This window comes from Nymphaea colorata, chromosome 5 (genome assembly GCF_008831285.2).
Source record: "Nymphaea colorata isolate Beijing-Zhang1983 chromosome 5, ASM883128v2, whole genome shotgun sequence".
NCBI classification, from domain to species: domain Eukaryota; kingdom Viridiplantae; phylum Streptophyta; class Magnoliopsida; order Nymphaeales; family Nymphaeaceae; genus Nymphaea; species Nymphaea colorata.
In genome coordinates, this window is record NC_045142.1 from 274394 (window position 1) to 557033 (window position 282640).

General features: G+C 38.4%; 23 protein-coding genes, 1 long non-coding RNA gene, 2 other non-coding genes and 1 pseudogene across 60 annotated transcripts in view; 13 read left to right on the top strand and 14 right to left on the bottom strand.

The window, feature by feature from the left end:
- Positions 1 to 8171, bottom strand: part of LOC116254143 (short-chain dehydrogenase TIC 32 B, chloroplastic-like) — an 8660-nt gene extending 489 nt beyond the window's left edge. Inside the window, exons 1-7 of the mRNA XM_031629287.2 lie at positions 7836 to 8171; positions 5304 to 5535; positions 3960 to 4039; positions 3143 to 3296; positions 2982 to 3060; positions 1581 to 1665; positions 1454 to 1500 (exon numbers count right to left, since the gene is read on the bottom strand). Coding sequence (XP_031485147.1) covers positions 1454 to 1500; positions 1581 to 1665; positions 2982 to 3060; positions 3143 to 3296; positions 3960 to 4039; positions 5304 to 5535; positions 7836 to 7968 — 810 coding nt within the window. The 5' untranslated portion in view covers positions 7969 to 8171. The remainder of the gene's footprint in view (positions 1 to 1453; positions 1501 to 1580; positions 1666 to 2981; positions 3061 to 3142; positions 3297 to 3959; positions 4040 to 5303; positions 5536 to 7835) is intronic.
- An 8016-nt stretch (positions 8172 to 16187) lies between these two features.
- LOC116254144 (uncharacterized) lies at positions 16188 to 27125 on the top strand. Of its 5 annotated transcripts, XM_050077766.1 has the most exons (11): positions 16188 to 16488; positions 18174 to 18223; positions 20183 to 20663; positions 20753 to 20854; positions 22831 to 22912; positions 23063 to 23082; positions 23183 to 23243; positions 24405 to 24499; positions 25497 to 25604; positions 25772 to 25854; positions 26540 to 27125. In XM_050077766.1, the coding sequence occupies exons 3-10, from the start codon at positions 20187 to 20189 to the stop codon at positions 25832 to 25834; spliced, it is 1008 nt and encodes a 335-aa protein (XP_049933723.1). In that variant the 5' UTR covers positions 16188 to 16488; positions 18174 to 18223; positions 20183 to 20186; the 3' UTR covers positions 25835 to 25854; positions 26540 to 27125. The 5 variants fall into 5 exon arrangements, with proteins under 5 accessions (XP_049933723.1, XP_049933722.1, XP_049933721.1 ...); XM_050077765.1 differs by lacking the exon at positions 18174 to 18223 and having other exon boundaries at positions 16189 to 16488; positions 26841 to 27125; XM_050077764.1 differs by lacking the exon at positions 18174 to 18223 and having other exon boundaries at positions 16190 to 16488.
- Positions 27126 to 28181: 1056 nt separating this feature from the next.
- Positions 28182 to 30910, top strand: LOC116254146 (60S ribosomal protein L35-like). Its single transcript, XM_031629292.2, has 4 exons — positions 28182 to 28340; positions 28493 to 28628; positions 28818 to 28974; positions 30688 to 30910. The coding sequence occupies exons 1-4, from the start codon at positions 28337 to 28339 to the stop codon at positions 30760 to 30762; spliced, it is 372 nt and encodes a 123-aa protein (XP_031485152.1). The 5' UTR covers positions 28182 to 28336; the 3' UTR covers positions 30763 to 30910.
- Positions 30911 to 32024: 1114 nt separating this feature from the next.
- Positions 32025 to 50479, bottom strand: LOC116254344 (plant-specific TFIIB-related protein PTF2). Of its 5 annotated transcripts, none has more exons than XM_031629713.2 (16): positions 50066 to 50479; positions 49799 to 49890; positions 49574 to 49726; positions 49424 to 49501; positions 48812 to 49179; positions 47262 to 47462; positions 46102 to 46176; positions 42670 to 42729; positions 40467 to 40568; positions 38829 to 38870; positions 38516 to 38599; positions 37152 to 37241; positions 34762 to 35294; positions 34081 to 34300; positions 32680 to 32799; positions 32025 to 32595 (listed from the first exon to the last, which is right to left on the bottom strand). In XM_031629713.2, the coding sequence occupies exons 5-16, from the start codon at positions 49055 to 49057 to the stop codon at positions 32560 to 32562; spliced, it is 1809 nt and encodes a 602-aa protein (XP_031485573.1). In that variant the 5' UTR covers positions 49058 to 49179; positions 49424 to 49501; positions 49574 to 49726; positions 49799 to 49890; positions 50066 to 50479; the 3' UTR covers positions 32025 to 32559. The 5 variants fall into 5 exon arrangements, with proteins under 5 accessions (XP_031485573.1, XP_031485576.1, XP_031485574.1 ...); XM_031629716.2 differs by having other exon boundaries at positions 38516 to 38596; positions 50066 to 50475; XM_031629714.2 differs by lacking the exon at positions 49574 to 49726.
- A 1489-nt stretch (positions 50480 to 51968) lies between these two features.
- LOC116254881 (zinc finger protein VAR3, chloroplastic-like) lies at positions 51969 to 57845 on the bottom strand. Its single transcript, XM_031630508.2, has 6 exons — positions 57138 to 57845; positions 55591 to 55708; positions 54505 to 54812; positions 54341 to 54439; positions 53666 to 54228; positions 51969 to 52833 (listed from the first exon to the last, which is right to left on the bottom strand). The coding sequence occupies exons 1-5, from the start codon at positions 57611 to 57613 to the stop codon at positions 54024 to 54026; spliced, it is 1206 nt and encodes a 401-aa protein (XP_031486368.1). The 5' UTR covers positions 57614 to 57845; the 3' UTR covers positions 51969 to 52833; positions 53666 to 54023.
- A 3058-nt stretch (positions 57846 to 60903) lies between these two features.
- LOC116254755 (cyclin-dependent protein kinase inhibitor SMR2-like) lies at positions 60904 to 61892 on the top strand. The gene has a single exon (XM_031630314.2). It carries the CDS (start codon positions 61278 to 61280, stop codon positions 61635 to 61637), a length of 360 nt encoding a protein of 119 aa, XP_031486174.1. The 5' UTR covers positions 60904 to 61277; the 3' UTR covers positions 61638 to 61892.
- A 5966-nt stretch (positions 61893 to 67858) lies between these two features.
- LOC116254237 (elongator complex protein 1) lies at positions 67859 to 79071 on the bottom strand. 3 transcript variants are annotated; one of them, XM_031629471.2, is made up of 7 exons: positions 78813 to 79071; positions 76573 to 76896; positions 73244 to 76374; positions 69828 to 69926; positions 69420 to 69738; positions 68966 to 69090; positions 67859 to 68611 (listed from the first exon to the last, which is right to left on the bottom strand). In XM_031629471.2, the coding sequence occupies exons 1-6, from the start codon at positions 79062 to 79064 to the stop codon at positions 69085 to 69087; spliced, it is 4131 nt and encodes a 1376-aa protein (XP_031485331.1). In that variant the 5' UTR covers positions 79065 to 79071; the 3' UTR covers positions 67859 to 68611; positions 68966 to 69084. The 3 variants fall into 3 exon arrangements, with proteins under 3 accessions (XP_031485331.1, XP_031485330.1, XP_031485329.1); XM_031629470.2 differs by having other exon boundaries at positions 67859 to 68642; XM_031629469.2 differs by having other exon boundaries at positions 67859 to 68713.
- Positions 79072 to 81379: 2308 nt separating this feature from the next.
- On the top strand, positions 81380 to 85661 carry LOC116254346 (probable ADP-ribosylation factor GTPase-activating protein AGD6). Of its 2 annotated transcripts, XM_031629721.2 has the most exons (4): positions 81380 to 82579; positions 83790 to 83879; positions 84954 to 85489; positions 85621 to 85661. In XM_031629721.2, the coding sequence occupies exons 1-3, from the start codon at positions 81803 to 81805 to the stop codon at positions 85449 to 85451; spliced, it is 1365 nt and encodes a 454-aa protein (XP_031485581.1). In that variant the 5' UTR covers positions 81380 to 81802; the 3' UTR covers positions 85452 to 85489; positions 85621 to 85661. The 2 variants fall into 2 exon arrangements, with proteins under 2 accessions (XP_031485581.1, XP_031485580.1); XM_031629720.2 differs by having other exon boundaries at positions 84954 to 85636.
- Positions 85662 to 87595: 1934 nt separating this feature from the next.
- LOC116254781 (cation/H(+) antiporter 20-like) lies at positions 87596 to 91724 on the bottom strand. The gene is made up of 4 exons (XM_031630355.2): positions 91535 to 91724; positions 90063 to 91064; positions 89095 to 89656; positions 87596 to 88319 (listed from the first exon to the last, which is right to left on the bottom strand). Exons 1-4 carry the CDS (start codon positions 91712 to 91714, stop codon positions 87724 to 87726), a joined length of 2340 nt encoding a protein of 779 aa, XP_031486215.1. The 5' UTR covers positions 91715 to 91724; the 3' UTR covers positions 87596 to 87723.
- Positions 91725 to 94704: 2980 nt separating this feature from the next.
- Positions 94705 to 107772, bottom strand: LOC116254780 (uncharacterized). 4 transcript variants are annotated; one of them, XM_050077753.1, is made up of 12 exons: positions 107575 to 107772; positions 107300 to 107444; positions 105762 to 106663; positions 105498 to 105665; positions 104143 to 104241; positions 103094 to 104027; positions 100912 to 101460; positions 100487 to 100818; positions 99852 to 99961; positions 97979 to 98077; positions 97720 to 97825; positions 94705 to 96668 (listed from the first exon to the last, which is right to left on the bottom strand). In XM_050077753.1, the coding sequence occupies exons 1-12, from the start codon at positions 107713 to 107715 to the stop codon at positions 94893 to 94895; spliced, it is 5361 nt and encodes a 1786-aa protein (XP_049933710.1). In that variant the 5' UTR covers positions 107716 to 107772; the 3' UTR covers positions 94705 to 94892. The 4 variants fall into 4 exon arrangements, with proteins under 4 accessions (XP_049933710.1, XP_049933709.1, XP_031486211.1 ...); XM_050077752.1 differs by having other exon boundaries at positions 103085 to 104027; XM_031630351.1 differs by lacking the exon at positions 99852 to 99961 and having other exon boundaries at positions 97720 to 97845; positions 103085 to 104027.
- Positions 107773 to 113362: 5590 nt separating this feature from the next.
- On the bottom strand, positions 113363 to 116343 carry LOC116254621 (xyloglucan galactosyltransferase KATAMARI1 homolog). Its single transcript, XM_050077989.1, has 2 exons — positions 114007 to 116343; positions 113363 to 113620 (listed from the first exon to the last, which is right to left on the bottom strand). Exon 1 carries the CDS (start codon positions 115782 to 115784, stop codon positions 114126 to 114128), a length of 1659 nt encoding a protein of 552 aa, XP_049933946.1. The 5' UTR covers positions 115785 to 116343; the 3' UTR covers positions 113363 to 113620; positions 114007 to 114125.
- A 3030-nt stretch (positions 116344 to 119373) lies between these two features.
- On the top strand, positions 119374 to 121859 carry LOC116255075 (THO complex subunit 4B-like). The gene is made up of 5 exons (XM_031630820.2): positions 119374 to 119709; positions 119909 to 120064; positions 120629 to 120697; positions 120777 to 120961; positions 121491 to 121859. The coding sequence occupies exons 1-5, from the start codon at positions 119527 to 119529 to the stop codon at positions 121654 to 121656; spliced, it is 759 nt and encodes a 252-aa protein (XP_031486680.1). The 5' UTR covers positions 119374 to 119526; the 3' UTR covers positions 121657 to 121859.
- A 2145-nt stretch (positions 121860 to 124004) lies between these two features.
- LOC116254983 (uncharacterized) lies at positions 124005 to 131129 on the bottom strand. 2 transcript variants are annotated; one of them, XM_031630669.2, is made up of 11 exons: positions 130844 to 131129; positions 128502 to 128586; positions 128039 to 128232; positions 126986 to 127068; positions 126559 to 126604; positions 126094 to 126150; positions 125902 to 125956; positions 125711 to 125811; positions 125562 to 125625; positions 125286 to 125419; positions 124005 to 124329 (listed from the first exon to the last, which is right to left on the bottom strand). In XM_031630669.2, exons 1-11 carry the CDS (start codon positions 130919 to 130921, stop codon positions 124156 to 124158), a joined length of 1071 nt encoding a protein of 356 aa, XP_031486529.1. In that variant the 5' UTR covers positions 130922 to 131129; the 3' UTR covers positions 124005 to 124155. The 2 variants fall into 2 exon arrangements, with proteins under 2 accessions (XP_031486529.1, XP_031486530.1); XM_031630670.2 differs by having other exon boundaries at positions 128039 to 128270; positions 130844 to 130860.
- A 3626-nt stretch (positions 131130 to 134755) lies between these two features.
- LOC116254496 (5-oxoprolinase 1) lies at positions 134756 to 139994 on the bottom strand. Its single transcript, XM_031629919.2, has one exon. The coding sequence runs from the start codon at positions 139415 to 139417 to the stop codon at positions 135599 to 135601; it is 3819 nt and encodes a 1272-aa protein (XP_031485779.1). The 5' UTR covers positions 139418 to 139994; the 3' UTR covers positions 134756 to 135598.
- Positions 139995 to 141977: 1983 nt separating this feature from the next.
- On the top strand, positions 141978 to 153829 carry LOC116255105 (uncharacterized). Of its 7 annotated transcripts, XM_050078108.1 has the most exons (11): positions 141978 to 142121; positions 142330 to 142503; positions 142836 to 143152; positions 143344 to 143503; positions 143599 to 143684; positions 144297 to 144441; positions 144564 to 146618; positions 150770 to 150857; positions 151022 to 151080; positions 152508 to 152559; positions 153304 to 153503. In XM_050078108.1, exons 4-11 carry the CDS (start codon positions 143375 to 143377, stop codon positions 153351 to 153353), a joined length of 2664 nt encoding a protein of 887 aa, XP_049934065.1. In that variant the 5' UTR covers positions 141978 to 142121; positions 142330 to 142503; positions 142836 to 143152; positions 143344 to 143374; the 3' UTR covers positions 153354 to 153503. The 7 variants fall into 7 exon arrangements, 5 of the variants coding, with proteins under 5 accessions (XP_049934065.1, XP_049934064.1, XP_049934063.1 ...); XR_007573499.1 differs by lacking the exons at positions 142330 to 142503; positions 142836 to 143152 and adding an exon at positions 153505 to 153829 and having other exon boundaries at positions 153304 to 153419; XR_007573501.1 differs by lacking the exons at positions 142330 to 142503; positions 142836 to 143152 and adding an exon at positions 153505 to 153829 and having other exon boundaries at positions 153307 to 153419.
- Positions 153830 to 157913: 4084 nt separating this feature from the next.
- LOC116254561 (UDP-glucuronic acid decarboxylase 5) lies at positions 157914 to 163405 on the top strand. 3 transcript variants are annotated; one of them, XM_031630021.2, is made up of 13 exons: positions 157914 to 158053; positions 158743 to 158851; positions 159188 to 159274; positions 159537 to 159624; positions 160138 to 160229; positions 160709 to 160773; positions 160887 to 160975; positions 161462 to 161539; positions 161625 to 161718; positions 162143 to 162209; positions 162326 to 162389; positions 162763 to 162803; positions 163020 to 163405. In XM_031630021.2, exons 2-13 carry the CDS (start codon positions 158753 to 158755, stop codon positions 163200 to 163202), a joined length of 1047 nt encoding a protein of 348 aa, XP_031485881.1. In that variant the 5' UTR covers positions 157914 to 158053; positions 158743 to 158752; the 3' UTR covers positions 163203 to 163405. The 3 variants fall into 3 exon arrangements, with proteins under 3 accessions (XP_031485881.1, XP_031485882.1, XP_031485880.1); XM_031630022.2 differs by having other exon boundaries at positions 157950 to 158091; XM_031630020.1 differs by lacking the exon at positions 157914 to 158053 and adding an exon at positions 158098 to 158249.
- A 2518-nt stretch (positions 163406 to 165923) lies between these two features.
- On the top strand, positions 165924 to 166471 carry LOC116254904 (histone H4). The gene has a single exon (XM_031630546.2). The coding sequence runs from the start codon at positions 166025 to 166027 to the stop codon at positions 166334 to 166336; it is 312 nt and encodes a 103-aa protein (XP_031486406.1). The 5' UTR covers positions 165924 to 166024; the 3' UTR covers positions 166337 to 166471.
- A 2709-nt stretch (positions 166472 to 169180) lies between these two features.
- Positions 169181 to 172417, top strand: LOC116254903 (ACT domain-containing protein ACR9-like). The gene is made up of 6 exons (XM_031630545.2): positions 169181 to 169626; positions 170399 to 170617; positions 170728 to 170833; positions 171259 to 171613; positions 171696 to 171980; positions 172083 to 172417. Exons 1-6 carry the CDS (start codon positions 169473 to 169475, stop codon positions 172227 to 172229), a joined length of 1266 nt encoding a protein of 421 aa, XP_031486405.1. The 5' UTR covers positions 169181 to 169472; the 3' UTR covers positions 172230 to 172417.
- Positions 172418 to 177316: 4899 nt separating this feature from the next.
- Positions 177317 to 181836, top strand: LOC126410058 (uncharacterized). The gene is made up of 2 exons (XR_007573351.1): positions 177317 to 177419; positions 177511 to 181836. It is a non-coding gene; the product is annotated as an uncharacterized LOC126410058 (long non-coding RNA).
- A 10168-nt stretch (positions 181837 to 192004) lies between these two features.
- LOC116254156 (uncharacterized) lies at positions 192005 to 216582 on the top strand. 5 transcript variants are annotated; one of them, XM_031629316.2, is made up of 19 exons: positions 192005 to 192515; positions 195304 to 195383; positions 197953 to 198003; positions 201200 to 201742; positions 201867 to 202127; positions 204834 to 204899; positions 206514 to 206693; positions 207440 to 207491; positions 207566 to 207853; positions 209706 to 209816; positions 210865 to 211056; positions 212987 to 213265; positions 213476 to 214105; positions 214640 to 215151; positions 215234 to 215294; positions 215388 to 215456; positions 215539 to 215881; positions 215976 to 216126; positions 216224 to 216582. In XM_031629316.2, the coding sequence occupies exons 1-17, from the start codon at positions 192240 to 192242 to the stop codon at positions 215623 to 215625; spliced, it is 3738 nt and encodes a 1245-aa protein (XP_031485176.1). In that variant the 5' UTR covers positions 192005 to 192239; the 3' UTR covers positions 215626 to 215881; positions 215976 to 216126; positions 216224 to 216582. The 5 variants fall into 5 exon arrangements, with proteins under 5 accessions (XP_031485176.1, XP_049933805.1, XP_031485179.1 ...); XM_050077848.1 differs by having other exon boundaries at positions 214799 to 215151; XM_031629317.2 differs by lacking the exon at positions 192005 to 192515 and adding an exon at positions 196514 to 196673.
- A 169-nt stretch (positions 216583 to 216751) lies between these two features.
- On the bottom strand, positions 216752 to 218909 carry LOC116254157 (pentatricopeptide repeat-containing protein At2g29760, chloroplastic-like). Its single transcript, XM_031629321.2, has one exon. The coding sequence runs from the start codon at positions 218741 to 218743 to the stop codon at positions 216887 to 216889; it is 1857 nt and encodes a 618-aa protein (XP_031485181.1). The 5' UTR covers positions 218744 to 218909; the 3' UTR covers positions 216752 to 216886.
- Positions 218910 to 221109: 2200 nt separating this feature from the next.
- Positions 221110 to 221181, bottom strand: TRNAH-GUG (transfer RNA histidin (anticodon GUG)). Its single transcript has one exon. It is a non-coding gene; the product is annotated as a tRNA-His (tRNA).
- A 1592-nt stretch (positions 221182 to 222773) lies between these two features.
- Positions 222774 to 222846, top strand: TRNAR-CCG (transfer RNA arginine (anticodon CCG)). Its single transcript has one exon. It is a non-coding gene; the product is annotated as a tRNA-Arg (tRNA).
- A 1638-nt stretch (positions 222847 to 224484) lies between these two features.
- On the bottom strand, positions 224485 to 229270 carry LOC116254256 (uncharacterized). 8 transcript variants are annotated; one of them, XM_050077901.1, is made up of 12 exons: positions 229150 to 229263; positions 228825 to 228905; positions 228193 to 228423; positions 227904 to 228108; positions 227424 to 227514; positions 227110 to 227246; positions 226776 to 227019; positions 226561 to 226665; positions 226175 to 226357; positions 225791 to 225995; positions 225207 to 225702; positions 224485 to 224626 (listed from the first exon to the last, which is right to left on the bottom strand). In XM_050077901.1, exons 3-11 carry the CDS (start codon positions 228410 to 228412, stop codon positions 225215 to 225217), a joined length of 1878 nt encoding a protein of 625 aa, XP_049933858.1. In that variant the 5' UTR covers positions 228413 to 228423; positions 228825 to 228905; positions 229150 to 229263; the 3' UTR covers positions 224485 to 224626; positions 225207 to 225214. The 8 variants fall into 8 exon arrangements, with proteins under 8 accessions (XP_049933858.1, XP_031485365.1, XP_031485366.1 ...); XM_031629505.2 differs by having other exon boundaries at positions 224489 to 224626; positions 225219 to 225702; XM_031629506.2 differs by having other exon boundaries at positions 224489 to 224626; positions 225219 to 225702; positions 228193 to 228426.
- Positions 229271 to 235457: 6187 nt separating this feature from the next.
- On the bottom strand, positions 235458 to 236686 carry LOC116254349 (heat shock cognate 70 kDa protein-like; annotated as a pseudogene).
- A 25770-nt stretch (positions 236687 to 262456) lies between these two features.
- Positions 262457 to 268575, top strand: LOC116255180 (cell division control protein 2 homolog A). The gene is made up of 9 exons (XM_031630962.2): positions 262457 to 262629; positions 263494 to 263539; positions 263697 to 263881; positions 264529 to 264649; positions 266339 to 266512; positions 266698 to 266861; positions 266945 to 267032; positions 267171 to 267224; positions 268219 to 268575. Exons 2-9 carry the CDS (start codon positions 263531 to 263533, stop codon positions 268306 to 268308), a joined length of 885 nt encoding a protein of 294 aa, XP_031486822.1. The 5' UTR covers positions 262457 to 262629; positions 263494 to 263530; the 3' UTR covers positions 268309 to 268575.
- Positions 268576 to 273609: 5034 nt separating this feature from the next.
- LOC116253853 (uncharacterized) lies at positions 273610 to 275733 on the bottom strand. Its single transcript, XM_031628816.2, has 2 exons — positions 275591 to 275733; positions 273610 to 274946 (listed from the first exon to the last, which is right to left on the bottom strand). The coding sequence occupies exon 2, from the start codon at positions 274697 to 274699 to the stop codon at positions 273728 to 273730; it is 972 nt and encodes a 323-aa protein (XP_031484676.1). The 5' UTR covers positions 274700 to 274946; positions 275591 to 275733; the 3' UTR covers positions 273610 to 273727.
- Positions 275734 to 282640: the final 6907 nt, after the last annotated feature.

Consider the following 282640-nt stretch of genomic DNA (forward strand, 5'->3'; position numbering starts at 1 on the left):
CTAGTTGTTGTTGAAGTTATTGACCAAAAACTCTCTCTCTCTCTCTCTCTCTCCCCTCGTCGTATGTCTGTGTTTTGAGAATTGATTACACCATTTGAATATGATATTTGAAGGGCGCGTGATTTTCTTTAAGTGTAGATGTATTCTACATATCCAAAGACATAAAAATTTCATTTATTTTTTGCGCTTAGATATTTCATAAGCTGAAACAGTTGACCTCTGTTTTTAAAGCTCTTTGGGGTCCGCTCAGTGTATCAAAAGGCATTATTCTTTTCCAATCTCTAGTTTTTTAAACATGTAATTGCATCCATGAAGTTACTGTGAACAAATAAATAATAAGCTGACATGCTGGATGGCCATGCATACGTCATCACCTCAGCGAAACCATCACAAACTAAACGCTCTCTTTGTAATATTGAGAATGATAAGGCTCAAAAAACTAAAAACATGAAAAAAGCAGAATCAGAAAAAATTTATTTGAATACTCATACTTTTTTAATAAATCCAAATGACAATTATACAATTTTGTATTACAATTCACAGACAGCATATATTCAAAATTATTTAAATAGTAAGAAAGTTATACATAAGTAACTGAAGATTGGAATAACATGACCGTGAATTTTGTTTTGAAAATATCATGATAGTTTTACCTTCCATCCCTTTAAGAAGAAGATTCGTGAAACTATAAAGCTACAGTTTGCAAAAAGTGCGAAAAAGGCTAAATACTGCCATTCTATGACATACCGCAACTAAACTTTTACTTTGAATGTATCATGGTATTTACCATTCAAATCATTTAAAAAGAAGATAGGTAAGCCATGCTTTTCAAAATATCGCCAGCAGTGGCTGTGGTTGACTGGTCTTAACTCTTCCAATCTTTTGGAAAAGTTGAAGATTAAGTTACCTGGGCATCATAAGCTTTGTCCTGTCTATGTGAAAAAAGTTTGCAGGTTGATATGTGTTCCAGTTGCATTACCTTAAGTGGCCAGTTAGAAACTTTCATTCGTACCGGCAGCTAGCTGAATTGGTTATTGACATTGGATCACACCATCTTTTACTTTAACAAGGAATTGCATTAATTTGAGGCATCAACAAACTGCATTTGTATTCAGGTCCGTTTTCTAATTTGTCTACGAGTTGTCCAATATCAGGTATAGACTTCCTTTGTACGGTTAGTTTTCTTTACTTGCTTTGTGTTATTTTCTTCAAGCTTTGACGGTTTTGTGTCAACCATTTCTTCATTTCCTCATGGTTTTTTCCCAACGATAAAAAAAAGTCATTGTATGTCTAAGTGCTTTTTTAAAATTCTGAGCCTTAGATGTTACATGTGTTAAGGTTGCATGCATTTACAACTCTGCCTTTCTATGTCAGTATCAGGTACCTCTATGAATATGATAGGCTTTGACCATTTCATTTATACTTGTTTCTGTGGTAAGTGAGTGGTACATACCTGTGGGACATTCTTCCACCAGAGAAAGGTAAATAACTTCACAATTTCTGCACGATAGATTATTGATGTTAGACTGGTAACTTTCATGGGTATATTCTTCTAAATTTTCTGGGTCTGGATGACATACTCATTAAGATGGCAGAGTGTCGCATCAGATTTGTCATTATCAGGCCCGGATGGACAGCATTTGCTGTAATATTTGCACCTTCCTCCTGCACAAAAAAATAGCCACACAGATGTTGAAAATTTTCCACTTCTTTTATACATATGCTGCAAAGATTGAAGTATATGTTTTGTTTCATAACGTATAGATAACTTCATATGGTGAACCAAAAATTTTAGTGTCTTCTCTAAATTCGTCCGACTGCTAGCAATTTGGCACATTATCATTGTCTTATCATGGTTGATACATCTGTCCCCGACATTTGGAACTTTAAGAGAAGTCCATCCTTTTGATACTTTAACCACAATTAGCAGCTTACACCTAGCCGTGTACTAAATAAAATGTGTTTGTCATTTGAAAAGACTTGTGTGGCACATTATCAATTCATGCCTTTCATTCTCATTGAGGCTTACCTGTATCATCTCATTGGGAGGAAAATAGTGTCAATTTTCAATCAATAAATTTAACCATGGGGATTAAGTTGGCTTACTTAAAGAAAATACAGGGGCTGATTGGTCAAAAACAATGGTGGGGCAGATTTGTAATTTATTTGTAAGTTAGAATGTAATTGGGGAAAACTGAAAAGCTTAATCCACATAACTTTGTACCTCATAATCGACCACTTGGCACACAATCTAAGCCATTCCAAAATTCAAGTGCATTTGATCAGGTTCATCTTAGAAATTAGACGAAATAAAAGGAACTTGTGGCTTGTCATTGTTACTTGTGATTCCGACTTGATATGATCGTTAACTATTAAATTCTCTAGATATTTTGCTTCATTTGTCTTTCTTATGTTGACCTTTATGTTACGATCAAATTTAAATGTCGAATAAAGGGAAAATATCACATAAATCTGACTGTTCTACACGTTTTTGTTTCCCCACTTTTTCCCCTATAGATGGAGAGAAATATTACTCGTCTAACATTTCAATGGTAGTGTTTTTGGCAAAACTATCTCTCTAGCTGTATTGACATGGGGTGCTGTCCATCATGGGTCATTTGGTTCCATGAGTCTGTCCTAAGTATTTGAGTAGAACACTAGAACTAGTGGTTCATAAATCTGCCCTAGAACTAGTGTTCCTGTTGCCAAATGACCTCTTAGCACCCTGGAATTAACATAGAATCATGTTTTCTCAATTCATAGACTAGGTTTTAAAAAGCTTTAGAAGTTGATCTTGAAATCCCTTGGCTTACAAAATCCTGTATTTACATTGGTAAAACGTGTTTCCTGTGTTTCTCTGTGGATGTCTCTCCAAAAGGATGTAAAGAACAGCTAAAGTGTATGATACTGTACGATCCATTCTAGAAAGATGACTAACTGCCACCAAATGATATTTGAGAGAAATGGAGAAAAACAGTTACCTGTAAACGCCGTGAAAGCTCTTTTGCATGTAATATATTTGCTAACTTGGATTGCCCATACGCTTTCTTGTCAGAGTATCTGATCCAGGAAAGAAGATAAGATACTGAAGCCAAAAACTTGCATTTGTCTGATATCCAGGCTAGTTGCACTAAACATTTACCTCGACTGGTCATTGATCTGATCGAACATTACCCCTTCCTCGTATGTGTGAAGATGCGCTATCGACGATAAGTTGACAATCCGCCCTTCGATGCCGCTTTCTCTTGCAGTTTGTTTCATTTTGTCGAGAAGAAGATTCGTCAGCAGGAAGTGACCTTAGTTGGAAAGATTAAGGAGAGAGTCAATGAGCTTATATTTTGGAAAAGGTTCCTCGGTGTGAGAGACGTAAATACATACATTATGATCAAGCAATTCAAGTAACGAATCTTGCACGGTAGTGATTACTCATGCATTGTTGCCTCTGTAAATAAATATCAATTTCAATTGGCGGACTGGATTCAAATCTTGACTGAATTTCATCTCTATTTCTCTTTCTATGTCTAACTTAACTAATTATGTTTTAGTGAAGAGAAAGAGAAGGTTGGGTTGTTATATATATATATGTGTGTGTATAAACGAGAGCACCAGCAGTGGGTTTTAAAACTGAATCCTGTTTTAAGTTATCCATAAAGGCAAGCTTTAACTTGAGCAGGCAGAACCCATCCCATGTATTTACTCTTGCTCTTAGCCACAGTCAGGGCCATTAACTCGAGCTCGACTTTCATACATAAATAAGCCCATCGATTAGCTAGAACTCGGCTCACTTTTTTAGAAAAATAAAATTGAAAATTTTTCCAAAACATCAACTTGAGAATGATAAATTCTATAGTGCGTCGATTGAATGCCATCTCCGAAACTTAAGTTCCAGGGTGTCGTTTCTACTTAAAGGAAAATTAATGCACATGGAATTCTACTTAGCATTGAGCGGCTTGTCTTACCAAGATGGTTTGTTGCGAACTGCATTTCGATTCCGTCCTCAGATTGCTGGTAAGGACAGAACATTACACCGGCATTGTTTCTGAAATTGTTGGCAACGGACGCCAGGCGTTAGTCATTAAATGAGAGATAAATCAAAAGCATGCATGTTCATCATCCTTATCATTAACAGTGGTCGTTATCCCCAACCACTGCTGCCCTGCGATACCGACAAAATGGTGGGCTGCTGCTATTGGCCTGTGGTAGAATCAATAATCGTAGCGGCCTCTGCCCAGTTTCAACATAAGAAACAAATTGTACTCATAATGAAGATGACAGTTCTCACATGCATTCTCTCTCTCTCTCTCTTGTGTATGTAAGCATAAACCAAAGTGTTTTTCTTGCTGCTTTTGTGCTTCACTACAAAAGTTTAATTAATTAATGTCGAACATTCTCTCTCTCTCTCTCTTGTGTATGTAAGCATAAACCAAAGTGTTTTTCTTGCTGCTTTTGTGCTTCACTACAAAAGTTTAATTAATTAATGTCGAACAACTTAAAGCATAAACAGAGAACGTTTATATATATATATATATCAGATCCTGTCTAGATGCTGAAAAGGCATGTTTGCGTGGGGGTCTAAAAGTGGGCGTCACATTCTGTGAATTACTCCTTGCGGGGATGCACACGTGTACAGACTGGCGTACATAAGTGGGGTGGTTGTTGGGTAAGGGAAGGGCGTGGATGACTCGTTTGGGCTCCGATACACGTGATAGGAAGTGGGGAGTCATGAATGAACACACTCTATCCACCTCCTCAGGTCCCCTTAACCACCACTTTATGCGTTCTACCCCTTTCCATTCTTGAATTACTTGGTGGCCACACACACACACATATATATATATATATACATATATATGAGAGGGAGCCACTTGAATAGGATGCGAGCAGACGACCTCCCTCTGCCTATGTATGTGCAAAAAGGAATTCAATTTGAATCAGTTGGACTTGATTCTTGTCAGTGGTAATTCATTATATTCTCACTGCAAGTTGTGTAAAGCACCAGGCAACTTGCTACAATGTGGCTGCCAATGTTACAAAAATCGTGAACTGAACCAGCAGGGCTGCTGGTTTGGTGCATTGATTAGCTGAAATGGCTGTGAATCAGCCAAAGAATGTTAAAAAATTTACTTTTTAAACAAATAAACGAAAAGAATATAAAATTGAATTCAAAGCATCAGGATATTTGAAAAAATAGCTAAAAACTGAGGGCCATCGAATAAAAGGCGAGTCGGCCCATGTTGTCAGGGACACATAATAGAAAGAAAAAGTAGGCAGCAGGAGAATGGAGTAAGGAAGAGGAACGTTACATCAATATATTGAGCGGAAGGTTGCGAGCGAGGAAGTTGTCGGCGAAGGCTCTGACGGACTTGAGGGAGTTGAGGTCAAGCTTGCCGACGTCCACTCGAGCAGACGGCTCTTCCCCCTCGATCTTCTCCTTTGTGGCGTTCGCCGCCTCCAAGTTCCTGGCAGCGATGATCACATGCGCCCCCCGAAGCGCCAACACTCGGGCAGTTTCCTCCCCAATTCCACTTGCTCCCCCTAATCAAACGAGCCAACTTCACAGTCATTTTTCCTCTCTGAAATTAGCAAGGCAAGTTTCGGCGCCTGATTCCTGCCGAACTATGTGGAGAATTATAGCTTCTTTGGGTGGTGGTATTAAAACCAAGTCTTTTTTCTGGAAAAATAAAGTTTTGGTTGAAGAAAAACTTGTTTTGCTGAAATCTTTTCTCCGCCTCCCTGTTGGAGTGGTGAGATCAAACAGATTTTGCGGCATGGTATAACAAAAACACACTTGCATTTAAATGCTTTCATCTAACTGCCTTTCAGGGAGGTCAAATGTAATGTTTCAAACCTGAGAATGCTTAGGAATCCCTTGAACTTTTTTTTTATCAAATATTGTTGACATCATGCCATACGTAACGCATACATAATTGCATACGAGCAAATGAATATGGTGAGGCGTGATGATGATGGCAGAGGATGAAACATGATTTGACTACTGATGGAGTCTCAGCAGGGATGACACTCAGAGAATTATTGGACTCAGCCGCTCTTAGTATTGAACTTCTTACCTTCTTTGATTTGAATGCTTTGGGACCACCCTTAACAGGAATTCTTGTTGGGTATAATACCAAAGTATATATTGAGAGACCTTGGTGTAACATATGAGAGAGAGCAATTTCTCTCGAGTTCTGCACGAAACAACCTTTATAGGCTGTATTGTACAGCAGAATCCTGTGACCCATGACTTCGTTCTCGATCGAAAAGAAAAGAATAGTAAAGGTCCCCAGGGTTTACTGTGAACAATGCCTTACTTTTTCTTTTCCTTTGCTGGTGGCCCTCAATTTAATACCCACAGCGTTTCTTTAAATGCAAATAGATCCCACTATTGAGTTGCATGTCAGAAACAATGTATATTTATATCTTATTTGGAGCTAGTGGCCCAAAAAAGAAATTAATGGCCGTATGGAGACTTCCATTTCTGTTACTTCAGATAAAATAAATCGAGTCTAGATCCTAAAGAATGACTCTCCTCTCAGCCCTGGTAACCCGCCAGGGAGACAGCAAGTCAGAAAATGAATTAAGTTATTAGATCCAGCGAAACCTGTTGCCTATCTTAGACTCTAAGTTCTTCTTCTCTCTAAACGTTATTAATCTTTCTCCAGCGAAACCTGTTGCCTATCTTAGACTCTAAGTTCTTCTTCTCTCTAAACGTTATTAATCTTTCTCTAATTGGCATACTCTGGTTAGACACGGTCCAACCAGATCGTGAATTCCTCCGGCTTTGACACCTTCAACTCGAAAACCTTTGCTAAATAAAAAAACAAACCCCCTTCCTCTTGTACTATATCGTGCCAGGCCATGCGGTAGTGCTCCGGACAATTCTTCACTTCTTTTTTCCATTTGAAGGTCTGAGTTTGCCGCCGGTCAGGCGAATAAAAGTTGATTTTTTTCTATTACAGGTTTTGGACTCTTAATAGCACACTAAATTATGAGCAAAACTTGTTTTTAACAGCAAAATAAAGTTCTTAAAAGCTTGGTTGGTACACAAATAAGGTCTCCACACAGTTTATTAATGTCGTTGACTTTAAACAAGCTTCAGACCCTACATGTCAGATAGATTATATACTACATATGTTAGAAACTTTCCGGGTTTACTACCAACATAGGTCTCCCGAAAATTCAGCTCAAATGCTCCTGTAGATATCAGTTTTGTATATGCATATATAAGTCTATATTAAAGAAACAAAACAAGGTAAAAAAAAATAAAATACGAGCCTATAATACAGAGCAATTTGACTGATGCAGGCCTTATATTATATGAGACCGATATTCTAAGGGGACCATTTTGGTGTCCTTATCATTTTGGCCTTCAACGCACACCCCAACGTTAATAACAACGCTCGTAGCTCCGTCTCCCACACGGCGTAGTGCCATTCATTCAAGACGAGCTTTGGACGTAAATTTCTCTGGTTTCACCATTGAAACAACTGACAAGTTTTCAGAAACCGGTTTTGGTGTTAGAGCCAGGTTTTCATTGTGCTCAGCGCCGTGGAAACTGCGTTTGAGAAAAAAATCTTGTTACTGAGAGTCAACCAAGTTCTTCTGATGATGGCACCCCAAGTTTCGGACATGGTTTTTCTCTCGATGCAACTGAAGATGAAACCATGAAATTTTCCTCCAAGGGAAAGAGAAACAAAAGTAGGTTGGTGCCCTTGCGTTTCATTCTAAGGAGACGAGCACGGTGGGCCAACACCAAACACACGGGAACGAAGATTCATCTCCGGCCGGCGCAAGAAAAAGGTTAAAGCAACCGAGAGAAAAAAAAAAAGTCGTACCGGTGACAATTACGGTGAGATTCTTGGCATCGGTTCCCTCTGTAACCTGCTCGGCAGTGGAGGCGGACCCAAATCCGCTGGCACCCGGCCATCCTGTGACGACCGAGAAGAGCCGCATCACCTCCTCTACCATTGCCCAAGGCACCACCCTCGACAAATGAGAAGTTAGCAGCTGTTGGAAGGAGAAAGGGAGAAGAGTCCAGTTGGCTAGCGAGGACTCCTGCTGTTAGTTCACGTGTACTTCACGGATGGATGCCGATGGGAAGGAGAAGGAGAGGAAGAAGAGAGGGGAGGGGAAGGCAGTGTTAGTTCATGGGCAGTTATAGTGGCTTTTTAAAGAAAAGAAAGTCGAGGAAGAGGTGGTCTCCAACTCGAAGAGTGGTAGTAATAAGGGAAAATAAATGCGGGGCCGATGACAGTCCGGACTTCCACCTACTCAGCGCGTACCTTATTATGTCATACGTCCCTCACCCTATCCTTTCCCTTCCAACCAACCTGAGATTAAAAATACCAAGTGCTGGTCGCCTACTCCTCCTACCACTCCTGTCCTTCCTTTTCCCATACACGTGCTTTAACTTAACCTTAACCTTACCTGTGTTTGATTACCACGGATATGAGATCACCGGCGATCTTCAAGTCACGCTTTTACACTATAGCGTCAATTTGAGATCAATCCTCAACCATGAATTTCAGCTGTCATGGATTTTAGGTTCCCTCAAATCTGAGACCCACCAGTTGATTTCAACGGATTTGATTTTGCCCAAATCCGGATTTTGGATCTGGATCAGATGCCATGTATGATAACCAATCTGTTTTAGAATAAAAGATAGATAACTGCATCATCATCGGCACATGCTCTCTATCTTTCGGGTCGGGTCCAAGTACTTCCCTAGGCTCGATGCAGCCACTAGTTTAAATGCCCCCCCACTTAACCTTCAACCACTCCCACATGTCCCAACCCAATTTGCTTAGTATTGTAAACGTGAACCATGCTAAACTTATATAGGCTGTCAACTTCAAGCTTATATATATATATATATATATATTTACTTACGTAACTAATAATTCATCCAATTCCTCGATACGCTCCGTATAATGGGACAGGCGGACGAGAAATATACGGTGCTGGTTTTCTTTTTTCTTTTCTAATGTTTTAATTAATTAAAAAATAAAAGAGTTCATGATTGCTTTCAAATGCAGAAACAGTAGAATTACAAGCCGATTCACCGTATATTTATGTTATGTTGACCATGGGATCCAGATTTTCCGCTGTTCTTCAGCCAAAAGTTACGGCCTCCCTCAAACCCAATGCATGTAATTCGAAAGGTTACAACTTGAATCCAATCCAACCGTGGTTTTGATTTTCATATGGGAATTCAAACTTTCAATGGAATCTCAAATGCACTATGATATCCGAATTATGAAAATTATTTCTTGTTTATTACTATTGTTTTTTTTTTTTCTAGATCCTAGTTTAAATTTTTAAACTGATGCCATGAATCAGTGTGTTGTCAATATCAGTGGCGGGTCTGCCATATCGGTCAACCATTAAATTAAGTTACGGTGTTGTCAATGTCAGCCTTCCTGTGTGACTGTGAAGAGGCAGGGCATTCCCTTCAAATAATGAGGGTATTTCGGTCAAAAGATGATGCATGAAAGACGATGGATACGCGAAAAAGGAGACAGTGCCGTCAGTCAAATTTCGATTATGGGCAAAATGGTCATTTGTGGTCGCCTCCTTTTCTAAAATGCAACCGGCCGCTCATGTTTGTGAGTTGTCCTGAAGAGTCAGGCGATGGAAATAGCATGAAAATGACATCGTTACCCTCTTCAGGTGCTCCGTCGCCAGCCTGGAAGTTTTAGATACATACGTCTACTCAAATCTCGATATGCTTTAGGTAGGTCTTGGTGGGATCCTTGTCCAATGTTTATATATGTACATATCACACACAAATATGAGTACTCTATTATTTTTCAACTCCATGATTTCATTAGATTTAGGGTAAAAGGAAATGGACCTGAGAAAAATAAAAATCAAGAAAACATTTCTCATAATGCAACTTTTTTTTTGTTTTCTTCGAGAATCATCAATTTCAAAATGGCGAAGAATGGTCATAGAAGAGAAAAAAGTGAGAGAGATATGAGATTGTAAAAAGAGTAATGTGTGAACATATATAAACGCTAATTTAATATAAATCGAGTTTCAGTTTAAGCCATTTTTATTAAAAAACAGTTATAAGAGCGGCTCATTTTTTTATTATTAAATAACATTGTTAAGGTGGAACAACTACTAACTTAATATATATTTCTCACCAAATCACTCTTAAAATCATATCCATGAGGTTAGGTTGCAAAAAGATATTTTAATAATTAATTTTAATGGGTCTGAATCTTGTCTCTTACCTAAGTGTGTGTGTGTGTGTGTGTTTATATATATATATAATCATGGAATCAATCATGCTCTTTTCATTGAATAAAATCATCAAGTCTCAAGCCACCAAATTTCCATGCAACCGAGTTTGTTCAATTTTTTTTTTATGTCGTTGGTATTCTTTAGTCTCACATATTAGAACGATGTGATTACCATTTAAATTTTAAATACGCTTTTACTAACTAATATCAATTTTCTTTGAAATTGAAAGCAACATAAACATAAATCTACACTGCCAGTGGGCAAAACTGCTTGAGATGGTAGAAAATCAAGTAAGGGATCTAAGAAATAATGATGGATCAACCACCCATGTTTGATCCAACAAAAAAAAAAATGACGTCAAGGACAAAAGAGCCATGGACAGTGCAGATGGGCTTGTCGCTGATGGATGGTGGGATGTCAAATCGCCATTGATTGTTTGTTGAAAATGGTTGAGACCGTTCCTATTTCTACTCGATCGTTCGATGGAATTGTTGAATGAATGAATCATTCAAATTTTGACACTTTGTCCAATATGTCGGGAAGGGAAAAAGAAATCTCACGTCTCTTCTTCTTAACGAAAACTGGAAATGGCACTCGCTGTAAAGACGATTTAGATAACAAAATCGTTGAACAGTGATTGCTTGTTTTTTTTCCGGGGCTTGTCTTTGGCGACAAATCTTTCTGACACATTCTGTCTCTACCTCAATGAGCATAGGCTGGGCAGTTTGAAACTATTGTATAATTTTTATGAGCACTATGCTTCGGTGTCAATAAAATAGAACAATACTTGTCTTATTCATCCAAAATTAAATTTTTTTGATTTATCATCTCCCATCCATTACTCAGCCAACCGTAAAATAAATAATAATAATTAATAAGTATTGAAAAGCAATGCACAGCTGTTCAAGCTTTGCTACCTATCAGTTGACGCGAGTATGGTACAAAAAAAATTTCACATTTTATATTAACGAAAAACACGTTCGAGTCAGTGCACTGTGGTCGGTTCTGATAACGCTACTGTTTAGGATTGTTTATTTATTGCCTATAGTTTCACATTTTAAGCACATAGAAGAAGATGTTCAGACTGATTGCGTATACATTGGCTCTCCTCATTTTTCTAGAAAAAAAAAAAAAAAAGAATGAAGGAGTAGTCGAACGTCGACACCCCGGTGGTTGGCTGGCATATTTACACCGATCAAATGGATTTAGGTATGCTCACAAATCCGTCGATTTGACTTCCCTTTAATAAAGTGGGGGATGGTTTTCGCACATTATGAGAGAGATTGATGCGGTTGGTTGAGATTTGAGATTTAATGTGTGTGTGTGTATTCACGTTTTTTTGGTTTTTTGTTAAAAAGCACGCTTTGGTTAATTAAAAGGATGAATAAGTTTATTTCCATGCAGTCGTGTTAGCTAATGATAACAATTATCATTCTGTTTTCTAGAAAAGAGCATGTCTAAATTTTTACAACGATACACTTTTGTTACATCAAAAAAAGTTCCAAATTTTGAATCAATTAGCTTTGTCTTCCTCGAATTCTATGGATGGAGATAAGATCGTTTTATCTCGAGGCTCCATCCTTTTAAATTGAATCAGACATAACCCGTATTGGCCCAGTCGGAGGGGTTTTATTCAAGCTCATAAAGGACCAACGCAACGCTCAGAATCAGATCAACTAGTTGAAAGTAGAGAAAATTATTTCATATCACTGCCTTCCTTCTTTAATAATTCGATTTATAGGACATGGGAAGTGCGTCCTGGCAATGCCCTTGGATGATTAAACAAGCAAGCCATGCCATGCATATTATGGTTGTAAATGGATCGAATTCAAAGCAGCAAATTGCATCCAAGGTCAGATCCGATACAGTAAAAATGACAAAACATCTTCAAATCAAATCAGATTCGAATAATTTGAAATACTAACTATAGACATTGTTGGTAGATGCAATTTTATTTTCAAAATCATCTTTCAGCGCTACCTTTTATTTGCAGCCAGCCCGTTAATAATAAATACAATTAGGGTTTACGAAATCAGAAATTCTCTAACCAAATCGGACCACTTTTCAAGTTTCAACCTTAAATACGATATAACTTTTTCCAAAAAATTGAATGGCAGTCAATAGTGGTTGGTTGCTTATCTTTTTCTTCTCTGAATTGAATTGAATTGAAAGACTTCTATAAATGTTCAGCACAAGACACTATCTCCAACGTTTAAATTTTGATTTCAGCTTTATATTAACTTTACCGATCGCTGCTTACGAAGCCCTCTTTCGGACTCTGCTTCACAAGACGAGGTTCGAACTGGTGACCAACCGCTTGCTGACCCAGCCTCCCTTCCATTTGCATTCACAGCCCCGGTTGCAAACCGATCCTTCGACCGCCGTTGTGCGCTGCTTAACAGCAATATTTTATGTAACTGACCAATCGAGTGCATGTGATTTTAGATGTTAAAACTTTGTGCAATACGTTTTTTTTGTGCCTCAGCCTGATGAATCTGCATATTTTAATATTTACCTTCAATTATGTCCTCAAAATCCTTCAATTCTTTATTTACAAGACAAACATACCACATCAATATGTATATTGATTGGAAACTCTAAATTTTCAAAATCAATCGATCGTTCATTTGGACTGAGTTTTTAAGTGTGTAGACAAGGTTTGGAATTGAATCAAATCTATTGATGGGTCTGTTGACCTGGGCCCGTTCCGGCGTGTCGCCACTGACAAATAAGGCGGGTCGGCTCTCAAACCTACCTCGCGGTCCCTGATTTATGCATGCTCGATCCACAGACGCAGTTCCTTTTTTTTTTTTTTTTTTTTTTTTTCCTTTTGTGGGAATAATGGGAGCCAGTAACAGGCCATAGTTCCAATGTTCGTGATGTTATATATGTCTACATTACCAAAGAATTGTGGGTGAATGAAGGATCCGTGTATAAATTAATGAAACAAAAGGGTCTATATCAGTCTGACATCGATACCCAACAAGTTAGAAGGAACGCAGGGCTAAGAGGGATGATCCACTATTAATTGCTCCATGTGGATGGTTGCCCCCCAAATCTCCACCACTATCGTATATATATATATATATATATAAGTGTGTGTGTTCATGAAGCCTTGAAATTTTAATTACCCATCTTTTCAAGACAGGTGGATGCATGAATAACCAATTGATGAATATGCTAGCATTTATGATCGTGCCTATCTTGAAGGCATATCCACATACATATATACCTTCAAATCTATCATATAATAACTTATATATATATATATATACCTTAATTCGAGCAGCTGGCACCATTGTGCTTTCAAAGGTTACGCAAGTTTTGTTGTTACACTCCTTCAAATTTTATATGGTTAATTAACATTGATTCGTAGACTTGATGAGAACAATAATGGCATTTTGATCCTGCATGAGTCCTGATCCATAATTTTTTATGAGTTTTTTAGAAAGTACCTTAAAACTCCCATCGCAGCATTTACTATTTTTTATTTCTTTGTTATGTTCGCACCACTGTGGCCACTACTTTTCTGGTTGATATGTTACTGTCAGCAAATTGTCTGATTGCCAACAATGCATGCAGCAAGCCGGCGAATCACTTCACCTATGACACATATTCGAGCCATCTTCAACTTGGGTCAAGCCCTAACAGGCTCACATCGAGCTCAGCTCGACTCAGGCTTAGAATACTAGCTGGCCCCTCGTTTATACTTTTTTCGACTTTTCAGCACAAACCCACGAACCTGCTACAACTTAAACAATCCGCGCCTACCTAGCTTGAGCTCGGCTCGTTTAACCAGACAACAAGTTCACTTTTGGACTTGAACTCGTTCTAATAAATGAAAAGTGCCTTTCTCCAACTCCTCTACCCATTTCAAAGACTGGCATGAATGTGATCTCATGTGACGTGCACTTACATCCAACAAAAAGTCTATGTTGCACTTCAGAGGTTTTAATTTGCTAAACAAACAAACAGATCGGAAAACAACCGAAAGTGATCATGTAGTCCGGATTCAAGCCCAAAGCACGACGGTTTACAGATTCATTTAATTTCGTCGGTCCATGTTGGTATCGAAATTAAATAAAAGCAAAAGTGGGATCCAGATTTTAATATAGAATGTTTTATTCCTCAAAAAAGTCATGAAAATCTGAAATTAGCTTAGCCATCTGTCTAGTACCTATTGATTGGGATTATTTGTTAGAGTCAACAATGTTAGGTCATAGGCACTTCAAGTATTATTAATTTCTATGACATTTTTCCTGTTATGAGAGAAGTTTGCAGGTTTACTGGATAAAAAAGGAGTTTTTGTCTTACTGCTGTTTTGGGAACAAAAACATAAACCTCCATCATTCTCACCACGTAGCATTCTATGTTCCCTGCCCTCTCGTCGTCTTCCCGCCTTAATATGCTACACCGTTTTGGATGCTCTATGGAGTTTTCCAAACCGAATTGAAACGAGTCCAATGTTTGAATCAGATCTGACCCAGCAGTTCACACATAAACGTCATATGATCTCTATGCTAGTGATATCTGAATTTGATTTTAGATCGTTGCATTGAGTAGTTGGATCATAGTCGCTTTCCATAAAGCTTGTCGCATGCGTAACAACACCAACTACGAGAAATCGGTGCTGTTAGGATGTCGTAAAAGTTCTTATGAGGCCGTCGGCACCAGTGACAAAATGTTATTGTCCATTAAATCTGTCCCAAAAGTTGATGGAAACATGTAACATAGTGTTTTATGAATCTGCATCAAATTTGTGGGTAGATTCATCAAATTTGTTCACGAGACAGTAACAATATGTTATGAATGCCAAAGCACCCTATGATCTCACCTACAAATAGACCCTTATAAGCCTCTAAAAATATCTTTCAAGTCATGAGTTGATCTTATAATACCTGTGACCAACCTACGAGCAGAATAAACGATGGTGTGAAATATGGGTTAGACATGGAGCTCCTGTTACTGCATCTGATCCGCGAGAAATTCCACGTACAATGCAGGTGAAAAACGAGGTTGCACCCTCTGCAAAACTGAGACATAATCCTGAATCTAAATGCAGTTAGTTGCACGTAATCTGGTCAAGTCCAATTCGATAAAGGCAGGATCGGACCTGAATCTGAACCATCTAGATCCCTAGCAAGGGTTGGTCGCATGTGTTTGATTATAGCCTCTTTAACTTTTCTTTTGTTTGTTCCATTCTCTTGCAAAGCATGCCCTTGGGAGTTTGAGAAGTCAAGGGCATGGTGGAACTGCCATAGCAAGAGCCGTCTAAGGTGAGGCTAAGCTCTCTCTAATTCTCCCCTTAGTTTGCTTTTAGGTTTAATCTTAATCAAAATATTATACATATCCTAAAATCATATTAATGAAAGTTATCTATTACAACACCAACTAACATATCTCTTATATATATATATATATATATGCATACATTCGTCACCCTTTTTTGTATGTCTATATAGAAAGGAATTTCAATAAATTTTATTCTATTCAACATTATCAAATTAGTCTTTCCTGCTTTCCTCAAAGTTGCAATATCCAAATGATTCATGAATGGAAGAAGTTTCAGTTTATCGAACGAGGGTTTTGATCCAATGGATATTAACAAAATCAACCAACAAAACAGTGAGCAACATTTCCATATCATGAAGTAAGCAAAGAATTTTTTGTTGTTTGAGCAATAGAAATTTTACTAAGAAAGAAAACCCCCTTCTCAATAGAATAATGACATCGAAAAAGGTACCAATATGATCAGCATATGGAAAAATTAACAATCTTAGTGGGAACGAAGAAAATCAAGAGAATTTTAGCTGGCTAAGAGTCTAAGGATGCGTTTGATTGTCTCTGATACATGATATGTTTGAGAACCAGGTTTTGTCGATATTAAAAAGTAAAATAAGGATTTTAGTATAGAACTCGACTCGATTACTTTTTTTTTTTTAACAAAAACTTTTTTACCCGCTTGAAAAAACTGAACAGACGAAAAGCAAAACAGCCCCTTCTCTTTCCCTCTCTCCGTCTCTCCAGTTTCCTTTCTGAGCGCTCTCGCTCTCTCAATCTCGATTCGACCGCCGACCGGCTGTGCCTGTGCAGGCTGCAGCGGCAGCGGGCCAACAACCTCGGAAAGCGGCGGCTTTTCCTATACACTCTGGTGGTGTTTTTGGGCGGTCCTCCTCCACGCCAATAGGCAACAACAACTGAATCCCTCTTCCTCCGTTCATCTCCGTCCACCGGTGAGAGGTATGGAGAATTTCCCTTTCTCTCGATCTTTTTATTTCCGCCGGTTCTCATGGACTTGCGGTCCGAGGCAAAAGATGCTCACCAAGTGTTTGTTGAAATGCATGATGGCAGACTTTTACATTTCTATGTTGTGCGTATGTCCCTACGGTTTAGTTTTTTTTTTGGTATGCTTTTGCATGTTGAGTTCCTAATTGTTAAATGTAATTGATCTTGTTCTATCCATGCTGCTGATCCTGTCTATATCCATGCTGCTGATCCTGTATATATCCATGCTGTTGATCCTGCTGAAGTTTCAGTTTCGGGCTACACTCTAGAAGTCTCTGTCTTCAGAACTAGTGAGGCAGGGTTACATTTTTCTACAGCGTCCATTTTTAATATTTTGAGTTTTCGAACTGTCGAACTCGTTGGGTTCTTGTTCGCATAGATGATGCATGTTGGGGGTTCTTTTTGCATTTTCGTTGAGATTTCTGATGGAGGTTCGTTGTTGGTGAGACAGCTGGACGTATAAGGGGATTCGGTTACGACCTCTAATTGAGGTTAATGACTAATCATGTTATTTTATTGTCACTAGGTGGGCTGGTTCACAAAACCACACCCAAGGACGTGCCCGGGAAGCGTACTAAGTAGTACCTTCTTCTTTCGTGAGCAGATTTTAGCATGGTTGATCTAAAGCACATATTCTTGTTTGTTTTATCTGTTGAAAGCATCGATCGTTATGTTCAACATGCAATAGATTGTTAGCATTAATGAATTTTAATGCTTTGTTTACTAGTTATTTAACTATTTGATGGATGGATCATGGAAGTAGATAAATATAGCGGATGGAACATGATTGATCTCTTCTTTAATTGTGATTTGTTAAGTCATATGCTGAACAGATTTAAGTTTAGATGTTCGTAGCTAATTGAAGTTGCTTAAAACATCATTTATGATTATTTCATTATGGACCATGTATGCTTGAGCTGTTTGGCAGAATAGTTAAATTAAGATTACAAGCTGCGCTGGAATTATGATTAAAAACAACAATGTGTCATATTGTACAGATTGATTTGTTAAGAAATCAAATATTTGAGAATTGAGACAAAACGTAGTTAATAGAGGTTGATGCATTTGAAGGCAAACAGTTGTAATGACTAATGAGAAGACAAATTTAACAAAATACTAATAAAAAATTTCAGTAAATCTCTATCGTGACTGGCCGTGAGGGCTACTTAAGAGCAGTGGCCACTGTCATAGTCCCTTGCAACGGGCATGACCCCCAAGGGGAAAGGTGTGAGTCTTCTTTCCTCTCTTGCATTATTACTTATTGGAGAGTTGAATGAAAAAAAGGTGGTCACTAGTCATAAGATTCCATGAAGGAGCGAATCTTTCAAGAGTGGAACCTCTAGTGGAGAGCGAGTCTCTCTTGAGACGATAGAGCGAACTCTTAAGAAAGAAATTGATATAAGAAAGCTAAAAGTCCACTAGCCGTCAATTAAATTTTAAGTGAGTTCAATAACAAACATTTAAGTTTTAAACCTTAAACAACTCTAAGAGACATGCTTGAATGCTTGTTTATATGGTGTTGTCTCTTAGCAGTTGACAGTTGATATCATGTGTTTGCTTTCAATTGATGTGATCTTACAGTGTTATGCTCACTAAGTCGGCAGGTTTCACTCTTTTACATTTATCATTTTGTCACCTAGGTGCGGAGTGCGGGTGCCGGTGTTGGTGCAGCACATCTTAAAAAATTTAGGTGCGACAAGGATATTTATTATTATTATTATTAATTTATTATTATAATATATAATATATATATATAATATATATATGACAAAAAATTGTAAACATTATCCATAATATATATTATATCAGATCCGAACAAATATCTGATAAGATAATTAATTATTAGGTGAACTTAGATAGCTAGCTTCAATAAGTAATATCTGATCCGATCCGAAGTTTATATTTGACTCTGTCAAGTAATATCAGAACTGATCTGGAGTTTGACGGGCAAGTAATGTCCGATATTGATTTCAAAATGGTAAAATTAAATAGCAGGGAAGAACTTCATTATGCCTCTACCTCGTCACGACCCGACGCGGGTTCTCCTTCCTCCTCTTCCTCTCTATCTCCCTCGTCGTTGCCCTCTCATTCTGCAGGTGAGCATCCGACGCAGAGAAAAAGAAGGTGAAGGAGGGTGCAGCGGCGGCGATTAGGGTAACTAGTTTTCTCTCTCTCCCATCTGTTTCCCCCTTCCTTCTCACCCTGTCTCGCCCGACCCCTCTCTGTCTACACTCTTTTCCTCCCGCGCTCCTCACTCGCCTTCTTTTCGTCTCGCCTTCAGTCCCCCTCACCCTTTCTCTCCCTGTTCCCCCAAATCGTGTCGTCCCTCTCCCTCTGTCCCTAGCTCTCTGTTCGTCTCCCCTCTCTGTCTGCACTCTCTCACTCCCGCAAGCTCTCACGCCCTCTCTCCTGCACTGTCTCCCTCCTTCGCAACTCTCCCGCACTCTCTATCTCCCTACCACCCTCTCTCGGTGTGGTTTGGGTGCGAATCTGGCTCGCACCCGCGTCGACGTTACCAAAAAAACGGCGCACCTAGCGCACCTTACTGACATAGTGCAGTACGAGTAGCCATTACATTTCAATTTCCAGCTCATATTTTCAGTTTTAAATTAAAATTTGTTTCGAATGACCCTTAGATTTTGAATTTTGTAAGGAAGTTACAGTTTTCTCTTCACTCCCTAAAGCAGGGGGTGAGATGAGGTCTCCCCTCTCTTTCTCTCTCTCAGTACTTGACACTTATTCAAAAGTACAGTTTTTCCTTTCACTCAACAGAGATTCTCATTTAATTCATATTATGTTACAGCTCTATTTGAATGTCTTATTTCTTTTTCTCTAGGTTGTTTTTTGTCTTTACGACCCAAGAAAATGGATAAAAGCACATAGCCATTGTAAAAGAACTTAATTATTGGTCAAACTTGTCAGGTTCTATGACAAACAGTGTTGGACTTGTTTGGGTTGCTATTCGACATCCAATCATGCATGCTATGAAGCGGATGTCATTCCTCAACAGATATTTTACATTTTGATTGATTTTTTCTTCATTTTGTGCATATCATCATGAAAGTATGGACCCAGTTCAAGCCGGCAGCAGTTATAGTTGGTATACACCATATTTGATATTGTTTCCTGAACGCCACGAGGCTTGCACCATGCCTCATGATAGACTCAAGCCTGGCCATGCCTCTTTGCATTTAACAACATTGGTCATTGCTAGTGCGGTTCCTGGTTTATTGGATTAGGCTGATTATCATGGAATTTTTTTTTTATTACCTTAAAATTTTGCATTGGTGGGAAGTCGACCATGAGTATAGATGAATTAGAACCTTTATGTCTCTCATCTCGAGACTGGTTTTTTATTTTTTGTGGGACAAGTTAAAACAGCCTAAGAGGTGCTTCTCTATTCTAAAAAATAACATGAACAAATTGCATTTCTTTGAACTTTAAGTACTATACAGGGTGAAAGCTCCTATTGGTATGTATGTAGTAGTTATGGACTGAAGGGCATCATTTGAATCAACTGAATTTAGTGGTTCCAGTCAGTGAAATCATTAGTGGTGAAATGATATGGAATTTCATGTACATTGGCATTGATTAAAGGTGATTTTGCAGGTGAAATGATGTTCCCTCTTTTTTTTTTGGTAATATATAGGTCAATGGCTGAAGAGATTGAGCTGAGCCAAACGTCTAAGTCCTCCAGGAAGCGAAAGTTGCACCAGAAGACAAAACAGAGGCATAACAAGTCTAGGGATGAGAAAGAAAAACCACCAAAAGTTAAAGTTAATAAAAAACTAAGAAAGCTTTACAAGAAACGTGCAGCTCAGTATAACTCTGATGATGATGATGCTGATGATAACGTACCGGTACAGCCAGAAAGGAATGAAATGGATAGGATGTCTCTTTCTGAGCAGAAAGTTCAATCAATTGAGCATTCTGATGATGATGATGATGATGGTGATGATAGCAACCATAGTGAAAGGGATGACAACTCTGATTGCCAAGATGAGAATGATGCATCTTCTGAAGATGATAGGCATGATTCTCGCTCTGTTCTGAAATTTTCTGAAGGTTCACATGCATTTCAGCGAGCTTTCTTGAAAATCATGCAGAAGAATCAGTCATCTGACTTACTGGTGTGTATTTTTAAATATTGTAAAAGATTAGTTACATTTTACAACTAACCATTTTTACTGAATCCTGAATTAAATGGTGGCATTAACAGGGACCTGTCTTATCAGGGCTTAAGAACTTGATTGCGAAGAAGCTTTCTGAAGAAGAAGAAGAACAAAAGGTTAAGGTGGTAGCAAAGAAAGAAAGACAATTGGTATGGTACTCATCTCCTGTCATTCCACTTTATGATTCATCTTTTCTAGTTTGTTGCTTCATTTGGCATTTTAGGCATTTTCTATGTAAATTATCTAAATAATTTTGTATGTATTTTTTCAAACTTCAACCACAAAGCTCATAGTGACTGCCTTTAACTAATTTTATAGAGAATTTGGACCTTGGTATTTGAGAGGAATCTTTATAGCAGCATGTTTTCCTTTCGAGATATGAATTGGTAACATAGCAGGGTTTTTTAATGTTTGATATTGATGTTAATATTTCTAAGGTGTCATCAGAGTTCATCTTGTATTTTAATTGTTTTCCACAATTGGTGACATGGATTAAAATGAAAGGCAAGATGGATGTTTGATGTGGGTGACTTTTATGTTATTGTCGGTTCTTGTTAGGTATTTAAGAACTATCATGGTACTGATTTATGTGTATGAAGAAAATAGATGACTGAATAAATAATTGATTATTTATGTGCTTCTACCAAATGAATAAATAGATAAAGCAATGTTTTAAAACCTGGTGACTCGGCTGGTCAACTCGATGACTCGAGCCGGGTTTTGTTACCTATTGTTTTAAACGAAAAACAATATATAACCTAACTCATACGGGTGCGCCAGCTCACCCGCGTCGACTCGGGTGCGGGTGTGGCCCGACACGGCACCCAACTTGGTCAAACCGAATCGGGTACTGCTGACTGCACTCGTTCTTCTTTTCTCTTTTTTTTTTAATTTTTTTCCTTCTCCTACCTTTCTCTCTTCTTTTTTCCCTCTTCTGTCTCTCTCTTCTTCTAATTTATTTAATAAATCTTTGAATTTTGTATGAGTTTAAGGTAACCTTGATAAAATAGTTTTAAAGTATAGACAAATAAAATTACTTATATAATAGATAACATATATGTGTGTGTGTGTGTGTGTGTGTGTGTATATACATATATATATTTATATGAGCTCGCCGCACCCGCACCCAATTTTTTTTGGAGCTTGCCGGCACCAACACCTACACCCATGTGACACAGTATATAACTTGTCATTTAAATATAAAAAAAGTTGTAAAATGACTTGAATACATGTATAATTCATACCATCAATAACTAAGTTATATTATCTCTTTTAATAACAAGAAATTGACAACTAGATCTATAATTGCATTTTTCAAAGGAAACTGTGTGGCAAGAATCAATATATCAACAAAAAACATGTCAATAACAATTAAACACTAAAATTAACACATTCAACATTTACAACTATCTAGTGTTTAACAAATTCGACATATATGTTAATATTATATAAAACTAAAAATCCAAAAGTAAAGAGTCCAATGTCCTAAAGCTTGAAATAAATACACCGTACATTGTACAAGAAGTTAAACCGAATTAGTTTTTATCTTTTCATTTTTAATGTGTAGATTTAATCAATGAAAAATAATTCTAAATTGTTATATTTCAAAAGTTAGAAGATTCATGTCCAAAATTAAGTAATTAATAAACAAATGACCTTGTTATTACAAAATACAAAATTTATCACTGGATTACACCGCGTGAAACGAATTTTAGCTGAGTCAAACCAAATTCCATCTGAGTCAGGCCGAGTCATGGCAGAGTCATGCTGAGTTTTGACAAAAATCGAGTCCCCTTACTGGGTTGAGTCAAACCGAGTGTTGACTCGACGCGTTTTTAAACACTGGATAAAGAGTAGCTTCTACGTTGCACAAAATTGTTTTATTCATGGTTACTAAGTCATGTTCAATAGACCAAAATTAGCAATACACACTGCCAGTTCACTACCAGGACAGCAAAAATCAGGCAGTCTTTGATTAAAGAACTTGAATTTCACTTGATGTAAGTTTGTATTTTAAGTCATGGATACCTTTCTTATGGTTTGCTGTTAATGGTTCCAAGTCCTATTGTTGTGAACATTTTTGATAGCATGTTGTGATGTCTCATTCTTTTATATCATGTATCAGATAGCTGAAAAAGGCCATGTGAAGCCTGAGAAGTTCTTGGACTCAAGAGAAAAGTTTCTGGTCAGTGTTGCCACAAAAGGAGGTATAGTGTTTTTCCATTTCTAGTGACATTTAAATACGTACATGAATGAATTGATATCGTGTATATCTTTTGTCTGTGCACATAATTATATGTACATTTGAAAATTTCTACTAATGACTTTCTTTTTTTGCATGGGAATTGCAAATTCAGTTGTCAAGTTGTTCAATGCTGTAAGTTGGTGTTCTGAATTTCTGCTTCAGTAAATTTTCATTTATAAATTTAGTTGCATGCTTCCATGTATAAAGAATTAACATGTTGTGCAATTTATAGGTAAACAAGGCTCAGGTTGCTCACAAAAGCATGAATAACTCCAAATCAAAAGATGCAAGAGGTGTGATGGTTTTTCCGTCTGTGAATATGCATGTTTGTTGGTTGTGGGCTTAATGACTGGATGTAAACTTAACTATTGTCATTGTGCGGAACATAAGTGCCCTTTGAACAAAGTGGTGAATCTGTTGATTATAAGTTGATTCTATAGATATCCTGCTAAAGCCTTTTTTGTTATTCCTTTCCTTTTTTCTTTGTTTTTTGGCTAACTTTTTCTCGAAATGTTAACCATCATTCCTATGGTATATGAGTGAACGCCAATCACTATTCATTCTCCAATTGCCATCGGCCAAGTTAAGCTTTCAAAGCAAAATAATGCTTTATGCTTAGATTGGATAACCAGCATAAGAACCTAGTGTTTATCTAATCAATACTTAAGTGGGACCATATTTCTTTGGTTACCAAAATTGATGCCCATCTTCTATGCTGCACATCTCATGGTGTCGGCACTAGCTTGACAATATTTGCAACAATATCTTTGGACGTAACTTTCTCATTTTTTTCTGTTCTGTAAGGGGCACAGTGAGTTTATGTGTCTGACTTTCCGCTTTTGCCAGCCTTAAACAGCCAGTCATTACCTAAAAGAAAGTCTTCTCATACTGTAATGTCAAGTAATTTGTCCTCTAGATGGAAAACAGCCACTCCTCACCTAAAAGAAAGTCTTCTTATACTATAAAGGTCAAGTAATGTGTCCTCCAGATGGAATGCCTTAAACTTGCAGTTAGTCTTGTTTGCTGAAGCCTTGTGAGTTTTAACTTTTAACCTTCTTTGATTAGTTGATCACTTGATAATTTGATCTCATATTTGTAACTTGGTTTTTGTTTTTTCCACTTCAGTTCTGTTGTTTAATTTATCTTGATATGTTCTCTTTGCCTACATAAATTGAGTTACCAGTACTTTACAGTTTATACCTTCCATCATGTAGCCATTTGTATCTAATGGATCCTACAGGATGCCAATTAGAGTAATTTCACATCTTCATTTCCTTTTTGTAATTCTTAGTCACTACTATATACATCCTTTTTTTTTTGCAAAGTCTTTTTTTCCAGGTCATTGATTATTGAGAATCTTTGCATTTTTTTGCATTTTTGTGTTGATATTTACATAAGGTACCGTTCCTGAAGGCTTAACTGAGATTACTGCGATTGCATTCTTGGTTTTGCAGAAGCAAGCAAGCGAAGCAAAGAGACCTTCCTGACAGAGCTACGAAATGCTTCCATGCCGACCACGTACAATCCGTCTGCAGTCGATACTGTTACGGTACATGATTCAGTGTTACATTGCAAATATTTTATGAACTTTGACAATGTCTTTGGTATCTTAGATATAATGTTTTTAAGAGCCCGCCACATGGCTGGATTTAATCAAGTGCTTGTAAGAGGGAAAAATTTCTTAATTATTTTTTTGTTTTTCACTCCCTATACATGATGAGTTGTACATTAAAACAATACAGTTTCGATATTGTTTGAAGGTTTTTGAGCTGATAGTCTATATTCGTATTCTATGATCAACATTTATTGGAGCTTTAGAATGTTTTTATCTAAAATGAAATATTTAATCATGTTAATAAATTTGTCATGTTTCCAAAAAATATTCTGAGCCTAATCTCTCATCCTAATCAAAAAGGATGGAGAGAAAAATACAGTATTTATCAAAAGTTGCCATTATTTGTTCTAAACTTTTTCCGATATTCTATGTGAGCAAATGCAAGGACAATATTTATATATACCAAATGTATAAATGAAGCTGAGGATTTATATCACAAACATGTCTTTCAAAAGTAAGTTAGTGAAGAAATCAAAATCTGATGATTTATATTATAAACATGTCATTTGAAAAATTGTTAATAAAGAAATCAGTTTTGATGATTCTGCATTCATAATGTGTAAGATATCATTGTGTTGAACTCACAATGGCTGGGATACCACCAGCTTTGATAATTTTATCTTCCCAGCAATCATATGACAATTTTCATATCTAAGCCTACAGTCATCCATTGAAATTTGTTGATTGTTACTATACAGAGTCTGGGTTTGTATTATGTGTCAAGCTACATAAAAAATGGTCGCTAAGTTTGTCAGTTTTTTTGCAATGAGTAATTGTGCTGCCTCCTGATGATTGCATCAGTTGGCTTACTATTTACGTTGCAATGCATCCAGTAAAGAGTCCAACTCTGCTTATACCGTGGACAGGGAAAAGTTTGTTATCCATTTGGATAGAGTAGTTCAATCTCGATAACTAATTCATCTAGTACTTTGGAGGCAAAAATCTACCTAAAGAAAATGCCAGTGAGCCAGGATGGGCCATCCTTCGTGACAGTTATATGCTTACTAATCCTAAGTTGAAAGATTGGGACAAAATGCAAGTAAGAGTATTGAATATTATATATATATATATATATATATATATATATATATATATATATATATAGAGAGAGAGAGAGAGAGAGAGAGAGAGAGAGAGAGAGAGAGAGTGTTTTGGCATGTTTTTTTTTCTAATCTAATTCCTTATAAATTTTCTTTTAATTTCTAGGACACTGAAGCTGTGAATGAACCTGATAAAGTTCCACTTGCTAGCTCTTCTGATGAGGAATGATCCCTTGGTTGAAATACGAGGTAACGAGTGTATCAGTTTTTTGCTCCTCACTAACTCTGTAGGGTTGGAAATATCCAAAGGACATTGCACCTAGACTTGTTTCAGAATGTTTTGCTTGAATATGTTAATGCAGAAAATTGGACTTCCTCCCGTGATTTAAGTATCAGTCTTTAGTTTTGATCAATCATCCATCTTCAGCTATATGTTGTTGGACGTAGTTGTTCCTTGGCTTTGGATAACATCTTCTAACACTGTTCTGGTGCTTCTTGTTTGGCCTGAAATTGAAGCTTTAAAGCCTTTGGAGATAAAAATCTATAATATGCAGAAAATTCTTCCTAGTAAGACAGTGAAGTAATTAGAGTTTGGGTGGGGAGTTGTATCATTCTTCAGTGGCCTTCAAAATTGATGAAATTACATCCAACAGTATCTGTCTCTTCAGAGATCTCCGATAAAATTGGAACAATACATCCCACAGTAGCTTGTTGTCTGTGTTAATTGCAGGGATGGAAGTTATATGAATGAATGAATTCTGAATCTCCAAAGAAATTGTAGATGTTAAGTCTGTAGCTAGGGTCAATTTTAATTTTCTTTACACGAAAAACTCATGTTTGAGCATCTCACATTTAGATTTTGTCTTCTCTAGATTCCCTTTGAAGCATAAATTGAAGGCCTTTTCTTGGGGGAACTATTTCTTCATCTTTGCAGGTAAAGCAGGACAATGTAGGATGGATCACAAGATTGTGTTTAAAAATAGAACAATCTCTGAGTCCACGATCACACATTACATAGTCATTTGACTGCGACTTTGGGATGAAATGACTCGTTCTTTGAAGGACTTTGTAGAGCCAAAATTTTTTGTTTCTGTAAACCTGTTAATGTCCTTCCAGATATGATGGTATATGGGGTCATTGCATCCGATTGTATTACTAACTGCACAAATTATGGTCATAATTTGTAGACCATCATTGTAAATCACATCTATATGAGTCTTGCCTGCTTGTGGCAGACTTATAGGGACTGGAGGATTTTGAGAGCCTCATGAAGCCACGGCAGATGCGTGATACCCTTCTTCTTTCATGCTTCTAGACTGGTGCCTGCATCCAAGAATGGAAGTCTGCTTTCTCTCTCGATGAAAACGAATGTTGATTTGGAAATATCACTCTTAATTTTTAAGTAGTTATATTTTTGTAAGATTTTGCTTAATGATAGTTCATTACGCAAGTTTTGTTGCTACAATCTTGTAGATTTTATGTGGTTAATTAACATTGATTCGTGGACTTGATGAGGACAATATTGACATTGTGATTCTGCATGAATCTTTATCCATAGTTTTTTGTGTGTTCTTAGAAAGTACCTTATAACTCCCATTAGAAGCTTTTGCTATTTTTTATTTCTCATGTTCACACTATTATGAGTCTATGACCCAACTTTTCTGGTTGACATATCATGGTCAGTAATTTTTCTCATTGTCAAGAAGGCATGCGACATGCCGGCGAATCAGTTCATCTAAGTCACAGATTTGGTTATAGTGCTGTTCTCAAGCTGAGCTTAGCAATCTTGAACTTGGCTCAAGCCCTAAAGGGCTCACATCAAGCTCGAAACTATTAACTCGAGCTCAGCTCAACTCAGGCTTAGCGTTCTAGCCCCTAATTTATAGTTTATTTACTTCTCATAACATATGCACTTCTAATGAACTTAGTAGAACTTAAACAAGCTGTGCATGCCTAGCTTGAGCTTAGCTCATTTAACCAGACAAGTTCACTTTTAGACTCGAACTTGACTTATTTTAGCTCGAGCCGAGCTCAAGTGCCCTGGATTCATTGTGCAACCGGTCAATTTGAGTAAAACGATGTAATAATGGGATTTAAAGTGGATGGGTACACCCTTAACACCCATATCTGGTTTTTTTTCTATGACGTGTTTTAATGAGAATGAAAAGTTCCCTTCTCACGTCAAAATGTCTTATATGAGTCTATTCTGAAGTTAATTTTAGAACTTAAAATAAAATGTCACCGTTCTTTTTTAGTGTTTATTTAAAGGAAACGGCCTTGGGCATAAATCCCGCAAGGCCAGTCACCATTTCCCCTTGTCAGGGTTAAAATGTACGTGATTCACCTGGCCATACGAGTCTGAGATTGACGCCCCAACAGAACACTGTTAAGAAAGATCTGTTTCGGGTCCTGATCCATTTAATGACTCATGTCTTACAACCTACACTGCTGCCATATCCAAGGTGACATGCAACCCGGGTCGGGTCCTATTGTTCAGATCTCCATAACAAGTATCACTGGGATCCTTGAGAATGCCCTGCCAAAAACGAAAATGTTGAACAACAAGAACACGCAAACCCTGATCCAGATTTCTCACCAAAAAATAGATTTTAGGATTGAGGGTAGAAGAGTAAATGTTTCTTAAACCCTAAAACAAAACCAGAGCGTCCCGCTTCTTTCTCTCCGTTCAGTGTCGCCGATTGCGTAAGGAATCCTCACTTGGGTCGTCGCCATGGGTGAGTTTGCGTCTGATTGCTAGGGAATGCAATTTTGGGATTCTGTTTTTGGGTTTCTCTTTTGTGTTGTCGGTTTCGTCTCATTTTTCCGTTTTTCCTGACGCTCTTTTATGTTCATGTGGTTTTGCTTGGGTTCTCCATTTCCCGATCAGCGAGGATCAAGGTTCACGAGCTCAGGACTAAGTCGAAGACGGAGCTTCTGAACCAACTGAAGGATCTGAAGGCCGAGCTCGCGCTGCTCCGCGTCGCGAAGGTCACCGGCGGTGCACCGAACAAGCTCTCCAAGATGTGATTCCTTTTCTTCCTTCTTCTTCTGCGTCTTTCATTTTGTAGGGTTCGGTTTGGGGGTAGGGTTCTATAGTTTGCTTCTTGATTGGGATGACTTAGGTTTTTTCCTCTGTTGCTTGAAGATCGGATCGTCTTCTTTTCCTGTTGGGGGCTAAGTTTAGGTGTCGTTTGTTCTTTGGTCGAATGCAGAAAGGTTGTGAGGCTATCGATCGCACAGGTGCTGACGGTCGTCTCGCAGAAGCAGAAGGCAGCGCTTAGGGAGGCATACAAGAAGAAGAAGTACCTGCCCCTCGACCTCAGGCCTAAGAAGACCCGAGCCATCCGACGACGCCTCACCAAGCATCAGGTAGAGCTCTCTCTCTCTCTCTCTCTCTCTCTCTCTCTCTCTCTCGTTGCAAGATTACAAGTTCCGATGTTAACACGTAACTCTTTTTTAGCATCCACTTAGATGAATTAGTTAGTTTTTGCTTTGAAGTTATTAATTATATTTTACAGACTATGTTCGCACAAGTCGATTGTTAAAATGCCGTTGTGTTGGTTGTTTTAATTCATAACATAATTCATTAAATTCACTAGGAACCTGGAATCTAAACCGATTGTTGGGTTGAAGGCCCAGTTAGATTCCTGGTAGTCCTGACATTTAATTATTGAATCGTATGGCTTTTCGTGCACAACTTTTAGTACATAAAATAGGAGCTATAGTGTATATTTTTTTAGTCGTACTTGATCGGTCGGTTATACCTCACATGACTGCCATGATAAGTTTGCTAGATTTATGTGGGGCAACGTGAGGAGATGCAATATCAGTAGTTTCTGATCGTGATGCCTATTTCTCTCGCTGCAGATTGTGCCTCTCCTCCATGTGGTCTTCATAAGAAACCAAATGTTGGACTTTACCTTTTCTGAACAATATGAATATGATATTGTGTAGATGGCAATTATTCCTGTTCCAACTTTACTAGGTGTTTCATGAGGCGGTGTGTCTTATAATGCAACACTTTTTTATGTGGAGCTACAAAATATGCTTTTCAAGTTAACAATTTCAATTATAAGGTGTAAAGGACACGCTGAGTGTGTGACCATTTCATTCGTTAGTACCATTTTGGCTTTATCAGTTGGGGATAATTCTGCAACTGGAGATGTTTCTGAGGTTTTTATCTGATGGATTATGTCAATTTCTCTTCGTGGAAGCATGCTTGAAATCGTGCATATACATAATCTGTTTGAACTTTGAACAGATGCGGTTTTTAAGTAAGATTGCAGTTCTTTTATGACTAATTTGATGTGTGAGCGTCTAGGAGGTCTTATAACAACAATGCTACTGCTACCTGCTTTGAGCCAAGGTGGGTGCATAACTGTTTGTCTGATGGTTTCCAATCATCTTTAGAGGTTGGAAGAGTTTTGATGGTAGTTGCCATATCAGTGGTATCGTGGTAAAAATATAGGGGTCAAGCAACAAGTTTACCTAGGATTCATGGCAACAATTTAAAAATGCCCGATACTATTTTATCGAGGCTCTGTCTTTAGGATTTGCCAATTATGGTTATTTGGTGCCGTCAAATTGTATCACAGTATTGAGCTGCGAACCTGATGTTGGTTAAGGTGCTGAACACCGTGGACCGCTCTATTTCTTTCATTTGTTTGAATTAGCCACCTCACTTTTACATAAGTGATATTACACATTACATACTAATTCATCATTGAGAAAGTGACATGTATGGTTAATATCTTGATGCTGAAATTCATAGATAGTGTGAAGTGTGAACAGTAAGAATGTATGTCACAAATTAGACCAAATCTTGGTGATCATTGTCGTTGATTTTCCTCACGAAAAAAGGAGCTTACTGGCGATTGCTAATTGATATTAAGTTTACATGCATGGGTTGATAATAAATCAGCGATTGCTGTTTTAGCTTCATGCCTTCCTTCTAGCGAAGATCTCTCTCTCTCTCTTCCTGCCAACCAATCCCAACCACACACCTCCCAAAAAAAAAAAAAACCCCAACCCTTGTTGGTTGTTTTCCTCGTGAAGTTCATTCATGTATGGTTCTACGTGCAGGAATCTTTGAAGACGGAGCGCCAGAAGAAAAAGGAGAAGTACTTTCCTTTGAGGAAGTATGCCATCAAGGTGTAGGTAGTTGAGTTCTATAGGTCTTGTCATTTTTTTTTAAATGAGTTTTAAAAACATGTGTTGAGTTTTATGCGGAATGTATCGTCTGTAAGATACTCTTCTGACATTATTTTCTGCAATTTGGATTTTGTATTGGAAGTCCCATTTTTTCCGTTATTGTTCTACAAGATCTTAGCGTAGTCCTCAGTTGGGAACTGCTGCACTTTTCTTCCCCCAAAGAAAGTTGGGGGGCTCCTCATGGACTGATGGTAGTGAAACAATGACACGTTTCATTATATGTGAGATCATAGTTTTCTTATGAAAATAACTCGCCCTTGCAACGATTCTTGGATGATAACGGGATAGTTGCCTCTTTCTAATACGCAAGCTTACAAATTGACAGACGGCAACTCACTTCCATGATTTGCACTTTCATTGGTCTCCATGGTCCGTTTCATTTGCGTTCCTCCTATCTACTTCCGTTGATCTCAAGCATCACTTGTCTGTGCTTGCATCACATAATCTCTTAATAAAGTTTGCTGAGCTTCCAAACGAAATAAATAACGATGAATTCTTGTTTTTCTTTGTATCGACAATGTTAAATCCATTAATACAGGACACAAGTCCGTCCCCACGTTTTATGTGAGGATTTTTTGGAATATTCCGTGGGTTGTTAGTCATCGTTAAAAACTGGGTTTCGCTTGGTGAAGTAAGGTTTCGCTTGATGTAGTCAGGGTTTCGCTTGGTGATCCAATCTAGCATGTAGTGAATTAATCGATTACACTTTCGTAGGGGTGGATGTGTCAACTAGCAAAGGTAGTTCTGAATATCAAGTACTAACATGGTATTTAATCGAGTGATATTTGGTTAATGTGCTGGTTCCAACACAATCAGGACAATCAATCCCGTTGACACATCACCCGGACAAGTGAAAACGAGAGGACTTTTCATTACAGCTAATCGTCAGGACTTTAAGGGGAAAGTCATGTTTCAGCTCCTGAAGGGTGCTATTCCGGACATGTTCGATTGTTCTCCGCTTCATTGAAGTTACTGCATAGGTCCAAGGCCGCATGCATTTCCTCCTGCAGTACCTATGGGCATGTGGCCCCGGCTAGAAATCTGTGGGAATCCTCGGGTCCCCTTCTCTATTCGTATTTGTGCCATGACATTGTTCCAGATAATTATTTTAAAGAACATAGTGGTCGAACATGGCAGGATAGTTGAGAAGAGAGATGCAACTCATTGCTTCGATTGTAAATTTTCCAGTGCCTGTGCAAAGGTACACCTCTTGGAAAGATCTGACGCATTAATAATCATCTCAAACTCAGAAGCCTTGTCTTACAAGAATCAATTACAAAAATCCATCCCACTTGCATCACCATGCTGAACAGTATTCGCCTCTCTAATTGCCCTCAGGCTCAAATATGTACAACCACTTCATGATTGATGCTCGCGGATGGCACAGGCCTTCTATTCATTAATTAATCCGACATATCAAAATGATGTACACAACTTTATGCTGTTCAAACTAAATAAAGTAGTCAAAATGTTGTTACAAAAAACCGCATGCACAAAAGCATTTTCCTGTACATTCACAAGCATGCGAATCTAAGGTAAGCTACAAGCACTTCGCCCTAACTGATAGATTGAGCTTGGTTAGTAACCCTCTGCTCTGTAGCTCGTACTCAATAACGATATGGAAATTTGATGGAGAGAAAGAGAGAGAGAGTACCCCAAATATCCATCTGACAGATGCCGTCCTGATTAACACTCTGGAAATTTGATCCAACTTAAGACGCTGCAAATGTTACTTCTTACTAGTCACTCCCAGTCCTTTAGCATCGATAATAAAGCAACCTGATGAAAACAGAAATTCTATTCAGAAACAGGTGCAAGAACGATAAAAAGGTCCTCTGTAAAAGTTTAGTTCTTAGGCCTCACTTCTTCTTTGGGGCGTAGGTAACTCCCAAGTTCTTCATTTGAAATGTTATGACCAGAACTAAAGACGTACAAACCAAGTAGAGATCGATAGTATCCCTTCTCTATTTCTTCCTCGCTTACCTGCAGTCAGCAACACACGTTCAAAATGCACTCATGCAAAAAGATGGAAGACATCCATGAACTTGCAAAGGAGATTGCATCCTGATAAGAAGGCACAGGTGATGTTGAGTAACAGCACCCAGTGCAAAACGACTTTTCTATAGATTTCAATAGTTGTGTGCTTCTACTGATGACAATTGATGTTGTTTCCACATAATTTTTTGCAATAGAAACTATTCCTTTTCACCAAGAAGATGCCATAATGACTAGCACTAATGATGCACACAATATGGCTTACTTTCTTCCTACTGGTCATGTCCAGTGATCTACTCCATGAAATGATAGACTTACTATGAAGTGCTTTACGTTATTAATCCCCCAATGTGGCTAGACCGAGATATTTTAGTATGAAGTGAGAACTGGATATTGTTGCAAAGAGTCTTTGGATACCCAAGAAACTCAGGAAGGAAGAAGAGGGACCACATGCAGATTCCCTTTTCGTACTTTGAGCTCTTGGCGAGCAAGGTCCTCTAAAGCAATGTCGACTAAAGATTGGTTATATCTCCATAAGCATACTTGACTTAGCAATTGAAATTATACTTTTTAGTGTTGGCAGAACTTTGCAAAGAAAAAAGTTAAACAAAAGAATTCAAACTGGGAAACAATATCCTTCTTTTTTTAAAATTTGTTTTTGAGGAAAAATGAGCCCTTGTGATAAAAGTTTGTTTCATAATTAGTACAGGCCAAATAAATCTCATGTTTTTTGTTGCGGAAAATCTACAAAGGCAAACCTTTTATCCACAACCAAATGACCCTTGAGATTTAGAAGGTAACTAAGAAATAGGTTTTGAGTACAAGAAGTGAGAACAAGGTCCTCAAGAAAGAAAGGAGAAACACATACAAGATGCATGAGACACTAACCGATCCAATGTAGACCCCATGAGAACTGTGCAACTATGTCAGACACTTAAAATTTTAAGCGTCTACAGTTGTAAAACCTAATTTGCTGAAAGAAAAAAATTGGATCTTTCCAAGCACAGCTAGAATTTTTTTTTTCTGCATACAGGAAAAAGCTAGTAAAAGTACCACAAAGAAAGAGCGAAGAAATAATGTAAAAACCATATAAACAATTCCTTCAAAAGTTCTCTTCTTTGGTGGTGGACCATTATTTTGTAAAAGCAGATTGTTTGATGTGACTTGCAGTCAATAAGATTACAAATTACCACCTCGAGAGCATATGCAGGGAGCAGTAAAACATAAAATTTCTGGAGATGAACAAAGATATGAATCAGATGCATATACCAGATGCAAGAGAAGGAGTTCAATAATACAATCTTCCCAATCAATATCTTTTTCTCCAGCCTGCTGATAAAGTTTGCTTGTACTGCAGCTTGCCACATCCGTATACTCTTCATCGTCTGAAACATTATCCTGCTCAGTCAAGCTCCTCCTTTGCGATGATATCTTAGAATCCATAATTTTGTTGATTCGCAGCTTGGCAGCTTCTATCTTTCTTCTCCTCCTGAAGCACAATGAGATTAAAAAGTAAGAAACAAAAATTGTACATGTTTTTTAAGGATGAGAAACGGCTCACTATGGCCACAGATTGTTGGATTTGGATTGTTGATCATTAGCCACCTAGTGATTCTGATTTTCTGTAGTTACATAAAAAATTGATGGTAGAAAAACAAACCACACAGTGTCAACGGTTAAGAAATCTTATAAGCTCTGAAAAGTGTCTGTATGGTATAACAATTTTTTCTACACTATACTTTCTGGCTTTGCATTTTCTTTTAAATCCTACTTGGATTTTAAACCTCGATGCATCTTTCACAATGGAAAGATTATTACAGTTAATCGTTGATTCCATTGATAAAGGTGTTTGAAAATTGAAACTCAAATATTTGTAGGACTTCATATAATGATAATGAACTGAAAAAAAAAAAAGCTACAAGTGAAGGATAAACATGATGGCAGACAGACCTCATATAAACATCCATGCTTGTCAGAAAGGATGGAGGAAAGGAATCCAGTCCAACATCTCTTTCAAGAAGTTCATGGGATGAAACTCTTTTATTTAAATGACAATTCAAGATGCCAGCATGTATCTTTTCAGGAGGTGCTGGCACAGTATCCTTCTTTCGCCTTTTTGCACCACATACTCCTTCTGCATCTCCCAACAAAGTTCTAGAAACATCCCTCTCTTGGAACCTTGCATATGCATTCTTCAAACACTCTACTGAAAGCTTGAGCTTTTCAGAATTCAAATGTGTTGCATGTGCTAATGACATTTCCTGAATACCTATGTCATCGGATTCGGACTCGGTGTTGCTTGCTTTAGTACATCTATGGATGGAAGATCCAGAAGGCAAGTCCAAGAGCTCATCCAGAGCAGCTTTTGCAGAGTGACTGGACCTGGAGCCGATTGAAAAAGTCCCTACCTTCTGGCATTGGGCCTCTGGAAGTGACACATTTGGCATAGCTGTTGCCTTTATCTTTGATTTCACCTGCATAAACTTTAAAAATAAAAAACAAAAGAAAACCATATTAATGTCCTCCCAAGAAAAGATGCTAAGATAGAACTGGTGAAAGACACCAAAGGCATTAACTGCAAGTGGCTAGCAACAGAAACAGTAATAGAACAATGCCATATTAATCGAGATGCTATAGGTTGAAATCTTTCCCCCATTAGTTGGTTCTTAACTTTCATAACTACAGCTTCACATCCAGACGCTTTATCCTTCCAACAGGCAATATAGAAGAGCAACTATCTAATCAAGTTAAAAGAAACATGATTTTTGCCTCATTTCTCATGACAGTAAGAAGTGCACCAATAATGGGGATGTGTGATCAAAACCAGCGCCATAAGATATAGGATCTCTCACAAATTGTTCATCCTATGTAGTATTTGCTTTGTCCTTTATTTGAGTAGTCGCTTATCATTCATTTTAGTCATCATTAACTTTCTCACTGCTTGCCATCAATCCAATGTGGGCCCAAAATATTAAAAAACATAGGTATCTGCATATTATTCTGGTTCCGTAGCTCAAGTTGCAAAAATTCTTTACTTAAAAAAAAAAATCAGAATTTACCGTTTGAAATTTGAATTATTTTATCATATATCCACACAGAAATGAACAATATATGCAAACAAAACATGATTACCATGACTTCTTGAATGACATAAGGTGAAGCTAGATATGAGGCTCTCATACTATGCACATGAGGTTCCTGCCTCGGATTATCATGTAACATGGAACTCCCATTAAGAGCATCGTTACAAAATCAAGAGCAGTTCTCTCCTGCTCATAGGTTACTAAGGCAAGTACCTTAGCCACGCCTAATCCACCAATGCATTCATCCCAAAAAAATCAACTCTATTTAAATTTAATATTTTATTCAATGCCACAACTATCATACAGTGACATGATTTTTCTTGGACATTAATTGGAGTTTAGTTTTGCTCAGGAAGATCTAGGAAACTAAAAAATATATTACATATTTTATATATATATATATATATATATATATATAAATAAGAGAAACTTAATGGAACTATCAATTTTCTTGAAAAAACATTGAAAAAAATTCAAAATAATTACTAAAATGTTAAAAGAAAAAAAAGAGTTTAGAATATATTAAAAGAATACTTTTTGAATTTGCAAGTTGGCCATATTTTCAAGGTATCATGGTTTTGCACGCTTTTTCTTTCTTTTTACAATTAAATTTGAAGAAAAAAAGGTGATACTTTTACAGTGGTTTTATCATATAAATGGAACTTAGATCACCCTGATTTAAATAAACAGGGCCAACTGTTAGCTTAAACAGTTAAACAATCCACATTTCTCAGCCAGCTATGCAATCGTTCCATGTCAGATCCAGCAACAGAAAACATAATTGGATCCAAACCCTTTCACAACCCCGAGTAGGTTCTCCCTCCTCATGAGGTTCCCAACCTCTGCATGCTCTCCGTCCTCCTACCGCTGTGCTACAAACATGTACATGTACGATGCCTAAAGATAATCAATCTCAAATATCATAGAGAACAAATTTCAGATTACAAAAATAAATTTTGGAAAGTACATGCTCTCCTAAAGCACATTTTCAGAGCTAATACTGTTCCTAAGAGATAAATAAGATCTCAAAATTGAAGAAGTAACTGGCCTACTACTCTCATCAAATTAGTTAATCTAACCCTTCACAAGGTAAAGAGTAAAGACCTAGAGAAACAGATAAAAAGGAAAAAGCTGGATAGGACACATAAGAAAGGAAAAACACAATGTTATACTGTGATTGGAGAATATGGGGATGAAAAATGTAAACTAGAAAAATAGGTATATTTAATAGCCATGAGAATTTAAAAGAAAGACTACCTGAATAATGAATGGTGCATGATGCACTAAACTTTTGCTTGTCACATCTCCTCCCCAGGGCAATTTTTTTGCAACCTTAACTAAAGACCCCTGTATACGTATGGTAAGTTCAGGAGCAAGATCAAGATCAAGATCAAGATCAAACAATCACTATATTAACTAATAAATTTCACAAGTACAAAGTTAAAAAAAGTTCCATGTAATGTAGAATATTGCCAATTATAAACTAAAAAGAAACCAGAAATAGGTTTGTAATGTATGAACTTTTTGAGCAAGAAGACTCATTCGCAATTATGGGTTCCAAAGAAGGCACCTCGTCAATATGCATCTTGATATTAAAAATTAGAAAGCAAATGTTAACAACCTTGAGCAAATGTGTGATATACAAGGTAATAGGAAAAAAAAAAGCAGTGAAAAATTGCAGAAAAATCTGTTCTTCACCTTTGCATACAAGTCATAAGAGTTATTGAGGGAATGAGAAGCACTAAATAGGAAGATCAGCTGGTTCCCTTCTTCAATGGTAAGTTCATGCTAGTTCTTTTGACATCAAGGAAGTTCATGGTGTAGTCTTGTGACAAAGGTGCAAGGAAAAAAGAAATATAATGTATATAACCATACTTTTACAGGAACAAAAAGAAAAGCTACAAACTGTGGGTGCAGACCACAAATTGCTTATGAAGCTTTTACTGCTTTTGTTTGTGGGTTATTTCTTTTAACTATGACATGACTAAGCAGTCGACAAGAGGATGACATAATGGTTGTAAGTCCACAACGTGATTGTGAACAAGATGGGACACAAAGCAAGATGTCCAAAACATGGAGAATCCCCATTAGCCTGCTATTCAAATTAATGGTTTGTTAAATCATCATTGCTGAAGGTCATAGCTTCTAACCTATCCTTCAAACAGTCACAATGTATGTTCAAATCTTTGCCCACTCATCATTTTTCAAGAATGTTAATACAAGACACAAATTCCAGAACAGTTACAAGCTTATGATGACAACAAATATCAAACTAAAAAGGTTTCCTTGCTAATCTTTAACAGACCATTTTTCTTCTCCCATAGACTTGAAACAAAAAACACAAAATAAATTTAGAAAATAGAAGTTATAGCAAGAACATGAGATGATTCAGTACCAGACAATATTTTGGTGGAAGATTTAAAAAAAAAATAGAAAACGAAAATGTATCGCTTTAGCAGCTTAGCTAATATTTAGAAATGAAATCATTGTATAAGAGCAAAAGTTGTTAAAGAGATACCTTTCTTTTGTATATTTTTTCAAGAACTTCCAACAAAATACTGTGTGGCAGGGGACACCAAATGATCAAATGCTATAGAAACTAAAAACAAGTAAAATAAAACCTGGAGCTCTTTAAGTCTTTGCCTGCTGGTACTCTTACATGCAGAAAGCTCCTTTGAAATCTCATCTACTCCAACTTTCACCTGCTTTTAATAGGGATTGCATGACTTCACTACCATGTGGTAACAATGGATAAATTATATAAAAATGCAGGAATACGAGCCAGCAAACATGTGATAACTGGTGCATGTAAATTAATCGGCAATGGTTCATATAAATTCAGAATATGCATGTAAGGTATCGTAAGCATTCAATGGAAGAAACAACCAAAGAGTCCATAAAATAATTCACTGATAAAGAATCTGTAAAACATACTCCGTTGATCTCTGCAACAAAAGCGACTATAGCAGTAATCATCTGCATAATAAACACAAGATGGGAATTAAGTTGTTTTTTAACGTTGAATACCATAATACAAGCATATCACAGAACTAAAGGCATGCCAGGAAATGATGAGAAAGAAACTGGATTCTTTGACAGCTGAAGGCATGCCATGAGAGTTCATGAGGTAATACCTCTACTGAGAAAAGCACTAGGTGTAGCCTAGGAGATGACTTTAGTGGAGAACCTAGGCAGGACTAACAAGAAAAATAATAATAATAATAATAAAGTGCAACAATACTCGTTAAATTTAACAAGAACATTGAAGTACTTCTCAATGAAAAACATATAACCATCAATTACGAGAATGGTGCTCATCATTGTTTGTTCCTAAAGCATGATATATACCAACTTCCTAAAAGTCAACTTGTAAATATCTAGTTCTAATTCCTAGCACCTAAAAGCCTAAACTAAAAGTTCAAATTACTGATCCAATGAAAAGAAAAGAAAAAGAACAAAAAAATTCTTAAACGTATTCATCACAGCTTCACTGAGATTTTCTTTGTGATATAGGGGTATTTGGGATTTATGGCAGTGGTGTATAGGAAGAACAACAACAAGGAAACGGATAATAAAAAAGCACAGGAAAAAGGAAGAAGATACATTATTGTCACAAATATCCTTCCAGGGTTTTTATTGGCAAAGCCTTCTCAGGTACTAACTGGTTTTTTCTGAGAAAATCTCGGGAATTAAAAAATAAAAAATAATACAAAATTTTTTCTAAAAGAACATTGAAAAACACAAAGGAAACAAAATATTTTCATTTTGTTGCATGCAATCCACAAAACCACATCTCCAAGTCTAAAATGTGACATTTTTTCCTCTTTAACATGTTAATATATAAGATATTTATTTTTCTGTTAAGCCTCACAACGACTAGGCTGTGGGTCATCCAGGCATGTCTGGGTCCGTCCAGGGAACAATCTAGATGGGACAAAGCACTTAACTCCCTAAATCTCCTGAGCATCGGCAATGGGTCTGGCCATCTAGGCAAACAGGCGTACTTGGCGAGCCCTCCGATTCAAACTGGAGTCCTAAAGCATTATATCCAAATCCCCTCTCCTTCACAAAAAGAACAACTTCAGGACTGGAAGGGAACAAGAGAAAACTGGAGACACATCAAACTAACAAAGATGGAGATTGGAACGGATTACCCATCTCCAACATAATAGTCACTCCCATCTGCATTCTGTGACCCAGAAGAAGTTGGAGAATTAAATGTGGGGGATGGAATGATAAAAAACGTTTTCAAAACTAGATGTTGAACACAGTTGGTCAAGACCCTAAGAAGACCATGGGGATGTTGATGACTTGATTTGAGTGGATCCATGTAGGATGACTGAAATAAATGAATATATAGACATGTATGAGACACATACATACATATGACAACACAGTCTGTTGACAGCCAACTCAACCAATTAGTCAAGCTAGTTAGTGGACTAGCACGAATTACTCCTTACCCAATTCCCATCTTAGTTATAACCCCTCAACAGATCCTCCTACTAAAAGATTTTTCATTACATGAATGATCCTCAAGACCACGAAATAAAACTATTATGCTATTAATACCGGAAGAGGATGTCGCCCTGTAGTTAGAAACCACTTGATGGAGCATTGCAACAGAAACCTCCCTTGCATAATCATCACACTTATTTTCTCTTTTGGAATGTCCTGAAAAAAATTGATATTTAATTGGTTTCCGACCAAAATAACAAGCACACACAAACCACACATTCACTATTTGGTGTTAACAGAACCAGTCTATGCTTCCACCTGGTCTCATGTTTACAACAGCAGATTAGAGAATTAATGTACAAATGGCCAGTCAAATTAAATACCATGCTCGTGCATCTCAAATACATATATATACGAGTAAGATACTGAGTTGCTCAAGAACATGATTATCAAATAAAAAACATACAGAAACCAAGGACAATCTTGCGCACATACACATTGAACACAATAACAATGATGATAATGGCCATATGGTTGTCATCTCAAAACATGAAACTTCTGTGATAAGCGACCATTCAAGAACTTTATAATCACCAAATCAACAAATAAAATAAAACTGTCTTTACTTAAAACTCATGATGCTTATGTAATGCTGTCATAATTGGCTGGACATAATTAAAAAGTTGCACACTATCATATTGATGAGTTTGTCACCGAACAAATTTTCATTTCTACATATTAAAAAGATAAGGATACTAATATTTATGCTCTCTTTCTCTCCCTCCCCTTCTCCCTCTCTCTCCCCACAAAGTAACCAGGAAATTGATATAAATCTTACCTGAATAAACATGCTCAGTGCCTTTAGAGAGTGCCACTAACAGTACCGGTGTGCACAAGTTGAATTGAGCTAGACTAGAGCTTGGCCAGATCAATCTTGGCTGGACTTGTGCATACCACCACCTGAGCTTAGCTCGAGCACAAGTCAAGCTTCACATGTCAAGTTCAACCTCAACTCAGCTACATTACAAAAGACCACAAGATTGAGTTGATTAAGCTCAAAAATGTGTTGTATTCATTTTAACATTTTTTAATGGCGTTTTTTAATTTAAACGGCTAATTTATTTATAGAATTTTTTTGCAATTTTTTTCGAAAAAACACGTTTTCTGGGACTAGCTTCAGATATACCAGACAAGTGAGAAAGAGAGAGAATGTCCCTTCTCTGACTATGGAGAAGAGAGAGAGAGAGAGGGACAATGTCCCTTCTATCGCCATGGAGAAGGGCCATTCTTTACCCCTATCTTGGCTGCCCCTTGACAGGAAAAAGAGAGAGAGAGAGAGAGAGAGAGAGAGCTCTAAAGTCTAAACTCATGGAAGAACATACACACACACACACATGCAAGTGCAGGGGCGGAACCAGGAACTTTTCATTAAGGGGGGGCTGAACTAAAGTTTCAAAATTTTAACAGGGTTCAAAATATAATTTTTCAATATTTTTATGTAGGCTAAATGAACATGCAATTTTTCTTTTTTTTGAAATTTTGAAGGTGGGGGCCATGCCTCAGCCAGTCCCCCTAGCTCTTCCCCCTATGCACGCGCACGCTCTTAAACAAGCTTAACTGAACTGGATTTGATCAATTACTCGAGCTCAAGTTTTGGCTTGAGCTAAAACAAGTCAAGCTTGGGCTAGTTCAGGTGGCTTGACTCATTTTCTGACTTTATATGTGGGAACCACAACCTGATCAAGATTGCCCAGGTGTGTGAAATCCCCTGGCTCCTCTCTCCTCACCCCCAAGGCAAGGACCTGCTTGGTTTATGTAAGGGGCAGGTAGGCATTTTGACTCATTGTGCAGTCTTAACCATCAGCATGATCAAGGACTTAAGCATCATCTTAAGTATAATCGTAAACTGAGACTTTTGGAAATGAAAACCAAACCTTCATAAAAGTTGAGGTAACTCTTTGAAAGTAAATTCTAAAATGATGGACAGGCTCAAGATAAATCAGAAACTTTGGAAATCATAATATGACCACCTGATAGAGCTTCAAGCCTTAAACCATGTGAGTTCTCTTATGTATAACTTCCACTGTTCCACAATACCATTAAATTAGCTAATTGGTAAAACTTGGATACAGCATGCAAGCATGCATATACATGCAAGAGAGAACCTAAATAATTCCAGTTAAAATGATAGTAACCTTTTCATAGTCAAGAATTTTAAGAAAAATAGAAGTGAAAGTGTGTTCTGTAGTGTGCTCTGTTAATTTTGCAGAAAACAAGTTGAAGCTGTAAGACAGAAATAGAAAGAGAAGAGCTTTACCAGGAAGCTTGGAGAGTTTCGAATTGCCCGCTCCAAAATCATGAAAATATTTGTCTCTGGCTACACAAAGATACAAGATAAAATTTCCAAAGTATGAGAACAACTTCCATGAAGGCATAATACGTTAGCAAATAATATAAATTAAAGAAACCACCTCCGAGAGTCCAAGGGAAAAGAGAGCAGCATAGCAAACCAATTGAGTACAACCATGCCATAAAAAACATCTTCTTCAAGAGCAAACAGCAATGTCAGCTAAATATCACAGACAGCACCAAAAACTCACGAGTGATGCTATCAAGTATGTTAAATAGCCCATCCCCCTTATGAAGCAATATGTTCTGTTAAATAGTCCATCCCCCTTACAGAGGAATAAGTTCTCAAGTTTTCCTTGCCCCAAACCTCATTGCTGAGTTTATTCAATGCAATGCATGTTCAAATTTCAAACAGTTCCCCACGTATAGGATTCTTAGCAAATCTCTTGGAAATTCTAGAAAAAAGTGGCTGTTTATCCAAAACATGATTCTGAAATATCAGTTTTTTATAAACTAGTGCAGTCTGTTTGGCTGGACACAAGGTTTTGTCCAGTCTTTGGCACCATTAACATGATGAAGATTTTGAGAGTGCACATGCAACGTAGAGCCTGAGCTTGGCTGCTTGAGATTCTTTTTGTATCTTATTTACATGGCTTAATCTTAGCTTGAACTCCATGCCCAAGCATGGCTTGAGGGAAACCGGCTTCTGCAAACTAGTGAGATTGGATCAAACTCAGTGAGCAGAAGCATTAAGGCATTCAATATGAATATAGTTCAAAAATAGCCAATGGTTATTTCTAACATATTAATTCATGTATTTATTCATGCTTTTACAGTTTAAAGTTTTAAACTTTAAAGCTCATGATCATATTATTTTGAGTATTAGGAAGCAATGGTTGAAGTTCACTTGATTTGGAGCTAAAATGAGGAAAACAAAAGTGTTTGGCATTTTCAAGCAATTCTAAGATCCAAACCAGCTCCAGATATGACCTTATGGATCTTGGACCAAGTAAGAGCTCCAAAATCCAGTCCAAGCCCCACACTCAACTAGAAATTTTGGGAAATTTAAGAGACCTCATATCAGATGCCTAGAGAAGACTGTATCAAACCATTAGCAAAAGGGGAAGGGAAACTGTAATTTTTTGCAATAGTTAAACAAAAGTAACAAAAATTACAAGAAAATGGTTCATTTCTTAAAATATACACATAGAATGGAATTATTTTAAGCTGCCTAATCAACTTGATTGATGGTTTGTAAGGGGTCACATGTAAAACTACTTTTCAAACATCTCATAATCAGTCCGTGTGGCCCCCATATTTACTTAGACCACATACTCCAGAGTCCACACATATACAAATGTATGTGTGCCATATGTGGACTAAGTAAATAATAAGTTTAACTCCGCTTCCACGTGTCATGACCTCAACCATCTGATCAATGTCAAGTACACATTTTATTCAATAAAAAATCAAACACCAACTGCAGCACTTTGATGTGTAAGAATGAAAATCAATGGCACAAATTTAAGCAGTTTACACTGCATTAAAGCTTAATTCCTTAAAAGTAACAATTTTTCTCAAAAAAGTACACTGAAGCATGATTTTAAATGAAACAATTTATGCTGACTCTATCTATGTTACATTACCATCAGAGTGAGTAAAGAAACATTTTTTTACTAAGCTACAAAGGAGAAAAATTCTCGTTCTCTGTCAGAGACTTCTTTATGGTTAAAGAATTTCATTCATTTTCAGTCATTCTGATCACCAAGAGAACCAAGCTACTCTCTGGATTTCGGTGATTCTAAAACTGAACTTCATTCAACCAATTCTACACACTACAGATCACACACACACATTGGATTTATTAAAAAATATAAATCTTTTTTAAAAAAGAAAAACCTAGATTATAAATAGTATATACAATTCATTACAGAGCAAATACACATAAGTTATATGCATAGCAAGGTGGAAATTTATTTATAATTTACAAATGGCATCTAACTTTTGAAATGATAGATACAAATTTCAGAATAACTACAAAACACCGTTTGAGTAAACAAATATCCCACAAAGAACTACCCATACTCAAACCCACACAGGCATGGGTCTTGGACAGCCACGCTAGCGTCATCACCAACGTTATTAAAGTCAGCTTAATCAGCCAATTCAAATTGAATCAGTGGCATATCAATTCAACCCACTGCCCAATTCCATAGTGGCATGCATCCCAATTAATTCTTTTTTATTTTAAAATGTTTTTTTACTTATTTTTAAAATAATTTGCCTTTAATATTTTTCAAGCATATAGTATTGTTATTATTTTACCAATTTACACCTGATGCCATTCACCCAATTCTTGGCCAGCTCAGCTGCCTCCTTTGATTAGAAAACCAATTTTAATACCATAGTTCAACTGACATAATACTGGTTTGGCTATGGGTGAGGAGTGAGGAATCCAATATGCTGCACACAGGGTCAGTGAGGTGTCATGCAGTCAACACACCTGACTATATGTTTGTCCAAGTTTCAACTTGGTCAACATTGACTGGTCAGGGTGTCGTCTTTCCTTTTTGTGGTTTAGGCAAAAAACACAAGCGGTCGATCGAGGCCCCTTTTTCTCTCCCTGCATGTGATCTCTAGTGGAAGACAGTTTTCTCTCTGGTAGCCAACACCTCTCTTTGTCTCCTTTTCTGCCAGAAAGACCTAACTTTCTCACTGTCTCTCTTTTATTTTCTTCCTGAAAAATGGACAGAACTAAAATAACCTAAAAAAACATTTTATTTTCAATCCAAAGACCCCAAAAGATATTATTTTTCAAATGATTCCAGCAAATACATACATATATAATATAAATATATAGAGTCCCAATTCGACAATGTGCAGCACCCATTCAAAATTGTCCTTCCATTCTTTCCCTCTTTTAATGTCACCATAGATGAATTTTCACCATCATTTTCCTTATATTCTTGAGAGAGATACATACTTCCCTTTTTCACATTAGGGCAGTCTGTTTGCATGGACACACACAGACACATGTATCTGTAGTCTATACATATACATGTATTGAATGGCCCCAGTTTGTTCAAATCAAGAACCTGACTGAATCCTAACATCGAGAAAACAAACAGCTACTATTACCTATCAGAATTATGAAACTGTACCTTCTTATGTCTGCTAGCATGCACAAGTGAATCAGGCAGCAAATTAGAAGGGATATTCTAGCATTGAGTTGAAATAAAAAAAGAAAATAATGGATCAAGATCACACATTACGACAATCTAAAATCCTGCTCGTAACCTAAGCATGCCAAGATTCTGAAACATAAACACATAAACTGGCAGAACATAATGGTGAACATTCAGATTAAAATAAATAGCAGGTGATACACAATAATTCATACCAAATCCAGCTTGAGAAACTCCCTAACCCGAGTGTACATCCGCCCAAGTTCGTGAACATCACAAGTAATAACAGCCTGCAAAATAAATGGACATAATTTGAGAAACCACCAAATTTAAATAGAACTATAGAAGGAAATATGCCAACATGCTTACAAATAACAAATAATACAGATGGTCAGAAAACCCTTATAACGAGAAACAGATAAGTGTGTTTTATGGGTCTATGGAATATGTGCACTACTTAAAACATGAGAACCATGCAACTAAATACGAGTCACCCGGTCAACTTGATTGATAGTTTACAACATGGCACATGTAAACTTAATAATCCAAGTGTGGACGGCAACAAATACAATAGTTTCATAAGTGACATTTTGTGAATCATCAACCAAGTTGGTTAGATAAATCATAATTAGTAAACATATCATTTAGTCTGATTGGCCTTTACTTTTTAGAAATAGCTATTTACATGATAAAATTTATCAACATAGATACTATTTGTAGGCTTTCGAGCTCATCCCCTATAATTTTAATTTCTAAGCAAAAATCCAATAAACAAAACACAAAATTAATAACATACCTACAAAAAGAGGGAACATAAAAGGCAACATAACCTTCTTTTATACTTGCTGTAAATTTGTCTATATATATATATGCAATAGTTACGTTATTAAATTTTAGGTTAATATTAAGTAGAAATGTTTTATATTATTAATTATATTAAATAATAAGAAATTAACATAAAATTATTAATTTTACGTTATCAATATATGTTATTAATCACAATAAAATAGGCAGAACATGTTAAAAATAGTATTGCATGTGAACTTTTTTTTTTTTACCTGTAAGTGAGCATACAGACATACACACATAATGCAAATCCAATGCAACAACAAAAAGTGAAAAATAACTGCACGAAGAAAGAAAGAAAATCTCAGAAGAATAAAAAAGGAAATAAGAAATTAAATGAAGTAGGTTCTTAAAAAAACAGAGGCCATTGAGTGCCTACTCCCTAGGCTTAATTTCTATGCATTCTAAAATGGAAAATTGTCTAGAAACAGCTAGCCTACGCTACCAACCAAGCTGGGGGCATAGGCAGCCTTATGTCTACTACTGAAAAATGCCTATGCTTCAAAGACTAAAAAGGTAAAATACTTACAGCAACTTGTGTAATTGTAAGAGGTAGATGATTCTGTCGAGCTACCACATAAGCACAGGCACCAACAAGGACAGGGAACCAGTTTCCTCCACCCCATTCACCTTCAGTTATCTTTTCAACCATATATTTCACATCATCAGCTCTTGAAGGAGAAAATTCTAAGCTTGACATGATATCGTCAATTGTCCTTCTAGCCTCAAACTATCAAACAGGAAAAAAAAAATAAACATTCAGTTGGTTATTTTATTGCAGAAAGCTTGTTGTACTCTAGCCACAACAAGAGCGAGATTGGACCCCATTATGGCAGAAGAACAACTTCACTCAACTTGGTATACTAGCAAAAATTTCCTTCAAACAACCTGTGCAGACTAAGCGATCACAATTCTGGCTTTGCATCAACAGAAGATGGCTTCAAGGACATGATTTCACTATGGTACCATATTCTGCCTCTGCCACTTTAAAGGCATACCGCATGGAAAATTCTATACAAGAAATATTGCCTACAGAGGGTTCCAATAAGAGAATCGCCATCCAGACTGATTTATAATTTTCATCCGATGCTGCTAAATTGAACCTTGTAATTACCACCAATTGGCATGCAATAAAGAAATGCAAACCACCCCCCAACCCCACCAAAAAAAAAAAAGAAAAAAAGAGAGAAAAGAAACATAAATTGCTTCCCGGATAGGTGTGCACCTTGCAGCACCCATTAATCAGAAAATATAAGATGAAATGCAGCATGATCACCATAACACAAGAATCAAATTCCCCAAATGACACTCCTTGAGACAAATACAAACTTGAGTTCTCTACGTCATGCTGATGAAAAGCTTGCGGCACTCACAAAACCCCAATGTACCAGTGGAAGTGTGACCATGACAAAAAAATCCAAATTCTTTATTACATGCCAACACATCCTAAGATACCTCCTCCAAAACATCTACAAGAAAATCTGGGAAAGAATTCAGCAGTTTTTGAGCACCAAAAAATATCAATGCACTTTCTGCACAGATTGTCCACAGGAATTTGCATAAGCAGCCGGAACAGATTCCGCTAAACATTGAACACATCCTTTTTTTATTAAAAATTCAACATGAAATTCAACCCATAAATCTCGCCCATCCCTATTGAATAAAAACAAGAGAACTTCCCAGGCCTGTCCCAGACCCTCTCTCTAGTAGGTTACTTCTTTTCTAGTTAGACCTTCTGCTAAGCCCTCACAACTTTCATTTTCAGGACATCAAGGTTTGATGGACAATTGGAATTGTATGTCATTTTTGCTTCCAAAAAAACTTCATACCATTTTGACTGTACTATATTAGCTCATCACTTTTCACAAGCACACTCACAAAGGGCACCCAAATAAAACTGATCCAATAGCAATGATGCAGAACTGCTGATTAAATTTCGAAGAAAATCCAGACTGACAAAATAACATGAACATCATATCGATTTTTCAAAAATTTGGCATGCAAGAAGAACAAAAAAAGGACAAAAAAAAAAAGGGAAATATGAGCAAAAAAGGAAGAGCAGGGGAAGGAGAAACCCACCTCCTTACGCTCCTTGTAGTTATAATCTCCCCGGATAAAGATCCGGCGGCCCCCAAAATTAGTGCTAACAGTGGGATTGGATTGTCCAATCGCCACCGAACGCCCAAGATTCTCCGTGTAGACGTCAAGATGAGAAACGAAGTGATCAGAATCCTGGACAGTGCCGCATTGGCAGCAGACCCAATTGGGCGAGTCGAATATCACCGACCGGGCCCCACACTTGTTGCATCGCCGATGGTCCTCCATCTCTCCAGTGATCGGGAACAATGCACAAAGACGCCTTAGCGACCGTTCCTTCGAAGAGAAGCAACACTACTTGCAAGGACGACTCCACTTTAATCCTCGACCCACCAATCCGAAGAACGAACCTGTAGAATCGAACGTCAAGCTATGGCCGCCATTTAAGCAAGGAAGAGGGGACAAAAGAGTAGAGACCTCAGACCATGAAGGGAAGAATAACAGGGGGTATTTGACAAATTGGAATTTCCCCATGAAATGAAAATTCCAGGTTCCAGATCCCCGTATTGTTCGCTCGCCTCAGATTTTGATTCTAAATTAAAAACAAGCTGCGCTATGAAAGAAGCGGTAAAACTGTGGAATTATAAATACTACCGTTGGATTTCTACTTGCAGGAATTGTTTCAAAACCACTACAGCCTTCTGTGCATGAACCCGTCATCCCTTTTCGTTCCTGTTGAACAATAGAACTTAAGAAACTTTGGTGTTGCTTCACTCAGCAAATCAAAATCCAACAAATACTTACATGCTAAAATTCTAGGACTAAAATTTGGGTGTCCTATACTTGGGGGGATCTGCTAAAAACATACTGCTTTTCATTTTGCTAAAATATTACTGACTTATAAGGATGTTACTACCATCCAGATATATCCTCTTTCTTGCCCCTCTCTTTTTTGCCCTGCAACCGGCAAAATGACGATCAAAAGGTATACATTAATAGAACACGAAATGAGAATCGTCAGAGGTATACCTGGAGGCGCAGCGGACGGTGGTGAACCAGATGGCGGCTGGCAAACGGTGCCTCAAGAGCAGAGATCACTGCCGTTGATGGCAGCCGGAGAACTGTAAAAGAGCAGAGAGAAAAGAGAGCTGAGTTACTTCAGCGGTAACGAAGGGGGAGAACAGGTAGGAGAGAAGCTGCAGCGGCGATGTTGGCCAGGGAGCAGAGAGACAAAAGTAGAGAGGAAGAAAGAGGTTCGACCACCAAGCAGAAGAGGGGGGAGAGAGAGAGAAATACCTGCACGGGAGAAGGAGAGACGAAGATAGCGCAGGAAGACCAGAGAAGGCGCAAGGCAGCAGGAGGCGGGACGAGAGGCTTCACGCGAAAGAGAGAGGCGAAGGCAGCTTCGCGGGAAAAGAAAAAAGCTTCGCGCCTTTACGCCCTAACTGGCGATGAAAAGACTCCGGAATCATAATCCGACCCTTCGTCCTTTGTCATTCGGAAGGGGAGAAACTCTCTGTGCTTCTTGTTCGTCTTCCTCCCCCCGCCTTCCTGCACGTCCGCCCCATCGAAAGGATGACGGACGCGGCAGAAATTCTCAATACGCCCCCCACAAAGGTGGTTTGTTCCCGCGTTCTCCTTCAACAATGGACTTAATTTTTTTCAAATTTCGTCCTTCAACGATGGACACATGACACAGGCACACTCGTCTTTGTTCTATTGCATTAACAAAATTTGTTCTTCTCGGTGTCGAGTTTTATGGAAAAAAAAAAAAGGTGAGGCAGTTTATTTTACTCCCCTTTTGGAACCAGGTTCTGTGAAAACCGAAAGGCTTGGTGTTGTCCGAGCCCCAATTTTCACAACATCCAAACGCACTACAGCCCAGTTTTGAAATCGGAATTATACGATAATTCAATTTTAAATATAGAAAAACTCTGATCCATCGGATTAAATTAAAATCATGAAGCTGGTGAAAGGAAATAAAAAGATTTAAAAAGCAAGAACTTGAACTTCAACTGACAAAAACATACGTATTGGCTAAAAATGTTAAACAAGTCGTTTTTGTAAAAACGAAACTGATATACATATATTAATTAACATACTAACTAAAAATTTGTTGACCGCTTCGGATAGCTAAAAGTTTAAATACTATCACCAAAAAATATTGTCAGTCATAAGAGCATTAGCAAAAATCTATAATGCAGCAATAGTTATGGTGGTTTAGTAATAGGTTATGATTTTTGTTTACTGAAATTTTTTAATTTTTTTAACCATTCCGTCAATATATCTAAATTGTCCCATAAAGAAAACAACTAAAAGCTAACATGTCCACCAATTCCCGAAAATGGGAAATGTCATTGGGGTGGGGAGGGGTCGTTAGTAGAAGAAGCGGCCTCGTACCTCTTATAAGCTAAATAAACTGACACAGTCCGCACACTCGTCCCTCTTAAGAGCTAAACTGACAGTTCGCCCTCGAGTAGGTCTCAAGGAAAAAACGAATCACTTCCTCCGTATTAATCCAAATCACATCATTATTGGATAAAATATGCTTTCATCTAAATAAATAGAGCATCCATATTTGTATAAAACATTTGTATTACGCCCAGCAGCAGCTTCCAGTGGATAAGTCCATCAGTTTAATTTGAGAGAGAAAACAAAGTTTTTGTGTATACATACATACATACATACATATATATATATATATATATATATATATATATATATATATAAATGGCTGCCTGTGGACAGAAAGACATTTTTTTATTTTGTGTTATTAAAATCCATCGGCCAAATAACTAGATGTTAAATGCACTTTTTACAACGATTTTTAACAACACAACTAAAGAAAAAAAAAAACATCCAACCATAAACGTAAAATTCATATATATGAATGGGTTTTTGGCCAGTTAGGGGAGCTTGTGCTTCCCCTTGCTCATACACGGCTGGCTCTGCCATTGGCTACATCCAATCTACCTACCTAGGGGACAAAACAAACAAACAAATCAACATTACCTGTTCTCAAGATAAACCAGAACCTAAAGCCGACAGCAATGGCCTTAAAGCGTAGCTTACTTAAAGATGGAGCAAAAGAATTGGCGACATAATATTAGGCGAGAGAGTTCATCCTTACTGCCTCTCAGCGTGGGCATCGACTTGCAAGAGGGGAAGGGGGGAAGCGAGAGAGAGAGAGAGAGAGACCTACAGAAGATTTTTCAACATGAAGAATCAGTGCTCTTTCAGATTCAATAATAATAATAACAATGATAATAAGACTAATAATGCAATCCTCATGACGAATAAGATTCCATCTCTCTGCATCAAATCCAATGTCGACTCCAACATCTTAAGGATGGTACACAGGTCTAAAGCACCTGGTTCTAATCCATCGCCACACACCAGGAGCATCACGTGCAAAAGATCAACTTTTGAACTCCATTGCTCAGTGACTTTCAGTCTGAAAATGAAACGTTATACTAAGACGGGAAGCTACCTTGGTGAGTTGGATCATGTTCGTCTGGGCCTCTCACTGGTCCACAGATTCAGGAAGCAACCTCCATTAGCTTTGGGGTATCAGAATCTAGCCCTCCCAATTAAGGATCTAAAGTGTGTAGCGACATGCTTCCTTGACAATATGGCGCGGCTTGGATAGCTCTTTCAGCATGCGGGCATATTGCATCAAATTTCTGCGTCTACGACTCTAGGTCCTAAATCCTTTTAGACATCTATAGGGGAATCAGAATTCAAAATTGCCAAGAGGAAGGCTTTGGGACTTTTCCGCGCCTCATATGGTTCTGCTCCAGCCAGACGTCCTGATCATTACAATCCAAAACTTCAAGGCGCCACACCACCAGTTTTTGTTATTTGTGTCACAAGTTCCTACTCAGCAGACAAGTCCAAGTCTTCCAACCTTGAATTAAGAAACTAAAAATTACATCTCAATTGTTAGCATATAGGAACCAGACTTGCTTTTCCATAGACCAGAAATTTCCAAACTGAAGCATCTTGAACAGCTTCCACAACTGAGTCCAACCAATTTGCATACCTTATTCCTGCTTCCGCAAGTTCTGCAAAAATGTAAAACATGATAGAAGAGGGTAGTATCAGCTTCTCTGCAAAACATTCAGTGAGCATAACCAAAAAAAGAGTTCAACTTTCTAGTTTCAACCTAACTAAAAAAGCTGTACTTCAGCCAGAAAGACACAACTGTAGCTTAAAACAAATTAAATATCAATAGCATAAAGCACTCAGCTGGTACTAGAATAAAAGGTGTTTGTACTTGTTTGACAATTGAAAATAGATAAATAGTAGTTTAAATACATGAACAACAAAATTTGGTCCAAGAATGCACACAATCTTTCAGCAGCCATTTAAGGAGGCCATAAATTGTCAACCAACCAACTATTGCTTATTACGAACGTTAATGTATATAGTTTTGGGTGAATGCAGAGATGGTAGTGTAAAGACTTTCACCTTATGTATCTTCAACACAAACCATGCCCCTCAAGACTAGCTTCAGGTGTATTTAGTTAAGAAAAGACAAAGGAGAAAAAACTAGTGTTCCACGATTTTACAGTGTAACAAAAGAAGCTTTCATGTATCCTCGTGAATCCATCAATTTTGGCAACTGGGAGCCCACCTAAACAGAAGGCCAAGAAAGTGAACGCAATTAAAGCAATTAGTTATATTAGTTTTACAATACAGCTTAGAAATCTTCATAGCAGTACCTCAGTACGACCTTTCTCCATTTCAGCTATGTCTAGTCTAGATGGATATTCCGTCATAACGGCAAGGTAGAATGTTTAATAGTTAATAGCTTCATGGTGGCACCATTACCCCCGACAAACAATAAAAGCATAACGAAAGAGCACCAAAGCAATAAAATACACACTACCATACCTATAGAAAAATACAGGCTGGATGCAGCTTGGTGTCTTCAAGAAATGCAAAATTTTTCAGTCCTCTAACCATGTCCATTGGAAAATGCATCTCATTAATGAAGTGCCAACCTTGTGGACCATAAACAATGAAGTGGAAAGAGTAGGAAGTCAACAAGATCATCTGTAGAGAACAGTCATTTATGCTTCACAGCCCATCAAAAATTTCCTTTTTTAATCCTGTCAGCAATGCACAAGTTACACAGACTAACACAGTTTGTCAGAAAGCGGTACAAGGGCAGCTGCAACAGTTGCACGCTAAACAACAGCATTGACATGAACTGCCAAACAGCATAAATGGAGGCCCATTTGGAGCTACTTCATACTTCATAGTGCTCCAATGACATCTCAGGGTCATTGCCATTCCCATTCGGCTTCTTCCACTTCCATTCCTTGTATGCCTTGAAACTTGCATCATCATTATCATTGAACGAATCAAAATTGCGCAAACCATTTGAATTGCCAGGTCGGTTACATTCGCACTTGTAACAGAATTGGTTTCTTCTGTAGTTTATGTAGCCACATCTGAAGGTATAGCAAGCGAACAAATAAATCAAAGTGACAATGATAAATTATTGAGATGAGAATAAAATCCGGAAAAAAAAGTCACTAAATGGAATGAAACAATTAATTATACCCTGGGCATTCCCATTCTCCAGGCTTCAGCTGTTTCCTTGGAGGTGGTACACCACATCGCAGGCATCTTTTGTTCTTCGCGAAGTTCATAAACTCACATCTGCAAGATATGAATGATGAGCACATTAGTTTGAAGAGAAATAGCCTGAACAGATGGATACTCACTTGGGACACATCCAGTCACCCTTCTTCATCTCTAGATCACCCCAACCAAAATTCTCAGCCATAGCTCTGGAGTTCTTGTAGTCCTGATCGAACGGAAGTTTGCTTAACTCAACTAGTTGTTTCAATAATCTACGCACTGGCCCTTTGGTGCTCCCCCTCTGTGAATGACCATCAGATGGATGAGTCTGTGATGCATAGCCAAATACGTATAGCAACCTTAGAACATCAATCATTCGAGCTGTTTCTTTTTTGCAAGGGGTAACATATGCCATAGTACAAGAGCCTCTTAGATGACATGCACTACATACCTGCAAGTACAAAAAGAGACAATGTTATGAGATGGATAACTGAAAACCACTATAACAAATATTGCCAAATTAAAAAAGCTCTTGCAGACAAAATAAAAAAAGGAAAAACAAAGAACGTATTTTTCCTGGTTCTATAACTTTAGAGAAAATAAAAGTGCTGCTCATATGCACATTTTCACATTCCTATTGTGTTATTCTCTACAATATGTGATGCCTGGACACCATGTACAATGTCTAGTTATATTATCATGAACTATTAGAAGGACAATAACATTCTTTAAAAGTTAAAATTTTTGGCAGAAAGTACAAAAGGCATACAGATCAGTGATCAGTGACGTTTTCATATCTCTGTTTGACAAGGCCTTATGTAAAGCAAATAAAAAAGGGAGACCATTCTAAAAACATTGGGCAACCATGCATCCTCCTTGCTATGACTATGAGACCAAACCCATAAGGGCAAAACAACTAACATAAGCATTAAGTTTCTCTCACTCTCTCAATTTTTTTACTTTTCAAAGTATGTGAAGTCCGCAGGATATTACTCACTAGTTTCTGGAATCTGGACAGATAAAAAATATTTTAGAGGTCAACATGTATATAAAGACAGCAAGATGTAACTAAGATTTATCTGAGAAAGATCACATTCTCAAAATAGTATAAGATCTTTCACAAAACAAAGTTTACAAGTCATGACTGTGCTGCAAGCTAATAATTAAACTAGGCCCTACACGATCATAAACAGAATGCATCAGCACAGACATGTCAGATCAAGGCTTACTTGTCCTTCATCAATGTGAACATACGCTCTCAAACGCTTGCTTGATGTGATCATTTTGGGATTTGGTCTTGGACAGCCAGTAGCCACCAGCAACTGGATATCTCTTCTAGAGAGATGCCTGTACACCAACTTTCACAAATAAATTAGCCTTAGAATTTACCATAGTCAACATATGAAATAACTATTTTTTGCACCATTGCTTGAAAAGTAGTGGCATGAAACAACTGAGAAAATAAAACCCTTTGTCTTTCATAAAACAATCAGGAAATGAGATTCATAAGATATACAATGTTAGTTTTGCCAACAAAGCTGTAATCGTGATGCATATGCCCATCTAACCTATTATGCACACCCACAGAAAAGTTTCAAGGTCAAGGATTTACATCAATGTCGTCAATTATAGACAACCATTGTCATGAATGCTACTAAGCAAGAAAGTGCAATAAAGATGTGAGCATAGATACAGCATTCACTTATAGTCAAGCGATGCACATTGACTGTAATCCACTCACCATCTCTTCCTTCCATTTCTATTTTCTAAGCATGGACTCACAGCCACACATAAATCTCAAGGTATGCAATACATAAATCAGGAGCTCCAATAGGTATAGATGGACTCTGGACCGTTTGATTCTTACCCACCTCGCTTATTTGAAAATTTTCCATTGATGGAAATTTTCATGTATATTCAAATGATAAACGAAATGCCCAACTACATCCACAGAAAGAACATGTCCAGTGGAACCTAAAAGACAATGTACACAGAAGCATACATTTTCCCTAGCGCTTAGTTATTTTCAGCAGCAAATCTTCAATTTTGCCTTTTAGTAGACCTAAATAAAGAGGTTTCAGGCACATTCATTACCCTGGAAGTGCTTATTACCGATGTTCTCATGCGTCAGCCTGATCCTGGGCCATTGAATTCTACGATGTTTCAATTTGCATCTTGAAAACCATGATAGACTTAGATGACTTGTGTTACTAGGATTCACAGAAAATTCCCTATTTGTAATATATGTGACAAAATGCGGACTGTCTGGGCAAATTTCTTTAAATTTCCATTTTCGAACATTTTATGCCTGCTGAATCTATATTCATGTGTTATTCCCTTAATTGATCTTTCAAACAGAAACAACTTATCAACTATGTCCTTTACTTCTTGGAAAACTTGCTCTTTCCTTGTGCTGATTTATTACTATTTCATAAGGGTTTCATACGTTGAACTGCGAACGCTTTCGACATAATTTCCTTACTCGGTTCCTGCTTCACAAGTCTACCAAAAATTAGAAATGGCTGTCCTAATTTGATGTCCACACTGCTACCGACTTTCAGTTACTGCTCTAACGACTACCGTCATAAGAATATGCAGACCTTAATAGGCATTTGAAAATCAAGCTCGCAGCATTCAACCATCAAAGATTATAACTTTTCCTAAATTCCAAATTCCAAACATCGGGAAGTTCAGGAAACGAGCTTACAACCAAAACACAAAGGAGGAGCAGGAGAGAAAGAAGTCGATTGATCATCTGGAGAACCACCACCATCACCTCATCAAATCCATCCTGTGAGACGCGAAACTTGCGAAGCCACGAGAGAGAATGGTCTCCTCATCCTTCTCTTTCTTACGTTCCTTGGAAGCAGGCATGCCTTCGAAGAGCAGAGTTCCGCTGCCTCGTCTCCCCGACAGGTAATCTCCTTCGATCAAGACGTCGAGGAAGGCAATCCATTCGGGCATGGAATGAGCTATTTCGAGCTCCAAGCTGCCGTTCTTCGATGAACCTGGGCCTTTGTGTCCGGCCTCCACCTCGGGCAGGTCTCCGCCATGCGTCATGGTTTTCTCCTTCTCGGGGTGCTGATCACCACCAAGCTCTTCGAAGACAGCGCGGAGCCTAGGGCCCAGACCCTCGAGACTAAAAGAGATGGCGTTGGTGGAGAAGAGCCGCCGGAAGGCTATGGAGCGGAAAAAGGAAGACCACAGATCGTTCTTCCCGGCTACGACGTTCACATAGCGAGGAATCGGCATCGTGGTTAACCGATCATCTCTATGGCAGAAGGGGCGCACCGAAAGAAAACGGCAAAGGAGCACCAGATGGACTGGCTTTTCCCGGGCAAAGGGAAGGCGTCACGCGGTGTTGGGAAAATCACAAATTCACCTGGTGGATTAGTGAAAAATAGAATGAAGAAAATCAATTAAAAATAATATTCTCTAGCTATGTGGGTTTGGAATGAATGCGTAGGACTTCTTCAATAACCAACTGAAGGCCACATTTTCTTTATTTGTATGATCCTGAGCTTTTCTTCCTCGCCCCGTAAGTAAGAGCATAAAGAGATTTTAGCTGTGCCTTCAAGTCGTGGTCTACCTTGTTTACCTCATTGCAGAGATTTGGCAGTTCCTCAGAGGAAAGATAAGGAGGACCTTCTTTAGTTTTAAGACTCCAAATGCTAGAGAAGTTGGAGTCATCGTCTGTTTTGCCTTCTCCGTTAGTGGTCAAAACAAAATGGAGCTTCTTCTGTTTTTCATATAAAATAAAAGTAGTCTTCTGCTTTTGGTTCTTAGGCTTAGGATACATACCCACAGCGTCTTGGTTGGGTCGGTCCAGGAGAAGATGTCGATCTGCGCTTAAGGTAGGTTCACTTTTGAATCAAATCTTTCGTACCCATTTCGCTTTTCCTGCACCAACTTTTGGTCCACGTGAGGGCACAAACCCCTAGTGTCGGTTTGGTCAGCTTTAGCCTTTTTCCAGTGGATTTTATGAGAAAAAAAGTATGGGTCCAAGTTCTGCCCCTTATGGCGGTGGCATGGCCGGCCAAGACCCACCTGACCCCTCCGAATTCAAAAGACAAAGGTCCAAATCCCACAGAGGAATGTTGACCGAGACCCCACAACACTCCCTCAACTCGGTCCCTTGAGTTCAGTTCTTTGAAAAATTAATAACAAAAAAGAAGAATAAGTGGATGAAAGGCTTGTCAAGGAGGCATCGCTCTTGGATTCAAATGAATCAGATCCACATTGTGTGTCTGTGTATGAGTGTGCGCATGCGCGCTGTAAATGTGATGTTGATGGTATTGGAATTTGGAAACAAGTTCAAGATATAAGTTAGACTCAGATCCAATTAGTCATAATAACTGAGTACCTGCAGAACATGATCTATCCATCTTCGGACCACAACTGATCACATGGAGATTGCAAATGGATGTGGATCAGAATTTACTTAGAGGTTTGGTTTTGTTCTTTGCTCTTCCTTGATCTTAAGTACTTCCATGCCACTTTATTGCCTCTATTCTTACATTCCTAGTTTTGATATAGATTGTTTTTATTGATGTGCCAAAAAAATGGAGACTATGGAGTTGTTTGGCAAATGGAACACTTTGTGAGTGCTGTATGAATCTACCCCAAAATTATGAGTGATGCATAAACACCCAGTCCTAGTGTTCCATGAATTTACTTTAATTTTTTGGGGTAGACTTATGAAACAGTGTTTCAATTGTCAAACAACCCTTCAAAGTCCTCATTCATCAAATTGAGGATCTCAAGTCTGACCTAATTATCCATACTTGAGATGATCTCCATTTTACTTGTTTATACTAGAGCTACCAGATGCCCGATTCAATATAGGAGGATGAAGGATTTGATCTTAGTTCCATGGATCTTAGATGCTGAGGGTCTAAGATCAAACTAAATTAGAAGTAATCAAATGCCACACTAGAGTAAATCATCTTTATCAGTCACTTACATTCTTAGTTGTTGCCATCTTCTTCTATGTATAAGGGAAAGAATCCAAGTATAGATCTCGTAAATTTTTTACTAATCAAAGGCCTGCCAATGTGCTGCCACCAATAAATACAGCTTCCCCTTTGCTTAAAAGAAAAGAGTAAAAAATTTATTGGCGTCAAATATATCAAACCCAAACAGAAAAAGGAATATTTTTGGTATGCCAACCACATGACATAATGGCATGAACAATTCATCAAAGAATGGCATAGCAGCCAGCTATCTTGTGAAATGATCTCACCCGCATCAGAAGCTACCATCCTTAGCCAAGCAGCCAGCTACCATATTATTCTCATGTTCAATGTGGATATGGAATTTGGTAAGGCTGAGAAAGAAGTCTGTCACAATTTCCATACATATAGACGTGACTTGATTCTTAGAACAAACTTTATGCAGATCCGTTGAGTGGTTGATGGGACTATTTATATTGCATTGACAGTGTGTATGCATATGAACCTTTCCTTTTTTACTGTTACCTACTGCCAAGATTTCACATTCACATATAAATTGATCCCTTAGTCCTCACTTGTAGCTAATTAAAACAGGCGTATCTACCTTATTGTGACTGTCAGATTCATCCAATTTGCACTTTCAAGGAAACCATGTTGTTTTGTTTTCTTAACTAAGTGACTTACAGTAGTTATGTATTTCACAAGAATGAGTGCCACTAATTTGAAAAACAGTTGTACATTTCTCTATTAATGGATTATGTTGGTACCTTTCATGTAACATTATTTTTAAAAATATGGTTTTGATTTACAAATTTATAAGGAATTTGGAAAAAGAAAAACCCACATACATTAGAGCAGCACAATCTTCGTTGACAAAAAAATTCGTCCGTTAAAAGGAAATTAAATTTATTTTGGGTCATGTTTGATAGATATTTTTACTATTGTCATGTATTGAATTCAAGTGTCATCAATTTCTGCACCATTTTTTGAATAACCATAAAGTTTATGAACTGTGGCTTGGTGATTTTTCACTATATCAACTCAGTAGCATGGTAAATAAACCATGTTTAAGTACATCCATACAGTTGGATTTAACTTATTATGTCTAGATCCGTGCAAACAAAGGGTGGATGTATATGGCCTATTGTATTATTAATATTTCATACCCACATTCTATATACATATGCCTGCGCATCTTTTTCTTGCGAACCCTAAACAGATCAAGATCAAGTGTTATATATATATATATATATATATGACACTTGATCTTGATGTGTTTAATATATATAGAGTGAGAGAGACTTGAACTTCTATCTCAACCACTGCCCAATACAAAGACGGGCAGTGGATAAAAGGGTCAGGAGGGTAAAAGATACAGGAGGATGCGAGTAAAAAGAAGATGTACAGCGAACCCATTTAAGTATGAATAACAACAATGATGATTGAGAACAAAAATAGCAGTAATAGTAGTAGCAATAATATAATAATTAAGCAATAATATGGTTGGTTGTATTGGAAGGGTCAAGGCAGGGGCATGAAGTTGGCTGGGGGGGAAGGAATCCAATGCTTTAAAAGGCCGAAAGATAAGGCAGCCTGTTGACAATCTGCCTTGTTAAATACCGCGTTCTCTCTCTTTCTGCACTTTCATATCTCCCCATTCATGGCCGCAATCTTTCAGCTTGTTGCCTTTCTCATGACCATTAAAAAAGGGCCATTTTTGGTCCCGTATTTTCGGGCTCCTTAAGGCTACCACCATATAGATGGTCCTCACCTTCTGCCACCTTGGAAGAAGTGACTGATCCCATTGCATCTGTGATCTCTCACCGACGATCCAAGCACCCTCTTATAGTCTTCTGGCATCAAGCAAATCGCCTCACTTGCATCCATAAATCCTTTGATTTTTCCTGCTGGTTTGAGGTGCCGACTTGTTCTTAAGGTGCTTGCTTCCTTTGCTTTCATTGGCCATGTCCGCCTTCGAATTTGAGGCAGCCGCCGTGTCGGAATTTCCGTTCGACGGCCGCCTCTGGCGCGAAGAACAAGGGGTTCTGCGTCAAATTCCGGGGACCCAAGAAGATGGAGCTGGCGGGGTGAATGAGGACGGGTACCGGACGCCGACGTCATCCGAGTACAGAATACCTGAGGTCTTGGAGTGCCCACCTGCACCAAGGAAGCCTAAGAGGGAGTTCAGGCTGAAGAGGAAAAGGGCACGGGCGTTGCAGGTCCAAGAGGTCGATCCCAACGAGATTGAGCTTTTTCTCAGGCAAATTCTCGTCCATTTGACTCCGGAGAGCGGCCAGAAGGTCAGAAAGGTGAGAGGAGATTGAACATTGTGAAGGGAAGTGGCTTCTGCTACTGCTTCTTAATTACTACCACTGCTGCCTCTTCTCGGCTGCTTTTCTTTCTTTGTCCCACGATGCTATTAGTGTACTTCTTGTCGTTGGTATCGACTTATAGAAGCTAAACTGAGAAGCATGTGATGTAGCACCAACAGAGTCTATCAGTTGTGATTTAGCCACACGAACTTCTGCTTCTCTTGCAGATGATTATCTTTTATATATGAAAAAGTAATGTTAGCAGTACCAGTTGTGGAGCTTTCTAATTCATGGCATGCTTATCAGGTTATATTCTAGGAAAGTTTTTTTTTTTTTTTGGGATGGAAACACGAGTAATCTGGAATCTTATAAACTATGAACTTGAAAGCTTTAATGTGTTTGTAAACAATGTTGGTGCATCAACTTCATGAAAAATGATAAAAATTTACAAAGTATATAAGATAAATTGCAAATATAAGGCAATTTTTTTGCGTAAAAGGATCTAAGCAGCCTGAATACGTATGTTGATCAAGGGCACGAGAGTTGTATTACTTGCCATTTGTCTTCTTGTTACATGGCTGAAGTTGACGAGTCAGAGTGCCATTAAGAAAGTAAAAGGCTAGCGCTGGAATGCTGACCGGCCAGAGGGTTTTACATTGACAAAATATGATTTTTGAAGGGTTTTAGCCTAGAAAGGCAGGCCACAGCTGTTAGGAGGAAGACAAATTGACAATCGCAGTTTGATTTTCAAATTCACCGGTATCGGTTCTTCTTATACGAGCCGACATTGCAGGTTCATTTTCCGGCCGGCCGGGCACTTGAGAGCCCACTAGTTAAGTAAACAAATAAAAAGAATATTAAAGAAGATCTGATCTCTCCCCTTGACAAACCCCCACCACCGACTCTACTCGGGTTGGTGTCTTGGCCTCCGGTCCCCACTCTCTAGCATCATGGCTCAAGCTCAATCTCTTCCAGAATAAGAAAAGTATGCAAATCAAGCCTACTGCCGTTCGCCGCTCCCTCAATAAAGAAAACTGGTGGACTCACAGGGAGATGACGTCAATGGAAATGGGAAAGTGATCGCCACACCTGACAGCCATAGAAATGAAAAAGCGACTACCCACCATACCCTCAGTTAAAATAGAGGGGCTTGTCAGATCTCAAGCAAGGAAGATGGAAGGTAAGTAGTTCTTGACCTCACCACCAAGAACTCTTCATTAAGCGACACCATCAACTTCAAAATCGAAATAATTTATTTACAGTTGCATTATATATGAGATGATTATTATTATTTGTCATGCCAACAATAACATAGAGTAGCAGCACACTATGATATTTAACACAAACTACAGTTGCCAAGCGAAATGTTCGAAGCATAATCAAATACTTGGGTTACATTTAAAATTTCAAACCAATATTGCCATTCCCACGTGCTTAACAAATACGCACAGACAGCAGAGAGAGAGAGAGAGAGAGAGAGAGACTCTCTCTGTCGGTAGCAATTGGAAAAACAAGGCAAGGATGAAAATGAAAAGGGGTTGATGTTGTTTCTGTTTTTACGATATGGTGAAGATGAAGATAAAGAAGTTGCTTGGTAACATGTACAGAAGAGGAGGAGAAGAGGAAGGCTTTTTTTTCTTTTCTCTATCCGTACTCACTGGTCAAGGTGCACCCGTTGCATGCATGGGGGTGTCGACCGTCGGCCCTGTAAAACTCCAAGAGTTCAGATCGATCCATGCCCTTTTTTATTAATGGTGGTGGTGGGCGAATTAAAAGCACAGGAAGGACCCACTAATGCAATGCAGATGCAGATGGGCTCACCCAACATAGATGCTCAACACGTGCAGACGCCCACACAATTCCCACAAGTGCAGGCCCAGTGGTGTAAAACGGTAAAATTTGAATTAGTGACTGACTGCCTATCGGCCACTGGCTCATCAAATTTTTTTTTTTTTTGGAACAAAAAAACCAAATTTTCATTTCTTTCTTACATTTACATATGATACAAACTTGCCAACATATTCTACCCAGGATCATTTTCATCCGTCAAAAAAATATTTAAAGATATCGTTTATTTTCATCTTGATTAACCGCATTCCCTCCGCCTCCTTCCTTGATTTTGACACCTGCCACTATTCAACAACAGTTTTATTCCATTAGAATTGATTTTTTAAAAAATATTCGTCTGAATAAAATGGATTATTTTTTCATGTTGGGTATCTTTATATTGTCCGTATCACAAATAAAAACTTTGGTATTTCTGTCTTCACATTAATGAAAGGATCTGTTCTCTAATGATTGTACTACGCTCTGCTGAATCAACTGTTTCCATTTATGAAATGAGCGGGTACCTGTAGTACTGGCTTTCCTTTTCGTTTTTTCAAATTGTTTTAAAAGCAATATATATCTAATCAGGATCTAACAACGTCTTGGACACAAACGCCTGTAGATTATTCTGGCTATTAATAATTGTTTTGATTAAATTTGAACTGTGCCTAATTTGGCAGGATTGAGATGTAAAAGATCCTTACAATTTTTTAAGTGTTTATTTTCTACTTAAATAAAATAGATCTGCCGACGTAAAATATTAAGATGTGTTGCTAACCAAAACATGTTTTGTTTTCTACTTAAACAGATCTACCGACATAAAATGTTAAGATGTATTGCTAATAAAAACATGCTTCAGTCCAAAATTATACTAAAATATTGATTCCTATTGGATAAGCATGTGTGGCTGGTTTGTCATGGATTGAGATGGGAGGCGTTTGGTTTTTTCCCTGTTTTTGAGTTTTTATACTAATCACACAAAAACATAAGAGTAAAGCTACTAAAAACGCTACTGTTAGGAAAGATGCTTTATGTATTCTAAGATTAGATCTTGCTGAATAATATAAACATGACATATCTTGACATGCATTTTTCTAGTTAAATATGTAGATGCAAGCTGAATGTATACATTTCTGCTGCATGTAGGCATGTGTAGGCGGTTGCCCACACCAGATTCACAAAAAAGTTATTGTTTTCCTAGTGGAGGCTCAAAAAATGAGTTTATTTATATATAATGGTGCCCCTTAAGATTTGCGGGTTTTTTTAATTAGTATCCCTCAAACCAAAATTCATAGCTCCGCCTGCATTTTTAGGGAAGAAAAGCATGTCCAAAAAAAAAAAAAAAATTGACTATGTTTATGGCACTTGTAGCAGAAAACTTTAACAGATAAACCGACTGTCCGCATTGAAAGGTGGTGGTACTAGATAGTAATGCATAGTAACTCAATTGTAAACCCCTTGAAGAAGTTTGAACCATCTTAAAGCTTTCAATCAAACACATGGTATGTTGAGGGGCACACATGTGGCTCCCTTGGTGTTGATGAGTACAGAACTCTCTTCCTGTGTCTCTCCCCCATTTCTAAATGTCCGACTCGAAAGGGATCGTCGATAAGATCTTCGGTTGTCGGCTGATTGTGATTAATGGCGGGCAGGCATCATCAAGCTGAACATCCACCGAATCTCAAACAGGTAAAAAGGCACCTTGTAGGACCTTTAAAAAATAAAAAAACTCCCTCAAACAGAATTCCTAACATATTGGAGAATTTCACAAGTTTGCATGATCAATTGGAGAAGCTTCCATGGTTTCCAAGATGGTAAAAAAATCTCTGGCCCCCAACTCTGCTGAAAATATTCACTTTTCAGAGAACAAATTTATAGCAGTACACCAATAAGCAGCATTCAACTGGGTTTTTTTTTTATTGCGCTAAACTTATCACCTTGCTGTAAAATACTGAGCTTAACCTGTCGTGGCTCCCACCTACAGTCCCCCCTACCAACAGTGGGAAATGCTGCAGTAAAAGCCCTTTAAGCTCCAAGAACCTTCACGGAAGAAAGCACAACAACGCTAACTTGTCCGTAAAAGTTGTAGTCCAACACTAAAGTACACAGCAGCGCACAAGCTCGAAGGGAGAATCTTCTACGATTCCAAAGTTTTACTGTCAATGGTAGAAGAGGGGCACAGGCTTTAAAATTTATACTGAGTTTGGAGATTTTTTTTTTTTGGTAATTGTATGAAAAAAAATTATAAACAGCTCCTAAAATTTGTAGAAAATGATTAATTCTCCCCGCCGCTGAAACTTTTTTTTGGCTCCAACATTGTAGTAACACATTTTCTAACATTGTAGTAACACATTTTCTGTGTGGCTGCTTTGGCAGATTGAGACAATGGCCGCACAAAACAGTGTGAGATTCTTCCACTGTGGCCTTCAAAAATCTGAAAAGAAAATTGTGTTTTGCGTGTGGTTCCAATCACTTACAGCAAGCAGTACACTCTATGCCCGATCACAAAAAGGACCAGCTGGGATCATGTGTTGAACAGGATCTCTAAATCCAAGTAAAATCTCCTTCGCTAGAGACAGCCGGTGCCAAGCCAAGCATTTAATTCCCTCACATGGATTTGTTTGTTGCACAAAAATCAAAGGACACCATCGTTTTTGGCTCTTTCCTTCGTGCCGATGTGGGCGTCCACAAAATTATCTACGAGGTTAAAAAAGAATATGAACAATGGCGAGGAATTTGTTCGTGGGTGCTTTACCTAGAAACGCTTTATAGGTGTTTGATCAACTTGCATTTAAGATCCGAGGCGCTCTAAGACTTTCAGATCTTATATTCTAAGGTTTCATATATCTTTGATTACTAACAAGGATCAGAAATCTTTTGGTTTGAGATGCATATTTTGAGTCTGCAATTCTTCCGTCGTAAAAATGTATACTACTTTTGCTTCAACCATGGATTTAAAGCGGACTCCTCGTAAGACATCAGATCGTTAGATCTAAGACAACAGTGAACCGTGATTCGGTTCTCTTTCAGACATTCATCAAACAGTTGGCAATGTAAGCCCAAACAGGAGCACATATTTGTTTCGATCAACAGTACTTTTCTTTTTCTAGGAAGAGAGAAATTCCTGAGGATCTGATGACTGCAACTGGACAGCAAGTGGTAAGAGAGGATTTCTGAATGTTGTTGAGTAGTTGGGGTGAAGACGCTGAATCAAATCGCATTCCTACCACTTTACTACATGAGATTTAACGTGGTGTTCTTGAAGGCAAGGCACGACGGTAAAAAACTAATTTTGGTGTATTTCCTTTATGAAGTACAACATCCATTACTTCATCTGATGCTTCATGCGTTTTTCATTATTATTGTCGTTATGTAGTAAAAGAAAAAACAAAGGTTCTTACACCATGGGTATTCAACTTTAAAATCAAGGGCCGAAGGAATATTTGATCCCGCCACCTTATAAGGAGCCCGAAGCACCCCAACCTTCCTTCTCCTCTTTACTTTTTATATTCCCTTGTTTTGATGTGCCATCAACTAGAACTAGAGTGTTGCACTTGTCATTGTGGGAACTATGTGTCACTGTGGGAGCTATGTGTGGTTGCCCACGCCAGCCAACACCAATCTTTGGAAATTTTCATTAAGAAGAAGCTCAGCAGATGTAGTGCCCACACCAAACTCACATCAAGTCCTATAGTGCTCCTTTGATAAAATTTTCTGGCTTCGCCACTAGTCACTGTCATCAGCTACAGAATTGCAATTGTCATCTTTTGTTATCCAAAAACAACTTAGTGCTTAGCCCTTCAGGGCAATAACGTGCCCTTAAAAGAATAATAATTAAGACAGTAAGAGCGTCATTCAATTCGGTCTCCCTCATTCTCACCTACTTTTGCGGGGACCAGAACGACCAAGGCTGCCAAAGTAAAGAATCGAAGAAAGCAAGATTTTGAATACTTTAAGCATGTGCGGGCTGATGAATAGAAAAACGACTTTTTCGTTTTAAGAGAGGATATAGTATTATGTGCTGCATGGGATAGCACCCCCATAGTAACCGATTTGGACAAGGACCTACTTTTGTGGGGCCAGTTTAATTCTTCTCTATGCTAATTTCTTTCTGAACTCCATGATTTCTTTTACAGTTGCTTTAAACTTTAAACAGATTTTTACCACTTAAATTTTAACCTCTATTTGCTTTTGCCTCTAAATCAACCCTTCTCCACAAAAAACGACCACCTACGTGATCGCCCCTCTGTTCTCAACCTTCTGTCTCTCTCTCTCTCTCTCTCTCCCTCTCCATGGGTTTGGTTCAAAATGCACCAACTCATTAGTAACATTACTAGTAACAATAAAATGAGAACATCATTGACGGCGATGGTGGCGGCTGTTACAATAAAGTGCTGGCATGGTGGTGGCAACGATGGGAACGAATTTATTGATCATAATGTTGGTTGTTGTCAAATGGTGGTACACCGATAACAGTGACGATGGACGCGAAAACTCGAGAATTACGAATCAGATACACAATAGCCAGTAGCGCAAGTGCGTGCGAGAATGTACAGCTCTGCCTGCACAAGCAACAAGACATACCAAATACATACGTATGCTCCTCAAAACGTTCGGAGGAAACAACAGAATCAAACAAAAAAATAAAAGACAAATGGTGCTGTCACTGTTGAGAAACGTGGGTCAGACTGGGATGTGCTGACAACTGTGGCGATCTTGCGTAAGACGAGTGCCCAAGTTGTAGAATCTTGGGCCTGAGTAGTCACTTTTCTGCTGTCCATCAGTTCTCACACTGTCATGACCGCAGCTTTCTATAATCTGACCAAGTTGCTATTTGCTATGCAACAGAACCCACCATGAACTTTTCTGATTATGCAATGCAAGTTTAAAGATCGCAAGCACTTCAATGTAAGTTGTGGACTGAGAGCTCATCTCAGGCCAAGGCCTGAAGGCAGTCCCCCCTTTGTTTGCTCTAATTGTAACCACCATGGGAAGCATAAGGATGCAGCTCATTATGTCCTGCAGATTCTCGCACAAGGATGCAGCTCATCATATCTAACAGTTACCAGCATCAACACATGATGCATCAATATAATCAGTGGTCAGAGATTCTTTACTGTCAACGCCGATGTAGTTGGGTTTTTCCCTCGAACATCAGCCTGAGGCCACGAGTTTGAAGCTTTGATCAAACTGTATGAAAACTCTAATTTCTTCAACATAACAGCACCGGAGGCACGATCCGGAACAGTATGGAAACTCATCTATTGAAAATAGAAGCAGTAGTGGAACAAATGAACATCATATAATCAACAATTATGAAATACAGGATTGCAATTTTTGGGGGGGAAAGGGGGAAGCCTAAATGGCACAGAGAACACTGCTGGGTAATCAGGGTATGAAGGGAGCATGCTATCATCCTTTGCTAGCTGGCCACATTGATATTTATCTGACTTTGTTCGGAATTTCAAGAAATGCCAAAAAGATGATCTACACAAACACGTGAATTAGGTTACCTTAATTAGAAGTGGAAAACAAGTTTCCAACTGAGCTGCCATCCCGAGCATGTCAACATCCAGAACAAGGAGATGGACTGAGCTAGTGAGCTGGGCGTTCAGTCACTGCATACAACCCTTCATCTCTGCCAGTTAGGATATGTTTAGTCAATTATAGCAGAAATTTCCTTACTTTCCTCTTGTTCTCACTATGCAACTCTTATAAGTTCTAAAGTACATGCTTGTGAACAGAAAGATTAATTTGTGCAAAAACCTTAGAAGGCTCCCAACATTACACACAATCATCACTTTTAAAATGACATTTAAAATAGAATGACTGTAACGTTAATTGATCACAGTATGAACAAAGTAGCTGGAAGCATGGAACACGGACTTTGCTTGACTGGAACATCTAATGATGTAAAGAATGCAGAAAACAAGCTAGAATTATTCTATATAATCACAATGGCCTTACCTGCAGAGGAGGATGCAGTATTATCGACTGCCATGAGGGATCTTGGTAATCAGGAAGCTCCTTCTTTAGCTTATCAATGTAATTATCCAATGACAAGGCATTTGTATCCATGGTTTCATTGGATAAACAATCTTCGGCCAATTTTACAGCAGCCCTTTGTGACAACTGGAAGCTGCTCACCATTCGCTGTAGCTTTCTGGCAGTTTCTTCCTTTCCCAGCATCAGAAGAGCACCCAGAAGAGTCTTCAGCTCATGTGCAGCTACACTTGTTAGAGCCATGCCCTTCAAATGGTCAACTAGAGCAATTTCTTCTCCTGGGCTGCAAGTTAAGTAGCGGACAGAAACTAAGAGTTTAGGGCATCACCCAAACCTATTGTCAATATAAATAAAAAATTAAGAAGACTATACCTGCCAGCACGAATCCTGCCTCGGTTTCTCTGACGTCGGCGCTCCTTTGTCCTGCTAGTAGAGCTAGAGCTGATAGATGCAGCTGAGCCTTTTCCTTTCCTAATGAGCAAAGCTAAGCAGTCAACCACTTAAAAAGACCAAGTCTAGCAACATCTTGTAAGTTATAACTTCCGTGTCATTTTTGCTGTGAACTTCAGAGTAGAAAATTATTTCATGACTAAAACCAGAACCACATCTTATAGAACACTCTCTTGTTAAAAATAAAGAAGAGTTTTGCTAAACCAATATCAGGCAAGACTAATTACCTATAACTATCAAAGGCTTCATGTGACATAATCATATTTGAAGGATGTCATTCATAATGTCTATATACACAAATTAAGAAAAAATTAGAAGGAAAAGAAACCAGTTCAGATGAGAAAACTAGAGTACAAACTTTAGCATTTTAAAAGTACAAAACAAATAGAATATGTACTTCATAGGGAGAGTAGTGAAAACCTAATACCAATCTCACAAAATGCAATCATGTTTACATCCCCTCACAGAAAGGTTTTACACGAACCACTACTATTTTAATGACAGGACTATAGAATTGGAGCTGGACATGAACAACTTTCATCCAACTAAGAAATGGTACCCGCTTTGAGAATTTCTATGTCCCTTAAAGTTACAGAACTAAAGGCATGACCTAGCCACTTAAGCATATATATGGCACAACAAAAAGATAAGTGATAACTAGAATTACTTATATCTATAACTTCAATATGCACCATAATGCCTAGAGTCACCATGAACGAGCGCTAGATGTACCTTTGTCCAAGAAAACCATGAAAATAAGGCTCTTGGATTAGTACATTCTCCAAGATGAAGGTTTGGTCTGAAAATCTGAATTGTCAAAAATTGTCCGTACCTGGACTCAACCAGTCAAAGGACCAGTGGGACCCACATTTCCAAACAACAACAAGGTTCATAGATGCAGAAAGCAGATTTTGAGCAACATGCCACCAGGGCAGAATCCATTCTTCAGGATTATAATCCAGTCATGCATCTAGCCCCATTTCCACAGGAGTTGCAGTTGTCAAGTCCTTCTACATCTAACAATAACTGAGAGTGCAACCATTGGAGGCTATCTGGACCTCGAGTAGAGATGTGCATATCTTTCCCACTATCCATGTTGATTTTCCAGCTTCTGTTAGTCCCTGTGACCTTTGGTCAAGGACCCAGCTTTAAAGATACCCTTTTTTATCTGACACTGTTGGCAGTTCTCACCTAATTGAAGCTCCACTGAGCACCCTGCTCATGAATAAACCGACCAAGTATCCACCTAAGCCTTAATCGTTCTTCACTCTATGTTTTTCCTTCTCTGTCCTTCCTGCCATTTCTACTGGAGGTTGCATTTTCACACAAAATGAAGAGCAAAAATTGCCACAATAATTTACCATGCTATACATCCACATAGAAACGTATAAGCCAGGTTAAAAAGTATAAATGGAACTTTCCATCAGAGTTAATCCAGTCCAAAGGAGACTGGTTTAATTCATTTCACACACACACATATGTATAAAAGGAACTTTCCATCAATTGTAAAATTCAGACTCTATAGGGAAAATGACAAAAGTGAAAGAGAAACGGGAAAACCCTAACACTGCTCTCTAAGTTTCCCTTTTTCCCCTCCAGGCAGCCACTGCCTCTCCTTCCACTGCTGTTAAGGGTGGGCGTCGGGCCGGCCCGGCCCGATATCCCGGGTCTCGGTCCAGGCCCGGCCCGTTTGTCAATAAAAAAACAATTTTTAAATTATAAAATAAATTTTTTATAATATAAAATATATTTTTAATAATAAAATATGTATTATTAAATTAAAAAAATAATAGAAAATATTTTTTAAATTGTTAACGGGCCAGATACCGGGTACCCGGCCCGTGGCCCAGGCCTAACTGCTGTAGTTAGGTGAGTAAACCCCCTGCATCCTCTTTCATTCCTCCTCACCTCCTCCTGCTTCCCCCTCCTCCTCCTCCTCCTCCTCCTCCTACTTGTTTCCATTGTAGATGCCAGAGGAATCTAAAGGAGTGCTGCTGCACACTGGAAGCACATAGAGCGACAGAAGAAAGAGAAGGGCTCAAGTTTGCTTAAACCACCTTTTTGCATTCTTTTCTACCATAAAATATTGGATGACTCCCAACGATTATTTTGCCACACCTGCAGCCATACAGCATTGACACAGGTGCAGCACCAAAATAGAAGTGTCCATATCACTTAGGTCATGAAGCATGAAGCCTAAGTCTCAAAGTCCACCCATGTCTTACGAGAAAGATCATATAAGCACATTCACACATACATGAACTCACTTGCCAAAACATGCAAGCATGTGTACATATGTGAGAACACCCACACAACTCCAAAAGAACTTATAACAGTAAAAATTTCCAGATCATAAGGACACTGAGATGTAATCAACAAGTTAGGTAACGTTTGTACCCAATCTTTGATGCCAAAATTACTGACTAAACAAAGAAGTTTCAGGCATTGTATGAGTCGTAAAACTACTGCATGTCAGTACCAAAATCAACAAACATATGTGATGTCTAAACTTCACTAGCATATGGGAGAAAATGATCATGAAAGGTAGTATTGATCAAAATAACTAATGCAACATCAAAAAGCCCAAAATAGCAAAGAACAGTAATCAAAATGCCTAAAGCATAATTTCTCAATGAGAAATGAAAGAGAATGGGTTCATTTGAGATCAAACAATATTTCCAGTAAGAGTCTTATCTTTTTAATTGAAAACGGAAATACTGAAAACGTAAACGCAGTAGATATGAATGGATTAGTTCAGGCAACTGAATTGACCCAGCAAGAGGATCCATTTGTTGTCCTGAAGGAACAACTGGATCTTTCCAGTGGCTTTTGAAGTATAATTATGGATACCTATTTGACATAAAGATTTATTGAACGCATTACCCTGCCCTGCTCAGTGCAAGGAATCACAATGTTAAGCCATCCAAGTACATGAAGATGGCTCAAGCTCATTATATTGTGCACAAATAAAACGAAGAAGGCCAATCCTGATCAAATAATTGGCAGTCATATGTCACCCATGACCCAACAGTTAAAACATTGCAGTCCAGCAATTTTAAAATCATAGAAGTCTGATCATGCTAGTCTTCTGGTCAAGATCTGGTCAACAATGTTACAATGATATCCATGTTGCAGGAATGTGGTGAAGAAAAAAGGGGATATTTTATCAGTCTCCCTAGATAAATATAAAAACCATAATAAATGTTGACAAGCCAACAACAGTAAAGGTCGTTTACAGCTATAAATATAATGAAGGATTCATGAATTGAGCAGGGATTAACAAGCATGATGAAAGGATGCGAGAAAAACCCAAAATGAACATGATGTGTAAATCATACCCCAGAGTGTAAGCACTCATCCCACTGAAGGTACTGCTGGTTTCTGAAGCATCATCATCATCATCGTTGACTGATCTTTCATCAGATTGTAGTTTGGCAGCAAGAGCCAATCTTCTCTGCCGAACAGCTAAATAGCGAGCCAAGTACTTCCCTACTTTCTCAACCCCTTCTTCATATTCAGATATTAATACACTTGCACATTCTGCAGCTGCATTCTTCACCTCAGATATCAAAGCCTCTCTTCCATGCAGAAACCCCACCCTTAGAGCCTCTTCCCACTCACGAGCACTTATGAAATACATGATCCCGCTATGAACATCATGGCAATACTCTAGAGCAATTTTAGCTGCCTCTGCAGGTTTACCAAGTGCTTGGAGTTCTTCACAGAGCTCATGTGCCAATTGCAGCAGCTTTTCTTTGCTAAGGTTCAGAAGTCCAGCAACTGTAAGCACACCCTTCCAATTGTTACATGAACGATATGCTTTCAAAGCTTTCTCCAAAGAAGAACAGCACAGGTATGCAGATGCTGCATCAGTAAAAGACTCTTCTCCAAAAAGATGATCACCCCAGGCTTCAAATACTTGGCTCCTCCTAGAACAATCACTATATAATTGAAGTCCCAAAGAGAAAAGTTGAGGGTTCTTCTTCATAAGGATCAAGGAATCCTCAAAACAGTCTTCACCTGCAGATGCCATATTCAGGAGAGCACTTTCAAACCTCCGCAGCTTAAGATCTACTGTATACCGCATGACAATAGGTGGCATTTGCTCTAGTTTTTGTAGAAAGGGAAGAAACTCCTTTGGGTCCTTCTGAGAGTTCAAGGCAACAATGGCTGCAAGATTAAGATCATACAATCCTAATGAAGTTTCATATACAGCCTCAGAATCTGATAACCATAAAAGATGCTTAAGCGCTTCTTCTGCAGAAGGAGAAGATTTGCTATCAGCAGGATCATTCTTGTTGACTGTTCCTGAAAGCTCCAATTCTCTGATCCGTTTTATCCTTTTTAATGCCTCCCCTAGAGCAGGAGGCTCATTGCGGGCTAGTGTAGTTAAAATACAGAGCTCTCTTGCAGGGCTCTCAGGAACATATTCTTCAAGGGCCCTTCGGACAGAGGACAGGACAGCAGAAACCTTGTTTTTCATATCAGAATGCTCAACTCTCACCACATGCATGCCAGTACCTTCCTTCCCGATCAGAGGCAGAGTGACAAAGTTCTTGTACATTGTCTCCATGACATTTTCGTTTTTTATGGAACACACAAAATCTGTTATGTGGCTAAGATTTTTTATTTGCTTAACAAATTCAGGAGCAACCTGAAGAAAAGCTTGCCAACCACAGTAGTCAACAACAATATTGTAGTCTATCCTGTTCCGTCTGACCATAAGCATAGAATCTTTGAAACGGCCTTCAATCAATGCATTGGCAATGGATGTAAGAACCAATTTTCGTGGATATATACATTCTAGATTACCACGAGTTGTCTGTAGAATTACAGCTGCTTCATCTCCATGAATCACACCGATCAATTTTGCACCTCTTTCCCAAACCTTTAAGGCATCTCTACTTTCTTGGTTACTGATTTTGCCGTCATTCACAATATATTTTTCACATCCAACTTCATGGTTTTTATGTAGTATGTCCCCAAGACTTATGATGTGCAGAAAATCCTGCTTAGTGGTAAGAATAATGTGCGTAAAAACTTGCTCTGATAATCCAGTGCTACTAGAATAAAAAGAAAAACTACTGCAATTGTTACAGACTATTATATTACGTGCATGCAGTCTACCATGTTCATCCATCCCAAAAATCAAAGGTTTGAGTATGCCATCATCCCTGACCTGAGCAGCCTTCATCCAAGGGCATGATGAAGTAAAACCAGTAAAGATATTAGGGTTCTTCTGTCCTACATCTAAAGATGGCATTCTCAAGCCTGACTTCAAAGTGTATTCTACTACAGATCCTCCAACAAACTGTACAAAAGCAGATCCATCTTCAGTAGGATTTTTAACTACACCAAGGACCGGCTTTTGCAAGCATATTCTTTTGGAAACCTTTGCATGCCAACCTGAAGAGGTCACTGTATCTGCCACAGAATCCTCTGAGCAAATAAATTGAACTTCCATGAAAAGATAACTACATGCTTGTCTCATTTTATCTTCACAAGAGAATCCATTATTTCTGGAAAATTTTTCATGACAAGCATCATCCACACCGGATTCACAAAGTCCAATTGCAATAACAACCTGGTGGTTTAACCATGTAAGATGTCCAATGCCAACAAAACTGTAATCAGAATGACAAGATTCAATAATAAACTCTTTACCTTCCAAATTTTCCCAGCTATCCATCAACGGGAGCTCCACGATACTTAAACAGCCATCAGATAGAGCCACTGCAAGGCGGTTCTTCGAGTGTTGAGACAGAACAGCAATGTCCTGAACAGCACTTTGGAACTTAAGACTAAAAAGAGAAAACGGAGGAGGAATAAGTGACATAGAAAGGGGAGACACAAGTATGCTACAATTGTCAATCACCAATGCTATTGACTTCTCTGTCACAGCTGTTACCCATGCAAAATTTTTACTCCTGAATTTACCATCTTGCATCCATGCAATCAAGTTTAAAGGCTTCACCGGGTCCCAACAAAAGCTTACATAATCTGTCTTTGAATGTCTACTTTCATGCTTTAAGTACCAGTGGTTATTACTGAAATGCCAAACTTTTAAACTGTCGTACTCTTTGCATCTAGATAAACTTGCAAGAAGCTCTGAGTTGCAATTCCACTTCAGCATATCAACGGTTGCTTCGACTGCATCATCAATACTGAAAGAGCCTCTCTCCAGCCCATTCCTCTCAAAACCAACAATCAAAGGACACTTCTGCTCAGTTGCCCTATCATATGCAGCCACCAATTTTGCACCACTAGGCATCCAATCTAGTGATCCTCCCATAAAGACCTTGTACTCAGAAGAAGAAAGAGAGGCACCAGTTTCACGGTCCCAAATTCTGATTCGGCTTAAGGAAGAGGAACCCCCTGCAGAAACTAATGTAGCAAAAAACTTGCCATCACCCCGCCAAGAAACTTGAACTTTAGATACACATGAACCTTCCCAATGCACATTCATTTCCTGCATACAAAGGCACCAAATAGCTATCACATGTTAAAGATTATCGTTACAGGCTTTATAGCAGCAGAATGAATGCTAAAAGAGCTCAGATAGTGTAACACTTTGTAAACTAAGAAGGCAGTTCGAAAGCGAATTGCTGCATAGTTGGAATACTTCATACAACAAAAATTCAATAAGGAGAGAAAAAATCAAACATACGGATCCAGATGCAGGAGGTTCAAGCATGACTTCATACAGAACATCCCAATCTTGGTTCATGACTATCAATTGCCCTAGACCTGTTGCCACGGCAAGAAGACTGCCATCTGGACTAGCAGCAATGCTCTTGACACCTCCCTCCACCCTCCCAACCACTTCAGTTAAATCACCATCCAGGGAGTGTTGTAACAGAAAACCACCCAAAGTTCCTATTATTAATGCTTCCTTCTCCATGAGATAATCCAAAGCCATAATGTAGTCATCTGGCTCCAATGTTGGACTTAACGGTACATCAGATACCCAAAATTCAGTTGATGAATTTTCCTGCTACATGAACAGCACTTATTAATAAATAAAAATAAAAGGAAATATGTATGATATGCCATCTTGTTAGACAAATGAACCAAAAAAATGCATGAACAGAACCATAACACAAGTGCATAGGCCAGCAGCAGTGCCCTTGGACTACACAAGTTGAGGCAACAGTTGCAAGCAACTAAACTAATCGTACTCTAGGCAGCCTTTACTTAGCATAGTCATGTAAAATTTCCAAATTTTAGAAGTAAAAACTGCAGACGCCTAGTATGCAAATTTTGCACATAGGAAAGGTTGTCAATCAAAATTACACAAATAAGAAGCACCAAAATTGGGCTGATAAATTTTCCTGCTACATGAACAGCGCTCTTTGATGAAGAAAAATAAAACGATATATCTGTAACATGGCATCTCATGAGATAAATTAACCAATCCATGGATAGAAGTAGAACCACAAAACAAACAGCAGGGATGCCCTTGGACTGCACAAGGCAATAGTTGCAAGCTCCTAAATTAAATTTACACTACGTGGCATTTACTTAGCATAGTCATGCAAAATTTTCGAGTTTTAGAAATAAGATCTGCAGATGGAATAGCATGTAAATTTCGCACATTGGAAAGGTTGTCAATCAAGATCTATGCATGTAAGATGAACAGGTTCTTCACATCATGTTCAAGACTCACATTTTCCATAATTGTGAATTTCAAACATCTCAAAACTGCAAGTAGATGTATTAGTGTTGTCAATAATGGAACCCAACTTAAATCATTTCACAGAAACACACAGAAAATTGGTCCACATTAGGTCATCTGCCACATTCTTTTGGCCTCAATCAGTATCGCTTTCTCTAATTTGAAATATAAAAAGGTAAATTCCATTTTTATTTTATTAAACAAAGAGGCTGATGTGATGACAGCTGATTCATGCAAAATAGTCACCGATATTGATAACGATGAAATGTACCTACATCCCATATATATGCACATTGTACATCATATACACATACAGATCGAATTATACTGATTCTCCAAAACGGTGGGTCATGAATATATACTAGTTGTTAACTATGTATGGCACCACGACTTAGGTTATTGTGCCAAAACATGACCGTGCTACAGAGATTTTCGTAAAAGAGACATGGAAAAGCTGGTGAACGAGGCAAGCAATGCCAGATTTCGGCTCCATACAAAATTCTGAGCGCATCAATGACTCATAATCATGCAAACAGAACCCTATCCTCAAGTTCGACTTCATGACAGAAGCTGGTTCTCGAAACAACCCACTGCTGCAAGAATCAAATGCGAACAGCGACGCATCCAACAGCCAACCGGTTCTTCCAAACTCGGGAACTGAAAGGAAAGACTCATCATTCCAGCCGCTTAAATTCATGCAGAAACAGCTATTGCACCGATGCGGAATTGAACACAAACAAGACAATGTTCATCTTACTACAGTCACTGTATGCATTTCGCACGTTTCTAATATCTAAATCTGTAGAAGTCGGTTAACATTGAAATGTATTTGAGTTTATAAATTAAAGTTACACCATGATTACTATCTTCACGACCCACGATTCAAACAACCATGAAGAAAGGTCTGAACAAAACACTCACGCGCACGCGAATTGCTAGAAGCGAACCGCTCATGAATTCTCTTCCAATCAATGAACTATCGCCATATAAAAAAACCAAAAAGAGATAAAAGAAAGATAAGCGAACCACCTAACAGGAACACGAAGCTCATGAACCCGAAACTAAATAAATACATATAATTTGCACTGCCGAAAGAAACGCAACAGTAGACGGCATTGATTCCGGAAGGGAGTCCCTGCCAGATTCGCTATGAATGGTCGGGGTAAGTGAAAACCCACAAAAGGGAAAAGGAAGAAAAAGAGGAAGTTGGTGCGCTACGAGGAAAACATTACCTGAGAGGAAGAGAGATGAAGGACGTAGATGGCGTTTGCTGAAGTAGCAAAAAAGAGTCGGTTTAGTTCCGCATCGGCAGCCGAGAGAGAAAGGCGTTCCCCATCGTATGGCAGGTCGATCTTCGCACCGTACTCAGCGTACAGTTTCAGGTTCTTCATCACCGGAAATGGAGGGCGCCGCAGAGCGGGAACCCTAGAGAGAGGGAGTGAGACTTTGAGAGAGGGAACGGCGGCTCGAAGGCACAACGGCATAAAACAAAGAGAGAGAGAGAGAGGGTGGGGAGATCGGGTCGAGTCAAGCGATTTTGAGTTGGTGTAGTCGCAGACGAGACCAAGCCCGACCCAACTTACCGTTATCAGTTGGCCACTCGAATGAATTGGATACAACTAACAAATACAAAATAGTACAATAACGAATACAAATGAATTCCAATTTGTTTTCGTATGAATTTTACTTTTCTCTATAATGTTTTAAATGATAATTATTTAGTTTTTTTAAAGGCCACAGACTGATTTGATGAAGTCGAGCCAGGCTGAAGCTCGTGTTAAAAAACCCGAGTTGAAGCTAACTTATAAGATGTATGTCACAGCCTGATTGATTACTAATATTTGTTAATGTGGTAAAAAAGTTATTTTAAAAAATAAAAAATAAAGCTTTTAAATCTAGTTTTGTTACGGCCTTTTGGTGTGGTGTAAAGTGTCCTTATTGTCAACCCTAGTTAGAGCAAGCCGGAATATTTTTTTTTTTTTTTTGCATTGTAATAAAGCAACAAAAAATTATAAAAAAGTGTTTAATATTTATGCAAATAACTCATTCACACTAAATTTTTGCCAACTTCATGGCTCTTTTAAATCATGCGTGAATAACTAGAAATGACAAAAACGACCTTGCAGCTAAAATAAAAATAAAAGCAGAATGCGAAAAAATGCCCCTAGTAAAACGATAAAAAAGCCCATTGTAAGAGAACAAACTCCCCCCGTTAACAACATAAGCGTCTATTTGAGATAAATTATCAAATAGCGGTTGCTTATTGAAATATATTAATCTTTTGTACTCAATCAATAAAATGCTTTTCGTAAAAAAAAAACCACTATTTGTCTGGTTGAAAAGTATACTTTTATTATAGCAAAAGTATTTTTGGTATCATACTAAAAAAAACATTTTCCTTTAGTGTGCACTTTTGTAATTTAACTAGAAAAATGAGCGTCTATTGGTGAGATTTTTTTTTTGCATATTTTTCTAAAAGTATTTTAAACGGTGTAATGATTTGAAAAGGAGTTTTCATTCATACCCTTTTTTTACTTACAACTTCGAAAACATATTTTACAATTTTTAATAAGGGACGTAGTTTTTAGTCAATTGAAGTGAATTTATTGACACAATTTCCCGATAGACTCTCATCTCACAATTCTAATGAAGTAGTCGTTGGTGTGTTTGCTTCAAACACAAGTGAACTCCGGCGAGTGAAACTCAAAACTAAACTAAAGTTCCTCTTATTTAAACGTCATTTGTCAGTGGTAACATGTTGTTACTATTATATCAATTTGTTTTAGCAGATTTATAAAACACTCGCTGCAGTGTCTTAAATTTATCTATTTTTTTTAGAAAAGTTCACGAAATCTCAGGTTTTCTAGATGATAAACTGATCTAAGGAGACATTGGTGACAAGAAATATGATTTAATAAAAATATTTTGGCGGTTGAAAACCCAAAAAGTATTTCTTAAAATATATTGCCTTTTTAGGAGGCTTCAAGCTTTGATTAAAAGAAAACCAAAAAAGTATTTCTTAAAATATTTTGCCTTTTTACGAGGGTTCAAGTACTCCTTTGATTAAATATTTGACAGGGGAATGGAATACACCAACAATTTTCCAAACACCACAAACATTGTGCATTCATATTGGGATACTAGAGAATGTTTGACGATGATTATTGACAAAAAACGTCGTTTTTAAAAAAAAAACGCGTATTTCACGTCAAAAACAGTTCTGTCGTATAATATTTGTATTATTCTCGTTTTTTTTTAAATGTCAAAAAACAAAAAACGTATATAATACCCGTATTATATGTTATTTTTCCGTTTTTTGTTGTTATTTTTCGTTTTTTGTCGTTTTTTTATTAATTATTATTTTTTATAAATTTTAAGATGTATTAAATGTTTAATTTTTAAAAAAAATTTGCCGAACTTTTCTCGTTTTATTCTCGATATATAAAACTTTACCGTATTATACCCATTTTTTTTCTCACCGTTTAATATCCGTCCCCATTTTTTGTGACAATGTTATTGACAAATAAGGTGCAGTAAATAAGAACCATTTTTCATAGATTATCGGAAAAAAGGCTGGCCCTTAGGCGAAATTTGGAGGGAAGCCTCTCCCTCCAAATTTTCCAACGCGTTTAGACAGGGAAAAGGCACATGCCGCCACGTGGAAACCATTGGGCACCGACGACCCGAAAGTGAAAGTCGGCGCAGTCCGAACGTCGGAGCATTTCCGTGCTCGGGAAAAGAACCCGCGAAACGCGCCGCAGTCGCGCCAAGGCAAGGGGCTATCGTATTTTATCGACCCCTTTTAGACCCAGATCCAGAAAAAAGGTGAAGATAGAGAGAGAAAAGAGAGCAGCGAGAAGGGAGGGAGAGCGAGAGAGAGAGAGGGATTCGATCTCCTCCCTTTCCTTCCTCCTCTCCTTCTTCTCCATCGATCCGATCTCACGGACAAATCTTGCTGCCCGGAGAAAATCCTACAACCGATCTCCTTTTCGCGCGATTTCGTACCAGAGATCAGAACCTCTCTCCACAAATCCAAGGGTTTTCCCTTGTTTCCTCCCGAATTTGTCGCTTCCGATCGGGATCTTGATTTTTCCTGGAGATTCAAGGTGGTTCGAGCGTTTGGTCGTCGGTACCTACTGGGAGATCTAGGATCTCCGTGTCCTGAATCGTTGGCGCGTTCCGGTGGGGCGAAGGTTTCGGAGCGTTACCTGATTTGAGTCGGATGGCGGCGTCGAGGAGGCTGAGGGATCTCCAATCGCAGCAGAGCAACAAGGTCTGCGTCGATTGCTCGCAGAAGAACCCCCAATGGGCGTCGGTTTCGTACGGGATCTTCATGTGTCTCGAATGCTCCGGCAAGCACCGCGGCCTCGGCGTCCACATCAGCTTTGTGCGGTCTGTTACCATGGACTCTTGGTCGGAGATCCAGCTGCGGAAGATGGAGGCTGGCGGCAACGACAAGCTCAACGCGTTCTTCGCGCAGTATGGGATCGCCAAGGAGACGGACATCGTTGCCAAGTACAACTCGCGTGCCGCGTCGGTCTACCGTGACCGGATCCAGGCTCTGGCAGACGGGAAGCCGTGGACGGATCCGCCGGTGGTGAAGGAGGCCGGCAAGCCGCCGCTTGGGCAGAATCCTGCTCGGGCTCGGCAGAACGGTGGGTGGGATAGCTGGGACAATGAGGACGGCAACAGAGGATCGATGGATATGAGGAGGAACCACTCGGTTGATGATTTCAGAGGTGGAGGGGCTAAAGGAGGCCCTGCTCGTTCGAGATCCTCGGACGATATTTATACGCGGGCGCAATTGGAGGCATCGGCTGCGAGCAAGGAGAGTTTCTTTGCGAGGAAGATGGCGGAGAACGAGTCGAGACCGGAAGGTTTACCACCTTCACAGGGCGGCAAATACGTTGGTTTCGGTTCGTCAGGAAGTGTGGCGCCTCAGCCGAGGAATAATCCTCAGGGCGATGTCCTGCGGGATACTGTTTCTGTAGTTTCTCAGGTAAAAGAATTTTAGCCTGTTCTATTCCAGATTCTTTTCTTTATTGTTATTTGCAGTTTTGACATTTTTTTAGCGTTTTGCAAGTTGCAACTGTTTCCATCAATTCTTCTGATTGTGCAGTGGCGCTTGCTTTGGAAGTTGCACGTCATTTCTTCAAATCAGGAAAAGAATTCTTAGTTTGAAACGTTGGATCAATGGGTAGCTTCAGTTGGCTTCGATTTTGAAAAATAGGTCATTTCTTCAAAATCAGTAAAAGTTTGTTTACTTTGGAATGTTTAGATAGGTGGGTAGGTTTCATCTGCTTTTCAAATTCGAAATATATAAATGGTGTTGGGAATCATGTGGCTTTTTTGCTTCATTGAATCTTATGTGGTTTCCTCTTTTAAATACGGGGAAGAAGGGGTCTTGTTTGTAGCTATTCATAAGTCAGCTTTAGCTGTCGTGTGCAATATGATGTTCATGAGAAATGTAAAGAACAAAGGAAGAGAACCACATGCAGAAGGTCATCATGCCTGCTATACTCATGTGTAAGATGCAAGTGCTTGCTGTAACGCCAAAATGGGCAAAATAAAAGCGGTGAACCATTTACCATGCAATTTACGTTTTGAAATATTCACCTGTTTGGGTCTAAGCTGTAGCTTCCCGCATGCCTGTTAAGTTAACTTTGCTCCGAATATAGAAGTTGCATTCAGCTAGTATCTATGTATGTGGTTTATCTAATAGATTTTGCTGAAGGAGGCCATTCTTCTTCTTCCTTGATTACACGTAAAATGTGTGTTTTCTTGATCGAGGGGTCCTACTAATGGCCCATGGCAATTCATTGATCAGTTTTGATATGCAGCTGAATCTCAATACACTGGTATCATACTGCTTTTTTGACTGAGGCATTTGGAATAACTGGGTTGACGCTCTTGTTTAACCTAAGTTACCATCTCATCTAGTAGTCCAGGCACATAAGATGGAGATAGACCTTTACAGCTAACAGTTTCCTGTAGAATAGATAGCCAATTATTATATTTATAAGCTGGCATGTGCCCGTTTGTGTGTTTACATGTATGCTTTAGGAAGCCTTAGGGTCTCCTGCTTTCTGCTTTAGGTAGCCATTGTAAAGTCCTCTCTCTGCTTCCTTGTTCTCGAAGGAGAGTTTAATATGTTGAGGTAGCTGCACGTGACAAAAAATGATGTCTTATTTGCTATTTTATTGGTTAAGGGCATTGGTCGGCTATCATTGGTTGCTGCTTCTGCTGCCCAGTCTGCCGCAACTGTAATTCAAGCAGGCACAAAGGAGATATCTTCAAAGGTGACATATTGTCATAGCTCTCTCTCTCTCTATAAGCTCAAATGTGCGATTCAGCAGGTTTTTTCCTATTTATTTATCTTTTATGAATGATTGTATTGTATTCCAAACAGGTGGTGGGAGGGTTTATGCAAAAATGGTGGTTAAATCCGTTGTTGTCTGAATGAGAAATTCCTTTCTAGACATTAAGAAATGTATGCATGAGAACAGGTCAATGCGCTCCAGTTTTCATGCCATTATTCTGTTTTGCTAAAAACATAACTAGTTACTGAAAATGGGGCATGCATTTTAAAATTCACTGGATCTCTTTGGGAAATTTTGTGCGGGCATGTTCTTGTTACAAATTCATGTATTTGACTCCTTCCTAGTCTTGTCACAGTAGTATCAATCACTGCATCTTGTTCATTTGCTAAAGGATTGTTACACTCTCTTTCAAAAATCAGATTTTCTTCTTTGGTCATACTTTATGTACTTCACATGCGTTAATTGGAGCATGTGGTGGTAACTTCATGTTTTCCTAGTTTAGGAAATTGAACCATGGTGGAAGTAGTCATAGTTTGACCCTGAGTATACGAGAGATTATTCAAACATCGTGAATTGAAGATGTGCAACGACCAGTGCAGGTGGACAACCATGTGGTTGTAATAGGTGTAGGGCCTTGAATTTCACGTAGGCAGTCATGGTCTAAATCCTATGGGCGTCATTCTTTGCATTAGCTGATGCGTCAGGTCTACAGCCTGAGGTCAATGAGTATGCACAAGGGGTTCTATCGCTGCTCCCTGGAGGGTTCAGGTTTGGATTTCCCTTCAAACTCGTTAAAGTTGTCAAGGGCATCTAGCAAGGGAGGTCCAAGATGGTTTTCAGAAAATGAGTTCTTGTTTTACCTGTGGGAAAGCGAAAAAGTGGCTTACACTGCAGTTGGTATTCTTTTCCATCTTCAGATGTGATGCTTCTAAGTACTGATCATGTTGTCTAAGTACTGTGTTAGTATGTTCACCTTTCAGGTATGTTAATTGTCTTGTAAACTTGTGGACATGTATAAAGTGTTACTAAACTCTGCATTGACATCATTCACAGGTAAGAGAAGGTAGCTATGACCAAAAGGTTAATGAAACAGTGAACGTTGTTACATCTAAAACGACTGAAATTGGTCAGAGAACCTGGGGCCTCATGAAGGGTGTCATGGCAATGGCATCTCAGAAAGTTGAAGAGTATACCAAAGAAAGCGGGATGAACTGGAAGTCAGACAGTTGGCATTCGAATGGCGACGGTATGAATGGTGCAGGAAATGCTGGCTACTATCAACAATTTGGCCATGAGAACAAAGGGACAAGAAATTCTGGGGGACATACGGGTAATCATTCCAGCTCGTCATTTGACTCTTGGGATGACTGGGGCAAAAAGGCACCGGCAAAGGAAGATTCCTCAAAGAGTAAGCAAGGTGGGGATGGCTGGGCTGGGTGGGATGATGTGAAAGATGTGGATGATGACTTTTACGGTGGATCAACGAGGAGGGGTTCTGGCATGAACGGAAAGTCATCTGAATCGTCATGGACAGGTGGTGGCTTCCATTAGGCCTCTCAAAAACAGCGTTAGGTATTTGATCAATTAAGGTAAGTCCTTTAGTTTCTTATTATTCTTATTTCCTATATTTTCAAGTATATATTCAATCTATGCTGTGGTGAGAATCCGAATGACTAATGTAATACGACATTGTAATCATATTGTTCATTTGTTTGAATAGTGTGGATTTCCAGTCAGTGTTCTGCGGGGCATTTTGTTTCATTGCATGAATTCCACCCTCCCTTGCAATTCAACATCTTTGATTATTCATTTGTTCACCGAAGAGAAGATGATACCTATACAAGGGATAAAATTGGCTACAGTACAGGGCATCAACCCCTTTGCAGAGATTCGTGATCTTTTCAGAGCCTGATGGTATCGCGGCAGATCCATCTAACCCTTTTGCGAATTTCTGCATTGGATTGTATAAGCCAGATGGTCTTGAGAGCCTGAAAATTGGAATTAAGAATATCTAAGTTGACATCATATTTTTGAGTTGAAAGTTTTGAAACCAATATGTGAAGATACATGAGGGGTTCTGACGCAGCTTTTTGATGTTAAAAAAAAGTTTTCTGTGGCTGAGTCATAAACTGCATGGATGAACAATACGAGTGCATCGATGAAGATGAAAAAGGGTTGCACAGGTCTAAATCAGCGGCTGGATCAAGCCCGACCACCTTATCCACTGTCCAGCTATTAATTTTCTCACTATGCGTGTTAAACAACGGCATCTCTTTATAGTTTAAAACTTGCAGAAAATTTCAAAACAGACTTTTTTCTTGTTTAGTTTGGCCTTTCTTTAGCGTGAATGCCTACCCTTTCTTTTTGCCTGTTTCAAAGCTTACGAACGCTAAATATTGACGATTGTAAAGTCAAGACGGTAACGGTTGTAATTCAGATAAGTAATATGTTTTTTTGGCTGATTTTCCCCCTTTTCGTACGAAACAAACGGCTGGGTCTATAAATGGTGCATTTGGATCAGATTGGTAAAAGTAGCAGGATTCAATTCCATAGATCTTTGAAAAGTTAGTGGCATGGTATTTAATCTTGATACAGGCTTGTCTTCATGTCCATTGGCATCAAATGTTCTTACACCTAAATTTGTGATACACCGAAAACCATAGCAACGGCGCCAAACTAGTATATCTTTTGAAATTCAGAGAATGTATCATAACGTTGTTAAGATTAAGTTTTTTAAAAACGAAACGCCTTTAGAATCGACTCAATGATGCTAAAGGATCAGGGTGATTATGCTAAAGAAGCACTTAAAAATAAAATCAACTTACAATAACAAAGTCTAAGAAAATCCTGAATATCCGAAGAAGAGACTAGGGGACATGGGGCATATACGGGCAACTTCTTCTTTTTCCTTTTAGTAGAGATGAAAGTAATGTACTTTACGGGGATGCATGTCAACTGTAAATGTAAATCCAAATTCGGAGACTAGAATAGGTAGCCAGCTGGTTCTTATACCGTTAGATGGAGAATTGGATTCTAATTCTATATACGACTTTGGGTACATTCAAACTGGAAACTGTTCATCGAAAAATGTTGTGAATCTGGACCTCCGTCTCATATCAGAAACTTCAAAAAACCATTGCATATTGGCTGATATAGTCCGATTTAGCTTCCTGTCGGTCGATCTTTTTAGGGAGTCACACCTATTCGTTCATCGGTTCGGCAACCTGCTAATACGACGCTTACAGGTTTTGATTGGGGCCAATATACACTGATATTTACAAAAAAAAGTGCTACCACACCAAATAAGTACTTTCCTTTACATCTTATGTTTAGTCGTTATTCTTTTGCTTCAGAAATGTTATCTTAATAATAAAAAAAATTAACATCAAAATTTTAATTTGGATAGTAGAAAAGATCAATTTTTTACATAAATAAACTTGACCTAGAGCATGCTTTACAAAAAATTAATGTTTATATACACATTAGAAGGTTCATATTTTGTTTTAAACACTTTTTAATACAGTTTAAGAGGTTTGGTTTTTATTTCTTATCCAAGTGGTTCGGTATTAATATACTGATATATATATGTATATATATATATAGAGGGAGGGAGAGAGAGAGAGTAGCGTCAACGTCTTTAAAAACTATCATTAGTGTTATAAGTAACTTGTTTTTTTATTTATTTACACGCCTGATCCTGTTATCAACAGATAATTAATCATATAAGCCATACACTGTTGTTTCTGTGGCAACGCCCTCAAAGTAGTTGAGAAGATGTCTTCCATTAACCGATCGATCAAATGCTTGATCATGGACTTTTAAGTTACTCGCCTGGCCGTCCTTCTCCACCAGCAGTAGCAACTGCAGCATTTTTATATTGTTGCACAACCAATACTGAAGCTCTGATACCACTGTTAGATGCTGCTAGCACTTCTCCAGTGGCGCCCAACTCTGCGCAGTGATCAGCAGCTCGATCACCTGATCTGCTGGTTACGGGCAACCCGGGAACTTGATGCTTGCCGATCACTATTAGCCCGTAGTTCCCACTCTTGCCAATGGCGACCACGGTCTCCACGACGTTGTCCACCGCCCTCTCTTCATAAACCAATGTGTCGCTCTGCCCTCTGATCTCGCTGAGAACTGCTTGGTCCAAATCTGCTTCTTGCTGAGCGATTGCAGAGGTGGGTCGTCTTCGCCAGATGACACGAATTATGGTGAGCTTGAGACCGGGGTGGTCGGCCATCCGCGCGGCGAGCGCCAAGGCCTCGCGGTCGTCGGGCCCTCCGAAGAAAAGCATGCATACATTGTGGTCGTTGCTCTCGGGAGTAAGCCGAGAGGCGAGGCCGAGGCCGCGGTCGACGAGGATTGCTACTGAGCAGGGGGCTTGTTGAAGAACTCTCTGGTTCACGGCTCTCCAGTCTTTGTTTAGATAAAATATTTGAAAAGTAAATAATTAGTATCATATTTACTCAGTTCAAAAATTTAATAATAATAAACTCCCAACAAGAAAAGTTTAATTCTACATAACTAAGATCTTCTCTTTCTCAAGGATTAATTGTCCTGAACTTATTTGTGTGACTGTGTCATCAAGGTAGATTTGGTATACTCCATCATTTGGAAGGTTGCGACAAAGGAAAATAAATTGTTGCAAGAATACTCTGAACAATTCCATTTTTCTTCAAGCCAGTGTAATTAAAACTATGAATAGTGCGACTAATTAAAAATAACTTTAATTATGGCTTTAACATGAGATAAAGGGTGAAAGTTTCAATCTAATCAATATTCTGATAATATCAAGGTCTTTGTGATAATATATTACCCAACATGAAAATATCACGAGCAGAGAAGAATTCTTCTTTTCGCCTTTTGTGGGAAAGAGGGGTGCCCAAATAGATCTTTTAAATTTTTTACAAGGGTTGAACTATATTGTTGATTATCTGCATATTTTTCAACAGAAGCCGAATTAAAAAGTATTAGGATAATAACCTATAATTAAAATGCAAATAATGTAAAACGGCATGTCTTATCATGTGGCTTATTCTTGTGGGAATTAGGTTCTGAAAACAATGTCAATGTAGCATAGGTTCAGGACTAAGCTAACAACATTTTGCATGGTGTAAATATAATAATCTCCACATAGATAGTCAACTGCTATTTAGAAGAAGAGAGAAAAAAAAGAGGAGCACTAGAATACCATGGCCAAGAGACTCCAGAACTCCGTTAGCTCTATGCTGCTTGTGGAATGGAAGGATGATCAAGCTTGCCCTCTTGGCTCTAGCAACCCCACACACATCCTCATGCATAGTGGGCAGCGATGAGATTGCCCTCATGGGCCTCACAGAGACCTTGCTCAATTGCTCATAAGCTTCGAATGCGACGGCAACCTGGTCGGTTTCGCTATTTGTCCGGTTCCAGAAAGGGACACCATTTCTTCGAGCTCGCAGAACGGCCATAATGGAGGAAGGCCGCTCGGAGAGCTCCTCAAGGTGCATGGTGTACAACTTCATAGGGGATTGCCTAGCCCCCCTCGTTGCCTCTATGAGGGTGATGATGGAGGGTATGTTTTGAGACCCATACAAGCAGGCTAGCACCCTTAGTTGCTCGTCCTTGCTAGGTTGGTCGCGCTCAATTTTCCTGTGCTTGTAGGGAATGGTCCTTCTGGCTGGTCTGTAGAGTGCCATCACCACTGGAGTTGTTATGAAAGTAGTGAAGATCGCCATTACAACTAAGATTGCAAAGCATTCATCATTCAAAACCTGTGAGAAAAGATACCAAATCTCATGTTCAAATTGATAACAAATTACTAAAAAGAACCATGTTTTAGTTATACACACACACACACATAAAAAAACCTGCGTCTTTGAAACGAAAGCCAATACACGAGGAAGACAGTAATGGCTTCTCTCTCCCTCTATCTCCACATTAAAACTTTTTCATAAAGCTACAGTCATCAATTTTGAGGAACAGAAAAGCTAGGATGAGAGCTAACCACAAAGGGGCTTTTGATTAAACACAAAGTAAAATGACAATCATTTGAATCACCAAGTTTATGAGTTCTCGGAAAGCAAAACTGCAAGAAATTACTATTTCACGTGACGATAGACAAGTATGGCGTTTTGCACTTGATTCATCATAAATAGCTTAAAACTGCAAATATCGTACCTTTCTTTCTCTGCCAATGTTCAATACTATGAGCTCTACCAGCCCTTTGGTGTTCATAAGGAAACCCATGGTGACGGCCTCCCTCACAGGAACCTTGTTCATGACAGCAACTGCAAAGGTCCCAACTATCTTCCCACTGCAGGCTGTGGTTATCACCAGCACCAACAAGGCCCAAGACTTCCCTCCTTGAATGGTAGCCACATCAGTCTTCAACCCACTAGAAGCAAAGTACAGAGGTAGCATCAGACCTCCAACAAAGTCTTCTATCCTCTCTATCAGCATCCTTGCAAGTTCCCCTTCCTTGGGCACCGTCAGCCCGAACACGAATGCACCGAAAATCGCGTGAATTCCGATCAAGTCTGTGCAAAATCCGGCAGCGAAGACTCCGGCGAGAGCGAGTCCGATGTATGCCTCCCTCACTGGTGAGTCCTTCGGTGACCTGTTCGATATCCATTCCATGCACGGCTTCACGACAAGCATCATGAGTGCCACAAAGGTCACCCCTGAGAGAAGGATCCACACGGACACCACCGGCGACTTGTGGCCGCCGGAGAGGGCGACGGCGAGCGCGAGGAGGATCCATGCAGCGACGTCGTTGAATGCAGCTGCAGCCATGGTGGTCTCGCCTACCCTTGTTGTCAGGAGCTTTAGCTCCGCAAGGATGCGAGCTAAGACTGGGAAGGCGGTAATTGAGAGTGCAACTCCAATGAAGATGATGAACTCCCCAAAGGCTACAGATGGGTATATGGCTTCGCGGAGCACATAGGCGACGCCGATGCCAAGGGCAAATGGAAGAGAGATGCCGGCAGCGGCGATAGCCAGTGCCTTCCGCCCGCTTCGGCGGATTGAGGCTAGGTCGAGCTCGAGGCCTACGAGGAAGAGGAAGAAGAGGAGGCCTATGTTGGCAATGGTCTCAAGCGTTGGAGTGCTCCAAGATGGGAATATGGCATTGAGATATGCCTTGTTGCGACCAAGTGCAGAAGGTCCCAGCAGAATTCCTCCCTAAGCAGCAGCAAAGGAAAAGGAAAGAGAGCCATCATCAGCAGACACCAATTAGAAAATTTAGCTGCCAACCGTGGAATTCTAAGTTCTTAAATGAAACCATAGAGCTTGTTTCACAGCATCAGTTCATCTATCTATATAATGAAAACGCTATGAATTCATAAATTTTTAATCTGTTAAACATTTGAACTGTTGCAACTTTCGAAAGACATCATAAACAAGGCAAGATCACAAAAGCGGATCAACCGTAATGAGTTCTTGATTTGTGAGCATGGAGATTACTCAGATTAGATCTGCATGCAAGGTTAGAATAATAGCTCGTTTAAGTACCGCCTTTTACAAATTTGGTACCAAATTGATTTACTCAAGCTTCACGAAGCAGCCTCGTTTTTAAAGCTGTGTTTGAAAGATTGCGAGTTCACAAACTTGGTCACCTAGCTTTTGGCAGAACAGAGAAACAGAGAACTAACCAGTATTTCTGCTATGACTTTTGGCTGGCGTATTGGCTTCAGAAGGAAAGCGAAGGACCGAGTGACACATAGAACGAGCACAGTTTGAACAATGAGGAGAGGGAATGAGAAGTGGAGTGGGTTATCACCTTGCCATACACCATGAGAAGATGTTTGGACAGAGGTAATATTGATCCCCATCTCTCGCCCTCTTCCTCTCTTCTGTCTCGATGAAATGGCCGTGAAATTAAAACTGGAGCCATCTAGAGAAGATACTATATATATGGTGGCAGTGGAAGCAGTAACAATTGGGTGGTAACAGTGAAAGGAAGAGGTTGACACATGGTAGAGCTGTTGCTAGCCATTCAAATTCTATTTGTAATATTTTCTTTTTAACACGTTGTAGCTGCAGCACGGCTTTTTTCTCTCTCTCCAGCGCGGTTCTTTCTCTCTACAGTACGACTAAGCTACGTGTCAAAGACGAGAAGGTGTTCTTGCGAACACGGCAGTATTTATAGGTTAGTTTCAAAATGGCAAAATTAAGCAAGGCAAGTAATTGCATGGTATTATAAATGATCTTAGATAGATGGCGACCATGATTATATTCTGACAATTGGTTCACAACTGAGCCTCCAATATTCGGTGTGGTTCTGTTTTGCTAATAGGAACTCCGTCATGGTTAAAATTAAGATCTCAAGCACAGGGGGTCTAGAGTCTATATATATATATATATATATAAAGTAAATATAAATATTATATAAACTTGTCATGAGCTACCGGATGAATTTGATTGGTGAATTACAAGATACACTTGTGTATTTTTTTATAAATCAAATACTATTTCGTCAAATAATACACTGTTAACTATTACTTAATTCAATCAGATTACTCATATTTATTATTGCACACAATTTTTATATTTCCTTAGTCCACAAGTTTCGTGAACTTGGAGATATTTCGAAAATATAGTGATTTATGAAAAAATATAAACAAAAACATGTAAAAGATAAAATCTCATGTGGACACGATTTAAATATCTTACAATAATGCCTCAATAATGCGCTTCAAGAATAGCTTTTTCTCCTTACATTTCTATTGGTTGCAAATTTCACAATTTATTAATGCTCAGATTTGCCTAAGGTTTACTAGAAGGCCACCTGGATCAAGAGATTCTGCCTGGTTAAAATATAGATGAGAGCAATACTTGTAATTACAAGGAAAACTGCAAGCAGATTAAAATGTTTATAATAATCAGTACATGACATTAAGTGAATTCGTTTTCCCCAGCAAGTCCAAACTAAGAAAGATGGGGTCATATTAAGCCCGTGTCACATAAAGACCAAGATCTATCTGTTCACGAGATTCCCAATTACTTTACGTTCAATTTGGATAGAAAAAAGAGAGGTTCACAATGTAGATAGAAAAGGAAACTTTTGAATGCAAAAAGCGTTAAACAGCAAAAACATGATAGCAGCCAAAGATCACAAGGACCTTGAATCTTCTTTCGCTGATTTTCCTTAAAGCAGCCTTCTTGGACTACAAAACTTTAATGCCTATTTGAATTCAACCTACAAGTGGGTGATAACCGTGTGATGCTGCCAAATATAGTGCTTAATCTATCGCTGACCCATGGTTTTTCTTGTTCAATTAAAAAAAAACATTATTTTTTCATCTAAAAAAACAAGAAAAATGTGCCTATCTTTGTGCATACGCCAAGGTTAACTCTATCATATTAGTTAAAAAAAATCGCTTGATTAATTTAAATATTAATTAACAAAAACAATGCTCACTAATTTTTGTACAATTAATACATCTAATAATGCTGTTGAGTACAAGTAAAGAGGCTAAACCAAACCAATAAACATGAAACCTATTTGTGTTGCAGGCATTTTAATCATCTTATCTCATTAACCAACTTAAGTTAGTGACAACTTATATTTAACAGAACAGAGGTGATTTTTAGTTAAATGGTTCAAAACATACAAGTGTAACATTGGGGAGCCATTTATTCTATCACTAAATCTTTAAATGTGGTTCTGAAAAATATTTTCTGTTAGAAGTAAATATTAATTTCTTCTTTTCATGTTCCTTCCTATCTCAATCGGTATTGAGAAATCCGTTCTTGTCTTATAATTTGGAATTCTAAGCTGGCACTCTGTTGATTTGGACACCAAAAGGTCTATTCTCTAGCATTTTCCCTTGTGGGGTGGGGGTGGAGGGTAGTGTTGCTGAAGAGAGTGAGAGCACACCCCTCCCAACGCACCCAGAAAAATTGTCTCTGGGGTCTGCCCATGCCTGTTTTAGGACCTGGGTAGAAACCATACACCATGTCAATTAGAGTATCCCGCACCTCATTGTTTGTAACGCCCATAAGAATCAAACTCCAGCCCAATCAATATTGCTATATGCCCTTTGAGGCAAATGGGAACCAGTCGTTTAAAAAGAAAGAATGACTTATTCAAATAGAATAGGACACAAGTTTTTTAAAACTTTTATTAACTTAAGACTTTGCCATGCAGATAAATAAGTTTCTAGATGCTGTTGAAGTAACAAAAGGACGATGTTGCCTTTAAAAACATAAGTATCTTGTGACCATGCTTCGGTTTGCCAAATTTAATATTTGCTGGGATTTGAAGATGCAAAACCTGGACAAGCAACATTTTGGTTTGTTCTTTTTAATAAAGTGGGGGGATCACCCCAAGCAGGGTTGCATCGGAAACCTGGACAAGCAGAGATAGGATTCAAACAACTGCACCACCATAATTAGGGACGTCAAAGGATCAAGTTCAGGTCGGACAAAGACTTCTTAGGTCCAATTTAATCAGGACTGGCTAATGAGGTTCAGACTCAAATTCCGACACGATTTGATTTTAAACACAACAAACGGATAGGACTCACCATCAGCACAGCTTACCATCCACGCATGTACAATTTATACGGGGTCAACAGACCGGATATTTGTCATCAAAGACGCATAGATAATCAGGTCGGACATTGCAAGAATACGCGCCATAGAGCGAGGCTGGAAGTGATTCATGAAATTTCAATGGTGCTCGTTTTTAGGATTTACAATATGGAACCTCTAGCGTTCCCACAATGACGTGTTTTTTTAAAGGAAAAGCCAAATGCACATGCACATGCACCCGAATCACGAACCATGCTAGAAAATCTGAGAACGGCTTTGATCTTAGTGCAGAAAAACAAAAATTCTGATTGATTGACTTTAGACGTTTATGTACAACATTGTATGGACTATCTGTAAAATACATGCAATGCCACCCAATTGTGGTAAGAATTGCAAAACCAAAACTGCGCCACCTCAGAAATGGAAAAAAGGAATTTGTTGATGGTTAACCTGAAAAACTCTCTAAGAAACAGACTATTCCAGTTCAATACCTCTTTGCTTTGCTGCCTCTACAACTGAAATGGGATCTCCTAGCCGCCTATGCAAATTGAAGTAAGAGCGCCAAAGAGAAATGGAGAACGGATACACGGATATAGCCAGCTGATGAAACCTTTCTAGTATGACATCAACATCTAAGCACCCTAGTACCTCAGCTGCTTCTGTCCAAATTCTCTCAGGAGCTACAGGGAAAGCCTGTAGTATGGAATTAACCAAAACAGAACTCGCCCAGAACAATGCAGCAGTGGAGGAGATACTGCAAGGGTCATGAAGGTGAGCGATCCACTTGCAAATAGACAAAGCCAATTTATAGTTTGCAGGCAAAACGTCCATCAGAGTCTCCACAAAATCCGTAAGTGCCTTAAAATCACCATATTCATCGGGTAAAAGTGATGGGCTATACCAACATTTGAGGATGGAGTTAACCACGGAGGAATCCAGTGAAACTGGACCCATCATGTTAGTTATTAGCTGCCGAAGTCTTGATTTCTTGATGCAACTTAAAAATCTTCTAGATAATGGCTCAGGGGAAGGATAGGATCTTGCAGCTACAATGTATCCATACAACAGGGAGAATAATTTGCCATCGGGGAATTCCCTGATCAAGTCTGACGCATTGGAGAGGGAGAAGGCTGCATGCTCTACCACCAAATGGTTGAAATCCTCTGCAGAAGCAACCATTACTGCTTTATCCATTGCTGATTGAGCTCCATCCTTATCACCATATAATAGTTTATATAAGGCAAGATTAAGCAGCGCATACGCTTTGTCTTTTAGATTACTATATGAGCAGGTCATGGAAGCTGGAACACATGGATCAAATAGAACATTTTCATCATTCTGAGTGGCTTCTTGGTTGAAGGATGTATCAGAATTTTGAAGTCGCCATGCAGTTTGAAACCAGTTGGCTGCCATTAAATCTTTCACAAATGCTTGTCCATTCTTTGCTAGAGCATACCCAAAGTATTGGTTCCAGACAATCTCAATGCCGGGAAAACCTTTTGGCCAATTATTCACGGAATCTTCTAACAGAGACAAATCAACATTACCCTCACAGTGATGCTTCCTCGTGTCAACGGACAACATTAGAAGTTCAATGCAGGATGGATACAGTTTCCTGTAATCATCTATCAATTTAGAAACACATTCAACTCCTTTAAGTGCCGCCATGCACTTGATGTGATTGACAGCTAAAGCCTGTCTAGATTTGATCTGGGATTCCTCTTCATTGTGTAATTCACTCTCAGGAGACATCTGTGTTTTATCTATCGCCAAATTTATCAGTTGCAATGCGTTGTTTTTGTCGTTTTCAATCAACTGGACAGAAGGCCATTCTATCCCAAAGGGTAGTTCTTTATCAAACTCAAAGCATCCTACTACAGCATCTGGGAGTCTACCATAGACAACCAAGTATATGCAGGACACCCACAAGATGCACCTGTCTGACATCACTAAGCATGGCATAATCTCAAAAATTGGCACATGCCTGCACTTTTCGGGCTTTGGTCTGTAAAGTTCATCAATTCTAGACATTGCACTTTCTTTATATCCTGATATACATAAAGTGTTTACAGACTGCAAGAACAGGTCCAAAATACATCCACTCATATATTTCCTCTCCCGTTTATCAGTGTGTACCAAATGGCACAATTTCAAGAGTGCAGAATCATATGCCTCTAATCTTTCACTAAGACTGATCCTGCTGTTTATGAACATCAGCCAGAGCTCATAAGAATATTCATTTTGACGCACCTGGGGTGGAGTGCAAAATTAAAATAAATGGTCAAAAGCGTATAATGGTTCAACCAATGCACAGAAAGCCCACGAGTCACATTGTAAGTGATGTAGGAATTACACATATTGAATGTAAACAATATGGAACAGATAACAACAAGCAATGAGAATAAAAGAAGCATAATGAACAAAATTTTGAAAATACTTATTCTTCTGGGGCCAATTGCGAGCCATATATCTATCTACCTAACTGTTAATTTCCTTCTCCTATTTATCTGAATGGCCAGATATGTACTAGACCACTCCCTTTAACCAAAAGTTTCCTTTTCATAAGCGTTGCCTCACACATTATGATATAGACAATTAACACAATCCCCTTGTTGGTCAATGCATGAGAAGAAGATGAGCTGGAATCCTCAGCATCTAGCATACCCTTGAAAAAGTTAATGCTAAAACCTGGGCCATGCATAACAACTTTGATGGTTCTCCTAATTAGTATAGATCCCATGAGTAGCTTTTGCCAGTAAAATGTTCTTGTCCATAAAAATAACATTCGCAGTAGGTGAGTAAAAGCATGGTTATCTACCAGATGCACCAAATCAAGGTCAGTTTTCAGGATCCTTACACCTAAGTTTTACAGCATAAATATCATGAAAGGGCTGATGATCTCCGAGTGCCGATCATTTGAAACAACCACTATTATCAATTCACAGTTTCTGATTAGCTGCAATGCCTCCACACTTCATGGTGGTACAGAAAGTCATCTTTAGTGCAAGCATTAAATTTTCTATTTTTTACATATTTGTGTTTATGTTCCTTTCCACTTCAAACACAATTAGGCAGTCTAGTCTACCGAGTTTAGTGTAGCTCTATCCATATCCAGTTGTGTTGTTTGAAGTCTTGCATAGTTTAATTCAGATTCAAAGAGCACAAGCTTTTTGTTCCCTAAAGTCAGAAATTGGCAGCATTAGGACTTGAAAAGAAATGCCATTTGATTTTTCAGAAAGGACAAATTTTTCACCAAGATAAACGAAAAAGCAATTTAGAGAAAAAAGTTGATGAAACGTACAGCATGAAGAAACATGTCATCATTTCCAATAGACTTCTCTGACTTGTAGAAAATGTGCAAATAAACCACCCACAATGCAACTGATCTTGGATTAGCTTCAAGAGATCTGGATAAGATTGATAAAGCCTGCAAAAATTATGTCATGACAAGAAAACAAACATATATCACTCTTGTCAAATTAACAAGCTGAGAAACACAAATTCTACAGATGTATGGCACACAAGAATCAGCAACAAGTCAATAAGTTGGACAGAATGACCTTTTTCTTTCCCTCCAATATATTGCTTTTCCTGCCAAATAGATCAAGGGCGATCTCCAAGGATCTTTCAGGATCAGCCAAGCCATCAAGAACTTGCTTCTGAATAAGATGGAAGAAATGACATAAGCCCATGCTTTTGTTTAGAACTTTAGATGAGAAAATAAGGCATAAAACACATAATTTGACATTAAAAATAAACTAACGTTCAATGTGTGTGTGCAGATGAATTTTAAGGATGGGTAAATTATCGACACTTTCTTCTGGCAGCTATCAATTGAATATACAGTGCTTTAATTAACACAACACCACCAGCAATTCAAATTGCAGGCTATGTAACACAGGCACTTCTAAGAGGTACAAGTACCCACGTCGATGCGACACGATACTGGTGCTGGTACAGGACACTGTGTGGCTACAGTGGTACATTTTTGTATTTTTATATGCTTTTGGACCATTTTAGCATTTTTTTTTGTTCAGTAATAAATAATTTATAAATGTAAACAATGAATTTATGTGTTTATTTGCTTAAAATCTTATTTTATATATAGATATATATATATATATATATATATATATAACATACCCAAGTTTTTTAAAAATATTCCACACCCATACCCATACCCATACCGGCACTTGTATCTGTACCCATATGACATCGATTGTAGGGCTTTCCCTGGTGCTAATATCCACCATCTAGACTATTGTGACATGATCCCTGGTGTTAGTATCCACCACCTAGAGTATGGTGACGTGAACAGTTGATACTTGGCGAAAGATAAAGATACTTCTAAACCAAGTAGACAATTTGTAAATGTCACACTTAAGCTGAAGATATCATATGGTGCAAACCTCCACTTTTCAGTACACTATTCTTCCAAAATTAACTGAACTGCAATATGTTCCATTTTCTGCATGATATGAGACATATACTTGTACAAGGGAGATACAGAAAATGAAGGAACCCATTCAATACCTTGTTTTGGGAAGTCACACAAAGAAACTCTTCAGGATATTTTGAAAACATATCTTGGAAAATCCAAGAAAATATACAAGCGTGGGTGTTTGTTCATGTTCTTGGAAGATCGATACTACTAAGTACTAACTACCAAGTGCTATCTATAAATAATATGGTTATAAACGATCAAAGTAGTTTTAGACTTTTAGTTACATTAATAGTACACAGAAGCACATGGTTTTATTATTGTTGTATTTGTTCTTTTTGTTTTCCCTTGGATGAATCTCAAGGTCCAAAGTGTTATCAAACAGTATATGTTTTCACGGGTCAAAGAAGAAACTTTGAAAATCTCACCCTTTTCCTTTTCAAGTTAATTAACTGTTAGAAAGAAAAAGGATATAACCCTTTCTCTTTTGTCTAGTATAAGGAACTGGAAATCGAAGTTCATGAAATAGGACTTGTTTGACACTCACAATATCCAGATGGAAATATTTGGCGCATGACTTCATGTCAGCAAATCCTATACAGATATAACCTAGCCTGTTTCTGTGGAACCAATCAAAAACAAACAATAGGAAGAAAAGCCATAGATTTGATTATTCATGATAATTTTAGAAATATAAATAAACCTAGTGTTTTTCTCTGAAACCAATTATGATAGAGAGGAGCCATAGATTTCAAGACAATTTTGATATAAATATATCAATATACAGATGTGTGTGTGTGTGTGAGAGAGAGAGAGAGAGAGAAAGAGACGAAGAGGACTTGGGTTCCCACGCATGGATGTTTGTGCCTTATGGGGGGGGGAGGAGGGGCAACCCAGTGACAGAGTGTCCTGCTTCTTAACTGCAAGGAGGCAGGTTAGGATCCACCAAACCAAAAGTCTGAGCTCAGTGTGGGAGTGGGGCAGGTTGTTACATAGAAGATGTTAAAAGACTGCCCTTCCTGCTCCTGTTCCTCTTTTCTTGCATCTCAAAGCTGGGAAGTTCCCCATCAAGTCGGTAGGCATCCGCATTTAATACCCTCTCCTTAGAAAGAAAAAAAAAGTTTGGTTATTATGTTTGAACTTTTTTTCTCTTAAAAAGATGAGAAAGAGGCAAGAGGGACATTCTTTTTTAATTTAATTTGTACTTTTTTCTAAGTTGTGTTTAATTATGTGGTATACTAAATTCAGGTGATTTATTAAACACTGAGTATTTATTTTATTTATACATTCTATAAAGAAACTATACTTTCATGTTAATCCAAAAAATGCAGAATGGTACTGACTATGTTACCTAAAATCCAATGACATTGCATAGATAGACATGCAAGAAATTACTGTGGTCCCTTTCTGAGCCTTAACAGCCTTATGGCGTATTTGCAGCTCCCAAGAACAAATGCCTCCAGGTTTCAATTAACAAGGCAGATAGACAATCACTCAACAAAACAAGAAACGGTCTAAAGATACTCTTAAATCCTTAATCACTATGATATCAGATCATACAGATTGTCTAAAGGCAAGCATATCCATATGAAAGAGTTGCACAGTAGAAAAGCCATTCCTAACGAACCATCATGTAATCTTGACTCTGATTCATATACAGGGATAGCCAGTTTCTGCTGCCATCATCATCAACATCACCTCTGTAATGCAAGGACAGCACGTCTGGTGGTAAAATTCTATGAACAGGAAAAGGAATAGAGAAGGAGCTACAGAAGGATGATTGCCAGTAGTGCCAAATCTTCTGAGCCAAGACATGTCTCAGTGAAGATTTGTCAGTTTTTATGATTTCACCACCAATTAAGTAAATTGGAATCGGCATGACATTAGTATGAAAATCAGGAAAAGTTCCCTGAGAAGCCAAGCTGTCCCTTTGACTTGATATGTGGTTAACCTTTTCGTCTGCACAGGAAATCACCAAACAGTATTAGCTAAAACAATATTCCGTTTACAGATCTCAAAGACTGATAAAGATGAGACTGACACAAATCTTACCAGAAGCTCCAGAGAGAACTTGATTTTTCCGTGCATAGTGTCTCACATGCTGATATGGGCATTGTCCATTGTTGCACTTCCCCCGTAACTCAAACATGCAAAATGGCCAGAAGGGATCAATTTCGAGATTGCAATCTTCAGTATCAAGCTTTACCACTTTTCCACCACCAATGCCCTTATTTGTCATGTCTATACTGAAAATATCCAGCAGATTCTCAGAACACCTAGATTTTAAGCCCTTGTCATGCATACCTTTAGCGGTTGATTCTGTCTGAATTACACCACTGGATGATGCATAACTAATCTTGGATAGTGGAAGAACTTTAACTCTACAAACAACATTGAGTGCAGCTGAAGCCACATAGCTACCCATGGTAAAAGGGGATCTGCCAGATTCACCCAGTGAAGAGCAGCACTCTTCAGAATCGTTATACCTTATAGGTGAAGGATCAACATCATGCAGGCCTGCACCATCATCAGAATGAATTTCAAGTTGGGATTGATGCTCAACAGTGTTTCCAAGAAGCCCTTGTGGATGATGATCAATATCTGCAACCCAAAAATAATCATTAACTACAGAATTGTTACAAGATGTTACTTAGCAGCTATACTGGCACAGATATCTTGTAGTCCAAAGCGGCTTAGGCACCTGCGTAGGCACACCTAGACCTGGTCAGCCACCTTTTTTACTAGGCTGTAGTACCTAGGCACCCAAACAAAAACAAGGGTCTTAAATTTTTTTCTTCTTCTTCTATTTTTCCCTTCATTTGTTCTTCTTTTTCTCCTATTTACTTCTTCTTTCCCCTTTTTCTTTCTTTCTTACATTATTTTTGGCCTGCCTAGGCACCACAACTTTTGACTACTACATAAAAGTAACACAGATATTGCGAGATTTTCAAAAATATCATGATATTTACAAAAAAAACAAATAAAAAGAAAAAACGGAAAAAATCACAAAAATTTGAAAATTTGAAAATTTATCACAAATTTATAGCGATTTTTTACTGACATATTAATATTTTTAACGTTTGAATTTCTAATGTTTTTTATTGTTTTTAAATTTTTAAAAATTGCCGAGATTTTCCCAAGATTTACAAGATAAGAACAACTTCACCAAAAAAATACCTGAGAAAAACCTCGCCAATGTTTTCCCGAGAATGATGGTTGTGGCAATGTTACATGGTTTACAGACAAGAGGATCTGAAAATTAAAGTAAACAAGCATTTGTCCCATTGTGATTGTACCAAAATTCACGTGCAGAAAGAACTCACCGCCCCAATTTATGACCTGTGACTCCTACACAACTACTGAAACTCATCCGAGTTTTAGTTAAAAAAAAAAAAAAGAAAAACCACTCAAACTCACGAGAATCCTGTAAGTTGACTTGCGACTTATCCAAGTCAAATGAATTTTGGGCAGGTTGGGTCAAGTTTAAAGTGAAACATTCAACGAGTTCCCCTACTGGATTGACCCAGTAGGGGGACAATCCCATCTGAGTCACCTGAGTCAATGGGTTGACTCCGCAAGTTTTTTTTAACGTTGCCTAAAAATGCATTAGGGACCAGGATATAGAAATATCTTTTCAAGCATTACTGAACACGCTCTTAGAAATATGTTTTCCCACAGCATTCTGAAAGGTTATATAACATACACATGCAAACACCCAGACCCACAGAACCCCTTCATCCCAGTAAAACATATATCTTACAAAGATTCAGAAAAAAATTTCCTCTAGTTCAATGCTCACAAGAACTTCATCCTACCTGTGATGATCTCAGAAAACTCTATAGCATATTTCACAATATTAAATCCATTGCATGAAGAGATTCAGTTTTTTTTATTTCAGCATTAGATGATTGAGTATTTATTAGTCAAATCAAATGAGTTCCTCCATGTAGAGAAATAGTTAGAAGTAGCATCTGGAGAGAAAAAAAGAACGTATGTTTGAATGCTGTATTAGAAAATTGAAAGAGATAGGTTTTGTAAAATTATATGATGATTCAAATGCGGTAGCCAGTAGATGTTACAGTTGGATGCAGTGTCCATATCTTACAACTGTTACTATAAAAGCAACACACTAACTCACATTTAACTATAGTAAGGATGTTTAGTATACAATCTTAAGTTGCATAAAAGGAAAACAGAAAAGGCATCTGCAGCATAATCCACAAACCTCTGATACCTGCACTTCCATTTTGTGCTGTCTCTGGAAGTGATTGGTTAGAGAATGACGCCTGTATAAAGCTATTACGAGCAGTCCCATTGTTTCCACCATCAAAATTCTCAAAATCAGAAATACTGTTTGTAGAAGCAGGCCCAATCTGTAGTCTAGAGAATAATTTAGACCTCAGAGACGCTTCAAGAAGAGCATCCTGAATCGGATTTGATAAAGAGTCATCCAAGTTGTAAATTTGCTGAGGTTCTTTTCCATCCTCATTTGCTGGCCCTACCTCAAGCTTGTTCCCTTCGTCACAGTTCAGTATATATGAAGCACCTTGACCATCAGCTGGAAACATTTGTTCATCTTCATCTAAAGATGTGCATATATTATCTGACTGTGTATGGACAGCATCATGATTAGACTGTGTGTTAGTTCCCTTCACAGCACAAGTGGCTGCATGTAACCGACCTGGAGGATCACCATCTGGGCAACTGGATGGGCTAAAACCTGCATCATGACCTATCTTTTTCTGATTAGCCAATAAATCGTGATTGGCCACAGATTGATTATTTGACTTTGTGACAGCCAAAGCCTCATAGTCAGCTTGTGTTTGAGCGCATAGATAGGGAAATATATTTAAGCCACCACCTGGAAGCTTCACATTCACACTTTTCTGTTTATGCCAACCAGAAGACAACAGTGAATGACCCTCCATCAGAGAAGCTTGAAGCTGAGCTGATAATAATTCTCTTCTCTGGTAGAGATAAGCACATCTTTCATTTGCATCCATCAATGCCCTTTGTGCTTTACGGTATGCTCTCAAAGCATATCTTTCTTCCATCTCACATCTTCTCCTCAGCTCCTGTGCTTCTTCCAATTCTTTGTCTTGCCACTCCTCAATCTCCATCAAAGTTTGGAAGTCCATACATACTTGTCCTGAATCTCCATGTTGAACCTTAAGAGTTTAATAGGTTTCAATCGTGAAGACATGCCTTATATGCATCAAAATAATCATATAGAGCAAAAAGAAAAAAAAAAGGACTTGTTCTCATAGAAGCATATGGGCTTACATCACAAGTCGCAAGCTTGTTGTCAACATGAGCGGCAGATTGAGTTAAAATATCTTGAGGCGTATCTTGAGGATTTTTGCCACCAGGTATACCTTTAGTCTGGTTAAGAGTCAAGACATATTATAATCACCTCAGGGTGATTTCTCTAAGTTCAATTCTAAGAATAAGAGAAGCAATATGCAGCTTGCAAATAACTAATAAGACAGTGGACCAAGAACACTAGCAGATGAATTTTTCAACACATTGAAGCAGCTTGTTCTCCACAAGGAAATGTAGCTAAAGGGAGCATACGCGAGCCAAATAAGCAAGAGTGTGCTACTGCTACCTACTATGATGACACTTGCTCAAGTCATTATCTTGTTTGGTTTATATGCAATACCCAAGAAGATACATGTGATCTCAGCTTAGCCACTTTATTCAGATCAATATCATATGCATTAACACGAAATGCATTTGAAATGGATCCAATAATATCAGTATTCAATGAGTTTGAAGGGTATATATGTCATGAATGGTTTATGCGGCAAAACCATGCCTCGTATGTCTAAACAAATTGAGCACTTACCAAGAGAATCTCTTCTTTACCTAGGTAAAATTGTTCATCTCTCTGCTCAGTCTTCCATCTCAACTTGACTAGAATCTAGAACCTATTTCATCCTTGACAGTCACTCAATGGGCTGATGCATGTGAACCCTGGAAATACATGGTTGAGAGAAATAAGCTACAATCCCATCTTTATTTTGTTTATCCACTGATCTCACTTTACTAATAATAGCTAGCACTGGTATGACAAATATTTATAATTTTGGTTGACCTATCTCAAAAATGTAAATTTTTATGCACATGCAATCAAACTTAGGTCATTTAATAAACCCAGCACAGATCAGATCTGTTCTAAGGTCTGAGTACAGATCCTCCCCTGCCACCGCCCTCCCCCCTCGCATCTGGACTTAAATCAGACATCTTGTCAATGTAAAACTGAAAAATAAGAAACTTAAATCCGATAGAGGTCGGAATTCATATTTTTTCATATAGCCTGGACTGTGTGGTGTGGAGCTGAGCTCTTCTCACGGTAGATCTTTGGATTTAGAATCTGAGAATCTCAAATCCACCCTTAGACTTTTTTTTGGGTACTTTATCAATAACTTGGTTTATATGCTAACATCCCTCACTTAGGAATCATATTTCTTTTGCACGGCCTATCATATGAGGATGAAAGCATGCTAGCATTTTCTCGATGACAGGCGTTAGCAAACATTGGGGAAACAAAACCATACAGCCCTTCAATTGAAAATAAGGGTTCATATATTTCATGACAACAAATCAAAGCCATCATAAAAATGATCAACACACACCAGATTAATAAGGGTGGAGTTATTCACTGCAGACGCCATTCCAACTTCTGCAGTAGATTTGATCATAGAAGAGCAGAAAGCATTATTTGTCTGAAAATGTAGCTTAGGTTTCTTTGTAGCATGAGCGACAGGCTCAGAATAGAAACTGCTGCAGATGTCATGCCTCTCCTGTTCAAACAGCAAAGCAAAATTACAAGCATCAGATAACAGACATTCTACCATTCTTATCTTTTAAGTTGAGAAGTACATCAAGAAACATGGAACCTGCTTATCCTTGCCTCCTTGCCTTCCACCATTGGCGGTATCAGAAGAAGCACTTCTCTTGTTTCTATAATCTATGTTACCGTTGCCACATTCACTACTTGCAACCAATCCTGTACCCCTTAAAGGATTACTATCCTGTTCTTGCCTTTCATATCTCAATATAGGTGTCGTAGCAGACATTAACATGCGTTTTGGTCCATCAGATTGAATGGAACTCTCAGACTGCTTATACCCTGCCTGCCTGTTCTCTTGTGTTTTAAGAATCGACCTTCTGCCTTCAACTACCAATGATCCACTATTCATTTGTTCATGCATATCAGCCTTAACTACACAAGGATCCTCATCAGTTGACACTTTTTCCATTGTTTTTGACCCAAAACTGCGTTGTTTTAGTTCACTTTCTCTTGTAGCAATTCTCTGTCTTAAGGTTTCCAACTCATTGTTATTTGACTTCTTATCATCCGAAATGCATTCTGGGCTTGCAGAAACCATGTTAGATACACCATGTCCTTGAGACTGAGATGCCCCCTCAACAGAACTTCTCAGTCCTTTAGAGTTGGCTGCATGGGCTCTTGTTAAGGCTGAAGCAGCCATATTAGGAACCCTCCTTTGATGTGATGTGGATGATTTAACCTGATGCACTGCCCGTTGCTTAATCTGGTCACTTTGAAATGGTTTAGTCTTATCACTATTTTGGATCTCCTCAGAGTCACTTCCACTGTCATTGTCAGAAAATCTTATCACTAGATTATCATTATCATTTGATGTCATACGCCTGCCATGATTTCTATGAAAGGTTGACCTAGATGGAATCTGACTTGACTCAGAGCGCCATTGATAACTTTGTGGCGGAGCTCTACTGATGGATGTTCGCTTGTGCAGGTCACCGGGAACATATTTTCCTGCAAGAATTTGGATAAGACTATATACGACGATCAGAAACATGACCAACTCCTCTGGGGTTAGTTTATATAGGAACAAAAGGACATTACTAAAACATTCCTGAGAACAATACCTCTTCTTAATTCTAGAACAGATGAAAACAAAAGTCATCAAATAAACACAAAAGAGGGTGAACTGCGTCATGTTGAACCCTGCTACATAACGGAGACAAGCAAACGACGAAGCTCGAGTAGTCAAGTCGTATGCTACGAAAGCAAAAGTGGGCCAACAGTACATCTTTTGAGCTATGAAGGAAGTAATAACGCCTAAAGAGCTAGAGCAAGACCAACTGCAAATGAATCGGATTGTTGTTTTATGCCGTAAAAACCTTTATGCCTGCATTCCAATCATCCTCCCGAGAAATATGGCGCCCTAGAAGATCCGTTCTACTGTGCCAATCCCTAATTAGTTCTAGACCTATGACCAGCAACGAGAAAGCTAACTGCAAAACACAATAGAACACTAAAAGCAAATACTGAGCAACAACAACAACATATCAAGAATCATTTGCTGCAAATCAAACCTAAATTCGTTAAAAGAACTGGAGAGAAAGGCACGAAGAAAGAAAAAACCACGATTATCCATTACATTCACACCTCTAGATGAAGCGGGCCTACGTGGGCCAACAACATTCCGAGTAGATACGCTGGCCGAGTTAGCCTTAGGAACTGCAACCGCGACAGGCTCGACCGACACCGAGGGGGATGCAGATGCCAGCTCGGTCGAATTCTGATTATTTTCCTGCAGAAGGACAGGCACCATCAACGATTCAGCGGAAACCGAAACCAAGAGAGAATTAACATAACAAATTCAAGAAGAAAACAAATGGAAGGTAAGGAAGGGAAGGGGAGCGAGAGCAAGAGAACGAAACCTTCTCTTCCGAAGAAGAAGAAGAGAGCTCTCCTTCTTCCCTCACGTTCTCTAGGTTCCTCTTGTCTCTGGACTTAGGGTTTCCGGAAGACGCCATGGACGCGATCACTCTGGCCCGGAGTTCTTCGATCTCCGAAGACATCGCCCCCCCTGCCCTTTCACCTTCCCCTCCACACTTGGACTCTTCCTTCGCTTCGCAAGGAATGGCGCCTTCGACAGAAGCAGGCAATCCTGAGAGCCTTTCATGCGAGAGCCGACGTTCCAAGAATGCCCTCCTCTAACGTATGAATTACACGAGAGATAAGGCTTCGGCCCTTAGTAACCGAAACCCATCTGGTACTGACATGCTCCGAATACGGATCGGTTCTGGACAGATTAACCTAACGAGGAAGGAAACCAATGGTTTGGATGAGAAATCTGAAAGCCCTTTTCATTTTTGGGCCTACAATTTCAAATGTAGAGAAAAGAAACTTTCCAAATTTTTACTAAAGATTACAGTTTTTACCGAATAAGAGTTCGATTAACCTGAGAAACAAAAAAATGTTAATTGCAATTTCTTTTCAATTTACCTTCTATTGAGAATTACAGTTTTTGTGGTTTTTAGCTACTGTTTTTTAGTGAAAGTTTACTTTCTTTTTATCAAAATTACGATTCTTATTAAAAATTAGAGACGGTGATTTCCACTTAAAATTATTGCAAAAAGTATGCTTTTCCCCTTGCAATAGTGGAGGAGGTTGGGAGCATGATGGCTTAACAGGTCTTTCCCTGTTGAGGGGAATCGTCCCCAAGAAGGTCATTTCTTTGGTAATTATAGATATTTCTTGCGCAGGACTCCCCTTAAATGGAAAAAGGACACATTAATTATTTCCTTTTTAAAAGACCAAAAATATCCATTTTACAATGACAAAGCTACCCCTCCCGAGGTCATGTTAATGGGGTGAATAAATAAACTGTGAGGAGGGGCTTCAACTCTCACTCAGTACTCCCTTAGGAATCAACGGAATGTGTAAGCTTGGTTGCATTCACATATCACCTTATTAGACCTTTGCAAGTTTCTTGTGCATTATCTATCGATATGTAGAGAACTTTAGAACATTTATTAACCAGTGTGAGCAGATGCTGTACAATATTGATGAGTTAAACAGAACAATCGAGAAGTGATAGAGAAGCAAAGCTTCCATTTCCTAAGAAGCAAGACAACCTTCCTCTTCTATTTCGCATCTTATAGCAGCAGATTAGCAGGCACTGTTGTTTAGAGAAGAGAAACATGCTTCCACATTTTGAAATAAAATAGTTTAGGAGAGAAAAGGTTCTTTGAAATGGACCTAGTACTGGAGATGGCATGAAGCGGGTAGCTTAATCACAGGATTAGATCACCAGACCATGGTATGGACCGCATTAAATTTCAAAACTTCTCCATCTTTTGGAGAAACCTGGCTTTTTTTTCCACTTGCGTACTGTGCTTCTATAAATGCGAACTATTGACTTGTGGTGACTATAATATCTTGTATAATTTGTTCACACGAATTAGACTTCTACTCATCTTTCTTCATCTTTCCCATGAGGGTAGGAAAATATCATCTTTGTAAAAACAATTGCTATCATTGATATTTTTTTTCTAATATTGTTACATAAAGCTAGGCTATACTTCTATGCTTAAAAAAAAAAATCACCAGGTTTCATACTTAATTTGTGTACGTCCACCTATCTTGTAACATTTACACTTGAAAATATGAAAATTATGAGCGCCATAATAATGTAATTGATACGGACAATCAAATGGATTCATAAAGTTGGCAAAAAAAATGTGGAGCTGAGGTTCAACTCGATCCCAGGTAATTACGCATTCAATGCGAGCCAAATCGACCATACTCTCATTAGTGGCCAAACTAGGCTTTCTCATTCTTTTGATATTTGGTTGTTGAAGTGTCTTAAAACTTTGATATCATGTATAATATCTATAGATTTTTAGTGATTCACATCTAATTCGGCACTGAATTGGCATCCTAGCCAATTCAATTCAGTTTCCAATTTTCAGAACACTGATAAATATGTCGAACATATCTTGATCAAGCTCCCTTGTTGTCAAATATCAAACAAGAGGACCTGACAACAAGTTCCTCTCCTTTCCCATTCTGTAGTCGCAAAGCCAGAAATATTTGAATATGGGGCAAACTTAGAATTTTAATGGGCAGCTAATAATACATAAAACGATATGAGGTCAATATGAAAATAAATACATTATGTGTGGGCACTTGCCCACACCAGCCAACATGTGTCTCAACCACTGCCGTCTGTGGCACGTTCTATATGTTGAAACATGTTTGCATATGTCTGTCTAGCATTTGCATGATCTAACTATACATGCCACTAACTAGGACGAATTTTTCAAAAGCTGACGAAAGGCCACGGCCCGTGCCGTGTTTGAAGGTGCATGGAGCTCGTGTCATGCATGAAGAGGATGGTCTAACGTGCCCTCGAGCAATGCATCAACCAACACAGTGTATGTTTGAGACTCGTGTCATCATGCACTGCCTTCTACTCAAACGTTTCTATACAAAAGGTGAGTGTATCGTTTACGATTCTAAGTTGTTGCTGGTATATCTACATAGAGATAAATACATTTTTTTGCGTGGAAACAAATGTTTAGATATTGACATCTAGAGTAAAATTTTCCTAGTATTTTAACAATTCTTCTAGCCGCTTGAACAATGTTTCGATAAAATTAATTTTTTTAATTCGGATATGGATATGCACACTAGATTTTTAAAGTGCTTTATTTAAAATATTTGAACAATAATTTGATTATTTTTTTCATAAAAAATTGAAAATGTATTTATTATTGGTTAAAATTCAACGAAATCACCTTCGCAGGAGTAGAACAGCCTCACCTCGTTTAATCAATCGCTTGGAGTTTGTACATTCAAAATTATTACAAGATTAAAGATTTTTTTAATACGGGACATTCGTAATAACATTTTTTTTTCTCCTCTTAAAAACTATAACTCTGGTTAGCCAAGTCACTCTAGCCATTTAATTATTAATTCGGCTTCAAATGAGACCGAATCTAGCTTAAAGATTTTGCTATTTGCTGATCACGAATGTTTTGTTTCCCAGAACCCAACTAATGTACAACCTTAAGTAAAACCAAATAAGTTTGTCAAATAGTTTGCTAATAACCATAAAGTTACTTGGAAAACAAACAAAAAGTAGTTGATTTAAAACTATCAAGTGGAAAGAAGTAGTACAAGAGTTTTGCCTAACTTACCTTCCGAGTTCACTAAAAAATGCAAAAAGATTCCCACTGATCACAAAGCTCAATCAACTCCATTGATTCCAAATTTCAAATAGTGATGGATGCATGTACACCAATTATGTGTTAATACTTACTTAATGCATTTCGAGATCCCTCGGTCGGACCTCAAATCCCCGTGTTTTGAGATGTAGTGTGAATTTAAGGTCTACGATAAGGGGGGTTGATATTGAAATTCCCAATTTGCTATCCTTGATTTTAGATCCATTTGGACATGGGCAATCAATACACAACCTAGAAACATGATGATACTAAAGCTTGGGAAATTAACTACTTTTTTCTTTGATTAGATACTTTAAATATTAAATAATTAATTATTAAAAATAAAAAAAAGGTCCAATAAAAGTTGTGGGCCATGCATATATACAGCAGTAACACCAATACTGACACTAACGCTGGCCCCAATAATTGACAATAATGCTATGGACCCTTCTCGATCAATGAAAAAAACAACTTTTTTAAAACGAGTTGAAGGAGGTGGAGAGCTTGGCTGGCTTAATCTCCACCAATCACGAGCCCACCGACACGTTTGACCAACGAACTGATCCCCGATTTCATACCTTCGCCAAACACGGGCATTTGGATCTGAAAGAGAAATTATTTTGAACAAAAATCGAAGACAGGACGACCCCGCGCCTCAACGTACAACCTCTTTTTCCCTACCTTTTCTCGTTAAAACAATTCCTTTTTAATAAAACATACTTTTAGACAAAATTTGTCATATTTTGATGCAGTCATGGATCTCACGTCTTTGAATGAAAACTTGTCCATACAATTTCTCACGGCATTAAATTATATATATGTAAAATGAATCGTTATGAAAAGGGTAGAGCAGCATGCTTTAACCGTTGAATCACCTGTCAATCATTTAAAACAAATTATTATACTTGTTTTTTAAAATAAATGAAGAAATATATAACACGCTTACAAAATAAAAACCTTAAAATATTAAAAAAATACTACAGAAGAATGTGAACCTCGTGCATTGGTCACCGAATCAAATCAGTTTACCACCAATTGGATTGGAATCAGCGGATTTAAGCAGATTTTTTATAATACTGGTGATAAGTTCGAAACCCGGTGGTACCCACGTGAATGGTAAGAGCTTGGAAAGTAAATAATATTTATCTTTGATAATGAGATTCTCACGTATAGAGAGAAAGTGATATAATATTAGCTATATTAAATAGTTTAGACCACAACCGGCTTCCTCCTTCCAAATATTATATACCAACTCATCGACAATTTCCTACAAATGAATTAACAATCGGCACGATTAAAATAAAGCACCACGCCATGTCGTGCTAGCAACATTTCTTCCACAGTTCGTTGTTGTTACTATCCGCTTCGTATTGGCCGATATGGATTGTATCGGTCTAGAGCATAAGCCATAGTTTGACTGTACGATTCTTGCATTATTAACTGTACGATTCTTTCATAGTTTAGCAACATTGGAGCTGCAAGAATAAAGTATTCAAGAAGAAAGAAACAGATGATTTTCCTTCAGGCTTGTTAAATTTGAAAAGAGAAGACATGGGGGCTTAAAGAAAAGAAAGAGGTTATTTTTCTTTTGACAGCACTGGTATTATGTCTCCTGTCCCCTCAAGCTACAAGATTCAAGTCTTCACGAAGCAAAAGGAAAGAAAGGGATGATTTTGCTTTTGAAATATTTGTATTCTCTCTCCTGTTTCCTCAAGATACAAGGATCAAGTCTTCTAGAGGTAATGAAAAGAAAGAGATGATCTTCGCTTTCAGCCTTGTAAAGTCTAAAAAAGGAAGGCATAACTAAAGAAAAGAGAGATGATACTGCTTTGAGCCTGATAAAGCATAAAAAAGAAAAGAGAGGACATGGGTCCCCATTATTGCCTCAATGATCGCTCAACTTGTTGAGAAGTTACTGGGGAGGCTGTCCTGTATGGGGGCCTGCAAGGGTAGGCAACTTAGATTCCTTCACATTAAATAAGGGCCCATTGAATTAGTGTATGCACTAAAACAAGAATAAGTTTCATTAAACTCAGGGAAGGTTGTTAAGCCTAAAGAAATGTGCATAGTGGTAAAAATAGACTGTTGTGGCTTAAAGAAACAAGTGACTCTTCCTGTTGACGGGCCTGCACCAAGATTTTGGCATCTTTTCCCCACAATCATATTCCCGACATCTAATTTTGAGTGGGATGGAGAGACAGAGAGAGAAAGCGAGAGCAAGAAGCCTTTAAAGATGCCTAGATATCACATCTTGCTTCTTTGTAGAAAATACACCGTACCACACTTCGGGTTTCACTGGCGTGGAAACTCAAAAGCCACATGTTGGTCTGCGATCGCTTTAACAGCCACACTGATATTGCTGCGGGTACAATTCTTCAGAATTTCAAAACCTTGAGTGCATGTCCCACCACATTTACGTTAATAACAAATTCACGTTTACGCAGGCACCAATTACCTTGGGAATTCAAGCTTTCATTTACATGTTACACCATACTGACCATCCATAATAGTTGATATTGCATAAGGGTAAAAATTTCACACCAAAGGTAGAAAAATCCGCACTATAAGTAACAACTAGCAACTGACTTTGCTGCAAGCGTAGAAACTCAGACGCTGAATCATGGGATCAAGGCTCCACACGAACCAGAGGCTGCAAAACTCGTTAACTCCATGTAAGGGGAGATGTAACTGTTACCATCTAGGCAAGAAATTCTCATAATTGGAACGAAGTCATTCACAGCTCCATATGATACTGACCAAAATAAACAAACATTTTATTTCAGTTCTCCTTTCAACCTATTTCCAAGTAAAACAACTGTAATGAACATTTGCTAGGAAAAACTTGAACACGAAGAGTGGATATGAAAAAGAAAATACAAATTTTGGTGCTACTGGCTTCTTTATCTCACTAAACATAACCAGTTAACAAAAAGCTACGATTCTCAAACATTTTATCTTGATATTACAAGATCAACGTAAATATTGAAGAATTATAATGATTAACAAATGAGCATCACAGACCGCAAAAAATATTTGGAAGAGAATTGCACTATCGTAAGTTATATTCTGAAGGAGGTATAATGATCATCAGGAAATGGAGGTACAATCACTGAAGCCAAAAAGTATGACTGAAGATACCATGGACGGCGGGTTGCAGATTGAAAAGCTTCCCAGCTGTAATAGGCATCTCTCAACCTTCAAGCACAGAAACTTGCTTGGGAAATGGTCGAACCATCTCAAAAACTGTCAGCCAGATTTCATGATTGATTTCTCTGTTCATTCTTCCATGAGTTTTTAGCAGCTTCAGCAGACGACTTACTTGAGTCCCCCTCGTTTTTGGGCTTAGAGAAGAACGGATCCCACTCATGTGGCCCAACGGTTCGTTGCCCATCCTCCAAAAGAGCATATTTCCAACTGATCTCCTCCACATAAGTATCACTATCATCACGGCCTTCGATAATATCTTTCCTCAGCTTCGTGACTTTGTCAATTATTGCATCAACAGCAACATCAAACGCATCATGAAGAGTCTCTAGTTTAGATCGAGGATCAGCATAAACCAATCTAGGTATCAGACTTATGACCTCCTCTCTCATGATTTTCACTTGTTCCGGAGATATTTGAAGTAATCTCTGCTCAATGCTGATATTTCTTTTTCTAATATCATCTTCGGGTATAAACACCGAATATTTGGTGAAATTTCTTGGAAGATGCCATGTGTACTGTATGTAAGCGGAACCAGGGTGGAAGAAAACAGGGATACACCCTGCCAACATAGAATCAAAGGCCGATCTACGAGTGTAAGAATCACCCTGTGGCTGCAAACAAAACAGTGAACCTTGGAACATCTGCATGATGCTACTTGGAGAATGACATTTGCTCTCGCCAAAATCGCATTCCAAAAGCTTACACACTTTGGAATTCCGGCATTGATCGATTATCTGCCCTCTGATTGATTTCGGATTATCCGGACGAGGGGCCCCAGCAAATGAAAACAGCCATGGCCTCTCCAGTTTCCTCATTCTCTCCTGCCATAAGAAAACATCAGCATCCTTCGCCGGATGAAAGTAAGTGGGGTATGGAATTCCAAAATCATTCTTATTCCAAGGGCTTGATTCCACAACAAGCATTGACATGTTCTTCGCTGCAGGAAGAAACAGCAGCTTATTACCCCAATCTCCTTCTCCATCGGTAAGCCTCCTGAAATCCCACGTTATCCTTCCCGCCACAAGGAAATGATCCTTACCATCCATCACCTTCCACTCTGGTCTCTTTACCAACCAATCTACCAGTGCTAACGAAGCTGCATCCCTCATCGATATATTATATCCCCACAAGTAGCGAGCAATATCGAAGCCAGCATAAAAAGGCACAAAGACGGCAGCAGCCAATGAAGAATCGTCAGTCAGGCATTCGTACTGCTTCATCCTATTACTGAAGATGACATCTACCGCGAATTGATTCGTTGCATACCATCCCGTGTCTGAAAACACACCTTCAACGTTCTCTAGCGGTGGCCCAAGGCCGGCATTGGTCGTGAATTTACACATGTTTGTCCACAAACTAAGGCTCCGACACTCCTTCAACATATCCTCATTGAATCGAGAAGGGAGCTTGTGAACGTAGACATACCTGCCCCCGCATGGATCGCTCTTGTTCTCTATCGTCCTCAACGCCCTCATAAACGGATAATTCTTCGGCTTCGAGTTTTTTTTCTCTGCCGCCGCCCCCTTCACTCGCTGATTCCACACCCCAGATTCAGAACCCTCGCCCCCGAGGATCGAGAAGTGGAAGTAGAAAAGCAGGAGCCAGAAAGAAACAGCGGCGAGTAGCACGAAGCAGAAACGGATCTGCGACCTCCCGCTCCCCTTCTCCATCGGTTCGCGAGGGACCCCCACCGCGAATCGCCGTCTCATCAGATCATGAGCGCCCCTCTAAACGAAAACCTCGACTTCTCGGCCGCAAAAGCCCCAATTCCGGGAACAACCCCTGCCAATCCGATCTCCCCACCTACAGAAATCCCCCAAAACCCTAACTGTAGCCCTAATTCTCCCCTTCGCAGATCCTCAAACCCAACAAAAAACTTCATCAACAAACGAAAAATATTCCAAAACTATATCACAATACATCAAAAGCCCAGATCCTAACCTTATTCTAGAAGTGCCAGCAAAAAAAACAGAAGCGGAAGTCTTGCCTAAATTGATGCGGCTTCGGCGGTGGTCAAAATAGCCCAGCCATCATTACTCAGGGTTCCGGAATTCCGCTCCCCTTGAGACAACACGGGAATCCGAACAAGAACGAAAAGGGAAAGAGAAAAAAGCGACTCAAACCCAACCGGCAAGAGACCAAACAGCGAAGAAAAATTTGTACCTGCGATGGAAAGCGATTGGAATTCGGATGTGAAAATAAGGAAAAGGAATTCCCGGGAATTGTTTTCTCCAGGGAAAGGGGTTTCCCCACTGTCCAACCAAGAAAGACAAGAGACGACACTATGACTGGCAACTCCCTCTTATAGGAGGCAACGCAGAAGGCTTCCGTCGGTAGCCGGTGTACAGGTCGCCACGTGGGACGAAAAGGACAACGTGTCGGTGCGCTAAGATGGTGAAATGACCGGCTGGGCCGGTAAAACCGAGTTAGATCTCGTGTGGGGAACGTCGAAGTGAAGGCTCTGATATCCGCATGACCGTACTACCCCCGTGATTTCCAGAAAGCACAGGCACTGGTCGGTGCAACGGTCGGATTACACGATCCGGATCGTGGTAAGTCCAGAATCTGGATGCGAACCATCTAAAATAATGGATCTTGGACCTGGAAAATAAGTGTCTATATCTGATTTTGGGTCCAAGACAAGGTAGAGGTTCAAAGAATGTAACCGAAATTGATTCTGATCCACGTTTAGGATGAGTTTAGGTTCGTAATTGGATTTTGGATTCGAATTTTATCTGTTTGCACTAGATGATTCAGTTTTTTTCAATATCGACCCGTAATATGAGCTTATACTTTTCTAATTTCGTTGAAGTTAATTTAATCATTTTTTTATTAAAAAAATAAAGCAAATATGAACAAGCCAATATGGCTACGCTACAGACATCAACAACATTGTTCAAGTAACTTAATTTATTCAGATCCAATCACTAAAAACAATGTTTTAAAGTGGGTTCTATGATACTTACCTTGTGAAATATGAAAATATTATCTTTTCATAAATAAGTTGCGTTGCATAAATAAACATATTGTATATATATAATCAGTGTTAGAATGAATTGAATTTTCAAGTCTCTCTCCATGATTAACCGAAAATAGTCAAACAGGTTGGCGTGGGCGTACAAAGACGTTCCGGCAAGCACGTCGCCCCCCGCCTCAAGCCAAGAGTCACAGTTTCAAGCCAAATATATATATATATATATATATATATATATATATATATCAATAAAGATAATATTTCATATTTCACGAGGAAAATATTTTTTTTAGTGAAATAAAAGCAGACTTTTTTTTTCTAAATTGTTTACAAATGACATGTGGGACTCTTACACTGGCCACTACAATGACTCAGTTTGCCACCAATCCGATTCGAGTCGGCGGATTCTAATAACACTGGTGGTGCTTAAATCTTAAGTTTGACACATCGAGTGTATAAACTAAATATATAGTTTGCCCACATTAAAATATTGGAAACATCTTTACAAGTTAAGTTTCCTTTTACATTATTTATTTGTCAAGTACATCAACTTTAGTTACAGTAATTTGTACACATAGGGCAGCGCTCATAATTTCTCCTGTTACTGGGATAAAGAAAATCAAAAGGTAGAAAGAGAGAGAGGACAAATAAAAAGAGAGAAAACGATGGTATTGATAGTTGAAGATCTGAGGTAAGGGAACAAGGACAGAGACAATGTGGGCATGGGGCCTGTGACTCACATGTTCAACTTCTGAGCCAGTGGCCCCACCGTCGCCCCCATTCTGATTCGTCAGTACTCTCGGGGGGTTGATAAACCCTAATAGTAATAGCTTGGAAACTCATGCAGGGACATTGTAAATAGTTGAAAATCTCGGCTAATTCTTTCTTTCCTGAATCTGATCTAATCACATCTTGCTTGAATTTGATTTCAGATTAAATTTCTTAGAACCAATTTTGATCCAACATTTATTCGGATTCAATGGAACAAATTCAGATTCGTGTTTATAAATTCATGTTTGTGATGGTGAACTCATGACCCATCCACGATTACGCTACTTCTATTATACTTTCAAAAAATGGGGCTTTACCGGTTAAAATCACAACACTTTAGTTGAAGAGTATACTGTACTCCACACAAGTCCCAATGCAACCCAATAACATGCAAGCAAAGAAAACGAGGGAAGATAATGGTTAGATAGATTGCTACCAAACTATGCCAATAGATAGGTGGTTGATCTTGGTGCCGCCTTCATTTCATTTCATAGTCTTAGGTATGGTTGAACTCCTCATGGAATTCCAAGAGTAAACTCGCTAGCCGTCGCTTTCTGGCTTTTATAACTCGTCCTATGCGACGAATTAAACTCCCATAACTTGTGTACGTTGCGAGATCTTGCAGCCGTGATCGGGCCACCCATGCCATGCGGGGAGAAAGTAAAGACAGTGAATTTATATGATATGTCACGACTCTGGGCCAAACCCAATATAGGGTCCAGTAATGAATGCTGCCCAGATCCAGAAAAATTGTGAACCATACAACTTCATAAACAACGAAGATGCCCTCCTTAAGGGGTCTGCCCAGCCTGCGTGCGTGTTGTGTGTGTGTGTGCAAGTAAAAGCGTTGCATGGTTTGTCTTAGCTCCATAAATAATAAATGGCAGACTTAATGGCACACCTCACCTCTAGGATAGTGACTAGAAGCTATTACCATTCAACTCTTGAATAGATGCAAATCAATATCAATGAAACCCACTCGACACTGGGCTCGGCTTAGCAACCATTTATCCAGCCAGGTCTTCCAATAAACTAGACTTTCCAAGGGTTATCATCCACCTTATTTAAGTCATACGCACGTATGAAATTCTTAGTCATACCATACCATAGTAGTGGCTCACCTCACTCCCACATTAGAGTATTGAGAAAATTATATTTATTAAATATTTAAAAACTATTTTAACTTAAACAATTTGCCGAAGGATCATTCTCTGATGAAATTTATATATCTTTTTTTTTTTTTTTGGTTTGTTGGATTATGAGTTATGAAGAGCTGCCTCGGATCAGATCAGAGCACTAATTCCTCGATCCACACACACCCGGGTCGTTTAGGAGTGCCCTGCCCGGCCAATGACAAGGACGTAAGTATTTTTCTCGTAATATAAAAATGGTCTCATAAACAATCTCATGCAGAATAATCGGCCATCCATCTCAGTCAACAGCGTTGGCTCTTACGTCCAATATAAGATTAGCCATAACTTAACCAATCACGACGAGGGAAGGGCCCAGTTCCTCGTCTCCTTCCTCTGCCTTCTCTCCATTTATCCCCCCCCTTTTTTTTTTCTCTCTCTCTCTCTCTCTCTCTTCATTTCTCCTCCCCGAAAACCCTAACCCTAGGGAGCTTCTCTTCTTAGAGAAACGCTCGTCGCTTCCTCCTCATCGTCGACCGTCGGCCTCTTGTCTAGGGACTTGCTGGAAGAGTGAAGATGTCCAACGCTCTGGATATGACCCTCGACGACCTCATCAAGGGCAACAAGAAGCCTGCCGCCGGCGCGGGCGGTGGCGGATCCAGGGGAAGAGGTCGGGGTGGCGCCGCCTCCGCATCCGGCGCCGGCCCCGCCCGCCGATTCCCCAATCGCGTCGCGAATCGCTCGAACCCTTACGGAAAGGTGATTCAATGTTATGTTTTGCTGAGTTATCTTCATTTTTTTCGTTGCCGTTAGGGTTTCGGTTTGGGAGGCCTTTTCTCCTGCAGAAGCGCTTTATGTGCTTGGTTTCTCTGATCTTGGCGGGGATTACGGTTTCTCTTCGTGTATTGGCCTGGGTTAGCTTGATTTGAAACGTTCTATTTCTTTGGTGATGGAGCAGCCGATGCAGAAGGCGCCTGAGACAGCGTGGCAACATGATATGTTCATGAATCAGGCGGCGGCAGCATATCCCGGTCAGCCGGCGCGGTCGATCGAGACGGGAACGATGCTTTACATTTCCAACTTGGACTATGGCGTCTCAAATGAAGATATTAAGGTGCTACTTCTTCCCGATCCCTTTATTGACTAGTTAAATTTTCGTTTCTTCTTCTTCTTCTTCTTCTTCTTCTTCTTCTTCTTCTTCTGCTTGTCTTAGCTGCTTTCAACTATCTGGAATTCATGTAGAGTGTCCTAGACATTCCATCAAACCACAAAATTAACATAAGTCCTAATATCCACTACTACGAGGTTAGAATGTGTAATTGTAGTGTTTCTCTATACTATTGGTTCCTCGCTTACTCTTACGTGCCAAAAGAATCAAAGCTTACAAGTTTGAAGAACACAACCTGCTTCAAAGTTAGCCCTTGTTTACCTGAAGATGTGACCTAGACGATCTCTTTATTCTTTGACAACTTGGCCATGTTGAAAAGTAAACAAAATACGTTTGTTTTTACAGGTTCACATATTCAGCACATACATGGAACAAGGATCACACGGTTGATCTCGTTCCTTTATTTTTTAAAATGTGATTCCCTCTTGTACTTTCTTTCGAAAATTATAACTAAGGATATACCATTACCTGGGATGTCAAGTTCTCTAAGTCTACTATATCTTTTTGCAGGAACTTTTCTCAGAGGTGGGTGATCTGAAGCGATTCTCTGTCCACTATGATAGGAGTGGTAGATCCAAGGTAGCTAAGCTTGACGAGTTTCAAACTTTGATTATATTTGGTATCTGTTTGATAGTAATTACATCATCCTGGTTACCAGGGCACAGCAGAAGTTGTTTTTACACGAAGATCCGATGCTGCGGCAGCTGTTAAACGGTACAACAATGTGCAGCTTGATGGGAAGCCGATGAAAATTGAGATTGTTGGAACCAATCTGTCAACCCCTGCTTCAATACCACAGGTCACGAATGGTTTACTCGGCAATCCTAATGGCATTCCCAGAAGGTAACAAATGGTCTTTGATTAGTGCCTCTTCGCTTGATATCCTGGTCTTCTTTAAGCTATATTCTTAGTGCTGGGTATGCAAAGAGACGTGTGGCAAGCGCAGTATGCAGTTCATCCATTCAAGACTTTTTTTTTTCTGCTGATGCTTGGTTCAGTTTATGTAATTGATCATTTTAGGTTTGTTGCACTTCTTATGGAGCTTCATCAACGACTTAATGGATTTGCTTGTTTATTTGTTCATCCTTTTTTCTGTTTATGTAGACTCAGAAGGTGTTACTGTGGTTCTACTTTCACTTTGTCGTTTTAGTCAATGACAGAGAAGCTACTCTCTGCTTTCAACGCCTATTTGTACTTTTTTTTTTGCTCATTAGAAATCTCCAGTGCATGTTTGGCATCTCCCTAATGATCATTCTCTCTAACGGTTAGACATGGTTTGTTACCACTATTTGCAGTACCTTATCGAATTTTAAAAAAATAAAGCAGCAAAATTTGAGGTCTAATCGATTTGTTGTTATTCATGATTTAATAGCAACCAAGGAAGAGGAGCTGCTGTAACTCGCACGCGAGGTGGTGGTGGAGGCCGTGGATCAGGTAGAGGCCGAGGAAGAGGCAAAGGACATAGTGAAAGGATCAGCGCTGAAGATCTTGATGCCGACCTAGATAAATATCATTCAGAGGCCATGCAGATAAATTGAATCACCTACTGCCTCTCATGCCCTATTGCTTGCTTGAAGATATTCATCCAACTGTTATGTATTTTTACCACCACTCTACAGTTTTTAGAGGGGATATCCACAAGGCCTTGTTGCTGGACAATGGGGCTTGGATTTGTTGTTGCTGCAGTCCAATGCTTGACATGGTATTAAGGCTAGTAGTGGACAGCTTGAGTTCTGGGTCAGACTGGTTGCCTCGATTTCCCTCTTTTATTTCTTTTGCTTTCTTGAATATGGAGCAGCTATTGAAGTCTCCACATTGATTGATGGCTGAGACCCCCTTCTAAGAGTTGTGGTGGCGAAAAGTAGATGCACGACCGGTGGAGCTGTCCTTTTTTTGTGGCAGCTTTTACTGATCAAGGCATGCTGAGGAGCAAAGAAGACCACCACCTTCTTGTGTGACCAGTGGATGATCGTGTTGAAGGTAATCATCCATTTTCTCGCCTATCCTCCACCTGCTGTCTGCTAATGTAGTTACAGAATCCCCTGATCGTGATGTGGACTTTGAAGGTTGATGGTAATTCTCAGAAAGCACGCAGCGTTTTCTGTATTTTAGCATGATCGGTAGGTGGAAGTTTAAGTGATTTTGGACTTTTCTCCTCTGGAGTACTGAAACTCCGAAATTGCCAAAGGGATCACGGCTATGGCAGACTTGGTACTGCGGCTTCAACCTGGGGCTTGAAGTTGGATAACCACGAGAGAGTGTTACCCTTTCACCTAGCAAACTAAAACTCTGTAAAGGGAGAAAATACATGCTTGTTTTTCCTCGTGGTTTTGCCTTGTCTATGAGCTGATTATCTGCATGACCATTGTAAGGTAATTACATTTTAGAGAGAAGAGAAAATCTCTGCTACAAACCATAGATTTGGGTCACTCACGAGGCACTGACGGTTTAGTTATATGTTGTTTTTTATGATAAAAAAAAGTCGCATATTAGATGGAATATAAAAGTGATAAGTTTATTTCTTCGTAATTTTGTTTTTTATGGAAACGTACGATGTGTATGTAGTTAGATGTGCAAAATACAATGTTTCATTAAAATACTAATGCAAAAGTTTGTGAATCCCAGGCCAATGCTTACTTTCAGAATTAGGGTTTGGTTGATTAGCAGAAGTGTTAGTAGTGGATATGTTGAACAACGTAAATATTGCCTAGGCAGACAGAGAGATTGACCTTGAAACAACGGTGGATAATTACCATTGTTTTACAATAGGTTGGCATTTTCGAGCGGTATGATGATAGTGAAAGTGTGCGCGCGCGTTACGAAGTGTATGCACATGAAGCACTTGTTCACAAAATATTCGCTCCCTGTTTCTCATTGTCGTTATCCATTTCTTTAGGCTCTTTATTTGCCCTTAATTGAAATAATGGACTTTTTAATTCGCAATGTAGAGTTGCTTGTATATTAATCTAACGTTTATGTTTTTAGATTTTTTCTAAAAGCTAACATTCGACAATGTAAGGCATTCTTCGTTCATGCTTGTTGGTTATCGATCTTCACTGCTTCGGTTCTTAAGGTTCTATAGTACATGATTAACATCATATATGGGTTCGATGAGGTGTTTTAGGCTGTATGTATATGTACTTCATGTTCTTTTCACTAGATCAAACAGCACGCTAGCTGTTCAAACCCGACTGGCATGTTTGCCGCGTAACCTTTGCCGTTCCAAGTTACGTTGCGTCGTGATTGGTTTTAGTGATGCTTGGTGTAAAAAGGATTCGTTTTTTATTTTATCAGCAGTAGTTTACAATTTTTATTATTTTCTTAGGCATAGTTTCCCTGTTGCATTAATTCGTTTATTGACTCCATAGTAGTTTTATATGAAATAAACTTTGCGAGGCTACTTTATCCTCAGGACGAGGGCTAGTGGAGTCGAATCGTATGGGCAAACTTTGAGTTCCTTTTGTAGAAGCATGTCTTAAGAAATCAAGCCAAGCATGTCAGAAGCGCGGTCATAGGTTTGTTTTTCTCAGGAAAATTGGTTTACTCAATTTCGCGTGTAGTTGGACTAGGGTTCGAAATTATGAATTCCACCAACTCTCCCTCTCTGTTAGATGAGGTTGGAACAAATTCGGCAGTACCGGTGTTATTTGCCGTGAATCCATTCAATCGTCCTACTACCGTCTAGCCGTAAAAACAAGTTTAAACCCTAAGCATGCAATGAAGGAATCAAGAGTCATTAGCCAATCAATATTAACGACTTTTTAGTGACTTGACTATCTGTCATTAAACAGTCACTAGAGTGCATTCAATGAGAGATGAGGGTGGTGCAGCTTGGAATGGAACCTTTCAGATAGTCTTACATACATGTGTGCGCGCGAGCCAAAACTGAAGATTCAAGATGAACCTTTCATACACGAATTGCATTTCAAGGCACGTTTACTTATTACTAATGTACATCTCAGAAGGATATGGCGACTTTGACCAACATCCATTTTACAAAATTCACGCCACCTGACGATAAATCTCACTCAGCGGTGTCATTTACCTTTTGGTTTCCTCAACTTGATCCAGGTGGAAGAAACAAGCCCCTGGATCGTGCATATAATCGCTTCAAGGCAGGAGACAATAAAATTCCAGATCGATGAAGGCCAATAGCATGGATACAGCAACCGGAAAAATAGGCTGATCAGAAGCCGCAGATGCCGCCCTACCTGCAGAAGACAGCAATCAACATGGTAAACCATAGGACGGTGATTCACATAATGCATCTATACTAAGGAAAAGCCAAAAGACATCAGAAATTTTTGATACTGCTAAAGTTATTAGAACAAGTCAAACGCATCAAGCAGGAGGATATCTCCTGCGGACATTTAACAAGTATGTTTAATTGCCTCCACACATCATTATTCGGCTTCATTTGGGAACAGTAAATGGCAATGCAGATGAAGATGTAATCAAGTATGTTTAATTGCCTCCACACATCATTATTTGGCTTCATGATCCAAGGAAGAATTCACCGTTTACCCTTTTGACAATTTGCATGTTACTTCCAAGAAAGATCTAAGCCAACAAAACATAAAACAAAGCATATGGCTGGGGAGAGAGATGAATCCATGTAGAGATGAAAGGAAAGACGGACATCATATAGGATGCACACGTATAGAGCGCAACTATGACAAACCAGTCCAACAAGTACAAAGCTTTAGCCTTGTGATATTCGCAATATTCCATGCTCCATGAACCATTCACTTTTCAGTTCCCATGGTAACGCAATAATATTTATAATACGGGTCTGTCTGTGTCTATAAACTTAAGCAGATGATGCACTCTCGTTGAAACTCACATCTACCACATCTGATCTCCATGTCCATGAAAGTGGCAACCAGCACATGTAGCTCCTCCTATGTCTAGTATTTCACGTGTCCTTTAAAAGGACATAGTTTCTGAATGTTAAATCCTGATCCACGTGTCCTTTAAAAGGACATGATTTGTGTCAATCTCTAGATTTTTGGATGAAAAAACGATTGGAGAGCAATAGCCAGTTCCAGTTGTTCAACCTGTCAATCCAGTTGGTCTCAGAAATACTTTGTCAAACAAGACAAAGTCATCAATCACATTGCAGAATTGACACTTGCATCAGGCCATGCAATAGTCATAGAACACTCACAGGAAATAGTATGTCCAAGGCCTCCCAGGCTGCATGACGAACAGCTCTTGTTGGATACATTGGACCTCCAGGAGATGTAAAACTGTAAAGGCATGACTTCATCCTGGTGCTTGTGGTCATCCTTAGTTCCAAGCCTACAGAATTACAAATGGAACAATGCTAAAAATTTGATTGTTTGTCATATAACCAAAATATTGTTGAGAAAGCATGTGATCTGGAAAGGCAAGTATTATTTATTCAAATGGGAAAGTAATTCTTTAACAAATGGCCAAGTACCCTGTAGGGCTCTCATGTGATACAGGTAATGCAACAATACAGGCTCCACCTTCAACTTCCGAACCTGTGTGTAGGAGATAAACCCAAACGAAAATATAACTCCAGAATCAGGCAACAAACTGAAGGAAGTCAAACCTAAAAGAAGCTACCTGATCGGTTAGCTCAATGACAAACAGATCTGCTGGCCCACCAACTAAGAATGCATTTGGAAATACAGGAAAATGGCTTAAAAAGGTTTGTAGCCTATCAACTGCATGAGAAAAACATTAAAGTGTCATAGTATAATGAGATAGTTCAGCTTAGAAGATATAAGCATGTAAGCGAACAAACTCAGACTCACCAAAACCATAAAAGAAGAGAAACCTGGAAAGTAAAAGAAACAGGTCTCGTCGGGCCTAGAAAAATCATAAGAGCACATAATGAGGAGAAATTGGGAAACGAAGAATCTCAAGGGAATAAAGTGAAACATGATGCATGTATTTGATAATGAACAACATGTAAGATGCTAAAGGACTATTATCAGAAAGTATACCTGCAAAGGAATTTTTTCCAACCGCAGGGTTGCCAATGCAACCTCATCAAGCAGGTACTGGACAATTCAACATGTGTGTGTAAGCACAAAGAAAACAAATGTCATGAACAGTTTTTCTTACAAATGGTATGCTTCAATCAGAACCAACTGTAAGGACTTGGAAAACCAAGCAACCTTGACTGTGTCTCTTTTTAGAAATTGAGTGTCTAAGGCTGCATAGAACTTGGACCCACCAAAAAAAAAAAAACTTATTTCCTAAAGCAGCAAATAGTTTCTCAATGTTTGATGATTCGAGTTTCATTTATGCAAAGCAATATTCTCCTTAATGCTTTTGCCCCAACAACCATTGCAAAGAGGAGCTTTAGCCAAACCCTAAGTACTTATACAAACTTCTAGCTACTCAGGATAGTCATAATGCATAAAATTTTTCATAAAACTATAAACCACCAAACTGCACTTGCTTACCTTGAACAAAGACAAAAAACGCCTTGCGTTTGTTTGGACATCAATCCTGCAAAATGGAATTTATGATGTACCATAATTCAAGACAATTTTTTTTTGTCACCAAACAAATTGTCCAAGAAGATTACATCGGTTGTCAATGAGTGCTTTTTGGGAGGATCAGATTTTTTTTTTAATCTACTAAAGTTTTAAATTGGGTTTGTCACAACACATTTGAAGTTTCAAGAATAACAAGAACTGCTTTTTCGTTTCTCCTGTAGAACAGTAGAACAGTTGCACAGAATAGAATACCAACAACCAAGAAGAGGCTCCCCTGCACCTCAGTGGCTCATGAAGGTTATTTTTATCAAGGGCGGTCACAACCAGAATTATTTGTTACTAAATAAAGCACCCAAGTTACCAAGAAAGCAATTGCAGAGAGTAGTCCTACCAGAAAACATTGGTGGCACCTTGGACAAGAGCTGCTGCATACCGTAAGACACCCTCATAGCTTTCAACTGGATTTTCAAACAACTGCAGGTCATAATGCGCATGCAGAACAAATATCAGGATAAAAGCAAAACCACAAATTAATAACAAAATGCACAAGAAAAGAAAGAGGAGAAGCTATTGAAGAAAAAAGGACATTTCTAGTCCTAAATGCGCATTAGATCCACATAACACGTCCTCAGAGCTTCCAACTGGAATTTTAAATAACTGCAGGTCATAATGGACAAGCATCACACACATCAGGACAAAAAACAAACCACAAATTAAAATTGAAAGGCACAAGAAAAAAAAATCAAGAAGCTTTTGAAGAGCAAATGACATTGCTGGCCCTAAATGTTCATTAGATTTATATAATCATGCAAACTCGATTCAGAATTTTCAGGGAAGAGGCAGAACACATACAATCTCATCACGCATGAATGGGCACAACTTGAATTACTTGCACATAACAAGCATCTAGAAATTTATTAGGAACCATGTGAGTAGCTTATATATCAACAACTTGGGGGAAAAAAAATCAAACACATGAGTGGAAATAAAGTTCCAACTTCCAACTATGAAACAAAAGAACATCAGCTTTCAATATCTGAAATCATTTATACACTTGCTTTTATATCACATGAAAAGTTGGCAAACATGAGCGTGAATCATAAGGAGCCTTTTCATTTTCAATTTTCAATTTCTTTTTCCAAAATCACATATAGGGAAAACACCTAAATAGACAAATAAGCATCAACACTAATTACAGGTACTTCTATCAGCAGTTCAAAAACATCAGGCAAAACAAAGTAGTTTTCTGGCTTTCAGCAATGCCCCCACAAAATTTAACAAGACACATGGACAAATGCAAGTAACATAGGACATCTAGAAACAATCTTTATATTACCAGCTTAACAGAAATATATCATGCAGGGCATTACATATAGATATTTACATACATGATATGGATACATCGTTGCACCTTATTTGCAGTTAAAATCATACTTGTGCTTACCCACTTGTGGAAAAGAAGCGCAAAGATATGAGATGAAAATGACTGGCTCCACAGAAGGACAATCAGATCCAAGACTGGCTTCCCATTTTCATGGTTGCTAGCATAATGCTCAGCAAGAACTTCATAGAAGCACAGGACTCTGCCACTATTATCTGCTAAAGCAATCTCATCTTCATCCCTGCCGAGAAGTATCTCTGTTTTCAATTGGACCATTGCAATTAGAATACCATCCCTACAGCATTAGGTAACAAGAAACAGAAACAGAGATAAATTTTTCAAATGAAGAATTCACAGCTTGTGTCTACGGACAAACACATGGTCGTCAAAAAAGACACAACACAGAAACAGCAATCACAATGTTACCAGCATAAACAAAAGATTATAGACATCCAACCAAAATAATTTCCTCTGATGAGATTACGACGGTAAATTGTGATAAGCATGCAATAATAGCTATCTGTACCTTGAGCTCGGGGATCTATTTCTAACGCTATGTCAGCAAATAGCTCTTGCAATAAGTTAACCCTCTGGGACTTTGAATCAAGGGCCTGCAGAAAACGAAATATCCAAACAGGTTACATGCTCTTGCCTAAGAATCAACTGCATCCATTCCGAGTTATTTTTCCAAGTACTTTAATGCATAAACCATGCAACCAGAATCCTATTTTCCACATGCTCAACACGCAAGAAATCACAACATAAATAGAAAACAGGCTTCAACGAAGATAATTTGAGCAAACCGACTACCATCAAGATGTTCGAAGAAATAAGAGAGTTAAATCATAAATAGTTGAAGAGTATAAACAAGATCAAAATCTAGAAGGGACGCTACAACCATAAGCACTCAAATAACTGTCTCTCAAAAGTTTGAAAACCACAAGCTGGTAGTTGGAGATCGCAGGAATACAGCTCACATGAAATAGGAAAAAAATAGTAAAGCAGTAACAAGTATGTTTTATTGTTGATGAATGGAGAACAAATGTCCAATCAACTCCCTCCAACATAGTAGCACATCAGTAATGTAAAAACCCTCCACTCTCGGTTTCCCAAAAGCAACCTAAGAATATTCAAGGACAGGTCAAGAGGCAAGACACCAAACATGTACTCAAGTTTGACCTTTCTGTTTCTCCCTAATACTCTGAGCTAAACAAGCCAAATAGATGTTGGCTCATTTAACACAAGCAATAGCATTTGAAGTTTAGCAAGGCACGTTTGACGTGACCTGTCTACAGGGAAAAAGTGTAATCTTAAATCTAGGAAGAACAAAATCAAACTCTAAAGTTACTACACAAGCTATTAAAACATGGACTTTGTGACACCGACTAGAATGTACTGAAAAACACATTGATAATCGGGTAACGAACTTACAAGTCAAAGCAAAACAAAGCCAAGCCAAGCCAAGCATAGCACCTATCCTTCACTTTTAGCTTGCTAAGATTATTTCCTGATTATGAACACAAGCACTTCTTAACCTAAACCCAAAAGATCTTTTTCGCATTTCCTCAGACGTAGAGAAGTGGTACATGTCAACTGAAAGAATACTTCTTCTGTGTTCGTGGTCCGTAGGCAACCACAAGCTCTTTGTAGCCCAAACTACATGTGCTTTCCTCATTTCCCCAGCCCTAAAGAACTGGCGTGGGTCAAATGAAAAAAAATACATTTCTCTATCTCCATAGCTAACGGAGATCAAGCATCAAAGATTGAATTGCTATCCTGCACAAGTCTCGTCCATGGCAGAAGGCCTCGTTTTGAAGCAAATCTAGCATTTCACAACTCCTCCCCTGGAACTAGTGCACCTAAGCTACAGCATTTTGTAGGCCAAGGCAAAGGTCTCTCTCCACCAAGTCCAAAGCTTACTCGTCTTGTACGAGGACAAGAAATCATAATGAAGTGTCCATTAAGAAAGAATGAGAATACCCCGTTGCTATGTATTCGTAAATCCTATTCAATATGTGCTTCAGCATGCGCGGTTAAGCAAGTAAGCAGAAAGAGAATACCCTGTTGCTATGTATTCGTTAATCCTATTGAAGATGCGCTTCAGCATACGTGGTCAAGAAAGTAAGCATGTGCCTACGGCTTTTAAATTCGAAGAAATCTCTCACAGATGAATGGGAAAATCAGATTTCCTGAAATGATGTAAAAATAAGGGGGATGGAAGAAAGGCAAGATCGTTTCTGTATTACAGAAAAACCAGGGAAAGTAGAAATGTCATAATAGAGCCACATATAACATGATCTTAAGGAATAACCTCAAGACAAAGGAGAAATTCTCGTTGAATCATATTATCATAGTCCATATCCGGCTGAACTGACAGCTGAAGCCAGAGCTCGGACACAAAAATCCTATGAATCTCACAAGACTCGAATATGAAATTTGACAATCAAAATCGCACTCCTTACGCCTCTATGCATTACGATCAACCAACTCCAAAAATCAAATGAATCATTCATCCAATTATCCACGTAACATTTCCAAATTTCACAATCCATCACAAGTTAATCGCGAAATGAAAAATCCAAAACGAGCGCGCGAACCATCAAATAAACAAGCAACTAAGCAAGAGAACCAGTTTCGAGAACATCGCCATCAAATCCTCCAAATCTCACCCTACTGCATCGCGGCCCTCCAAAATCATCACGTAAGCCCCCCTCCTTACCAAAAAACTTACGTCAAAATCCATAAATCACCTAATAAGCTCGGTTCCCATAGTTAAACGGAGAAAACAATATGGATCGGACGTCCGAACCCCCATGTCGAAGATCCTCACGTATAGAAAAGCATGGACAGAGAGAGGGAGAGGCTAACCCTCTGGAGCTTCTTCTGGATTTGCAGAGTGAGGGCGGTCAGGTAGTCGGATCGCGCGGAGGGCGAGGGCTGACGCATCGCGTCGTCTGATGAACAAACGAGGAAGAAAGCCAACGATGGAGGGAGAGAGGGACAGAGAGGGGCGCATTTGGATTCTTTTCTTTTCCCTCCCCCGCCCGTCGCAGAGAGAGAGAGAGAGAGAGAGAGAGAGAAAAGGAAATCAAATCAAATCGGACAATTTATGGCGAACCACGGGGAGAGAGAGAGAGAGAGAATGCAGAGGAAGCGTCTGACAGAAGCTTCCCTGCTGCAAATAAAGAAGAAAAACGAACGGGAAATCTTTCCAATTAAGGACTCGACTTTCAAGCTAACTCGAAAACCGTCCACATTTTCAAACATTTCCAATATGTTACTTTGGAGTCCATACAGTACAGGTCGTTTTGGTAATATTCAATGCATATCAATCTAATAGGTGCATCACCAAACAGACAAATGAGGCCAATACATCTTACAGGCTCTGAAATCACCTTTCAAGCAAAAGAAAAAGGATGGAAGCATCTAATTGGATTTGTGATTAACACAGAGGGGTTTTTTACTTGAAAGGATAATGTGAAACGTAAAATAAGATTCACCTTCCTGAGAATCATCAAATCTTTCTTGGCCCGTTGGGCAGTTTTGATGAGGCCTACTTTAGAATTATTACTAAAGTGTGTGCCGATAACCACAATTTCACAAAAACGAAACCGAACGAGGGGAAAAGCGGCATCGGCGTGCCCTCTGCTCTGTTTCTCCCCACTCTTCCAAATCCTTTGACTTCTTTCCGGTTTTTCTTTCGTTGGGAAACGAACAGCGGTTTCATGAAAAGGAAAATTCCGTTTGTTCTTCTTCTGCCACGTGTAAAACTTTCTCTTTTTTTCTAAATCAACATGAAACCAAAATTGCCCTTAACAATTCGTTAATGCCATAATGCAACCGACATGGCTGGCCTCCAATCTCCTGACCCTGCCGTTTTACGACATTGCTGCGCAGTTTATCGCGTATTGACAATAAACGCCTCAGGATTTTAAATATTTTACTATAGCTGTTTGTTTCAGGTTACTACTTACTGCTAGCATCATTGGTGCTCCACACCATCGAGGAGCATCTACCGAGCCCCTGCACCAAAGGCTTTGGTCGACCCATTTGAAAGCAGTTGGTGTTCCAAGTAGGTTACGCATTGAGGGCCAACCACGCGGCAGCATCTTAGGAACTCCAATGTCGTTACATGTTATGCTGCACAACACTGAAGAGAATGTTGCTTTGTTAATGGGTGTGGACGTATGATGGTACCTAGAAAAGGTCTAAGTTCTTCCCATTTTGTTTTTTGGATTGAAGTGGATGGTTTTTGCACCCATCAACTAAAATAGTTTGAAAGAAGAAAATCAAGTCTTTATTAGTTTTTCAACGTCTTTTAAAACCCAAAAAAAAAAAAAAGATACGAATAAAATGAAATGGAAACTGTGGTTTTCAAGCAAACAAGCATTCACATCGAAGGACTACATCGTTAGTGTTTTAACTTCTATCGTGTGTGAATAAAATGAAATGGAAACCGTAGTTTTTTAAGCAAATCAGCATTCACATCTAAGGACTACATCGTTGGTGTTTGATTTCCAAGCGAAATGTATTTCATATTCAGCTTACAGGCCATCCTTTTGTCACCGTTTCATCACTTCATGTCATTTTTTTTTTCTTGTGGAAGAACGCTGGCTATCGATTTGTTTACTTCACCAAAATTTGATGCGTTTTAATAAAACACTGATTTGATCTTATCAAAATCACAACATCGAGAAACCTGAGGCTTGTTTATGAAAATACGAGAAAAGGCTGGCAGCTTCTTAAAATGTCGTTTTCTTGGGATGCTTGGGGAGAGAAGGGACGGAACGTTTGGGATCCTGATCACGTGCAGCAAACCCTCACTTTCAATATGGTCCAGTTACTATTCCGTTAATAGTAAGCAGATTATCCTTCAGGGATTGGCTGCTCAGAGTGGTCGGTAAGCGGTTGTTGTCGTCAAATTTTTGGGACGTCGGTGTATGATGCTTCAGGCGATTCACCTAGAGCAGGAGTGGCACTTTCAAAAGTAAGTAAGGAGATGCATGGTTGAGTAAAAGCTTCCACTCCCACTCCTTTTAAGTGGTATGATGACTAATTGCCTTGTTCATACCTTGCTTGCCCTTGAGTAATAGGCAGATTAATTTATATCTTAATCCACAAAAAGGGTCTAATATTATATTCGAATCCAAATAGATTACATGTCCCAACTTTGTCTTTATGGAGAATGCGTTGGAGGATCAAGTGGGATGCAGATCAAATGCAGTATTAAAACATTGATTCCCCTAACCATGGTTAACCTGAGCCCTGTTTAGTGGTTGTTTCTTGTTTTTGTTGGATAAGTTTTATATTATATGCTTAGGATGTGGATTTAAGGAGGTGTTTGGACAAAATAACACTTTGTGATGGCACCACCTGAACCTACTTAAAAAATTGAAGTAGACTCACGAAACACCTAGCAAGCTCCAATATGTTTGCCTGAACCTTTGGGATGAATTTCATTGATGTTCCTTTGTGTAATGGTATCACTGATTAAAAAAAGAGCCTTTTAGTCCATACCAATGTCATAGAAATTAGAAAAAAAACGGCCAATTTGTTGTGATTTAAGAATTCCGCTGAATCGCTCGGCAAAAAATACTATTAATTACTTTGAATAAAATAAACAAATAAACACTTTATATATTTTATTGTAAAATTGAATCGGTTGGCCAACAAGTCAAATCAATTCTGTAACTATTTGATTGGAATCGACCAACTCAGACATGATACACTGCCCCATATCATTGCTAAATTTGGGCAGGTCTTTGTGTAGGCATAGGTAACCGTTCTTATATCATCGGCATCAGAAGGAGGATGTCGTGCACCAAGAAAATTCTTCACAGATTAAAAAAAAATTATAAACATAATTTACTTTCTTTAGACATTCAACCCTAACTTATACGTAACTGACAGATTGAATCTCACTTTATTGCCATTACCTTTGACATTACATCTTCTTCCACATATACCCATCATTATTAAGTTGAGCATCTGACCATAATCACGTACATAGAAAAATGGATTCATGACATTTGAAAAGTACCTGAACAAGTTATTCTACTCATTCCTCAATTTTCTTGGCAAGGTGCTTATTTCATTCTATCAAAAGGGGATCAATTTAAGCGGACAAAAAATTTAACCTTTAAGAATGAAACCACCAGTTATCTAAACTAAGAAATGAAATTAGAAAAGACCCCTAAAGATGTGATGGACAGAACATCTTGTTTAGTCGGTGAAACGGTTATCAAATGGCCTTTAAGTTGCGTTTGATACCCCCAATCTTAAACATCAGGTGATGTCAAAATTGGACCGGAGCTGATGTGAGATCTGTGTTGATCCAGGTGCAAGGCCGAGCCAGAGGAGGCAGTAGGGGCCTTGGCCTCCCTCAAAATTTTAAAAACAATAATTTACATGTAAATTAAAAAAAAAAAATCATCTATCCTATATATAAATCTTGAAAAAATATATTTTGGCCTCTTTTAAAATTTTGAAACTATAATTGGGCCCCCCTCAGAAAATATTTCTGGCTCTGCCCCTTTCCAGGTGGATTTCAAATCCATGGTCAAATGCAAAAAATTGGCGGATCTATGGTTCCACATGGGAGGTCAGACGACAGATCCATTGACAAACCTAAAAGATGTCAACTTTCATCTGACCTACAATTAAGAACCCCAAAGAAGTCTCCACTTTCAAATTACTAAATATGCTTAGTATTCAGCATAATCCATACCCTGGACAGCTGAAAAGCATGTCATCCATTCTGCAACCAACTTGACAGACTAGTGAAGAAACCTAGTTAGACATTCCAACAAGAAATGAAGAAAGCAAAAGAAACTAGCCAGACTTTGCATCTTAACTTACACTTCCTCTAGCATGGACATCAATGTAAAAGAAATAAACAATGAAGCAGGTCAATATATGAAGACCTACTTGTCAGATAAAATTCATTCTTACAACGGCTAACCCACTTGGTATGTTTTTACTATTGGAATTTGAATGCAAATCACAAACATAGCCTGTAACTCCCATACATTTCTTTGACACAAATAGCCCATGCATCTATACTTGGAGCTTATCCCACCATAACTTGAATCAATCATTCTTTGGTTTTGGCCCCATTACGGCGCTAACATAGGATTCATATCAACTTCACCTCTCCCTCTCAGTTGTTTAGATGAACACAAATGCCTAGAATCACTTGCCCAAGTAAATATCTAATTGAGAGATAATTTCTCCTACACATGCAATGGAGAAATAGAGTTTTCATATTGTCCAAGTAGTGCATGGTTAGTTTATTTGCTAATCGAAACCATCCCCTTTCAGTTCATACATCTAAACCAGCTAGACAAATGACATAGGAATGACGCCCATGAAACAGGTGACTATCTTAGTCCTTCAAGAACTCAGATGCCCATAAGAAAAAAAACAAGCACAAAAAGGAAACAAAACATGCATGTGAAACCGGTAATGGTTCCCTCTTATTGTAGAAAACCATAGAAACAGAACATGATAGGATGCATCGAGAAGGAGCACCATGAATCAGAAAACTCAGGGCCTGAGCTTCCATGCACCGCATATCATTTATAAGGGGTTATACCTTCTGCAATGTTGGAGGAGGTCATAAAATCAAGGAATGCCCCATCCGCCTCCTCCAGGAGTCAAAATCTGAAGAATATCACCAGCTTCAACTTGGATGCAGTTCTTTCCTCCAAGATTCACTATTTGCTTATCTTTCCTGATCAGATAATTGAAACCACGAGCCCCATTCTTTCCTCCCCTCAGTCCTCTAGGGGCGTGCACTCTCCTCTCCGATAGAATGCTTACAACAACAGGACGCCGAAACTCTATTTCTCGAATAACACCATCACCCCCTCTAAAATGGCCGGCACCACCGCTATCTTCACGCAGTCCAAACCTATGTAACAGAACAGGGTATCTCTGCTCAAATATCTCAGGATCAGTCATCCTAGTGTTTGTCATGTGGCACTGGACTCCACTGGTTCCATTCCAAGTAGGCCCAGCACCATATCCACCTGCAATGGTCTCATAATATCCAAAGCTTTCATCTCCAAAAGTTAAGTTATTCATGCAACCCTGTGCACAGGAACATGCCTGGAACGCTGTTAAGACAACATCAGTTATTCTCTGTGATGTAAGCACGTTACCACCAACAACAGCTGCCTTGTCACTTGGAGATAGAAGTGATCCGGAAGGAATGAGTATCTTCACAGGTGCTAAACAACCTTGATTGAGTGGGATATCAACATCAACCAGGCATCTGAGGCAGTAAATGACTGCTGCAGCTGTTACAGCCTCTGGTGCATTCCAGTTTCCATATACTTCTGGACTAGTTCCTTCAAAATCAAAAACAGCCTCACCTTTCACTGCATCAATCGAAAGCTTGAGGTGTATTACTGAACCATCGTCCATAAAGTCTTCTTCCTCAATAACTATATCAGCCCCTTGTTTTCTCACATTAGGCAGGTCTGCAACTGTAGTGGATACAGACTTCAGCATTTCTCTGACAGCAGCTTCAGCATTTGCCTGCACATGCATCATATAGGACTGAACAGTTTCCAAGCCATAGTACTCAATAAGATCCTTAATAAGAGATATTCCTCTCTGATTTGCTGCAACCTGTGCACGGAGATCAGAGAGGTTATCCTGAAGCCTACGAGTTCCAGGGATCCTATGTTTCGATTTTCCATCGGAAAAGGACTCAACAGACCCAGGAGATTCTAAGATCTTAATAATGCCATCTTCTTGGAACACGCCATTCTCGACAAGCTTGAATGCCTTAATAGCAGCTCCTTCCTCCCATATAGCCTTTGAAAATGGGGGCATACTTCCAGGAGTAGTCCCACCAATTTCTGCATGATGTCCTCTGCTTGCCACAAAAAAGATGATCTTCCCATTGTCAAAAACTGGAGTTACCACAGTAATATCAGGAAGATGGCTTCCTCCAGCACAAGGGTGATTAGCAACTAAAACATCTCCCTCTTTCAAATTCTCGCCCCAGTAATTAAGCTGCCATTTTACTGTGCTTGACATCGCCCCTAAATGAACTGGAACATGAGGCGCATTGGCAACCAATCCTCCATCCGGACTGAAAAGAGCACAAGAAAAGTCGAGTCGCTCCTTGATGTTGGTGGATATGGAAATTCTTTGAAGAGTTCGACCCATCTGCTCAGCGATGCCCATGAATCTGTGATTGAAAATAGACAATTGCACTACATCTGCAATCTTACCAGCTGCACTCACCAAGCTTGGAGCAGAATTAATCTCAATTTTTATGTTCCCGTACTTGGTAATAATTGCTTTACAGAGAGGTTCCACGATTACAGTGCTGTTACCATTCATGATAATTGCTGGACCGCCTATGACATGACCGGACCCAAGATTTTCAAGCTTATACAATGGCGCCTTGCACCACCCACTTCCAAAAAAGGCATCACAGTGGCACTCAACCTTAGGAGGCCCAGTAGTCTGATCCATCAGTGGAGGTTTCAGTATGTTGGTCACGCCAATTCCTCGAACGCGTACATCATTGATCAGTATCTTCCTGTTCTGAAGTTCGAATCCGTATTCTCGCCGAAACAGCTTGACAAACTTACTGACATAGTCATCCCCCTCATCTTCAGGCTTCTTAACCATGATTCCAGTATCAGTCCCTTCGTACCTCAGGTTCAAAAACGACTCAGTCTTAGTACTATCGTCGTCAAAACCTTGATCCCGAAGCTTCTGTCTGACTTGCTCCGTCAATGCAGCATCTCTGCTTGCTGCTTCAGCCATCGATTCAGGTTCATAGACAGCTGCGTAAGGCTCCTGCACGTCTTGTACAACATCAGCCATGCCCATACCGTAGGCGCTCAGGATACCGCAGAATCTATGAATGAGAACCTCAGACATGCCCAATGATCTGGCAATGGCACAAGCATGCTGAGGGCCAGCACCGCCGAAGCACGCAAGAGCGTGGTTCCTGGTCTCATACCCTTTCATCTCTGTAAGCTGGCGAATAGGCCTGCACATTGTCTCGTTCGCCACTTCGACAAATCCAAGCGCAATCTCCTCTATGCTCATATCTTTAGCTAAGGCGTCCTGGGTTTTTCTGTAATCATTAATGTCCTTAGCAAGCTTCCTGAACTCTTCCTTGGCAGCCTCAACATCAAGTGGTTCATCTTCATTGGGACCAAAAATCGCCGGAAAATAGCCAGGTATCACTCTCCCCAGAATTAGATTAGCATCCGTAACGGCCAATTCTCCTCCTTTCCTGTAACAAACCGGCCCAGGGTGAGCACCAACGGATTCCGGCCCGACGTGGAATGCACCCACCAGGAATTTCAATTTCGACCCGCCGCCAGCTGCAACAGTGTTAATGTCGAGCTGGGGAGCCTGAATTATGGCGCCGGAGATTTCAGTCTGTATCACCTGCTCGAACGAGCCAGCGAAGCGGCTCACATCCGTTGAAGTGCCCCCCATGTCGAATCCAATAAGAGGTTTTGTCGTCTCAAGCTCAAAAAGCGTCTTGGCATAGCCAACGACGCCTCCGGCGGGGCCTGATAAGACGGCCTTGTGGCCGGAAAAGCTGCATTCCGGTGCAAGACCGCCGTCCGATTGCATGAACAACACGTTCACCTTATTCCGACCATCTTCTTCAAATCTGGACATGAACCCGGAGAGGTATTCCTTGATAACAGGGGTAAGATACGCATCCACTGTAGCCGTAAGGCCACGAGGAACGGCTCGAACCATTGGAGTTAAGGATGAAGAGATGGATACGTGTTTGAATCCCAAGTTCAGGGCGAGGCGTTCTACCTCCAATTCGTGTTGTGGATAGGTGTAGGAGTGAATCAGAACCACCGCTAGGCAGCGAATTCCCTTCTGCAACAATGCGCAGAGCTTCTCCTGGAGAGTCTCCTTGTTCAGCGGCTCGACAACGCGAATAAACTCGCCTGATACTCCCCGGTGAAAATCGCCTCCTCCGGCGGCACCTTCGACCTCGTCGGCGAGCAGCAACTCGACCCTTTCATCGACCTCCACCACCTCCTCGTAGAGGGTTGACGGCTTCACCGCCCTGATGTCGAAGATATCCGGCCGCGCCTGGTCTCCTATCTGCAGAAGGTCGCGGAAGCCCCTGGTGACGCAGAGGGCGATCCTCTCGCCCTTCCTCTCCAGAAGGGCGTTCGTCGCGACGGTGGTTCCCATCCGAATCCACTCAATCCTCGCAGTGGGGATCTTCCCTGTCCGCGGGATTAGCTCCCCGGTAAACTCCTCCAGTATCCGGCGGATGCCCTCGACGGGCGCGTCCTCATAGTTTGCCGGGTCGACGGAAAGGAGCTTCATCACCCTCACATTCGCCTGGCCGGGGACTTCGGCATAGATGTCAGTAAAAGTCCCTCCCCTGTCTACGCAGAACCTGAACTTCTCATGCTTCTGAAACTCCATCTTCTTCGATTCCAAACTTCAACTCTCAAAACCCACTCGTTCAATTGTCGATAATGCAGCCTAGAGCTCTGCTTTTCAAATGATCGATGCCCAAATTAACAACTTCTTGTCCTTCAGATGACCGACCAGCACAATGAACACACATTTCTCAATGTTCAAAAGGCCATCGAAGTAACCCGGGACTCTTCCTTCTCTTCTGAAACTTCCTCAACGGATCAGCTATCACAATGGTGCACGAGAGAGGCAGAAAGAACGCGTAAGTGGAGGAAATTGAAGAAAACTACACGGGTTTCATGTATTTTTCCTTTTCTTCACGAAGGTTGGAAGGAGAGGATGCAGACCCTGTTGGGGAAGCGGCGAAGAGATGAAGAAAATTGCTCTCTCGGTCTCTTTCTCCGGCGATGTTTGATATCATAAAAATCGTATATGGCGAGAGCGTCCGGCAAAACAAAGATTTTTTAAAAGGACAAAAACAAAAAGTACAGAAGATCACTGGGCCAAAGCAAGGATACAAGATAATGGCTCTGCTGCAACTGGACAGCGACGAATTGTGATGAGCGGCGGCGGTGGTTTCCTCTTGGTGTTGAAAGCATCCTAATATCAAGCCCGCTGGATTCTCTTGCCAGGTTTACAATTATAAGGACGGTCCTTGCGAAAGAATGCTGAGGGCATGTCAGAAATCCCTCGAATTTGCCAATGCAAGTAATCGACGGACCCGACCCAGGGAAAGCATATGAAACAAAAGAGTCCTACCGGAGTTGCAAATAATTTGTCATTTTGCTGAAGGCTTTAATCCTTGATTATGGGAATCAACTAAACAAATTGAAGCCCAAACAAAATTGATGATGATAAAACTATAGAAACTATATTATGTGATATATGCAATATATAATAAAGGGGAATTTGGCAACAAGAATATTGTAATATCGGTCGTTTAGTGTTCCATGAACTTGTCTTAACGAAAATCAAGTCAATAAACATTGTAAAATTGAATCATAGCAATCATAGTTGGAAGAAATTCAAGTAACTTTATATTTTCGACGTAGATGCTTGCTACCAAACATTGGTTGAAAAAATTAACAGCCAGACAACGACATAGAGTAAGGGGGCCGACAGGGGCCATGGCCCCTCTCACATTTTGAAAATTCAAATTTTAGCCATTAACGACTAGTTGTCGACCGGAGCTGGTCACACTAAATAACGAATCGTGTCACGTTGGACTCATTGATTTATGACATTTTGTTCTCAGACTTTATTATGCTTTGTAGATTTAAATCAAAATGATATGTTTGGCAAGCTCATGAATCTCATCAAACTATATATATGTGTATATGTTTTAGATTTTCGTGGCACGATAAATATGAACTTATTATCAGGTTATTTCCCTGCAAGATTTTATATCAAGCCTCTCTCTAGTGCACAAGTAAAAGAGGAATCTCAAATGGAGATTTACATCGCACGTAAGATCACCAATGCAATGCACTGTGGATTTTAGTGTGAGTTGTTGGCATTGACAAGTTTATATATGTACATTTAGGTAGAGTTTGATTACCTCCAGTCTTATATTTGAAACTTGAGGATACGAGATCAGTGAACATTAAAAACTAAGGTTTTTAAAAACCTTGTTTGCTTGAGCATGGGACCGGCCGGCTTGATAAGGAGTCAGGCTCTAGTTTGGCCTAATTGAAATTAAAAAGTATATATTTGAAAAAATAAAATAATATATAAGTGTAATTATTTGTAACTATAATTATATATATAATAATGAAAAAAGAAAAATCGAACTGAGCTTAATCGATCCTGCCTAGGCTGGATACTGGGTACTAATATCCAAGATTACTTGTTTGATATCATTAAAGCTTTGTCTTCCTCTGACCTCAGGAACTTGGAAGGCATGACGGAGGACGGTGGACGCTCTCTTGGCCAAGGGTTGGTCCGTCTAAAACCCTCCTCAAGGGCCTCGACGAGAGGAACCCTCTCATTGAGTGTGGGTTACAAAGAAACCAGTGCAACCTTTCGAGGAAGATCGGTCTAAACAGTATTATTCACTGTACTTTGAAACCTTCCTTATTTAATTCCTTGTATGTCTCTCTTCTCTCCCTCTGTGTGAATACACGCGATTGAGGCCGATTTTGTTTGAGTTACATAAAAGAAAAAAACAGTAGAATTTATATTATTTTATAATAATCCCTCATAACATTCAATTATAGAGTTGTAGAGGGAACACAATAGTTACCAATTGTGTGACTCTACTGTGTCTGAACAGGAAAGATTACCATTCAAGTATCGAGCATAACAGGAATGGAGAGAGAAATAGACATGACGCTCTTGACCAATGGCGAGGACGAGGAGGGAGAGAAAGAGTAATTTACACCCTACACGGTAGAAAGAGAATTTTATTTTATTTTATTTTGAAGAATTGGATTTACATTAAAACATTATTTTCTTTCTCTCTCTCTTCTTTTTCTTTTTAACCAAACAAAACTTTTACTTTCATTCTTTTTTTAATTAATCAACCAAAGATTGATTGTTGAATCATTCTATTTCCCTCTTGCGTAAGTTATAGCTCGAGTACGGATTATGATCGAATTGCAAACCCATCCGAACCCTGCACAACAATTTGGCGGGAAACTCCGATCGGTGGCCACCTTCTGAGGGTCTCCCACTCTCTCCCTTTCGCTCGTTCTTCGTCTTCAGCCACGAGGTACGTCGCCATCTCTCTCTCTCTGTCCATGCATTTTGTTGTTTGTTGGGGTTTCAAAAGATAGTGTCTAAACCTGTGGATCGCGAGACCAGATGTCGGAAATTTCTCTTGACGTCAGAAGTTCTAACACTTTTTGGTTAGAGATTATCCGATTTCTTTTTGAACTAGGCTGTGGGTTATAGTTTATTTTTTCCCTTCTCTTTTCTAGTAATTAATGTCGACTTCTGGAGGATCAGAGGAAGCGTATTCAAGATGCTGAGTTCCTGTGAGTTTTCATCCATCGGCGGTGATTGGCACGGCGAATTAGCAGAAATCGGTGTCTGCAATGTCTTGCCGAAGGTTCTGGAATCTTGATGGAGTTTAGTGGTTCCGTAGCCGGAAGGTAGGTTGGTTAAGACTACGAACTGGAGGCACATAATTTCTCAAGTAAACCCTAGAGTGAGCTATTAAACGAGCATTACCGAAACGGAGCTATTAAGCCCGAAATCAGAGGTCATGTTGACGAGTATCCTGTAAGCGTCAAATTTATACTCTCTGTATACGTGCGTCCACATATTTGGAATGACCTATTATTTGTTGGGAACTTTGGGAGAACCCTTGAGAGTTTTTGTCCACGCATCAGGACGCGATACTCCCGGCGTGGAATACTTTGTGCGGGCTTCGAATCCGTAACGTCCTGTCAACTTGATAACATTGACATGTTGCCCATTTCAGATATCAGACCAATAGAATAGATGGCAACAAATGGAAAAAATGCATGACTCAATATGTGAAGCGGAAGATCAAGTAGTATGCGAATGTTTGATTATTAGAATAGGCGATGGAACTCGGAGAAGTGGAAAGCAAATGCTAGAAAAGGGAAGGCAACTACAAACAGACTCACGGTGCATATCTGCATGTGAACATGCACACTAGCTGGACGAGGAAGCGAATATTTTCATCATTAGCATAGCCGATGTAAGTCGGAGAAGTGGCAAGCAAATTTCAGACAAGGAGTGTCAACTACGTGCGGAATCATTATGCAGTTGCGAGTGCGTAGAGTATATATCTGCTTACATGATGACGCTTATGAGTTACCCACATAACAAGGGACATGGATCTTTTATGTGTCTAAGGGCCTCAATATGCACTTTAATCTCTCTAGAATTTTGAGGCAATGCAGGCCGTAAGATAGGAGTACGTTTTTCTTTGCTTACTGTGCTGACAACCTTTTGCATCTCAGGTCATATCCATAGATCATAGATGTCCGTCGAATGAATGTCGGGATAGCCCTTAGGTTCATGGAGAAACTCAGACGGTCGTCCGTGCATAGCAACTCCCCAAGTGAAACACGGGAAGCAGGGTCATTCGGTGACTGCAAGAGCCACATTGTGGATAACGTGGTATGCTCACATAGTTCTCCTGCTGACTGTATACACCTTTTCTGGCTGTGGATGTTGAATTCTTCACTCATCAATTCCTTTAATATGCTTTGCAGGTCCTTTTACGTGATTGGTACTTGATAAAATCACCAAAAGCACATATGGGGAAAAGATTAGCTGTTGGAGGCATATTATCAAAAGGGTACATCCCACTTTTGATACACGACTCATTGATGTCTGCCCCATTATTTTGAATTCCATTTTCTTTTATTCTAGTTTCTGCTATGAATGTGAACTGTGTCGTGCTTTACATTGAAGTTGCCTTTATGTTCTGCATAATAACCTGCCAGGAAGTTGAAGGATTTTTTAAGAGAGTAAGAATCACATTCTTTTGTCACGATGAGCTGTCTATACTGGCATGAACTGTCACGTTTGGAACTTGAGTTGTCTTCTGTTGCGGAAGAGTTGTTTGAATGATATTCATTCTTACTTACTGAACATGCATTGGGTTTGGGATCTAACACATGGTAATCAATGCATGTTTTATGAGTCATTTGAGGCTGGCAGAGCCAGCAATTTCAGTGAAGTCAAGGGGGCACAAATATAAAAAAAAAATTATAATTGCTGAGAGGCAATGACATGAAAAATATATGTTTGCAAAAAGATTTTTGAAAATTTTGGAGGAGCACATGCCCCTGTCGGCTTATCTTTAAGTCCACCACGTGTACTTTTATGTTTTTACATTTATTTTCTTCGTACTTTTTGGCACATTTCAAAATGCAATTCAGGAAGCTCTTATGTCATGGCATCACAGGGATCAGGGTGTAAATAATTTCGAATCAGCTCCTATCATTCAAAGAGTTAATGCCTCTAGGCTTAGGACAGCAGATGGACTCACTATTCTGCTCTTTGGGCTTATTGATGGACGAAGGACCTCTGAGAATGGCTTTCCAAATGAGGTATGCATGTAATGCATGTATAGGCATGTTGTTGCAAACTTGGTGGATTCCTCGTGCACTTGGTGCAGCTTTGTTCATTATTGTCGAAGTGATTGGTTTACTATTGTCTGTAACCTAAGCAGGCACTAAGTTTTTTCCAGATTGGATTTCCATTTACATGGGAATTTCTTGCCGACGGATACATCAGTAGTGATGATACTTCTTGCAGTTCTTTAGGACATGCTAACGATGTTAATGAACTGATGCATTCAGCTGGTAGAGCAAAACATGTGAGGATATTCTCAGATGCTGAAAAATGGAGCAAAAGTGATTCTGCTAGTTGGCCAGAGAATGACAGATCAATGCAGAGCTCTTTTGCCAGGAAAGTTGAAGATAAGTGTGGTTCGTTCTTGAAAGATCCTGCCTTACAAGTGGGCTCAAATCCAAAGAATCTTAGTCCATCTGATGCATGGAAAAGCGAAGACAAGGGAAGTGTGCACAAGTATAATATTTCTTTGGCTGGGAGTGCTTTAGGAAATATTCGAAAGCTTGATGATGATGGAAAAATACATCCTGATGATGGCGATAGATGTGTAAAAAATTATTTGGATGAAGCCACCCCGAATCAAACATTGTCGGACACATTGAAGAGCATCTCGATGAGTATCTCATATAAAAATAGAGGCCCACAACCAGAACATGAGTGTCAGCATGTAAACAGTGGGATGGAAGAAAATTCGGCAGATAAACCTTCTCAAATGAAGGGCACAGGGACAATCTCAATGGGCATCTCATATAAAAATAGAGACATGCAACCAGACCTTGATTGTCAGCATATAAACAGTGATTTGGAAGAAAATGCAGCAGATAAACCTTCTCAAATGAAGCACACAGGGAATTCCTATTTTGTGTCTGTTTCGGTGGATCAGCCTGTAGAAACGATACCAAATACTGTCATTCACCCTCGCAGTCCTGAAGTTGGATATGCAGCTAATACTGGTTGTATTGGCTTGTCGCAACCTCCTGAATGCAGCAATAACATGTTAAATGCAAATATTCCTGTAGAGAACTTAGGGGGTAGGGAAAGTAATGTTGGCAAGCATCCTGAAATACAAAAAGTTTCTTGCTCAGAGATCATGTACCTCACAGAATCAGGAATAGTAATGCCATTAGCTACTAAGTTTAATCGCGTGCCTGCAAGGTTGTCATGTAGTCCTGTTGTTTTAGCACATAAAAAGTTTCCATGTCAGCCATGTAAAGGTAATGCAGAAAATGCAAAAGGTGGAGTCTTTGTAGGAAATTCTGTTGGTGAAAGGATTAGAGATGCAGCAAAATTAGTTATTGAAGGATGCACAACAAGATCAAATTCTAAAATTGTCAAAGATGAGCATGTTGAATCTGAAAATGACAGTTTATTGCGGAGCCCTGTAAAGAGAACTAAGACATGCCAACTTGGTTTGTCTAAACAACTACCACAAAGAGGTGCACTGTTGAAGTCAGAGACAATCAAGGTCACAAGCAAAGATGCATCACCTGTAACTCCGAGCACAAGGAGAGTGACAAGAGCTAGGGCTAAGTCAACTTCTTTTGAAGGCCTTGAGAAAGAAGAACAGAATGGTGGTTCTGGTCTGAAGGATGGTTACAACAAGGATGCCACTATCCCAATGGAGTGTTCTAAGGATGCCTTTCTTGACATGGATGGAAACACATCAGGTGCATCCGAGTTTGGAATTGGGGGAAACAAAGATAAAATGAGGTTAGGTGCTGAAACTAATGATAGCAGACACCGAAGTACTACATTGAGAGCTACGTCAAGTAGCTTGAGGAGCTCACAGAAGGAGGGAAAACGGGGCCGTTCTACCCAGCAGGCTGCTAATGGAGAGGATGTCTCTACCTCAATAAGCTGCTCTCAGGATACTGTTTTTAACATGGACAGTAGAAGGTCAAACTCTTCTGAGTATGAACCTGGAAAAAACAAAAATAAAGTGGGGTTAGATGCTAAAAATTCTGATAGTGGTCAAAGAATTACTAGATCAAGGGCTACGTCAAGGAGCATGAGGTGCTCTCGGAAAGGGGGAGAGGGAGACTGTCATATTCAGAAGGATACTAGTAACATGGATGTCACTGCTTCAAAAAGCTGTTTCAAGGGAGCTTTATGTGAGAGGAAGTCTGGTGAAACCGAGATGCATGTCCAATATGTGAGTGCAGTTTGGCGTGTTTAGTTTAACTCCCTGGTAGCAATATTGTACATAAGCATAATTTTGTCTTGCATTGGATTAATTTTCTGGTAGCCGTATTATCCATGATCAAACTGCAGATAAGATATTTTTAATGGTTGTGTTATACCATTTATGCCATTACCATTTAGCATCTTCACAAATATTAGTAATAAGATTGTACTTACATGGTGACGCCATATTTAGTTGGGAACTTGGGTCGCATTGACAATGTTACTATTTTTGTCTCTACTTCCTCCATTTGATGCCATTGGCTTTCATTTCTCTTGTTTGCTCCTATTTGAAAATAACCTTAATATTACCTTAGTGTGACTTGTCACCTCCAGGTCTAGTGCTTTGTTTCCCTAAGTTGTCTTCAGGCCCTCAGGGCAGAGCCAGGATTTCGTCCTTTTTTATGTGTGTTAGGGGGTGGGGGATGGGGAATAGTCGTGCAACACACTAAATAGAATTTTTGAATTTTTTTTCACAGGGCCAAGTCCTATTTTTATAAAGTTTTATAGGGGCAAAACGAATTAATATATAAAACTAAAATTTTCAAACATGAGTTTAGAGGGGTGCGGGGCATGGCCACTGTGGGCCTCCTTAGCTTTGCGCTTGCTTCAGGTATTCCCCTTGTATTGATATTGTCATACTCCTTTCATCCTTCAGTCTAAATTGTCTAAACTATTTTTTTCTGTATGTTAATCTTCTCTCTCTCTCTACCCCCAACACATATACCCAAATATGGTGTTCATTGCATCCTTAATTTATTTAACTATCAATGTATTCATTACACTGTGAAACTTAAGTTAAATATTAAACTGCCATGGTTTTTTTAATCAGCGTATAGTGTTTGATCTCAACTTTTGGCAGGACAGGAGATTTATTTGAGCCTTGATGGCCGGTATAAATGGATTGTTGAGATCATCCAAGACTTAGCTATATTGCTCTTATCAGCTGGGTTGGCCGAGATCACCTATAGGATCCCACTACTAAAGCTGGGCGTCAGGCTAGGTACCTGATGGGCTTTTGGGTCCTTGGCTGAAAAAGGATCAGGCTCGGGCTGTGAAATGAGGCCTTGGGCCCGCCCGATAACTTTTTGGCCCGACTATCTATCTATCTATCTATCTATCTATCTATATATATATATATATATATATATATATATATATTTCATTATAAATATTGTATTTATATATTACACTTATATATATTATATGTTTTTTTATTATAATCAGGTTGCGTGGGGCTGGGCTGGGGCTGTTGTTACAGGTGGCGGACTGGCTGAAGCCCGATTTGGATTGGACCAGGCCAGGCCCAATGCAGCACTAATGGCGTCTAATTGCTGCCATTCATTGCCATTTTCCTGGACCTACCTACAACAACTAGCCAAGATCTATGAACAGCATTAAGTGGTGCATGCTCTCAAGGCAGTGAATATGCTATCACACTTTCGAAATGATGCTCTTAATGAGGAAAGCGTGTCGAAGTTGAAAGGGATAGTCCTAAGATTAGAAGTTCTATTGTGCTTGCATAGGACTGCTACACAATGTCTTCTAAGCTTGTAGTCAATGTCAAGAGCTTATGGATTCCCAAAGATCATATGGTGGTGGACACAACACCCATCTAGTCTGTAACTCATTTGGACCAAACCGGCCATGTTGTTTTGTTATTGCTGCCCAATCTACCTCACTACTTAGTGTTTTGGTCTTGGTGGTTTGAGACATTTGTTAGACTCTCTACCCTCCAAATGGTTGTCTTGGTTGGTCCTGTAAGGTTATCGTAGTTTTGTTTGTATTAGCTCAATCCTTAGATCAATCTTGTTCCATGAACTAATTGTAAGAAAGTGCATGACGTACTCATCCTCATCCTTCCATATGGTATCCTTTTCACCTTCATTTTAGATTACTGAGATTTGTCTGACCCATTGTCACAAATATTGTTCTTGAGTTTTTAACAATGGATTTTTTTCTCAGGTATTTATTGGTAAAGTTAATTTTTCTTAGAAAAATTTTGGGTAACTTTAAAAAATGAAAAAAATGCAAAAATATGAATAAAAAGGAAATAAATCAGAGACTAATAATAAAACATAAATAAAACTAGATAAAAAGATATTTTAATGATGATAAAAATGAAATAATTTAGTTTAAGTTTAAATTTGTAATCTATGATGATATCAACATTAAAAAAGGGAAAATGAAAAAAAAAGGAAAAAATAATGAAAAACACGATTTTCATGTTTTTTTTTCAAAATATTGAGATTTTTTCAAGTTCGTTTAATATCACGATAGAACTTTCACGATATCTGTGACACTGTTCTGACCAATGTTTCATATTTGTTTATGCTTCTGGACTTAGTTGCCCTAGTTGGTATTTGATCCTGCTCAAGAGCTGCTTCTTGATCATAGGGAGGTTCTTTATGATATAGTTTAAGTCTAGATTACATGATGGATCCATGGAAGATGCCCAGCTTATTGGGTCGCTACATGGGTATGTTGATGTTGGTACATTTGTTGTGCCTATTGGGTACATTTTGGATTGGGTGCACGTCAAGGCCTGATTCAACCCGCAATTTATGTTTTAAAAGTTAAAAGTTAAAACATAAAAAGAGAAGACTACAGGCATCGACGAGGATCAGGTCTAGGTCAGACTCGATTGTAAGCGTTAACCTTAAAATGGAATTCTGCTTCTTCCCTTCTGCACTGCTCTTCTTTGGCAGTGGTGAATGATAGACTGGCGATGGACAATGACGAGCCATGGTGGTGAAGCCATCAGCAAGAACTTGCAAATTGCATCAAGTGACTAAGAGTTTAGAGGAAGAGAAAAAGAGAGAGTGGGTTTTGCATGGTCCCCTACCTTGGAGGGTTTTGTGCGGGAGAGAGAGATTACCGCCTATGTGTGAGGCTAGGGAGAGAAACTACAATGGACCTGAATGCCAAAGATCTCTCTCTCTCTCTCTCTCTCTGTCTATTTATTGTCTTTTAATGGTGGGACGAGGCTTGACAAAGAGAGGAGGAAATGGTTTTTGGATCTTTTGCCCCTTTCTCAATTTGTTTATTAACTTTATTCAGAAGTCCATGTCAAAGAAAGACAGGGCCTTTGGGGTCTGAGTGTTAGAAAATTGCAAATTGACTTATTATGAAATGACTTGCTTCATGATATTCATATTTTTAAGCATATATGAATATACTCTGCCATACCTCCTCCCCACATATTTCTCAGTGCATAAAGATCTTTCTGCTTCCAACTCTTATTAGTTGCAGCATTAGTGTTGGGGAGTGACTGCAAGATATGTTTAAAGGACTATTCTTGCTTGCATTGGAACACGAGAGGAACATACAAGACAGATGCTGTGTCAGTCAATAACTCATAAAGCTTACTCTAGCAGCAGCTCGGAGACAGTTTGAATACCTTGTCTTATTTAATTTTCCTTAATTTTCAGATTTAGCAAAAAAACAATCTTAAAGTAGGATAAACTGTCTGCACTTTGACAAGAATTATTCAACAGATTTTTGTATGACAATCCAACAGTTTTGACGAGTGATAACTTTATGATACAATGATGGTGAGGAATTTAGTTAAAATAACAATTATATTTTACTATTCTTTTTAAAATGAAAAATAAGTAAATAACGACAATATATTGAAACATATGAGCAAGTTTGCAACTGCAATCTTTTGCTTGTGATAGTGGAGTCCGTGACTGCAGTGTAACCCTACCAGGGTACTGGGCAGAAAGTCTAATGTTGCTGACAAAAAAATTGTTTAGGCTTTCAAGTTGAAGTTGCTTTGTAACCATCAGGTACAGGCCATAGAAGTTTATCAGAAGCAGGCAGGAATAATGGCTTTGTCTTCCTAACCTTACTCATTTTAATGGAGTGCAGCTTTGGGACTATACCTGGGATTAAACCTGCCTAATTTTTACTTGATTATACTTTAGTGCTTTACTAACGTTGGGTGAGTTCTGAGAATGAAACTCTTCCTTGGACTTATGCACAATATTACTTCATTATGTTATGGTCTTCAAATATGTGCTTCAGTATTTTCTTTCATGCATGTTTTTGTTCTTGCCCCTTTTGCAGTTATGGGGTTGCATCTTATTTATTCTTTTCCGTCTTCATTTTCTTTATCAGGCATGTAGACCCTTTGTTCCTTCCGGTAGTGCAGAAAAATCATCATCTGCACCTGGAAAAGCACTCAATTTAAAGATGTCCAGTTCAGGTATTTTTTTACTTTTTGTCATGCCAGAATTTAAATTCATAGTTATTTAAGTGAATACTTCCATCAGTCTAAATTTAAGGTTTTGGCCTTTCGGTTTGGTTTACTTCATCATTCTTTCTATATTACATTTCCAAGTGCTAAAGGTTGTATTTGGACAACTCTAGGGCGACTTATTGTTCCTCCTTTGGCTCATTGGCGCAATGAACAGATTGTATACGATACGGTAATGCTCCTCTAGGCTTTGGCTTTTTTTTTTTTTCTAAAAAAAAAATATGTTTTGGATCATTGTGAGTGATAGAACCAGGGTTTTCTTCCCTTTATAGAACTTAGAGGACATAGATAATACTCCCATTGGTTGCTTGGTGAGAGGTGTATTCTATGTGGAATTCCAAAAGTGTTTACACTTGAATATACTCCAGTGGTTTCTGAGGTTCGTCAGTTTTTCCTCTATTGGTTTCACATGCTTCAGATAAGCTGATTCCCTTTCTTACTGCTAGTAAGATTAGGGCCTATGTTGCCATAAGCACTGACACAGCTTAGGCAGTCTTTTGAGTTTAAAACGTAGGCAGGTTCTTGCTTTTCAAAAGAGAAGTTAAAACAGGAAAAGAGGGAGAAGCCAATAATGTGCAAACATTAATTGTAATAAAAAAAAAAACTTAACTGTCAACTTACTTTCGCCAAGCAGCTAAATTGCGCGTTAAACATTCCATAACATGATAATAGACGATTAAAAGTTTAAAGGGTGAATCCAAATTAAGTTGAACAATCAAAGTTTAAAGGTTATGTGGCATAAACAGCACAAGGTTAAAAAAAATTAACATCTTGCCTTTCAATGCTATGAAGTATGCAAAATCTAATTTCCTAAGTAGGAACCGCTTTGTGAAATCTCTAATTTTAATTTCTAAAACCTAAAAGCCCAACAAACTAAGTGTCAGAAGAAAAGGAAAATAAATTTTCAACATAATCATAGTTTCCATGTTGACACTGCTTCCTGTAAAACTATCTTCTTTTGTAAATTATAATTTTAATGAGCCAATATATATATATATCTATATATATATATAGAAAAATCCACATGCACGCACACACACACATATATATAACAAAGCTGAGTTGGAAACCTGAAACAACCATACTGATATTCAAAACATACTAGTATGTGGACCATAATTGTAACCATAATCCTACATAGATATACACATAAAATAAACGAGAAAAAGAAGCAGAAGAATATAAGTTGTTTAAGGAAATGAAACAGGACAAGAACAAAATATCGGTTCTTAAATAAAAAAAAAAGGATCTGCTGAGCACCTAGGCAGTAGCCTAAGTGTCATCGTGTGGCAGATTGGCTAGGGATCTATCCATGCCTTTCATGAGAAAGATTGAAACGATAATGTTTATACACCATGACTCATGTCTTTTTCTTTTGGGGGAACACGTTTTTCTTGTTGAAAATTTTTGTTTTTGGTCACTGATTTTGTGCATTAATGTGGATTTGAAGAATGAGCACTATACTTTTCTGTAGATATATACTTGTTACAATGATTTATTTGGTACCAGATATTTGCTTTTTCCTTTGAAATTTTTGTTCTTGTTTGTTCCTTCATGTCAGTGCACCAAACTGTCTGATGTATTACTGGCATATTGCAGGAAGGGGGAATCACTTGCATTTTTGATGGCTCACAATTTATAAGGCGACCAGGTATACAGATTTGATTTGGACATAAGAATCTTAAACTGAGTGCCCACCAAAACATTGGTCCTGAAAATGGATTTATCCGGGTGTGTAAGAATTAGCTCTGGAACATGATAACAGATTCTTTGAACATGTTTAGTTACTTGACTCGAAAGTTTATTCGATTCTGCCCTTCTGTTGAGATTTCTTTTCTGTTGAGATTTCTTCTACGATGTTCAATGGCCTTTTAGATCTGCTTTGAAATCAAATTTCAAATGCAGCAGCTCAATGGCCTCATCCATGTGACATAGGTCGACATATTTAGGAGCTTTGTTCTTGAATTTCCTTTTATTTCCATGCCGGTGCTGCAGCCCAATTGCCATGTCCATGTTACACCGTTTGGGACATTTCTAATTTCTTCTACTTCTTGATATCCTACTGCGTCCTTTCTTGGTTGATGAAGCCTGGCCTATGGCTTTCTTTTGTCATACGCATGGTATTCTAAACCAATATTTTGCTATAATTGAGACTTTGTTTGCAGTACATTAGGACTATCTATGTAAACAATGTCGCCAGTTAGATGTTCCTTGCAAACATGCAGCAATATGCCACAAAGTTCACTCGGATCCTTACAATTGATGATTATTGTATCCTGGAAGTCGATAAAAACAGATAGTACCTGTGCAGTAGGAGCACTTTAACAGTTAGTATTTTCTTTGCTTATATTTTTTAGATTGATAGTCTGTTCTTTCTTCCCAATGTGTACACTAGCAGGCACCCATTCAGGTCAACATGCTAACAAGAAGCAGAAAGCCGCATAGATTGTAGATCCTGCCGTCGGACATCGTGCTTCTTGAAGTTGTCTTCTTGGCGGATTGTAACTATTGGTACATATGCAGTTTTTGGATATGTTGCAGTAATTGTAAAATATCTTGGGGGTGTTTATTCTGATAATTTTGTTCTCTTGGATAGGCGATTCTGCTGGAAGCAATATGCTTCTCCAGTCCGACAACATCCGCAGCTGGCTGATTGCAAATTTGCAATTCTCGTGTGTGTGTGTGTGTGTCTGCGCGCCCAACGACTCAAAAAATAAATTAAAAAATGAATCTAAAAGAGATCGCGTTCATCTGCAACCACTCTTTTATAGCCAAAGCACGTGCTTCACTGCTTCGAGTACATTCGGTTAGCTTACTTTGCGGCTTGTCGCGCGCTGTACTCATCAACTTCCAAAATGTTAATTACCCACTCACGTGTCAAGATGAATGACAGGAAACTGCCCTTGATTTCTGGAAGTAGAGCCTTCTTTGAAACTTCGATTTTTTTTTTTTTATTGTGTCTCCATTCGCTGGAATTGAAAAATTTTTCCCAGTTACATTCTATGTCATGTATTGAAACTGTACGTCTCCGTTTATTGTAATTGAAAAAATATTTTCAATTTCACTCCCTACGAGATGAAACGTCCCCTTAATGCCATTGGATTAAAACTCGCTAAGGATTTTGGATCTGGATTGGATTTTATTCAATGCTCGAGTGAGAATATCGATTGCTAGCATCAGATTTACTTGTCTGAGATAACATCTGATGTGGTAACTACAAACAAAATATGCTTAATTGAATTTGGGCTTGTGTCCAAATCCAAGATGATCACTATTTTGTACGGAATATAGGGTAAACTATAGTTTGTAGGGTCCTTATTAGATAGAGCATTTGTGCTATAATATGTGATCGGAGCTTGAGCTAATTACTAAGCCAGATCTTTGCCATGTCTGCTCTGGAATTCAATCTGACCTGATCTATTTATAGATTTTGTCCTTGAGAAGATCCATCATCACCATATGTATGTTTAATCTGGATTTAGTTCAACATTGGATCCAGTTTACATTTGTTAAAATTGGAATAGCTCAACACTTATATGCTTCCGGGTCAAGCAAGATGCAACCCGCAAGAAATCAGTTCGTAAGCGGTCCAAACTAACCTTAGGCCATGGATCAGGTTAGGTATTGATGGCAAACAATTCCATTTTATGGTTCCATCTCTTCGGTTATTTAAACCTCAACAATGAGTGGCCATTCCCCGTTTGCTAGAGTGAGAATATTCTTTCTCAGAAAGGAATAATATACCCCCAAGCAATATTCTTCTCTAGCTTCATGCTAAGGAATTTGTATACCCATAGATTTTGACACTTGGAAAATAGTTGCAACTTGTTTTGAACTGTAAATGATACTTTTTCCATTATTAATTTGTCTTTTATTAGAGGAATATTCCGCTAATTAATTTTCTATTAACAACTCGTCTTTTGTTGGCTCTAAACATGTTTATAAGATTATGATAAAAGAAAGGCACCTTACCCGTCACAGTGTTGGATGTGGATTATTAGTGGAAAGCCAATACCAAACAAATGGTCTAGCATCATTAGCAAGAGACGTGCCATGTGCAACAAGAATAGGTTTTGGGATGAAATGGACCAGATGTTGACACAGGACCGCTCTGTTTCTAAATCTGCTTATTAGAAAAACAGATCTGGTTCTTCTCGTAAAATACATGTATCAAGAAGACCATGCTTATGTTCACAGAAATATGCTGTGATCATCAATGTTGCTTTCAAATCCAGCAGCCAAAAGAAATTAAAATTTGGCTTCTTTAGAAGTTTGATAATATAACAGGTTCCTGCAAAAACTTTTCAGAAAGCCTTTAAAAATTTTGAAAAAAAAAAATCGTAAAGCAACCCTCTCCCCAAAAAGGAAAAAAAAAAATCGTGGATCTGCTTGCAAAGTACATTATTGATATCTCAATGGAGAACATTTATCTATCAAATGAAAACAATTTATCATTATAATACGATATATGATGCTCCCATAAAAAGGAGGAGGGCAGATGAGGTAGGTGACCTCAAAAGGAGAAACACCCACCAAGATGCAGTGCAGTGCAAAGTGCAAACAAAACTTAGCGGGTGCTTTGGGAGTTTTACATGACATTTGACATTAAGAAGGCCACCTGCTGAGTGAGGATATCCTCTTTAAACGATGCATTTTAAAGGACCAAGATTTTGACTTTGTTTGGGGGACAAATGGAGCACTTCGTGTGAAATTGTCTCCTAGTGGCCAATAGTTTCCCAAGGTGCCAGGGCTTCCAGTTCAATACATATGTGAAGCTGTTCTAGATTTGCTCCCCACATTTAGTGCAAGAATATATATATATATATATATATATATATATATTTTATTGGTGCTTCTTTCAATAATATATCCAAAATTTGAGTAGTAATAAAGGAAATTTCTGAGTTTTGAACATTGTCAAAATATATATATAAAAAAAAGGCATTAAATAGGAACCACCCAGTCATTCACGCAGCAAGTTGTTTGTAAAAGGGCATAACATTCCTGACCTTATAGGTAAAATGGCATAACGTTCAAATTGACCTTCCGTCATTCTGGCCTTCTTCTAAGGGTGTTTCAAGTTCTTATGAGAGGGTCCAACCTTTTAGCTTTAATTACAATAATGAGTCTCATGAAAGTGAATTTTCTCGAATGGACTTGCTCTTAGAACACCAGTCAAACAAGACCAACTTCAATACCATCTTATCACGTCTTCATTCCGGTAAAAAGCCCACAATCTTTGAAAGAAGAGGTAGTGGTCGGCTTCATTTCAGGGGAAATAAATGCTTGTGGAAAGTGAAAAACTTTAAAATACATTTTCTAGGAAAAAGTTTATCTTGAGACTCCTGTTTGGTAGTAATTGAAAGTTAGAAACAACATCTTATCTTTGCAATGGGTGAGTTATTAAATGAAAGGTATTCATTTATTTTAAAAAATGGCTTTTTCTTCGCGAAACAAAAGTAAGTGTTTTTCAGTCGATATTGCGTGAACATTACTGTCTTCAGATTATAATATAAAGCTTCGAAATGTCACGTTGGCATTTGTTATGGAAAGTTAAAATTGCCCTTAATTTACGCAGCAGACGTTTAAGTTTATTTATTTATTTGTTGGTACTATATGTTTGTTGTCTCTCCCTTTCTTCCTTATTATGAATTGTGAAATCTATTAACAATTGGTGTTATGGATTCCGCAACAACAAATATTTAAGAGGCTGTTTGACAATATTAACGTTTTGTTACTGTCGAATGAATCCACCTTAATGAGGTAAATTCATAGAATACTATTACAAGTGTTTCATGAATCTGCTCTATTTTTCAGTGATAGATTAATGGAAGAATAATGATGTGTTACTGTTGCATGAGCTCTTAGGGTCCGTTTAGCAAACAAAACAATATGTAACTAATTCATGAATATAAACCAAAGCTTAAGGCAGATTCATGAAACTCATTAAAAAGTGTCCTATAAATATGTTTTAAAGTTTAGGACGATTAATGAAACAATTAAAAATTATTCCATTTCCATATGTCAAATAGTCATGAGGATTGTTTGGCCAAATGAAACATTTTGTGAGTGTTCTATAAATTTACCTTAACAAAAAGAGGCCGGACAATTATAATTATTCTGAATGTAAAATATTAATGGGTTTTCAAAAACTATAAGGAACGTCGATATAACATTGTTTCATATAAACAGTTTATTTATATAAGGGTTAAGATCATGCAGCGATGTGAGGCCTGTATCAAGGTAACCGAAAACATGAGGTTGTTTTCAGAATTATAGCAACAAATCAGTATGCAAGTGAAAATTTCCAAACTTGAGGAGTCCTTTCTCCATTGCTTCCCTTTTTCTTCAGAAGCAACATGGACACCACTCACAACAGCCACAAGGTTCATGCACTTCTTGCTACTCACTCCGCCACCACTCACCGGAGGAGTGTTTACCTTAAAAAATAAAGAAAAGTTACTCTTGGGGAAAAAAAAAAAAAGCACTCAATATACACTCATTGGGATATGACCATCGCCGAAGAGTAACATAATGGCATAGATCATAAACATCCAGATCCCGTTTAAGCCTTTTGTGGAGATATAATAGAAGTATCTAACACAAAAAAAAAAACCAACTAATTTCAATGCTAACAAAAATGTTGACGACTTTAGATGCAGCTTAACATATTATTATTATTACTATTATTATTATTACTATTATTATTATGAGGTATAGGTAAGGAGCTATTAATAGCTCATAATATGGTATTATTGTAAGCTTTATTTGATTAACACAATTTTTCAGTTGGTGATTACCTGTTTAAGCAACGGGAAAAAATTAGCCTGTCCAGTGATTAACTCAATGTCTAAATTGACGAGTGTCTTTTATTATGTGAAAAAATTAAGTGCATTTATGATTTTTTTTTATTTGTGACCATTGGAAAGCGAGATGGAGAAAGTTTAGTGTCCGTTTCATATGTAAAAACACTTAATCGTCGCGGTGTAAAAGGAAAAGCACAAAATGATTTAATTAATGAGTTTTATTGAAACAAGTGCCTACCAAGATAAGCATAATTCTGATCGTCGTGGAGACTTTCACGAGATTTTGGGGTTTGAATTCGGTGGATTTTTTTTGAAGCAAAGCAATGGCTATAAAAGCTGGTTGGTGAATAGTGGTGATTCGTTGCTTTCGTTTGTTAGTTACGTTCCTCTTGCTTGAATCCAAAGATATTGGGCTCTGCTTTAGTTGGCAGACTTTTCTGCTTTGTATTGGTATTTAGTTTCTCCTCAGTGTGCTCGAATTTCGTGAAGCTTCAGCTCTCGATTTGGGTTCGCTTTGGTTCTTTCATTCGTGTTGGTATGTTCGAGAATTTGATCGATTTCACTGGTTTTTGGATCCGTTGATTAAACGTTTTCAATGAATTTAGAGTTTCGGATTTCTTGCTTTGGTTGTCTCGGTTGGTTGAAGAATAGTTTTCTTTTTTGATTTGTTGGGTTTATTGGAGTTCGGTTTCGTTAGAAACTGATTATCTTTAATTCGTTCCGATTTACTGGAAGATATTTGACGTGGTTTCTTCGATGGAGTTTGGGCTTGAACTGTTACACTGTCCGTTTTCCACCGTTGGTTATTTCCGTGGAGAGGCTAAGTTTTCATAATGCAAATTGGGGCTTAAATTCGATGTAGTCGCGCCGGATTTGAATCTGGAGAGCACGTTTAATGTCCATCTTTTATGTGTATTCTGATTTCTTTAGTTGATGCGCTGGTGCTTGAATCCACTTGGTTTCCTTTTTCTGAACAATCATTTCTCAGTGATTTTTAACTTCAATATCTTTGTCTCTTGTTTCTTCAGACTTTTAGCGATGGCCAGTTCCAATGGTGCAAATAACCATGCGTCGCATCAAACATCTCCAAAGCCGCCTCCGATGCCGTCGCCGCTGCGTAGTTCCAAATTTTGCCAGGTATAATCTGTTAGCAATCTATTGTGTGAGTTACATATGCAGGTTAGTTTGAAATTCAAATGCTCTTGTTGATGCAGAATGTTGAAGTTTATATCTCCATTTAGGGAAGAAGTTGTTGCATCTTAATTGTCCATTTGAGTTTTTTTTTTTTTTTAGAATTTTCTGCATAAAATGCTGGGAATTTTTGTTGATGATCGTGTTTAATGTGATTTCAGTTTAAGCGCTTATTTATCAAGATCGGTTGTGATCGCTAATATTTATAAAAATGAAAAATTGGTCTGTGCTTAAATTTTCTTCTCAACTTTGTTTCGTTTCTTATGATATCGACAATGACAGCCAAAATTGCGGATATTGGTGACTGGTGGAGCTGGATTTATCGGTTCACATTTGGTGGACAAACTTATGGAAAATGATAACAATGAAGTAAGTTATTGTTTCCTTTTGGATATACTGGTCTTCTTGTGTCATTCCGAGTAATTCTAATAGGTTAATGCGTAGCTTGGGTTTATCATTTACCTTTTACTGCGGTATACTATTCACACCTTTCAAATGTTCTGGTTGTTCAGTTCCCAACAGTGTCTCCAAGGTTAAAATATTTTCTGTTCTGATCATTTTTGCAACTAGTTTTTGTCCGGATGCTTTAACACATGAAAGCTTAATGTGCTTGTTGCCTTGTTATACTCAGGTGATTGTTGCTGATAATTTTTTCACTGGCTCAAAGGACAACCTCAGAAAATGGATTGGCCATCCAAATTTTGAGCTTATTCGACATGGTCTTTCCCGTTCTTCCTGACTTGCTATGTGCAGTGATCAGCCTTGTTTCATTTCTTTTTGTGTTTTTCACGTGCTTGAAGATTTTTCACTTTCAAGATTTTTTTTTACTCAAATTCATCTCCTGAAGCACGGGTTTCCCTTCTTCCCTCTTCCAAGAGAAAGTAGAGTTCATTTTTCATTCTTCATAACTTAAGCTAAGAGATTTCAAATATTGTTTTGTGCAAAATATGGGATTGTACTGTGTGCATTTTCAGGGCTACCATTCTTTTCACTCAATGTCAAATTTTGCAATTTTCTTTGTTATTTATTGTGCATGTTATAGAAAGCCAAAATGAACTCATAATTGGATGCTGATGTCTAAAAATTGGAAATAAAAAGGAAGACGAGACTATGTTCCTCTAAAAAGTCACTTTTCCTTGTTTATCTACAGAAAATTATGTTTGTAAAGTTTATGTTTAAATTTGCTAATGGAATGTTATTTTTATTCTTAATGTTTAGCTGTTTTGTTGCAGATGTAACAGAACCTTTGTTGGTAGAAGTTGATCAAATTTACCATCTTGCTTGCCCAGCCTCTCCAATTTTTTACAAATACAACCCTGTGAAGGCAAGTATCACATCATTTACCTTTTCTGTTATTTTTTACATGGTTGGTTTAACATGTAAATTGTCTATTGGAAAATGTTTTTTCATGGATGACTAATGTGACAGGGTCCATGTCTATTTATCTGTGTACATGTTTATATGCGTTGTCTTAGCATGAATGATTTCTTAAATTAGTCTTACGGTCAAGAAATCAAATTCTCTATCAGTTGAAAAAGATACGACTTCGTATAAATTTCAGGCAATAATTGGGTCAGTATGTGGGAGCTTGAATTTCTAACATAGGTGCTTTTTTTCAGCAACCTGTGTAACACTCAAAAATTTGTCTACTGATGACTAATGTATTTGTGGGTATGTCATTGATAATGCCAAATGAGATATTATTTGTTTCATTTGGCATTCTAAAATGCATTATGATGTTCTGTCCATGTATCAGCTCAATGGCATGTTTGCAATCTAATTGTATATTATGCTCTTTAACAGACCATAAAGACAAATGTGATTGGCACACTGAATATGTTAGGACTTGCCAAGCGGGTTGGTGCAAGGTTACTTTCTCTCTCTCTCTCTCTCTCTCTCTCTCTCTCTGTTCTATATATTCGTAAAATATTTGCCATTCCAAAATAACTAGCCCCTGAAAGTTTTTCTTCAATTTTTTTAGGATTTTGCTAACATCAACTTCAGAAGTATATGGTGATCCTCTTGAGCATCCTCAAAAGGAAGAATATTGGGGCAATGTCAACCCAATTGGTAGGTGGAATCTAAGGCTAAACACATTTAAACTGTTCAGGGACTCCAGTACTTCTGGAGATATTTGCTTTTCATTGGTGTGGATGGTAATCATTGGTTTCTTTGGTTTGAATGGACCATGAAATTGCTTGTGTAGAGCCTACCCTTGGGAGCTGATTAGCTTGTTTAGACGTGTCAGGAAACTTGTAAGCGTTCTTTTTTCTCCTATCATCCTTTTGAGTACAACTAAGAAAGGCTCAGTCTAAAGACATATTGAATAATTTGTCCATAACACAATTTGGAACTTTTTTGAAGCTTTCACTTGTGGAGTGCATGTAGTGCCATACTGCAACTTGCTTGAAACTCCCACCTAGTGCCACTTTCTGATAATGTACCTGACGCCACATGAGATTCCTCCTGCTCTTAGATTTGATGATATTTTTCACAATGCCCTTGAGTGGAAGATAAGAGCATTGAGTAGACTGACAATTGGTTTTTGTGTTTCAGGTGTTAGAAGCTGCTATGATGAGGGAAAACGTGTTGCTGAGACTCTGATGTTTGACTATCATAGGCAACATGGCATTGGTATCGCATATAGATTCAAATCTGGCATGTCATAAAAGTATCATTAGTTGCCCTTATGAAATTAAAATTTACACCTTGTCTTCAGAAATTCGTATTGCTAGAATTTTCAACACCTATGGCCCACGGATGAACATTGATGACGGACGTGTTGTTAGCAATTTTATTGCACAAGCACTCAGGTAAATTGGAATATTTCTTTTGAGGTACTTGTTATGTTGAAAAGGGAAGCTAGCTGCAAGTTAATATAGAAGCTTTTGTTAACAATCTTCTTACCCTGTGTCCCGTCAGCTCTGTGCCACCGTCAAATTTGACAATTTTGTGAAGAGGATTTGCTGTCCTCTCTGTTTAACATTCAAGTTTGCCTTTGTGAGAGAGAAATTTGACAGTGGGCCGTTTTGGTTGTGATAAATAAGTCGGGAAATGGTCCCTGGTGTTTGTGCTTTAAAATATTCTTATCACATAAGACCAAGGCAGAACATGAGATAATGAGAAGCAGAAAGAGAGTTAAAATGTCTTGAAAGTTGAAACAACATCACAATCTTGACTGTAACTGTAACTGGAACACTACATTAACAATTTGCTTTTACTGTGCATCTATGACAGGGGTGAGCCATTAACCGTTCAATCTCCTGGAACACAGACACGAAGCTTTTGTTATGTGTCAGACATGGTAGATATTTCTTTTCTTACTCATAATATTCTTTTGAAAACAATAACATTGAATTATTAATTTGGTCAGCAGTCAACAGCTACAATTTCTCTTTCTCTTTCTTACTTTCAATAAAGGTTGATGGGCTTATTCGACTCATGGAAGGAGAACATACTGGACCTATCAACCTTGGGAATCCTGGTAATTCTAGTGTGCATTTTATTTGCATGGATGGTATCATCTCCTTTTCTTTTATATTTCTTTCTAGAAAGATGTATTATGAGGACTGTCATCATGATGTTTAAGATTGAATATTTTGGATTCACCATCGGCATTTTAAAATTGAGGCAGCTCTCTCTCTCGACTGAATGTTGTATCTCATTGAAGTAGTCTAATAAGCCTGACTTGCACTCTGCGGTACCACCATGTTGCAGACTTAATTTAGCTATGGGATGCATCATGTGGCTGTTAGTGCCACTATTTAAGGAAACCTTTTTCAACATTTCCTTGAGTTGGTGTGCAGTAGGAGCCTTCTCTTTTTTGTGTATGCCTTAATGTTTGTTGCTTTGTTTAGGTGAGTTCACCATGCTGGAGCTTGCTGAAACTGTGAAGGAGGTTGGTTCACCTACACTGTTGTAATTAACTATTGATTTCCTGCTCTCATGAGCTACTTTTCTGGTCTCTGAGAGAAAAAGCAGAAGCTGCCTGTCGATTTTTGTTACCACAGTTTGGACTTCTTTCTTCTGCAAGTTATATTATGATCTTATCTGTTTTCTGAATCTTGCTTAAGAAATACATGCCTTGGTCTAAATTTTGACACAACTTTTACAGCTTATTAGTCCGTCGGTGCCGTTGAAGATTGTGGAGAACACTCCAGATGATCCTCGTCAAAGAAAGCCTGACATCACAAAGGCAACAACCTTGCTAGGTTGGGAGCCCAAGATTGTACTGCGTGAAGGCCTTCCGCTCATGGAAGAAGATTTCAGGCTGCGACTCTCAGTCCCAAGGAAGTGATGGCTGAATTTGTCCCATATAGTTCAGAGTTTTTGGGAGTGCGATGGCGCTGGAAGTTAATTTTTTTGGAGAGATGCAATATTCCTTCGTATATCATGGATTTACCACCATATCTTGGTAAACTGTGTTTGCAATTTTGGTATATGGAATAATTGATTATTCATTTTCCTTCTCTTCAATATATGAGAATGCATGTTTATGTATGTGTATGTCTTTGTGCTCATGTATATTGATTCATGCATGCTCCTTCTCTTGTGCATGTGAGTGTGTATGTGCAGGCATACACAGAACCTACTTTGGTTAGAGAACAGAGTGTGCACAGCTTAATTGCATAAGATATGCTGGATTACACATTGAGGATCAAATTTCCAAGTTTTGTTCTACAAATGTGATCTCTATAGTTTTACATTCTTGGATGGCTTTTTTACTTGTAAATAAAAATAATATTTTATATTAGATTGAAAATACGATGGCCCAAATCTTTTGATTCTTGAAATTTTATGGATTAACAAAATCTCATAACTAATCCGAATAGAGTGATATAAGAGTGGATTTGTAAGTTATATGAACCATGGGAATCACGTTAGTGCAGTTTGAATTGTTAGAATGAAACCTGCAAGATATAATCACATTGCCACTCTCTGATCCCCCCAAACACGCTCCAAAGAGTACCTATCCAATGCTTCTAAAATGATGTTCGACAAACGGGTAGTTTTCGGCTTGGTTAACTGTAATTAACACTATGGTGTGTTCACTAACTATGGTTGATGAACGTCTACGACTCAAAGAGAAGAATGCCATGCAGTATAAATCTAAAGTTCAATATTCAAGATGTGTTGCGAAAAGGAAAACGCGAGCATAAAAGTCAAAAGAGTTCGTAATTAAAGGTCATATACATCACCAAACGAACTGAAAATTTTTAAAAATTTTCAATGCTAACGATGGCCAATGCTGCTGGATTAGTTCAATTGTGCGTGATGTTGTTGGATAGCTGAAATTTAAAATTTTGTCACTAAAAATTAGTTATTATATATACTTAACAACCGGTTTTGGTGCAATGAAAGTTTACAGTGGCTTTAACATCAACTTATGACCCTTTCAGTGACGGAACTTTTAAATTTTTTAGTCTAGGATACAAGGAAACACCAAACCTAAATCATCCTATCCATCATGATATATAGTTGAAAGAAAAACAATAGGAAAAAAGTGATTTCGTTTACACATCTTCCTTTTTGTTTTTTTTGTTTTCAACCCTTCATCATAAAAAAAATGGATGGTTCTTATGAGTGGGTTGGGCAATCCATAGTCATTATTATTCAATTGTCCATATATATGAGTCCCTGAACTGTCACTCTAAAAGTATTAGACACCAAACTTAGTTTGTCCAGTCATTATGATTGTCAGTTTAGAGAAAAATGTGATTTAGTTCACACCATTTTTTTTTTCTCTCAATCATCCATCATCATCTTAAGGAAGGCTGCACATGAGCCAAGTATAACTTGAATTGGGCTAGCTCGAGCTCGACTCGACTCAAAAGGTTCAAGCTCGAACTTGACTCAAACTCAAACCAAACTCGATAAAATGAGCTCGATGGAACAACCTCAAGCTCGACTCAACAATGCAATGTCAATCTCGAAGTCAACTCGTTTAACTTGTTTGTGCTAAAAATATTTATTTTCTTTTAACTTGTTAAGCCGTTTAGCTTGATTAACTATTTTCTCATTATAATTTAACATTTGTTGTGCAGTCGAGCTGAGACGAGTTTAAACAAGTTGAATTCTTACAACTTGAACTTGACTCATTTAACATTTCAAGCATATATTTGAATTTGAGCTCAACTTGTTTATAAATTAGTGGAGTTTAGACAACTGAGTTCTAGTCATGCTTAGGCTGTTCCGGCTTGGTGTGCAGCCCTACATCATATATTGAACAATACTCGTTATTGAGTCATCATTCAATTCTCATATATGTGAGAACTATGAACAATAAGTTTCAAACTAATGAACACCACGAGACATCAATTTTGAGCAACCTAATTCATTGTGATGGACGGTTGAGAGAAAACAATAAGAAAATGTGATTTAATTCATACACTTTTCTCTCGACCGTCAATTGTCATGGATTGGATGATCCTCATGAATGAGTTGGATAACTTTGGCTATCTAGAGTCATCATTCAAGTTTTGGAGTCTATGAACAATGACTGAAAAATTCATTGACACCAAGAGACAACAAACCTAAAGTGTTTGATATGAACGTTAAAATAAAAACAAAAATAAAAACAGTGATTTAGTCCATACATAGTTTTACTGTATGGGTCCTCATGTACGAGCCAGTGATTCTAAATAATTAGACAGATATTCTCTTTTATCGACTGGTGATAATCGGATCCAAGTCTCACACCTCAGGTGTTTAGTTCTCCCCGAATCCGACCCTGATCCATAACCCGATCCATTTTAAGCAGCAAGGCAAATTGTGAAACGGCTCTCTCTCAAAAAACACAGAGTCTACTCTAATCGCACCAGAATCTCCGCCAAGCGCCAATGCGTGGCGACAGCCGTCCAGATTTCGGAGATGGACGGTCGAGAACGATAGATGGGCGTCGACACGGATCGACCCTCAGCCTCCGTCCGCCCGCCATCTCCGCATGCCGTTTCCCGCTTCAAGCGCGCAAAATAGTTGAAAATTCGAAAAAGCACTTATCTATAAATTGGCTCTTCCCTCGCTCCCAATCCCATTGTCCGCATCAGCGATTAGCTGGATTGATCTATTTTCCCACCAAATCCAGATAAAGAGGAGAAAGGAAGAGCCGATTCCGGGAAAATGTCAGGGAGAGGCAAGGGAGGAAAGGGTCTCGGAAAGGGAGGCGCGAAGCGTCACAGGAAGGTCCTTCGGGATAACATTCAGGGCATTACGAAGCCGGCCATCCGGAGGCTTGCCCGCAGGGGAGGCGTCAAGCGCATCAGTGGTCTCATCTACGAGGAGACCAGGGGCGTTCTGAAGATCTTCCTCGAAAACGTCATCCGCGATGCCGTCACCTACACCGAGCATGCCCGTCGGAAGACGGTGACCGCCATGGATGTCGTCTACGCCCTCAAGCGTCAGGGCAGGACCCTCTATGGCTTCGGCGGCTGAGATGGTTCTTCATTGTATTTTTCTATGGTTCTTTTTTGCCTTCATCCGGTTCTGATGGTTGTATGCCTCTGAAATGTACTATTTAGAAGTGTTGGTTCCACACTAATGTTAATTTTAGGGTTTGAATTTCGAGAATATGCTGGTGTTTGTGAATTTGATGTCAAGCTTTTCGTGTAAAAGTCGGTCACTCGTGAGAATTAAAGCGTTCCCGATCATCGGATTTTATTCAGCGTTTTGTATGCTTTTCTATTTTGTTTTCGTGGGCGTCCGATTCTCGTGGGATCGGCGTAGTTTACAACACAAAGGTAAGAATAGTTGTTCCACTTTCCATAATTTACTTGGTAGCTTATTCTTAGGGATTTTTGGTCCGCCGTCGGCCGAGCTTTGCTTGAACAATGTGTTTTCTTTTCGCCCTTCCATCTTCTCACGACAGTTTTTCAGAGCTCTTCTGAGCTTTGTTGTTTACGAAGTTGCAATCTTTGTTCGTCCAGAATCTTTTCTGGAGTTTCTAATCTACTTGTTTTCCCTTTCTTGTGTCAGTTTGTCTTCATGGAATCGCTACTGGTGAGATGCGGAAGTTTTATGGGGAATGAAAATGTGGGTCAAGCATCATCACTGAAAGTGAAATAAAAAATTGGTTCTTTGGATACCAGTTTCATAAGTAACTTTTTCCCTTATAAATTTTGAACTAGTATACTGTATTTTAGAAACATTGTCTAGATTTGGTACGTTGCTATTTGAAATTGAAGTTCGCGTGCTTTAGGTTTGTAGTGTTTGTGGGGATGAGCGGGAGCCTCTCAATTGGAGATAAAGTCGCCTTCCCGAAGGTTCCTTCAGAGCGAGTTTTGACAAAAATCTCGTCCAAACCTAGTGAGCTGTTAAAGCATTTTCAAACGGTATTATTTTTGGGTGAGCACCCTGTTATAACAGATTCTCTACTCGCTGATCGACGACTATGACCGCACCCTGTTTTACGTTTTGATGACTAAAGCATTTTATACCTCAGCGTCTTAGTTTCCATGGCATTGACATAGATTTTGTTATTTTATCTATTTATTCATTTAAAGTAAGTCAATACAACAGGACGTGGTGTTTTGAATTATTATTTTCCTTCAACTTGGTGGTCTTGGTAAGCGTACACAAATTTTATTTATTGGTCTTTTCTTATGTAAATGAGTGCTATTTTAAAGTTTATTTTGATTTGTTATAAATTGAATCAGGCCTATAAATTTTATAAAAAAAAATATAAGGTCAAACTAAATTGATAGCACAAAATTATACTTAGATGAAATAAAATAATCTAATTTAGCGTCATTCTAGCACTCATGGAGTCAACATAATCTATGTATTCACATATATAAATAATAAAAGAAATCTCAATTAAACACAAATAAAATTGATGAAGAGAGAGATCATTGATGATTTATAGAAATCGAATGTGTAGTTTTTTTTTTTCTTTCGAAGTTTGTTTCGCCGAAAGCAGCCTTTAGTGTTATTGAAGAATCTTTTGAACATGCCATCTGCATCACACGAGGCAACGACGCAGATTGTAAAATTAAGAAAAACCATCGATTGTGAATGAGAATTGATAACATTTTCAAATAATTATAGAAGCCATCTTAATTATTATGCTCAAATTGGAAAAACCACTAACATTTTAAAAAAGTATGTTTAATCGCCTGTGTTGTAGTATTTTCCCTTACATTCACAATATTTTTTAAGAACTAAAAGCACTACTGTTGAAGGGATCCTTACGTAGTTACATGACTTCATGTGGCCTTACTCAGGGCACTGATGCTACTATCATGCTACCTTGAGACGATCTCTCAAATCGTCTCTCGAGATACGTAACCATGTAAATGCATTATATATGTGCAACTGTTGATTCGGCTTCAAATTTATTTAGTTGAACCTAGTTAGAAAGAAAATCGGATTCAATTGCTAACCAAATTCAAAACTTGTTCTCATATTTTAATTTGGAACTAAGTCTGATATTTGACTAGAATCTTACCCGATAACACATAAATGTTTCTATCTTACGTTGGTTGGAATTAATTTCTGCTTTATGAAACAGGGTTTGTGTCTGTTTATGTAAATTTTGAATATGTCAGCTTTAATAAAATATAGATCTGACCCGAGCATGAGATTACATCCTACTGCACATCTACATGCTGATGTTTGATTGAGCGATCGTATTTTTGGGATCGGGTGTCTCAAAAGTACACTTCTAGACATTCATTCAAACACGCAGTACGCATAGCTATTAGCTGTGCATCGTGTGTAAGGCACCGCGACTAGTTCGGGTAACAAAACCACGTGGCTCTAAGCTAAGAGACTTGCTTTTGCTTTTCTCATAATAATTGAGCCTTCAAGCATCCACCTGCCTAATGAAAGCAAATGCTGAGCAAGAAACTTTTTTTCACATGAAAAGAGACCATTTGGGTTTTGACAATATCCTTCATGATAAAGAAAAAAATTACTTTAATTTTAATTTACAATGCTCGTTGCGTACTTTGTATTGTTGGTAAAATTGAACTTGTATTTTTAATTATTTTTTTCAAAAACTTTATAATTGTTTTTAAATTTACCTTTAAATGCTTCGTTTTCTACGTTCTCAAAATTACTAAACAGATGATTTTACTGGTTGTTAAGCAGGATTTTAGCAAGCTATGAGTATGGTCGTAAATTTTTTAGAGGACGAAACTACCCTAAACTGCTTTCCAAATGACCAAACTGCTTCCACCGCGCCGTTTTCATTCCCAAGGTCGGCCGACGTCCTTGCACAACTGCCATTTGTCAATACGTGTCTTGATTACGTGGCAGCTCTAAATAAGGAAGGGTGGTGCCATGAGCTCTCCTCGCTTTTACCGACGGCCTCTTTGTCTCAGGCTGGAATCCGTCCATCTCCGTCGTACGGACGGCCAATTCTGCCGCGCCGTCTACAGCCTTCCAGCTGCAGCCGCCGGAAACCCTCCGTCCTTGTCGGACGGACGATCAGTTCTGCTGCGCCTGTCTCTCGCCTACCAGTTGCATCCGCCTCTCTCTCTCTCTTCCCTTGTATGCCGGAATTTCGCATCCATAGGGGGGGAGCTATTTTCATTTTGGGGCTAGGAGGCCGATTTCTCGTGCTCCGGTGATGGGCGTGCCGAGCGACGACGTGGTTGTCATCCGGCCAAGTCCGAGAGCAGGGGAGCCGACGGTTATTACCGTTAACTGCCCGGACAAGAGGGGCCTCGGTTGCGATCTCTGCCGGATAATCCTCGAGTTCGGTCTCAGCATCGACCGTGGAGGTAAGAATGGCTGTTGGTGACGTCCACAGGCGCTGGCGTTTCCTTTGTGCAGTTTTTTTTGCCTCGCTCAGTAGTCTAGGGTTTTGTTGTGGAGCATAGGCCGTGCGTCTTTTTTTTTTTTTTCGTAATAGTTGAAGTTTTGGATTTCGGGTTTCTGGTGGAGATGAAGGAGGTGTGGAGAAATGGAAGAATTCGGGTGTTTCATTTCTTTGTTCTCGTTTTCTTGTGGCTGGAAGTTTGGAGAGATTGGAGACCTGGCTCTCTTTTCTTTCTCTGTTGCGGAATGGATATGACTTGAGGAGTAAGCCTTTCCGGTGATGGTGTTTGATTTTTCTGTTCTAGGGGGATCCAAAGAAAGTATTTGTTCCTCTCTTGAGTGCGAATTGGGATGCAGAGAAGAGGCTTCCTGGCAATGCTACTTGACACGGATCTAGTTTCTTCTGTTTCTGTTAGGGTTAGAATTTCTAAACAAAATCGAGTTTCTTTTGATTCAATTCTTGCAGTCTCTTTATTTTCTCTTGTGAAACTTCTCATTTTTCTATCTCCTGATGAATTTGATCTTCCTGGGTTAGCTTTGCCTTAATAATTCTGGAGCCATTTTTTTTTTTTGGATATTTTGAGCTTTTAATGTACTTTCATTTTGATTGATATTGTGTTCGTTTATTTTCTGATCTTGTAGTTTCTTTGGTCTCATATACATGATGAGCAATATGCCTGCGGTTTTGTAGTTGTTTATTCCTATTCTAATGGGATTGTTGGGCCTTTCTGCTAGATGTCTCCACTGATGGCAAATGGTGCTACATTGTAATCTGGGTGGTGCCTCGATCCGGTTCCTCAAGAGCCATACATTGGTCAAGCTTGACTGAGAGGCTAGTATCAGCATGCCCTTCATGTTCTGTTCCAATCTACTATATTCCTGAGGCAAAACCAAAAAATTCTCCAGTGTACTTGTTGAAGTTCATCTGTTCGGATAGGAAGGGACTTTTAAATGGTAGCTATCTTTGTCATTTTCACATGATCGTCCATTAAAATATTGTTTCTTCTCTCTTTTCTGAATATGCCGGATGTCTCATTTTCTCTCTGTTTTTTGGTTGATGACAGATGTTACTTATGTTCTCACTGAGCTTGAGCATATAATTCACAGAGTCAAAGTGTCTACAACTCCTGATGGAGGAGTAGTGGACCTCTTCTTCATCACTGATGGCAGGTTAGTGTTTTGATCACCTTCTGTTCTTCGATTTATTCAACCATTTTTCTGCTGAAGAACGGTTCTGCTTAGATTTTTTGTATGATTTCGATGATAAAAGTTGTCTTGACAATGAAAACTGTCAGATGCTATTTTTTTTGGCGGGCTGGGCTGTCTGTTATTTGTGTTGAATTTTCCTTTTGCTCTGCATTCTTATTTGATTATATTTGTTATTTCACCTATTACAAGTTTCTTTTGCATAATGCTTCGAGCGCATGTTTCTAATTGATTATGTAAGTTGCATGCTTTGGAGATGTGCTTCTGCTCTCTTCATATACTTTTGGAAAGGAATGATAATGTTTTGTAGATTCCAACAATCAACTACAGGATATTTCTTGAAAAGATTATGTATTTACACTCTATATCCTTTTCTTGTACTTTTTCAGGGAGCTTTTGCACACCAAGCAAAGACGTGAAGATACATGTGAAAGATTAATCGAGGTTTTGGGTGAATCTTGCCAAAGTTGCGACCTTCAGCTTGCTGGTCCAGAATACGAAGCTTATCAGCATGGATTCTCATCATTGCCTCCGGCTGTTGCAGATGAGCTATTTAGCAGCAATCTTTCAGATGATGATATTTATTCTCAAGAACTTGTTCCGGATCTCTTGAGACTCAAGAAATCTACATTATCTGCAGATAATTCTTTGAGTCCAGCTCATACCTTACTTCAAGTACAGTGTCTAGATCACAAATGCCTTCTTTATGATATATTGAGAACGTTGAAGGACTGTGGAATTAAGGTCATTTTTCTTATTGTTCAACGATTTTAGTTATTGGCTTTAGGTAGTCAAGTTTTACTGATTCCTCGTGTTTGGTTCTTAGATAGCATATGGACGGTTTTCATCGAAGCCAAAAGGATACTGTGAAGCAGATTTATTTGTTGTACAGAAAGATGGGAAGAAGATAGTGGATGCTGAGGAGCAGAAGGCGTTGTTTTCTCGACTACGAATGGAAATTCTACATCCATTACGCTTGATGATTGCCGATCGCGGGCCTGATACTGAGCTCTTAGTTGCCAATCCTGTTGAGTTATGTGGGAAGGGACGGCCTCGCGTTTTCTATGACGTCACACTTGCCTTAAAATTACTTGGCATATGTATTTTTTCGGTAAGAGGGATCAGATGCTGCAAGTTTCAAACTTCGTCTTTTTGCCTTGCATGGTAACTTCATTTTATCCACCCTTGTAATCCTCTGATCTTTTAATTGTAGGCTGAGATTGGAAGGCATTCGACACCTGAACACCGGTGGGAAGTTTACAGGTTCCTTTTGGACGACACCCCTGGTTTTCCTCTCAGTAATGGCCGAGCAAGAAAACAGATACTGGATAGAGTAAGGAAGACGCTGATGGGTTGGTGATCATGCCAATGGGACAATCCCATTCAGCTGAAAAAGTCTGTCCATCTGTCATGTAAATGTAAAAGGATAAATCTTAAATCTTTTCCCCTCTCTCTCCCTCTCTCTCTATAGGAAAAATTTCGTTGTACATAAAATGATAAAAGGTATTTGTACAGCCTCACTTCATTTTCTAGTGGTGATCCTTATCATATCGTTCTGCCAAATACTTCAGCTGAGTACTAATTACGTGATGGTTCTACCTACTAGCTTCTAAGTTTACACGGGGTCCGGGGTTTTCTATCTTATTTAAGCTTCTCTTTTTTCTTCCTGCATGATGCAACTTTTAACGGGATGTAGAACCAAGTTGGTCTTTGAAAATAGCTGGGCTTGGATTTAGTGCTTTTAGTTATCCATCGTATGATTCCCCTGTCTTGGCTCTGTGTGGTTGTCTAACATATGCTTTTGATTGGACGATCTAAGTTGTGTCAAAAGTAGAATCTTCCTCTTTATTTTATTTTCGTACTGATTTGCCTTCCCATCCTGCCCCTGAGATTGATGTGACATCTGAGTGTGGGAGCAAAAAGAGGCCCGACTTCATCGGTAAAAATGACAGGGAGAGGTCTGCCCATTTTCTCAGAAAATTAGTCGTCTCATCATTTTTGTTACAACTTACAACCCTCCAACTACACATAGCGCATAATTTTGTCATAGGTGTGGCTTTGCAAAATTTTGACTAACTTTCCAGGTTGATGGGAAAGTGTTTAATTATTTATTTGTGGCCCTGTACAGCCTCTGGTCTTGGCTGCAGCGTGCAGGATGTTAGGTTTCTGGACCCTTCTCTTGGTTTCGTGTCTTCTTTTTTTGTCGTAATGTAGCCGATAGCATCCTTGTGGCATATTGTTGTACATAAAAAAAGCCACTTTAAATCTCTCTCCGTGTATGGTCTGTTCGCTTGACCGCTGTCTCTGTCCCAGAATCTGAGCCTAAATCTGAGGCAGGGACTTGAAAGTGACTGGTGGAATGGTCCTGAGCTTATGTGGGTTAGTAACCGCAGAAGTTGCTATGCATGACCGGGGATTCAACCATCAGATAGATGGGCGACCTACCTCCTTGTTCCGTTCTGGTTAACAAGCATCCCTGGTTTATCTCACAATCAAGGAGAATTTAGGAAAAAGCAGAGCCACAACTCTCAAGTGCAATCTTTGCCCAATTGGTATTTGAATCTCTTAAGCAAAATGATTCAGGAGCGGCTGAAATGGAATTGGAACAGGAGTTCTTTAGGGGGCATTTGGCATTGGGAATACTACGTGAATTTATTTCAAAGATTAGTTAGGAATTTATTTCAAAGATTGGATAGATTGATGGAGCACTTGTGCAAATGTTATATGAAACCTGGCGTTCCTAATGCCAACTGACCCTTTTGGGGTTGTTTAACAGTTAGAACAGTCACATGAATCTATCCTATTTATTCTAATGATTGAAATAGATTTATGGAACACTATAACTAGTTGTTCATTCTTTAAGCAGATTCATTGAAATACTCACAAAACATTATGTTTGTAAAAGGATCACTGAATTGGATGAATTGAATTGAAGTCGGTGATCGCTTCTAGCCAAGGCTAAGTAGTATTGAACAGGATGACCGAATATGGGTCACTACCAAAAATGTGTTCAAGCAGGTAGGTATTCTACCACCTAAATGCGATCCATTAGCTACATGCAGGACCAGTTTCAACTTACAAGGATTTGCATAATCGTGTTCAGAATTGCTTCTACGACTTTTAGTCGTTTAAGAGTTACGCAAATCAGAGGCATGGTTCATGAGTTTTTGCCGGCCAGAGAGGTCTGCCGACATGGTTGACAGCAGTATTATGAGTACCATCGTTGGAACTATTGAGGATGTTTGATTCTCTATCCCCGGAGTAAGGGGATTGTTCTATTCTTCTATTGTTTCTGGAACAGGCGGAACAAGATGGATCTTCTCTTCTTGAGCAACCAGTATAACTGTAGGAACTGAACTAGGAGTCTAGGATGTTTGATTCTCCATTCTCGGGGTAAGTCGGAATAAGGGACATTCTGTTCTAACGTTCTTTTGTTATGGACCAGGTGGAACAGGATGTTCTCATCTCGGGTAACAAGTGTAACTGCAACAACTGCACCAGCGTTTCTCTAAGTATTTCATATGTCCGTTTCATAGTGTTCAACTATAGAGAATGCTGAAGTTGTCCCGCATGGACGGTATGTTCTGAGCATCTGTGTTCAAAGTTTGCATCTGATGGATTAATTATCCAGGAAGGCCATTGTGATTAGTTACAAGGACAGCCTCCTTCCTCCTGCCCAGGATATTTTATCTAAAAACTTGAGATCTTAAGGAATGTATGATGCAAATTCACTCAATTATTTTTGTGGGGAGTCCGCAGATCGCAGTCAGTGTAGGGCCAGCAAATCACTAGTGAATCTGCATTATTGGAGATGGCGGCCGTTGTTTGTGGTTGGAACTGACTGGAAGAACATTGGAGGAGATTGTATGGAACGAAATGTTTCAAGGAATTGACTGCTGAACACCTTGCTTTCCAGCACTCTGTGGACAAGGCTAGTGGCAAACCCCAAATTCCTGCTCTTTCTTCAAAACCGTGCTTGAGACAAAAGCATCCACTGCATCATTAGTTTGATTCTTCAGGGTGCTACACCTTGCCAACAGGTAGGCCATGAATTAGGAGGGTTTTAGCTCTCATTCCGAGCAGTTGGATGAAATGCTCCTCTTGTTCACCCAAAAATCATTAAGTAGCAGGAAAACAAATTGAGCTGGATACATTTTTCTCATCAAATGTGGGGAAATTGTTAAATCTGTTTTTATAAAGAACGTCTCTGAACAGTTTCAGTTTCGTTTCCAAGCCTACCCAAGGCAGAACTATTCAAGGGGTGTGCATATAGCAGACTTGGATCTTACTCGAATCCAAGTCCGACGCCAATATAATGTAAGAAACCAAGTCGTCAGATAAACTGTCTATTAAACCGAGTTCCATGAAATCCAAAACGACTGGTTTAGCTTAATGAATTAAAGTACACCCCGATTAACCAACAGTATTTAGCTTGGTAGTTCATCGGTTCGCATATTATTGTTCTATATTGAAATTTTCATCTTGATGGAATATGAAAAGGCTGCTTTCCACAAAAGACTGCATCGTGTTTTATACTTTATTTGATCTCATTTTTGCCTTGTAGAAACGTACTATCCCCAAAACAAGGAGCGAGGCGGAACTGCTTTCGAGTCCATAACTCGTGAGAACTTGCTAATTTATGTTATTGGACGCACTTTACTTATTTTTTGCATAATGAAGAATTTGAGTGTGTATTTACACCATTCGGCTTTGAAACTAAATTCCAATCTAAATATGATATTCTATCACTCCAAACATTGGAATTTTTTCCCATTCTAATCAAACACCAAATCCAAATGAAATTAGATATATAAGTCCATATCTGAATCAATTTTATGAACAGAAGACAATTGGTGAATGACCTGATCGCAGCCAGCGTTATCAAATTGCACCGATCCAAATCAAATCATAAGGATTATTTTGCTTCGAATTGCCCTTCCAGTAGAAACTCATTAAAAAAATGGACATTAGTAGAGTGAAGGGCAGGTAAATGCATCAAGCTGTTCACACTTTAGCTCATGAAGCTTGAAAATTTTTATATAATGATATAATCCATCTTTGCTTAAGCTTTAATAGCGCTCAAAGTTAATACGTGTTGGATATTTGCAATATGCATTTTGCTGGCACGGTTAGGCACCAGACATTCTAATGGCAAAGAAGCGGTGGGTAAATACCGATAAACATGTTTTGTTCAACCCCTGTGGTTGATCTCGTCCCGAGGCATGCGGTACAACTGGTTGGGTTAGTGGTTGGTAGGTAGTCAGGTTTCAATAATCATTTTCGCACTGAGTTTATATTAACCCTAGGCATTGGGCTGGCCTGGGCTTCGCCCCACCATTCAAATTCGAGCTTGAGTTAGGTTTGATTAAATTTAAATAAATTTTTTAATATAAAATAATATATAAATTTAATTAATTGAAATATAATATATATATATATATATATAAATTAATAAAAATAAATATAAAAAAACATTATCGGACCCACCAAGACTTATTAGGCCCAACTGGGCTGGCCCAGTGCCCTTTTTTCCAGGTCTGGTTACGGGTTCGGGCCCAAGTTAGGTTGGATACCAGGTACTTGCGGACAATCCGACCAGGCGCCCAACCTTAGTTTGTACCCAACCCAACTCCTAGCTTTTTGGATTGAATGCATATGTATTTGATAATATAAAAAAAGGTGATAGTAATTGGGTTCGAATAGGCATGACCATATTTGGATCCATTCTTACTGTATTATATGCAGGTCACTGATTTTTTATTGGCAGATCTACTTCAATCTTAGAAAGTAGAATCAAAGTTTGAGTTAGGATTCAAATATGACCAAGAGAGACTCATTTGGTTTAGGGGTTTGATGGGCCAGAAATATCCTGTAACACTAAAAATAGAATTCAAATTTTAAAAAAAGATTTTGCCCATCAGAGATGAAAAAACTTATCGTTGGGTTTGTTTTAGAAACATCTTTTCAGAAATTTTGTGGGGTGAAAAAAAATTTGAGGACAAAAAAAATAACCGTTGGTTTCAAAGCAGTGTTTAACCTTCAATGATTCTGTTTTTCAACCTTTATTCCTATCAAACTACTGAAAAACTTATTTTCTAAAACATAAATAGTTCAACAAACACTTTGGGTTTTGAAAATCTTGATTTTGTTTTCATTTCTTTAATTCTTGAAATAAAATTTTGAAAACTTCTTTCCAATTCATGAAACGAGACTTTTTCTGGTTGACTGTTTATGCGTAATATGAGCCAGAACGAAAATCCCGAAACGTAAACTCGCGATGACCAAGTTCGAGAAAGAGTGTAAAAGTTTTCGACACAAGCCCTTTCTAGTGATTGGCAGCAAAAGTGAAGCCCGTATCAGAAACCTTTCTACTTCGGGTTCTGTAATTATGTGAGAAACTGAAGGCTAAATGCAATTTGTCAACAATGAAACACCCAGTGGTATTTTGGCGGTTGCTCGTTTTCGTTTAACCGCCAAAAGCAATGCCGCGCGTTTCTTTCCCTCCAGTTCCTCGCACTGCCCTCGCAATTCTCTGGCGAAGAGACCCGAGGTTCCTCTCTCTTTCTTTCTCTACTTCCATTTAATGGTGGAGTTTTCCGTTCTTTTTGACAAGTTTCTAAGTTTCTCGGTCATGGTTGTAGGGATTTTTTGAAACGTGGAAGACTGGAAGGCTTTCTGCATGGTCTTCGTTGATATTTCCGGCAACCGTTTCAGCGGAAGGAAAGCTGTTGTAGGAGGACTAAGGCATCTTTCTATTAGTTTTCTTTTTTCTCTCTTAGATGGTGGTTTTGACTGGACGAGTTTTTTTTTTTTTTTTTTTCCCTGTTAGGCCTTTCTTTACCTTCTCTTTTTTGAAGATTTTTCGAGTTAGTAGTCCATATAGTGAATGACATGAATTTGGGTTTCTTAATTTGGAAATTGTGGATGTTATGCTTATTATTCTCTTCTTTCTGTTAGCGATCTCTAGTTCTGGGCGGGGAAGATCGTTTTGCTAAGGGGTAGATTCCTTTCGTTTCACAATTGAGAAGTTTTTCCTCTGTTTATCCCTTTTTGAAATTGAGAAATAATTAGGGATCGAGATGTGTCTGGTTAATTGTGTTTGCTTGGTGGGTGCATTTTTTTGTTCATCAAGCTATTCGGAAGTGCTTGTTTAGTAGCTATGAGCTCGTGTGGAACTGTCGCTGTTTGCTCGATGTCCTCGGTATTGACGTGGAGTGAGATTGTTGTGGACTCGTGGGAGTTGGCTTTACATTTTTCTTTTTCGTCTCGTCAGCTTTGAAGGGGCTGATGTTCAGATGGACATCGGATTTCTGGGTGAAATTTTGAGGAAAATCTCCTGATAATAGAATCTCTCCTCGATCTTGGAAATACCAGAGGCGTGAACGGCGTTCTTCTCATGATGCTTCATGTAGGAGAGATTATCACAGTTCCATGTCTTTTCTCTGTCTTCGGCTACTCTTGTCTACTTTTGAGGTGTAGGTCTCTTATTTTCGTGAGCGCATCTTAACTGATGATCTGTATCAAGATCAATTGGCAATTATCAGATGATTCTTTTGTTCTAGTTTCCCCTTGTGCTGTCCTCAACAAGCATTTGTTTACATTTAACGTAGAAACTTTTGAGACCTACTTCTGATTTTCGTGTAAATCCATCTTTCTCTTTGCACTGCTAAACATGGTGTTTGTTTATTGGGGCATAAGAAACTCTGAGAGAGGGAGTTTTATCTTATTATTAACTGTGCAATATGTTCCTGCTATGTCACTCATTTCTTTCCTCTAAGTAGGGTGGGAAGATAACTATCATTCGATGCCCAAATCTCCTGCATTAGAGTCCAATACCCCACTTTCTGTATTTATGATTTTAGCATAGCAATGTTCTTCAACAAATCAGCAGCTACTATAACCATTTGGTAATTTAGGAGAAGAGCAGGTGCTAGGTCCAAAACTAGCAGAACCCAGAAACTAGCACGTATAACAACTTCTCTAGGATTTGAGGATCAACGACAATGCCAAATGATTGTGGTATTCTTAAGGTGATAAAATACCTTCTTTTGGGATTTGGAAGGGTGTCCGGGAGGGCTTATTGATGTGATGCTGCGGAAGCCTGAAAAACAATTTGCCTCTTTGGTTATGATTTATACCTAGTGCCAGTTTTCCTTAATTTGATTGTGTCAGACTAAGTTTTATTCCTATGCAGATAGTAGTGGTTATTTGAAGCACCAGTGGGCATCGTCAATTAGGGAAATGCCAAGGCATTTCGTTGAGGAAAAAATGGACCAAGGAAATGGATAAGGATTTTCATGGCACCAAATCTTCGATATTTTTGTGAAGCAGTAGTCTTCTATTCCTTGAGAAAAGAATTTCTATCCATCAAATTGGATGTGCTCTTTAGACCTTGTTGCTTCTCTTTCAGAACTTCTCACATAATCTGAGGAACTTTTAAGCATATTTAATCAGTGTGCTCACATTTTTGCCTTTAATTCTGGAAAACACACAATAATATTTTAAGGCTGTATGAATCTAGAGTTTATTTCTGGCGTATATCTGTACGCTGTTAAATTCAGAGTGGTGACTTTTCTGACAAGGTAAGGGCTGGGTGTTCTGTCAATGATAAGTTTCTTTGACAGGTCAATTTGACAGTTTTCAACATTGACATGGAAACAAAATGAACGCATTATGGATAGAGGCTAGTATTATGTGTTCACATTCAACAATCCTAGGAGAGATTATGGCTCCCTTTATTATCATCCAGTTTTGCTGGTTTATCTAATATTTTTTTTAGTATGTGACTGCACAAACGAGTGGTTCTTCAGTGACAGCTTCTTTAGTGATAGCTAATCGGACACTATATAATTGTAGTAAGTCAATTACGTTTAATGACAATGAACAATAAATAATTCATGGTCGCGTAAGACATTTTTGTAATGGGTTGTGGTATCATGTCAAAGCTTCAGAAAATTTGCTGCTAGAATAATGATTTCTGTGCTTGTTCGCAAAGATTTGCTATAAGCCAAAATAGAAATTTGCAGCTCTGACGATGTGTTATTTAAGGTCAAATTCTTCCGTTAGTGTTCATGCAAAACCTCCCCTGTTCGTTGTTTAAGAAGCATTATCTCCTGTATTGGATGTATTCTTTTGCTGGTTTGGATTTAGGATTTTATGTCCGCTATGAGCTAACATGCTTTTCGTGGGGACCTATGCAAGGGTGACTGGTTGGTAATAACTGCAAACGACCTGGAGCTTTGTTAAGGGTTGCCCAAATGTTGCAGTTTGTGACATCTTCTGCTTCCTGGGTCAGTTTGTAAATTTGAACTGATTTTTGAATTGGGAAGCCTGCATATACATTTATGTGGTCATCTGGCGCTGCAAGGGTTGGATATGTTGTCAACATGTTGAGTAACCCGGTCCGTCCAAAGTCAATGTAAATGATGAGTTAGAGTTACTGAGAGGGCAGAAAGCTTTGTTCAGATTAAACATGAAAGTTGCCAGTGGCTAATTGCTCTTTCTTTTTTTCCCCCTTAAAAGGCATATTGCTTCTGAGTGCACCACAGAGCCCATATATTCAAATTGCCATGAACCGGGGGATATGGCCAGCCGGTCCTCAGTTGAGCCTCTGTCATATACGTGATAGCCTGATAGGGCTGGTCGCTAACAAGAGGAATGGTTATCTTCCTGGTGACGTGATACTTTCCAACTACTGCTACAAGCAAGCGGCACACAGCAGCTGCATGCACCAATCAGGGAACATTTTATGTATGCTGGATCACTTGGCATGAGATTTCACTAACAAACCTAATTATAATGTTTTCGGGTCGTCATACAGCACTGCCCAAATTGGGACCTGATGTTGGTGCAAGTTTTGGGGTTGTTATTTGCCGCTTATGTTATCATCCTGGTCACATCGGTCTAGATTGTGGGGCATCAATCATGTGCAACAGCTGTGGTAGCTGTTGTCACTTTGCATATCAGTGCCAATCTGATCAGATGTATGAGCATCGGCTCTGCAGGGCGCTGGTGTTGATTGACAACGAGCTGCTTGAAGCCTTATCCTTCAGCAATTTATCTGGCGGCTTTGGATGGTTCTTCCGAATTCTTTGTTTAGAAGCTAGTAGCTACTGGCTTCATGGCTCGCTGAAGCTGCTGATTGAAGCATGCAGAACTTAAATTGCTATTTTGAACAGAACAGTTGCCAGGTTATCGTGATCATGTTTTTTGTGCACGCTCCTAAGAATCAAGATGGAGAAGATCTCCTTTAAGATCTCCCCAGATTTGAGTGACTTGGAATGGTCTCTGCGTTTTAACTTTGAAGAACGGCTAAAAGAAAGCCCACTTGTGTTTGTCTGTTTGATGTCTTCTTGATTAAGGAAATCCTTGGCCGGGGTTTCAACTTAGTAGATTTCATCAAAGGGGCGATTGCAGTTTCTGCTCCCGCCGGGTTGATTAGGACCTCCCCTGATGATAACCTTGGTTCTGCCTGAATGGACTGTACTTTGTATAAAGGAGGTTCAACATGGGAGAAATGGTGGTGGCGCACTTTCGGACATAAGCATATTGATAATATCATCACTAATGAACCTTCAAGGCCAAGTGGGTTACTGACAGCATTCTTTGTTCCCAAATCCCATCCTGCTACAGGTATAGCCTCAGGTACATTTGCGCAATACCCAATTTGGCCCAAGCCTATTGTCATGGTTTTGGGAAAAACAAAAACAGTTTCTGGTGTTACTTTTTGGACGATAGATGATTGAGCTCATGTGCTTCAGTCTTGGCGGAATGGCGTTCATGAGCAGTTTGGATTCATGTAGTTCGTCGTGTTCGGATTGATTCCAAGAGTCTGCCTGCCTGCTTTCTCTTTATGTGCTTTTGTGGTCATCCCAAGCATATCTGAGAAAGGTGGAAAGGATGCATAATTTAATATTAGGAGCCATAAATTCTTTCAGATCTTCGTAAAGTTCATAATAATTCTTTCCTGCCTTCCCTTTATCTGCATATATTTTTATTTTACGAGACCTGAAAGGGATGGTGCAGTGGAACCAGGGGTGGCCTTTAGGCTTTCAGCATTGATGGTTTGATCTGCATGGGCGTCACACTTGAAGGGTGTATGTATGTGAAAAAATGTCCTTAGGAAGATGTAAGATAAGAGAAGAGGGTTTTCCATCATCTCAGAAATCTGAGCTATTAGCCTGACGTGGGAGAAACATGAACTATTAGCCCCACATAGGATTTATGAATAAGTGATTGTAAGATAGGGTAAGGAATATCCATGCTAAACCGGATTTATTAGAGTCAACTAATCTAAATATTTTATGAAATTCAATTACATATCTTACTGGATATGGTCTGTAATGGAAGTAATGTTTTTATATCGGTGTGATCACTATTCCTGTTGATAAACTGTTTTCGCTCATTAAATTGGAAATTTGAATTATGAATTCTATTTGTTCATCATCAGTCAGATCAGTGTGGACACCAGAGGTCTATATGATCATCAGGTTGCTCTAAATGAGGTTCAGCTTTGAGTTTCTCTTGGAACTCATTCAAAATAAAATAAAAATAAATAAATAAATAAAGCTCTCTTTTACTTGAGGCATGCAAGACATTAGTGAATATAAAATTAGCCGAGGGAATAAGGCCTGAAGGGAACCATTAGCATGTGGGCCTGGCAAATGAGGAAAAATATATGAGGTTGGGAGAAATTCAAAGGAATCAAAGCGAACTGCTGAATAAAGCATTACAATTTGCATGTAGCAGTGATGAGCTGTCCTTATCTGTTTGATTTTTCTGGCTTTCAAGTATTTCCCTTTTACAGTTCATTGGTCATTCCTTTCTGAAAACATGTTCAGATGGTTTGAGAGCGTTGTCAGCCATAAAGTAGGTGGCCAGGCTGCCACTGCTTTCCTTGGGAGGATTTTTTATTCTGCTTATAATGCCCTTACAGGCCCACCTTAACCTGCGGTGCTTTGTTGCCTAATGGTAATTTTCCGCTGGCCAAACATCGGTCTCTCTCTCCAAATCTAGCCCTGACCCAGATCATAAATTCATAATGCAAGTCTGACTTCCTTCTTGTTGAGCCCAGACACGTTTGGCACCAATATAGACTCTCTCTCTCTTTCTCTCTGCCTAAATTTGAGATCACAGGACTCGTTTTCTTCTGCTTCATATTTGGAGGTTTGGAGTACACTGCCATAATGCTAGAGCAGCTATTTTTTATGTTGATGGTTGTTGGTGCAAACTGATTGGATATAGGACAGATCCGCTGGGTTGAAGCTAGGTTTTGACAAGAGTGGAATTGGATTTGAGTCTGCAAAATACATTGATAGGATTTGAGAGGTGAAAAGTTGCAAGAGCCTGAACCTTCAATCTGATTCATTTTGCATCCCTAGCTTCAGTAGAGTGAAATCCAAAACCTTTGACAGAAATTGGTGTCTTTTGCAACAAGGAGTTTTGCATGTCTAGAGTGCCCAATAGCCAGGAAAGATTATTCTGATTGCATCAGATCTTATTTAGAATCATATCTTTTGAACAGTGGAAGGAATCAAAGTTGATCTTAAAAGAATGTTATTGATTCAAGCAACATAAGGTTCCGGTGGCCAGGTACACTGGTAAGAGAAATAGAGAAATCTTTTTAGAATGGGTGGGAATCGGACAGACTGTAAAGAGATGCCTTTTTTTATTCAAGAATCAAGAGTTCAGCTAACGTTAGAAATTTGAACTTCCCCAAGATGACTGAAGATTGGAATCTAAAGTTGTGACTAGTCGAACGTCAAACCTGAGGAGCTAGTGATTTGTACCTGCACCACCAACTTCCTGCCGACGCAAAAGGATAAAATACCTATAAAATAAAATCCCAATGGGCAGGCTCAAGCTGGAACTGTCCCTGGTAGGGTTTAAATTCAAACGGAACTCTTACATGTTGCCAATTCTTTTCCCATTGATTTTCTGGAATGGCCTCCTTGCTTTTGACTTTCTTTATATGGAGTCTACGATTTACTTGAATTCGGTAAAACATTTATGAGACATTGCTTTTGCGATTTTTTGGCCACTTAACATTTATTCCATGTATTTAGCAGATCTAGATCCAACGAGCGTGCACTTTTAAGGCGCGCTTGATCATTGGTGAAGATCATGGAATGCATTGTCGCATGACCTTCTGTTCTTGCTTTTCAGTCGCACCTCAAAAGTGCGACATAATGTAAGGGAAGCTACGCAAATGCTTCATGTTTTGGTGGAAGGCATCAGAAGACACCCTCTATTGTATTTGAAACAAAGGCTTGCTTCGGACTTTCTTTTCCACCATTCGAACACGCCCTTAGTCCTCTCCTCTCACTCCCAAATTTAGTCGAGAGGGCGGCTCACAGACAGAGAGCCATCCGTTGGTTTCCTTCAACTCATCATCAATATAAGCCACCGAGTCCACCCAATGAGCATGCAATTCATGCTTGTAACGTGACTACCACATAAAAAAAAAATCGAAGATGGAAGTCTTTATCATCTTAAAAATTGTAGCTAAGCAAATCGTGTTTATTCTTATCCCATTACGTTGTGAGCAGTAAGTATTGGTTTTTTGTCTTGAAGGTTTACACAATTTCTGGCACACCATTCGGTGAGGAAACTGGAACTTGCAAAATGAAATGCATGCGGCATCAGACTGTACTCCAAGCTTTTTCCTTGAATGCACGCAAGCCGCGAAGTGAAGAAGTCTTTGTATATTTCTTCACTTCAATTAAGGTGCCGCTTGATCTAATTTCTAACTATTTGTGCAGGAGAAGCCATTTTAGGCCACTTTCTTTTGCATGGTAGATCTTGAGTACATGGAAAGCTGTGTCCCAGGGAACGCGCGTTCCATAGTCCGTATCTTCATGCAAACAAGTAACACATATTAGTGGTGGAGCCAGACATTTCTGACTGAGGTGGGTACCGTTACATTAAATTTCAAATTATAAGGGATGGTTATATGTAAAAAAAAGAAAAATAGAAAAACTTATATGTGTAAATAAAGCAAATTCTGTGAGCCAGTGTGGGCAATTGCCCATAACAGCCCGCCATTGACTCATAGAACATTCCTTTGTCATTGAAGGAAGAAAACTTTTATAGCATTCCATCAATCCGGGTTCTATGACCCCCAATTCCGGTCTTCAAGCAAAATATGGTTCTGAACCTGAAACTATGTGTTACTCGGGTCAGATCCAACAATTCACATGGTATTCGGTTCCGATCATTTCCTTTTTCCTTTTCTGTTGGCCGCTTCACAGTCCAGCATCCGGGTGCAGGCCAAGTATCAAACACAGGACCGATTTGTGCACAACACTAAGATGGCGCTGATGTCCTGAATTATTCGTTTTTTTAGACTAATCTTTTCTACCTTCACAAGAGGTGAAATGTACGGGGAAAAATAATCGGACCTCCTGCGGCCGACTTATTTTTCCTGAAATCTTCAGAAGAGTAGTGTAACACTAACACGCGGGTAAAACTTTTCTGACGGTAAATTTTTCAGAAAAATTTCATTCTGAGTTGATTTCAGAATGTGCTTCTTAAGTACACTATCGAATATTTTTCAGGGTGTCATCGATCAAACCTCCCTTAAAGGCCAAAGTCAATCCAATCAGATCTGACCTGAGATTGGAATTGATTGACTTAGAATGAGCAGCCTGGTAGTAAAAACCAGTACAGAAACACAGATGTATTTAATATATCTTTTGTCACATATTGTGAGGCTCCCATAACTGACAAGGCCTATTTATTTAATTAGGGGGTCCAGTAAAGGGTTACAAGATCCAACAATGCAGATTTAGCTGCGCTGGAACTGACAATAACCTGTACCAATCGTATCCCCATTGTAGGGCAACGAGAGGTGAAATGTGATTGGATTTATCCTCTTTCTATGTTATTCTTTGGGTCAGGACAAGATCCAGCATCCTTCATTTTAAAACCCCATTCATAAGATTCAGGCCTACAGTCTCAAATTTCGTTTTCAGAAATCTTGAATGTTTCAAAAGTTTGTTTTTCTTGGAAAAATCTCTGGTATAGCAGGTTAGAAAAAGAATTTTTTTGCCCTTTTTTCTGTATTTAGATAGGTAAGCTAGAGTTGGGTAGATCCTTGCTAGATCATGTCAACATAGACCCGCCAGGTATTGTGTAACTTCTTGAGTTTCATCAATTTAAAGTCTTTAAGTGAAAGAAGTTTGGTATTTGCATCCCTTATTGAAGACCAGGTGGGTGGTAACTCCTAGTACTTGGCTTTAGCAGTGAAAGCCGTGTTGGTCTAGCCCCAATATTGTTTGGCACACCTGGTTGATCCGGTGGTTTGTAGGAGCCTAGCTTCAGATGGAGGAGTATTTCATCCTACACCAACAAGAGATCTGAAGCTCTCACCCAACCCCTTTGTCCTCTTAAGGGTCTTTTGGTAATAGGAACACTTTGGAAATGTTCTGTGAATCAGACCCAAATCTTGGAGCATGTTAATGGGACACTAGTTTCAGTGTCTCATGAATCTGCCCCGTTCTTGAGGCAAATTTATGGGATACTTTCATAAGTGTTATAGATACCAAATGACTTATTAGGTACATGGTCTACTTTGGTGACTTGGGATACTGCCCCCACGGCGCTTCAACTTGCACTTTGGTGACTCCTTTTTGGAGCATTGAGAGTTGACGTCCTAAGATTTGAAATGAAAACTGGCTGCCTACCAGCTTGCACCCTAACTGTTGCGCAACTCCCTTAGGACTGTAGAAGCCTAGTTGCTGGTTCGAACATTGTTCTTACCCAATCAAGACTTGTGCTAGGACCATCGGGGCAGCAGAATGCTTTTCTAGGTTTTACGCCGTAGACAAGCAGTCAAAGTCTCTGAACAGGTATGGCATCCCCCAAACAAATACTCAAAAATAAAGTTTGCGTTGGTCTCAACTCCAACCTTTGTAAACTAATATTTAAAAGCAACAAAAATTTGAACATGTCTTTCCCCCAAGAGTATGGCCCTTTAAAATTCAAAAATCAAGTGGCAAGAAAAGGTTGGTTGAAAGAACACCAACATTACGATTTGTCAAACTCTCTCGCTCTCTTGCTTTTTAGACTTCCATATGTTCATACTTTCTTGTCACATCTGCCTTGAAGGCGCCATGAAGAATAATTACTCAAACTAGTTGCTATATATATTGATGCAAGTGGGCAAGCAGGAAATGCAAATTGGCCATATTGGGTTGCGTTATAAAGTTGATTGACATTATACTTTCACGAATAACTGTGAACCAGTGGCTCAATTGCATAATTTTATAGCCAACAAATTCCCATGCAGGGGGTTATAAGTTTTCCAATAAGTCCTTAAATGAAGTGCCCATATAGATCTGCACCAAATTTGGCATTGTTCTTGGAGTGGCGCAGCTTATCCTTCACTTGACTAGCAAGATTTGAACGGTGGGATGGGATTGTAGAAAAGGTGCAACTTTTAGGTAGCAATAGCTGGAGCTTTGGATGACGCAAATAAAGAAGGTATGGTCCTCATGGTGAAGACTGAAGCCCCTTTCTGTTACTACTGTTTCTATTATCATTTACTCTTATGAGTCTCTTTCAAAAGTAAATATGCCTCTCAAAGGAGCTTAGCAAACTGGTCAGGTTAGTGGGAGGCCAAGTACTCTCTCTCTCTCTCTCTCTCTCTCTCTCTATATATATATATATATATATATATATATATATATATATATATATAATCATTTTTGTGTTCAAAAGTATTTTTCTAATAATTAAAAGTTAATGGCGCTTGGATAATCAACATTTTGACAGCAGAAAAAAAAAATTAATTAAAGAATTTTTTGTGCTAAATTATCAGCCATAAGCATGTTATAGCATGTTTATACAAACAAGGCTTCTCCTCTTATAAACTCAATTTCTTTATTTAAATAATTATGATTTGTAATGTCTAGTTCTTGCCGATAATATTTAGATGAAACTTAAATATTCTAAGACTACAAAATTTGTTTTAATTAGAAGAACTATTAAGGTCTCTGATTTTTCATACGACATTACAAAACGTCGTGAAATTTGAAAAAATACGAGAGATCTACTACTTTAAACAGCTTAATTGATTTATTTTCGCAATGGTAGAGCAGACCGACATTTATCCCCTCTTTCACCACAAAAAGCCCTTGACTTTTGAGAAATCACAAATACATGCTCCTGTTACAAAATCATTTAGTTACCGACGCAGGTGATTTGCTAGGGGAAGGGAAAATTCACCCTGTCGATAAGATTTAGATTCGCATTATAAGGAGTGTTATGCTCTCGAGGTACTTCGTTGCCCTTGTGCTTTTATGTTTGCTTTGATTTATATGAAAAGTTAGTGGCAGAGCACTAATATTTTAAGTTTTTTAAACTTTATGGAACATTTGAATATAAAATAAATTAAAAAGGTAGCCATGTATAAATAAGATAATTTTTTTGAGCTGGTGCCGACAATGGCCCACGCCGGCCTCTGTAATTATATTGAGCAGTTCTCATAGGTTTTGAATCCTGTCCCTTTCTTGAAGGGTGTTTGTTAAGAAGAACATTGTGTTTTTGAAATTTGTGTTTTATAACATATATTTCAAAAAATCCACGTTAATGTTTCAAAAAATGTCATACAGTTATGGATTTGTCCTTAAATTTAAGAATCAAGTTTTAGACGGCTCAATTTCGGCAGCTTAAACCATCTGGTTGGATTCAAATTCCATGTTGGTATTTGTCCTTTCTTGGATATAAATATGATAAATAAGATTAGGGATGCATGTGGTGTAACAATCTATGTATTATTAGTGAGGGAATGGCAATGCTCTATGTGGATATTATGGTCTATTTGAACACATTTTCGTGTAATAGATTCTCTTGTCCATTAAATCTCAAAGTGGCATCCCAGATCCAAATCCAAACACCAATTAGCCATATTTGTTGCATGGATTGGGTTATCTCGGTTCAGTTTGGAATTGATACCACGTCTTAGACTTCTCGGTAACCTGCCTTTGACTAAGGATGTTAATGGCAGGTCTGATTCAAATATAATGTAACAATAGAACAGATTATCACAGAGTTCAATGTGATTAATGGGATAAAATAACTGGAATCCCATGTTGTGAACATAATTCGTATTGGTTAATCTAACATGATTAATATGCTTGATTCATGTTTAACTATATTCGATGTTTAACTATATTCGGGTTAATTGGTTTTCTTGTCAATATCAAGGTTAGTTAGCTAAATAATTTTTTCATTATTGCTTAAAATTATGCACAAAAAGTTTAGGTGTGCTTGCAAAATTCGGCAAGCATCCATGTTCTTTTTAGAGGGGAAAATAAACATTATCTTCTTCCAACTTTACAGCCGATTTGGCGGAAGTAAACTTAAGCATATGTTTAATAGCTATAAAAAGCTTTAGGTGTGTTTCATCGGCCTCAAAAATTAGCCCTGCTTTTAAAATTTTTAATATATTCTTTGGATGTCTCTTTAAATCTAATCTCATCATATTTCCACACACTCTCTCCCTCCCTCTCTCTTTCTCTCTTTATATATATATGTGTGTGTGTGTAGAAACTGATAAGTGCAAGACATTTAGATGCTATAACATATATGAAACAATATTAGCCCCAAACCTTTTCAAGTTTGAGAAACAAACAATGAAAAAAAAAATACGAATCAATATTAGATAACGAAAATGCTCTATCACATTTTTCTCATTGTTTTTCTCCCAACTATCAAACTAAAAAAAATTAACGACTAATGTGGTCCCTTATATATATATATATATATTTATACACAAACACCCCCATAATACATAGTGTTTTTAGCAATGATTTTGAAATATTTTGTTATCTTGTTACATCTCGTAGTCGGTTGATCTCTACACACACATACAACACCCATTTGCCCATTCCATTTAGATCATGACTTAGTTGTTCTGTTGTGCATTGTATCTATAATTACATTATAATTACTCCCATGGTTTTGCCCGTGTAAGGGTTAATAGACGAACTTCGCTTTGGTCATGAAAAGCAATGGGAAAAACGATAATATGCAATTAACATCCGTTGGCGTCCTTTTCAAATCAACAACAATAATAACAAAGCCACAACAGCCATCGAAATCTAAACTATCTTGTTTTGAAGGCCTTGCCATCGTCAAGTATGGAAGTGTGCATCTCGGTAAAGGTTCCATATTCCGCGAGCGAGTAAAGAAAGAAGCATGTAAAGGGTATTTGGCATTTAATAAGAAAAAACATTGTGTTGTCAAAACAGATTATCAAACAAACTATATGTTTTTGTTCTATAAAAAATGATGTCATTATTAATGTTGTCCTTTCATGTAACAATAAAAAATTTGGCATAGTGGCAAAAACAAAAACGTATATTGTGTTTGGTGTTACGACCTTGTTTTTTTAACTGGCTTTAAAAACATGCTTTTGTATTTGAGTGACAAGACCAAAAAAAAACAAAACAAAACAAAACTACATTTTGTGTTTGGGGATGAGAGGAGAGGGGTGGAGGGTTAGCTTGTTTACTTTTGATGAGCAGATTGCTTGACTGAAGGCCAAAGCGCACTTCCTTCGCCTCTCCCTTTTCAAAAGGGTTCAAGACTGCATTATGGTGCCTCGAAGTAGTTTACAACTATTTTCATTGCTTGACTGAAGGCCAAAGCCCACCTCCTCCGCCTCTCCATTTTCAAAAGGGTTCAAGACTGCATTATGGTGCCTCGAAGTAGTACCTCAGTTTGCTTCAATTTACATATCGATACTCATTTTTTGCAATGCAAAAGGTTGATACCACATGAGTTTGAAACAAAAACTGAATACCTACCAATCCCCATCCTGACTGTTGCACCAATTCACTTGAGATTTTAATTTATGGGGGAAAGGTAGGAAACTTGACTTACAATAGCTTAATAACACACATGCAAAGTCAAGGTAGGAAACTTGACTTACAATAAGCTTAATAGCACACATGCAAAATCGTAGATAAATTTTGCATATTAGATTCAACATCGAATATAATTAGATGTCCGTTGGTTTACATAAGAAAATTAAATCTACTGTTTTGGGACTCAACTATTGATTAAGTATGAATCTAACTACTTTGATTTTAATTATGACACTCAGCTGGTAAATTATGTATACCGCAATAGACGAAATCTCAAACCCCTAGAACTTATACTGGCTACAGGTTACATAATTTTGAAACACATATTTTCATGCATTAAACCGTATATTCAGTTGCTAAAAATAGGTTTGTTACTAATTATAATAAGTAGTTCTAAAACAAACGGAAGTCTCTACATTGGCAGATCTCAATTTTCTTAGTCGCCAATCGGGTTTGGTATAAAAGAAGAGACAAAACAGTAGGTAGGTAGGATGAGTACATATGTGATATGTGTGACTTGACTAACCGTTCTCACACATGATATTATATTGAAACTTTAATTGGGTGTTTGACAACAATATTAGCACATATGTAACCCAAAGATTGAGACAAAATCCATCCCAAAATGTATCTAATGAATCTGCTCAAATTTTTAAAGTAGATTCCTTAAGGGGCCCTTTAACAATAGTAAGACATTGTTATTGTCCTATAATTTGCCTAACAAATTGGAACATATTCATAGATAGTTTTTGGGTAGATTCACAAGATAGTAACAATGTGATCCAAACATTTATTAAAGAGTTGTTTGACAACTGTAACAAAATTCTCTGCCACAAAAACATGACAAAATTCATTAAACACTTTTTAAAGTATCAAATGAATCTAACTAATTTTTAGGTTAGATGAACAAACTTAACATATGTTACTGTTTCAAAAACCTCTAAAGGTAACATGCTTTAAAGTTATTTTTATCATTTCAATTCCCAAACACACAACATCATGTGAGGGGCCTAACATGTAACATGTCCCCAAAATCGTGTGGGATTTTTTAATTATACTAAAAATTTTTGCCCTAAATGAAAAACTTGTATTTCCGATGTATCGACACAAATATCGCCTACGTTTACCGGATCAAGTGATGAAGTACCTAAATGTCTTTTCTGGTAAAGACGAGGGTTTGTTCGAACCGCTAGTGCCAGACTGTTCCTGGTATATAAGGAGGGGGAAGGAAGAGGGGAGGGGACGGTGTATTTTTTTTTTTTTTTTTCCTTCAGTCCTCGGTTTGGCGTCTGTGTTTATAAATAAATGATCTCTAGGAAAGGAAGACTCTGAAGAGAGAAAGATAGAGAGTGATGCAGTGGTTCCGTTAGATTCATTGATGCCGTCGACGGACGTCATTCGAGAGGTTTAGGGGTTTCAGGGGGAGAGAAAGGGACGAAGAAGAAGAGGGAAGGAAGGATCGGACGAGAGAAAGGAAGGGGCAACCCTAGGAGGCAGAAATGTCTTTAGACGATCGGTTGATTCGGTCTTCGTCATCTTTCAGAAGAGGTGGAGGTGGTGGCGGGAAGCCGTCGGCGTCGCCGCCCCTGTTGTTCCAGAGCAGCAGTAGCTCCATTAGGAGTTCCGGTAGCTCCAGATTTCAATCGCAGCGACAGAGATCTGCTCAGGCCAGGAAGCCTCCGGAGCCGCTGCGGCGTGCTGTCGCGGACTGTCTATCGTCGTCGCACCATTTCACACAGTCGCCGGTTGCATCCGAGGCCGCTCGGACGCTGCGGGTGAGTGCTGATCTCGGTCTGTTCGAAGCTCTGGCTGTTGAGTACGAGCGTGTGCGTGGGTATTTTTTGGTTTGTAAGAGGTTGAAAGTGTTTGTGGTTTTGGTATGCGGAAGCTTTGACGTGGTTTATAGGCCTCACGACATTTTTTTGTTTCTCTTGCATTCGATTGTTTCTCCTTTTCTTTATTCTATTGCTAATGCTGGAAAGTTTCTGATTTGCTGAATCTAGCGAATGTTTCTGTTGCCTTTATTTTGTTTCCCGAGCTTTGATCTTGGTCGTTCTAGTTTCCAAGCCCGTGATCTCGTGCCTTAAGTTCATCAAGCGTCCTGACGCATACATCTTTGGAGCGCGAGATCATCTGATTGACTGATTGGGCAGTAAGGGCTGATTCTACATGTCAGTATTATTTTAATTGGGTTCTGTTTATATCCTTAATTGGTAACTGTACTAGCATGACTCAAGGGCCTGAGCCAAGCTGCATTGGTGAAATGACAGATATCGTTTCCTGCATTCTTTTTCTATGGTTGGAGGATGGGATAGCATGTTACCGTTTCACAAAGGGGTGAATTAACTCCATCCTTTTGCTGAATGTGGTAGTCTGATTTGTATTATTTAATTTTTATTCATGCGGAGTAGTTATATCAATAGTAATATATAAACCGACACACGTCGTAGAAACCATATAGGGCCAGGAGCCCAATGATGCAAGTGCTAAATTGCGGCTTCGTAAAGGGCGTGCAAACACTAAAAAAACTAGATCAATCAGCTAATCGAGGCCAAATATAAAAATTAGTGTAATGAACGTAAGCATTGTTTGATCAGGTCAGGTTCACAGTCACTCGTTTCATAACATCAGTGTTGATGGAACTCATCATTGTTTATTCTTAGAGCATAAAAAATATATTAATTATCTAAATTTAACTGACATGGTAGCCTGGTTCTTGAATGTGGCGCGATTCTTATAATAGTTTCATCATTTTGGGCGACTCTTCATTCTTATCCAGTTCCATCTTTTTCAGAAAGAAGAACAGAAGACAATCTATTATTTAAACTGCAAAATTTACAGTTGGATCAGTTTGGAAGAGATAATCTGTAGCTTGACCTTGTGATCTTACTGGCTCCTTTTTAGTTTCCTAATCATATCTTTGTTAAGGTGGACAAAAAAAGGAGGAAAGAAAACTGAACTAAGAAGAGAATGAAAGAAAGGACTATAAGGACTTCTCATGATCTAAGGGGCTTTTGTCAAAGTCATTATATTGTTGGAGTGCTGATGGGCACTTTTGCTTGTCTGCATGCTATGTCACATGGGTGTGCGCCTGTGTGGTGTAGGTGCTGATACAGGTGCAGATGGGGGTGTTGATGCAGCACCTTTTTCAAAAAAAATTAGGTGTGGCTGCGGCGAGGATGTATATATATATGTATATAAATCATTTGTTACATAGTTATTTAATTGTTTAATAGCCTTATTAGTTATTATAAACTTTTGGATCACGGATAGTTTAGTTATATGTACATTTAAAACAATCCGTTCTGAGCTAGTTCGGCTAACTAAGCTGGATGTGCTGTGTCGGAGAAACACCAGCACTGGAGCCAGCGTCGATATGGGTGTGACACGGATACGGCAGCCATTTAGCAGCACCCATGTGACATGGTCTGCATGTAGTTTATTCTGGTAAATTTTGAAGGTTACAAAAATTAGGTTGGTGTATCTGTGTGAGTAGCTGCCAGTTGTGGTTATGGGAATTAGGGGCTAAAAGGTTTTAATCTTAATCTAATGGAGTTGATTTTTTAGGTGACTTTATCTTTCAGGCAGCTCAAGTGCCTTGAGTGAGTCTCAACTCTTAAGGTATTGGTTACTATCAACTTTCTCAGAAGAAAAATATCGATGAAAATTGAATTCCAGCTACGTTACATGGGTGCAGGGGTGTGGCGAGGATATACATATATATATATATATATATATGTATAATTTATGTAGATTTATCATATATATAAAGTATTCATAATATATATAATTATATGGTTGTTTTTTAGCTTAATTTTTGTTACTTTTTTAGTTTTATTACTATACATAAGAGAGGGAGAATGAGAAGAAAAAAAGGAATGGAAAAATTTTGAACATGAATAAGAGATGGTGCGGTTGGGGTGCGTGTTGGAGCCACACAGGCACCCGTTTTATGTCGACTTAGGTGCTGCCCTTTTTTGAAGAGTTTGTGTGACATAGAATTCCAGGCCTCACACTCAAGGATTTTTTTTTTGGAACACATGTTCGTGAAGGTTTCATCCTTTATTTTGTTATGAGTAAGCTCTGTAGCAATGTCATAGTCTCATAGATATTGGTATTAGCGCTATATCAGTTTTCTCACCTATATGGTATATTGGCCAATATGTAAAAATTATCAAAACATTTTAAATTGATTTTAAATAAAAAATAAAAAGGTAAACACAAGTTGGCCTTATATCATATTGTCAAGGGGCCAGTACGATATGTATTGGTCAATACCCTCTGATATGGAGCGATATGAACAACATTGCTCTTTGAGACTTGCATGCATTTTTAGTGAAGATATGTATATATTTTTTGAAGATATTTTTCTTTAAGCTACTGTTATGAGCTTTACTTCTGTTGCTGAATCTGGATACTGCTTGAGGTCACAAAGTTGTCTTGCTTCAATGTTCTTGTGCTACTGTAAAATTTGAGCCAACTGGCAAGTATTTCATTTGAATATAGATAATGAGTTTTCAAATGTCTTTCATTGATGGTACTGTTAACATGCTATGTTGGCAGGATTACTTAGCCACAGAGTCTACTAGAGAGATGGCCTACACTGTGTTGTTAGAGCATGCACTTTCAGAGAGGGAACGGAGGTATCTCTCCTTCTATCTGTGAGAACTACATATTTAATCTCATGCTTAACAAGTTACGCCCTCAGTCCTAATTCTTTCTCCAATTTTTGGTTCCACCTCACGAACTATTTCAGTGTTTGTGTATATTTTTTTTCTCTCCATTATTTTCTTCCATTCATTTCATAATTCTATCATTAGAAGGTCATTTTGTTTATGATTTACTAAATTCTTCTGTATGTTTCTGTCTTCATGGGTGGCCTTTTTTTTACGTGCTTTGTATTTTGTATGGTAGTGAAGTTTTTCTTTTTCATTCGTTATTGCTGGTTGCATATTCATGCCAAATTCTATATGTTCATGTCAAAATTTTTATTTTTCTATATTCTAGTTTTTCTTCGCGTTATTGTTGGTTATATATTCATGCCAAATTCCACATGTTCATGTTGAATTTACTTGTTTCTATTGTTTGTTTTCTTTACAAACTTTCTCCATTACTGCCTGTAACTCTTGACGAGTGATATAGATGGTGAGAAAACAAAATGAGATATCAACTTTGCATTGTACATGCTCTTAAGAGCTATGCTGTGCTTTTTGAAACTTTAAGGATGAGGATGTGGAACTTCTATAGAATAATCTAGCTTGTACTTGGCTTGGATTTGGAAGTAGTTGAGTAACTAGAACTTATTGACAGTTGACACGCAAGTAGAAGAATATGATGAGCTTTTAATCTGTAGCAGGTCTCACTTGAGCTGGCATGGAGCCTAAATAAGTCAATGAAATTCTTCTTGCCTGGCCTTTTCCTAGTCTGTTTTGTGTGATGTATTGGGTGGTGCTTTCTAGCTATACTTGATAGTGGCATGTATTGAGTCCCTTTTGGCTTTTCGTGCACATTTTGTTTCACGTACATTTTCCTCTTTCGACAAATTGTACCTTTGGAGCATAACCTTTGCAAAGGCTCTTTCGTAATAGAGGGATGCTATATCGCTGTTTCAAATTTGAAAAATTAATAATCAGCTTGATGGGAGTATTCCGTTTTTGTCATGCCTGGTGCTTGTATACTGGTTATTCTGCTTGTTTAGGATATGCTATTCTGAGTGAATCTTAATATCCTATAAAATTCTAACCTTTGACTTTCAGTTTTTATTTTCTTTTAGGATCTTTATCTGCCATTTCCACATGTTCATTTCCAACTTGGTAGCCGTGGTATACTATTGTACTTGTTATACTCGGGTGTTTCATCAGAAATAATAGGGAAAGGATTTGACAATGTCATGGACATAAAGATGCCTTTCAGATAAGCTTATACATGCACAGGTACACATATATACATGCATGCGTGGACACATGTAGATGCCTACATATGGTGTATGTATAGAATGTCTATAGTAAATATCCATGCACATCTACATGTGTATATATGTGTATTGCTGCTTTAACATGACATCAATGTAATAAAAATTGTTTAAGAGGGTATTCAAAACCTGTGCCCCTTTCCCTGTGAGTGCAGCTCTGATTTGCTGAACTCAATAGTCAACATGTTGGTTGCAGTCGGCCTCACCCTGTCACACACTTGAATCTGTCCATGATTTACATCTAGGATAGTAGACTCAACATTGATTCAAGTTACTTGTTTCCAGATGAGTCATAAACTCATAAATTTGTTAACTTATCCTAATAAATATTCTCTAGATTTTGTTGTGCTTTTGACATTGAAAACTTCAGTAGTACATGAATTTCTTGAGATTTTTTTATGATTTTTTCAATTATATTGTTTCATGTTTGAAAAGTTCTTAGTTAACTTATTTGACTATAGGATTCATATTTCTTTGTTTCATTAGTTCAGTTGCATTTTCATTGATGGGTAACTGTAACTTTTAGAATGTAGATGCATTGTGTGGTTGTGCCTGGTGTAATAGATGTAAGTCTGTGATGTGCCCTAGATGTTTTCCACTCTAATTATCATTCCAACATTGACGGTATGGGATGTGATTTTCACATCCCAAAACTCAGGATTGAACATGAAAGTCATGCTTTTTGTGTGTAGATTAGAGATTGTGAGGGTGTAAAAATTTTGGATGTGATTTTGCCAACAAAATGATGAGTGTCACTCATTTTTGCTATTTTCTGTCATTTCTTTTGGCAAATGTTTCACCACTTTTTTAAACACAGAGCTGCAAGAGCCATTGGTATATATCTTTCTATGTTGTTTACTTGTTTATCAATTTTTCCTATGTTTTTTTTTTGGTGATATATATATATACACACACACACACACACACACACACACACACACGGCCGTACCCCCTACCCGTACTCGTACCTATGTGACATAGGTTTAGAGTCTCAAACAAAATTTTTGTGTGTTCTTTTTCCTGTCAACCAAACCTGCGTACCTTATGCAATTCAAATGGCAAAGCTTTTGCCTTGAATCAAACCGATCCTTATTCTATTTTCGCTTGTTCTATGGTTATTCCCTTGTCGATGACTATATGAATTTAACCTTTTATAAGTTAAATAACTCTCCTGGTCATCTGCCTGATATTACGATTTTTACTAATGGTTGCTAATGGCTTAACATTTTTTCTCTTATCAGCCCTGCGGTAATTGCAAAGTGTGTTGGACTTCTTAAACGTTATCTTTTTCGGTGAGTTTCCTCTTCTCAGTTTATTCCTTTATGCATTAGTTTTCAGTTGCATTGTCTGAACCTTTATCTTTGAATTTCAGTTTCATGCATGTCTACCTTTTTTATTGGATCTGAAAATCAGTGTTGTGTCCTTAAATGTTTGACAGAATTATTCCATTTACTGCACTATTAGTTCTAGGCTTCTAGCATTAGGATAAGTAAAGTTAGCCTCTCATCCATTATTTCCAGTGTTAGAGGTTGTTTATTGACCAATTAAAATGTAAAGTATCCCCAGAATGTTTTGTTCGAAAGTTGAATCAATCAGAATGGTTTCCAATTTTTCACTTTTGGCTACTATAGAACATAGTTATGAAAATTATTCCTGGCATTTTCAGGAAGGTTCTTTTTGTTGAAGAAAACTAAGAAAATGTTTTAAAATCTAATGGATATAAAAAAATACTTGTGAAGTTATAAGGTTTCAACTTTCAAGTACTTTTTTTTTTTTGAAAAGGTATTGACAAAGGGCCACAAACATTCATAGTTTTTCTAAGTTATACAAGAAATAAAAAATAGAAAAAATAAAATTGAAAATATATTTAAACAAAGATTTTGTTTCTCCAACATTGGAAAATATTGTGATATTTATTTTTGATGGTATTTGAAGCTCCGGCAGTAGCTTTTGTCATTTTATTAATTCATTTTCAAAATAACCAATGTAGCTGGCTAGGTTTAGACTTTAGAATTGTCACCATCATGGCAACACTTGAAGAATGTCATTATAGTATTTGGTGCTTTAGTGCTTCTTGATATTAACTGCAAAATCTCGTGAAAGGTTAAAATATCGTGTACAAGATACCTATCATTTATTATCGTGATAATTGTGCAAGATTTTTTTTAAAATTCTTGCTTATATATTTTAAATACATTATTTTATTTTATATATATATTATTTTTTAAATCCTTTGTAATATTTCTTTGTGGTTTATGGAAGAGAATATTCAGTGGCTCCACTATTTTGCTTTTTTTGCAGACGGTGTATTTTTTCTATTTTTAAACTGTTAAAATTGTCATAACAAAAGCTTTGAAGAACATGGACTGCATAATTTTGTGATAATATTAGTGGCTATGCTTCAGAAGAAGGGAAGATCTTGTATAGCTTCAGGTGGCTTGGTGTGTAAGGAAAATGAATCTCCCCAATGGCCATTCTCACAAATATCATTCTCGTTATAATTGGCACTGTTTTTGTTGGGTAGTAATTTCAAAGTTCATTTTTCTCTGGAAAGTCTTGGGAATCTAAAATATAAAATATGTGTTTTTCATTTTTTTCTAAAAAAAATTGATAAAATTTCAACACAGTTATTAAAATTCAAATAAACATAAAATGTTTAAGGTATATTATTATTTTTTTCTTTGAGAAAGCCTGCGAGAATATTGTGAAGATATTGTGATAAATCACAAAATTTTTATTTTCACATTATTTAAAAAATTGTGTTTTTTTTTTTTCAGTTTTCTCATCTCTAGCTATTTTTTATTTTAACATGATATTTTGAATAAAACATGCTAATATTTGTGACAATGATGAATACTGATGTCTACCAAGATGAGTAATCCATTCAACATGATTTGATGGTTTGCACATGGACATGGATACATGTAGGTGCTCAGGTGGCAACTTCTCAAGAATATAACTATCATTGATATTTCTGAGAAACCACTTGCCATGTGTCTATTTCCATCATGTTGATTGGTTTATTTATGGTGGTGCATATATATATGTTAGAACACTTCTGTCAATGTACATCAACGTAATGCTTATCATTTGCATTTTAAAAGAAATTGTGTGTAAGTTTCACATGGGATCTAAATTCTTGATTTAGTGTCCATCTTCCAGGTGGAGTCTTGATGGATTATGGTAGTGTTTCTTACTTTTGCTTTACAAGGAACTGACAAGTTTCTTGAAAGATGACAGTTATTTTTTTTTCTGTTGTTTTCTTGATGCTTTGTTACTGCCAGCTGGGTCTATTTCTACTGTAGTATAGTTGGTACCTGTTTCTCCTTTTTTTGCTTGAAATAAGCTTGCAGAGGGAGCTGTTGATCACTGGACATATATGTTCCTATGTTCACACGTATGACTATTGGTGCTAGGGTTTCAACATGATAATTTCTTGAAATGTGGCTGTGGAGCTGTGACTTGACATATATGTGCATGTGTGCTTTCAATTAGTAATTTATGTGAAAGATGCACAATCCACACCTAAGGACCTAAATAGCCAAGTTGGGAAGTTGGTCAAACCCCTAAAGTGACTAATCGAGATTAGTTTGTCTGAGTAGGTCCAATTCACTCCTCAAAAACGTGACAAATAGAAATTATCATGGCACAACAACTGGAGTGCCAAAGTAATAGAAGGCATAAAATATCAGTATGAATAAAATGAACGTCACACAGGCACATACACAGAAAAAGAAAGAAACAAATATCACTTAACTAATATTAGGACTAGTTGGTGAACGAGTAGTCCTTGACTAGTTGCTCAAGTTGATTGACTAGTCCATAAAACTGGGTCCTAACGACTTGTACCCATCAGCTGGTTGGTTGGTTGCCAACTTATTTGACAGGTTGAGTAGTTTTCATTGGGATGACAACTAAGCTAAGGTCCACTTCCACTGTGTCCCCTCTTTGATTGACCAAGTTTGAAGGTAAAAGCTAAAAGATCAAAAGCATAATTAGATTGCAGGAAGGTCAGGCAATCCTGAGCCACAGCCAATGCATACCCATGCACCTATATCCATGTCTTGGCATATCAACAGGAGTATGTCACTGGAAGGGGGTGAACCTGCATTTCGTGGTTTATACTGCTTTCATATTTGGGTAGTTGCTACATTTGACTGGAAATAAATGTTCAAGACAGTTTGCCAAAAGAATGCAAGGACGGCCTGTTGAGTTTCTGTTATTGGATATCAATTCCGATGACCAATTTGTACTCTTATTGGATTATTTTGCGAGACATCAGATTTTGATGACTTGTTGACGCAATAATCCATTGTGCAGAATAAAATAGGTGCACTCATGAATTTACTGCTGTTGCACTTGTTCATTTTTCTTGTATGGAATTAATTAAGAGGCCTAGGATTGCAACCGTGTCAGATTGAAAACCTAAAAGATGACCACATCTTAATTTTGTGATTGGTTAAACTTTTCCTTCTTGTTGTGCTATAGGTACATACCTAGAGAACAGATCCTACAGCAGATTGATCTTTTTTGTGTAACTTCAATTGCCGAATGTGATACTGTCACCAGTAGAAAGGTTTCTCCATGGTTAAATCCAACAAGCCTTCAGGTTGGAATGTCATTGGCACCTGGAGCTGCCGCATCTCCTCCAATCACTTCAGCAGTTTTTGCATCTGCTTCTCTTGTAAAGTCCTTGAACTATATTCGTGCCCTGCTAGCTCGGCATATGCCAAGACCATCATTTCAGCCTGCTGCATTTGCTGGAACGTCTAATATTTCAAAGCAGTCTTCACCAACGTTGTCCTCTTTACTCAGTAGTTCATTTAGTTCTCAGTTAAGCCCGAGTGCAGCTGTGAGCAGGGAACCTCCTGAAACTAAAGAAGCTATTGGTTCATCTACAGTGAATCTATTTAGCCTTGAAAAGATTGATGAAAGCAGTGTTGATTATATTGCTACTGATGTTCTCAAATGGCGTTGGCTTGGGGACAGATGTCAGCAGCACTCAGTCACTCCATTTGGTGCAAGTGGCAGGTATCTCGATAGTGTGGAATCCATTTGATTATTTGTTTTAAGTTTTGTTTTAGTAATTTTCTTATATTGGATCTTCTACTGGTTGCACGTGAAAATGAAATATTTTTCCTTTTCTTTGACTTAGTGATGGTGTTTTGAGTTCCCCAGTCATCCACACACATAATTTTCGAGAAGTGGGTGCCGCAGCTCTACTTGTTGATCTGGAGAGGAAACAAAAAGTGCGTTCTAGAAATGACTTTGATACTCAATTTATCTCTGATCCAGATTTTGAGCAGCTGTTGCAGCCTTCTACAGTTACTGCTGCCTCAAATATTGCCTCAGCTCATTCACATCTAAAAGCAATAACAGCATCAAAGCGTGCAAAACCTGGTTCTCGTCAAGTCTGGTGAGCTCCTCTATCTTTTTTCCCCCATTTGCCCTTGTTTTTCCTGTGTTACATCTTACATTGTCTACTCCAATATTTTGTCTTTAATGTCGTTACTGTATGCCCTCTTGGAACCAATGCACCATTTATAACATCTATCTTTCCAAAGCAACTTCGCAATTTTTTTAGGGGAGAGGATAGGAAAGTGACAGGTTCAAGAGAAAAAAGAGAAAAAATATCAATACTGTCTTTCCATCAAACCTTGATCCCTTCTTTCAGAAAGCACTCGCTTTTCAATGTTTTTATACGTTGAGGAAAGAAGATTTTTTTGCAGGTTGTTGCGGTAACAAAGGCCCATTTCCAGGAGAAAAGCTAAGTGTAGGGCATCTGTTGTCATATCCAAGAAAAAGGTTTACATTTTAGCTATTTCAGGAAAAATCGTTCTTGGAACTTTGGAGAACCAGTTTAATTTATTAGTTGAAAGCATAAGATGTTTAAAGTGTAATGCCCAACAATAACTGCTTTTGAGCATGGGGAGAGAAGTTTGTATCAATGCGATAGAAAAGACTAATTTGATTACCAAATTAGATTTTATCATATGAAGGAGAAAATGGAAGCTAGCTTGACACTAGCCCATCCTGAACATTTCTGTATGTCAGTTACAAATCTAGTTGGCTTTGTTAGTGGTGTGGTGAAACTAATGTGATGGCTTATGAGTGGTGAAGGTCGATAATTGTAAAGAGAAGAACTGTCATGGTGAGTAATTCTGAGATGCTTGATGGTATGTTAAGTGAACATTGGAATTAAGTCCAGAGAGGAGACCATTCTTGGTTGGTGCATGTCTATTTTAGAAGTTTTTCCTGTACCAATATTATTTGTAAAATGAACTGCAATGTAAATGGCTGATATGATGATAATGCGGTGGCTGAGTATCTCGATGGTGGAGCTGATAAGGCTACAATATAAATGTTGGAGTTGATAAGGCTACAACATATATAGATTGTAACTGAAAGAATGACACAGCATGAATTAGAATTTTCCTTTGTTTCACTCTAATTCTTCATCTTCTTCCTCTAGTTCTATTATTGATTTTCCTCATTGTTCCTTTCCCTAATTGAGTTATAATGCATTTACTGTAATCAAGATGAGGCATAATACACATTTGCTTGATCTGAAATAAAATTTCCAAGGAGAAGAAAGGTTTACTTTGGAGGGTACTCCTGGGAACAGATCTAGTTGAGACTGGGTCTTGCCGGAGAGAGGAATTGAAAGGATGGGTTGGAAACAAAGAATAGAAGAACTTGATTATCCAAGTCTTTTTCAAAGACTTGGATAGTGAATGAAAACGAGATATTAAAGTAGTTTTAATGATTCAGTAATATTAACTATCTGTTAAATTATATATGTATGCTTGTATATATGTATGTATATGTGCACGACTGCACGTACTTATGAATGGAGATGCCAGATGTTGCTGGAGGACTAAAAATTGAAAATCCTCCGCTAAAAACACTATGAATCATTGATACAAACATCTGAATCATTGGTGCATCATAAACCATCACTAATTTTCATGTGATGTCTGTTTTGTACTGACAGATTTTTAATTTTTAGGCAGCCGACAGCATCTGCCACACGAAGACATGTACTCCTCCATGTATTTATGTATACATATCATGTGTGTGTTCTGTGGTTTGTTTGTCTATGTGAAAGTATATATCAGTATTCATAATCTCTAGACACACAAACGACTCACACATGTATGCATACATTTTCTCCTTTTTTTTTGTACTTCTATTTATTTTTCTGTTTCTTTTCTGTCGCAGTTCTGGTCAGCTTTGGGTTTTGCGCAGTACGGGACTAGCCATTGACTATCTTCAATGGCTAGAGTTGGGTAGCACAGGGGCTTCTTTTCTATATAAATAGGAGACTAATCCCTTTGCGTTTAGCACTTCTGTCTTGGGGCGGTAGCTAACCCAGGGGCTTCTTTTGTATATAAACAGGGGACTATTCACCTTGTGTTTGGCACTGCTTCTGCTGATTTTTAGTCAATACATACCTTTTTTATGACTGATCCAAGTGCCTACGTGCACTTTTTGTGTTGAGCCATTGAGCATTCAGTGTGCTGTGTTCTATTGTATTACGTAAGCCTTTAAGAGAGAGAGAGAGAGAGAGAGAGAGAGCAGCGCCTTTTGCTTCTAAATTTTTGGTACATCTCTGCCCCCGTTTTCACACCCTTGCATGGCTGCTTCCATGTGATATAGGCGTAGCACTGTTCAAAAGTCAGGAGAAGGGGAGCTTTGATAAAAGCTGGAGAAAAACATCAAGTTAATGTTTACTCTTGACGTAAAATTGTGAAATAGACTTAAATTATGTGGAGACTTGGTAAAATGCAAGGAAAACTTTAGAGGGACGTGTTATTTAGTTCTTGATTGAGTTGAGAGAGGAACGACTTGCATTGCTGCTCCCTTAAGAGAGAGCAGTCCATTTCTTGTGGAAAACACTGAGCTCATACATGCCGTATTAGATCTCTGCTAGCATAAAACTTCGTGTTTGCAGTGCCATTTGTTGGTTGTCTCTTTTCCTTCTTTGGAATGAAAAGTAGTTAATGGATTTTATTCCAATCCAGCATAAAATTGGGTCTTATTGATACAGTTCCATGTGCATGTGTCTATCATTAATGATGACATATATTATCCAATATTCATTCTGTTAGCATTTCTGCAGGGAGGAGGCACCACCAAGCACATTTCGTCTACGTTCTCGCCCTCTATTTCAATATCGACATTACAGGTACTGAAGCCTTTTGACTTTGTTATTTGCACTGGCTTGCAATTTGGCTTTGTTTAGCAGAAGAAATTTTTGAAAATTTCGTGTTGTTGGTGTGGTTTGTTCTTGTATTTGAAACAATTTTATTTTTTTATCCACATTTTGATTGAGGAATCAATCTCTTAATGAAATTGTTCAAGTTTTCATGTGATGGGTCAGTGTCATCATGTGTAATATGTATAAATTTTATGACTTTATGTTTCTTCAACTTTTCATAATGGAATGAGTGTTGTTGTTGCTTTCAGGAAGCAGAGCTTTGTTGTTCTTTGCATAAATTATGTGATTGTTTTTGTGGTTGGGCACTTCTGTAGTTATGTGTATAAAGAGTTGGGCCACCTACTGCTCAAAGTCATTTTCTTTTTCCTGAACTGGAGCTTGTTATTCTGATTTTCATGCATTACTCTGATTGCTTTTATCCTTTGACAATACTGTCTGAAATAAGATAATCAGGGCATCAACTGCTCGTATTTAATTTATTTCTGAACTGACAAATTGTGTTGGAATATCAGTAACTTCTTTTTTATCTTTTGACTGGTTTGGTTTATGGGTTTTTCAGTTTTTTCTTGGTGCTTTAAAATTATTGAGTAATGATTGTCAGGTTCTCAACTTTTAAATCAGAAAATGAAGTTTCGTAATTTGTACTGATGTTGTATGATATGAGAAGTTTCATGTCTGATACAGTGGGATATAACTTCAAATCTGGCTTATTTTGGTTTACATTTTCTTAAGAGTTTGCCAATTAATACTGTCGAACTGTCTTGCTTTTTTGTACTTTTAGAAGAATCCAGGATTAAGAACATTGTATCTCGGTGTGCAGGTTTCCCTGTTTGGAGCTAGTATTGTTGTACTGGGTTTCTTCTTTTTTAACACAGCGGTTGTCTAGGGATGCTCTTTGTTGATACTGGTTATGTCTGATCAAATTCAGCCTGAGTTTTCCCCTTTGTCACCGTTTTCACCAAATAATCATCAGTTATTAGTATTAGTCTACCACAGTGCTTGCACTTGTAGAGAGTATCAATTTCCAATAGTTGCTTCACATCAAGCAATTAAACTGGCTTTCCATTTTAAAAATTCCACAATTGACAACTTGGAAATTGTTGTCCATGACCAATTCCCTTTTTTCCACTGGAGGACGTTATAAATTATTTGATTGTGTTTTCAACTCTCGGTGCAAGTAACAGTTTCCATTTGACATCATAGGCAGAAAAAGAAAGTAATGGAAGTGATATGAAGATTTTGACATTGTTTTTAAGGTTGCAAAGCTATTGGAGAATCCAAATACAGTTTATACAGTAAAATTAAAACTTCAGTGTTTTCTATTCTTGAATCCACACATTAGATTGGTTTGATTGTGTCATATTACTATGGAGTATGGACTGAATATCTTATACCTTTAAACTTTTAAAACTTTCCACATACCTCTTCATGTAACTGGAGATTATTGTTTCCCTTCAATGTTGGTCTGCATTTTTCCAATCTCGGCGTTCTTCCTTTTCTTTTCTTTTTTTCTTCTGTATGGAGGATAAGTTCACTTTACTGTTTCTCTAAGTTTCCAACTACTCTTGTTGTCTGGTACAGTGAACAGCAGCCTTTACGTCTCAGCCCTGCTGAAATTGATGAAGTTATTGCAGCTGTATGTTCAGAGGTTTCTGTTACAAATACAAATTCAACTCTTGCACCATATAGACAAACAAGTGGTAGTGGAAGGCCTATTACAGATGTCGCTGTCAGTGTTCTTATTAAGCTTGTAATTGACATGTAAGTTGCTTAATTCTACTGAGCTGCATAATACTAGTCCTTTTGCTTCCTTGTTCTCTATTGCCTATCTGATAAGGTGTCCGGGTGCTTTGGTGATTTGCACTGAACTTTCTTTAGGATTGCACCATTCATTTTCCATAAAGCTACCTTGTTGAATATGACAAAGGTCTGGAAGAAAAAGGAAGGAGGGGGGTTGGTTCTTCCTTCCTTTTGTTGGTGATTGATGTAGAATGTCTTAAAGAGTTTCAGTTCTATTTGTTTTGCTAAATTGTTTGAAGATTCTGGGCTATGCATGTGTCCAGATTATGGATGTTTCCCAATTATTGGTTCTAGTATGCAACAAGTCTTTGGATTGCTTTCTAGCATCTGCCTCCCAAAAGCCACCGTACATGTATGTCTAGGTTCAGTTGATTGTTCTTTGTAAATGTCCCATTTTGCTTCAGTGATGTCAACTTTTGTATGTTGTGCTGGATTTACCACTCTTTTGCTTTGTGATAATTGGCAATGAAGGTAATTACCTTGTCGATCATATAGGCAGTACTTGAAAGGACAGAGTCCTAGACAATGTAACTGAAGAAAAAAACTCACCTATCCTGTCGAAAGTTGCGCAACTGGTTATCTGGATTTGTATTTTACAAGAACAGATTCAAGCTTGTCCTCCATTCTCATAAGAAATGCATCATAAGTCCTATTAATTTCTCCTTTTTTGGTTGTTTTTCTTATTGAGTGCTGTACATTAATTGTAGGTATGTGATGGATCCTTCAAGTGCTGCTCCTCTGGTTCTGTCAATGATCGAGGTACTTCAAATATTTTCTGATAGGAGCTTTGTCAGATTATATTATCGGCATCTTACTATTATTAAATCTTTCAGGAGATGCTAAGCGCTTTGAGAGTGGCCACTAGGGTTCGAGCATTTGATTTGATTTTGAATCTTGGGGTTCACTCTCAGTTGCTTGAGCCTATATTTTCAGAAGATTCTCCTATAGTTGAAGAGGAGGAATCTTCTCATGAACAAGGCTTTAGTGGTGGGGTTCAGTTTGGAACTGTAGCCAAGAGAGGTTCAAAGTTGCCCACACAATCTGGAACTTCCTCTGCAGTTGATTGCTTTGAATCATGGCTTTTGGATATCTTATATGAGGTTCTTCTTCTTCTTGTTCAGGTATGATAATATCTAATGATATTTCAGACCTTTAGTGTCGAACATATTTCTTATTTTGGATTCTTATGTTTACTAAAAGGGTATATCATAGGCAAGTTTCTGAACAACTGTGAGATGAAGTTGACCTTCTTAACATTGTCTAACTGACATACATCAATTAATATGTGAAGTTAGGACCGCTCAAGGGCAGGTCTTTCTTATCTTTGTTGCTAAAGTTATTTGCTTAGATGATATTTATTGATAATGTGAGTTGTTGGTTAATTATCCAGTTTGTGATGTTAACTTGGACTTTGTGATTACTCGTGTACATATAGGAAAGGTACAAATGTGAAAATTCTGTCAGTTACATGTTTCTGGCTTTGGGTTTCTCAAGTGATACGTTGTTACAATGGTGATTCAAATTGATGAGAATCTCTCTTCCAACAAACCGTAAATTTTGAGTCGTTGCTTTGATACCTGCAACATTACAGAGGTTAGGTGGGAAGCTTACATGAGGTTCTCATATTGGAAGCAAGAAGGACGTCAAATTAAAGATGGTTTTGAAATTTCACTTTAAAAATATAAAATGACTAGCATTGAGAATCATCAATGCCACATTCAAAGCATGAATATTCAATGAATTCTTACTGCTGGCACTTAACTTACATGTGGGGATGAACATCCATAGTTTCACAATGCCTTCAATTTTTTCAAAAGTTTATCATGAGTATGAAGATGGGAAAGATAAAATGGTTCTATGGAGGACTGGGGGAGCATGACGCCAACAACTTTTTTCTGGCATGATGTGACTAAATTGGCCCTTGCAATGGGAGAGGAGAAAGTGTGATGCTGGAAGGATGTGATCATATGGCACCTTTTACAGATATTGAAATATTAGAAGCTATAGTGCAAGCTGAAGGTGTCTTAGAAATTAGAATCCTCATGACTTCAGGATTGACTCTTGACTGGGCCATGTAGACTGAGTGACTTGGTCAGTACTTGATGCAGAAATTTGTAAACATTAAAGAATGCAAAATGCTGGTGCATTTGTAAAATCATGAATAGGTCAGATATTCATGCTGAACTGTTAAACTACATTTACTAATCTTAAATTGGTGGTTTTGGTTGGGGGGGTGGGGTGTTGAGGTTTGGTTTGCTATGAACCATGATACCTTATGTGCTTGTTTCATGGATCTATGCATGAAAAATTTGAGCTGACCATATATGTATGTGTTTAATATGGTTTTATTACCACTTACACCACTTACTTGTTAGTAGCTTGTAATAGCCCATAGAATTTTATGTACATATACTGGAAACGCCCCATGATGCGAATTTTGAGCATATTTGTATTTGTATAGACTTATGTATCTTCATATTCGGTCAGCCTCAATGGACATTCATAAAATATTCTAACATGACCTTTTCAGTCCCCTTTTATACATAACCGGATTGATTAGTTGTTTTGGAATTGTTAAAAGCTTTCTAGATGACTGGAAACTGGATCATTGTGTCTTTGAGTTACAATCATTTTCTTCTAAAGTTTTATGATATGACTCAATTCAGACAAGCACTGAATTTACAAAATGTATAGTTATTATCTAGACAAAACAGAATAAGGTACCATACCATGTTACACATATGTTTGTATTTGTTTCTTTTATTTTCATTAGCCATATCAATTGATACCTTCATCATGGACTTCTTGGTACTCCTGCATTCTGTTTCTAACACATTGCACAAAAAGTTTGCCACGAATTTTGGCCTGACGCGTAATTCCCCAAATGAAGAACTTTCTTGGACAGTGAAGTTCTATAATGCTATTAGTTCCTTACCTTTTTAAAAACTGATTGGCGTTCCATGTTCTATACAGAAAGAAGAAAAGGAAGAAACTGTTTGGGCTGCTGGTTTGAGCTGTTTGCTTTACTTTGTTTGTGATAGTGGCAGAATTCAGAGGAAAAGGTTGAAGGGTATAGATGCTAGGGTGAGGAAAAATTTCCAATTTATTTTTGTGTCTACAGCTTCATTTTGACCATTACTTTCCTTGCAAGCTATAATTTGAGTTTCTTGCTTCCTGAAATTAGAGTTTCTCTAGTTCTCATCTGTGTGGAACTCAATCTAAAATATAATCACAGTTCTTGATGCTTGAAAATTGACTCATGAATTGTGTCAAAATTCAGGATATTCCCTGTGGGCTCAAATGAAGTTGCTGTATTGTAAAATTTTACATAAGTAAAAGCTCTGGCATCTAAATGAATGTAAGATGCTTGAGGAAAAAGGACTATTATTTGGTAGCAGAGTGGGGTAGTCCACACTCTTTATGTATTGTGAAACTCATAACAGAACTTGCAGAACTCCATTAAGGACAAGGAGCCAAGTCTTTCTGCCGTTCCCCTTGCCTCCAGGATATTGTGCTGCATTGGCTTGTGTATGGGGTTGATTCACAAAAGTATCGTACCAAGGACAACTCACTGTCCAAACAGTTATGAACATCAGTTAATAGGTTAACGTGCTCTTGGATGAACCTGAAACTACTGGCGGTAAACTATCGCTGGAAAATGTTTGAAACTCAAGTACATTGCATAATGGATGCATCTACAGTTTGCTCATTAAATTTATAGTTTCTAGAATGGTGCCCCTTAGCAATTGTCTGAATGGGCAGTTTGATGGATCCAATGAAATGCCCTGTTTGATTTGAGCAGAAGTATGAACTTGGCAGGTTGTAGATCATGTTTTTCTCCTTTTAAATATTGGATTCCCTGATATGAATCTATTTCTTAGTTTGTCCTCCATGTTAATCAAATCTCATCCAAAAGCTTGTAGACAAAATTAAACTGTAATGTAAACAATGCAACTATAAATATTCATAGTTCATACTGATTGGTGTAAAATAATGAGTAAAACTCACTCTGGGTAAGCAATTATGTTGTACTAGTGGAAGACATGCCAAGTAAATGTTTGTAATTGAGTGATTACATGAACGTTGTCTTTAGTCTTTACTCATTGATATATTTGTTGTTTTCATTTTTCAGGTTATTAAATCTCTTTTGGAAACAAGTCGTCAACATTCATGGGCAGAAGTACTTCATAGCAAGCTTATATGCATGTTGATTAACCTTTTGTACCAAGTTCCAGATGGCTCCAATAATGCTGTTTCGGAGGTTCCATTTCTTTCTATTGAACAAGTTGAGTCACTTGGTGGAATTGAGTTTGTCTGCATGGAGGTAATTCTGACATGCTGTGCATCAGTTTACTGTCTGAGTTGGTTCACAAAATGTTGGTTGTATATTCTTTCTACTGCTGCTTTATTATTAATTATTATTATTATTATTATTATTATTTTATTCATTCATGTCCTTGAACTTTAATCAATTTCAGTATTTCCTGAAGGTGGCAAATGTTACAAAGTAAAATAGTGAGAGTTTCATATCAATTAAAGCAGAAAGCTGGGGGTAAAATTAATGCAATGCGGTTATAAATGTGTAAAAGGGGTTTAAATTATGGTTTAGTGGATCATATTGCATAGTCTCATTTCATATCCTGGCATGTCTTTTGAAAAAAACTTAAAAAGATCACATAAAAGTAAAAGCTGGAAAATGAAATTTTATGATGCATTTGTTTATTATCTTAAATGATATAAACTCAATCAATGTGTGCTAGCAGACCCTGAAATCATTATACATGAAATATTAAAGTACTTTTAATGAAATTTTATAGCAAAAACAGCTGGATCATAGACCTAAAAGCATGATCTGTTCTGTAGTTATGAATTATATTTACTGAAAAATCGTCTTCTGAATTAGAAAACCTGTCTAATATTGCATATGCAACATTCTGTTTCCGCGTCTAATTTATTTGTTTTTGTAGACTAGCAACCAGCAGGAAGGTCTTGTTTCTTTTATCTGCTTGTTTAGGTTCGCAAATATATTATTGGAAATGACACTCAAACATGGTGATGTAGAGATTACTTCTCTGGAGTATGCATCTTGTGCTCTACGCATGTTTACCAAATCATAAAAAGCTATTTTGATATCCTTCCACTTTCCTAAACACAACCATTTTGTAATGTTACTTTATAAATTTATGTCTAATAACCAGAAATTAGTAGTCCAATGTCAATAAATTTTAAAAAAATCAAATAATGATACGTAATTCATAAGTAACTTGTGATTGATAAAATGATGGAGGTGCTCTAAGTTAAGATCACCTCAGCAAGTTGGCTGTAATGGCAAATTGTCCTTGTAATCGAGCATTTCATTTCTTGAATTTGGGTTGAGTTTCAGCAATGCTTTCCAAAGCATAGCAACATGTTTATGTTTTTTGGTTTCTCACCCTAACTCTTACAAGCTTTTAATGAATATTATTATAGTTTACATCATTCCTTATTTAGTGAAGGTGTTGTAGCATATAATTTGGCATTTAATTGCACGATCTATTATCTGGCCACAAGAATTTTGTTACTCTTGTCCCAAGGTTGATTGGATTATAATATTCAATAATCTATAGTCCCTTTACAATGAGTTTGATAAAGAAGAAAACATGAAAAGAAAAGAAAAACCTGAGATCATTTGAAAAGATCTCTTATGGCCATAATTATAGCTTTAAAAATGTTAGGTGAATTCTACACTTGCACTATTCGAGAGTAATTTTGTTGTCATGTTACATTTTTTCACTGTTTCCTGTCTATCCCTAGTTCCAGGTTCAGTGTTTCATGTAAAAGTTCCCCAGCTTAAAGGAAAAATACTATTTTCATTTAGTATGTTAAGATGTTCAGTCTTATGGATAGGGAGGTGGAATTTAATGTCAAAGGCATGTCTTGCAATTTAGAGGCGAAAGGCACTTGTTATAGAATTGTGTATTTGTTAGGTTTCTTGTTGGTTTCAAGAAGATAAGTAACTCGTGAATTATTCTTTCCCATTTTATAATCTTGATGAGATTAGCTTGTCCAAGGAACAGGCATATAGCTGAAAAACAGAAAGATATTCCATGTAAACAGTATGGTTTTTTATTACCTCCATAGTCATGTCGGACAGGCTTCCCTGAATGGACCATTGGCAAATGTGAGAGAAAAGATCAATTTTTATTTGTCTTTCTGAATGAAAATTCTGGTATTTTGAGAATTGTGGATATATTCATGTATGGATTTTATTGCAGTATTCCAGGGCTAACTCAGTCGAAGAAAAGAGGAACCTCTTTGCAGTGTTTTTTGACTATATTTTGCATAAACAAAGTGAAATCACTTTGTCTGCTGGAGGTTCATTTTACAGCAATGATGAGATTCAGCCTCTGGCAATGATGCTACATTTAGTAGATGCACCTGAAGCATTCTATATGGCGATCAAGCATGGTGTGGATGGCATAGGAGGGCTCTTAAGAAGATCCATTGCTTCAGCTATATCTAGTTATCACGTGTTTGGCCATTTAAATGCTGCTGTAAGTTGTACCATCAGACGTAATTGAATTTATTTGCCTCTTGGGTTTTCCCTACATTAAGCTTTCTGATAAAGTTCTTGGTTCTTCTGATCATCATGTTATAGGCTGTCCTTCCAGGGTTTAGTGAAAAAAGTTTGATAAGTCTTTACTGGGTGTTTCAGTTGCTTCCAAATATATTATTTGAGTAATATATCCTTCGGTCTTTTGCAGCTGTTGGAGAATGTTACATCTGAGTTTGATTCAACAATAAGCATGGTTACACATTTGGATGGAGAGTTCTTTGACATGATGCAAACTACAAAAGTTTTCAAGTCCTTTGAGAGCATCCAGGACAATGCTGCAGATTCTGATTTTAATTTGGGGAAAGTAAGACTTGCTTGGGCAACACTTCATTCCCTTCTTCACTCAAAAAGGACTGCATACCGACAAAATGGTTATATTTGGCTAATTGAGCTGCTTGTTTCTGATATCATTAGTGAAAGTGAGACAAGCAGTATCTCAAATATAAGAAAGCTGCAGGAGGAACTTGAAATGATTGTGGTCCAGGATGCTTCATCCCCACATGTGGTTCGCTTAACAACATGGTTCTTGTGTGGTCTACTGAAGTCAAAATATAACTATATTCGGTGGGGCTTTCTTTTTGTTCTGGAGAAATTTCTTATGCAATGTCAAATTTTGTTAAATAAAAGCAATTTGCAGCATGTAAATGGTGATGGGGTAGTGAACCATGACATCTCCAGTGAAAGTTTGGAGAAAGCAAATGCGGTAATTGGAGTTATGAATAGTGCTCTTCTCTTGGTGGTTTCTATAAATGAAACGGATCGTATCAATGTGCTGAAGGTATTGCCCCTTTCTTTATCATTTTTACTGTTTGTGATTTCCTTGCTGACATATTGGAACTATGCAAAGGCTAGTGGCCTTGTCTCTCGCAAGTTTTATGTTAGCATTGTTGTAGTAACGTTGATTACTTTGCTGCACATGTAATTAGATCTTGTTTGTGTGATTTCTGTCAGCAGTATGCTAATGGTTTACATCAGTTTGAAATTTAAAATTTCAACAGTGCCTCAGCTTCTATGGTTTTAATTTCATTTGTTTGGGCGATGTTATCTTGACTAGGCAGAGAGTACAATTTATAGTGATTCTTTCAGAATGTACTATTAGAGTTATATCTTGTCTAATAACATGTTTTATCTTATATTCTTTTGATAATCATATGAAATTCGCAGCATGTATAATTTTTATTGTAAAATTTTAGGTGCATTTTAAGGTCTTCACTTGTCCATTGATTTTCACAAGTTGTAAAATTGCACCTTATTTTTAGCTAGATGATATCTCGTTTGCATATGTCTGACCTCTATATTCTCATTTGAGCAGATGTGCGATCTACTATTTTCTCAATTATGTCTGAGATCATCTTTTGATTCAAAAGCTAGTGCTGGTCACTCTCCTTTTGGTGACGTCATTGGGGCTAGTAACTTCTTTTTTGGTCCAGCTGGAAATGGGTGTGAAACTGATACAGTGCTTCCTCTACAGCAAAATATGCTTAATGGAATTGAGCTTATCGGGGACAAGGAAAACAAACATTGCAGCTGTGTGTCTGATAGTGAGTCTGCATCAATGGCAGCTATGCTATTGAGTGGTCATGCTAGTGTTCCGATGCAATTAGTAGCACGCATCTCTACTGATTTATTTTATTGGCCGTTGATTCAACTTGCTAGTGCTGCTACAGATGATATTGCTCTTGGTGTATCTGTTGGCAGCAAAGGAAGGGGAATTTTACCAGGATCTGCATCTGACATACGTGCGGCTCTTCTCTTGCTTTTAATTGGTAAATGTACCAGTGATCCTGCTGTGTTTCAGGATATTGGAGGGGATGAATTTTTCAGGTAGTTTTAGTTTTTTTCTTTTTAGCATAGAATTTTTGGACTTCGAGTGCCTCTGATGAATTGAATTTATGCTGCTTCACAGGCGATTGTTGGATGATACTGATGCAAGGGTGGCATATTATGCTTCAGCATTTCTCTTGAAGGTATTCTTTTTTCATCTGAAAGTATTCAGTGATCCGAGTGTTTAGTTTCTTTTATTCAATTTTGCTTAGATACTAAAACGTGTGTTCTTTCAGAGGATGATGACTGAGGAACCTGAGAAATACCAGAGGGTGCTTCATGATCTTGTCTTTAAAGCACAACAGGTTTGCCACTTCAGTTTCATGCTTAACGCTCTTGTTTGTGGGACTCTACAGTAAGGATTTGATTATGCCTTTGTTTCAACAGAGCAACAACGAAAAACTACTGGAGAACCCATATCTTCAGATGCGTGGCATACTTCAGCTGCTGAATGATGCTGGAGCCCAACTATGATGAAAAAATATGGTATTATTAAGAAATTGTACTATGGTGCTGAAAACCCAGTCGTGGAGGATTAAACTTTGTGCCTTCCCTGAGTTCCTTCCTGTTGCTTCTGAAACTAATGTGACAAGGTGATCTATGGATCAGACCTCGTGCAGAGACTTTTGGTTATTTCCTGTTGCTTCAGAAGCTTCAGGTTACTGGTTGAGCCATCAGTCACACAAGCTTGCACCATCAGTCAAACAAACTTGCACAACATAGCTGCTAGGTGTGTATAACTAAGTTTAAGAAGCAAACTGAGTTTTCTAGATTTTTCTGACTTGAATTGTAAGTGCTGAAGAAGCAGTATGCTCATGTTGCAGGTGCTCAACTGTACAGGCTCTTTCCAATTACACATCTGTTGCACCCAGATTGTATCGTTAACCGCATGGTGTAACTTGAATAATTGCTTCTTATTTATTCTGCCATCAACCAATTCCAGTCCCAGATTGATGACATTTTTTTGACGTTCAGGTATGTTTGCTATGCATGGTAATCAGTGATTTTTTTTGCTTTTACATGCTTATGCTTCTATATTTACTAAGGATCTATCCCTCCTTTTGCATGACAGCTGAGTTTGCTGGAAGTAGAAGATGGCTCTTGTCTGTGCAATGTTGGGAGTCCGAGGTGTATGCAGGATTTTTGTGAGGCATACTCGGGCATTCTGTTCCTATGTTGCGGTTTTGCGGAATTTTTATGGAGGGATCTTGATCTGGAACAATTTTCTTGGTCGTAGGAGTTTAGGTTTAATAATCTAATTGCTGAATTATTTATCATTGTGAAAATGCGGTAAACAGGCGTTCATTATTTGTGCAAAGATGTGGGTTGTATTTGTATGTATTTGTAATGATTCTTTGATTGATTCAATTGTAAATAATTAGTTATTGCGAACAATTCTGCCATATGAATGCCATTCAAAATTTTGAATCATGCAGTCAAGAGCACCACCAACGGTTACCACTGGGAAAAAAAAAACCTTAAATGGATGTCATAAAACTGGGGGAAAACCAACAGGTAAGTACAAAAATTATGCTAACTTACTCTCCCGTTTAGCATTCGGTAGTTGCTGAAGCAAACATGATCATGGCAGATGGGAAAATAATAAAATAATTTACCGTTCATTAGCTTTGGAATCTTCCCTTGATCCTTAGGCGCTTACCAAGTGCTTTTGCCTGCTCTAAAGCGAACAACAAGATACCGGCTTCCATGGTACCATTGCATTTGAGAGCTTCTCTCATTCGTCTATGTCACACGGCGACTTGTTACCAAGCGGTACATAGCCCTCATATTTCAACCTTCTGTTGATATCTTCCAACATCAACATTACCTCACCGTGCTGCAAGTTGGTCTGATCGCCAGCGAAAAATTGCTTCACAGTGGCATCCACTTCAATCCAGCTCCAGCCCGGCTCCTTCTCAACCTTCAGATCTTTCATCTTCTTCCGAACCTTGGTAACATCTTCCCACTTGCTTCCAGCAGCATATATGTTTGACAGTAGCACGTAACGGCCGCCATGGTGCGGGTCCAAGTCAATAAGAGCTCTAGCAACGGTCTCAGCAACCTTGAAGTTGCCATGGATCCTGCAAGCACCTAAGAGAGCGCTCCAGATGCCTGCAGTGGGCTCAATCGGCATTTTCAGTATGAAATCTTCAGCTTCATCCAGGCGACCTGCACGCCCCAGAAGATCCACCATGCAACCGAAGTGCTCAATCTCTGGTTCAATCCCATAGACACGACGCATTCGATTGAAGTGTCTGAAACCATCATCTACCAGTCCTGCATGGCTACACGCACAAAGCACACCCACAAAGGTGACTGCGTTTGGTGCTATCTGTGATTGCTCCATGCTACCGAACATACTGAGACATGCCCTTCCTTGGCCATGCAATGCAAGCCCAGTTATTATTGCAGTCCAGGAGTTCACATCTTTCTCCTTCAGCCCGTTAAAAACCCGAAGCGCAGCATCAACCCTACCACTCTTTGCATACATGTCTATCAGGGATGCCCCCAGCATGCACCGCAGATGAATGCCTCTCTTGTTCAAGAATCCATGGATGGATTTACCCTGATCCAAACATCCTAGATCAGCACAAGCAGAGAGTGCACTCACCATCATCACTTCATCTGGTTCAAATCCTTTAAGCAGCAACTCTCGGAAGAGTGAAATTGCATGACCAGGCTGCTCGTTCTGAACATAGCCTGTCATCATGGATGTCCAAGAGATGATGTTTCTGTTGGGCATCTCATCGAAAAGCCTTCGTGCAATATCAATAAAACCAGCTCTTGCATAACCTGATATCATGGAGTTCCACGTGATTGTGTTCTTGGAGTGCATTTCATCGAAAGTTCGTCGTGCTTCAATCATGCCTCCGCATTTGGCGTACATATCGATCAAGGCATTCTGGACGATCTCGTTGAGACCAATCCCATTTGTGCCAATATAGCCATGTATCCTCCTCCCCATCTCTAATCTCCCCAACTGTGCACATGCTGACAGCGCACTCACCACTGTGACTGCATTCCCCTTCACCCCATTGTCTTCCATGGCTGCAAAATTTGACAAAGCCTCCTCAAAGCGACCGCTATGGACATAGCTGCTGATCATAATATTCCAAGAAACGACATCTCGTTGGGGACTTTCGTCGAACAGTTTGCGTGCCCACTCCAACTCACCGCTTCTAGAAAGAGAATGCATTAGCGCATTCAAAACATACACATTGGATTCAAACCCGAGCCTCACAGCGAAGGCATGGAGGCACCGGCCGTGTGCGACGATGCCGGAGTTCGCGCAAGCGTCGAGGACGAAGGAGAGAGTATAGGCGTTGGGAGAAGGGTCGGCTCGGCGGAGCATGCACTGCAACAGGACCAGGGCCTCTTGGGGGACGTCGGAGCGGGCATAAGCACGTATGATGGTGTTCCAGAGGAAGACATTGGGGCTGCGGACGCTGTCGAAGAGGACGCGGGAGGTGGAAGGGCGGAGGGGCTCGGACTGGCAGTAGGAGGTGAGGATCTTGGCAAGGGAGAGGTGGTGGTGAGACTGGCCGGTGATGATGATGCGGGCGTGGAGCTGCCTGGCGTGGGAGATGGACATCAATGGTGGATAGGTTACAGACCTCCCTCTCCATGGTTTTCAAGAATGGGTGGAGTTGGGCAATGGCGGAAACATCGAGCGTGCGAGAAAAAGGGACTAAGATGTGGTATCTCGAGATGGTTAATATTTTGCAGAGGTCTATACTTGGATATCGATTTCATAAAGAGGCCTCATCTTTCTCAAGTTTATGACAGACGTCAGAAAGGTAATAAACAGTAATTTAACAAAAAATTTTATTTTTTGCAATCCTGATATGCTTTCATGTTTAAATTTTGTTATCAGAATTGTTATCGGAAAGAGCGAAGAATGTTGTTATTTAACTTCATTCAATCACTTGCCAAAAATCCTTGTGGCCTATACTTGACTTCCTCCTTTTTATTGAGAACCTTCTAAAACTATATTTAATTGGTTGTTTATGAAACAAGTGGAGCAGGACCTTTCCTACTTGAGTAACTAGCATAGCTTGCATTTTTGAAGTTGGTATGTTCCATTTACATCAGTTTCGACACTATTTATCATAGAATGCTGGAAAATTTGTTCCATTTCCCTCGATTTTGATACGTCTTCACTGACTAAAAGATACCCAAAATCGAGGAGTGACAAATCTAAATTCATTTTTAATGTTCAAATTGGATGACATAACCAGATTTTTTACAATCAGCGATTGACAAGAGAGAATTGCGTTCTATCAGGTTAAAGACCTTTCATCAAGTTCGACTGTTCGAGTTTCTCTACGGTATTATTTTGCAAAGGACTTGATGTATTTAGAGTTATTGTTTTAATGGATTTTTTTAATAAAAATGAATAAATAAAAATATTAGAAACCAATAAGGAAAATATTTTCAAGTAACATCGACTAGTGGCGGTAACTCGCGATAGAATAACTCAGGTGGGCTCGGGGGTCACTGGTTAAAGGTTAATGCAGACCTCGCGAACAAAGACACAGGAGCTCGTCTCTGGTGACAAAAACTCCCTCTCCGTCTCTCTTTCTCTCTTTGCATTGAAAATTTGAAGAGGAATGAAAAGAAAGAGGATGGTGTTGGCGAAAATTGGTGGAACGACGAGCTCGTCTCTTCGTCTTCCACCTTATCTTCCTCGCCATTTCTCTCTTCTGCTGCTGCATCAGCCTCTTCATCCCCAACTCCGATACACTCTACTTGCCTCTATGTTTCCGGTAAGAGCTTTTCCCTTCTTCATTCTCAGTGCAAAAATTCCTCTGAACAAGATCGAACTAAATAAGTTTCGCGTCCTTGTTCAGTGTTATTGAAGAGGGTTCTGTGCGTACTCCTTTTCTTAATATTAGTTTTCTTTCCTTCTATTGGGCTTGAATGGTTTGTCGCGTCAGCTTCTGCCAATGTTGCTGACATGCGTGAAATGCGAAAGAAAGGAAAGTACAGAAAAGATTCATTGAAGATGGGAGCACACTGATACTTTACAATCGGACTCGGTGGAGGTTGAACCATTTAAGTTATTAGTATGGAGTTATGGGGAGACATGTGAAATTGGTGTTGTACAGCATAGATTGTTTGTATTGTCGATGAACTGTGATAACTAATGCTTGAAAGTTGTTGAAAAAAGACGCTTGGCTCCAGTCTCGATCATTATGTGATGGTGGTGCAGTCTTTTCTTCTTCTTTTTTTGCGTCATGATAACTTTTGCCCCTTATTTGGTTGTTTGAGTCCTGAAGTTTAATCCAATAATTAGTTGGTATAAGGTTTAATAGTGATTTAGTTTGCTACGCTGCATCCTTCACGTACTTTATTCAAGTTCTTCAATCACATGGTTGCGGATCAGGTCAATCACCAGTTGCACATTTATTATGGAGAAAAGAGTGTCAGAAGATCCAAAGCTACTTTCCTTTAATTTCGAAAGTCCGAATAGGAGACCTCTTTGAGCTTGAATGCACTGGTGGCTGCTTCCTGATAATAGATGGATTATGGTAATGTAACTGTGGTGTATACGGATGTATTCGAGTCCACGAAGTCCGCATGTTATATACATATGTATGTTCCTGCATTTCTGTTTGATTATTTTTGTTTAGTAAAATTAATCATACAAATGCTATATTAGTGTTTTAGAAACTTAAGAATCAACATGAGGATCTTGTTTTTGTACATATGATAAGTCAGGCAATTGATTTTTAAAAATCTTACATGTATGGTAGAAAAAAGATCTCTGTGTTGATATCTGAACTTAGGGATGCCTTGATCACACACATGCAATATGGTTAGTCTCGGAATGAAAAACAAACAAATATGCCTTTTAAGGAACTTCTCTGACCAGCATAGCATAGACGTAGCACAACTTGTCACAATGCAAGCCCTTCAAGAGAAGGGCGGTTGACAAAAAATTTGAACAAGACATTATGTGGCTGCTGGGATTCGAGCCCAGGTCTCCACGGCCACAACGTGGAATTCTTACCACTAAACTACAGCCACCAGATATATTTTCGGTTAATTAGACCGTTATTCTATGGGCATAATTTGCGGCAACCACAACGCGCAGCGAAACCCCAGATTACAACGTGGCGTGAGATTAATGCAGGAACTTGTTTTTGAGATGACACAGGTAATGGTCATATCTGCGTAATTTTCCGTCTTTCTAAACCTAAAATGCCGAAAGGAAGCCGCAATGGTAACGGTGTTGAGAACCGTCTCTGCTCTCTCTCCCGCTCTTCTGCGATCGCAGATCGTCGCCCCATGAGGATCGCTGCGTTTTTCCCTCTCTTCGTGGATTGAGGTATTGCTTTGGCTCGCTGTCGAAGATAGGGCATCTGAAGAGTTTTAGGCAGTCCCTCTCCGCCGACGATCGAGCAAGAACCGTCGAGGCGATCGCCATCTCCGTTTTCCTTTTCTTTCCGCTCTTTGCTCTTGTCTGCAACTAAGGAACGGGACCTCCATTTTTCTCTGGTACGTCTTCTGTCTCGATTTTTTGTCGTGTTGGAGGATTGGATCTGTTCGACGCCGAGCCGGGAACTCGAGGCTGTTTAGGAATCGGCTTGGCTATCGAATCGGTTCTATGGCTACGGTTAGTCCATAGGAGTCTCCAGTTTGATTCTAAGCTTTCGCTTTTGGTATTGGATTCAAACCTTGTGACCTTTTCTTTGTTGTGTGATCGAACCAGCGAATTGGTCCTCGCAAGGCGAATCCCTGACAAGAAGACCTTGTCCTCGTTATTTTTTTGGGAACGGGAGATGTCACGATAAATTATCTGCTACGGGTTTTTATCGTGAACGTTTCCTTGCTTCGCTAGAAAAAAAGGGTCTAAAAATTGAGAGGGAAGCAAATTCCAAAAGGCGATATCATGTATATATCGTGATTTGATTGCTAATTTAGTGGTGTATGCAAAATGTGGGCATTCTTCTGCTCGGCTACTTGTAAGGCCGGCAAGTGAGCCGAACAAGCCAAGAAGACAACGGCTCACAAATGCATAACGGCCTAGTTGAGTCCAAGTTCAATCGCGTGAACCTAGCGCGACTCATGATTCCATAGTTCGTCTGCAATCCGAAACATGATTACTATTTGAGTTGGGAAATCCTTCGTAAATTTTGAGGACATGGTTCTTGTAATGTCGAAAAATACAAGAATTGTTTGTTTGGCCCAACCTTTTGCTTAGAATTTTACAAAGTAGTTTATTTTTTGTAAATAGAGTGACCGTCGGAAGAACGCTGCAATTTTTTTCACGAAGTCTACATATTCATATAATGTATGCTCGTCTAAACACACGAGTGACGTGATACGGCGATGCACAAGAATTTTCACCATATAAAGTGAAGCGACGAGTAGCTCTACCTGTTTTCTAGCCGTTACTTTTTCTCAGTTGTAGACTTGGAGTGGTTAATCTCTACCGACAGAATGCCATGTGGTCAACCCTGCAACCGTGTCTTTATCGACTCTTGTCATTTAGTTACGGATATTATCTTCTTTAACATTTCGCATAAGACAGCTCTTGCCTTTAGCTTCTGCTTAAGCCCAGAGGATACGTTAATGCAAACAACAGGCAGGGAAACAAGTGAGATCAGGCATCTGTCGATCGCATAGCGGAGTGGATATCGCGTTAGACTCCGGATCTAAAGGTCGTGGGTTCGAATCCCACTGCGATCGTTGGCTCGTCTCTCTTTTTATCCTCCCTTTGTTCTCATTTTTCAATTTATCATCCATTTCTTGAATTTTCTTCCTGTTTTTGTTCTCTTCCTTCCTAGACTCGACTTCAATGGAGTCATGGGCCATGTTTAAGGTAGCTTGTTGCAGTTTTTTTTTTATTGCACCCACGTTTGCATCATTTCACAGAATTGCGAAGCTCTGGGAAACATCGTTTCATTTCTTTTCCAGCAAATCCGTAATTTGTTCATGTTTGTACCATTACAGTTCATCAATATTTAACTTTAAGAAATCCCAAAACCGTAACCAAACGAAACTGTCGCTCGAAAATTTTCAGAAACTCTGTCTGCTTTTGCCTATCTTGGGTCTTTCCAAGAAGCTGGGAAGAACTGCTTGATTCGTGAAGAGGTTGTTTGGGACTTTGGGCTCATGAACAGGGTCATCGATCCGAGGCCTCCACCACGACAGGCTTGTTATCTAGTAAATAATATCTTCTGCACTTACTTTATATAACGGAGCTAGACAGCTGAACTGTTGGCTGGCAAGCAAGGTTAAGTATTATGAGCTAGTCAATCTCCACCTTATTTAGCTGAGGCTCTTCATGTGCTTGAGGTCGGCCTAACTTGCTATGAGAGGTAGTGTGGGGTTCGAAGCTTTGTAATTGGTTACATGATTGTTAGCCTGAAGTTTCAAGAGGTGAGTTGAATAAAAGGATGGCTATGTCAAGAAGAATTCTTGAGAATTAAGTTGCTGGTGCTTCAACTAAACTTGCTTGTGCTTCCTAAACTCGATAAATTTTGTTATTGTAATTTTCAATTACAGGACCTTGAGGCCGTTCTGTTGCGGAGATGTGGGCATGCTACAAGCAGATTAGTAAGCTAGCTACAAGCAGATTAGTAAGCTAGAAGGTTGTTAAAAGATAATTCATTCAAATAAAGGCTTGATTGAATTGTTTTTATTTATAATTTATTTAATTTTTCTGCACATTGAAAGATTGTCAATCTCGTTTTTGTTGAAGAAGAAAGACTTTGGAGGGACAGACACCACCACATTCTGCAGAACGCTTCATGGATCAAAGCCAATTGCATGAAATAAAGGTTTTCTCACTTGCCTTGTGGCACACAGGATTCCTAAGATGTTAGGGAATGTCATACCTTTGAATCATTACGAAGGACAACATAGATTCTCAATTCCTGGCTAAAGGAGTAGTTTAATTTTCCTCAGAAGAATGCTCAAGGTTATATTTTAAACGATGATAGGGGAACCATCACCATCCCGATGGACAGGGGAAGCACCTGAAAAGTTTTACAGTAAAACGTCGACATAGGGAGCGGAAGAGCAATTCTACTTCTACCTTGAGTTATCTGAAAACCGGTGGCTTCACTTTGTTATAGGGGAAAGTAGTATTTAAGAATTTACATTGTTTGTGTATATTTGCAAAACAATTCATAAATGGGCTTTATACAACGAATCAAAATTCAATTTCAAAGAAGCACAGCATCGAGTTGTACATCAAGAGTTGAAAATTGTGTCCCAAACTCGAATTCTTATTTTTGTTTGTAATTGGACCTGCATATGCTTTCTCTAAAGCAAGCTGATGCACAACACCCAGCCGACTAGAAAATTTTCTGCCATGAAATGCTTTCACATCTTTTGTGTTTAATGTATCAGAAACATGGAAAGAGAACCTCAACCAACACTTAACAAATTCAAGATGATCCAGATAGCAATCAGTGAAGCGACGCGGTAAATCTTCTCTCTGGCAGCGCCATATAACGGTAACCTGTTCACGTACAACAGAAATAATTGATAACTACTTGCAATCACCAGCACAATGAACACGAAGGAAATCATTTGGTGCAACTAATTGTGAAGATTTATATGATTTTCCTTGATTTTTTGTAGTGGCAAGATGAAAACCCGTTCTCATTACTATCTATCGTGCAACACATCACCACTGAACAAAATTTATTGCAAAATAACTGTAGTAGTTTCAGAGCTTCTAAACAATGTCATCAAAATTGGTTTTTGGCTTGAATTGGGTAGCAGAAGATTCAGCATATCAGCTGGATCATATCAGAATAAAACCTTTGAATCGGCAAATATATATATATCCTTTTAAAAAAAATTAAAAAAAAAAAACTGAAAATACAAAACATGATAATAAATAAAAGAGCATGATGCATGACATCATCGAATGGGGTAGCACATCCACCAGTTACGCAGAATCAATTTGAATGGGCTGATCCAGACCTGATTTTTATGACTCCTTCTAACCCAATATTTGATTTTCGAGTGCTTCAGCATATCGGAGAAACATAACAAGCATGCAATGGGGAAAAAAAGAGAGAGAAAATACGTGCCTATGCTGCTACCTGTCCGAAGCTGAGGAAGTTGTTAGGCCATATCCAAATGGAAAAAGTGCATCATAATGCCTGTCACCGACGTTCATTGGCAGCTGGTCAACACTCTTAAACCATGTTCTTGGGAGCTTCCCTGTGAAGCCATAGTCGCCAAAGAGGACATCTGCAACGCCTTGGCCTTCAGTTCCAGGCAACCATGCAGCAACTAATGCATCAATCTGGGAAACATATGGCTCAATAACCACAGGCCTGCCTGAAATAACGATCACAACACACTTGACTGAGCTGCACACGTTTTGGACTATGGAAGGCCCAGGACTTGGAATCGTTAAATTCATGTTGTCACCAGCAGTTTCGGCATAAGGAGTTTCACCAACTACCACAATGGCGTAAGAGAATCCACTGTTCCTAACAAAATCAGCATCTGGATTCTCTTCGTAGACGACATTGGTATTTGGGCTTACTGTCGTTACAATAGCACCCAGAATAGTAGTGCCTGCAGGAAACTTTTAGCCTTCATTTTTTGTACATTTCAAGCTTAAGATCAATCAAATAAGATCACTATAGAAAATAAATCAGTGTACCTGCAGTAAAGTTGTTTCCACTTACGCCTTGCCATTCAATTGTCCAACCACCACATTGGTACCCCAAATTATCAGCATGTGTTCCAGCAACAAGAATCCTGGGGGCATTCCTGTCAAGTGGCAACATCCTCTTCTTGCCAGACTTCCCATTCTTGAGTAATACAAGCGATTTCCTCACAGCTTCCCTGCCTAGTTCTCTATGGCCCTGTTATTCGTGTGTGTGTGTATGTGAGAGAGAGAGAGAGAGAGATAGAGAGATAGAGAGGGAGCATGTAGCGAATAGAATGATCATTCATGCCTTAATATTTTGAAATTCTAAAATAGTTCCTTCTTTATACTAAAATGTACATGCAAAGTTTCATAGAATTATCTGCAGAAGCGAACCTGACTGCCAAGTTGGTCAAGCAAACTGTAATCAGCATATGGATTCTCAAAAAGGCCCATCACGAACTTAACTCGTAGGATCCTGCGGACGGCGTCATCAATGCGGCTCATTTGAATCACATTAGATTGAACTTGGTTCGTCAGATCATCAATGAAGTCCTTGTGGTTGTATGGAACCATGACCTGCTAACAGAAATGAACATGAATAGCTTCCTAAACAAAATTTTCCTAGATCAGCCATTGCTTGATTTTTTACATTCGAAAACTATAGAAATTACAAATGTTGTAACAAGATTAACTTGATAATGTAACTGAACGTAATAAAATTAGAAACAGAGCAGATTTACCAAATTATCCGTTACATACACAGAAAAAGCAAAACTTACCATGTCAATCCCTGCTTGCACACCAGCATACACAGAATGTGAATAGTTTGAACCAGCTGGGTCTGTCAGCTTGTCAATACCTTGCCAATCTGAAATAACAAAGCCCTGCAATTAATAAATCAGATATATATTATTATTTCAAGATGTACTTGGAGTGCATGTCTGTGAGCTTTCACAAAGCTTGGTGAGTTGTAATCCAAATGCATATAACATACCTTAAACCTCAGTGCTCCTTTGAGGTAGCGAGTGACCAAATCATAGTCTGCATGCATTTTTATTCCGTTCACACTGGAGAAAGAGACCATGACAGTTGCAACACCTTTCCTAATGGCATTATAGTAGGGAGCCATGTGAATCTTAAGCAATTCATAGCGACTGATAATGGTGTTGTCCTCATTTTTTCCTTCATGCGTCCCACCATCGCCCACATAGTGCTTGGCACAAGCTGCTACACCTTTACTATTAACGAGTATGAGAACACAGATTAGTGTATCGAACATAATGTAGTAATTTGTCGCTATCAAATTGCAGAGGGCTGTTTCTACTCACTTTCCAGCAACAAAGGGAAGACCATTCCTTGGTTTTGAGCCTTGCAAACCAGGAATGATTTCAGTCATCATTTTGACAACCTTGGGATCTTCACTGTAACTCTCATAGCACCGACCCCAACGCGGATCCCTACATACCTATTTGTAGATGTCACAGCCTAACAGAAAATTTAACTTCAAAAGCTCTTAAGATGTGCTTCTGAACAAGTTACTGAACTTACCAATTCAATAAATTCTTCTTGAACAATTTAGTCTAAGTCCTATATGGGATAACTATTTTATGATTGCTAGAGAGCATAATAAGTTCAATCTTACCGCAACGCAGGGTGCAAAAACATAAGGAATGCCAGTGGCTCTAACTTCTAGTGCTGTGGCCATACCAATCCTCTTCACAAGGTCTGGGTCCCTGTATAGTTTAAAACAGAACATTCAAACATCTTCTACAATAGAACACACCAGGAGCTACATCTTAATTGCATGTTGCATGCTTTGTATGTCTTCATTTTTGTGATCCCCCCTGCTGTCGTTTTCTTGAACCAACTTATCACTGGAAAGTAACATCACTACATTATTTTATCTACAGGAAAATGATTGATATAAGAACTTAAAAGGAGGAAAATGTGATAGCAAAACTCTGGAACGTTTCTGCAAAGGAAACTGCCACAAGATTCCAACATTTTAATATCATGTTTTCTTCTCTTTACCTTATTTCCAAAAATCTACTTTGAAAGATGATGCTATATGAAGCTTTGGATGAAAGAAGAAAATGAAGTTCAATTCAAATTTGATTCTTGCCTGGTGGCACCGAGGCCAACATTATGAGGAAATATGGTTGCATTGAAGACATTGTTATGACCATGAACAGCATCAATACCATAAATCATTGGGATTTGCAGACGAGTAGATAATGCTTCCTTCTGAAAACCATTAACCATATCAACCCAATCTTGTGCAGAAGCTCGAGGACGAGGCACACTTTCTCCTCCACTCAATATACTTCCTGTTGAATGAACATCTAACATTCATATTTTTTAGATCAAAACTCGACCACTATGACTGTAAACAAAGAAGTTCCATGTTGTACCAATGAAGTAGTTTTTTATCACATCTGGAGATGCAACTGAGCGATCAATTTGTGTCATTTGCCCGATCTTCTCTGCAAGCGTCATTCGGCTCAGCAAGTCTTCGATCCTTACGTCCACTGGCTCATTTCGATCCTTGTACCTCAATCGGTCTGCTTTCCCAGCAGATATGCAGCTAAGAAGTAATAGAATGCCGAGCGTGGAGACTCCCATGTACGCCATTCAGCTCAGTTCTTCTTGACAAAAATGAAGAGGTAGAAATAACTTATCAGTTTCTCAAAAGTACAGTTAGCTTGTAAAAAGCTCTGCTGCAGTAATTCCTATTGACTCCAATATGAACATGATTCCTGATTATGGGACTCTTTTAAACACCATCCTTTGAACCAGAAAGGCACTAAAACCATTAACAAAAAAAAAAGGAGCAATATCAAAAGGCCAAATTCTATGAACCAGATAGTCAGAAACAAGAGAAAAAATAACAAAATTTCACAGAAAGAGAGAAAGAGGGAGGGAAGGGGATGAAGGGGGTGGGTGGGGTGGCGGTGAATGTGAGAGATCCTGAAGCTTAGCTGAATCTGCCTTAAAGATCAGTACCAGGCTACGACTTCAGAAACAAAGGCTGGAAATAAACTACCATCAGCAGAGCATCAAAGAGGAGACTGGAAGTCACTGGAAACAATCAAGCGGGCAACCAATGCAGGGAAACTATCCCAGCCTGAAAGAAAAGGAGAAAAGAAAAAAAACCAACAAAGGATAAAAACATCACCCTATAGAAACCAAAACATTTACAACAAGAAAGATACCAAAAAACCTTGTTCCCAATGAAAACAATGATCGACCATCAACATAAAGCAAAATAACAATGCTCCGAGAAAGCCATAACCAATCAATATTCTCGGTTCAACAAAGTAATTTGATCCACCGCACGGGAAAATGAATTGCATGAATGATTATCTAACCTTTCTGTGCTACTACGATGCATATGAGAAGCTGAAAATCTTCGGTGTGGCTTCAAGGAGAGAAGACCTCGAGCAAATCCAGAGAGATTATAAATTTATAAAGGTGAGACAAATGGAAAAGAAGAGTGAGCGTGTAAAGAAAAAGCGGTTCTCCTCACTTACATGTAATTTAAGGAAAAAAAATTAGCTTAGTATTTCATGACAGAAAGCGCCCTGTAATTTAGTTTATTTCATTCAAGCCCCCTCTTTAAAAATTTATTTTTTCACTCTTTTTTTTGTCACAGGAACCGACAACAAGGACATTTCACTCACTTTATTTGACTCAAAAGAAGTATCTTTGACGCCACGAACCAAAAAGTACAACAGCTAAGTGCAATTACGGCAACCATAGGGAGCTTTTTTGGATTCATTTTGAAAACCTTTCTCCTGTTATTTTTCTTAAATACCTCATTTTATTACATTAAAAAATTGGATCATATCACAGCCTTCTTTTTTTGCCTCCTAGAGTACATAACAATTTTGATGTCTATGGTTACCCCTTACTCAACATATGAGGTGATCTAAGATCTTAGGCTCATGCATTTTAAAAATTTTGAAGGTTTTTCATTCTTGATCTTTAATAAGGAAATGAAATCTTTTGCTTGATTATCTTTATACATCATGAATTTTTTACTCTTGCAGTGGGAAACTTCGGTTGTGCCAAATTCTTAAGTCAATCCATTTTCGTTGCACGACAAAATTCTGGATCAAAGCTTTGAAAATCACGTGTATCAAGTCATTCATGACTAATGAAACCATTCAAAGTTGTGAATCAAGAAACTGAAAAAAATAACTATCCTGTGTTTGAATGACATCAAAATCATATTAGAGACTTGAATCTGGCATCAAAGCAGTTTAAAAAGAAAAACAAAGGGAGAAAAACTTGTTGGGTATTAAAACCTGGTTCTCTAACATGGCTAAACCAGTATCGTAGTATCACTTTGTATCAGACTGTATCGGATAGGCTCGTTACTGATACGATACAGAGACGACATGGGTTTGTATATTTTTCTAATTTCTATTTTTAGATCAGTACAAAGTAGTTTATATTAATTTTAATTTAGAATAATGAAAAATATGCCGATATGTAATAATACATATATGTGACCAAACTCATAGTGCCAATATGAATATTTAGAACATTGGTCCGAACGTTTGACAAAAATAAAGTGGAAAAGCTAGACATCCATATAGATAGTGACCCTAATTAAGTCTGGACCCTACAAAGCTAGACCAAGTTTCATCACGGGTCCAAATCGGATATATTTATGGATTCACTAATTTGCAATAGACCTAAATACCATTGCTGGGGTTCTTTTGACAAGGAAAACCTCCTAGCTTGTTTGTGATGGAAAAAAAAAAAAATAAATATTTGCCTCTACGTTGAATCGGAAGTTTCAATACCGCTCCTAAAGGTAGCAAATAAGAGCCGGTACATAAGATGGAATTTTAATTTCCAGGCCATACATTTTACACACACACACACATATATATATATATATAAGAAAGATCTTTAAATTGTTTAAAAGCAATTATCCATTCAACTTTATAATCTAAAAAAAAAACATGTTTAAAAGCCATTATTTTTTAAACTCGATGCCCCTTCCTTAATCCTGTCACCCAAGTTTAGAACTGTTTTGGAACCTGAGTAGACCGAATTTTATATTTTTTGAAAAAAGTATATTTATTTATTTATTTTAACCCTGATACATTGCCCTGTATATATTACTGAAACAACTTATACTGTGCAGTTACTAAGAAGGAACACATACTGTATAATAGCATTAGATTATTAGACGGAAGTCATTTGAATTTGAACTAGGATATTGGAGACGTAGTCCAAGCATTGTCATTCCTAGTGTTATCCTATCTTCACTCCACGAATTTCACTTTACTGAAAGTAAAAGGGTTTGGAATTTTACTTCTCCTTGATTTAAATCAAAAGAAGTTCTTCCTTAACAGTGAATAAAGAATTCCAATCTGCTTGTCATTTTAAAGTGGTTTTCGTTTTTATGCTTTTCGTATAAGTTGCTCTCTATATTGCTCCAAGTCCGGTGCGGGTATACCAGGTTCAAAACTGCCAAATAAAGATCCAGATCCATGTGTCCATAAAATTGAACCAAATGGTACTATGGCAGCACACGGACAGGTTTAAGCTTGTACCGAACCTTGTCCAGTGCTGAGAAGGATTGCCCAATGTCGACGCACGATCAAGTCGAGCTTAGACTGCACCCAGTTCGTTTGTCTTGAAGCCGGCAGCTTGAACGGAGCCTTTTGTGATGCCAGTTTAGATAGAGAGAGAGATGAGTGCAAAAAGAACTGAGAATGACAACTCTCATATTTACTTATCTACACCAGGGACACTTGTTTAAACAAACTCAAATTTTATGGAACACTTATATATATATATATATATATATATATATATATATATATATATATATATAAGATTTTTATTTAAAAATAATTTTTTTTTTAAGAGGGTGGGGTGAACAACTGCCCACACCAGCCACAATATGGCTATGCCACCGATCTACACTCAACCTCTATAGAATAGTAGCGCCCATGAAAATCAAACAAGAGACGTGCCACCTTACCTGTGAGAGACCGAAAAAGTCTTCAAATGTGAGTTGGAGAAATAGGGAGACGTTGAAGTTTTCAAAATACCGTATGGGGTTAAATGTAACTTAATTTTAAATATTGAAAAGTTCAAATTTCTTTTATGAAATGCACAAAGATGAAGCACATTCAATCGATATTTTCATTAACTAAGGCGATATTTTACGCAAAAAATAAAGCTTGACAAGGCTCGATCAGGTTATTCAGCCCGTAGTTTAAGACCTGACCCGATTTGCTAGCCCGGCCATCTCAAGTTGTTTGACCTCGGAGTCAGGTAATAAAGGTGGTTCCCAAAACCAAGCTCCTTTTTAATGTGGGTCGGCAACACCCGATCACCGACTCAATTTGGCATGGGCAAAAAAGGACCATAGTCTGAACAACGAGTTATAAAATTATATCGTCAATCAGCTTCGTCGATAGTTAAGACGCTTGCTTTGTCAGTGGTAAGTCCAGGAATATATGCTTCTCGAAGTAAAAAAAGAAAAAGTTGAGAAAGGTTCACATTATATTAGCGAATGTAGAACGTAAAGAATATAGTATTGGCGTTAGTGAGAATAAAGTTAGCAATAATCAAAGTTGCTAAGGGAAAGGAGCATATACTTGCAGAAAAAGAAAGCGAAGACTGCTTCATATCATATCACGTGAGCATGTAAAGAATATAATATCTAAAGTTACGTGCTTTACAAGTTTTTGGAAATTTAATTTTTCAAACCAACCTTTCACCTATAATTTATAATCCTTAATGCAATTTGTTCTTTTTTAGGGTAAGCGTCAATTATTTATACTGCGCAAAAGAAGGGACAACCATATATAAGTTGAAACATGCTTCGAAGACACCAAAAATAGATCCTATAAAAATAATATAGACCACCACCCTTTCTTTGGTTTGTTGCGTATAATATACATGGCTTGTTTATTCATCTAATTTGTGAACATCAGCATATAAATATAATTTATATACAAAACAATTTGCGTACCTCCTTTCAACATTGAAAAAATTATTCACTTAACCTGAGTAAGGACTGTTCAATCGGGTTGGGTTGGTATTCATAGTTAAAGATATTGGGGTCCGTCCTGATAAAGACTAGCCTCTATCCTCGCCCCTCTGCAAAGATATTCTGTAGACCTTCTTGGAACCCTCTTGTTTTAATATTCTCTGTCTGCTCTGGCATAATCTTCAATAAATTACATTTAAGCCAGGCCTGATGCCTCCTTCTTGTACCCAAAAAAGTGGACGATCTCATGAGTAATAAAAAAATCTTGGCGATGTTTGTGTGTTTGCCTTTAGATCCGAGGGTTTGAAAACCAAGTTTCTCAGCAAATCAATAAGGAATCACCTCTGTTTGCAGGGAATAATCCTTTGTAGAATCTCTTTCGTGTCATTGCCCATGCGGATTTCAATGAAGATTTGTAAAGCATGAGCAATCATCGCTATGATTTTATAATTTTCTCCTCTTCGTTTCTATTCAATATCATACAGTTTTATCACACATTTGGTTGACCATCTCAGTGGAAAGCATATCCCTCCTTTATGTTGTAATTTTGATTTAAAAGGAATTGATGTGGAATCTTTCCTTGGTCGTTATTTCTTGAAATATATACTAGTGAACATTGATTACATGCATGCGTACGTCATTAGCTATTTAGTTTTTTTCTTGTTTGCTGCCTCCTAATTGCTGCACACTGTTGCCGAGAATCTTTGCATCTATGAATCTTCTCCCTTAAGCAGCTGGTGTAGTTTGGTTTGGATACTTGAATGGAGTTCATGCTGGGAAATGGATTGACAGTTTGTTAATTATTCGGTTGAGAGCAAATATTTGTTTAATGGATATGCTCAGTGTATGTTCTTCCACTTAACTAGATCATTCTTACTGCTAGTAATCCATGAAATAATGGGATGACTTGTTTCTAGATTGGACTCAACACAATTTTATATGACAAGATAAAACAAGTATAACAATTGCAGCAGCATCATGGGTAGCACATATGACAACAACAGTTACAAGTACAACACATACTGTATGTCTATAAAGAACAAAAAGAAAAGGTAAAACTCATGATAGAGAGCTGATGCAAGAATCCAGCAACAGAAGTTCGTAAGGAAGGTTCACTTAACTGAAAGTACATAATAAATTCTTCAGGAATTACTCCACTAAATGCTCCAGTTCCGCGTAGTATCTATGATGCTACTAGAGGTGATAATTGATCTTGTTCATGACTGCACCCTGAGTCTTTAGTACTCAGCTCTTCCTTTGGAGAACCAAAAGAAACAAGTAGCAACCTTTCCCTGAATTCTGAAGACTACCAGCTGACACTAGAAGTCTCTTGTTCAGATGGTCTAGTATTTCCTATTATTGACTCCATCTCCTTGAGGACTAAATGTATATGAACACCTTATTCCACTAGTCACATGAGCAGCATCTCAAAGTTCATAAAGGTATCAACAGAAGCCTCACACAAGTAGTTTCTATCCTTATAATACTTGACAATCTGCAAAAGAAATGCACCCAAAACAGATAACAGCCAACGGGAAAATGAGGCCCAAATACCTGCCAATTTTATGAGTTTGAGACATATCATCTATGGCTTCCAACAGAAAATAGAAATATCATAACATGACGAGCCAACGTGGTTTCCCCACTGAATTGTAATTCATTAACAGTTCCAGGGGCAATTTTCACCCCAATCCATCGCATTTCAGGTGGTATTCCTCACCTTGATGTAAACCATAAGCAGTTTCTTCTTGAAGCCTAGGTGCGAAAAAGATGACGATGATTCGCTGCCTTTCTTCATGAGGCCATGCCGGCGCTTGGAGAAACAAACCTGGTGACTATCTTTATTATAATTTTCTTGATCTTGATCTTTTGATGCCCCAGCTTTCGTCTTGGCAGTTGGCCCGCGGTTCACAGGTCCGCAATATTTGAGGAGACTGTGGACCCAATATTGTTAGGAACTACTTCAATGACTTGCTGATCGTCCCTGCCTGAGCCAGACTCGATGAGGAAGGGACAGAAGACAACGAAGCGGTGGATAGAGCTCCGACAAGAGGCAGAGGCGGTGGAGGTAGAAGTTCAGGGACGTCCAAAGGTGGTCGTGGGGGTGCTGGGCAGCTGAAATCTAAAACCCGACCCGACCCAACCCTTGTGAAGCAGCTCTGACTTGGGACGTTCAATACTGCCACCGTCTATGACCACGCCGCCGTTAGGCTTAAATATTAGGGATGAATTCCTCGATGAAGAAGAGCTTGTAGGTGCTGCAAGAACATCCAATCTTCTGCGATCCTCTACTTATTGGTGGTTTTTTGAGCAAAGAAACAAGAACTTCCAATCTCCTATGATCATCTACTTCTTGGTGGTTTTCCGAGTAAAGAATGACTCTCTCAACCAAACCTCCGGTAGTTGGTATCAATCTTGGTACAACATACTCTCGTGTAGAAGTATGACTTAACAATCGAGTGGAGATCATTGCCAACAATTTGGGCAATAGGACAACTCCTTCTCGTGTCGCCTTTTTTCTTCCATTTCGAGTATGAAATGTTGGCATGGATTCCCTCATTCATTGTGGCATTTTCCATTTGACAGGCATACATGTGTAGGACGTTCCTCTCTTTTATCTTTTTTTTGTACTTCTCATCCTCTAACGTATACCGCTCACTTGGCAGCTTCGATTGCAGCACCATAAGCAACAACTTAATCGAGATTGATGCTTCTAGAAAGTTTCTTGTCATCAAAGAAATCCTTTAACAATTGTTGTATTTTCGGTATTCTAGTCGACCCACCCAAAAGAACGATGTCGTGGATGGAGCTTTTCTCCATCTTTGCATCATTCAAGCACCTCTCAACTTTTTCCAAGCATTTTTGAAAAAGATTTAAGTTAAGTTTTTCAAACCAGCTACGGGTTACCGTATAAACAAAGTCTATGCCCCCATAGAAACAATCGATCTCAATGACAGCCTTCAAATGGGTAGATAGGTGGCACGTTGCCTTTTCGCACTGCATTCTCAAACGCCTGAGGGACCTATGGTTGCTGCTGATGTCCTCATTGTGCTTCCTCTTGAACTCCTCCATCAACTCATCTAGCATTCTATTGTCGAAGTCTTCGCCACCAAGATGGGTGTCCCATGCTGTGGCTTTTACCACGTATTCCGCCAAATGTATGGTCACCAATGAGACGTCAAAGGTTTTGCCGCCGAGATCGAATACAAAAATGTTCTTGGGACCTTCTCTTGTGACGTCCCTAAGGAAGCCATAAGAGATTGCAGCGGTGGTTGGTTCATTGATTATGTGCATGATGCTTAGGCCGGTTAATGGTGTCTGCGTTCTTGGTGGCCTGACGTTGAACATCGTTAAAGTAGGCAGGGGCGGTCACGACGGCATTGTCGATGGAGGTGCCGAGATACGACACCACCACCTCACGCATCTTTTTCAGCACCATTGCTGAGACCTCCTCCGGGAGGAACTGCTTCTTTTCACCCTAGACGACGATGACCGGTTTGTCGCCTGAATTTGGAACCACTTGAAAAGGCTAGAGTTTTACTTCGCTCTGCACTGTAGCATCACTGAATCGCCTGTCTATGATACGCTTGACGTTTGCAAGAAGTGAAAGATGAAACCAGTGACTAACAAAAGTTTCATCCCAACTATATGACATAAGTTTGAAACTCACCAAGGATGGTACTGCTCGGGTTCCAGATGACGTGGGATTTCGCCGGCTCACCGATCAGACGTTCTTCGTCGGCGAAGTTGACACGAGAAGGAGTTGTCCTATTGCCCAAATCGTTGGCAATGATCTCCACTCGATTGTTAAGTCATACTTCCACACAGGAGTATGTTGTACCAAGATCGATACCAATCGCCAGAGCTTTGGTTGCGAGTGTCATTCTTTGTTCGGAAGACCTCCAACAAGTAGAGAATCGTAGAAGATTGGAAGTTCTTGTTTCTTTGCCTAGAAAACCACCAACAAGTAGAGGATCATAGAAGATTGGAAGTTCTTGCAGTGCCTACAAACTCTAGTTCATCGAGAAAACCCTCTGTCTTCCCTAATATTTAAGTGTCACGGTGGCGTGGTCATATGTATTTTTGTGACTAAAAAACTATAAATTTTTTCATTACTTACACTGTCATCTGTAGTTTATCTAAAAATAGACATGTAGTGTTCTACGTTGTTCTTCCACTTAACTAGATCATTCTTACTGCTCCCTTGCCACAAATCAAACAAATGTACACCATTTGTTGGAATCTGCATGGGACTTTATCGTTTTGTGCTTTGCCACTTGTCTTTGTAAGATCTTATTCAATGTATTTCTTTCTTTTTTTTTTGATAAGATGAACACATTCCATGTTCAGTTTTCCACTTCTTCAAGTCCAATCTTCACCAATGTAAACATAGAACCCTACTAATCTTAGAGTGCCGTATCTTGACCATCTAAGCAAGACACATACATCCGACATATGTATGTATTTTCATATGTGTATGTATCTCTGTATGTATATGTACTATGTACACTATAAGTAGATATGTATAAGTAGGAATTCAATCTGTTTTTGTTCGGCATCCATTTTTGTTTACTTTGCCAAACAAATGTGTAACATACTTGTATGCTGGTGCCTCATTGTTAGCTTTTCTAGCTTCTATTCTTCTCAGTTACACAAGCTCCATCTACTCCACTAAGCTAACGTGAAGAATATGATGTCTTAAATGGAGCTTATCAATAGCATTACGAAGATATAATATTAAGACTTGCCAACCCAAGTAATTTCATACAGCCATTATTGCAGCAGTTATACAACACTATACCAGAAGTTCCTTAAATTTAGAATCGAATTATGTTCTTTAGATTCTCTATGTTACTTGGTTCATTTGAAAAGATGTTGCTGCCTTTTTAGTTGTAAGATACACACTCTTCAAGATAATATCTTGTTTCATTTGCGATGTATATTCTTACCAAGATTTTATTCAAATTGACAGTTTAAGGACCTTGTTGAGCATGACATAGATGCTGTGCTAGGACCATCTGAATGTGCAATGGCAGACTACTTTATACTTTTTAAGCCTTTGGAATTTGAGAAGATTATCGACAGGAAATCCTTTAACAGGTATCTTTTCTTCTTATTTTGTCTCTTTATAGAAAATTAAGATAAGGTTGTCAACATTGACTTTAGAGTGAAATTTATGCCGCCTAGACTTTTTGTGCTCATTTCAAGAGCTAGCTGTATTTGCTGGCATGATACAAATATTTAGTTATAAAATCTATTATTTCACTTAAAAGCTTCTCATGATTATAAATTTTACCCATTATGAAGCCTTTGTATTAATTATTCTGAGACTTGCTATATTTTCTTCAGGGCTTATAATTATTCTGCTGTTGAAATAGCAAAAAAAAGAGGCATGTGATAAATTTATAGCCTTCGAAAATTGTAAATTGTATCCAAAACAAATGACTGAAACATGGATCCATTCCACCATAATTTGGGGTTGTTATGATGTTAAAGTCGGGTAAGTTAGACATTCATTTTTATACTGTTTTTTTTAATCTATCTATTATGTTAACATTGAAGGGTGTCATGGACATTATCTAATGGAAATTCCAAATTTTGTAGTGACCTTGTAGACAATGATCAAGAAGGGGTAATTCCATATGGAATTAGCGAGTTGCAGAATATATATTCCTTGTAAGAGCATTCACTCCATAATTACAGATTTTTCTTTTACTCTATATTAATGGATTTCACCTCTATTTCATATAGAATTCATGTTAGTTGCCCTTTGAGAATTGTAGCCTTCATATTTTTGTGCATAATGCTTATTCATGATGTTTGATAGTCACTTATGACTGCAGTGATGATTATAGATGTTTGGTTAGTACTTAGTAATGCATTGAAACACCAGTCATTAATGATGCACTTCCTACATTATTAAAACATTAGCAGAATTTATAGTAGCATGCTTTATGATGGAGCAACCCCATCATCTATAACATTTAGTGATGCATTGTCTATATTTTTCTTTGGTAGTCAATGGTGTAGATGTTTTAGTATTTATCTAATCATGTGAATTCATAGTGTATGCCTAATGTTCATTTTACTTTTTGTTCTCTTGTTTCAAACTATAATGCCAGCTAAAATTTAGGCTCCATTGATTGTATGATTTGCTAAGTGGTGTAAATTCTAGAGGGAAATAAGTTACCACATGTTTCTGTAAATTTTTGTTTAGGGAGAGAAACTTGTTCCAAGTCACAACACAAAACTTGGTAAATGCTCACAATGGAGATGTTTGAAATACTAAACTTTATGAATACTTGAAAAGTACAAAGAAGAAGAATAGTTTTCAGGAGGGGATCATTCCCCTACATACGTAGAAGAGACCTTAAATGCTAGCTGTTGGAGGTTATCTAACAGCTAGTTGATGTTCTATTTTGGTCAAAGACAAAATATATGCAACAAATAGAAGTATAAACTATAAAAAGTATTTAACATTTTATCCATATCTTATGTAGAATGTTCAAATTCAACATTTAGACCGGATCAGACGAGACATTTGATCCACATCTTGGATCACAATGCAAGATCTAGGTCAAATTAACATATGATCAACATCTAACGGGATTAGATGAGACCTCTGCTCCTTACCCTAAATCCAAGTTCAACATCCTCTTCATGTCGAAACAAACTCATGATCAACATCCACACAAGATGAGACCTTTGATCCATATCCTATGTAGAATGTTCAAATTCAACATTTAGACCGCATCAGATGAGACCTTTGATCTGCATCTTGGATCACAATCCAAGATGTAGGTCAAATTAACCTATGATCAACATCTAATGAGATCAGATTAGACCTCTGCTCCTTGCTCTAAACTCCAAGTTCAACATCCTCTCCCTGTCGAAACAGACTTGTAATTAACATCCATACAAGATCAGATTGGACCTCTGATACATACCCTGTATCTGAAATTTGAATCCAACACATAAGGTCGGCCAGATTAAACCTTTGATCCAAATCGTAGATCTAAAATTCATATCCATTATCAATTGACATAGATTCGAGATCCAAACTACAAATGCAACATCTAAATAGAGTCAGATTAGACTTCTGATTCATATCCTATGTAGAATGTTCAAATTCAACATTTAAACCAGATCAGATGAGACCTCTGATCCACATCTTGGATAACACTCCAAGATCTAGGTCAAATTAACCTATGATCAAAATCTAACGGGATCAGATGGGACCTCTGCTCCTTGCCCCAAATCCAAGTTCAACATCCTCTTCATGTCGAAAGAAACTCATGATCAACATCCACACGAGATCAAATTAGACCTCTGATCCATACCCTCTGTCTGAAATTTGAATCCAACACATAAGGTCGACCAGAATAGACCTTTGATCCAAACCGTAGATCTAAAATTCATATCCATTATCTATTTTAGATCAGTCTAGGCCTTTGATATAGATTTGAGATCCAAACTGCAAATGCTACATCTAAATTGGGTCAGATTAGACCTCTGATCTATATCCTATGTAAAATGTTGAAATTCAACATTTAGACCGAATCAGATGAGACATCTGATCCACATCTTGGATCACAATCCAAGATCTATGTCAAATTAACCTATGATCAACATCTAACAGGATAGATGAGACCTCTGCTCCTTCCCCTAAATCCAAGTTCAACATCATCTCCATGTCGAAACAAACTCATGATCAACATCCACACAAGATCATATTGGACCTTTGATTTGTACTCTTTATCTGAAATTTGAATCCAACACATAAGGTCGACCATAATAGACCTTTGATCCAAAGTGTAGATTTAAAATTCATATCTATTATATATTGATACATATTTGAGATCCAAACTGCAAATGCAACATCTAAGTAGGGTTTGATTAGACATCTGATCCATATTCTAAGTATAATATTCAAATTCAACATGTAGACCGGATCAGATTAAACCTCTAATCCACATCTTGGATCACAATCCAAGATCTATGTCAAATTAACCTATGATCAACATCTAACGGGAACAGATGAGACCTCTGCTCCTTGCGCTAAATCTAAGTTCAACATCCTCTTCATCTCGAAACAAACTCATGATCAACATTCACACGAGATCGGATTAGACCTTTGATCCATACCCTCTATCTGAAATTTGAATCCAACACATAAGGTCGACCAGATTAGATCCAACGCGTATATCTAAAATTCATATCAATTATCTATTGATATAGATTTGAGATCCTAACTGCTAATGCAACTTCTAAATAGGGTCAGATTAGACCTCTGATCCATATCCTATGTAGAATGTTCAAATTCAACATTTAGACCGCATCAGATGAGACCTTTGATCTGCATCTTGGATCACAATCCAAGATCTAGGTCAAATTAACCTATGATCAACATCTAATGAGATCAGATTAGACCTCTGCTCCTTGCTCTAAACTCCAAGTTCAACATCCTCTCCCTGTCGAAACAGACTTGTAATTAACATCCATACAAGATCAGATTGGACCTCTGATCCATACCCTGTATCTGAAATTTGAATACAACACATAAGGTCGACCAGATTAGACTTTTGATCCACATCGTAGATCTAAGTTTCATATCCATTATCTATTGATATAGATTCGAGATCCAAACTGCAAATGCAACATCTAAGTAGAGTCAGATTAGACATCTGATCCATGTCCTATGTAGAATGTTCAAGTTCAACATTTATACCAGATCATTAGATGTCTGATCCATAATCTAAAATTTGAATCCAACACATAAGGTCGACCAGATATAGATTTGAGATCCAAACTACAAATGCAACATCTAAATAGGGTCATATTAATCCTCTGATCTACATCTTATGTAGAATGTTCAAATTCAGCATTTAGACCAGATCAAATGAGACTCTTGATCTGCATCTTTGATCACAATCCAAGATCTAGGTCCAATTAACCCATTATCAACATCTAATGGGATCAGATTAGACCTTTGCTCCTTGCTGTAAAATGCAAGTTCAACATCCTCTCCCTTTCAAAACAGACCTATGATCAACATCCATATAAGATCAGTTTCGACCTCTGATCCATACCCTGTATCTGAAATTTGAATCCAACACATAAGGTCGACCAGATTGGACATTTGATCCAAATCGTAGATCTAAGTTTCATATCCATTATCTATTGATATAGATTCGAGATCCAAATGTAAATGCAACATCTACGTAGGGTCAGATTAGACCTCTGATCCATGTCCTATGTAGAATGTTTAAATTCAACATTTTGACCAGATGAGATTAAATGTCTGATTCATAACCTTTGTTTGAAATTTGAATTCAACACATAAGGTCGACCAGATATAGATTTGAGATCCAAACTGCAAATGCAACATCTAAATAGGGTCAGATTAGACCTCTGTTCTACATCCTATGTAGAATGTTCAAGTTCAACATTTAGACCGGATCAAATGAGACCTCTGATCCACATCTTGGATCACAATCCATGATCTATGTCAAATTAACCTATGATCAACATCTAACGGGATCCGACGAGACCTCTGCTCCTTGCCCTAAATCCAAGTTCAACATCTTCTCCATGTTGGAACAAACTTATGATCAACATTCACATACAATCAGATTAGACCTCTGATCCATACCCTGTATCTGAAATTTGAATCCAACACATAAGATTGACCAGATTAGACTTTGATCCAAATTATATATCTAAATTTCATATCCATTATCTATTGATATAGATTCGAGATCTAAACTACAAATGAAACATCTAAGTAGGGTCACATTTGACCTCTGATCCATGTCCTATGTAGAATGTTCAAATTCAACATTTAAACCAGATCAGTTGAGACATCTGATCCACATTTTGGATCACAATCTAAGGTCTAGGTCAAATTAACCTATGATCAACATCTAATAGGATCAGATGAGACTTTTCCTTCCCCTAAATCCAAGTTCAGCATCATCTTCATGTGGAAAAAGAAACTCATGATCAACGTCCACAAGAAATCAGATTAGACGTCTGATCCATACCCTTTGTCTGAAATTTGAATTCAACACATAAGGTGGACCATATATAGATTTGAGATCCAAACTGCAAATGCAACGTCTAAATAGGGTCAGATGAGACCTCTGCTCATTGCCCTAAATCCAAATTCAACATCATCTTCATGTCGAAAGAAACTCATGATCAACATCCACAAGAGATCAGATTAGACGTCTGATCCATAACCTTTGTTTGAAATTTGAATTCAACACATAAGGTCGATCAGATATAGATTTGAGATCCAAACTGCAAATGCAACATCTAAATAGGGTCAGATTAGACCTCTGATCTATATCCTATGGAGGATTTTCAAATTCAACATTTGGACCGACTTAGATGAGACCTCTGATCCACATCTTGGATCACAATCCATGATCTATGTCAAATTTACCTACTATCAACATCTAACGGTATCCGACGTGACTTCTGCTCCTTGCCCTAAATCCAAGTTCAACACCCTCTTCATGTCGAAACAGACTTGTGATCAACTTCCATACAAGATCAGATGAGACCTCTGATCCATACCCTGTATCTGAAATTTGAATCCAACACATAAGGTCGACCAGATTAGACCTTTGATCCAAATCGTAGATCTAAAATTCATATCCATTATCTATTGATATAAATTCGAGATCCAAACTGTAAATGCAACATCTAAATAGGGTCAGATTAGACCTCTGATCCATGTCCTATGTAGAATGTCCAAATTCAACATTTAGACTAGATTAGATGAGACCTCTGATCCACATTTTGGATCATAATCCAAGATGTAGGTCAAATTAACCTATTCAACATCTAACGGGATCAGATGAGACTTCTACACCTTGCCCTAAATAGAAGTTCAACATCCTCTTCATGTCGAAAGAAACTCATGATCAACATCCACAAGAGATCAGATTAGACGTCTGATCCATACCCTTTGTATGAAATTTGAATTCAACACATAAGGTCGACCAGATATAGATTTGAGATCCAAACTGCAAATACAACATCTAAATAGGGTCAGATGAGACCTCTGCTCCTTGCCCTAAATCCAAGTTCAACATCCTCTTCATGTCGAAAGAAACTCATGATCAACATCCACAAGAGATTAAATTAGACGTCTGATCCATACCCTTTGTCTGAAATTTGAATTCAACACATAAGGTCGGCCGGATATAGATTTGAGATCCAAACTGGAATTGAAACATCTAAATAGGGTCAGATTAGACCTTTGATCTATATCCTATGTAGAATGTTCAAATTCAACATTTAGGCCGGATCAGATGAGACCTCTGATCTATATCTTGGATCACAATCCATGATCTATGTCAAATTAACCTATGATCAACATCTAACGGGATCAGATGAGACCTCTGCTCTTTGCGTTAAATCCAAGTTTAACATCCTCTTCATCTCTTAACAAACTCATGATCAACATCCACACGGGATCAGTGTCTGAAATTTGAATCCAACACATAAGGTCTACCAGATTAGTCATTTGATCCAAATCGTAGATTAAAATTTCATATCCATTATCTATTGATATATATTAGAGATCCAAACTGCACATACAATATTTAAGTAGGGTCAGATTAGACCTCTGATCTATGTCCTATGTGGAATGTTCTAATTTAACATTTAGACCAGATCATATGAGACCTCTGATCCACATTGTGACTCACAATCCAAGATCTAGGTCAAATTGACCTATGATCAACATCTAACGGAATCAAATGAGATCTCTGCTCTTAGCCCTAAATTCAAGTTCAGCATCATCTCCATGTCGAAAGAGACTCATGATCAACATCCACACAAGATCAGATTAAACCTCTGATCCATACCCTCAATCCGAATCTTGAATCCAACATATAAGATCGACCAGGATCCAAAGTGTAGATCTAAAATTCATATTCGTTATCTATTGATATAAATTCCATATCCAAACTGCAAATGCAACGTAAGGTCAGATTAGACCTCTGATCTATATCCTATGTAGAATGTTCAAATTCAACATTTAGACTGGATCAGATGAGTTCTTTGATCCAGATCTTGGATCACAATCCATGTTTAGCATCCAGCTGGGTCAGATTGACCTAAGATCAACATGTAACAGATCAGATGTGAACTCTGCTCCTTGCTCTATATCCAAAATGTATATAAGACGTATGGGTGATAAGGTTTGACATTTGATCCGAACTCAACATCCAAAATAAAAGGGCAACATTTGAATTAGATTATACTAAACCTTTGATCTGGACTGGAGATCCAAAATTCAAATGCAACATCCAAATAGGATCAGATTAGATCTTTGATCCACATCCTTTATAGAATGTTCAAGTTCAACAAATCGGATCGGATGAGACCTCTGATCCACATCTTGGTTCACAATCTATGTTCAACATCTAAAGCGGATCAGATTTGTTCTCTAATCCAAATAAATTGGATCGGATTAGACATTTGATTTGAATTTGATTTTTTAAATCCAAGTTCAACCTCATCTCTATGTCATGTCGAAATGGGCTTATGATCAACATCCACACATGATCATATTAGACCTTTGATACATAATTTGAAATTAACACATCAAGCGGATTAGAGTAGACCTCTGATCGAAACCTTAGATCTATACAACAAATCAAATATTTGAATTAGATCAAATTAGACCTTTGATCTAGTGTCGTGATCCAAAATTCAAATGCAACATCTAAAAAGGGTATGTTATACTTTTCATCCATATTCTATGTGGTATGTTCAAATTCAACATTTAAACTGGATCAGATGAGACCTCTGATCCACATATTGGATCACAATTCAAGTTTAACATTTAATGATGATCAGATTTATTCAGTGATCCAAATCATAGGATCTATACCCAAATCCAACACCTAAGCCATATAAGATTAGGTTTATGTTCTTGATATTGTGTTCAAAATCCAAACCTAATATCAAAAGTGGATCAGGTCAGACCTCCTATTCAAATCATAGGTTCTAAACCAGATCTGATTAGGTGTTTAATCCCAAATTCATATCCTAAATTCGAATTCTATATTTGTCAGGTCGATAACGATCAAATTTGACCTTTGATCATGACACTCTATCCAAAATCTAAATCCAACACATAAAACCGATTTACATTAGACCTCTGATCCAAGTTGTAGATCGAAAATTCAAATCTAATATCTAAATTAGAAAACATTAGGTCGTTGATCTAGATTCGAGATCCTAAATTCAAATGCAACATCTAAATAGGGTCAGATTAAACCTCTGATCCATATCTTATGTGGATTGTTCAAATTGAACATTTAAACCGGATCAGATTAGACCTCTGGTCCACATCTTGAAACACACTCCAATTTCAACATCTAAAGCGGATCAAAATTTAGCCTTTCATCCAAATCATTGAATCTAAAATGAAATCCAATAGATAAACCAGATGAGATTATGTCTTTGATCTAAATTTGATATCTTAAATCTGAATTCAGCATTCTGTACGGGTCTGACCTATGATCAACATTTTAACTAAGATTAGATTAGACTTCTGACCTTCACCCTATATCCAAAATCTAAATTAAACATGTAAAGCTGATGAAATTTAACAAATGAACCCAACGAAGGGTGGCCAAGATTGCTAGGCATGGACGAATATATCGTCAGAAACTCATATTTCCTACCTCACGATCCATCAGCATATCCATAAGCCTAGTCAAGCCACGAGGGGTAGCCAAGATTGCTTCCTGTAGCCTGCAAGTTAATGAATCATAGCTCATGAAATTCTGCTCTTGTCAACACTTAAGCAAGTGAGACGCAGAACTCGTAGACAGTATCTATGCGAAGAATTGGTCAACAGAGATGTTAAAAGCTGTAGTGTATAGTACCGAACATAGAAGTCATCTTCAGACTGATAATACACCAAAAAAATAAAGCAAGTGACCGAATTATTTAGTTGGAAGATGAAAATCAGACAAAAAGAAAAAAATACTGTAATTTAAAGGTGCACCAATCATCAAATCTTACCAGCAGAGACTCACTTGAAAGAAGATCAGAGTTCATCAAAGATGGTTGAAGCTCATTCTTCAATCTACCTGCTGAATCAAGGGGGGTCAATGCACCTATAAGTGTTTCCAGTGCACCTCGGACGTGCATGAGAAAAGTAACCAACCTTGCAATAAAGGACAAGAATGAACATGGGGACATCATAGTTAAGTTAAATTTTTTTATTTTGCAAACTTTAAAGGTTCACTACTAAAGAAACTTTCCAACTATACTGTAGTAGATGCTTGGCAGCTTGGCTTTTTTAAGATGTGGACAAACAATTGTCTTTACTTGAGAAGATGTTGCATCAAAAATTTGAGTTGTTGACGTGTTTGTTTCCAAATATATTTGGAAGGTAAGAACAACTTATGATGCACTCCAACAAGTTCAGGTTTTATAAAAGTTTTGGAAGGAATCTGAACCAACTTTAATAGTTGTCAACATTTAAACTAGATCAGGTTAGACCTCTGATCCTAACCCTTCCGATCAGATCTGACCTTTGATCTAGATTCGGGATCCAAAATTCAAATGTGACATCTAAATAGGATCAAACTAGATCTCTGATCCATATCATATTTGGAATGCCCAATTTCAACATTTGAACCATATCATATGAGACTTCTGATCCATTTCATATTTGGAACAGGCTTATGATCCACGTCCAAACTAGAACAAATTAGACCTATGATTTTGACACTCTATCAAAAACTTAAATCCAACACATAAAACCGATTAGATTAGACCTTTGATCCAAGTTGTAGATCTAAAATTAAAATTTGACACTGCATTAAAAAAGATTAGACTGGTGATCTATATTTGAGATCCTAAATTCAAATGCATCATCTAAATAGGGTCATTAGACCTTTGATCTACATCTTGAATCACAATTCAATTTCACATCTAAAGTGGAACAAATTTGTCCTTTGATCCAAATCATAGATTCTAAACCCCAATCCAACACACAAACCAGATGAGATTATGTCTCTGATCTAAATTTGATATCTTAAATCCAAATTCAACATTTTGTACAGGTCTAACCTATGATCAACATTTCACCTGGATTAGATTAGACCTCATATCTTCACCCTATATCCAAAATCTAAATGGAACACGGAAAACATCTAAACTAAATCAGGTTATACCTCTCATCCTAACCCTTTTATCCAAAATATGAACCCAATATTTAAATCAGATTAGATTAGACCTCTGATCTAGATTCGAAATAAAAAAATTCGAATGCAACATTTCAATCATTTGAAATTTTAATGCAATGAGTTGCATTCATAATACAAAGTTCATTCTAGATGGTTGTAATATACTTTTAGTCATGCCTTATGATGCCAAAAGCCAACATGCATGTCAGATTTTCTAGCATCTCAAAAGCTGATGGTCATGCAAATACAAAAATTATGTAAATTGAAGCCACATACTTCGGTAGGAAAAATATGATTTGAGTGGTTGGTTCATTTCACATTAAACCCTTGAGGTGACATTTAATGCTGCCAATTTTTTATTAGAGTAATCTTAATCATTGAAAACCCGAGCATGCTTGTGTGTAAACCCAGATATATGTGCTTTTGGATGTATCTGAACTATTCGAAATTTCGAATGCGTCGATCTGAATTGAGCTCATTCTTTACTTGAATCCTGTGTGAGTTGTCGCATTGTCTATGAACTCTATGACTACTAAACACAGCCAAGTCGTAAACCAGTGACAGTTAAGTCCATCTGCAGATCATAAATTTTTATGCTTTAACTTAACTTGTTGTATATGCATGTGTGCATGTGAATGAAAAGGCTGATAATGTAGAAAACAACCCCAGTTCATGCTATTATCGATTATGCATCTGCTAGCTGTAGGATTTCTCTTCTTTAAAGTCTCTTTTGTATCTATGGTCGTTAATATGGCAATACCGTGTTTTACATATTCATTTTATCCTAGAACTGTAATCTACAGTGTCTTACCTCTTAGTGGACAGGAGTGGCTTTAGAGCTTCCAGTTGATTTTGCAGAATTTTCCATGGCATTAAAGCCATCATGCTCTAACGAGTTTCTCATTTTCAATCATTATCCAGTGCACTTGTTAATGAACTACATGCAAGCCCTATACATGGCAATAGTGAGGTCCATATTTTGTATGACTATGTGTAGTGGATTGTCTTGTTGAACATTGACATCCTTCATTTCGTCATAGTCATAGAAAACATGATTTTTTTTTTTTTAAATGTGATAAATTAACTAGCCATTTAAAACTTAAAAAACACGTTTTTTTAAACGTTAAAAATCAAAAACGCGTTTTTTCAGTTTTTTCATTTTTTTAATGTCAAACAGTTTTTTTTTTCATTTTATATTTTTTATCTGTTGCAAATCTACTTATCTTTTGATTTTTGTATTATTGGTTTCTCACTTATTTTATTCTTTTTTCTCATTTTTAGTTGTTTAAAATTTTTGAAAATTTACCGTATTTTTCTCATTTTTTTTTTGTTTTTGTTCAAGCTCGCTGGCGGCTACATTGGAGGTACTTCTCCTCAACCTTATACTAAATTGACTAAAATTGGAAGTGGAGAAGAAAGACCAGTTAATTGAACAGGTTTGTGATATATATATATATATATATATATATTAAAAGTTTGGGAGGTAGAAGAGTTAATTCAACAGGTTTATTTTACATGAATTAATTAATTACACACTTTTATTTTATAATTTTTTTTAGAAAACTTTTATGAGACATTTAAGGAATTGATTAATAATAATAAACAGCACACCTAACCTTTTTCATATTCTTGAAAAATGATACTCAAGTTTATGAACTATTAATAAAAAACAATCATTTTGTGTAAAAAGGAATAAAATTTATAAGTTCATTTGTTTGTACTAGTTTTCTTATCTATTTCAATAATTATGTGATGCAAAGATTTTCAAGGGACTGAATTTTTAACTTGCTTTAACAACCAAATAATCTTATGAACCTTCTTTTATTAACAATAGAAAGATTTTGCGTATACTCCTGACAATATGAGAGGGTCTGGTGTTTTTCTTTTGTGACAACTTTTAGATATATATTTTAAAGTCATCCCTATTGTTTCATGTGAATAAGTGGTGAGGACACTCAAGTTTAAGAAGAATAAAACAGTTTGATTGGGCCCGGCCTGGATCAACCTGGGCCTTCTCCAAGCCATTTTCATAATTGATCGAGAAATTTTGACTGAAAGCCCGATCGGCCCTTGGTCCGGTGCTCACTCCTAGCCATGGTTGTGGTGCATTGCCCTTTAAATCCTTTTGTGTTATGTTTAGAACGGCATCCAGCTAAAATATATGAAGGCTAAGTTATAAAATTAGATCGTCGATCAGTTTCATCCATAGTTAAGACATCTGATTTTTCAGTGCTAAGTCGAGGAATATATGTGTCTCGAAGAAGAAAGATTCACATTATATTGTCGAATGTGGAACGTAAAGCAGCATTACTGTGAATAAAGGTAGCAATAATCAAAGTTGCCAAGGAAAGGAAATATACTTGCAGAAAAGAATTCAAGACTTCTGCATATCATGTAAAGAATATAATATACAAAGTTGTAGCGCGTCCAAAGTTACATGCTTTTCATATTTTTTGGACATTTTCTTATTCAGACCTACCTTTCACCTTAATTTATAATCGTATATGTAGTGGCATGGTTTCCTTTGGATTTATTTATACTCGTTATATTGATGTCTAAATTATAAATTCACCTTTTTCCTGTGCTTTTATTTAATGTGTTAATTTAAATAAAAAGATATTGTAGTCAAATTACCTGGCAGAACAAAGGTCATGATTAATTTGGAATCAAGTTTGACTGAAAATTTGGTTACAAATAACAAAGAAGGCTGTCGAACATTCATGTGGAGATGTGTACAATTTCAATTAGATTGTGTGATGCCATTACCACATCGAACTTACATCATCTCAAGAAATCTGGAGTTGGATTTGGACGCGACTGAAAATGGTATGTTCAATCTAAATTTTACAAATTAACTGTGAACTTGACGGAGTTATTGGGTAGTATTAACAAGTTTCGAATAGGGATGTCAATGTAACTGATTTGGATCAGACATTTGACCAAACCGTTTTGAAAAATGGGACATGGAAAAGAGTGTTATGGCATATTTAGAAATCGGTCAGATTTAAGTATATTTATGTCTGATGCCCTTACATATTTAAGTACTTGATCGGATTCAGATCAGATTTGGTTTTGAATGAATATTTATGTCTAATGCCCTTACATTTAGAAAATTGGCCAGATTAATCTGAACACTCAAGAAAGTGGATATAAGTATGAGAATATATCTTATTCGAGTTTGATCCGTTGACATCCTTAGTATGAAACATGGTGGGAAGATATCTTTTATTATATAGATGAAACTGAATTTTGTTTCTAGTAGTAATAAGGACCGTAAGATTTTCATTGTTCAAATTGAAGGTGGCTTTTAGGAAATTGATTGGATGCGCAGAACCCATTAGAATTAAGACAACCGTTTGAGTAAATAATAAATCAATGGTCAACTTAATAAATATTAACCTATCCACTTATGAAGGGAATCTTTAAGAGCTGCTTGTTAACAGAAAACACTATTTTTTTTATCATTTTATAAACAAAAGTGATTTTTATCGTAAAGCAAGTGTCTTTTATCCCCAAGAGGGTTGGTGAGTAGCGGGAAATGGTAAGCGGTTAGGTTTCATTTCTCTGAACTGCGAATAGAAAATCCTAGTATACAAGTTGAAGAATAGTAAAGCATCACCTCAAGAAGGCACGGAGAATAGTTTTGGATCCTCAGGAGAATAGTTTTGGACCTTGGAGGATGAGAGGAGGTTTCAACCTTGGCTCAAGTATGGTGAGATTTTCTCCCACTCACCTGAAAAAGAAAACATCTTTTATTTATCGACTAAAAGATGAGTGGTTTTCTGTAAAAGGTAATTTTACATCAAAATTAAGCATCCTTGCGTAATTTTTTTTAATTAGCAAAACAAGACCTTTACGACATCTGGGGGGGGGGGGGGGGATATTGGTCCGAATTGCTTTTTTCTCCTAGCTAACGTTCAATGATCAAAGGCATATTTTTGGAAAGAGCAGAAACGATTTCATCTAACTTTCAACCGGAAATATGTGCCTTGAAATTCAGCCAATGCCGGTGATCTCTGTATCCATGTCCACGTATACAGAGTTGGCCATGAGAAATTTATATGTTGAATGCGACCGCGGCAGGGTGGATCACATGAACAAACTTCCTCCTTTTAATGCTTTACAATTAGGCCCACATCCTGACATTCGCCTTGAACGATCGATGAGATTTCATTCTCAACATAACTGCCGTAAATGACTTGCAGCCATGTCTACATCATCATCTACCCTTTTGTTGTTGTCATTCATATTCCGTTGCCTCTTTTTTCATCATCATCGCTCGTGTGAACCATAACAAATCACCCACGTATATAAGGGGCATTAGATGTATGAGTACTGAAATTTGGCAATGGAAGACATGGAATGAGGTGTAGTGCTCATAAATCATTACCTGACAGTTTGCACCAATAAATAGACCACGAATATGTTGACGGCATTATGCATTCCACATGAATCATGAATTAAGCAACATGACCCATGTGCTGGTTATTATTTGAGGAAGCAGCTGTTCAAAAACTTCAAAAGAGAGAGAAAACAAGACGAAACAAGATGGCAATGACTCTTAATAGTTCCTTCTGCCACATCAATTTGTCTGTTATATTTCTATCAAGAGATTGGCATTCGATGAGATATTAACAAGTTGAACGTGTGTTTGTACATCACAAAACATACAACCAAGTTCGTGAAATTCCACATTATTATAAGGAACTGCTTTTTGTTTAATTTCACCGTCAAAGTTTCCTCGTAAGGCCTGGTGGTCAGGGTCAACCCCTCCCGTCATGGAAAAGAAAGTTTTTGTGGGGTTTGATTTTTTTTCTTTTTCACTTGGGACTTCTTAGTTATGGTCATCAACACTATGAAAGAACTCCATAATTAGGTTCATGTTTTCTTTAAATTAAATAACCTTTCTAGGCCTGATCTTCTTTTACTGATTAAGACAACTGAGACCATGTTAATAATGTTGCAGCTGGGCCAGGTGTCATCAGTAGGTTTATCAACCCATTATATATGGTATGCCAACTAAGAGAGTAGGTAGTCCTGGTGATGTTGCACATTCATTGGGTTAAGCAGAGGCAGATGTGGGAAATTGCCCACACAGAATCATAGAAAATGCTAATTTTTTCATACTGATAATTTAAGACAATTTCTTTAATTTAATTTTCATACTGATCATAGTCTCTCTCTCTCTCTCTCTCTCTCTTTGTGTGTGTGTTTGTGTGGTTAGGAAAAGTGTTTCGAAGTCAGGAAATCAAGCTTAAGATGAGGTTGAAACTTCCAAAAGCAAGAAAATAATGCATGGCAAGAAGAAGGGGACATAAAAGTTCAATTGGCTGTAGGACTTTGCCGGAAACAGGTAAAGCGAACTGTTATCCGACGTCAAAAGCTGTGAACCTCTTTCCAGTCCTAACATGATGGCAGCAGATTTTTCTCTGCTTCCTTTGTCAACTTCTATTCTTGTTTGGACAAGCCAAGTGACAGGTAGATGCTGGTAAATGATTGACACCCAATATTTGACAACTGCAAATAGCGCCTGGTAAATATCGCCGAACAAGTCAAAGTGTTAGTTGCTTCTGTTGCCACGAAGGTGAGCTCCAATCACCAAGTCTTACGAGGACAACCCCATAACAACGTTGGGACTTTGATCAAGAGCCTTCATTTTCACGGGGGAAAACACATTGGTTGTCAGACTTTGTCACTTTCCTGGCAACATTAAAACCTAAAGTCTACTCCTTCTTGTTCTCAGGTCATAGTGTACATTCATAAAAAGTAATACGTGGTGTTCATGCTACTCAACCAGGAACCAGCTGCTTACCAGCATCGACAAGAGAAACTTGTGGCACCCATACAGGGGTGAACACGAGTCGAGTCGAGCCCGAGTTCAGCCAGCTCAAACTTGGCTTAACTAATTAAACGAGCGGCTCGAGCTCGAGAATAACTTGATAGAAGCAGTTCAAGTTCGACTCGACAGTTATGTGTTGAGCTCGAGCTCAACTCGATTAAGGCTCGACAAACTCGTTTGAATACATGAACTATTACTTTGTCATAAATCGAGCTCGATTAGATTAAGTCTCAATAAACTTGAATGGGCTTTTGTATAAACTTACATAAATAATTAACGTCAATATACCAGTTTTTTAACATAAAAAACGAGTCGGATATTTAAGAAATCGCTACACATCATTTTCAAGCCGAATTATTGTTCGAGTTCAGTGAACTCGAACTCAACTCGATTATGAACGAGTCGACTCATGAACTCAAGTTTGACTCGTTAAGCAAATGACTTGGCTCAAACTCATTCACTAGCCAAACTTTAATTAGTCGAGCTACTCGTTCTTCACCTCCAAAAAAGCCAGCTAGTGCACCATATCAAAGGCAAATTGTGTACAGGGTGCGCAATAACCAAAATGCTTCCATTAAAATATATATATAATAACAAAAAAAACTTGTTAGAAAAGGTAAAAGAAGGATTGTGAAAAAGTCTAAAATGTCCATTATTTTATTAAAAAAACCCATCGCCCTTTGGTGCATAAGTGCGCATCCAACTCAATACGTCAAGAACCACCAATTTTGTTGGTATGTCATTGAACGGTTTAAAAATTTTATGTTTTCAAGTATTGCAACTCGTATTTACGTTTAGAGAACGATATTATGAGCATTTTTAGTCGGCGATCGAAGAATTAATAATTAATTAACCGGAAGATTATTCGAACCGATTGCATTAGCGCCAAGTTGGACTTAGTTAGGAAATCCATCAATATGGGATATAAAATTCGATGAGGCTATCTGACAATCAATAATATTATCACATGAATTTTGCGATTTTTGTAATTAAAATTAGCCATTGTGAAAACCAATATCACATACATGTTCTCAACTGCCTAGAGGTTCCGACATGATTGATTACGTGAGAAACTCATCTCTTTTTAATTTTCTCTCACTTCCAATAGTAAAAATCCTATTTACAAGACAAAAAAACTTTTCGTTTTTTTTTCTCTTATAATATGAGAATATGGAAAACCTAACATTTCAATGGTTAAAAAATATATTATTTTTAAGCGTAATAAGAAAGTGTGCATTTTATCCCGAATAAACTGATCAACAACAATAAGCGGCTTTACTACAACAAATATTCGAAACAGCGACCTTGGTTCCGCGTCGAAGATCAGTAGTTTCGACGTGGAAAACGCATCGCCAGCAGCGTTGGTGAAGGTCTCGTCGCAAATTGATCCGGATTCAGGACAGCTGCACATTCATGGTGATAAAAATGACCAAAACTTGGCAGTCCGATCTCCCATGTATTTTGGATTATCCACATTCTAGACCGCCTGCATCTCTTATCAGCATATTTTCTAAAACTTAATAACATACCCTAAGAAACCTGTGAAATCCCAATATTCACCTCGATCGATATCATGTGAAACTCGACCAAGTTCATGATCTCAGCCGTTCTCAAGGCAATGGGAGATGACCAACTTCATGAACTCTTGGAATGGTCCTACCATATCACGTGAATTCTAACCAAAGATATGGAAGTTGGTGAAGTACTTCATTCAATATTGCTTGGAAATTGAACCCAATCAACCAGTCTGAAAGAAGCCAGGAAACAAACACTTAGCCCAATGCATTATTTGTTGTTCACTCCTAAAAGTAGATTCCGAGGTCTCACATCCACTACCCAAAAAAAAAAAAAAAAAAAGAGTTTGTTGACCCAAAAGATTTTAGGGATGGTCTTGGTCAAAGGGTCCACCGGCTGGTCAAGGTCGGCTGAGCTTGCTCAACTCCCAATCCAATAAGCATGATAGTTGTTTGGACCTAGCCATGTCATTTTCCTAGAACCGAAACTGTTGTTGGTTCAAATAAAATTGGAGGAACTTCTTTGTTTTGGATATTAGTGGATCTCCGGTGAGATCCAAAATTCATAAGCACAAATTTAAGATGGTGTTCCCACGGTACAGCCCCAAAGAAAGAAAATCTCAAAACCATATATAACACGAACGATTTTGGATATGAAGTTTACCAACTTTCATATCTAAAACTTCAAACGAAACTCATGCGATGTGGGAGCAGGAAGGCTTTAATAGTTCATGAAGTTGGTCTGTCTTCCATTGCAATGAGAAAGGCAGAGTTTCTGGTCGCGTTTCCCATGATATACTCTTATTTTCCACGTTTGGGTGGGAATTGAGTTCTAAAAAGCAGGTATTGATGCATTTATTGGGGACCTAGCGGGTTCAGATTTGGACAACTTATTTGCGTGGTAAATCAGGAACAGATCCAGTCGAATCCGATATAGTTAAAGAAGAAGAAAATCAAAATCCTAAAACCATTTCGTGAGCATATATCCTTAAAGGCGTGTTTGGGTTAGTGATAACAAAAAACCAGCCTGACTTGGCAGTTGGACTCAAATTGGCGGAAAAACAATTCAATTCATCGTGCCACACAGTTTCTACATGTTTGAATATAATAAACCTTTTGTTGATTCACAAATTTTCGGGATACAGTTTTTTTGAGGGGTGTAGTATAACTAGTTAGGTTGGTATTCGATTATCAGTTTAATTCATGTGGGTGGTACTTCTTTGGATCTCGATTGTCAGTTTAATTCATGTGGGTGGTACTTCTTTCATCGATTGTACCACTCCCTACCATATCCCAAAAGATCGATTCATTTTTTCCAGACATTTTGGGACGGAATGTCTTACGTGACGTTCCATTTGTCCCAATCAAATACATAGCAATTGGTAGAACGCTTGAGTCTCCAATGTCTGCTAAGCAGTTTCAATATTATTCCATGAGCTTGGTGACTATTTTAACTTGGCCTTACGTATAACAAGTGGAGCCCTGATAAGCAGTGCTTCCACGGTTAGTCATACGGAAAAGACAAAAATATGATAAGAATGAACAGACGTCCAAAAGTGGTTCTGCATTTGCAAGAACGTGAAAAGCAACGCTTTTTTTTTTTTTTAAAGTATGGCATATAATACATATATATGTGGCTACATGCATGCACACATTCAATGTATGTAATTCTGTCTGTATTGTTTGGAATTCCCTAATAGAACCAAGACGGAGGAGGGTAGATCCACACTGGGATTTTTTTTTTCTAAAACCTTTTAAGAAAATGTTTCCTTATGCATTCCTAAAAACCAACTTTCTTGTCATTGTTTTCTTCCTTTTCGTGATTATCAGTATTTAATGTTAAGTAACTATTGCACTTTCTTTATTTTAAAAGGGTTGGCATCTTGGGGGCGCCTATATTGTATAGTAGTGAAAGTTTAATTTTTTCAATATCGGACTAAATTTTCTGATAATGAGGATGTTACAATTCACCTCCTTACAATACGCTTGTTCAATGCCTACACCTAGCTCCAGCAGCTAGCTTGGCGGATCCTAGTCTCTTAACAGCTTTGATTTTAGTTTTAAAAAGAATAGGAATCAGGACAACTGATCATTTATCGGACTCCAAAATCTTTCTATGAAATAAAATTTCTCATAATTAAATGTCACACAAATTGAGTACTTGAACACCCTTCCCTTCATGAAAACATTGCATATTGGGGTTGGCACAACAATGGTCACTAAAACCAAAATGCACATTATATGCTTTGCTTGGAGTGGAAGGTACTCGATCTACTCGGTTCAAGTAGTACAACCTCTTTATAGGACCAGAGTTCCTCATAAAGCGGTTAAAAGACAAAAAATATTGCATTTCATAGCACGCGCAGTCATAATAAGACAGTTTACGAAGATCTTGTCATGGATTAATGAAATTACATCTCAATAAACTAACTAATTTAGGGTGCTGGTTTGCTTCTATACCTCGTGGAATAGATCAGCTTATGGGCAATAAAAGCAAATCGATCGGTATCTATCTGTGTGTAAATAGTTGTCTATGTGGATTTAATTAACTAGGATGTACGTGCTAAACATATTATATATTTCAAACTTAGTCCATATTTGTAGGCAAGTATGCACGTCCAAACAAACTAGATGGATAGGAAAGCAATGTGCTAACCATACTGGCAATTTTTTTAGGCAATGACCGGACGTAGCTGAGATGCATTTTATATTATTTTCTTCACTTTAATAAAAAAATGATTTTTTGTCTTATAAAATAACGTATTTTATTGAAATGTTGTAAAAAAAATGTTGGGATATGCCAAAAATTTTATAAAGGAAAAATGGATCATTCGAGACTTGTCATGTCATGTCGTGTTCCCGTGTAACTTTTTGACACATAAACACCCAAAAAACAGCAATAGGCATGTAATGAGATGGGTAGAGGATCATATCGTATTGATGAAGAATATGGGGTTAAATTGCTAATTGGAGCAGAGTTGTAAGTAAACCTGATCCAAATCCATATGAGAAGTACTCATCGCATCCATCACGAGACCCAAAAATCCATATTTTTTACCCAAAGAGATCCAAAAACTGTACTGCATTTTAGTGGATCTGGGTCTATCAAAGATTAGTCCCCTACATGATCACACTTGGATTAATGGACGAATTTTTTTGTATACTTTAGGCTTCTAGGAGTACATCTAAACAATATAAAAGATTTGGTTTGTTCTATTTTGTTTCTTTGTCCGTCTACCTTTTACTTTTTTTTTCTATTAATTTATGTCGAGCTCAGGGTAGCTGGAGTGTCAGGCTAAGGAATCTTAAATTAATGGTCTATGAACCATATCTTACTATATCATATCAAATTATGATCACATTTCCAGGTGGAGTTGAAATCAAGCCACATGTATGCGCTTAAACCAAGGGTGAGCTGGTTTATTCAACCCTCTTCTTGAGGGGAACAAAAAACAACTGGGAGAGAAGCCCCTCCTCTTTTTCCCTTGCTTTCAGAGAGTAAAGTTGTTTGGGGACCTATGTGATGAGCGGGAAGCCCGTCAACTAATTGTTGTATACTAATTCCTTGAAGTTTAGGAAAGTAGTGTCTGTGAGAATCGAACTAGCGACTGACCTTACACCGCATCATTAGTCTGACTACCTATTGATAATTGATTATGGGAACTCACATGCAATGAGGGTCAAAAATAATCATTTAAAGCGTACCCTCTAACTAGATATAAGAAATATAAACCGCCAATTAGTTAAGATTTACCACAACTTTCATAATTTTGGGTGAGCAAAACCACCTTGGTGGCCTTGTCATTTCGTGAGATGAGCATCTTTGAACCATTTCTTGCGTAAAATTATGGAACCTCACGAAATATGAAGCACATATTCTAAACATCTAACTATTTGTCTTCAAAGCTTTTCCTTTAGCTCACCCTCCCAAATATATAGAGACCTTCTAAACAATTTTTTTTTGGGGAGTTCATTACGGTTGCAAATGGGATGGATTTAGTTTGGAATTCAATTGAATCATTTCATATTATGGGAAATTAGATCTAATTTGTCATTTTCTATTATCTCAAAATCCATCTTAACCAAGCTCCAATGTTTTTGGGCATCCCACACCAGACTCAGACCCAGACCCATTCACAACTATTATGCTCGTAATTAAGGCTGGGGATCAGGTTGAGCTTGCATCGAAGAATTTGAACTGAACCTATCTCGCTGGTCCCATTTACTAAATGGGCCGGGTTGGGCTGAAGCATGAGGTGAGGAGCCTCACTTAAGCTGGGTCAAGTGGAAAGATAAAACCTAACCCCACAATTGAACTTACTTGCATTTTATTAAATTTGTAAGATTTAAATGAATTGTTTGGAATTAAATCATAAAAAAGATATAGATTTTAAAAAGAATAAATATGAGTTGAATTTAACATTGGATGAGCAGCGATACTTATTGCACGGTGACTTGAGTGGAGTATGAACTGAATTTAACCTAAAATTAACTGTCCGAATCGTGCCTCGTATTACCCCGGCGGCTCGGCCCAGTAACCAGCCCTATTCCTAAGTGGAGCCAAGCCGAGGGGTTGCGGACAAGCAGGTAATATTGAGCGACGCTCGGGGCTAATTTACAGATGGACGAGATTTAGTGGTTGCTCTTTTTGGGAGCAACCCCCAGAAACGTTGTCCCAAAATGAATCAAATGATTCGGTGGTACTGGACGGGGTGGTCGCCGTTACAACAGTCGGTCCGAAATGCCCGCCGACATTGCCGATAATGCCAATCATCTCCTTCCTCTTTGGATATGGATCTTTATTCAATATGCCCGATTCAAGCAATTTTTTTTTTTTATAAATGCAAAATTCTGTGCCAACAAAATAGTAGAGATCCAGAATCTACTTACTCAACTAACAAGAATACATGACCAAAAAATCAACGCTGATACTAAACCGGATCTGGTGCGATATCCAAATCCTATTGAGATATTTCTTCACAAGCCGAAGAAAGGCTACGTTCCAAGATGGATCTCTAATCCGGAGTCCGTGTCCACTGCATAAATTCGGGTCATGCTTGACCCGAACCGTCTAATATCTGTTCCCAACTAAAAAGTGGTTGGAATCTGCAACCTGACCCAGAAGTCCGGACAAACGAGAATCTAGGGCATTCAGGTCTTTTTATTTGCTGACCAATTTCTCCCCTCTTCGGTTATCGTTATTGCGATTCGGAAGCCGAGTGAGGAGGTGAGGAAGGCACTCACGGAGCTTGGGTGCAGCCATCTGTCACTCCTTGGCCATACGCCACCGCTGACACCCTAGACAGGTCCAGTTGTTTCAAATTTAAGTCCACAAAATTTCCTCGATTTGTTTTTTCACACAAAAAACTAGAAGAGGAAAATGAATTTTAGAAATAATATTTAATAATACATTTACATATAATACATGCATAGTTAAACGTGCTTTTTGCTTAATATTAATTGGACTATACGTATCTGCATTGGATTCTTTCCATAAAAAATTTGAAAAATTTCCATCACCCAATTTTTGAAGCAATTTGAACTATTATTTTTTCACATTTTTTTTGAGCGACTAGGAGGCAAAACCACGTCGCTTTATCTTATCAATCCAAGTGTTAAAAACCCAAAGAGCCAAACCAACCATACAAAGGCTCGCCGGCGCAGGTTTGAAGCCCATGAGGAAGTTTTTTCAAAATATTTTAAAAAGACATGTGCATGTATACTTTAAATATATATTTACAATAAGGAATGGTACTTAAATCTATAAATGTAAACCATCAATGCCAATATCATTAAAAATGCACTTTAATAAAAACATTTGTGAAGAAGCACGTTTGACTTGTAGGGGTGAACCTGACGTTTTCTTGTTAAGCCTTACAGGTTCAGTGACGGATACTTTAGCAATGCTTTTTAGGTCGTCTGAATTACATGACTAAAAATATGTATAATTATCGTAGGTCGTTGCAATATTCTTCTATAAATGGGTGGAAAAGTATCCTATGAAAAGTTACCTTTTAAAAAGCTATTGTAATGCAATATATATATACATATATATATATAATGCATTACAACACACACATGCAACCTATTATCGTCCTATATAACTCGAATCAATAGGGTCATCATGCATCTCAAAAGCCATTTGATGCCTGCAAGGTTTTCTGCTTTCCATATGGTTACCTTTATTGGTAGTGAGTTCATATTTTCTTACTTCTTCCACCACTCCATCCAGATTCCAAGTAAATAAATGCTTACGAAAGTGAATAGTTTTTTTGTTTTAGATTTAGAGTGTCTCTATGTTCCTGCCATCCATCATTCCACCACTAGGGCAATTTCATTTCTTTTCATGAATTCCTGTTCCAACCAATCAATCACGCTAAATTCAGATTCCATCACTAAAAGTCTCTGGTTAGTACCATGTTCGGACATTTTTGGTGCTTTTATCGAAGATTTATGATCCTTTTAGGAATAGATTTTAAATATTTAGCTGCCTGGGAGATAATTTCAAATTTATGTGTGGTGTTTTTGTTAACATTATATTAAGCTCCAAAAGCGAGCTTTTTAGTGGGTAAAACAGACGTCCAAAATCTTAGAAACCAAAATACTGGGAAGATCAGGGCTTTCCAATGGTAGCCAAACAGGATTTGGATCACAAATTCGGACTGCTCTTGTTGCACTTTTTTCCTTTATTCGCTAATTTCTCAATAAACTAAATTCCTAGTTTTTTGTAAAGTAATAAAAAAAGAAGAAGACCAATGTGGAGCTTTAGGGAGGACAAAGTCCAATAATGAATGAGGCAGAAAAAGAAGAAAAAGATACCTTACAATAAAAATCATCTTCACCGACCGGGCGGTCGGCCTCACGCAACAAGATGTGGAGGCGAAGGCCATGGTATCAGCTCCCAGTGGGAGTGTAGTTGGTCCAAGTACACGACCGCACTGTCACTTCAGTGGACTCTCTCCCACGGAGTGGCGACTCTTCTTTAGTCAAAATTTCGAGGGAACGGAGGGCCGAAGGAAAAAAAATTAGCGGGGAACGGTTTAAGAACTGCGTCTTACACGTTCTCCCTCCCCCCTATAAATTCCGTCCCTTTCATCTCTCTCTCTCTCTCTCTCTCTTTCTTGCTCTCTCTCTCTGTCGCTTGCTCTCTGGCCACCACTAGACATCAACGCTCTGAGCGTGGCAGACCCGCCGGAATACAGCCGCGGACGAGCGGCTGAGGTTCGCCGACGGGAGTGTTGTGTCCGAAGGTGACTTCCGATCACTCTTCCTTCTCCGTCTCTGTCGATCTCGTCTTCGTTTCTATGCTTTGTCTGGTGTAGAATCTGCTCTCTCGTTTCCGCGGAATGCTTTCGCCGTCGCCCCCTATTTTGATTGTTTTTGGCCCGGTTCCAAGCGATCTACGGCTTCGGTTTTGCTTCTGAGGCTGGGAGGCGCTGGCGGCTTCTTGTAGCGGTCGTAGTGATGATCGGCCGGGTCCGCTTTAGGTTTCGCGGTTCCGTTTGGGTTGCTGTCTGTGGTTCTTGCAGATGTTGGCTTTGTTGAGCTCTAATTAGTGAGGTATTGGCGTGCATTGTGTGTTGGATTGTTGATCGGTGGAGGTTTCAATCGGGAATCGGCTGAGATCCTAGTGCGGCTGAACTTGTTGACTTTTCTTTTCTGATGATGGATAGTTTGTTGTTTCTGGCTTCATTTCTTGGCTTTTATTCTTGTTTCTGTGTTTCTATTTCATTTGTTCAAGTAGCGTCAGAATTCCAGGGTGTTATCGAAGTTCGTAGAACTCCTAGCGCTTTTTATCCGTCTGCATTTTTTCCTGCGGAGGAATTAGTTTGTTTTTTTAATCTAAAAATTCATCGTCTTTTGTTCTGTTTTGCCAGTTTCAATCATTGTTCATTTTGTTTTCGTTCTTTTCTCATGTTCTATGATGGATGTCTGCGTTATATTTTTATTAGCAAATCACAGTGGCTTTGTATTTTGTGTTTATATATGCAGATCGTTTATATTCGTGTTTGTGAACTCCGTCACGCAGTGTTTACATAATGTCATACATTGGTTTTTCGTTGTTGGCTCTTATGACTTAACGGTGTGGATTTTTTTTTTTTTTCTGGCATTAGGTTTGGATTTCCGGAGGCCTGAGTGTGTCTTGACTTGATGGACCAGGTTAGTGTTTTCTTCTGATAAATTATTTTGCTCTTTTTTGTAAGATTAGAATGGTTTTGATGGGCATGCTTGAGTCAATGGTTTTTATTCAAAGAAGATACGAGTTTTCTGTCGTGATCTTTATACTAATAATTTTTGTTGTTATTCATTTTGGTAGTACGAGAAAGTTGAGAAGATTGGGGAGGGGACGTATGGTGTCGTGTACAAGGCTCGGGACCGTGCGACTAATGAAACAATTGCCCTTAAGAAGATCCGTCTTGAGCAGGAAGACGAAGGTGTCCCAAGCACTGCAATACGGGAGATTTCCCTTCTCAAGGAGATGGAGCACGTGAATATTGTCAAGTTGTCACACTCTGTTTAGGCATTCTCTTTGTTGATTCAGTGTTGATGCTGAATATACTTGTACTTTTCTTGTTCGTGATTTTCTAATTCTGTTTAATTTTGTCATTGATCATGTTTTTTCTCAATGAACAAATATTCAGTAATTACCTTGTGGTTTTATTCCTTCCTAAGTCATGGCATGGACTGCAATCTTGTATTGCAAATGTTTAATATTGAAAATTCAACAAATGTTGCTCTCTGTTCTCTAATGTAGTAAATAATTGCTTTCAAGGATGGGAAGCAGTTTTTATTCTTGAGAGGCCACACATTCCGTTTATGTCATACATATAGTTTCCTGTCTTCTACAAACTTGCTTCCAGTTTATTGAAATTGTGCCTTTCATACTTTGTCCTCACAGTCAGCCCTGTAGCCATCATTGACAAACTACTTGTTTCCCTTTGTGAAATATCTTGACGCTCTTCTGATTCCATTTTTCTTTTTTATTACACTATAAAAAGTTTCATGGTTCGTATATCCATAAAAGTGCCAAGTTATGAATCTCTTTCTGCTCTTATAGTTTTTGATGTATTTCTTCTGTTGCTCTGTGAGGTGAATGCTGCTGTTTTGCTTGCAGACCTTTCCAATGACAGCATTATTTTGGATTTCAGGTTGCATGATGTTGTGCACAGTGACAAGCGCTTGTACTTAGTTTTTGAGTATCTTGACCTTGATCTTAAGAAGCACATGGACTCCTGCCCTGAATTTTCTAAGGATCCTCGTTTGATAAAAGTAGGTGAGACCTTTCCTTCCTGGGTAATGTATCTGAATGTGGTGGAAAGTTGGATGATTTTATAACCTTTAAGGATCCATTAGTTTTCTTTCTTTATCAAATTTAAATTTGCTTGCAATGAACTATGCACCCTTTTACTCGTATATTTTTTTAACCAACTCCAAACTCCATCTGCATTTCACACATGATGCGGATAATATTTTCTTTCTTCTTAACTTTGTTCTACAATTCATACAGATTCAAATGTTGAGCCCTATAGTGGCCATTTGAGCAAAGATGTATTTTGCTATTTTTTTTTTAATATTGCAGGACTAGGGCAAGTTGATACCTTTCAGGGTAATCGACTCCAAGCTTGTTTGGGTTAATTCAGTTCATTTTAACTGCAGGTTGAACTAGCAAGCTTTGTATCTTCTGGTCCATCCACGGTCAAATTTAGAAAGCCTAGTTACCTTGCTTTTCCCTTCCCTTATATCCTGCATTTCAAACTGTTTTTTGATTGTTCACAATGAAGTTGGACTCACTAGCTGTTGACTTATGCACCATAAGGACATGTTGACTCTTCCTGCTGTTATTTGTGCTTCGAGTATGGGAACTAGCAGTTCTTTTTCCCCCATTGAACTGAATCCAAAAGCAGCAGTAACTCCATAGTTTGAGATGTCAGTCAGGCCAATTTTGTCATTACCATAGTACTGGCTTTTGCTTATAGGTCTACGAGAAGGTGGATTATGATTCAGCATGCCATCTTCTCAGCCTTCTCATCAATTCTAATGCCCAGTTTATGATAATGTGGAAATAGATAAAGTCGAGAGACACATGGATGGCTTATTTGTTCGTCATTCAATTATTTTCACATAAACATCTTTATCTGACCTCACTGCTTTATTTCTTTATTGGATGATTCACATTTTTCATTATAACTAATAGGTGGCCTTCTTCATTGTGAAGCCTATAATTTGAAAATATACATCTAGCGAATTGAGTTTGTAAAGTTTTGTGTAAATAGAAGAGTTCATCTGATTAAATCCTTAGAATGCAGCGACAGAACTTGGGGGTGGTACATGACATCAAAGTGATTAATTATTTCCCCGTGCTCCCATCTGTCAATAGGGGGTGATTTATTGATAGTTTTTCTCTTTTATACAAGTTGTGCTCACTCATATCCATTTTCAGCACACGCTATGGATTCATGATATTATGAAATATCATATTAATATGAACAGGATATTGTCATATACGGCATCACTGTGCATCCTAAAATCCCTTTTTCCAATGCTTGAATAGATTGTCAGTTTCCATGTTCATCGGACAAATAAAAATTACATTTCTTCATGAAAAAGGCATTGCATGTTCTTCTACTACAATGAAAACGAGAGTTCATTAATGACTATTGATATATAAGTGGGATGGGGCATAATATGGGCCATCTGAGGAGCAGTTACTAACTATTTGTCTAAAGTTGGCTTGTGGAAGAAACTACATGGAGGAAATGAAATTGACTTGTGCTTTGTTGATTCATCGTCTTGGTCAAACCTAAACTTGCATGGCCGCATGCACTTGTCTATCTTTGTCCATGTAGATGATTGTAAATGCTATAATTATTGAATAGATGCACCCAACATTGAAGTGGTCTAAGTCTGGTTTTTGTGTTCCTTGCTGTTTCTGATTTTGTGTTTGTTTTTTCCATCCAGACATTCCTTTATCAGATGCTTCGTGGGATTGCACATTGCCATTCCCATAGGATCCTCCACAGGGATTTAAAGCCACAAAATTTGCTAATAGACCGACGTACTAATGCTGTAAAACTGGCTGATTTTGGATTGGCAAGGGCTTTTGGTATCCCTGTTCGACCATTCACTCATGAGGTATGTCTGGTGATAGAGATGTGAATGTAATGTTTCAGGTTAAATCTAAGTTGCAGTACTACCTAAATTTCTTTTGTTGAGTTAAACTCTTTGTTTTTTGAAATTATAGATCAGAGATTTTGTTTATACCTTTTTTCTTTTCCGATTCATTGTTTGATGCCTATAGTCCGAGATGGATCTTGCAGGTTGTAACCTTGTGGTACAGGGCACCAGAAATCCTCCTTGGCTCACGCCAATACTCTACACCTGTTGATGTTTGGTCTGTGGGGTGCATCTTTGCAGAGATGGTGAACCAACGTCCACTGTTTCCTGGTGATTCTGAGATCGATGAGCTTTTTAAAATATTCAGGTTTGGTTACCTTTAATCATTACTGCATGTGCATGTGTACTGGCATTTTTGCTAAAAGGACTGTTTGTTTTCCCCTTGTCAAGAGTGCTTGGTACCCCTAATGAAGAAACCTGGCCTGGTGTGACATCATTACCTGACTACAAGTCTGCATTTCCAAAGTGGCCTCCCAAGGTGTTTCTCTCTCTCTCTCTCTCTCTCTCTCTCACACACACACACACACACACACACACGTGCATCCATTTTCCTTCTGCATGTCCTTTTATTGAACTTTTTTCTTTGCTCTTTTTCCTTTTTTTTTTCGAACTGTAGGATCTGGCAACTGTTGTTCCTGGTCTTGAACCTTCCGGAGTTGATCTTCTTAAGGTAAATATTCTCGCTTTTGTTTAAATTTTTAGCAATGAAATTTGCTACTCAGGCTTGAGGGTTCTTTAGCTTTCGGTGTTGATTTTGAGATTAATGTGTGAAATGATGTAGGCATTTCCTTTTTTTGTCTGTACTATGTCCAATCCAGATCAACTCTATGAGTTATTTGGCTGATCTGTGTCTGATGCTTTCCAACCTACTTGAGTGGATATTTGTTTGCAGACCTAAAGCATAATTTCCTTGGAAGAAGTTTTGTGTTAAGGTTTGTTTTAGTGAACATTACACTATGCTGACTGTGAGGAGAAACCAGAATGACACAATGTCGAAGGCATTAATTTGGTGGCAAATACAACTTCTAGTTTGCATATAGTACAAGCATACCATATGCACGTACACATGAAGATGCACTTGCACGCATGTTCAAGATCAAGATTTTAGGAGTGAAAAGAAGCCTATTTTGTTGTCTGATCAAATACAATTTTTTAGTTGACCTACAGACTACAGTACAAGCACCCCACATGCATGCAGATTGCAGACATAAAATGAATTACTTGTATGATTATATTGGATCAAGACATTTTGGCTCTGATGGGAGGTTGATTTAGTCTGTCAGAATACAACTTTTACTTTACATGCTACAAGGATCGCACATGCATAACATAAAAATGCATACCTGTACGATTATATTGGAGGACAAGAGGGCACCTCGGATGGCTGTCAACAAAACCTAATTTACTTTGTGATCTGGACACTTCAATTCTTCCATTTGCCCTAGTGCAAAAGAGTCTGACAGGTTTTCTAATCGGCTGCAAGGCTTGCCTCATTTGGCGTGCCATCTCCTGTGTAATTTCTAAAAGATTTGCTGTCCAAAAGACTCAAGTTGGTCCTTATGTTTTCTTTTTTTAGTTATTTGCTGGAGTGGAGCAACTGTTTCCAGGAATCTGCATTTACTCTTAGTAAACAGAAATCTGACAAGCCGTTTTTTTTTTGGCAGAAAATGCTCTGCTTGGAACCGAGTAAGAGAATCACTGCTCGCAAAGCGCTCCTGCATGAATACTTCAAGGACTTGGGGCCTGTACCATGACTGTCGCTGTATATTGGGGTAGGGTGCAGAAGACTAGTTAGCTGCACATTAGGTTTGTGTGCAAATTTATGTTTGCCTCTAGTCTATCTTTCTTTTCCTTTCTTGCTTCTCTGGACCTTAGTTTGATTGGGCTTTTGGCTTCTATTGAGAATTTTTGGAAGTGATTTTTTTTTTTTTTCTTTTTTTGGCCTCACAACCGGGCTTTGACGAACTCTTGTGCATGTATCTTTCAGCACGGTTGGATGGAATGACTAAAGTTTTAGGCCACTTACTGTCCCCATGCTTTGCTTCATGAACATGCAAATGTGTTGGATCTGGTTCCAGAGTTTTGGCTGTCCTAGGTATGATGTTTGGTGTTTACTTCCAAGCACAATTCTATTTGCCAGCTGCTAATTAGTGGAAGGGCAATCTTCTATCCACGGTGGGACTTGAACTACTGGAGATATATTATAGGACCCAGCCAATAATCATTAATAACTGATATTGGTACATCTTAGGCAACTTCGCGAATTCTTTTCGATTGAGTTCCGACGTTCAAGTTTTAACAAGAATGGTACTGTGAGAAAGCTCAAGCAACATAATGGCATGATTAATACTTGCATCTCCTTCTACTTGCTTGCCACCTGTAGTAAGGGAAAAGCTGTAATGTAGTCGAAATGGGGCCTCAATCCTGCTTTCTTCATCATAGTGTAATGAGGCCTCAGTTTCTTGTCGGTTAGGAAAGATACATGTCATTTTCAAAGATGTGCATGTGCCAGATATTTTTCGAAGCAAAATTGGATTTCGTGGTCGAGTTAGGTGAGTTGTGGGAAAATCGAGCTGGGAGAACGTTATGTTTTCTTTTTATTCGTTTAATGCATGATCAGTAAAGTGACCCTCGCCAATCAGTCCTGATTGCCATGCTATACGGTAACAATACTATAAAAAAGCTGAACGCGAAAAATATCTGGCCTGCTTCTTGATCTGCGGTCTTTAACCAAACGAACTTTCCTTGTTGCTCTAATTTTTTGTATCGTATGCGAGGGGAGTGGCGATTCACCTCCAAAACCCATGTTCACGACGTTCCTACAGCTTGCTAACTGGAAACGGGTATGTGCCGGATCCGTATCGTTTTCCTACATGATACTGCGAACTGGATTGTACGGACCAACACATTTCCACCTGAATCAGTAATTTTGCAACATATTTCTTCTGACTTAAAAAGGAGCACATACAGGCTGGATCGGCAGATTCAGGCCGATCCGATCAATACAGCAGCCGATCATAAAATCCTTCATTACCCCGGGTATTTTTTCGGTGAGGAGCCGATACGATACACTACCAACCGACACTCGTGGGCATGAACACCATTGTTTAATAAGTTCACGTTTTCTCCGTGCTTCTAGGCGAGCAGGCAGCAACTGGACGATTATGTCTAATTGGGTGTGGGGTCCTGTCGGTAACGTGCTGTCCTTGCTGTTTGATACTACGCACCAAAATGTTTGCATATTGAAAGGAACTTGGCTTCGCTGGTCGTAGTACATGCTCATGGCTGGGAATCGAACTCAATCAAACATGTTCGGCTGGTCCCGCTCGATAAGACATTGATTGAACACGAGCTGGCTCGGTGAGACCAGTGAGTCGAGTATCAACTGGTTGTGTTTGTTTGGCTCGGTTCATTTAGGCTTGGTAGTCCACCGAACAGCTCAAATGTGTGTGCGTGTGCACGTGCTCGACCCAGGCCTTGCACCATTTGTTGATATAATCACATACTAATTACACTTCTATTCGTGATTCTATTTGATGCTTAGATTTGCAAGCTCATGAGCCAAGTAGGGCCAAAGATCAAATTGGGCCCATATGTTCTCTGGAGTTCAATGCAAACGAGCCATATTGAGCTTTGGGCGATCATTAAGCGAGCTGATACAGGTGATTTTCCTTTTCGGGGATACATTTGCTAGTAATTTTTAAAAAACCACCTCTATAATTTTTTTTTTTTTGAGGACTACAGTTTTCACAAGGCCTGTCGAACAAGAGTTGGAAGTAAACTTTCTTTAGCCTAAGGAGGAAAAATGTCGGCTAGAACGGTAAAGAGGTACTTAGTGAGAGAGGGTAATACTTCAACAATTTGCTGCATTCTGTGCTTTTTTATTTCTCTGGTTATAAGAAGTTCATTTCAGGTACTCATATGACAGTTTTGATGTAAAATGTGGACTTTATTTTAAAAGCTACAAAAGGACTACCTTTTTCTGAAATTGTAGGAAAATACTGGGCTTGAAAATGAAAATTTCTCTCTATAAGTCCAAGGCCAACCCTGTCTCCAGCCAGATACGGTACTGGTTGCAGGCAGAGGTACTTAACCTTATCATCTCCAAACAAATGCAAGAGCCAATGTACAATTATTTAATCAAGGACGCAGTAATCACATGATCTTGTTTCTCTCTCTCCCCCAATATATATATATATATATATATATATATATATACATTGGGGGAGAGAAAGAGATAGAGAGAGTAATGATATGGTGTGAGAGTTTCTCACCACATTACATTCTTGGTGAAACATTGGGGAATGGATGGGTCGCAATTAATTGCATGAAAATTGTGCAATTTTCTTAAGAGATAAATTTTTTATTTTTTAGAATTTTAATTAATTGTATAGATGTGGTCTCGATGGCCAGAAACCTAATCAACTATTACTGGATTATAGTTTATGTGATTTGTTATGTGTTATATAGTTCATAAATTATTAAAGCGCAAATCCAAATAAGAAAACATGTTCAGATTCTTGAACATGTTAAGCATATTGTGAAAACCCAGGATCATTTATCTTGAAATCTAACTGCACAAACGAATGTACTCATAACTTGCTTCGCTAACTAGAAGGAGGCCAGACCTCTTAAAATATGGATGCCTCTACGGTACTTGGTAAAATTGAAGGCACTCATTTATGAAAAGACATCAGGTAAGCACCATCCTGCAAATTCGTAATTAAAACAGTGACATGATTGCAAAATCTGGAATACTGCTACGGACTGAATTCAGTCTTAACTGCTTGATTTATACACAAAAGATGTGCTTAAATAAAAAAGAAACAGATTTAAGTGCTTCTGTTATACGTATCTGTAAAATTTTCCATAAACTAAGCAGCACAGGGAAAGAACAAGCAGTGGGCTCAAAGCTGCAAAGGTGTAAAGGAAAATGAAGACTCCTGATTAAGCTGCCACTGCACGGCCACTTTGCAGCTTGAGCTTTCCCATGGTATTATTATTCTTGGAAGTAATTTTCCGTTAAAGTGATTTTTTTTTAAGACATTCTTGAAGCCATTGTGTCCCTTGGCACATCCTGCTAGGGATTAACTTAGTTTGCCTTTTGAAAAAAAGGAAAAACTTAGATTTGAATCTCTAAATTATGATTATGCTCATTTTTCTACTGAATTTACACCTGAAAGTAGGAGACCTGAAAACCTACTGGCAGCACTCTGAAACCTAAAAGAGGTGACTTTATAAGATGAAACGGTGGCGATATAACCTCTCCTACTTCAGACCATGTGGATAAATAGACGAGCTAAACCGCATGAACTCATTTTGGTTCAAGCAGTTAGTACACAATCCAACTGAAGCCCAGGAATCTGATGCAACAAAAAAATGAGGGCAAACTGTTTCTCATTTTTTTTTATGATCTTCTCAAGATCTTTTTATCCCAACTGTTTAACTTGTGATCAGAAAGTGAGATGCGTATGCATATTCCCAAAGGCCTCCTTCACAAGCAGACACCTTAACATAAATGAATAAGCAATGTTGATAAAGCGGAAGATAGTTTTCAGGTTTGGATTTGCTACTACTTCAGCACCAGCTCTAATTGATTTTTACTGCTCTTAATGATAAAGCAGAAGATAACTTTCAGGTCTTGAATATTTGCTACTGGGATTCCACTATTTTATCACCAGCTCTAATTGATTTATACTGCTCTTATCTTCACAAGATCATTCATGTTCTATTGATAAGATAGAGCCAGGCAGATGCTACCAGTTAGAAAGATCAACAGTTGTGTTACATCGTAGCTATTGTTACGCACCAAACAAGAAAAGTACTATCCAAGCCAAGGTGAATGCACTCAAATTGGTCTCCTGTTCGCAGCAGTAGGTAGATCATAGATGGAATCACAGGACAGCAGAAGTCTGGCACTAGAACCCCAACGTTGTTTTTGGCATCTGCATGATGCCTACGACCATTGAACCACAACTGCAAGCAACCAAGATCAAGTATCACCCACTCTAGATCAGCAACTGTTTCAGTCGTCTCTACAAAAACTGCTTCGAGCTGTAACCAGATGATCAGTAGCATCTACGATGTGTCTGGTGCACAAATCAAAGCAAATCTTACTTTAGATGAGTTTTAAAATGCCCTTGTGTTCTCTGCGTTTCCTAGCGATAGCAGCTGCATCCTATACAGATCATCCTTCATACGCTTCATTCCATTGCGATTTCTTCTAGTAAATGTGGCCTCCCAATGATGTATACATGCTGAATGATTAATCTTAGTCCAATTAGATGGAGAAGGCGTCCACTGCCTGGAAAACAACCTCGAACTATAGAATCACAATCATTCAACACTCACGGTTGATTCTTTTCTTCCTTGCCATTGAAAAGAAACAGTGTAATGTATAGAGAATGAGGTGAAATCAGACAAGACACATCGTGAACAATGGATGAATTGTAGAAAAAGAAAATAAAGATTTCATTCTAAACACCACAGACAAGCTACAGTGCTGCTTACTGCAACCTTTCTCTTCTAACACGAGAAACCTGATTGAAAGTTTCTTCCTAAACAGTCATATAGATTTCAGTTGTACAATATTTCTAAACATATTCCAGCAAAATATTTCTGACCAGGTATCAACATGTGGTTCGTGGACTATTTGAACCATGCACTTCTCTTCACCATTGCTACTATTGCTTTTTGTTGCAATGCTATTATTATTTCTTAAAATCTGCTAAAAGGGCATGTAACAAATGTGCTCTTAGCTTCTCTATCAAATCTCCTTCTGAAAAGCAACTCCATCCAAATCAATTAAATCTAATCCAACCTCATATTAACGAACATGTTTCTACCTTGCGAATTTGCTTTATACGAGCTATGCTCTTCCCCTACGCAAGCTCGCAATCATATGGTGAAGGATTTTTGAACAAAATTTGATAAGCAATCGTTTGATCTGCATTTTCTGGTTACAATTTAATTTTGTGGATGACCAATTTCACGTCAGCCAGTGTTTCTGACCACTAGTGTTTTTTTTTATTACTTATGAAACAAATTCCTCAATATATGAACAACGCTTAGAGACAGTGTATTTCATATTTTCAAGCATACACAAGATACATGTCTTGCAAGTAAAGTTGATTGCTGAAAATTTGATTGCCCGGAAGAGAAGTTGCAAAAATTTCATTTGCCCCGGCTCGCAAGAGAAAATGAATTCGCTTTCTTTGGCCGTGATTGCTTGATCTTCACCTTCACACTGACGCCATGATCTATAACAGATTGGAGCACAATCTGAAGCTTCCCTTCCAACTTCTCCCCCTTCCTCGGCGTATACACCACATTATGAATATCATCAGCAATGGCTCGCTGAGCCAGAACAGCTCCCACTGCAATGCAGGCGTTGGAGTCTCTCGTAGAGGCCAAATCACGCTTCATATCCTTAGAAATCGAGTGTGCAACGACGACCACCTTGCTTGTCACTCTGTGAACGACGCAAGCGCGGACGGAACTCTTCGAAATGAAGATATCCAAGCAAAACGGCTCCATGTAAGGGTCTGTCAATTGATTGTACGTCGGCTTTCTCTGTTTCTTCACCACCATTTCTTCCAATGGTGCCTCATCGTGAGTCCCCACTTCGGGCTTTTCCAGCAACTCCCTTCTTTCTCCTATTTGGAGATCAATGGCCTTCTCCTTTCTTCTCTTTCCTTTGTTTCTGCGGTGAAACTCCAAACGGTACTCCTCGAACTCGCGAGAGTCACGGTCGAGCTTGTAGAAGAGGCTGCCACGGAGACGCATGTCATCGATTTCGTCGAAGTCAGGATCTTTTCGCTCTTCCAGAGGGCAACTCCCATCAAGTCCCGTTCTTTCTCGATTGGAAGCTTCTCTAGAGAACTCGGCAACGCTGTAGGAGACGCTCCAAAGATCGGGATCCACTAGCTCGATGCAGAGATCTCGGGAATCGATGCCGCTGTTGGGGAGTAAAGGGGATAGGCTAGTCGTCGACGGAGAGATTGTGGGAATGGGAGGAGAGTGAAATGGTGGATTGGAGCGTTCGAACTTCCGGGGTTTTGAGGGGATAAAGGGGGTCTGAGAGAGGAAACGAGTGTTTTTCGGGCAGAGAAGACTAGTAGCTCGGCGGAGGAAGCATGCCACCATAGCGGGCTGCCTTCTTCTTGAAGAGAAATGGCCTGTTGCTGATCAGAGAAATGGTGAATACTGTTTTCAGCGTTTTCAAATCAATTCTTCCCTTTCTGTTTTACAGGGTTGTCAACTGAGAGTGGCACAAACATTTCATCATGCTTTGGCAGTTAAATATGCCACTTACACACAAGATTTGTTGATCTACTCGCGCATTACAGTTAATCCTGCTTCCACCATTTCCCACCAATTGATATCAACCAACCTTCAAGCTCCACAATTAAACATCAGAAACAAAAAAGAGAAAAAGCAACGGCAACCAAACTGTTTTTGAAGAAGAACAATCGCGACGTTACATGAAATATCCATCTATGAGGCAGAGACAGAACAGGTTCAAAGGGAAAAGTTGGGTGGAAAAAACAAAAAATTCTAATACTCCGCCACAACCACACAGAAAATTTTGGCTACCAAGACTCGCAAGGAACCCCAAAGGAAACAGAAAAACGTTAATTAAGACCACCCACAAGACAGTTCGTCATTCCGAGTTCCCTTCAAGGGTCAAAACCCTAAAAACGCCAACAATACGGAAAACGAGACACAGGAGAAGAACGCAAATCGGGGACAGAAAGGGTCATAGTCCGTCATTTCCCCACTTCTTCTAGCCCCTCAGCTGCACAAAAACCCAAAAAAAACACACCGAACGCCTTCCGACGAGTTGTTCGCACATCAGGCAAGCCTAGGATTCACATTCCATTCAATGAAAAGAACTCCATGGCAACAGGACACGGGAAGTTGAGAGCTAGGAGATGCTAAAACTGGAGATATAGGCATACCAAATAATCAATCGGCCACGAAGACCATGAGAGAGAGGGAGATGGGGAAGAGAGAGAGAGAGAGAGAGAAGAGCACCTTCGGTGTGTTGGCAGCCGCAAAACGGTGCCGACGATGCCGACGAGTACCATGGCGGTTAGCTGCCACTCTCTGCTGGTGAGAATGGCTTGGGGTAAGACACGATATTATTAATTGGATCAGATCGTTATTGGATCTCAATCAGGTTCTGTCTTTAAACCCCTTGCGGAAGTTTCATTGCCTTGACTATCCTTCGCTACCAGCGTATTCTAAGCGACACCAACTCCCCGTGGTCCAAGAAGAATTTCAGGCGCACCTCATGGTTCATGAAGGGTCTCATCGTGGCACGGAGCGCTGTTCAGACTCAGGTGTCTTGGAGGGTTGGTGATAAGTTTGGTAAACGAAGGATCCCTCATCGAAATTTCATCTGGTGCTACTCCGTTAGCTTCAAGAGAGGTTGGTTAATGCGATGTTGGAGAAGCTTTGGATGACCAGAAATGCTCGGCTTCATCAAGGAGAGCCGAACCAAGTTGAGCTCATTGCCAAAAACATATGGTCTACTTGCGGTGAGTGTTTTTTTTTTGCAAAGGATCAAAGAGGACTCCAGGGATCGCAGACAGCTGGAAGCGTGGACCGCGTGGTTATCTTCAGACTTCAGGTTATCTTTCAGACCTTTCTCCTTGCGTTTATGTGCCTCTAGTACAGTGCTAAGTAGGCAATCGATACTTATTATCAAACTTCATACTAAAGAAGATCCTGCCTTTCTTATGATACAGTCACAACCATCTTTATTTTTCCTGGCTTTGGCATTCTTGTGAAGTCTCAAGATCTTCATCTTCCCCATCTTAGATCACATTAGTTTTCCTGTTAATATACTACAGTGAATAAGAAAATATTCTTTCTTGCTAGGTGTGGTTTCGCTTTCCTCCAGTTGCTAAACTTAAAAAGAAACTGCCTACTTAACAACTACAATTGAACTACTCATGCTGAATCTTTTAAAAGCATTTGATGAGAAAAATAGTCTTAGAATACGTGTTCCTGCACGCATGCTCCAGGAACACCATGTACACTATGTTTTTTTCTTCTTCTTCTTTATTTTCTTTATCTTAACCCACTATTGAAGCACTGCTCGAGATCTAAATTTTCCTACCTGAAACATCCTTTACATGTGTCTTATTGTCTAGAGCATTGACGGTGCTCGGCGTCGGTTACTATATAATTTTTTACTCTGTTGTGGCAGCCCCAATGTCAGTAGAGTTCAAAATTGACAGTGTCACAGGAAAGAATATTTTCTTAAGTCATTATAGTATACTGCCAGGGAAATAAAAAACGATTTAAGATGAGGAAGATGAAGATCTTGAGAGTTGAGACTTCACAAGAATACTGAAGACAGGAAAAATTAGTGACTTTAACAAAGAAAAACCCAGATTGGAGATTATATGGTCATCTACAAGTGGAAATAGACTCAAGAAGGGCATTAGTTTATGCTACCAGAGGCACCTTGGGTACTAAAGACAACCTCGTTTAACTTGGATGTATCATATTGTATGTTATTGTTCTTGTAATTGGAAGTTATTGTTATCATTCAAAGAAAATACAACCTTGTCCTTGTCTTGATTGCCAGAAAATGGACTATCTCTCTCTCTCTCTCTCTCTCTCTATATATATATATATATATATATATATATATATATATATATATATCTCTATGATGAGACCATTATATTTAAATTTTCTATCTGCATTTCTTAATTGTATTAAACATCTATTGCAAAAGTGGAAGTTCGTGATGAACTCCTCTGCCGTCAAGTTCATCTGATTTGGCTAGTCGGATTCAGTTCCGTGATGCCACTTCTTCTTCTTCTTCACTCGGCAAGATGATGCAAACGGTGGTGAGGAGTTGCTGCCCATTAGCGGAGCCTTTTTTTTTTTGTAAGAGCATTCATTCAATATCTTTAATTTGTTTAGAACATTTATATGTATAAAAATCAAATATATCAAAATATTAACATAATATTAAACTAACTTTGTGAAGTTGGTGTGTGCAACTTCCACACCAGCCACCATGTGGCTCTGCCACTGGAACACTCTCTTCTTGATTTGGAGCCCAAAAGGCTGATAATTTGTAGTTGTAGGTGCGTTGATAATTTGTAGTTGTAGGTGCATGGTATCCGGAGTAGGGTTATGCCTACGAGAAAGAAAGTGCTACGTTTGGAAGAAACTGTTTGCAGGTTGTGTCATTAATGCATCAAAATTCAAAACTATATATATCATCCTATAGAAATGTTGAATAGATGAAAGCATGTTGGTGGATCATTCATGTGACAGTTCCTTCTGTTTAATTAAGTTTGCCGTTTTTCAGTCTGTGCTCATAAGACAAAAAGAGATTATTGTTGGGTTGCTTTAACAAGGGTGCCACATGTTCGGGGGAGTGAGTTGCGTGCAACATATATTCGCAGTAAGAGATGGTATATTTTGGTGATTTTTATTTTTGTCTTTACAAAAAGTTTTGCTTTTCAATGTGAACTGAGGGTATTTTGATCATTAACAGTCTTAATGAGGTTCCCACGTTCGGCCCCAACATGGCTTGTATCCAGCCTTTCTCAAGTGAGAGAGAGGGATTTAAGATGTTGTAAGACGCATGAAATATGTACTACTTATCAATGTGCGTCATCAAGCAGCATGTGCATCTCTTAGAGCAGTCCATACTTCATAAGAAGTTTCGAGTCCAATCACTTGAGAAGGACAGATTCAGACAAAATGATATAATCCAGCCTAAAAGTACTCATGACTACTTAGGTGAAACAAGTTCCTCAATCCATGAACGTCACTAATAGAGACGCTTTATTTCATACTTTGAAGCATGACATATTTTTCCCTAAAGTCGAGAAGACGATAAAGCTGCAAGTAAAATTGATTGAATATTTGCCTCCGTTGTCAAGAGAAAATGAGAAGTCGCTTTCTTGGGCCTCGACTATTTGAACTTCTTCTTCACACCGATGCCATGATCCATAACAGATTGGATCACAATATGAAGCTGCCCTTCCAGCTTTTCCCCCTTCCCCAGCGTATACACCACATTATGGCATGCATATGATCAGCAATGTCCTGCTGAGAACTAATCCCACTACAACGTAGGCATTGGAGTCCCTCGTAGAGGCTAAATCATGCTTCATACCCTTCGAAATTGAGTGCGTGAAGACGACCACCTTGCTTGCCATTTTGCGAGCGATGCAAGCGCAGATAAAGTTCTTCTAAATGAAGGTATCCAAGGAAAATAACTCCATGTAAGGGTCAATCAATTGATTGTAGGACGGCTTCCTCGGTTTCTTCACCATCAATATTTCTTCCAACAGTGCCCCATCTCGAGGTCCCACTCTGGGCTTCTCCACTTCTTCCCTTCTTTCTCTTATATTCTCGTATATGGGGATCGATGGCCGTCTCCTTTCTTCTCTTCCGCTGCAGGACTTGTTCCTGCAGTGAAACTCCAAGTGGTACTCCTCAAACTCGCGAGATTCACAATCGAGCTTGTAGAAGAGGCTGCCATGGAGATGCATGCATGCCTTTTGGGCTGGCGGTTTCATGGTTGTCTTGTCGGGCCTTTTGATTATTTGGCTCCGCTCTTCACCCCATGTCATGACTTTGGCTTGCTTCCTTCATGTTGACCACATTAATGTACCACAATCTCCAATCTCACAAAAATGGCAAAATGCCCATAAAAATGACCGAATGGCCTTAGGAAGGGCCTAAGCAGTAAACACTGAACTCTGGCTCCTCTTATGAGAGGGCAGCGTTGACTTTTCATCTTAAGGGTCGATTTGATCACTTCAGCACTCGAGCTCAGAGTTCAGCGCTCGGGCCGTCGACGACTCTCAATTGTATTAGTATGCCTGTAGCTTTGACTTGCACATGGATTGCCATTGGAGGGAATCAAATTATCCGCATCCATCTCATTAGGATATTGTACAATGAGTCCAGCAAAATCGGCCCCAGTGTGAAGCGTGAAAGAAAAATAGAGATTCTTAACGTTTTTCTTCATTTTTTTTTTTTAATATTTTGGGAGGAAGCCAATGTGGGTGAGAGGGACTTTGTGGCTCGCTCGCTCACCATAAAACTCCCTCGAATCATTCCCGCAACCCACAAGGTCTTGGGACAAAGTCACGGTTGCAAAGGTCGGGCTCCACAATGATTTGAACCATGGAGTAGCAGCCTACCAGCCACTGGTCCAACCAGTTATATCACATCGCTCAAGGCATACATTATTAAGAACTTCACTTGCAGAAGGATATATACAATTTAAGTGTGAAATGTTTTACTCATGAGGATTGACACGTTGAGGGAGAACAAGAAAAAAACATTAAATGAACAGATTTTTATTGTTTACTAGAAATCAAGAAAATATATACAACAATTTTTACAACGGTAAATAGTGAGCCCTCCTTTCTTCACGTGACAAAAGTTTCTAAAATAATTCTGATATTTGAGGCAAGTTGAGATGAACGTTGAAATGGGCATTGGATGAATAGCCGTTGAGGTATTTCCTTTAACACTCTCCCTTCAAACAGGTGTCAATCTTAGATTGACGACACCAAGTTTGAACAATAGATCATGAAAACCTTTTTTTCCTAATGCTTTAGTGAATAATTCTGTTAGTTGGTCTTTGCTTCAAATGTAGCATATGTGTATCGTCCCCTGAAGCCATTTTTCTCATACGATATGACAATCTAGTTCAATATGTTTTGTGCGCTCATGAAAAACTGGATTTGCAGCTATATGTAATGCTTTAGTGAATAAATCTGCTAGTTGACTAACTCCAAAGATTCCAACTTCATTAAAACCACAAACCAAGTAATGACTCAATAGATATCTTAACCATGTTATTTCGTATACCATATTAGCCATGGATCTGTATTCAGCTTCAGCAGAGGATCGTGACACTGTCTGTTGTTTCTTTGACTTCCAAGTTATGGGAACTGGCCCTAGAAATATGCAATAACCAGTGACAGATCGTCGCAATTAATGGCAGGTAGCCCAATCTGAATCACAAAATGTACTTAACTGCATATTATTCTCTTTACTCATTAGAATGCCTTGACCTGTATTCTTCTTGAGATATCGAATCACTCGAAATGCCGCCTGTAGGTGAGGTATGCGTGGTTGTTGCATGAACCTTCTTAGGACGTGCACAACATATTGTATATCTGGGCATGTAATGCTGAGATAGATTAGTCTTCCAATAAGCCGCTGATATTGTGTTGGGTCCTTGATTAGTCTCCATGATCTTCATCCAACCCATGCTTTTGTTTCATTGGCGTTTCTACTGGTTTTGCTTTCAAAAGACATGTTTCATGAATAATATCTACAACATATTTTTGTTGTGAGAGATATATACCTTTTGAAGAACAGACAATTTCAATTCCCAAAAAATATTTAGGTTTGCCTAAATCCTTCATGTGAATTTTTTTACATAGAAATGATTTGAAGTTATCAATTTCGTCCTGTACATTTCCTGCAATTATCAAATCATCAACGTATACCAGAATAGCAAGAAAGATTTTATCACGCTTGAATGTGAATAAAGAGTGATCAGCTTTAGATTGCATAAATCCATAATCTTCGAGAGCAGTTGAAAGCTTATGAAACCAATTTCTTGAAGATTGTTTTAAACCGTAAAGAGATTTATGTAATTTACATACCTGATTCTTCCCTTGTTTGACATACCCTTGAGGTATTTGCATGTAAACATCCTCATGTAGGTCGCCATGTAGAAAAGCATTATTGACGTCCATTTGGCACATGATCCAATCTTGATTAGCTGCTATAGTAAAAAGAGTACGTACCGTGACCATTTTTGCGACCAGAGCAAATGTTTCATTATAGTCCAATCCTTCTTATTGAGCGTATCCTTTGGCCACCAGCCTAGCCTTGTAACGTTCTATGGATCCATCTGATTTTAGTTTAATATTATAAACCCATTTGCACCCGATTGGCTTCGCCCCTATTGGAACTGATGTAATAGTCCAAGCCATGTTTTCTTGTAAGACACGAATCTCGCTATCCATGGCATCTCTCCATTCTTTATGTTGGGCTGCTTCTTCAAAGGTTTTTGGTTGAGACTTGAAAACGAGAGATGTGAGAAAGGCAAAATGATTACTGGAGAAGCGATGAAAAGAAATAAAATCTCTTATAGGATACCTCATTCCTTTTTGCTGACCTGATTTGGAGATGTCGTTGGTTGAGGGTGAGATAAGAAATGAACATTGGAAAACTTTTAACCAGACCGTAGGTTTTCTTACACGAGTAGATATCCTAGGTGAATCTGGATCTGGATCTGGATCAAACAAGGATAGGTTGGGTTCATTTGTATCTAAGCGCTCCTCATTTGTTTGTTCGACTTGTACATGTTGTTTTTGTGTAGGAGGCGAAATATTGGTTCCTAGGTCAATGTGTTCAAGATTAAGGGGGGTAGTAAGAGACATTTCATTCCTCGTACCTTGTGTGGGATAAATATGTAGATCATATGGAATGGGTAAAACAATACATTTTTCACCAAAATTTTTATTTTGAAAAAGGAAAACATTTTCATGAAAGATTACATCAAGACTAACAAGCACCTTATGTGTCTCAAGATCATACAATTTATAGGCTTTTTGTCCTTCAAGGTACCCAATGAAAATGCACTTAGTCGCTCTAGAATCAAATTTGTCTTTGTTTTGGTATGTGTTCGTGGCATAACACAATGATCCAAAAACTCTAAGATGTTTGATGTTTGGCTTTCTTCCAAATAATATTTCAAAAGGAGACTTTTCATTAAATTTTGATGATAGTATGCGATTTATTAGATAGGTGGCTGTCAAAACACATTCACCAAAAAAATGCAAAGGTAAATTAGATTTAAAACATAAGACCCTTGCAATTTCAAGAAAGTGGTGGTGTTTACGTTCCACTACACCATTTTGTTATGGAGTAGCCACACAACTATGTTGATGAGTGTACCTTGTTTTTGTAAAAAATCTTTCATTTCATATGAAAAAAATTCAGTCTCATTATCTGTTCGTAAAGATTTAATTTGACAATTAGACTGTGTTTTAATCAAAGTAAAAAATTTTT

What these genes read in the sequence shown, in the direction of transcription:
- LOC116254983 (XM_031630669.2), bottom strand. Translation starts at nt 130,921, where the DNA reads ATGCGTCAGCCCTCGCCCTCCGCGCGATCCGACTACCTGACCGCCCTC. An exon ending in TGGAAAAAATTCCTTTGCAG is followed by an intron (nt 125,957 to 126,093) that starts GTATACTTTCTG and finishes TGATTTTTCTAG; the next exon opens with GCCCGACGAGACCTGTTTCT. An exon ending in TCTCTTCTTTTATGGTTTTG is followed by an intron (nt 125,812 to 125,901) that starts GTGAGTCTGAGT and finishes TTTCTCATGCAG; the next exon opens with TTGATAGGCTACAAACCTTT.
- LOC116254157 (XM_031629321.2), bottom strand. Translation starts at nt 218,743, where the DNA reads ATGTCCATCTCCCACGCCAGGCAGCTCCACGCCCGCATCATCATCACC.
- LOC116254346 (XM_031629721.2), top strand. Translation starts at nt 81,803, where the DNA reads ATGGCGGCGTCGAGGAGGCTGAGGGATCTCCAATCGCAGCAGAGCAAC. An exon ending in CTGTTTCTGTAGTTTCTCAG is followed by an intron (nt 82,580 to 83,789) that starts GTAAAAGAATTT and finishes TTATTGGTTAAG; the next exon opens with GGCATTGGTCGGCTATCATT. An exon ending in CAAAGGAGATATCTTCAAAG is followed by an intron (nt 83,880 to 84,953) that starts GTGACATATTGT and finishes CATCATTCACAG; the next exon opens with GTAAGAGAAGGTAGCTATGA.
- LOC116254881 (XM_031630508.2), bottom strand. Translation starts at nt 57,613, where the DNA reads ATGCCGATTCCTCGCTATGTGAACGTCGTAGCCGGGAAGAACGATCTG. An exon ending in TTCACATTGATGAAGGACAA is followed by an intron (nt 54,813 to 55,590) that starts GTAAGCCTTGAT and finishes TTGTACTTGCAG; the next exon opens with GTATGTAGTGCATGTCATCT. An exon ending in GGAGAATGGGAATGCCCAGG is followed by an intron (nt 54,229 to 54,340) that starts GTATAATTAATT and finishes CTATACCTTCAG; the next exon opens with ATGTGGCTACATAAACTACA.
- LOC116253853 (XM_031628816.2), bottom strand. Translation starts at nt 274,699, where the DNA reads ATGGTGGCATGCTTCCTCCGCCGAGCTACTAGTCTTCTCTGCCCGAAA.
- LOC116254755 (XM_031630314.2), top strand. Translation starts at nt 61,278, where the DNA reads ATGTCCGCCTTCGAATTTGAGGCAGCCGCCGTGTCGGAATTTCCGTTC.
- LOC116254146 (XM_031629292.2), top strand. An exon ending in CCGAACAAGCTCTCCAAGAT is followed by an intron (nt 28,629 to 28,817) that starts GTGATTCCTTTT and finishes GGTCGAATGCAG; the next exon opens with AAAGGTTGTGAGGCTATCGA. An exon ending in GACGCCTCACCAAGCATCAG is followed by an intron (nt 28,975 to 30,687) that starts GTAGAGCTCTCT and finishes TTCTACGTGCAG; the next exon opens with GAATCTTTGAAGACGGAGCG.
- LOC116255180 (XM_031630962.2), top strand. An exon ending in GAGCACGTGAATATTGTCAA is followed by an intron (nt 263,882 to 264,528) that starts GTTGTCACACTC and finishes TTTGGATTTCAG; the next exon opens with GTTGCATGATGTTGTGCACA. An exon ending in AGGATCCTCGTTTGATAAAA is followed by an intron (nt 264,650 to 266,338) that starts GTAGGTGAGACC and finishes TTTTCCATCCAG; the next exon opens with ACATTCCTTTATCAGATGCT.
- LOC116254496 (XM_031629919.2), bottom strand. Translation starts at nt 139,417, where the DNA reads ATGGAGTTTCAGAAGCATGAGAAGTTCAGGTTCTGCGTAGACAGGGGA.
- LOC116254561 (XM_031630021.2), top strand. Translation starts at nt 158,753, where the DNA reads ATGGCCAGTTCCAATGGTGCAAATAACCATGCGTCGCATCAAACATCT. An exon ending in TCATAGGCAACATGGCATTG is followed by an intron (nt 161,540 to 161,624) that starts GTATCGCATATA and finishes CCTTGTCTTCAG; the next exon opens with AAATTCGTATTGCTAGAATT. An exon ending in TTGCTGAAACTGTGAAGGAG is followed by an intron (nt 162,804 to 163,019) that starts GTTGGTTCACCT and finishes CAACTTTTACAG; the next exon opens with CTTATTAGTCCGTCGGTGCC.
- LOC116254144 (XM_050077766.1), top strand. Translation starts at nt 20,187, where the DNA reads ATGGCTGAAGAGATTGAGCTGAGCCAAACGTCTAAGTCCTCCAGGAAG. An exon ending in ATCAGTCATCTGACTTACTG is followed by an intron (nt 20,664 to 20,752) that starts GTGTGTATTTTT and finishes TGGCATTAACAG; the next exon opens with GGACCTGTCTTATCAGGGCT. An exon ending in AAGATTGGGACAAAATGCAA is followed by an intron (nt 25,605 to 25,771) that starts GTAAGAGTATTG and finishes TTTAATTTCTAG; the next exon opens with GACACTGAAGCTGTGAATGA.
- LOC116254904 (XM_031630546.2), top strand. Translation starts at nt 166,025, where the DNA reads ATGTCAGGGAGAGGCAAGGGAGGAAAGGGTCTCGGAAAGGGAGGCGCG.
- LOC116255105 (XM_050078108.1), top strand. Translation starts at nt 143,375, where the DNA reads ATGAATGTCGGGATAGCCCTTAGGTTCATGGAGAAACTCAGACGGTCG. An exon ending in GCCACATTGTGGATAACGTG is followed by an intron (nt 143,504 to 143,598) that starts GTATGCTCACAT and finishes TATGCTTTGCAG; the next exon opens with GTCCTTTTACGTGATTGGTA. An exon ending in GGAGGCATATTATCAAAAGG is followed by an intron (nt 143,685 to 144,296) that starts GTACATCCCACT and finishes ATGGCATCACAG; the next exon opens with GGATCAGGGTGTAAATAATT.
- LOC116254780 (XM_050077752.1), bottom strand. Translation starts at nt 107,715, where the DNA reads ATGTCTTCGGAGATCGAAGAACTCCGGGCCAGAGTGATCGCGTCCATG. An exon ending in ACAAGCTTGCGACTTGTGAT is followed by an intron (nt 104,028 to 104,142) that starts GTAAGCCCATAT and finishes TAAACTCTTAAG; the next exon opens with GTTCAACATGGAGATTCAGG. An exon ending in AGAGTCAAGATTACATGATG is followed by an intron (nt 99,962 to 100,486) that starts GTTCGTTAGGAA and finishes TTTCTTTCTAAG; the next exon opens with GAGAGGGTATTAAATGCGGA.
- LOC116254903 (XM_031630545.2), top strand. Translation starts at nt 169,473, where the DNA reads ATGGGCGTGCCGAGCGACGACGTGGTTGTCATCCGGCCAAGTCCGAGA. An exon ending in TCTCAGCATCGACCGTGGAG is followed by an intron (nt 169,627 to 170,398) that starts GTAAGAATGGCT and finishes CCTTTCTGCTAG; the next exon opens with ATGTCTCCACTGATGGCAAA. An exon ending in TAGGAAGGGACTTTTAAATG is followed by an intron (nt 170,618 to 170,727) that starts GTAGCTATCTTT and finishes GGTTGATGACAG; the next exon opens with ATGTTACTTATGTTCTCACT.
- LOC116254344 (XM_031629715.2), bottom strand. Translation starts at nt 49,057, where the DNA reads ATGGAGGACCATCGGCGATGCAACAAGTGTGGGGCCCGGTCGGTGATA. An exon ending in CAGGGCGACATCCTCTTCCG is followed by an intron (nt 38,871 to 40,466) that starts GTATTAATAGCA and finishes TTTATTATGCAG; the next exon opens with ATGATTACTGCTATAGTCGC. An exon ending in AACTCCTTCTCTTGCATCTG is followed by an intron (nt 32,800 to 34,080) that starts GTATATGCATCT and finishes TGCTGACTGCAG; the next exon opens with GTAAGCGAGGAAGAAATAGA.
- LOC116255075 (XM_031630820.2), top strand. Translation starts at nt 119,527, where the DNA reads ATGTCCAACGCTCTGGATATGACCCTCGACGACCTCATCAAGGGCAAC. An exon ending in GCTCGAACCCTTACGGAAAG is followed by an intron (nt 119,710 to 119,908) that starts GTGATTCAATGT and finishes GTGATGGAGCAG; the next exon opens with CCGATGCAGAAGGCGCCTGA. An exon ending in CCTAATGGCATTCCCAGAAG is followed by an intron (nt 120,962 to 121,490) that starts GTAACAAATGGT and finishes ATGATTTAATAG; the next exon opens with CAACCAAGGAAGAGGAGCTG.
- LOC116254256 (XM_031629504.2), bottom strand. Translation starts at nt 228,412, where the DNA reads ATGGCGTACATGGGAGTCTCCACGCTCGGCATTCTATTACTTCTTAGC. An exon ending in GTTGGCCTCGGTGCCACCAG is followed by an intron (nt 227,515 to 227,903) that starts GCAAGAATCAAA and finishes TAAACTATACAG; the next exon opens with GGACCCAGACCTTGTGAAGA. An exon ending in TTTTTGCACCCTGCGTTGCG is followed by an intron (nt 227,247 to 227,423) that starts GTAAGATTGAAC and finishes ATCTACAAATAG; the next exon opens with GTATGTAGGGATCCGCGTTG.
- LOC116254781 (XM_031630355.2), bottom strand. Translation starts at nt 91,714, where the DNA reads ATGGGGATCAATATTACCTCTGTCCAAACATCTTCTCATGGTGTATGG. An exon ending in AAGTCATAGCAGAAATACTG is followed by an intron (nt 91,065 to 91,534) that starts GTTAGTTCTCTG and finishes GCTGCTGCTTAG; the next exon opens with GGAGGAATTCTGCTGGGACC. An exon ending in ACATTGGCAGAGAAAGAAAG is followed by an intron (nt 89,657 to 90,062) that starts GTACGATATTTG and finishes CTTTTCTCACAG; the next exon opens with GTTTTGAATGATGAATGCTT.
- LOC116254237 (XM_031629471.2), bottom strand. Translation starts at nt 79,064, where the DNA reads ATGCCGTTGTGCCTTCGAGCCGCCGTTCCCTCTCTCAAAGTCTCACTC. An exon ending in TTCATCTCTCTTCCTCTCAG is followed by an intron (nt 76,897 to 78,812) that starts GTAATGTTTTCC and finishes TTCATGTAGCAG; the next exon opens with GAAAATTCATCAACTGAATT. An exon ending in ATGAGTGCTTACACTCTGGG is followed by an intron (nt 69,927 to 73,243) that starts GTATGATTTACA and finishes TTTGCTCATTAG; the next exon opens with GAAAGGAAAAGGCTCAGCTG.
- LOC116254156 (XM_031629316.2), top strand. Translation starts at nt 192,240, where the DNA reads ATGTCTTTAGACGATCGGTTGATTCGGTCTTCGTCATCTTTCAGAAGA. An exon ending in TGAAGGGTATAGATGCTAGG is followed by an intron (nt 209,817 to 210,864) that starts GTGAGGAAAAAT and finishes TTCATTTTTCAG; the next exon opens with GTTATTAAATCTCTTTTGGA. An exon ending in TTGAGTTTGTCTGCATGGAG is followed by an intron (nt 211,057 to 212,986) that starts GTAATTCTGACA and finishes ATTTTATTGCAG; the next exon opens with TATTCCAGGGCTAACTCAGT.
- LOC116254621 (XM_050077989.1), bottom strand. Translation starts at nt 115,784, where the DNA reads ATGAGACGGCGATTCGCGGTGGGGGTCCCTCGCGAACCGATGGAGAAG.